The 288358-nt window shown below is 46.0% G+C and overlaps 3 protein-coding genes across 6 annotated transcripts; 1 reads left to right on the top strand and 2 right to left on the bottom strand.

Moving 5' to 3' along the window:
- Positions 1-268: 268 nt before the first annotated feature.
- Positions 269-34194, top strand: LOC144595883 (transmembrane protein 41A-like). The gene is made up of 5 exons (XM_078403722.1): positions 269-434; positions 21321-21474; positions 27535-27696; positions 29011-29149; positions 30596-34194. Exons 1-5 carry the CDS (start codon positions 298-300, stop codon positions 30811-30813), a joined length of 810 nt encoding a protein of 269 aa, XP_078259848.1. The 5' UTR covers positions 269-297; the 3' UTR covers positions 30814-34194.
- Positions 34195-36721: 2527 nt separating this feature from the next.
- map3k13 (mitogen-activated protein kinase kinase kinase 13) lies at positions 36722-179057 on the bottom strand. Of its 4 annotated transcripts, none has more exons than XM_078403720.1 (15): positions 178980-179057; positions 156154-156319; positions 89985-90598; positions 80953-81136; positions 79590-79781; positions 77577-77735; positions 75608-75766; positions 71590-71698; positions 66265-66374; positions 65297-65413; positions 61496-61633; positions 58657-59341; positions 50617-50687; positions 47282-47585; positions 36722-43554 (listed from the first exon to the last, which is right to left on the bottom strand). In XM_078403720.1, exons 3-15 carry the CDS (start codon positions 90535-90537, stop codon positions 43453-43455), a joined length of 2883 nt encoding a protein of 960 aa, XP_078259846.1. In that variant the 5' UTR covers positions 90538-90598; positions 156154-156319; positions 178980-179057; the 3' UTR covers positions 36722-43452. The 4 variants fall into 4 exon arrangements, with proteins under 4 accessions (XP_078259846.1, XP_078259844.1, XP_078259845.1 ...); XM_078403718.1 differs by lacking the exon at positions 178980-179057 and adding an exon at positions 178653-178834; XM_078403719.1 differs by lacking the exon at positions 178980-179057 and adding an exon at positions 176408-176496.
- Positions 179058-197385: 18328 nt separating this feature from the next.
- Positions 197386-265455, bottom strand: igf2bp2a (insulin-like growth factor 2 mRNA binding protein 2a). Its single transcript, XM_078404490.1, has 16 exons — positions 265041-265455; positions 263394-263454; positions 220120-220168; positions 218635-218686; positions 218005-218068; positions 216884-217159; positions 214975-215109; positions 214220-214342; positions 213124-213259; positions 211945-212067; positions 208639-208707; positions 204809-204925; positions 202505-202579; positions 202047-202178; positions 201137-201250; positions 197386-197919 (listed from the first exon to the last, which is right to left on the bottom strand). The coding sequence occupies exons 1-16, from the start codon at positions 265210-265212 to the stop codon at positions 197824-197826; spliced, it is 1794 nt and encodes a 597-aa protein (XP_078260616.1). The 5' UTR covers positions 265213-265455; the 3' UTR covers positions 197386-197823.
- Positions 265456-288358: the final 22903 nt, after the last annotated feature.

Here is a 288358-nt window from a genome sequence, read left to right on the forward strand (position 1 = left end):
GTGACGCGCCGGTCACGGGGACGCGCCCGGTGGTGATGACGCGCCAGTCACAGGCGCGCACGCCTGGAGTGATGACACGGCGGTCACGGGCACGCGTCCGCGCCCTGGTAGAGTGATGACGTGCCGGTCGCGCGCGCGCACGGCTGGAGTGATGAAGAGCCGGTCACGGTTTGGTCACGGGCACGCGCCCTGCTGGAGTGATGAGGCGAAGGTCGCGCGCGGTCAGATCGCTGCTCTCTCTGTGGCGGCGCGGTGCTTGGTGTCGAGCGGTCGTCCATCCTCACCGAGCCAGGGTTCATGTCGGCCAAATCTCCTGTTAGCCTGTTGCTAATATTCGGCTCCGCCACCTTCTACCTGTACTTGCTGTCCAGGAACCTGCCTCATGCGACGTATAAGCGGGAGCCGCTGAGCGAGGAAGAGAGCCAGGAACAGAGGTAGGCCCCGGGGTCCAGGTCCACGGCCGCACCCCCTCCCTCATATCTGACAGCAGATGCTCTGCAGCCCCGAGTTAAATCCGATTGCCGGTGTAGAACTCTGGGCAGTGTCTGTGGGTGAAGAAGCCCGGTAAAAAAGCACAAGGCAAATTCCTTGTATGTATACATATTTGGCTAATAACATGTATTCAATTCAATTACCTCTTCCGATCGATGATCCTTCATCGGAACCTCATTGAATTGTAGGAAACCCGCAGCCGAGTTTCGTTCGGCGAGCGCCCGAAGCCAACAATTCAATAAATGGTAACCTGAGCTCCACAAACTTAAATCTGGGGAGTAATTCGTGTCGCCTTAAATATATCAGAAACGTGAGACTGGTTGTGTATCGCCACCCATCGCATTTTAAAACGTCCCGGCAATAGGAATTATGTTGGCCCGACGTCAGGACAGTGGTGTTCCTCATCTTGGAGTAACAATCTAATTTTGTTTTTAAATTGTTAATGGAACCAGTTTCCGCTAACTTTTCGGATGCAAGCCGGAATATTAGCAAAAAGTATCCTCTCTTCCATGTTGTTTAATTATTATTTATAATCTGAGGCTTCTGTTTGCAAAATACTTTTTTCAACTATATCAAAACTTCATGAAACTTAAATGAAAATCTCAAAGGCCATTTCTGTTCTGAAAACTTCTAAAGTTTTGTCGATGTGATGCAACTAATTTAAAATTTTAGTATTAAGTAAATACTGTTCTTGCAGTTCCAATTGCCTGTACTTTTGTTGGATTATATATTTGCTTTTCAAAAGAATGATTATTGTGAGCCAAAACTGCAAACTTGTGTTCATTGATGAAATGGTTGTAGCAGGAGTTATCCAGGAGAGTATGTCTTGGGGAATCGAATCAAATCACCTTAAAACCTGGAAAGTCATGTGGTTACAAATGTGTGAATTATTATTTTTACTTTTAGCTAAGTAGTCGTTCTTGGGACAAAAATCAAAATGTTAGAGGAACTCATCAGGCCAGGTAGCATCTGTGATTGGACATTGACATACAATGTTTCCATTTTTTATCCTAAACATTGCCCATTTCACTCATAGATGCTGCCTGACCTGCTGAGCTCCTCCAGTGCACCATCTACAATCTCTTATGTCTCCATGGTCTTTATTTGAACAGCTCATTGATATATATTTCAGCATTCGCTATTTTTATGTGAACTTTAACTGAGGGGAATTAAGGACGTTATCTTCTTGCAAAAATAAATCCTTTTCACCATAAACAATGTCATTTACAGTTTCAGCAGAAAGTAATCATAGTTAAGGGAATGCTTTTGTACTGTGCCCCTGTGAATTGAAAAGTGCCAGCAAGACAATTAGACTTTGCCCTACCAGATGTAAGTTATGGCTATAGAGAACTAAACAGTAGAATGCAATATTATACGATCTGTTAATTTGACTCTAGATCATATCACTGATGGACTTGTTCTTTGATATTTTGGCATCACTAAGTGTGTTGCTTCCTTGGGCTCTTGCAGCCTTTCTGGTAAAGGTACTCGCACAGTACCGTTGGACAGTGATTCATCGATTTAGCCCTGATCAACAGAGAGGGATTTTCAAATCAGTGTGGTGTGCATCCTGGAGTGGGGGACTTGCAGATGATAATGTTTATGTGCATCTAAAAAAAGACATACTGTGCTGGAGTAACCCAGCGGATCAGGCACCATCTCTGGATAATGTGGATGGTGATGTTTTGAGTTGGGACCCCTCTTACACTGCACCTCCTGCCCATGCCTTCTTTGGTGGTAGAAGTTATGGGTTTGGAAGGTGCTGTCAGAGTACTCTAGGTGAGTAATTGTAGTGGCTTTTATAGATGACATACACTGTGGCCACAACATGGCGAAGAAGGGAATGAATCATTTGGGCACCTGATGAGCAATCAATTGGATACCTTACTGCTAGTTATAGTTCAGTTACTGTATAGGACTCGGATGCAGTGTCACACTCTTCCCCAGGGGAGGGGGAATGAGAGTAGAACTGCGGTTTAGTACAAGTTTAGAAGGATGAGGGGAGACCTCATTGAAACTTACCTAATAGTGAAAGGCCTGGATAGAGTGGATGTGAAGAGGATGTTTCCACTGGTGCGAGAGTCGAGGACCAGAGGCTGTAGCCTCAAGATAAAAGGACATACCTTTAGAAAGGAGATGAGGAACTGCTTTAGTCAGTGGGTGGTAGATCTATGGAATTCATCTGTGGAGGCTGTTAATACCTATTTGTACGGTGGAGAGTGATCAATTCTTGATTTGAATGGCTGTTGGGGGTTATGGGGAGTAGGCAGGAGAATGGATTGAGAGAGATTGATAGATCAGCCATGATTAAATGGCTGAGTAGACTTGATGGGCCGAATGGGCTAATTCTGCTCCTGGAGCGTATGAAGTTACGGGACACTGAAGAGGGATGGGTGAGGGATCCCTCTATGCCAGCAGGGGGGGGCAATGTGGGGGATGCTGCCTTTGCAAGAGCTAGGGTGGGAGGTGTAGTCCAGAAAACTATGGGAGTCAGTGAGTTTATAGTAAATGTCCCCTGTGATGGATACAGAGAGATCGAGAGAGGTGTCAGAGATGGTCTGAGTGACTTGGAGGGTAGGGTGGAAGTTAATGGTCAGGCCAATGAAAGTAACGGGTTCTGCATGGGTGCAGGGGGCAGTCATGATGCTGTTGCCAATGTTGCGGAGAAAGAGTGGGGGGGGGGGGGGGGGTGTCAATGTACAATTGGAAAATGGAAGTGCCCATGGCTGCACTTTGAACTTGAGGAAAGTGAATAGTGGAGAGTAGAGTGTTAGTGGAGAGAAACCTTTTTTTTGGGTCTCTGGGAACTGGAGGGCCCCGACATCGTGATGGGGAATGAAGGTGGAAAGGGACTGGATATCTCTGGTGAAAATGAGGCATGGCATTGAAAGTTATTGAAAGGTGGAAGAGCACATGAAATGTCTTGGATGTAGGTCTCAAAGGAGTGGGGGTACATCCCTCTCTCCTGCTGCTGTTTCTTGCTATTGGTGGTGGCTTCGTCTGCTCTCCACTCGACCTCCTCCATCTAGTCTAGTTAGCCTCTTCCCAGGCCCCACCTCCTCCTCTACTTTTAGTGTCTCACACTAGATAAGCTAAACTTGTACAAAATTCTGCTTGGGAATCTTCCTTCATTGTCTTGTATGCCTTGTGCTCTCCTGCTTACTGAACTACAGTGCCCTCCATAATGTTTGGGACAAAGACCCATCATTTATTTATTTGCCTCTGTACTCCATAATTTGAGATTTGCAATAGAAAAAATCACATTTGGTTAAAGTGCACATTGTTAGATTTTAATAAAGGGTATTTTTACACATTTTGGTTTCACCATGTAGAAATTACAGCTGTGTTTATACATAGTCCCCCCATTTCAGGGCACCATAATGTTTGGGACACAATGTCATGTAAATGAAAGTAGTTATGTTTAGTATTTTGTTGCATATCCTTTGCATGCAATGACTGCTTGAAGTCTGCAATTCATAGACATCACCAGTTGCTGGGTGTCTTCTCTGGTGATGCTCTGCGAGGCCAGTATTGCAGCCATCTTTAGCTTATGCTTGTTTTGGGGGCTAGGCCCCTTTCAGTTTTCTCTTTGGCACATAAAAGGCATGCTCAATTGGGTTCAGATCGGGTGATTGACTTGGCCACTCAAGAATTGACCATTTTTTAGCTTTGAAAAATTCCTTTGTTGCTTTAGCGGTGTGTTTGGGATTATTGATTGGCTGTAGAGTGAACCACCAGCCAATGAGTTTTGAGGCGTTTGTTTGAACTTGAGCAGATAGGATGTGTCTATATACTTCAGAATTCATTATTCTACTACCATCAGCAGTTGTGTCATCAATGAAGATAAGTGAGCCAGTACCTTCAGCAGCCAGACATGCCCAGGCCATAACAACCCCACCACCGTGTGTTCGCAGATGAGCTGGTATGCTTTGGATCTTGAGCAGTTCCTTCTCTCCTCCATGCTTTGCTCTTGCCATCACTCTGATATGTTAATCTTTGTCTCATCTGTCCACAAGACCTTTTTCCAGAACTGTGGTTGCTCTTTTAAGTACTTGGCAAACTGTAACCTGGCCATTGTTGTGACTAACCAAGTCAAGTCAAGTTTATTTGTCACATACACATATACGATATGCAGTGAAATGAAAGCGGCAATGCCTGCGGATTGTGCACAAAGAATTACAGTTACAGCATATAAATAAAGTTAATAAGTTACTATAGTGTAGACAAAAATTTAGTCTCTGGAGTTATAAAAGTTGACAGTCCTGATGGCCTGTGGGAAGAAACTCCGTCTCATCCTCTTCGTTTTCACAGCGTGACAGCTGAGGCGTTTGCCTGATCGTAGCATCTGGAACAGTCCGTTACTGGGGTGGCAGGGGTCCCTCATGATCTTGCTTGCTCTGGATCTGCACCTCCTGATGTATAGGTCCTGCAGGGGGACGAGTGTAGTTCCCATGGTGCGTTCTGCCGAACGGACTACTCTCTGCAGGGCCATCCTGTCCTGGGCAGAGCTGTTCCCAAACCAGATTGTAATGTTGCCGGACAGGATGCTCTCTACAGCCCCAGAGTAGAAGCAATGAAGGATCCTCAGAGACACTCTGAATTTCCTCAGTTGTCTAAGGTGGTAAAGGTGCTGCTTTGCCTTACCCACCAGTGCGGCAATGTGCGTTGCCCATGTCAGATCCTCTGTGATGCGGACTCCCAAGTATTTAAAACTGCTCACCCTATCCACAGTAGACCCATTTATCTCCAGTGGCGTGTACGTCCTTGGATGTTTAGCCCTTCTAAAGTCCACAATCAGCTCCTTCGTTTTAGTGACATTCAAGAGGAGGCTATTGTCCTGACACCAGAGTGCCAGATCATCCACCTCCTCCCGGTAGGGCTTTTCATCGTTGTTGGAGATCCGGCCCTCCACCACAGTGTCATCAGCAAAGTTGATGATGGAGTTTGAGCTGAACCTGGCCCCACAGTCATGTGTGTACAGGGAGTACAGTAGGGGGCTAAGGACGCAACCCTGGGGGGATCCTATGTTCAGGGTGAGGGAGCTAGATGTGTGTTCCCCCATCCTGACCACTTGGGGCCTGGTGGTGAGAAAGTCCAGGACCCAGGCACACAGAGGGGTGCTAAGCCCCAGTTCCAGCAGCTTCTCAACCAGTCTGCTGGGGACTATTGTGTTGAATGCTGAACTAAAGTCAATGAACAGCATCCTCACATAGCCCCCCTGGCTGTCCAGATGAGAGAGAGCGGTGTGCAGAACCTGGGAGACCGATTCATCCGTGGACCTGTTCGGACGGTATGCGAACTGCAGTGGGTCCATATTGCGAGGAAGGAGGGCGCAGATGTGCTTCTTGACTAGCCTCTCAAAGCATTTCATGACAACCGAGGTGAGGGCCACCGGTCGGTAGTCATTTAAACACGCTGGAGAGGAATTCTTTGGCACCGATACAATGATGGATCTTTTGAAGCATGCAGGGACCACGGACTTGGCCAAGGAGAGGTTGAATATTGTGGTGAGCACTGGAGCAAGCTGAGTAGCACAAGACGTTAGCACTCGCCCAGATATACCATCTGGGCCTCCAGCTTTCCTCGTGCTCGCACGCGTCAGAGCCCACCTCACCTCATGCTCGGACACCGAGAATGTGTGCACATCCCCGGCGGTGGATCCCCCTCCAGCCTCGCTAGCCAGCGCCCCCTCGGTGCTGTTTTTAGACGGCGAGCTAGGGGTGATGTTACCCGTCTCAAACCGTGCATAAAAAGAGTTCAGGTCATCAGCTAAGGAGGAGCCGGCACTTCCGGTTGAGGGGGTGCTGGACCGGTAGCTATTATAGTCCGTAGCCCCCGCCTAAGGCATCTGGTGTCCTGCTGCTCCATCTGTGACTCCATCTTGTCCCGGTATCTCCTTTTTGCATCCTTCACTGCCCTTCGCAGTCGGTAGGACTCTCCCTTGTAGTCGTCCATGTTGCCGGATGCCAGGCCAGAGTTGTAAGCAGCGGTGCGAGCATTCAAGGCCACGCGAATAGACCTGTCCACCCAGGGTTTTTGGTTAGGGAAGATACCGACCCTTACCGTGGGGACGATGGTATCGGCTATTGTGGCAATGAAGTCCGTAACCGCTTCTGCAAACTCATTGACGTCTCTGGAACTTGCTTGGAACATATTCCAGTCGACATCGCCCAGTGTATCTTGCAGCATGGCCTCTGAATGATCAGCCCACCGCTTTACATCCCTTGTCACTGTCGTTTCCCATACTATCCGTTGTTTATACTCCGGCAGCAGGAAAATGGCAGCATGGTCAGATTTTCCAAAAGGAGGGAGAGAAACGGCCTTGTAGCCTTTCCTGAACGGCGTGTAGCAGTGGTCCAAAGTTCTTTCCCCCCTGGTGACACACGTGATGTGTTGGTAGAAGTTGGGCATGACCTTTTTGAGATTTCCCCTATTACCAGTGGTTTGCATCTTGCAGTGTAGCCTCTGTATTTCTGTTCATGAAGTCTTCTGTGGACAGTGGTTATTGACAAATCCACTCCTGACTCCTAAAGAGTGTTTCTGATCTGTCGGACAGGGGTTTGGGGATTTTTCTCTATTATAGAGAATTCTTCTGTCATCAGCTGTGGAGGTCTTCCTTGGCCTTTGCGATTAGTAAGCTCACCAGCTCTCTTTCTTCTTAATGATGTTCCAAACAGTTGATTTTAGTAAGCCACAGGTTTGGCTGATGTCTCTAACAATTTTATTTTTGTTCTCAGTCTCATAATGGCTACTTTGTGTCGAACGGAGGAGGCGTATTCCGACACATAAGCCAATTGTCTCTGTTGCCGCGCAGACCACGGATCCGAAACCTTGGCGAACGCAAAGGTGAGTGGCTTGTGGTCTGTGAATGCGGTGAAGGGTCTCCCCTCTAGGAAGTACCGAAAGTGGCGTACCGTGAGGTAGAGGGCGAGGAGCTCCCGGTCGAACGCGCTGTAATGCCGTTGGGCCCCGCTGAGGTGCCTGCTAAAGAAGGCGAGTGGCCGCCAACACCCGTCGATGTGCTGCTCTAGCACCGCACCGACCGCCACCTCAGAAGCGTCCACGGTCAGGGCGGTTGGGGCATCCTCCTTAGGATGGACGAGCATCGTGGCCCTGGCCAGGGCCTCCTTAGCCTGCTCAAAGGCCGCTCCTGCTTCGTCGTCCCACTCGACCTCCTTGCGGCGACCAGCCATGAGGTGGAAGAGTGGGCGCATAGTTCCTGCGCAGGGACGCACACCGATCACTTCTCCAGCGGCCGTACGAGGGCCCCTTCCGGGTCCTGCAACACGGCTCGGCCACATTCGTTCTGGACATGGGGGGTCGCAGAGAGACTGTTTCGGTCGCACGGCTGAAGCCGGCACACGTGGACATTGATCGGCCGGTGCCGGTTGCGCAGCCCCGCCCGCGCGGTCGCCCCCCGTCCAAGCTACCCCCTCCAGTGTCTGCTACGACCCCTCCACCTGTCGGTCAGTCGCCGGTCCCTGCGCCGGTCATGGTGCGCACCCGGGCTGGTCGCCTCGTGCGCCCTCCTGTCCGTTTTGTACCTCCGTTTCTTGGGGGGGGTCCTGTGGCGGATCAGGCCACTCCTTGGGTCAGCCCCCTCGTTACGTGACGGACAGGCGTAAGGGGTTAAAAGCGTGACCAGGGGGAGGCGTGGCGCTTCCCGAGGGGAACTACGCTGTGGGCTGGAGCTCGCAGCCTAATAAAAGAATCTTACTAAAAACTGCCTGGCGTCTTGCCTTTTCTCTGGCCTCCGCCAGGCCACTACAACTTTGACTTTCATTGACACCACTTTGGTCCTCATGTTGATAAACAGCAATAAAAGTTTCCAAACGTGATGGAAAGACTGGAGGAAAGACTAGGTACTGAGAGCTCTCTTATACCTGCATTAAGGGGGGGGGAGGGCTATGTATAAACACAGCTGTAATTTCTACATGGTGAAACCAAAATGTACAAAAATACCCTTTAATAAAATCTGACAATGTGCACTTTAACCACATGTGATTTTTTTTCTCCATTACAAATTTCAAATTGTGGAGTACAGAGGCAAATAAATAAATGATGGGATTTTGTCCCAAACATTATGGAGGACACTGTATACTGGTACCTTTTTTGAGAATGCCTAATTTTTAATGACCACGTTATTTCAGACCTCTCAATGATCTTATCTATCTTCTATCTATAACATCAGGGATCTAATGTTGAGGCTTGAAAAGGTGCTGATAAGGCTGCATTTGGAATATTGTAGTTGGCATGGTTATAAAGTTTGTGGGTGACCCCCAACGTTAGTAGTATAGTGGACAATGAAGAAGGATGTACAAGATTTGGATCAACCAGGAATGTTAGCCAAGGAACGGCACATGGAATCTATCTGATAGGTTTGAAGAGTTGCACATAGAAACATAGAAAACAGGTGCAGGAGGAGGCCATTTGGCCCTTAGAGTCAGGACTGCCATTCATTGTGATCATGGCTGATCATCCACAATCCGTAACCTATGACTGCCTTGTCCCCATATCGCCTGATTCCACTAGCCCCTAGAGCTCCATCTAACTCTTTTAAATTCATCCAGTTGGCCTTCACTGTCTTCTGTGGCAGAGAATTCCACAAATTTACAACTCTGTATGAAAAAGTTTTTTCTCACCTCAGTTTTAAATGGCCTCCCCTTTATTCTTAGACTGTAGCCCCTGGTTCTGGACTCACCCAACATTGGGAACATTTTTCCTGCGTCTAGCTTGTCCAGTCCTTTCATAATTTTATACGTCTCTATAAGATCCCCTCTCATCCTAAACTCCAGCGAATACAAGCCCATTCTTTCCAATCTTTCCACATATGACAGTCCCTCCATCCCAGGGATTAACCTCGTGAACCTACGTTGCACTGCCTCAATAGCAAGGATGCCCTTCCTCAAATTAGGAGCCCAAAACTGCATGCAATACTCCAGATGTGGTCTCACCAGGGCCCTATACAACTGCAGAAGGACCTCTTTACTCCTATACTCAAATCGTCTCGTCATGAAGGCCAACATGCCATTAGCTTTCTTCACTGCCTGCTGTACCTGCACGCTTACTTTCAGTGACTAGTGTACAAGGACACCCAGGTCTCGTTGCGCTTCCCCTTTACCTAATCTGACACCATTGATTGAGATAATAATCTGCCTCCTTGTTTTTGCCGCCAAAGTGGGCAACCTCAAGTGGATAATCTACATTACACTTCATCTGCCCACTCACACAACCTGTTCAAGTCACCCTGCAACTTAACATCCTCTTCGCAGTTCACACTGCCACCCAGCTTTGTGTCATCTGCAAACTTGCTAATGTTACTTCTAATTCCATCATCCAAATCATTAATTTACAATTGTAAATAGTTGTGTCCCCAGCACCGACCTTGCGGCACTCCACTCGCCACTGCCTGCCATTCTGATAAGGACCCATTTATTCCTACTCTTTGCTTCCTGTCCGCGAACCAATTCTCTATCCATGGCAATACCGTACCCATAATACCATGTGCTCTAATTTTGCCCACCGATCTCCTGTGTGGGACCTTATCAAAGGCTTTCTGAAAGTCCAGATACACTACATCCACTGGCTCTCCCTCCCATTTTACTTGTCACATCCTCAAAAAATTCCAGAAGATTAGTCAAGCAGGATTTCCCCTTCATAAATCCATGCTGACTTGGACCAATCCTTTTATGGCTGTCCAAATGTGCCTTGATTACCTCTTTAATGATTGACTCCAACATCTTCCCCACCACCGATGGCTAACTGGTCTGTAATTCCCTGTTTTTGCTCTCGCTCCTTTCTTGATAAGTGGGATAACATTAGCCAGCCTCCAATCCACAGGAACTGATCCTGAATCTATAGAACATTGAAAATTGATCAGCAATGCGTCCACTATTTCTAGAGCCACCTCTTTGAGTACCCTTGGATGCAGACCATCAGGCCCTGGGGATTTATCAGCCTTCAGTCCCTTCAGTCTATTACTATTTCTCGCCTAATACAAATTTATTTCAGTTCCTCTGTCTTCCTAGATCCTCCGTCCTCTAGTACATCTGGGAGATTGTGTCTTCCTTAGTGAAGACAGAACCGAAGTACCTGTTCATTTCTTTTGCCATTTCCTTGTTACCCATAATAATTTCACCTGTTTTTGCCTCCAAGGGTCCCACATTTGTCTTTACTAATCTTTTTCTCTTAACATACCTAAAGAAGCTTTTACTATCCTTCTTTATGTTGATGGCCAGCTTCACCCTTGTACTTCGTATTTTCACCCTGTATTGCCCTTTTTGTTACCTTCTGTTGTCCTTTGAAAGTTCCTCAATCCTCTGGCTTCCCGCTACTCTTTGCTATGTTATACATCTTTTCTTTTAGTTTTATTCCATCTCTAACTTCCCTTGTCAGCCACGGTTGCCTCTTGCTCCCCTTAGAATCTTTCTTCCTCTTTGGAATGAAATGATCCTGCATCTTCTGGATTATGCCCAGAAATTCCTGCCATTCCTGTTCAACTGTCATTCCAGCTAGGATCTTTTTCCAGTCGACCTTGGCCAGCTCCTCTCTCATGCCTTCATAGTCCCCTTTGCTCAACTGCAACAACTTCTGATTTAAACTTCGCCCTCTCAAATTGCAGATTAAAACTAATCTTATTATGGTCACTACCTCCTAGTGGTTCCTTTACCTTGAGTTCCCTTATTAAATCTGGTTCATTGAATCATTAAATCCAGAATTGCCTTCTCTATGGTAGGCTACAGTACAAGTTACTCTAAGAATCCATCTCGGAGGCACTCAACAAACCCCCTTTCTTGGGGTCCAGAACCAACCTGATTTTCCCAGTCTACCTGCATATTTAAATCTCCCATAACCACAGTGGCATTACCTTTGTTACATGCCAGTTTTAACTCCTGCTGCAACTTATACCCTATATCCAGGCTACTGTTTGGGGGACTGTAGATAACTCCCATTAGTGTCTTCTTACCTTTATGGTCTTCTTACCTCTTACCTATATTGGACAGGAAAGGACTTGCACAATAAATGGCAGGGCCCTGGAAACGGTTGTATAACAGAGAACTCGGGTACAAGTACATAGTTTCCTGAAAGTGGCAACATGGGTGGACAGGGTTCTGAAGAAAGCATTTCACACCACCAGGATGAGAAACAGCTACTTTCCTACAACTATCAGATTCTTGAAGCCATCTGCACAATCCTAATTCTACAATGACAACGGAACACTGTGGACTACCTCTTGCATTACCATAGATTTGTTTTGATTATGTTTTACACCAATATGATGCTTTTTTGTACACTTTTTAAATGTCTTGTATAATTGTTATGGGGACGTGTTATTAGGATAAGTTGGGACTTTTTTCCCTGGAGCGTAGGAGGCTGTAGTGTGACCTTGTAGAGACCTCGAGAGGCGTAGATGGGTGAATGGTCAGTCTTTCTCCAGACTAGAGGAGTCTAAAACGAGAGAGCAAGGATTTAAGGTGAGAGGGGAAAGATTTATCCTGTGATTTAATGTTAACAATTTATTTTTCTTGAATGCTGTTCTTTATAATCTCGGAATGGTAATAAAGAATATGTAATTGAAAGATTCTATACACATACAAGTTAATATTTTGTAAGCAAGATATGGTTAAGCATGTTCTAAAATTTCACTTGCTTTCCACAAATCAAATTTGTGAGTATACAGAAGAAGCAGGTGTCGCAAACTTTAAGGAAGAATGTGGTAGATTGTTGGTGCAGGTATGAGGCAATTGATCAGGTGTGTGGCAAATACAGTTTGATACGATAGAACTTTATTTATCCCAGGAGGGAAATTGATCTGCCAACAGTCATAAAACTCAAGATATATGAAATTAAAGTGAGGAGTGTAAAGGATTGGGGATGTGTAAAGATTTATATGGGGGGGAGGGGAGTCAGTCTACCCCTCGACAGAAGTGGGAGGTGTTGTACAGTTTCATAGCCACAGGGAAGAAGGATATCCTGTGGTGTTCTGTACTGCATCTTGGTGGAACCAGTATGTTGCTGAAGGTACTCCTCAGGTTGATTAGTGTGTCATGGAGGGGGTGAGCTGTATTGTCCAAGATGCTCTGCAGTTTGAAGAACATCCTCCCCTCCAAGACCATCTCTCATGAATCCAACTCCACCCCCAGGACGGAGCCAGCCTTCCTGATGAGTTTGTTAATCATGTTGGTGTCCGCGTACTTCGCCCTGCTGCCCCAGCACACATCGAAGAAGATGGTACTGGCTACCACTGATTGGGAGAACATCTGCAACACCATACTGCAGACGTTGAAGGTGCGACACCTTCTCAAAAAGTACAGCCGGCTCTGTCCCTTGTACAGGGCCTCAGCGTTCCTGGACCAGTCCAGTTTACGTCCAGGTACGCTCCAAGGTATTTGTACTAAACTGTGCATCCACACCATTGAAGGAGACTGGGGACAGGGGTGTTCCTCTCCTCCTAAAGTCCACCACTAACTCCTTAGTCTTGGCAATGTTGAGCTGCAGGTGATTCAGCCCACACCACTCAACAAAGTCGTTGACTACACCTCTGTATTTGGCTTTCCTTCCCTCACTGATGCAGCCTACAATTGTAGAATCATCTGAAAACTTCCGCAGGTCCGTGTTATATCTGAAGTCCGAGGTGTAGATGGTGAACAGGAAGGGAGAGAGAACCGTCCCCTGTGGGGCCCATGTGTCGCTCACTACCATGTCCAAGACACAGTTCTATAACCTGACGTATTGTGGTCGTCCAGTCAGGTAGTTGGTGATCCAGGACACCAATGGAGCATCCACCTGCATTTCCGTCAGTTTGCTCCCCAGCAGTTCAGGCCGGATGGTGTTAAAAGCACTGGAGAAGTAAAAAACATAGTGCTTCCCGGCTTATCCAGGTGAGCATAGGAACGATGAAGCAGATGGATGATGGCGTCTTCAACCCCCATCTTTGTTTGGTAAGCGAACTGCAGGGGGTCCAGGTAGGGTTTAACCAGGGGTCGCAGGTGAGTGAGCACCAGCCTCTCCAGGGACTTCATGATGTGTGAAGTCAGTGCCATCGGTCTGTAGTCATTGGAGGAGCTGGGACGCATCCTAATGTTCCTTTGGTACAGGAACCAGGCAGGATGTCTTCCACATCAGAGGAACCCTCTTCATACTCAGGTTGAAGATATGCTGGATGACTCCGCACATGCCACACTGGCTGGCACATGCCTTGAGTACCCTAGGGCTGACACCATCGGGACCCGTGGCTTTACTTGGGCAGAGTCTGCTCAGCTCTTTCTTCACCTGCTCAGCTTTGATGGTCTGGTGTGACAAAGAAAGGGCAGAAGAAGTGGACCAGGGGTGTGGAGAGTCTGTCATGGAGCAGGGGGGAAGGTGGGCAAAGGCCCCTCCATCAAATCTGTTAAAAAGAACAGGTTTAGCTCGTTGGTCTATTCCTGATTGCTTTCCCTCCCCAGGCCACTAGTCTTCTTGTAGCCTGTAATGCTCTTCATACCGCTCCACACATCCCTCGTGTTGTTCTGCTGAAGTTTCAGCTCCAGCTTCTTCCTGTAGTCGTCCTTGCCCTGTCTTAGTCTCGCCTTCAGGTCTTTCTGCACTCGTTTCACCTCTTCCCTGTCACCATTCCTGAAGGCCCTCTCCTTCTGGTTGAGGAGGGCCTTTATGTCACTGGTGACCCAGAGCTTTTTGCTGGAGAAACCGTGTACAGTCTCCTCATGGACAACGTTATCCACTCAGAACAATATGTAGCTGGTAACATAATGTCCAACAGTCCATCAATGTCCTCCATGGGGACTACAGAGTGCATACCAGTCGGTGACCTCAAAACAGCCCTGTAAAACAATGTAGTTCATAGATCAATGTGGTTGTTTGTTTTGAACGCAAAGGTCCAGCAATAACATACAGATTTCCCCTCAATTAGTGAATTTTCACCTGAATTGTTGCGTTAAAGAAGAGTTTTATTTAATTTGTCTTGTAATGGTTTCTTTCAAACACGGGCCATTTAAAAAAAATAGTGAACATTTAAGTCATAGTGAGGAATCTATGTTGTATTTAAAATTTGATAAAACTCGTAGTTTGCCATCTGGCAATAATGGTTGTTGGATCAATGTTGTGTAGGATAAACCTTGTCAAAACAACTGCAATTTGCTTTTAAAATACTAGTCTTGCAGGGAAATGATGACCTATTTTCTGATGTATTTTTCTTGCATCTATAAAAATTATGCCTTTCATTTGACAAATTTTCAATAATGAAGGATTCTTGAGGAACCTAACTCCTTTGTTAATGATGAGTGACCCATAACATTTTGAGAGATGGGATGCAGAGACTAGACGCATGTATCTTTGAAAACCGCAGGACAAATTGGAATTATAGGTTTCCTACTTGAGCGGAAAAGCATTAAAGATATGAATTTTCAAGATTACATTTTGAATGAATGAATGCCTTTATTTGTCATTGAAAGCACTGCCTACAACAAAATTATTATTACCATTCCATTGGTGCATAATATACTAACATAAAAGCACAGGACACAATTTAAAAACAATGTTATTTAACTAGGACTTAAGATAAATAAATAATCAATATTGCAATATATCAATAAACAATGGTGATAGTAAGGTAAAATGCGAAATAAGTAGCAGCATGGAAGAGTGCAGCATGAGTAATACTCAGTAGCTTTTCATATTGAGTGTGCAGATTGCTTTGGGGAAGAAACTGTCTCTTAGTCTGGAGGTGCGTGTTTTGGCTGACCTATAACGCCTGCCAGAGGGCAACAGTTCAAACAGGTGGTGACCGGGGTGTGTGGAGTCTTTAATGATAATGGCTCTGCTGAGGTGGCGTGAGATGGCAATATCCTCCATCGAGGGCAGTGGCCAGCCGGTGATTCTCTCTGCTGTTTTTACCACTCTTTGGAGCGTTTTCTTATTTGCAGCAGAGCAGCTGGCATACCACACTGACATGCAATATGTCAGTAGACTCTCAATAGTCGCCCGATAGAAGGCCACCAGCAGCTCCTTCCTGGTGTTGTGCCTCCTGAGTACTCTCAGGAAATGGAGTCTCTGTTGTGCTCTCTTGACAGTTGCAGTGGTGTTGGCCGACCAGGAGAGGTCCTCAGATATGAGGACTCCTAGGAATTTAAAGGTCTGCGCCCTTTCCACCCACGCCCCATTTATGCAGAGCGGGGCAGGATCTGCGTCCCGTTTCCTCCTGAAATCAAGTATTAGCTCCTTTGTCTTGGTTGTGTTCAGTGTCAGGTTATTTACCGAGCACTACTTTGTCAGTCGCTGTATCTCATCCCTGTATGCTGACTCGTCCCCCCTAAGATAAGCCCGACGACAGTTGGGTCGTCAGCAAACTTAATAATCGTGTTGGATGCGTGGGCGGGTGTACAGTCATGGGTGTATAAGGAGCAAAGGAGTGGACTCGGCACACAGCCTTGAGTTGCGCCAGTGCTTAGTGTGATGGAGGGGGAGATGTACGGGGCGGTTTTAACTCTCTGTGGGCGGTTTGTGAGAAAGTCTTTGATCCATGTACAGATGGAGGGTGAGAGGCCTAGGCCAATCAGTTTGTTGATTAAAATGTCCGGAATGACTATTGAATGCTGAGCGATAATCAATGAATGACATCTTCACATAGCTTTCCCGATGTTCCAAGTGGGTCAGTGCGGTGTGAGTTGCTATGGCTACGGCGTCCTCAGTCGATCTGTTATCTCTGTAGGCAAACTGATATGGGTCGAAGGAGGAAGGTAGACTGGTTCTAATGTGATGCAAGACTAGTTTCTCGAAGCACTTTATAATCACTGGTGTAAGTGCAATCGGTCTATAATCATTCAGGTCCTCAGGGACTGTTTATTTGGGAATAGGAATGATAGTGGCTGACTTTAAGCAGGGTGGTATAATAGCTTGTGACGGAGAGATGTTAAAAATCTTTGAAGACCCCAGCGAGTTGGTCAGCACATGCCTGGAGTACTTTACTCGGTACTCCATCAGGTTCAGCAGCCGTACTTGGATTTACCGACCTCAGCACACGCCTCACATTCTGCTCCTGTAGTGTGGGTGTTAGAGGCGGGTGGTGGCAGCGAGTCAGTAGTAGGCCTATTAGCCTCAAACCGGGCGAAGAAATGGTTAAGCTCCTCCGCGTCGGCATTTACAATGCTGTTGGTACTGCCTTTATAGTTGGTTATGTGCTGTAACCCTTGCCACACTCTTCGTGGGTCGTTGTGTGACAGGTGGTCCTCGATCCTCCTCTTGTAGGTCACCTTGGCCTCCTTTATGCCTCTCTTCAGGTCAGCTCTTGCGGTGCTGTACTGGGCTCGGTCACTTGACCTGAAAGCGATGTTGCGGTTTTTAAGAAGTGTTTGGATGTCCCTCGTCATCCAGGGTTTCTGATTGGGAAACACCTGGATGCGTTTATTGACTGTAACGTTGTCAATGCAGCTTTTAATGTAAAAAAGCACAGTTTCTGTGTATTCCTCCAAGTCTCCTTGACCGAATAAATCCCATTCTGTGTGATCAAAGCAATCCTGTAGCTGGGATAAGGCCCCCTCGGGCCAAGTTGTGATGGTTTTGGTACTTGGTTTTGTTGTTCTTCCGAGGGGGGTGTATGCAGGAAACAAGAGCAGTGAAAGGTGGTCTGACTGGCCAAGGTGAGGGAGAGTTACAGTTCTGTAAGCATGTTTAACATTTGAGTAAACATGGTCTAAAGTGCTTTTCCCCCTTGTTGCACATTTCACAAATGCTGGTAAAAGTTGGGGAGTACTGTTCTAAAACATGCTTGATTAAAATCCCCTGCTATGATATGTGCACCGTCAGGGTGGGCTCGCTGCTGTTTGCTTACAATGGCTAGTAAGTGGCCGAGAGCAATGCTAATATTAGCTTTGGGAGGAATGTAGATAGCCATGACTTTCACTACACTCGCCTCTCGGGGTAAATAGAAAGGTCTACATAAAACTGAGAGCTTCAAGATCAGGACAACAATGTCGGGCAACAATCCTGCTGTTGGCACACCAGTCATTGTGTAGATAGACACAGAGCGCCCCCCCCCCCCCCCCCTCCTCTGCTCTTACCCGACTCCTTGCTTCTGTCCTTCCTGTGGCTATTGCGGCCTGCTAGTTGCACTGCGGCATCAGGGATTGACGGGTGTAACCAGCTTTCGGTTATAATCATCACACAGCGGGTCCGAACAACGGAGTTAGAAGCGATCAACAGCTCCAATTCATCCATTTTATGCGTGACAGATTGGGCGTTTGTAAGGAAAATACTCGGAAGCGGAGGTTTGTGTGGTTGCTTCCTTGGCCTAGCTAGTAATCCTGCCCAGCATCCTCGCTTCTGCATTTCTGAAAGACGTTGATTATGCTGCATGTGCTGGGCTCAGTGGTGATTAGTGATGATATCAAAAAATAGGGAGATTCACAAGTTGAAGCCACAGAATTTTTGGACGTAGGCCTACTTCCCTGACACATTTTGTGTGGCTATGTTTTAAACATTTCATCCAAGTGAAGTTGTATTGTGCTTTGATTTTTCCCCATGTGATTTTTCATGCAGCAAATTAAGTCATTAGCTCTTGTTCTGTCACATTGCCCATTGATTGATTCACCTCTGTCAACTCAATTAACTTGTCAATATTAATTCTTTCAGCTACATCTGTTTTACCTACATCACTGTCGCCTTCATCACTGTTTTTATCAGGATTCAGAACAATATCCATAATTTCAGAGTTAGTAAAGTGATGAACAAAGGGTGTATCTTTGTTGACATTCATCCACTCGGCCAGACTCTTCATTAAGCTGACTTGGCTGAAGGTCCCATAAAACCCTTTGCATACTAAAGCAACTCATGGACAACTTCCTTTCCTTTGAGACATTAAATCCTGTAAAGTCATTGTCAACATCTGCATCAGCTGAATTATTGAACATCAAAGCATACTATAAATTATGGCAGCATGTCTTTCACGTTAAACTCTTTAATAAATGTCTCTACAGGCTTATCAGCATTTACCAAATCTAACATGCATTTCATGTTGGGTAGACTCATGGGACTGAAGGCTGATAAATCCCCAGGACCTGATGGTCTGCATCCCAGGGTACTTAAGGAAGTGGCTCTAGAAATCGTGGACGCATTGGCGATCATTTTCCAATGCTCTATAGATTCAGGATCAGTTCCCGTGGATTGGAAAGTAGCTAATGTTATCCGACTTTTTAAGAAAGGAGGGAGAGAGAAATCGGGAAATTATAGATCAGTTAGCCTGACATCAGTGATGGGGAAGATGCTGGAGTCAATTATAAAAGAAGAAATTGTGTAACATTTGGATAGCAGTAACAGGATCGTTCCGAGTCAGCATGGATGTACGAAAGGGAAATCATGCTTGACTAATCTTCTGGAATTTTTTGAGGATATAACTAGGAAAATGGACAAGGGAGAGCCAGTGGATGTAGTGTACCTGGACTTTCAGAAAGCCTTTAAGGTTCCACATAGGAGATTAGTGGGCAAAATTAGAACACATGGTATTGGGGGTAAGGTACTGACATGGGTAGAAATTTGGTTGGCAGACAGGAAACAAAGAGTCTGGATTAACGGGTCCCTTTCAGAATGGCAGGCTGTGACTAGTGGGGTACCCAAGGCTCGGTGCTGGGACCGCAGCTATTTACAATATAACTATGGCTTGGATGAAGGGATTAAAAGTAACATTAGCAAATGTGCAGATGACACAAAGCTGGGTGGCAGTGTGAACTGTGAGGAGGATGCAGGGTGACTTGGACAGGTTGTGTGAGTGGGCAGATGCATGGCAGATGCAGTTTAATGTGGATAAATGTGAGGTTATCCACTTTGGTGGTAAGAACAGGAAGGCAGATTATTATCTGAATGGTGTCAAGTTAGGAAATGGGGAAGTACAATAGTCCTGGTTCATCAGTCACTTAAAGTAAGCATGCAGGTACAGCAGGCAGTGAAGAAAGCTAATGGCATGTTGGCCTTTATTACAAGAGGAGTAGAATATAGGAGCAAAGAGGTCTTTCTGCAGTTGTACAGGGCCCTAGTAAGACCGCACCTGGAGGACTGTGTGCAGTTTTGGTCTCAAGTTGAGGAAGGACATTCTTGCTATTGCGGGAGTGCAGCGTAGGTTCACTAGGTTAATTCCCGGAATGGGGGACTGTCATATGCTGAAAGACTGGAGCGACTAGGCTTGTATACACTGGAATTTAGAAGGATTAGAGGGGATCTTATTGAAACATATAAGATTATTAAGGGATTGGACACGCTAGAGGCAGGAAACATGTTCCCAATGTTGGGGGAGTCCAGTTTAAAGATAATGGTAGGCCATTTAGAATGGAGATGAGGAAAAACGTTTTCACTCATTGAGTTGTAAATCTGTGGAATTCTCTGCCTCAGAAGGCAGTGGAGGCCAATTCTCTGGATGCTTTCAAGAGAGAGTTAGATAGAGCTCAATGATAGTGGAGTCAGGGGGTATGGTGAGAGGGCAGGAACCGGGTACTGATTGTGAATGATCAGCCATGATCACATTGAATGGTGGTGCTGGCTCGAATGGCCTACTCCTGCACCTATTGTCTATTGTCTAAAAGTGAGCGACACCTAGCCTTCATAGACCATAGTATTCCTTGGTCTTGGGGTTGGATAAGGGATATACACTTTTGCAATAAATGCACTGTATGAACATTTTTCTTGCACAGGAGTTCAGCTCTGGAGTGAATTGTCAACTTCTGGACAACTGTGCAATTGTCCAGAAGAAGAATAATTTTACAATCTTCCAGTAGGCCTGCAGAATTGTAGTGTGCTCGAGCTTCAGGCACAAAATTCTTTTCAAACCATTCTAAGGTAATCTTGGTAATCCAACCATTTTTATTTGCATGGTATATTATGGAGTAAAATTTAATGCCTTTCAAAGCCTATGGGCATTTACTTTTTCTGATCACCAGTGGCTTACATTTGTGTGTGTCTGCAGCATTTGAGCAGCCTAAAATCGTAACTCCATCCTTGGATGATTTGAATCTTATGAGCCCTTCTTTGTTCTCTGCTGTTAATGTCCTTCGCAGTGTGCACTGCCAATGTAATGCAGTTTCATTTGTGTTATTCACTTGCTCAGGATTAAGCTATAAGCTTAGCGTATTCGTCCACATACATTGGTGGTTTGCAGACAGTTTTTCACCACACACTTTGCTCATGACAAGTACATTTGTGTTCCATTGCAGGTCTGGGTGAGTGAGGCCTGGAGCTGTAGGAGAGTCAGGGCCTGCTGGTGCCGGCACATCACAGCCAATTTAGAACGTAGGGCATGAAAGGAGAACTGTTGTGAAAAATGGCAGAACGACTGTCGAAACCTGTAATCCAGGTTGGGTCCGAACTGGGAGGTTGGGAACTGGAGCTGGAATCCCGGAGGTAGAAGATGGAGGCGTAGGCAAGCACTGAGAAAACATGTGGCTGTGGTAGCGGGTCTGGGTTAAAATGTGGTCGTAGAGTTGGAGAGCAGGAATCGCAGAGGGGGAGCAGTGAGAAAGGATGTTGCTGAACTCTCGTCGGAGAGAGGAGAACCTCTTCAAAGTAGATTTTGCAGTGGAGCAAACAAAATGTGTAGGAAGGAACTGCAGATGTTGGTTTAAATCGAAGATAGACACAAAATGCTGGAGTAACTCAGCGGGACAGGCAGCATCTCTGGAGAGAAGGAATGGGTGGGTGATGGTTTCCTATATTGCAGCACTTTATATGTTATATATATTCCTAAGTTAAGAAATTTGTAGAATATTTTCCTTGGTGAATTGAGTGAATTATTTGTCTGTTTACCCTATTTGGAGACGGTCATTAAAGTGTTTTTTCCATTTTTTCCATAGATCGTTGACGTTTCCATCTGATCTTGAAGAGTTGCGAGCAATTGCTGGATTGCTGGATTCATACAAAGCAGAGCACGCTGGTTATGTGTTATTACTCTTCTGCAGTGCGTACCTCTACAAACAGACATTTGCAATCCCTGGCTCCTCCTTCTTGGCAAGTATTAAGCGCTAATGACATTGGTAACAGGTATTTTTTTTAAATGTATACTGGTTAGAGAGGAGATTAAAGCAGTGGAAAGGAAGGACATTAGGTTGGAGGAAGTGGAATCGATATGGGTAGAGCTACGAAACACTAAGGGCAGAAAACGCTAGTGGGAGTTGTGTACAGGCCACCTAACAGCAGTAGTGAGGTTGGGGATGGCATCAAGCAGGAAATTAGAAATGCGTGCACTAAAGGTGCAGCAGTTATAATGGGTGACTTCAATCTACATACAGATTGGGTGAACCAAACTGGCAGGGGTGCTGAGGAAGAGGATTTCTTGGAATGTTTGAGAGATGGTTTTCTAAACCAACATGTCGAGGAACCAACGAGAGAACAGGCCATTCTAGACTGGGTAATGAGGAAGGGTTAGTTAGCAGTCTTGTTGTGCGAGGCCCCTTGGGCAAGAGTGATCATAATATGGTAGAGTTCTTCATTAGGATGGAGAGTGACAAAGTCGATACAGAAACAAGTGTTCTGAACTTAAAGAAAGGTAACTTTGAGGGTATGAGGCGTGAATTGTCCAAGATAGACTGGCGATTGATGCTGAAAGGGTTGACGGTGGACATGCAATGGAAGGCATTTAAAGGTCGCATGGATGAACTACAACAAGTGTTCATCCCAGTTTGGCAAAAGAACAAACCAGGAAAGGTAGTGCATCCGTGGCTAACAAGGGAAATCAAGGATAGTATTAAAACAAAAGATGAAGCATACAGATTAGCCAGAAAAAGTAGCATACCAGAGGACTGGGAGAAATTCAGAGTCCAGCAGAGGAGGACAAAGGGCTTAATTAGGAAAGGGAAAATAGCTTATGAGGGAAAACTGGCAAGGAACATTAAAAACTGACTGCAAAAGCTTTTATGGATATGTCAAGAGAAAAAGATTAGTTAAGACAAATGTAGGTCCCTTGCAGTCGGAAACAGGTGAATTGATCATAGGGAACAAGGAGATGGCAGACCAATTGAACAAATACTTTGGTTCTGTCTTCACTAAGGAAGACATAAACCGTCTGCCGGAAATAGCGGGGGACCGAGGGTCTAATGAGATGGAGGAACTGAGGGAAATCCAGGTTAGTCGGGAAGTGGTGTTAGGTAAATTAAATGGATTAAAGGCAGATAAATCCCCAGGGCCAGATAGGCTACAACCCAGAGTGCTTAAGGAAGTAGCCTCAGAAATAGTGGATGCATTAGTGATAATTTTTCAAAACTCCTTAGATTCTGGAGTAGTTCCTGAGGACTGGAGGGTAGCTAATGTAACCCCACTTTTTAAAAAGGGAGGGAGAGAGAAAACGGGGAATTATAGACCAGTTAGCCTAACATCAGTAGTGGGGAAAATGCCAGAGTCAGTTATTAAAGATGTGATAGCATCACATTTGGAAAGTGGTGAAATCATCGGACAAAGTCAGCATGGATTTACCAAAGGCAAATCATGTCTGACGAATCTTATAGAATTTTTCGAGGATGTAACTAGTAGAGTGGATAAGGGAGAACCAGTCGATGTGTTATATCTGGACTTTCAGAAGGCCTTTGACAAGGTCCCACATAGGAGATTGGTGTACAAACTTAAAGCACACGGTATTGAGGGTTCAGTGTTGAGGTGGATAGAAAATTGGTTGGTGGACAGGAAGCAAAGAGTAGGAATAAACGGGTCCTTTTCGGAATGGCAGGCAGTGACTAGTGGGGTACCGCAAGGCTCAGTGCTGGGACCCCAGTTATTTACAGTGTATATTAATGATTTGGACGAGGGAATTGAATGCAACATCTCTAAGTTTGCGGATGACACGAAGCTGGGTGGCAGTGTTAGCTGCGAGGATATGCTAGGAGGCTGCGGAGTGACTTGGATAGATTAGGCGAGTGGGCAAATGCATGGCAGATGCAATATAATGTGGATAAATGTGAGGTTATCCACTTTGGCGGCAAGAACAGGAAAGCAGAGTATTACCTGAATGGTGACCGATTGGGAGAAGGGAAGATGCAACGTGACCTGGGTGTCATGGTGCACCAGTCATTGAAAGCAAGCATGCAGGTGCAGCAGGCAGTGAAGAAAGCAAATGGTATGTTGGCATTCATAGCAAGAGGATTTGAGTTTAGGAGCAGGGAGGTTCTGCTGCAGTTGTACAGGGCCTTGGTGAGACCGCACCTGGAGTATTGTGTGCAGTTTTGGTCTCCTAACCTGAGGAAAGACGTTCTTGCCTTAGAGGGAGTACAGAGAAGGTTCACCAGATTGATCCCTGGGATGGCGGGACTTGCATATGAGGAAAGGCTGGATAGACTGGGCTTGTACTCGCCGGAATTTAGAAGACTGAGGGGGGATCTTATAGAAACATATAAAATTCTTAAGGGGTTGGAGAGGCTAGATGCGGGAAGATTGTTCCCGATGTTGGGGGAGTCCAGAACCAGGGGTCACAGCTTAAGGATAAGGGGGAAGTCTTTTAGGACTGAGATGAGAAAACATTTCTTCACACAGAGAGTGGTGAGTCTGTGGAATTCTCTGCCACAGAAGGTAGTTGAGGCCAGTTCATTGGCTATATTTAAGAGGGAGTTAGATGTGGCCCTTTTTGCTAAAGGGATCAGGGGGTATGGAGAGAAGGCAGGTACAGGCTACTGAGCAGGATGATCAGACTCAGGTTCGATCCTGACTACGGGTGCTGCACTGTAAGGAGTTTGTACGTTCTCCCCGTGACCTGCGTGGGTTTTCTCCGAGATCTTCGGTTTCCTTCCACACTCCAAAGACAATAGACAATAGACAATAGGTGCAGGAGTAGGCCATCCAGCCCTTCGAGCCAGCACCGCCATTCAATGCGATCATGGCTGATCACTCTCAATCAGTACCCCGTTCCTGCCTTCTCCCCATACCCCCTCACTCCGCTATCCTTAAGCGCTCTATCTAGCGCTCTATCTAGCTCTCTCTTGAAAGCATCCAACGAACTGGCCTCCACTGCCTTCTGAGGCAGAGAATTCCACACCTTCACCACTCTCTGACTGAAAAAGTTCTTCCTCATCTCCGTTCTAAATGGCCTACCCCTTATTCTTAAACTGTGGCCCCTTGTTCTGGACTCCCCCAACATTGGGAACATGTTTCCTGCCTCTAATGTGTCCAATCCCCTAATTATCTTATATGTTTCAATAAGATCCCCCCTCATCCTTCTAAATTCCAGTGTATACAAGCCCAATCGCTCCAGCCTTTCAACATACGACAGTCCCGCCATTCCGGGAATTAACCTAGTGAACTTACGCTGCACGCCCTCCATAGCAAGAATATCTTTCCTCAAATTTGGAGACCAAAACTGCACACAGTACTCCAGGTGCGGTCTCACCAGGGCCCGGTACAACTGTAGAAGGACCTCTTTGCTCCTATACTCAACTCCTCTTGTTACGAAGGCCAACATTCCATTGGCTTTCTTCACTGCCTGCTGTACCTGCATGCTTCCTTTCATTGACTGATGCAGTAGGACACCCAGATCTCGTTGAACTCCCCCTCCTCCTAACTTGACACCATTCAGATAATAATCTGCCTTTCTATTCTTACTTCCAAAGTGAATAACCTCACACTTATCTACATTAAACTGCATCTGCCATGTATCCGCCCACTCACACAACCTGTCCAAGTCACCCTGCAGCCTTATTGCATCTTCCTCACAATTCACACTACCCCCCAGCTTAGTATCATCTGCAAATTTGCTAATGGTACTTTTAATCCCTTCGTCTAAGTCATTAATGTATATCGTAAATAGCTGGGGTCCCAGCACCGAACCTTGCGGTACCCCACTGGTCACTGCCTCCCATTCCGAAAGGGACCCATTTATCCCCACTCTTTGCTTTCTGTCTGTCAACCAATTTTCTATCCATGTCAGTACCCTACCCCCAATACCATGTGCCCTAATTTTGCCCACTAATCTCCTGTGTGGGACCTTGTCGAAGGCTTTCTGAAAGTCGAGGTACACCACATCCACTGACTCTCCCTTGTCAATTTTCCTAGTTACATCCTCAAAAAATTCCAGTAGATTTGTCAAGCATGATTTCCCCTTCGTAAATCCATGCTGACTCGGAATGATCCCGTTACTGCTATCCAAATACTCAGCAATTTCGTCTTTTATAATTGACTCCAGCATCTTCCCCACCACTGATGTCAGACTAACTGGTCTATAATTACCCGTTTTCTCTCTCCCTCCTTTCTTAAAAAGTGGGGTAACATTTGCTATCCTCCAATCCACCGGAACTGATCCTGAATCTATAGAACATTGAAAAATGATCTCCAATGCTTCCACTATTTCTAGAGCCACCTCCTTACGTACCCTGGGATGCAGACCATCAGGCCCTGGGGATTTATCAGCCTTCAGTCCCATCAGTCTACCCAAAACCATTTCCTGCCTAATGTGGATTTCCTTCAGTTCCTCCATCACCCTAGGTTCTCCGACCCCTAGAACATTTGGGAGATTGTGTGTATCTTCCTCAGTGAAGACAGATCCAAAGTAATGGTTTAACTCGTCTGCCATTTCTTTGTTCCCCATAATAAATTCCCCTGCTTCTGTCTTCAAGGGACCCACATTTGCCTTGACTATTTTTTTCCTCTTCACGTACCTAAAAAATCTTTTGCTATCCTCCTTTATATTATTGGCTAGTTTACCCTCGTACCTCATCTTTTCTCCCCGTATTGCCTTTTTAGTTAACTTTTGTTGCTCTTTAAAAGAGTCCCAATCCTCTGTCTTCCCACTCTTCTTTGCCATGTTATACTTCCTCTCCTTAATTTTTATGCTGTCCCTGACTTCCCTTGTCAGCCACAGGTGTCTCTTACTCCCCTTAGAGTCTTTCCGCCTCTTTGGAATAAATTGATCCTGCAACCTCTGCATTATTCCCAGGAATACCTGCCATTGCTGTTCTACCGTCTTCCCTGCTAGGGCCTCCTTCCAGTCAATTTTGGCCAGCTCCTGCCTCATGCCTCAGTAATCCCCTTTGCTATACTGTAATACCGACACTTCCGATTTTCCCTTCTGCCTTTCCATTTGCAGAGTAAAACTTATCATGTTGTGATCACTGCCTCCTAATGGCTCTTTTACCTCTAGTCCCCTTATCAGATCAGGATCATTACACAACATTAAATCCAGAATTGCCTTCTCCCTGGTAGGCTCCAGTACAAGCTGTTCTAAGAATCCATCTCGAAGGCCCTCCTTTTTGGCTGGGTAAATGTAAAAAAAAAATTGTTTTTAATTGTCCCTAGTGGGTGTAGGATAGTGTTAATGTACGGGGATCGCTGGGCGGCACGGACTTGGAGGGCCGAAAAGGCCTGTTTCCGGCTGTATGTATATGATATGATATGATCATATTGAATGGCGGTGCAGGCTCGAAGGGCGGAATGACCTACTCCTGCACCTATTTTCTATGTTTCTATGTTTCTATATGAATGACATGAATCAATAAATGATTTTAGAAATGCAAATAAAAAAAGAGCATACAAATAAGCATTTTTTCTCCTATTTCTTGTCTTAAATTATGCTAATTATTTATTGCTGAGAAAGCTTTTCCATTCACCCTAATTATTCAGCACGATTAAATCTAAGATATACAGCCTGGAGAGCATAAAATTGCTATAGAATCTATTGAGATTCCACTACAAGGAGACTTCTAGTCACCTTCCTTTTGGAGGCAATTTTAGCTTCAAGTTGCGACTTTGCTTTGCATTATCTGACATCCTTGTGTTTTTTTTCCTCTTGTTCCTATCTAGTTTCCCTTTAAATGTTTCTCCTATAGCTGTTCCTATAGTAGAAAGTTCTGCTCTTAAAGTAATAAATGTTCTTTTGTCGTATTTATTAGTACTTGGATAAAGTAGGGACTAGGTTTTAACTGACACCAAGGTTAGCCTTGCATTGACTAAAAAATGAAGAATACCATAGTTCTTTCCTGGGACTTGAACAAATTTTCCATTTCGAACTCTTGAAGATTTTCATGCATTGCTACAATGGGTTAATTACCTTACTCATCTATCTTCCTCATGAACCAATATCTTTATCTTGTGCAGAATATATTGGCAGGTGCATTATTTGGACCATGGCTCGGCCTTGCCTTGTGCTGTGTTTTAACTGCCATCGGAGCAACTTTCTGCTTCCTGCTCTCCAGGACATACGGTAAACAGATTGTTGTACGTCGATTTCCTGAGAGACTTGCAATACTGCAAGAAAAGGTAAATAATCTTATTCCATTACTTTCACACTAGAGTATATTCATGTGGTTTGAGGTAACTCGAGGTGCAAAAAAATCAGACTTTGTGCTGAGAAAAAATGAGTGTGCACTTCTACAAATGTGTTACTATAGAAAAAATGTGACTGTTTAATCCTAATTGTTGATTGCCTTAAGCCAAATTCAAGTTTTGCTGCTACTGCTGACCCAACAGTGCTGTTCTATTTCAGCATTAAAATGGCGTGAACTAGTAATCTAATTACCTCAAATGTTATTACATGCTAATACATAAAGCAATGCATTTCGATCTATAATAAGTAGTGGTTTATTCAAATGGTAATGACTATAACCTGCTTCGGGGGAAAAGGATTTCAACTATCCAGTCTTTGCTTAAGCCTTGCTAATTTCACTTATTTTTCTTAAATTTTTATGTGCAAACTGCATTCTATCTGAAATCACTGAATGTCCTTCCTTGGTCTATGGTGCCACACAGGGAGTGCCTGATTGTAATTATGCCATTATGGTTGCTTTTTATCCAAATCTCAGATATTCATGGTAGTACTAGAAGCATCTGTTATTGTTCATACCAGCTTAATCATATCTTTGTAGATTACTATGTTGTTGTTGTTGTTGTTCGTCCTTCGGGTTTGAAGATGACCATGACTTCACTGTTGAAGTCATGACTTGCGCTTGACTTGGATTTAAGTGAGGGGGAGTTGCGCAGATCGTCGGCCTCACTCTCTCATCCTGGCCGATCCGGTTCCAGCAGCAAGACAGTCGGGACGGCTGGGGACAGGTCAGGATGCAGTGGATGGTCAGAAGTGTCCTACGTATCTCACTCTGCCCTGTTTGCGCTCCACGACGCTTTGCTGGGATCGTCTTTCGGCCCGTTGAACCTTCTGGTGGTTTCCTCCGTGCAATCCGCCGAACCCAGGCTTCACATGCTAGGTAGACAAGCCCCAAAGCCGCTGGAACCAACGACTTGTCGACTGTACATGTGGCATGCACACAAGACAGTGGAGACACCGTCGGGCGGGATCGTCCAACTCCCGTACAAGTCCCATTTAGGACTTGTTCACTGCACATACATTATGTGCTAATCCAAGTTTCTCTTTAAATGCGGTGAGCAGTTTTCCTTCTCCACAGTTTCAGGAACAGAGTTCCTGTCCGTCCGGCCAATTATCTCCAAATTTTTGGCCTTTAAGTTAGGAGAACTAGCTCATGCAATGATACTATTATAATGTTTGCCTGTTTGAAAATTTCATTTTACTTGTTAAAGCTGTATTTGTCTGATTTATTTATGTTTTTTTGTTGACAGGTACAAGAGAAAAGGAACAGCCTGTTTTTCTTCCTCTTGTTTCTCAGGTTTTTCCCTATGACTCCAAACTGGTTCCTCAACATCACATCTCCTATCCTGAATGTCCCTCTTATGCATTTCTTCTTCTCCATTGTTATTGGTAAGATATATTCATAACTCAACTATTTTTTGTCATTATGTTGAGAAAGGACAAGAATATAAAGTCCATTCAGACTGTGGAAACTTGTGCATTTCTCGTAAATTAAAATATCCTTGTGTTCTTTGCCATTCTAACCATACTGATAACTTCTGTAAATTGACCCCAGTGTGTAGGATAGAACTAGTATATGGGTGATTGTTGGTCGGCACGGACTCAGTGGGCAGAAGGGCCTGTTTTCACACTTTATCTCTAAACTAAACTAACCTAAATACTGTGTTGTCTAATTGGGGGGCTAGATTTCTTCTATACAAGATTCTTCTGTAGCTGAGAATTGGAATGCTGAGCAAGCATGGTGGGGAGCTTCACACATACTTTCTCAATTATGCGTAATCAAAAGAATTTAACTGCTTTTAATGCAGAGGATTTTCAGTGTAACCATGGTATATACTTGGCTCAACAAAGTTGCCTTCAAAAATTAAGTGTTTATGTATATTTGCTTTTGGGAATATATCACATTGATCATCTGTGATAGTAAAGGGCCTGTCCCACTTAGGCGATTTTAAGGCGACTGCCGGCGACTAGGCTGTCGCTGACAGTTCGCCGGGGTGTCACGGGCATGATCGTGAGGAGTCTTCCAAAGATCGTAGTGGATCTCAGCGCGTCGCTGAGAAATCAAACGGTTTGAAATCTCTCAGCGACAGCTGGCTTGTCGCCAGGTATCGTAGCTTATTGCGGTCGCTGTCGCATGCTGTCCCCAGGTTTGCTAGGTTCTCTTAAGATGCATTTAGAAGCACATAATATTAAAATAAGTAAAGTCATTTCAAAATACCATAAAATGCTTGTGTTTAACCAATTTATTTACCGTCAGGACATTTGACAGGTAGATTGGAGGCGACAGTTTGACAGTCAGGAATTTCACGATGTTTATGGCCATCAGCCATTACATTTAAAGTGGGCTCCCAACCCAGATATTCAACCCAGAAACTAGATATGCATCTCCCTTACATTTTCAAAGAATGCCCACACACCTTTCACAAAAATCCACTGAACCACTTAAAATTTTTTTTTTTTAAATACAGCTATTAGTAAACTGGAAGTAAATCCGGTTTATTCCTTGTTACAGTGAAGATTGGTTTTTAAGTAACCCATACAAGGTGTTATAGTTCAAAACTGTCAAGTACTTACTGACTTGTCAGTGATTTCAGCGAAAATCAGGACGCCGGAGAAGCATTGACAGCATGGGAATTTTCGCAATGTTTCAGAAGACGGTGTAATCTCGACCTGACTCGGCATTGTTGTCGGGTAAAAGAAAAGTTTGGCGATCTGCTACGACTTTGACAGTCGCCGGCAGTAGCCAAAAAAATTGCCTAAGTGGGACAGGCCCTTAAGAAATGTTCTATTTGTAAGAGTTTTATTATGGTTAAATTGCTGCTTTCCTCTTTTAAGGTCTTCTTCCTTATAATTTCATCTGTGTGCAAACCGGCTGCATCCTATCGGAGATCTCCTCACTGGATAACCTGTTCTCATGGTCCATTCTCGTGAAACTGCTAGCCATTGCCATGGTGGCACTTGTGCCAGGTGCTGTAATCAAACACTGCAGCCACCACCAGCTGGGTGAAAAGGTCAAAAATGGTCATGTAGATAACGGTCGAAAAACTCGATGACAGATGCAGATCTTCCACGATTTATAATTTTACATAGTATGAGTCTTAATATGAAAATCTCACTGAATATAGTTATATTTGTACTGTAGATGCCTGTTCAGTAGAATCTGAACCATACTATTTGAATAGTGTTCAAAGCACTAAATGTGCATTTTTCTACAAGCTGCCTGTTCGGGTTAAATCCTTCCAACTTACTGTCACTGGTACATGCCCACCAGTTAATTCTTCACTCACAAGTGAAGTCGGATAGTTCATTTCTAAAACTCAGAACACTGCACTAATGAGTAGGTTGCTGTCTTGCATTACGGGTAATTAAAATAAGCTGTCAATAAGTACAGAAATAAGATGGTTGTTTTTATTTTAAACCTCTTAAATTCTCAGCTAGTCAGAATCATGACAATTATTTTCCTTAAAAGTGTGACTTTAAGTCTATTTGTTTTTGATAATTATCAATTGATACGAATGAGCCTTTGAATAAAATAACAGGAGAAGCAACACTTGCACCGTTTCGCTTCAGTCCATGTGGATGAGTCAAGATATAGCTTGCTAATGTCACTAGTCTTTCCAGATTAGGGAGCAGAGCATTAGGGCCATAGGTCTCTTAGTCTTTTTGTTTGTACGGTCTTGCTGATGATCTAGGTATCCTTGGGCCTCCATTTATTTGGACTCTTCCTTGGGCCTCCATTTATTTCAATACCTTAACTAAATTTATTTGTCATCATGATTCCATGTTTCCCCAGATCTCCCCAGATGAGGTCATTCTGCCTATCAAGTCAATTAAGTTTTCCTGTACTCTACTTCTCCCACATTCCCATTAATTCTATCACCCTCCTACACCAGGGCAATTTACAATGGCCCATTAATATGCCAACCTGCACATCTTTGTATGGGGGCATGTTGGGGGAACCCCTTGCAGTCACAGGGAGAACGTGCTAATACCATTAGAAGTCAGGATCGCACCCAGTCACTGAAGTTGTGAAACTGCTGCCGAGTAATCAGCATTTTTGAAGCACTTATCATTTACTCTGATTTCTTAAAATTAAAGATTTCTATGCATAGAATTATGGGAATGGTGATAACAGTTGATGGAAATTTTAACCTTAACAGTGAATAGAAGCTTGACAGGATTAGAATGGTGACATAATTTTACCTTCCTGCTCAATCTACTTCACTGTTAAATTAATGAAAAGTAAAACCAGGCTAGCTTTGTAGGATAACTCTTTCAAAGAACAATAGTGACAAATGACCTTCTGTTCCATGGGATCATATGATTATATTGCCCTGGAGAGTCACATTTTCTTCAATGGATGTTATCCTACAGTCATCTGAAACAATGGCAAAAGACTACCAGAGCTGAGCTGTAAGGTCTAGTTTCAAGGGCATGTTACTTGCCTTGCAGTCAACTGCATTCTTTATTAAATTAAAAATAGAATTACCTGTTCATTGTGGCGGTGCAGTGACATCTTTGTCCTGTATTCAGTGGCAGTGAATTGGAGCTTAATTTCAGCTGTATGCAGAATATTTCACCTCAGTGCTGCAAAACTAGCCTCAGAGAACTGTAGCTAGAATTTGTTGTGCCCATGTTCACCTTTGCATTCAAATATAAAAAATCTTCAGAAAAATGAAGCTTTAAAGATATACTTAATTTTATAGTGCCTTTCACTCTTAATGTTTTGTCTGCAAACCCAGTGACCTCTTCAAAATCTTAGTGAGATTGGTTCGGCACAAATATTGTCTAGAGTGCCCTGTGAATTTAATGAATGTCCCAGATTTCATCTGAAGTATGGTATTTGCAGTGCTCTCAGTGCTACATTGGAATCGGAGGAACGATCCCTGCTTGACACTCCCTAAATTGTTTGTTGGTTTTCATAGGTCATTGCATAATGTATGATGCTAAGGGAATGAATTGCTTTGTTCAAAGAATATTTATGAGGATGTTGCCAGGACTCAAGGGTCTGAGCTATAGGGAGAGGTTGAGCAGGTTAGGACTTCATTCCTTAGAGCACAGAAAGATGAGGGGTGACCTTGGAGGTGCACAAAATCATGAGAGGAATAGATCGGGGAAATGCGCAGTCTTTTGCCCAGAGTGAGGGAACGGAGAACCAGAGGACATAGGTAATGGCAGAAAGAATTAACAGGAACCTAAGGAATAACCTTTTTTACACAAAGGTTGGTGGGTGTATGGAACAAGCTGTCGGAGGAGGTAGTTGAGGCAGGTACTATCTCAAAGTTTAAGAAGCATTTAGACAGGTACAAGGATAGGATAAGCTTAGAGGAATATGGGTCAACCGCAGGCAGGTGGGATTAGTGTTGATGGGACATGTTGGTCGGTGTGGGTAAGATGGGCCAAAGGGCTTGATTCCTTGCTGTGTGACTCTGCTCAGTGGCTGGGTCTGAGGCAAGACAATTTATCTGTATTGGAAATATTCTTTGCCCCTAGTTTTTCCTTGGTAGGTCAGTGAAATAAAGTGATTGGATCATTCTTCAATATTTGAAATTAATTTTGAAATGTGTGTATACCATTGGGATTGGTTCTCAGCTGAGAGTAAACTGCAGTACTCCCAAGTATGTTTACAAAAGGATTGATAAATCTTGAATTTTAATAGTGTTTTAAAATGAAGAAAGTAAAAGTTGTCTGAAGATTGATAATTTGCATATGACGTTTCCTGTAATTTCCAATGGAAGACAATGCATATTCTTTTGCATAGAGTAGATTTCAGCACAGACATAGCCACATAACTGAATGTCTTTGACACGGCTCTCTTTGCCTGCAGTCTCACTATCTTCACTTCAGCTTGGCACCCATGTCCTATATAAACCTGCAGATACAAGGTTATACAGAAACTTCATTAAATGATTGAATGTGTAAACACCCTGACAATTGGCTTGTTTGATCCAACATTGAAGGTTTAAGAGCAGAGCTATGTGTTAATGCACATGGCTGCACAGCTCCTGGCATTGAACATTGAAAATGCAACCAGGCAAAGTTAACAAGATGTTGCCAACAACAAAATCAAGTATGGCTACTAATTTCAGTTTGGTAGCTGCAGTATAATTTGTACCCAAGGGGAGGATTTGTGGTTAATGCACCATATTGAGGTGTAAATGGATTTTAATGTACTTTGTAAATTGATTTCTTGGATTTGTAATCATTGAGCTCTTGTCAAGTTTTTATAAACTCAAAAAAGTCAGTATTGCTTTATATATTGTGAATGATATTTTCTACAAAGATTGTAGATACTTCCCAGTATCTCCATAAAACTTTGACTTTACCAAAGGAGTGTTTACATTGCATGTTTTTTTTAGTGATTGCACTTCATTTTCTCTGCTGTAAGTGGAATGGATCTGTGATTTTAAATTTCATGTGTGATTTGTTTAAATGTGCAGCACACTTTGAAATAATAAAATATTTAAAAATCAATCTTGTGTTCCTTGTTTTTCACGTGCAAATTAGTGACATAGTTAATGTATGGCTAGAGTCGCATGGTGAACCAGCTTTGTACAATATTGCAATATCGTGACAATGAGGCATACAGTCAGTAAAATTTAATCAGGACAATGAAATTAGTTGGTGAACTAGGACGGGGGACAGACTGAAAGGGGGAAAACAAGGGTTACCCAAAGTTAGGGAAGTCAAGATTCATACCGGTGGGTTGTAAGCTGCCCGAGCGAAATATGAGGTGCTGTTCCTCCAATTTGTGTTGGGCCTCACGTTGACCAGTGGTGGAGGCCATGACAGAAAGGTCACTATGGGTAAAGGGGGAGTTAAAGTTTTTAGCAGCCGGGAGATCACGTAGGTCTAGGCGGACTGAGCGGAGGAGTTCAGCGAAACAATCGCTGAGCCTCTGCTTGGTCTCGCCGATATATAAGAATCCACCCCTGGACAGTAGATACAGTAGATGAGGTTGGAGGAGGTGCAAGTCAACCTCTGTCTCACCTGAAAGGACTGTCTGGGTTCATGGACGGAATTGAGGGAGGAGGTATAAGGACAGGTTGCATCTCCTGCGGTTGCTGGGGAAAGTACCAGGGAGGGGGAGGTTTGCGTGGGAAGGGATGAGTTAACCAGGTGGAGGGAATGATCTCTGTGGAAAGTATAAAGGGGTGGAGATGGGAAGATGTGGCTAGTGGTGGGATCTCATTGGAGGTGGTGAAAATGGCAGAGGATTAGGTGCAGTATGCGCCAGCTGATGGGGGTGAACGGTGAGGACTAGGAGGACTCTCGGTGTTGCGACGGGGGGAGGGGAGCAAGAGAAGACTTGTGGGATACAGAGGAGACCCGTGAGGGCCTCGTGTATGATGGAAGAGGGGAACTTCTGTTCCCTAAAGAATGAGGACATCTCAGAAACCCTTGCTTTCCCTCTTCCCCATCCTAGTTCTCGGACTAATTTCATTTTCCTCCTGATTAAACTTTACTGATTGTATGCCTTGTCACCTTCCCCTCAGCTAACAATGAACTATTCTACATTTTCCTTGACCATCGCCCTCTTTGATTTGTTATTTTCGCACCTCACCTCAATATCTGACTCCCGACTCTCAGTCTGAAGAAGGGTCTCGACCTGAAACACCACCCATTTCCTCCAGCGATGCTGCCTGTCACACTGAGTTACTCCAGTATGGATAATCTACTGTTGGATTTGGAAATAATGTCATTGTGCTATTGTTGCTTTTTGTAACCAGCTCAACCAGAACAGATGCAGTCTAATTGCTGTACATTGATGGCCCTCTATCAGTTGAGGGCCACACAATATGCTAATTGATTGCGCTTCATTTCAATGTACCAAAATGTGCCACATTTGTTTAATGAGTTGTGCACCTTTTCCCATCCCCCATAACAATGCAATTGGGTTTGGTCTAGTATTTAGGTTGCAGGCAGAAATGGATAAATTGTGTATTTTGGCGCAAGAACTAGTTTACAGCATCAATGTGCATGTTGTATGAGTGCATGTGATCTCAGTGACTGGCTAATGTCATCTTACAGCATGGCAAAGTTCATGAGATACTGTGCACATTGCCACCCATCTCAGTGGAGGGAGTGATTTCTGAATGAGGCCAGTGGTGTGAATGTTTAAGTAGCACTTGTTGGGGCCATTCATTTGTGCAGTTTGGGATTGTTAACTGTTTCTATTTTAGTGTTTACCATGCTGTCCTTTTGCATTGCTCTTCAGGTGCTGTAGGTGACTGATTTTGATTTAGAATGGCTCCTGTGCTTTGTGGAATTTAATTTCAGCCAGGAGTTTTATTTTTCTCAGAACTGTAGGGTGAGTGTTCAGGGCTGAGAAATGTGTATGGACCTACTGTGCCAGCACCTTGCTGTGTGGGATGCACTGCTTGACTAAAATCATGGGTACAAACATGGGTCAAGAAGTGTGAAATTTTAATACCACTCAGTGGGCCCTGGAAGTCAAATAAATTAGTACTGCTGGGGTAGAACACTGCTTCAGAGAAGGTGGCGGTCGTAAGGCACAGTGTAGGATAAGGAGTGCAGTATTAGATTTCCCCGAGTGCCTCACAGCACCATTAGCCCCTTAAATGCAGGTTTACCATTGATAAGATGCGGAGTGAAACTCTTTGTAGCTCCACTCATAGCGAAGTATTGGAGCCCTGGATTCTGCATTAATGGTCCTGGCTGAACCACAGTCCAGACTTGAGAGTTCAATTACCACCAGGACAGCTCGGGGAAACCATGCAAGGAAAATCCACAAAATGGCTGTTAGGGGTAGCCATGTGGCTCTTGGATTGTTGTAAAATCCCATCTGGCCCACTGCCACCTTACAGGGAAAGTAGTCTGCCATTTTTTCTTGCTCTGGCCTATTGATCCCAGGCCCACCAATGTCGTTGACTCCTAATTGCCTCCTCAATGGAGGGGCAATCGCCCAATGCAAGAAGAACAGAGACCAACACAATCTCATGCAGTACACTGGCTTTTTATTCCATGCATTTTTTTTGCTGGTCATTTCCCCTCTGACCCCCATCACTTAACACCAGTTATTACATCAGTTAATCAGTTCCGTTATTGTCAGAAAGCCTCCGAGGTGAAAGTGTATCGAGCCAAGCCAACTCGCCCCGGTGGACGGAGGGGAACAGATTAAAATGTCCGGAGTCCATGGTGCCAGGTGGATCTTGAAATTTAATACAAAAGGAATCTACAATACTGTCTCCTAAGTGCAAGGACAATCAATAACTTGTGGTCCCCCAACAGGGGAAGGTGGTGGCTTTACCAAAGATGGTAAAATAAAGTTAGACATGGGACTTTGGTGGGATACATTTCAACTGAAAATAAATTCCTATCAACATTTTTACGTTTGGAAGAATGCCTAAATTGGGCCTTGGTTCACACACATCATTAGCCAGGTGCCCATTTAATGTTTCTAATTGCTTGCTTTTGCCAGTTTGAATTGTATGTGATGGTATGCTTGGAAAAGCCTGGTCTCCCCCCAAGAAGAGCTGTGAAATGAACACTACATGTCAAGGCAGCCATACTTTGGTTCATTGAGGGGAACAAATGATAGGGAACAAAGACGTTGTCTTAAGGATTTAGTGAGGTTGCGTGGGGTAGCAGTAAGGATCAGATACTGTAGCTGAATAGTGGAATAGGCTCAAGGGGGGGGGGGGCTCAGTGTTCTAATCATGTTCCTATATTCAGAGCTTTGTTGGCCAACTGGTTGATAAATCCAAATTGAATCATCAAAGTGAAATATAAGGAGATGTGGATTTAATTTTTAGGTGGGACACTGTTGGCCAGAGGGCTCATATGGGATTACTAAATATTTGACCCACTGGTTTCCATGACTGGTGGTCACAATGATTACAGGAGAACAGGAAGAACCAAATACCACACCCACAACCTTCAGTGCTCTGTGGGTTAAGCTGTGGCAAGGCTTAGGCAAGTTTTGACATAGCTGTTAGGGGTCCTATTCCATGTTACATTATCCCAAACAGTGACCCCTGTGGGAAGTGACACTGTTAACAACTTATCTGGCACCAGGCATTCTGGCTGCCAGTTTAGCAAAACAGTGGATCCCACTTTCACAACATCAACCAGGTATTTTAAAGCACACAGGCTTTACTACAACAAATTGTGTTTATTATTTCATTAACTGACTGGTTGTCCTATTTCAGTAGTTAGGGTGAGGTAACTCTATGAAGCTGCAAATGTACAGACTAGCTGAAGAATTTAGTGGAAATCTTATTAATTCTTTACACTTGGAAATTATTTAGAAAATTAATCTTTTAGCCTTTGGCAAAAAGAGGTCAGGTGAAGCAGAGATCAAGAGAAAGGCAGCGTTAGGGTGTAGTGGAGAAAATGAATTGGGCAGAGAGGGAGAGTGGGGAGGAGAGGGATCAAGGGAGAGAGTTGAAGGAAACCGAATAAGAGATGGAACTGAGGGAGAGAGCAGAGGGAGAGAGGGAGATGAGAGCAAGGGGAGAGGGAGAGAAAACAGGAATAAAGAGAAAGGGAGTTGGTCAGGAAACTGATCCCAACAATCTGGTGTGTAGAAAATGAGATCGGACTTTGTGAGGGTGAAGATGGTGAAAAATACTGCTGCCGGGCAATGAAGTCAGTGTTTAAGGGGGTGTGGTTGACTGATGCTTCAAGCTGGAACTGTAGAGCAAGTTGTGTTCTGGCAAGATGTGAATAAGTGGTGCTTTGTAAGTCACGTGTTTCTAATTGTTCGGTTGAAGAACCACCCCAGGACCACAGAACGATTGAAGATCAGAGGAACAGGGTCCATAGGCAAGTCTAAATGCAGGAAGCCTGATGATTTGGTCAATGCAAGGATTAATGTGAACAGGGCAAAGGATCATAGAGAGGGGCATTAGAAAAACAATCTTGTTTTGTACATCTTATTGGAACACTTTGAGAGTAGGTTTTAAAATACTGGGATTTTTTGTGTGTATTGGATGTGGTGAAGAGTGTGTTTGCTATTGAGTGGCCCCAGGAAGGCAGGGTGACCTGAGGATGGGCACCTTGGTCAGCTGACAATGGGAGCCTGAATGTGATGGATGTTGGTTGTCCTGTGACAGGATCACGAGGGCTGCATAAGCTGCAGTTGGGATTCCTTCATCCTCACAACCAACAAGTTAAGCAGTTTCATTCTTCAAATTTTCCTGTAAGAGAGGCAGACCAGTTGAAAATGAGGTATGTGCTGGAACGCAAGTGCAGCACAACACTGCAGTAAACCTCAGGGCTCCAGAGCTTACGCTGCAAGCTTGCAACTCGGAGATTGGGGCAACATTCACCTTTAAATCCGGTGTGCCCAGGAAAAGGTATCCTACCTGTGCAATGCTCACTGATTGAGAGAAAGCACTCAACATCTTTCTAACTCCTAGCTTTGCCTCTCGTTCTGAGCCTCAGCCACCCTCCATCACTTCAGTCCCTACCACAGTTTGATGCCATCCACTCCAGAGGATGCTCGATTACAATGGCAGCCAAAAACAGAGAAACACAATTAAAATCCTGCTGGGAGGAAACAAAATTCTGATCTACAGAAAAAAACACAATTAAAACCGCTGCGACAAGTTAAGAAATCTGATGTAGTCCAGCTACAGAACCAAAAGGAATAATTTAAAATGATCTGATACTGATTTTGCATTAGTGACCCATTGTATAACTACACTGGTGCTAAAATTTGTGAGAGAATGATTAGTCTACACTTCCACAGACTTATAAACAAATATGAAAGGAGCAATTATATATTATATTTGGAAAGAGCAAAACCATCCAGAATATCCGATTCAGGCTTTTCTAACACTGCCAGTTTGGGTAGTTCACCAACATGTATCTCATCTTTTAGAAGTGTACTGACTAAATATTTGAGGGAAAAAGAAACTTGCACGGCTATGAGGGAAGAAACAGGTGCAGGGAACCAATTGGTGAGGCACGTAGAGCCAAATGGCTTCTTCATGTGCAGCCTGACCGCATGTGCTGGTATCGAACGAGTTGCCATGTGCTTTGCTGTGTACAGTGCATGGCCTTCTGTTGTCCTTCACTCACAGCGACCAGTCGTTCGCACAGCGTGCGTTAACAAGTCCCAGTAGTGGTTTGTTGAATCAATGGGCTTTCCTAGAATTGGTGGTTTGAATTGTTTGTCAAACCCAACAGTCCAGCAGCTATCAGTAAATATGGAGCCAAGCACCTTAGAGGTATTAATGAGAAACATGTTCCACGCAATCAACACTGACATGAAGAGGAAAGTTCTTGGACACCGGTTTCACGTACTTTAGATACAGAATAATAAATACACATGGCTGAGTAACATTTGAATATAGTCAGGATGAGTGGTGAGGAAATGTAAGATGTTCAGCAGGGTGCAAGCTGACCGATATGTTCATATATATGTGATATACAGTGCTGGCTGGATCTGACTTCAGCACTCAGTTTCTGGTGGAACCCAGTTTGGGTTTTACCGTGAATCTGCTGTGGTCCTGCATCCCATGTGCGAGGATAACAGATCTTTAAACTCATGACGTCAGGGGAATAACTGTCTGAAGGTCTCGACCCGAAACGTCACCCATTCCTTCTCTCCAGAGTTGCTGCCTGACCCGCTGAGTTAATCCAGCATTTTGTGTCATGGGGAATAACCCTGGCAGACTCGGGAGAGTCTGGCACCCTCTGGATTAGGTGTGCGACTGAGTCAGCAGGGACCCACAGGGTGAGCAAGTGTGGAAACTCGGGTTGTGGATATTCAAGGGCTGTGGACCGCCTGTTGTAGAATTACAAGGGACATCACTCCACGTCAGCAACCTCCTCCTGCTTGCTTATCTTCCAGGATAATTATTTCAAAGGAAGGTATCCCTGGGAAACACGTCCAAGTGGTCTTTCTCCAGTTATTGGTTGACACAGACAGAATATTCTCCCACTGGAGCATTCCAGAGAAGCTCCACCTGGGAATTCTCTCGGTCTTATCCAAGGGCTCACAGGTTATCCACACAGCATGCCGGACAACATCGCTTGGTACACCAGGCAGAACTGTTCCTGCAACCTGTTGGCCTGTGCTCATTGGTGGGCCTCTCAGAATTACCCACTGCTTTAGTCAGCCAAATGTCAGGGATCTAAATAAAATACGTGATCAAAACAGGTAGATGATTAGCAGTGTTAAAGCCTGAAAGGGACTCTGCATCTCCGGAGGTTTCAACATTTACACATCATAACATGGTATCCCGCACTGATACAGCCAAATATCCCGCACTGATACAGCAAGGTGGCTCAGAATGAGGCCTGTGCTGATACTGTGACGTATCTCACACTCAACATTGCACCTTCAGTTTATAACAGTTCATTTCATCTGGTGGAAAGGTCAGGTTTACGTCTTGCATTTCTCCCACCTGTAACAGAAACATAATGTTGTCGTCTCCAGTCACTGGCAAGCTGCAGCTGGAAATCTCGGCTGCAATCGTCCGGGTTCAGCTTCCCGGTGGAATGATTGACGTTCGGTCCGATACTGCAAAGCCTGGCATTCCCACACTGAACAAAAGGATGAAGGGAAAGTCCTTGTGCCGTGGGCCTGATGGCGGTAACATCAGTCAATGACAGATGGACACCAAGGTTGGAGAGGATCTTGCAGGACTGCAGCCCTGTGCGACACAGCAGCTGATATTGCAGCCACCAGCGCAACAATGGTATATGCATGTATATGCATGAATGAAGGCATTCGATGCAGGAGCCTGTTCGATGGCCACTTTAGTTAGGAGTCTCACCCTTAATCCCAGCCTGACCTGCCTTGTCTAGGTGTAAGAAGGGAAACTGTGATGCTGACCATGTCTCTGGTGCTTGGCATACCTTCAGGACATGTTCTTAGGAAGGGGGAGAGAGAGAGAAAGAGAGAGAGAGAGAGAGAAAGAGAAAGAGAAAGAGACAGAGAGAGAAAGAGAAAGAGAGAGAAAAAGAGAGAGAGGGGAGAAATAACAGTCCTCACCTAGAACATCAATTGTTACAGTTTGAGGAGGACTAGATGAGGGAGAGGACGGCATCTGGGGAAATATTTCTCAGCACAGAAACAGCAAGGTCTGGACATGGAATAAGACTCCCGCAGCAATGTCCCAGCAGACACTCCCAGGGCAAGGGTTAGACAAAGAGTGAAGCTCCTGCATTTTCCAGGTATCCCAAGGATAGCGTCAACACGGGTTTGACACATAGTAAAGCTCCCTCTACAACCAACCCACCACCCGATCCAGGCCCACCACAGATTCGGTACTTTCCTCCAATGGGTGTGACATTGCACTATTTTCGCATGCCGACCACCCTCTATTCTGTCAGAGGACACTGCTGGTCTTCTGAGGAAAACTACATGCCCTGTAAGAAAGAGGCCAAGATCTGACAAACATTCATGCTCCTGCAGCAGACTTTGCCCCATTGTTGTGGGCTGAATTTGAATGCAGGTCACAGAGATATGGGGAGAGCCTAATGGTTGGAATGTCCTGTCCCAATTCTGGTTGGCCACAAAAATTTGCTGTCATTCAAGCAAAAATATTCAGATGGATTAAGTCCAGGTTTTAGTGGGGCAACATCTCAGTGTCAGGCTTCTCCTCAGTCCTGTTGAAGAAAAAGCAACCAAATGACTTTGTTTCCCCATGGACCCTGCATGGAATGCAGAGCATTTCCAGCTTTTGATGTTTTTCTTTTAAGATTTCCAAAAAGTAGGAATGCTTTTCCCCACTAAAAGCATGATGTGAATCAGGAACTCACACCCCAGAATCACAGGACGATGAAACATTTGGAACTTTTTCTTGGGGGAGAGAGATGAGGTGCAGCTCTGGTTAAAGGAGGGAATAGTCTCCTATTTTCAAATCTTCCTGTCTTGCTTTTGTTGTGGATGTCAATTAAAATCCTCCTGTGTGGAGCTATCAGCAGTTTGGAGATGCCATGCCTCGCAGTGAGAACCCACGGTCAGATCAATAGTCTGTCTACCGGCCTACACAGTTGCTGGATAGTCATGCAGTCCCCCATGAACACTGTTTGCTCATTAACACTCTACTAATAACAATAACCTCTACTAATAACAATATCCAGGAATGCTGCTGTTAGGATTGTGTCCCTTAGAACCCACAGTGCACTTTGGTGTTCTACTCCATCCAATCCCAGTGTACATCTGCCATTGGTTTGAGCTGCCTGGTTTTCATTGAGCTGAAGCGTGAAACTTCAATGTTCTGTCTGCGTCCATGAGCACCAGGACCACAGGATCCTCCTGTGAGCCATGACCCAGTTTGGTCTGTCTTTACCCTGTTACATCAGTTAGTCTCCAGCTGAAGCAGTAGTGCAGGTTAATGTTGGTCCGTAATCTTTGCCCTGAGCCTTCGGCTCCATGCAATAAAACGATTAAGACTAGCGATGCCTTGTCCATCTTCTTTGCACCCCCATGTTTCTTAAGTACTTGATATTTATACAATATGAAGTGTCAAACAAAAATAAATTGTTAATGTTACACTAGCTACATTATTCAACAAAGTGAATCCCTGCCATACTTGATTGAAATGGTGGTGAACTCTACAATTACTTCATCACAACTTGCTGCAGAACATCGAAGAGTCTCCGAGTCTTTGAGTTATTGCAGTTTGTTCCCACGGGAAGTTTTGCTAGACTTTGTGTTTTCTTTTGCCTTTCCGCACTCCCCAGGCAGCAGGCTCTGCCTGTGGTGGTCCTCACCAGGTGGATGAGTTGCAAGCTTTCCCTCGGCGCACGGTGGAGTCCGAGCACTCGGCCTCCGAAGAGTCACAGTCCGATTCTCCAAAGTGCACGGGGTTCTAAGGTGGACACAAACATCAAACGTCAGCACCGCAAAAGTGCAACGAGTTCCACCTCCGCATCCCCTCTTCACAGAGTCCTTAGTCCCTTATAAACACTATTTGCTCATTACCACTCCCCACCTCTCCGACTAACAATATCCAAGTATGTAGCTGATCGGAACCTTCACGGAGAACAGTACAGCACAACCACAGGCCCTTCAGCCCCCAATGTTGTGTTCCCAACATGATGCCAAAACCAACTCTTATCTGCCTGCACATAATCCAAGCCCTCCAATCCCTACATATCTATATGCTGATCCAAAAGTCTCTCCAATGCTATAAACATATCTGGCTCCACTACTATCCCTGGCAGCACGTTCCAGGCATCCACTACCAATGTGTCGCACCCATTTCCTTTAAAGTTTGCCACTCTCACCTTAAAGCTATGCACTCTAGCATTTGATTTTTCCATATTGAGATAAAGTTCTGACTGTCTAGCCTATCTATGCTGCTCATAATCTCCCCATTGATCCAGAGAAAACAATCCAAGTCTGCCCAACCTCTCCTTACAGCTAATACCCTCTAATCAAGGCTTCATTCCGGTAAACCTCCTCTGCACCTTACTAAAACCTCCACATCCTTTTCGTAATGGGGCGACAGGAACTGAATGTGATACTCCAAATGCAGCTTAACCAAAGTCCTTTGAAGCTGCATCATGACTTCCTGACTCTTATACTCAATACCTTAACCAATGAAAGCAAGCACACCAAATGCCTTCTTTACCATTCTATCTATTTGTCATTCTATCTATTTGTCATCTATTTGCCACTTGCCATTTCCAGGGACTTATGGAACTGGACTACAAGATTCCTCTGTACATAAATGTCACATTTAATAGGTCCCTCTGGACAGATTTGATATTGTTTTGTAGTTCTGGCAAATTCCATGTAGACATCATGCTCTGTGTACAACCTATGCCTGAAACACGGTGGCAGCTACAGTCCTAATGCCCTGCCCATAAGAGTTCCCGGACCATCCACCACCATTGCTGAAGCACCACATTGCCAACTCTGTCTAAATGCTCCATTAGGAACTGGGGAGATGCCCTGGGGTTCAGCACCCATGAACGTGAAACCCTTGCTGATGCCAACCTTCGTATTCATTGCACTGTCTAGAGATTCATCCACTGCCCAGCAAACCCATCAGAGTGGGTTCACTGTCAGCCGGGAATGGCACAAGTGACAGCATTAGCATACTTTCCAGAGGTTGACAATATGGTCTTTTACCAATTAGTTCCAGCTACCTCCTCCTCTGGAGACTGACATCTGGCCTTTTGTAAGATCTCCCCTTAACCTCCTGAACTGTCAGGAAATAATCCCATTTTCTCCAACTTTTCCAGATAGTTGACATCCCTTATTTCTAGAAGCGTTCAAATGAATCACCTCCAAAATGAATCCAACCTCCAAAATAAACCTATCACACAGACCAGACACCCATCAATGACTCCATCTACCCTTCATGCTACTTCAGAAAAGCAGCCCAACATAATCAAAGATTTGCCCCACCCCAATTAATTCTTCTTCACCCTGCTCCAGTCAGGCAGAAGGTACAGAAGATTGAAAGTGCATAGTCAGGAACAACTTCTTCCCTTCTGTTATCAGGCTTCTCAACGGTCCTTCCATAAGCTGGGGAAAAGTCTGATTCAGCTCGTCCCCATTGCGGACATTGGATTTTGTATATAGAATTGATGCGCTACGATGTCGAGTACTATATTCTGCACTCTATATTCTCTCTCTGTACTTCCCCTTTGCTCTTCCTATTGTACTTGAGTTTTACGATTGCATTTAGGTATAATATCTGATCTCACTGGATAGCATACAAAACAAAAGCTTTTCACTGTACCTCAGTGCACATGATAATGATAAACCTAAGCCTGAACCTAAACGGTGATTGTAACCTTCTGTGCTGTGTACTCATACTCTGTAAGAGAAACATAAAAACATAGAAAATAGGTGCAGGAGGAGGCCATTTGGCCCTTTGAGCCAGCGCCGCCATTCATTGTGATCATGGCTGATCATCCACAATCAGTAACCTGTGCCTACCTTCTCCCCATATCTCTTGTTTCCGCTAGCCACTAGAATTCTATCTAACTATTTTAAATTCATCCAGTGAATTGGCCTCTACTGCCTTCTGTGGCAGAGAATGCCACAAATTCACAACTTTCTGCATTAAAAAGTTTTTTCTCATCTCAGTTTTAAATGGCCTCCCCTTTATTCTTAGACTGTGGCCTCTGGTTCTGGACTCCCCCAACATTGGGAACATTTTTCCTGCATCTAGCTTGTCCAGTCCTTTTATAATTTTGTATGTTTCTATAAGATCCCCTCTAAATTCCAGTGAATACAAGCCCAGTCTTTCCAATCTTTCCTCATATGACAGTCCCGCCATCCCTGTGAACCTACACTGCACTGCCTCTATAGCAATGATGTCCTTCCTCAAATTAGGAGACCAAAACTGCACATAATATTCCAGATGTGGTCTCAACATGGTCCTGTACAACTGCAGAAGGACCTCTTTACTCCTATACTCAAATCCTCTCATTATGAAGACCAATATGCCATTAGCTTTCTTCACTGCCTGCTGTACCTGCATGTTTACTTTCAGTGACTGGTGTACAAGGACACCCAGGTCTCGTTGCACTTCCCTTTTTCCTAATGTGACACCATTGAGATAATAATCTGCCACCTTGTTCTTGCCGCCAAAGTTGATAACCTCATATTTATCCACAATATACTGCATCTGCCATGCATCTGCCCACTCACTCAACCTGTCCAAGTCACCCTGCAACCTCCTAGCATCCTCTTCGCAGATCACACTGCCACCCAGCTTTGTGTCGTCTGCAAATTTGCTAGTATTACTTTTAATTCCATCATCTAAATCATTAATACATAAAGTAAATGGTTACGGCCCCAGCACCGAGTCTTGCAGCACTCCGCTCGCCACTGTCTGCCAATCTGACAGGGACCCGTTTATTCCTAATCCTTGTTTCCTATCTGCCAACCAATTCTCTATCCATGTCAATACACTGCCCCCAATACTATGTGCTCTAATTTTGCCCACTAATCTCCTGTGTGGGGCCTTATCAAAGGCTTTCTGAAAGTCCAGATACACTACAGATACACTCCAGAAGAATAGTCAAGCAGGATTTCCCCTTCTTGAATCCGTGCTGACTTGGACCAATTATTTTACTGTTATCCAAATGCACCATTATTACTTCTTTAATAATTGACTCCAGCATCTTCCCCACCACCGATGTCAGGCTAACTGGTCTATAATTCCCTGTTTTCTCTCTCGCTCCTTTCTTGAAAAGTGGGATAACATTAGCTACCCTCCAATCCACAGGAACTGATCCTGAATCTATAGAACATTGGAAAATAATCACCAATGCGTCCACGATTTCTAGAGCCACCTCCTTGCGTACCCTGGGATGCAGAACATCAGGCCCTGGGATTTATCAGCCGTCAGTCCCATCAGTCTACCCAATACTATTTCTTGCCTAATGCAAATTTCTTTCATTTCCTCTATCTCCCTAGATCCTCTGTTCTCTAGTATGTCTAATAATAAAGACAAGGTTTGAGCCTTGTCATGCTATCAGGTCACCGAGGTGGATTTGTTATGTAGGTGCCAGTGAAGCCCCCTGGAGATGTGTTGCAACAATGAGCCTGGTGGGTCGCTGTGGGAAACTCACCTCATGGCAATGCTCTTCTGCACACAATTTCCCCAGTGATATCCGAGTCTTCACCCTGCGCACTGCTGACTCCTTGTCAGACAGTCCGTCGGACTGCGTGGATATCTCGATAGGGATTTCTGGAGTGTGCGACAGCATGTCCTCCAGCTTGTCCTCCATGTGCTCCTCGTTGTTATTGCTGAGCCCGTCTGGGGTGCCGCTGTGTGAGTGGTCACTGGTGTTGCCCTCCTCTCCATCCGATACCGAAAAGTTCTCCGAGCTGAAGGTGGAATACGACTGGCAGCTGCTCATACAACGGTGAGGCCTACACAAAACACAGAGCACACCTCAGAAACCAAGCACGGCATGAAGTCAGACCATCAGTGATCCTGCACACTGTGGCAACACCAGCCTTCCAACCCTGGCTAATGGCTTTTATTCAGACTGCAGGCCAAGTCTTGGGCTACAGTGAAATCACACAGACAATCTGTTATCAACTCATTCCAGTTTCTTCTTGCGGATCCTGCAAGACCGCAGGTGAGTGAGCAGGTCAGTTTCACCAGCTGTCCAATTACACAGGCCACACAGTACCAGATAGGCACTGACACTGGGATATGTACACAGACGTGGCACAGCACTCAATGGTTCCCTATTACCTGTTGTATATTTACACTGAGAGCCAATATTTGGTATCAGGATCCCTTGTATCACATTGTGTCAATGTTTAGCAGTGGGCAAACGGTCCTAGACCTTGCCTTTTCCTGTATATCATTATCTGGACAGATGCCTAAAATTCCTTTGTTTTGTATCCCAGCCTCTTGAGATAACGTCTATTTCGTTCTCCTTTCAATTTTGTAACCACCCACCAGGTTTCAGTCCATTATGTGCTTGTTGCCTCAATATTAGTACATGTATCAGAGGTTATGGGGAGAAGGCAGGAGAATGGGGTTAGGAGGGAGAGATAGTGATAGCTGAGATCCAATGCAGATCAACAGTGAACACTCCCGCCAACGTGTACTCTATGTCCCATGTCCCAATCAATCGTCGCAAGGTTACCTCGGTTTCTATGCAATTTCTACAGGATCTTATCAAATGCCTACTGCAAGTTCATAGTGAGCTTTTCCTGGCCACCATTTTAGGGACTAGAGAGACCACTTCACAATATTTAATGATCCTTATATGACCTAGCCTACAAACATCATCATGATCCTGTAATCAATTCATTTTCATTGTCCCTGATGTCAGCTCCAATAAATGCCCTGATGTTGCTCATAAACTGCCAGGTCAGTATTTCCTGGGCATCTTCTTTGCTCTTTTCTTAAATAAAGAGGTTACTTTTACCTCATTGGAAAAGTTGCAGGAGAAAATTAAGGTGCTTAAGCAGACAAACCGCTAGGACTTTATAGCTTCACGCTGTTTGCAATTTACTTTCCACCTCAATTGCTAAATGAAGAAATTATGATTTATAACATCTACATCTTCAGTACTAATTCTTTTTAATGTCCTGAGATGATTATCAGGACATGTGAGTTCCTGACCAAGGTTGTTTTGTATATTTGGAATAAATGAAATCTATCAATTCCTTTCATTATTTTGGGTTCCTACCAATGGTATTTTATCTTCTACAATGAAAATAGATGCAAAGCGACCATTTAACAAAGGTGTGATTTCCTTATTATCCAATACAGTCTCACCTACATCAATTTTAATCAGTTAACATTACCCTAGTGTAGTAGTCAGTGTATTTTTATATATGTATAAAACATTTTAACTGTTCATTTTGATATGCCAGTGGAAGACTTTTCATAAGCCTTTTGTTGCATTCCCTTGTTTCTCTGCTCAGCTCTGGATTTTGTTTCTAGAGTTCATAGTCATACAGCACAAGAACAGGTCCTTTGCCCACCAAATCCATATCAATCAGTTCATCTCAGCTTCAGCCACACCTCATATACGAGGGGTAATTTACAGTTCCAATTAACCTACTGACCTGCACGTTTTTGAGATGTGGGAAGAAACCGGAACACTCGGAGACATCCACTTAGCTACAGGGAGAATATACAAACAGGGAGAATGTGTAAACAGACCTCACTCGAGGTTAGAATTGAACCAGGTGGCTGGAGCTATTCAGGGATCATATTCAGGGATCAAATTTCACCTTATTGTGGTGCGTCTGAAACTGGGGGGATCATGGTGCCAAAATAAAGAATCTACCATTCAGACAGATGAAAAAAAAATCTTCATTCAGAAGATGGTGAATCTTTCAAATTCTCTACTCAATTCGGCTGCAACTGAGAATATTAAGATGGAGATAAACACATTTCTACATAATAAAGGTCTCAGGGGATATGGGGTTAATGCAGAGATGTGGTGCTGAGGTAAAGTAACTGTCCTGTTGCTGTTGAACAGCAGAGCACCCACAAGGAGCTGAATGGCCTATTCCTGCTTATGTTCCTTATGTTTGCATGTTTAGAGGATAAAGATTACTTCAATGTTCTTTTGCAATCGCAAGATACTGAGTCATTCTTTCTCTCTTTCCTGTGCCCTGATATTAACATCATATTTGAGCCAATTGGGTGGCAAAATTGGCTGTGAGATTCTGAGATGTGAAGAACAAAAAAAGTATTTGTGAAACTTTTCCTGACATTTTTTAGCCTGAATACTGTCTTCTCTCCTTTCTGTCTGCATAAAGTCTCAGAGGCACAAGTAGCCACCAGTTACCTCACTGAGTGGGCGTGATCGGATCTTCCAATCTGGAGGCAACATAGACTGATCTCCACAGACCTCCTTCAGGAGTCACCAGAGGAATATCAGGTGTAACATCTCAATTAGCCCAGAAGTCAAGGCCCATTGCACGATCATGATAACGCATCCTCACCACTTCACACCCGTGCCATTCTAAATGCATTATTTCCATTAATGGTGCATCCTGAGCCATCAACAGCTCTCCACAACATCTTCACCAAAGCCCTCCCAAACCCTGGTGTCTGCATCTGGAAGTGCAAGGGCAGCAGGCGCAGGGGCTCAGCATTAGCTCCAAGCTTCTCTCCAAAGCATTCACCATCCTAATTTGGAAATGTATCCCTGTTTCTTCTTCATTGATGGGTCTGGAACTCCCTCTCCGGCAGTGCAACGGGAGACTCCACCAGAAACACAGCAGTGATTCAAGGAGGATGTTCACCATCACCATCTGTGGGTTGTGTAATGGATCACGTGTGATCACGATAATTGTGCAATGGTCATGTCCATGAAAAGAAAAGTAATTGTTCGCGGTCAAACACATGCCTGACTCCCAGTGTGAATACCAGGAAAGTAGGACGCTCTGACCGTGCAGGATGGCTGTGGATTTCACGTCTTACCTTTGTCTGCGGGGAAACTCCACCTCACTGTCCACTTCTCCCTCCTCTTCCTCCGAGGAGTCGTCTCCGTTCTGTGACCAACAGAAAACAATGCCACACTGTGTCCCATACACCACATACACTAAAGCCGCAAGATTTGTATTCAGAGATTTTCATCATCCTAACTAGGCTTGGTTTGTTGTTCAAGTCAATGGCTGCTCAGTTACTCAGTTGCCAGCATTTCGATCCAGTACCGTGTTAACATTGGTCCAGAGATGAAAATTAAACCTCATTCAGCACCAGTCACATTTAATAGGTCCCTTTGGACAGAATTGATATTGTTCTGAAGTTCTGGCAAATTCAAAGCAGACATCAGGCATGACCTATACTATCCTTGTTCTTTACTGTGTGATGGATAGTATAAAGGGAGCTTCACTCTGTGACTAATCTGCGGTCTCCCTGCCGTGGGAATGTTTGATCCGACGCTATCGCCATAAAACCCATCAAATCCAGTGTTGGGATGATAACCACCAAGAGTGGGCCAATATCCCCAATCCCAAGGCTTATTCACAATAAATCAGCATACGAATGATGGACAGACTCCATCATTCATACGCTCAACATCAGACTCCTGAAATGGTCACTCTACTCTGAACTCTGTCACGACAAAAGAATACAAGGAAGACAAGGAGAGATACATGGATGGACTCAAACCTCCATGGAAATTTGGACTTACCAACTCAATGAAATTTCTTGGCCATAAATGCTCAAAAATTGTAAATATCCTTCTACGGCTATTTCCGAAGCAAGAGGGTAATCAGGGAAAATGCGATTCCCATTAGAGACCAAAGGGAATATCTATGTGTGGAACCAGGGAATATGGGCATGGTTCAAAATTAACACTTTATTCACCAAGTTGAAGGGCATGGAAGATGGTGAGTTAAAGGAAGGGTCTGTCTGGAGCAAGGTCGTTTTAAGAAGCAGGAGATGTTAGATGTCACGGGATGCATATGCATGGGACTGGATGAGATCTAGGTTGCCATGGGAAGCAAGGGAGGAGATTACTGGGGCCCTGATAATATGTTTGTAACTTTGTTAACCACAGGTGAGATGCCAGAAGGCTGGAGGCTTATTAAGAGATAAGCCAGATAACTACAGGCCAGTCAGTCTTTTGTCAGTGGGAGGGAAATTATTGGAGCAAATCCTATGGAAAGTCAGGCATGATCAAGGATAGTCAGCAAGGCTTTCTTTGGGAAAAATCGCCTCAAATTTGAATTCTTTGAGGAGGTATCTAATAAGATTGAAGAAGGCAGGACAGTAGACATTGCCATATTGATCTTAAAATGCAACCCTCCTTGTCTGAGAGGACTCCAGGCCCCACTGCACCGACCCATCCTGAAAAGCTGTCTGGAGCCCGTGGGCACACCATGCACTCTCTCTACGGACACCCAGGAAAAGATAGGCAGATGTCTCGGTCAAGAGTCCCCCGATGGCCTGATGCCAATAACATTCCATTCCATCTCTGTACACCTCATCATTTATTTACCACATATCTTGTCACAGGTTTCTGAAAAGATGGTCAAATATTTCCTTGAGGAATTACTTTTACAATTCCCTTTCATTGGCATCAATGGAAAGTAAAATGGATGAGCTTGAGGCTCAGTTAGAGATTGATAGGTATGACATTGTGGGGATTACAGAGACGTGGCTGGAGAAGGATCAGGACTGGGAACTGAATATTCAGAGTTAAACGTCCTAAAGAAATGACAGGCAGGTGGGCAGAGGAGGTGGGGTAGCTCTGTTGGTGAGGGATGGAATTCAGTCCCTTGCAAGGGCTGACATTGGGATTGACGATGTAGAGTCACTGTGGATAGAGTTGAGGAATTGTAAAGGTAAGAAGACACTAATGGGAGTTATGCTGCATCTATCCGTCTACCTACCATCCTATCTCCTCCATTTCCTCACTGAACTTCTGCCTCTGCTTTGCTCTCATAAGATACTCCTTAAAACCTACCAGTTTTATTTAGTGTTTAATCCTGTCAAGGTAGCTCACTCGGTGGCTTTATAATCAGAAGTTGTTTGATATATTTGGAGAGGATCCTGCTTTGGTGTTTTTGTGTACACTAAGATGAAGGTGTGAGGTTAATGGAAGTTGCTACTGGTGTTTCGGATTTGTGGTCTGAGTGTATGAACTCCATGGCTCCTCTTGCGAGATGGCTGGGGCTCTGCTCTGGTTTGGGGCCACACTGGTGTTGATGCTGTCCTGTTATGGCAGTGAGCCCGTCACCAGGGATAGTGCTGTGCAGCTCTGGGCCTCTGCCTGGGTCAGGTTGTTACATGTTGTTCACTTTGAGAGACGCGGTTAACGGACGTGTCCCTCTCACAATTAGCCGGTGATGTTGAGTCAACAGCTGGAAGTGTGTATGCTCTGCGGCCTTCCACAAGTGACCTCGTCAGCAGTCAGTGAGATGAGCACAGTGTAACATTTCATCAAATTATGCACATGACAGAATCGTAAGCCAATCCCAACTTGACACGCATTTGGAGACTGACAGTCTATCTGAGTCTGTATTGGTGAATGATTCATGGAAAATGCAAGGAATCTGTCACATGATAACATTTCATGAGGCACTGCCATAAGATCCTTTTCAAACTTCACAGCTCCAATTCCTCACGTTTATAACTCTCTTCTCCCTGCCTAGGTTCTCACTATTACACTTTGCTGTGCTTTCATCACTTGTTCCGATATACTGGACGTACAAGATGGTCCTCCATAGCCATGATGTTTGCAATGTGCATGTGTGCAGGGCCGAGAACTCTCAGCAGGATCTCAATATCTTTGATTTTTCTATTTCCCATCTGGGAACTAAACAACTTTACAGGCTCCATTTTCAAATTTAGACCCTCCCTCTGCTGTTCACTTAAGATTGCAGAGAATAAGGTTAATTTCCTACCCCGATAACCCTCTTCCAGGACTGCCAAACTACCTAGAACATCCTTCCCTCCCTCAAACCTCACCACCCTCAACCTATCTTCTTCCCACCTCCCATGAGCCCTCTTCCTCTCAGAACTTCACAGTCAGTCTGAACTGTGGGTCTCTCTATCTGTATCAAAAACACCTGCTGCACAATGTCCAGTCTCACAACTGTGCCTTCTCACCAGAGCTGGTTTCTAAATCAAAATCGCACATCTGACTAATCCAGGGACCAATGGTCAGTTAACATGGGGCTTGGCTGAGAAAACCATATCATGAATTTGAAAATATCCTAATCAACTCCACTGTCAAGTGTGTAGCTGGATGCACCACCTGATGAAGACTGGAAGAATTTCTTCTATGCTCAATTAACAAACACTGCCTGTTGGTCTACCCAAGCCCATTTCCCTGCCGTCCCTCCCTTCCCCTAAACTCTCTTCCCCTTTACTCTGCACTTTCTTCCCCCTTTTCTCTGCACTCTGCCCCCTTTTTCTCTGCACTTTCTCTACCTCTGACAGTCTCTTATCTCTCTTCTCTGTCACTTTCTCGCTCTCTCTCTGCCTGATTCTGTGTCTGCCTGTCTTTCTCTGTCTGTCTGTCGCTTTCTCTGGTTTGCCTGCCTCAATCTCCTTTCATCTTTCTCTTTGTCTCTCTCTCTCTCTGTCTGTCTCTCTTTCTTTCCATCTGTTTCTCTCTATTTCCATCTGTCTTCTCTATCTCTCCATCTCGCTCACCCTCCGTTTCTGTCTGTATCTCTCTTTTCATCTCTCCCTCTCTTTCTGTCTGTCTCTCTTTCCATCTCTCTCTGTCTGTCTGTCTCTCTCTCTCTCTCCCTCTCCCTTTCTGTCTGTCTCTTTCTACCAGTTTTTTTGTTGCATTTTCCTAGCACTCACTTTCTCCCTATTTTTTCTCTTTTTAAAGCCCCAATTAAATACATTGCTACAGCTTCCCCCTTTCCCCATGGGATGTATTTCCTGCTGTCTTTACTCTAGTAGTCAAGAAATCACTAATTTATCTTCCAATTTGTCGCCAGTCCAAGCTTCTCCTGTCTTTGCCTTGAGCAAGTGCAGATTTGATGAATGAAACTGATGACTTTGCTAACTAACATCAAAAAGCTGAAGTAAAATGGGATTATTGTAAATGGGTGCTTGATGGTCAACATGGGTTTAGTGAGCCAAAGGGCCTCTTCCCATGCTGTAGGTCTCTGTCAGTGCCACCCGCTTTGTCTACATGTATGTAGGATTTCAGCCTACATTTGATCAGCTAATTTCATCCAGAGCTGCAGTAACTGAAACACTCTACCCTGGTGGTGGGTTGGGTTCAGTTGGAACATTATATGCCATGACTGATAGATGTTGTTGGTAAAAGTGTGAAGGAACAGGAAATGTGATGGGGTTAGCAGAACAGATCAGCCACCTTCTCACTAAACAGTGGAGCAGAGTGAAGAGGTTACATGGACTCCTCCTGGTCCTTTGTTCTAAATTAGTAACCAACAGCAGAACAGTGATCAGATGATGATCAGATGCCCTCAAGTTTAGGGAGCTGGAGAAACTACACAGCTGCTATTGTAGAATTGTACCAGCTTTAGCTCAGCAGCAACACCCACTGGTCACTTCGTCGAGTGGTCTTGGTGCAAATCCCAGACATCACAGAGTACCGGTTAGAACAACAGTACATTACTGAGGATCGCCAGCCGCTCTGCCAGAATGGCCATCTCATTAGCGAAAATGTTATCAAACTTATTCTGTCCTCCTATTTGGGCATCGCATATCTTCGGTCTTCATTTCAAAATGGGGCTGTGTAATTATCTCCCATGCCCAAGGTGATAATTCTCCCTAAACTACCTGCACATTACATAACCATCGTCACATTTGCTGTGTGCATGGCTCTGCTGGGTGTTCACTGACAGACATCCCCCACTTTCCAGCAATGATGACACTTTGACAACACGTGGCGGCAAAGTGCTTGGAAAGATTCCAAAACTGATTCCAAAACCCATAAGGGAGAGATTGAACTTTTTTTTTCGCCTTCCATCACAGTGAGGGATGTGGAGGAGGCATTGTGGTGGATGTTCATGTTTAAATGTATTTTGTGTGTCCTGTTGCTTTTTATTGTTATGACTGTATGACAAATGATGTTCCTCGTATGTTGCAAAACAGACTTGGCTAATAAAGTATTATTGCGATTGTGAATACTCCAAATATGACCTCACCAACGTTTTGTACAACTGTGACATAACTTTGCAACTTCGATACCAATAACCCTGACCGATGAAGGCCAATGTAATCTTTTCCACCCCACCTACCTGTGACACCACCTTCAGAGAACCGTGCACATGTACTCCTAGATCCCTCTACTCTGCAATGTTCCCCAGAGTCCTGCAATTCATTTTGAAGGCCCTGTCCTGGTTTGACTTTCCAAATGCAACACCTCTCACTTATCTGCATTAAACTCCATTTACCAGTCCTCAGTCCACTTGCCCAACAGATAAAGATTGTGCTGAAATTTCTGATAACCATCCTCGCTATCTACTATACCACCCACCTTGGGGTCATCTGTAAGCTTACTAATCATTCCTTGGACATTCTCATCCAAATCATTGAAGTAAACCACAACCAGCAATGGGCCCTGTTCTGATGTCTGAGACACACCACTAGTCACAGACGTTCAGTCCGAAAAACAATCATCCACCATCACCCTTCCAATTCTCTATCCAGTCGGCTAGCTCTTCCTGATCCCATGCAATCTAACCTTCAGAGCAGCCTACCATGTGCAACCTTATCAAATGCCTTGCAGACGTCCATATCGACAACGATTTGAGCCTTTCCCCTCATCAACCGTTTTGGTGATGATTCCCAAGTCATGGGCCCGCCCTGTCTTTGTCCATAACTGTTTTAAGGCTAATAGAACAGCGGTCGCTGGTTTCAAACGACTCACCCACGGACACTTCAGTCACTTGCACCCCCCACCCCCCCCCCCACCCCCAAATTTCCTAAATCAAGCTTTGCCCTCTCCCTTGTAGGCCCTCTATATATTATCGAAGGAAACTTTCCTGAACACATTTGACAAATTCCACTTTGTTTAAGCCTTTGGCACTATGACTGTCCTGGTCTATATTGGGAAAATTAAAACCCCCTACTTTGACAACGCTATTAGTCTTTCAGCTGTCTACAACCTCCTGACATATTTGTTGTTCTAATTCCTATTGATTATTTGGGAGACACAGTACACTCCAACAAGGTGCCTAATACCCTTTTTATTTCTCAGCCCAACCCATTTGACAAACTATTATAAATGCAATTTCAACAGTCCTTTCTCACTCCCTCCCTCCCGAGCTCCTGCTATCCTGTCCACTAAACGTTATTTCTTCCTCTTCCGTACCAATTTCCAAGCTCTCACCTGAGTCAGTCCTGCATTGGACCCCGTTCACCTGCCAATCTAATTTAAACCCACCTTTTTAGCACCAGCAAACCTGCCTACCAGGATATTTATTCCTCTCCAGTTCAGGTGGAAAACGTCCCTCTTGACTAGCTCTGCACCAGAAGAGATCCCAATGGTCCAAAAATCTGAATCCCTGTTCCCTGCACCAACTCCTCAGACACGCATTTACCTGTCCTATCTTCCTGTTCCTACCCCACTAGCATGTGGAACTGGGAGTAATCTGGAGATCACTACTGTGGAGGTCCTGCTTTTTAAACTTTTGCCTAACTCCCAACATTCATTTTGCAGAACCTCATCCCTTTGCCGACCCATGTCATTTGTGCCAACATGCATTATGACTTCTGCCTGCTCTCCTTCCCCTTGAGAATGTTATGCAGCTGCTCTGAGACATCCTGGACCCTGGCACCAGGGAAGCAAGGCACCGTCCAGGAGTCTCGTTTGTTGCCATAGAATCTTCTGTCAATCCCCTAACTAATGAGTCTCTAACAATGTGTGCAAGAAGGAACTGCAGATGTCGGTTTAAATCGAAGGTAGACACAAAATGCTGGAGTAACTCAGCGGGACAGGCAGCATCTCTGGAGAGAAGGAATGGGTGACGTTTCGGGCTGAGACCCTTCTTCAGACCATTTGAGTCTGAAGAAGGGTCTCGACCCGAAACATCACCCATTCCTTCTCTCCAGAGATGCTGCCTGTCCCGTTCAGTTCATATCATATCATATATATACAGCCGGAAACAGGCCTTTTCGGCCCTCCAAGTCCGTGCCGCCCAGTGATCCCCGTACATTAACACTATCCTACACCCACTAGGGACAATTTTTACAGTTACCCAGCCAATTAACCTACATACCTGTACGTCTTTGGAGTGTGGGAGGAAACCGAAGATCTCGGAGAAAACCCACGCAGGTCACGGGGAGAACGTACAAACTCCTTACAGTGCAGCACCCGTAGTCAGGATCGAACCTGAGTCTCCGGCGCTGCATTCGCTGTAAAGCAGCAACTCTACCGCTGCGCTACCGTGCCGCCCAGCATTTTGTGTCTCCAACAGCTATGGCTCTGCCTGACAATAGAAGCAAACACTTGTAATTTCAATGGTCACCTGCAGTGAGACTAGCAGCTAGATTTTCCAAATGATGATTACTGTGCGGAGGATTCAAGGAAACAGTTTTAATTCCCTGAGACATTTTTTTTCCAGGACAGCTTTTTTTTGCTTGTCAATTTCCAAAGTAACTCTTATGTGGCTCTCCAGCTCCCAATCGAAATCATGTTGTAACTAATTCAACCTTCATAATACAAACAGTGCTTGCTAATTCATCAATCATGTTATATCCAATTAGCATTACAGACATGTGCACTGTAGCAGAACTACCTGACTACCTGTGTTAAAAAAAAACACTAATACCAGTCCTGGAGAACAGCTTGCAATACTTCCCTCCATTTGATTTTCCAACATACACACTGCTGACCTTGTTTTAATATTGGGTCCTGCACACTACCTCTTTAATCCAACAGGGACTCATTTTGCTGATATTTTGATGCTGGTACTGTGCCAAATAGTTTTCTAAGATCCACTAATGTTACATTGGTACTGCCCCGGGGGACTGAAAGATCTGCCATGAGCTGTGCTGAGGAACCATCTGCTCTCTTACCTCCTTCCTGAGGACTCTCAGCTTGCGAGGTAGTGTGGGTGTGGTGAGGTGCAGAGGGGTGCTCAGGGAAGACCCTGCCTTGGACATTTCCGGCTGCTTCTCTTCCGTAGGCCTGTTGTTCTCCTGAAACCGGGGGTTCTCGTAATGAGCCATGGGATTGTGCGCTGGAGATAGGGAGAAGCCTGGTGCGGCTGGTCCCACCTTGTATACGTTGGACAGTCTTTCATCTCTGGCGCTGCCCTTCCGCTCCCGACAGTCCTGACAGGAGGCTCCGTGCCCACAGTCCAGCAGCTTGCCGTTCTCCGAGCTCCTGCGGTGGCTCACAGCCAGCGTGGTGGAGATGAGGTCTGGGCTGGAGCCGGATATCTTGAGCTGCAGGCGGTCGGTGTGGGGGCTCCTGAGGGCCGCCGCCGGCCCAAAGTACTTCAGGCTGTGCACGCAGTTGGCGGGGTCACCCAGGCGGTGCTGGTGGTGGAGGGAGCACTGCTTCGGGCTCGCGATGGCCCGCAGGAAGCCCGCAAACTCCTGGTGGCTCCCCTTGCTGTTGCCACGACGGTGCCGCTGCTTGCTGCGGTATCTCGCCTTCCCCGGTGGCGTGGACATCTTGGGGCTGCCGGGAACAGGCGAGTGCGATTGGCCCACCTCCACACTCGGCACAATGCCATCTGACCTCAGGAGGTCGGGTCTGCGGGAGCCAGAGGAAGAGGAGGTTAGTATTATAGGGCCCGTCACGACACATTGGCCCAGGTCAGCAAATCATCAGTGAATACAAGGAGCCTGGAGATAAATAATGTCAGGCAACCCTGGTGAAACGTCACCTCTGGATTTTACCCAGGCGGTTACAACCTGGTGTTCGTTCCAGATTCCAGCCGCCGGCCAGATGAAAAGGTTCTTTCTCAGGTCCCCTCTAAAACTCTTACCCCTTCCCTCAAATTATACTTTCAAATGATAGAACCTCTGCTTTGGGACAATGCCTCTGACTACACACTCTAGCCATAATCCTCATGATTTGTGTAGCTCTTCTAGGTTACCTCTCCTCTCCAAGGTAAAGCATCTCAGCCTTTACACTCTCTGCCTTCCCCTACCCGCCAGGCCCTCCTGTGTTGTCACTCATTGCGTGCTGTTGCTTCGGCTATGTTTGCCCAGGATGCGAGAAGCAACCTGGAATTTCCGCATGGCATATTAGTGAAGCTCCAATGTTCAGTCTCTGTCTATAGCAAATCTGTAGGGCGCAGAAATGTCTGCCTTGTAGGACAGGATAAAGTTATACATCCTAATTCAAAGACATAATTATTTCCCAGGACGATGCCCAAGATCTGCAGGAAGCAACAGGCTGATTGGTTGGTGTTGCAACCGTTTGCCATCACTAAAAGGTGGATGTAGATAAGGTTGCAGTGCCCAGATAGTTTGACTCCATAGAGAACTCCACAGTTGTGAGAATCGGTGTAGACTTTGAGTACACCATCAGGTGTGCTGCCATTGCATACAGGCTACCAGGTTAGAGAAACCAACTGAGCTTTAACCCATGCGTAACCCTATCCATGTTATGCAAAACCCTGAGGTTATGTGGCATTTAATAGCAACCCTTAGGGATGGGAGGCGGAGTCCATGGGAGTAATGAAGCCAAATCAAATGTCAGGGCATGAAATTCCAAAGTATGTCAGCACTTATTGCAAAGAATTGTGGATGTGGCCCAGACCATCACACAAACCAACCTCCCTTCCATTGACTCTAATTACACCTCACGCAGCCTTGGCAAGGCCACCAGCATAATCAAGGACGAATCGCACCCCGGCCACTCCATCTTCTCCCCTCTCCCATCAGATAAGAGGTATAGAAGTGTAAAAATGCACACGCCCAGATTCAGGGACACTTCCCAGCTGTTATCAGGCAACTGAACCATTGTACCAGCAACTAGTGAGCAGCCCTGAGCTACTGCCTACCTCATTGGAGGCCCATGGACTAACTTTGTTTGGACTTTATCTTGCACTAAATGTTATTCACGCTGTGGAAGGCTCGATTGTAATCACGTATTGTCTTTCCGCCGACTGGTTAGTACGCAACAAAAGCTTTTCACTGTACCTTGGTACCTGTGACAATAAACAAAACTTAATCTTAAAGCTGCACAGGAAAAAAGCGTCAATTTCCATATTTTACATCTGGCCTCAATTACGGAACATTTCATAAACATGGGGCTAATTTTGGTCCGGCCCATTGCCAGGCAGTCAAGAAGAGACTGGTGGACACTGACCAGTCAAACTGATACAAAGGGCAGTGGCAATGTACCGTGGCTACACACAAACCCTCCGTTATGGCCATTCGAGATTCATAAATCACAACCCAAGAAAGTGGGACGTGGAATAAAATTCACTCTCGGAATTTATGTGAAAAAAACCCATTATGAAACGGCCATTATATATATTTTTTAAATCAACATGGGCTTCATGACGCACACAGAGATGACGTGGCTTCACGTTATGCAAAATTGCAATGTGGATGGTTTTCTAGGAATACAAACCCCAATTTTGGAATGCAGGAGTCACCTCTATCGCAAAGATCTTGGCATCCGGCGTGTGTAAATCTACAACAGATCAATTGAGTTACTCTAACATTATATCGTCGGTATAAGTCAGCATCTGGAGTTCCTTCCTACACAGATCAAATAGAAAACTGACCTGGTGGCAATCCAAATCAATTTGAAGGTAATGGGGTTTCTATTGTTTCAACAATGTGCCCCCCATTGTATTGAAGAACAAGACCAATGATGTATTCTTAGGAAGCAGAGTCTCAGCCCTGTAGATGGTGTGCAATGAACAGGTTCATTTAACCATTCACTTACCGCTTCCCCTGGGCTCCAGGCTTGTGGTTTGATGCCTTCTTCTTGATCAATTTCTCTACGGCATTAGTGCGGATTATTGGCCTGACCAGGTGACGCTTGTACATTCCTGGGTACCTCTTTTCCACAGCTTGTTCACGTCTGCAGTGCAACAAAAGACTTTCAGGGTTCTCTGAAAGAAAGGGTCTTCTCTACAGGGAGAAGGTTATGCTGATATTGCCTACCTGGTGCCAGGATGGGCAAAGGATAGAGGAGGGTGAAAATCCATGTGTTGGGATCAATGGCATAGAAAATAGTTAAGATGTCCTGTCTTCTGATAGCATTTATAATGTGAAAAGCAAAGAACATGAAGTAATTAAATCTGGAAAGAAAAAGATGAATCTACCGCAACACCATGCAGAAGGTGAGATTAGGGTGCATAGGCTGAAAGAGTCTGAAGAAGGGTCTGAAGAAGGGTCTGAAGAAGGGTCTCGACCCAAAACGTCACCCATTCCTTCTCTCCCGAGATGCTGCGCGACCTGCTGAGTTACTCCAGCACTTTGTGAATAAATACCTTCGATTTGTACCAGCATCTGCAGTTATTTTCTTATACTTCTTAGGCTGAAAGAGTGTTCTATACGCAAAAACATGGAATGTTAGGGTTTCTAGGACTGGGGAACGGAGAGACCATAGTACAAATTTCAAGCTCGGCCTTTCAGCAGTGGTCAGGACATCCTCCTACACAGGCCAGTGCAAAGGAATGACCCGCTGAGATTACTCCAGCTTTTTGTGTCTATCTTCAGTGCAATGGACACGGGATCAATTGTTCATTTATATCTGGGATCAATAGATTTTTGTTAGACAAAGATATTCAGGGATCTGGTGAAAGGCAGGTTTGTTGAGTTATGTTACAAATCAGCCACGTTTTGTTGAATAAGAGACTGAGCCTTAACAGCCTGTTGCTGCTCCGACGTTCTTACAGGTCTGGCTTAGAATGGGTAGATCTCACAGGTCTCACAGGTGATAGGTAGCTCCCAGGGATCTTCCAGTGACTCCCAAACCAGGACACGGAACAAGTCAGGGATCTTGGATTATCACTGTTCTACTTGGAACAGGATCAGAGGTGACTTGTGCTTTGATGTTCACTGCCAGGGTAACTCTGGGTGAGAGGCGCGGGAAAGGCACCAGACCCTGTGGAACTGTCCCAACAACCAGACTTGTACCTCTCCGTACTTGTGCATATGACAATAAACTCGCCTTGCCTTGACCAGACACTGCCATCTAGTGAGCTGCTTCAGTATAAAACTAATCCACCTGACCAGACAATCCAAACTCAACTTCACTGACACAAAAATCCAGAGTAACTCAGCGGGTCACACAGCATCTCTGGAGAAAAAGAATAGGCTACATTTTGGGTTGAGACCCTTCATCAGATTGAGAGTCAGGAGAAAGGGAAATGAGAGATATATAGGGCGATATAGAGAGATATAGAAAATCACAGAGGGTCTCGACCCAAAACGTCACCTATTCCTTCTCTCCAGAGATGCTACCTGACCTGCTGAGTTAATCCAGCTTTTAAACCAGCATCTGCAGTTCCTTCCTCCACATTTTATCTGCTGCTCTGCAAAATCTCCTCAAGGAATGCCTACTTTGAAAATCTCTAACATTTCTGCGACATCCTCTCTCGCCACTCCCCTCTGTGATTTCCTCTATCTCTCTAGATCTAGATCTCTTGATTTTCAATCAAGGATATATCGTTTCCTCATTCCCAACCCGACCACAGCTCTAAAGGTAATAACCGTATACATGCTACTACTCAGAAACCCATCCCAGTACATCCAGACAGCCCGAATCAACCCAGCCCCCAAAAACCACAGGCTTTTGCAGATGTCCAAACTTTAAAGCTTTGCTCTCTCTCCTTCCAGCCAAATACACTACTCCAAGAGGCATCCTGCACCCAAGTTGAAACTTCTCTTTGCCCTTTTGGCAGGGTTTGCTCTCGCACTCTGAGAGTGGAGCACAGCTTCGAGAGTGTGGCTCTGCTCCAGAGAGTGGTCCACCAGAGGCACGACACCATTCCAAGAGTGGGATGTATCACCACTCCAAGAGTGGGTGACAGAGTACTGAGCCAGGCCAACCCAGTCACAAATTGGAGATGGATAATTAGTCCCCTCAGACTCAAATTGCAAATTTCCAATTTCATTCTTAAAATGATCCTCTTTAAGGGAATACTTCAGACTGTGTGTGCAGCCTCATGTAACTTAATTGGATGAGCTGGTATTTCTGTGACCTCCTCTCTCATGTAGATTCGCAGTTGATTTGTGGCCAACTCATTAACACTTCTCCCTCTCCTTCAGTCAATTCAGTTTCACAAATCCTATCGGTTCCATGCACCACAAACAATAACCTTTCACGCTGACCCTCAGCGAAGCTTCGTCAGCACGTCCTATTGTCAGGGAATGTCAATCCAGTTATGTGTTATTATTGGAACCTCAAGGGAAGCAAACCACTTCACTGCACAGTTAGGGAACTGAGAAATGGGGGACCTCTCTCTTCATCCTGAATTTACAGAGGCCAATTAGCCTACATGTCTGCCCATCTTTGGGATGTGGGAGGAAACCGGAGCACCTGGAGGAAACCCACGTGGTCACAAGGAGAATGTGCAAACTCGAAACAGACAGCACCCAAGGTCAGGATCGAACCCGGATCCCTGGGGCTGAGCTAGTAGCTCTACTATCTGTGCCACATGTAGAGGATGATTTAAAACATACAAATGAGTTTACCACTTTAAATGCTGCATTTAGTGGCAAGGTTAAAGCCAGACAGAGAGGAGATGATTGAACAATGATGGTGGTAAGATAGTGACAGCAGTGAGAAGGAATGCCATTGTATGAGAGCCTGGGTTTGAACAGGGGGATGTTAAATCAAACCCTTAGACTGAGCATGGACTGAGCTGAGATGTAGTTGACTGGATCATATTGCTGGCCATTGCAGAAAGGTGCAAAGTTGCTGCAGGTTACAGTGGTAAATTGAGTCAAAACCAGGAGAGAGTTAAACACAAGAATAAAGGGATTAATTTTGAGGCACTGGGACCATGAGCCAATCTCAGTCATTGCAACAAGAATGTGATCCACCACAGCAAGATCATTCTCAGCTGTGTCCACTCTTACTTGTCGGATCCCCATCAATGGCTTCTCTTCCTAACCCCACTCTGCAAACTCTGTCCCCTCTCAAAGCTCCATTTTTGGTCTCCTCCATCGTTGCTGTCTCTTGATAACCGTCCATATGTACGCAAATAATGTCCACATCACCCTTCACCACCGGCCCAGCACATCTCCAGATGCCTCGATCCCTTCACTGCCTCTGCACTCTCAGACTGAGCTTCCAATGTCTAGATAGGACAGGGATTAGGTCAGTGGGATCCAATGGAGGTATCAGACAGCTGCGTGGCCTGGATGCACTCAGATTTATGGACGTAATCCAAAAGAGCGACCACTAATCTGTCGACCGCTAATCTGTCTGAAAACACACACTGCAGCTGGTTCTCTAATGCCCTGCAAGGAAGAAAGGATGCTTTCCTTACCTAGTTTGTCCAAGTGCAGGTGGAGGGTAACATGTACGGACCCAGTCCACAGGCCCATCCTGTGCCTCTGAAGTAGTTTAATACACCAGGCACTGGGGACTGAGCACAGCCGCTACACTGCTCACCTTGATGCCCACACCCTGAACACAATTAAATGACCAGAGAATCCCAGCCCCGACAATCCAGACTCTGAATGCCCTGCCGTACGTATCTCACTGTACATCAGTTACTTTTGTACCTACTTTATGAGTTCTTTCTCCCTGATCTCCAGCTGCAGCATGATGGCACTGAGTTCCATGTAGAGATTGTTGGCTCGTTCTAGTTTCCGTTCATAATGCTCTCTGATGTCCAGTGCGTGCCTGCAACAAGAACAGTGGTATTTTCATGGAGGAGCTCACCCTATCATTCCAGAAAGCATTTCTCACAGGATCTCACACCTTACAGACCGCCCCTGGGTAACAAATAGGCCCTGTACACCTCTTTATAGGTTGATTTTGTCCGACAGTCAGAATATACGCAACAATCACTCGCTATGAAAACACTACCCCCCCCACGGTACTGTAATGAATGGCATCAAAGCCACAATAATATGGATGAAAAAGAGCAATTACTAAAAGTGGAGAGAGAGAGAACCAGTTCAGTTACTCATAGGAATGAACATATGTACGTACGTATGTGACTCTTGAATCGAGCTTGCTCATATGCAAGAGTGACCATAAGTTGTATGTTTGCAACCAAGATCGCTTTGTTTCTCAATACCCCCGAGGGTCTATACCTTCGGTGGTACCTGGCCTATCCTTATTTGAACTCCCCAAAAAGCAAAGCTTCACACTAAGCAGGATTAAATTCCACCTACGATTGCTCTGCCCCATTTACCAACCGATCAATATCTTTCTGCAGAACATTCAACAACATCACCGGTTTTCACGTAATCTGCAAACTTACTAATTATACCTAACTCCCCACCCCAGGACGATATGAAAGGTTAAAGCTACAATAATGCTCCTCTTTCGGGAGATGATGGCAGCTCCGAGCATACCTCAGTTCCTCCCTCCTCATACCTCAGCTCCTCCCTCCTCATACCTCAGCTCCTCCCTCCTCATACCTCAGCTCCTCCCTCCTCATAGCTCCTCCCTCCTCATACCTCAGCTCCTCCCTCCTCATACCTCAGCTCCTCCCTCCTCATACCTCAGCTCCTCCCTCCTCATACCTCAGCTCCTCCCTCCTCCGTTTGATTAATTCTTCATCTAGCCGATGGATGCATGTTCCTTCACTCTTTATCTTTTCAAAATGTTTTTTCACTTCTTCTCTCCATTCAGCCTGTAAGCAAAGATAATTCATTTTACTGGAGAAACAAGAAACTGCAGATGTTTGTTTACAAAAACAAAAAAAACAAAGTGCTGTAGTAACTCAGCGGGTTCTCTGGAGAATATAGATAGGTGACGTTTCAGCTTGGGACCCTTCTTCAGACTGATTACCATAAGGGGGAGAGAGCCATCCTGCCAGAGTGAGGCTACATGCAAATTGGAGAAGCAGCACCTCATATTATAACCATATAACCATATAACAACTACAGCACGGAAACAGGCCCGTTCGACCCTACCAGTCCACGCCGACCACTCTCCCTGACCTACCTGCACTCAGACCATAACCCTCTAATCCCCTCTTATCCATATACCTATCCAATTTACTCTTAACTAATAAAATCGAGCCTGCCTCCACCACTTCCACCGGAAGCCCATTCCATACAGCCACCACCCTCTGAGTAAAGAAGTTACCCCTCATGTTACCCCTAAACTTTTGTCCCTCAATTCTGAAGCTATGTCCCCTTGTTGGAATCTTCCCCACTCTCAAAGGGAAAAGCCTACCCACGTCAACTCTGTCCGTCCCTCCCAAAATTTTAAAAACCTCTATCAAGTCCCCCCTCAACCTTCTACGCTCCAAAGAATAAAGACCCAACCTGTTCAACCTCTCTCTGTAGCTTAAGTGCTGAAACCCAGGCAACATTCTAGTAAATCTCCTCTGTACCCTCTCCATTTTGTCGACATCCTCCCTATAATTTGGCGACCAGAACATAGAAACATAGAAAATAGGTGCAGGAGTAGGCCATTCGGCCCTTCGAGCCTGCACCGCCATTCAATATGATCATGGCTGATCATTCAGCTCAGTAGCCTGTACCTGCCTTCTCTCCATACCCCCTGATCCCTTTAGCAAAAAGGGCCACATCTAACTCCCTCTTAAATATAGCCAATGAACTGGCCTCAACTACCTTCTGTGGCAGAGAATTCCACAGACTCACCACTCTCTGTGTGAAGAAATGTTTTCTCATCTCGGTCCTAAAAGACTTCCCCCTTATCCTTAAGCTGTGACCCCTGGTTCTGGACTCCCCCAACATCGGGAACAATCTTCCCGCATCTAGCCTCTCCAACCCCTTAAGAATTTTATATGTTTCTATAAGATCCCCCCTCAGTCTTCTAAATTCCAGCGAGTACAAACCCAGTCCTAGTCTTTCCTCATATGTAAGTCCCGCCATCCCAGGGATCAATCTGGTGAACCTTCTCTGTAAGGCAAGAAGGTCTTCCCTCTAAGGCAAGAACGTCTTTCCTCAGGTTATGAGACCAAAACTGCACACAATACTCCAGGTGCGGTCTCACCAAGGCCCTGTACAACTGCAGCAGAACCTCCCTGCTCCTAAACTCAAATCCTCTTGCTATGAATGCCAACATACCATTCGCTTTCTTCACTGCCTGCTGCACCTGCATGCTTGCTTTCAATGACTGGTGCACCATGACACCCAGGTCACGTTGCATCTCCCCTTCTCCCAATCGGTCACCATTCAGGTAATACTCTGCTTTCCTGTTCTTGCCGCCAAAGTGGATAACCTCACATTTATATTGCATCTGCCATGCATTTGCCCACTCGCCTAATCTATCCAAGTCACTCTGCAGCCTCCTAGCATCCTCCTCGCAGCTAACACTGCCACCCAGCTTCGTGTCATCCGCAAACTTAGAGATGTTGCATTCAATTCCCCTGCACACCATACTCCAGATTCGGCCTCACTAATGCCCTGTACAATTTTAACATTACATCCCAACTTCTATACTCGATGCTCTGATTTATAAAGGCAAGCATACCAAACGCCTTCTTCACCACCCTATCCACATGAGATTCCACCTTCAGGGAACAATGCACAGTTATTCCCAGATCCCTCTGTTCCACTGCATTCCTCAATTCCCTACCATTTACCCTGTACGTCCTATTTTGATTTGTCCTACCAAAATGCAGCACCTCACACTTATCAGCATTAACCTCCATCTGCCATCTTTCAGCCCACCCTTCCAAAAGGCCCAAGTCTCTCTGTAGACTTTGAAATTCTACTTAATTATTAACTACACCACCTATCTTAGTATCATCTGCATATTTACTAATCCAATTTTTCTAATCAGGCCTTGTTTATCCAAATAATTATATATATTGTTCCTAAGTATCTTTTCCATTAATTTTCCCACCACAGACGTCAAACTAACAGGTCTATAATTGCTAGGTTTACTTTTAGAACCTTTTTTAAACAAAGGCACAACATGCGCAATGCGCCAATCTTCCGGCACCATCCCCGTTTCTAATGACGTTTGAAATATTTCCGTCATAGCCCCTGCTATTTCTGCACTAACTTCCCTCAATGTCCTAGGGAATATCCTATCAGGACCTGGAGACTTATCCACTTTTATATTTTTCAAAAGTGTCCGTACCTCCTCTTCTTTAATCCTCATAATTTCCATCACTACTCTACTTGTTTCGCTTACCTCACATAATTCAATATCCTTCTCCTCGGTGAATACCGAAGAAAAGAAATTGTTTAATATCTCCCCCATTTCTTCCGGCTCAGCACATAGCTGTCCACTCTGACTCTCTAATGGACCAATTTTATCCCTCGCTATCCTTTTGCTATTGACATATCTGTAGAACCCCTTGGGGTTTACTTTTACATTACTTGCCAAAGCAGCCTCATATCTTTTTTTCGCTTTTCTAATTTCCTTCTTAAGATTCCTTTTACATTCTTTATATTCCTTAAGAACCTCATTTACTCCCTGCCGCTTATATTTATTGTATATCTCCCTCTTTTTCCGAACCAAGTGTCCAATTTCCCTGGAAAACCACGGCTCTTTCAAATTATTATTCTTTCCTTTCCACCGAACAGGGACATAAAGACTCTGTACTCTCAAAATTTCACCTTTAAATATCCTCCATTTCTCTATTATATCCTTTTCATAAAACAAAAAGTTCCATTTCACTCCTTTTAAATCCTTTCTCATCACCTCAAAATTAGCCTTTCTCCAATCCAAAATCTCAACCCTTGGTCCAGATTTGACCTTCTCCATAATTATATTGAAACTAATGGCATTGTGATCACTAGACCCAAAGTGCTCCTCAACACATACCTCCGTCACCTGACCCGTCTCATTTCCTAACAGGAGGTCCAACACTGCCCCTTCTCTGGTAGGTACCTCTACGTATTGCTGCAAAAAACTATCCTGCACACATTTTACAAACTCCAAACCATCCAGCCCTGTAACAGAATGTGATTCCCAGTCTATATACGGAAAATTGAAATCACCCACAATCACTACTCTGTGCTTACTACTAATATCTGCTATCTCCTTACATATTTGCTCTTCCAATTCTCGTTCCCTATTTGGCGGTCTATAATACACACCTATAAGTGTTGCTAAACCTTTCTCATTTCTGAGTTCCACCCAAACAGCCTCCCTAATCGAGCCTTCTAGTCTATCCTGCCAAAGCACTGCTGTGATATCCTCCCTGACAAGCAATGCAACACCCCCACCTCTTGCCCCTCCGATTCTATCACATCTGAAACAATGAAATCCTGGAATATTTAATTGCCAATCGCAACCCTCCTGCAACCATGTTTCACTGATCGCCACAATATCATACTTCCAGATGTCAATCCAGGCTCTAAGCTCATCCACCTTTCTTACAATGCTCTTAGCATTAAAATATACACATTTAAGGGACCCATCATTTCTTATTCTCAGTTTATTTCTTTTCACTTCTTTCTCTCCTACATATTGGGTCTGAGTGTTTCCCTTTTCTGCCTCCTGCCTCACACACTGCCTATTAGCTATCTGTGTTTGAGTCCCTCCCTCCAACCGTACTAGTTTAAAGTCTCCGCAATTACCTTAGCAAATCTCCCCGCCAGGATATTGGTTCCTCTCAGGATAGCTGTTTCTGTTTGGATAGCATTCTGTTTGGATAGCTTACAGCCTTGGTATAAACATTGAATTCTCAGTTTTGGGCAACTCCCCCCCCCCCCCCCCCCCCATCTTTTCCTCCCTCGCTTCCCTGTGAGTAGGGAACCCCCAACCAGTTACACACCTCTATCTCTATCCCGAACCCCCACTTTCTCCTTACACCTTCTCCTTCCACTCATATCTCTCTCTCTGGCTTCTCATTTCACTTCTCTTCTCTCCTTATCTTACACCTTTTTGTCTCCTTTTCATCTCTAGCCTTTGGCTACCCATCTGCCAATCAAAACCATGCTCACTAAATGCTGCCTGACCCACTGTTACTCCAGAAATTTGTGTTATTTTGTTCATTTTGCTGGTGTGCTGTGGCAAAGTGACTCAAGACTCACATTCACAATTCAGTTTCTTCCCTGGTCTCCGGTACCTTTGCCCAATGTGATTGTTGGACAGCCTGCTTGACTGTGGAGTCTTTGCAAATAAATATCATCTTCACGACATAATGCCTCTCACTCTCACTAAGAGTTGCTAGGTTGTGACCAAGCAAGAATACTGGCTGTTTTCTCCAAAAGGGCTCAGAGTACAAGGGCTCGGCATGGGCTAGGGATTAGCCAAGAGCCCACTGGCTACGTGGCTCAGTGCTACTCTCCGACACACCTTTAGTTTGCTGGAGAGCTGGTTCTCAAGTGTCTTGATATCACTCCCAAGTCCCAATCCAACCTTCCATTAACCATGGGATGCCACCAGCCAGCAAGCTGTATGGATACCACAGATGTCATGATTACCAGTGGCGATTGCAAGCACAATGGCTCACATCCCACTGCTTTGGGAAGCTTGCCGACTAAGGGGTGATCTTATAGAGCCCAAGACCTCTAACCTTTTGGACCAGTTTCCTACACTGACTTACTCACTTTCACTATTGGCACATAACTCTCTTTAGTTACATATATATATATACATATATATATGTAATCCTATATATATTGTAATCTCTGTTCCAGTGAGCTTCATGCTGCTCTCTGATAGTCATTTACAATTGTTTTCCTCACTCAAGATGTGGGGAAACCATTGGTAATTCAGGAAAAGCAGCGACCAATTTCCAGCTCGCAAAGTCCAACGAACTGCACCTTAACCTAATGTTCTGTTGCTGAGGCCAAGTGTTCCGACATATTGACCGTGGCAAATGCAGCACAGACTAGGGACGTCCTGGTGTGTTAGCTGGACAGCCTTGTGGATATCTCTCAGAGGTTTCAATCATTGCCCTGCTACGTTACCTGGGATTTAAAGTAGGTCTCCTGAGGGGTTCCCAGAACATCAGCTGAAGCGATGTCCAAGTGGAGGAGGATCTGGCGGAAGGATGGCCGGTTGCGAGGTTTACTGTGCCTGAAGAAGAGAGCAGCTCTAGTTTAGGAGCATGAATGTACCCAGTGCTAGTGCAAGATCACACACGGTTTCCCAGTAAGCCCCAGTGTGCCAAATCGCCTGAAGGTCATGGGGTATGACATCCGCCAAGTCAGGAGCTGGCGCAGAACCCATCTGTAACTTGGTGGGTGCACCAGCAGAAGAGGTGAATGAGAGGGAGTGGGACATCAGAACAGAGCTGCAGGGAGACAGAGAGAGAGCGAGAAAGGTTCTTCATAGAATAGCAGGCACAATCTTGTGCGCCAAGGCCATAAATGTTATATTGCTGCCTCTTCACAAGCTCAGGGCTCAATAGATAATAGGTGCAGGAGGAGGCCATTCGGCCACTCGAGCCAGCACCACCATTCAATGTGATCATGGCTTTACCCCGTTCCTGCCTTCTCCCCCTGACTCCGCTATCCTTAAGAGCTCTATCTAGCTCTCTCTTGAATGCATTCAGAGAATTGGCCTCCACTGCCTTCTGAGGCAGGAGAATTCCACAGATTTACAACTCTCTGACTGAAAAAGTGTTTCCTCATCTCCTTACTAAATGGCCTACCCCTTATTCTTAAACTGAGGCCCCTGGTTCTGGACTCCCCCAACATTGGGAACATGTTTCCTGCCTCTAACGTGTCCAACCCCTTAATAATCTTATACGTTTCGATAAGAGCCTCTCTCATCCTTCTAAATTCCAGTGTATACAAGCCTAGTCGCTCCAGTCTTTCAACATATGACAGTCCCGCCATTCCGGGAATTAACCTAGTAAACCTACCCTGCACGCCCTCAATAGCAAGAATATCCTTCCTCAAATTTGGAGACCAAAACTGCACACAGTATTCCAGGTGCGGTCTTACTAGGGTCCTGTACAACTGCAGAAGGACCTCTTTGCTCCTATACTCAACTCCTCGTTATGAAGGCCAACATTCCATTGGCTTTCTTCACTGCCTGCTGTACCTGCATGCTTCCTTTCAGTGACAGATGCACTCGGACACCCAGATCTCGTTGTACGTCCCCTTTTCCTAACTTGACACCATTCAGATAATAATCTGCCTTCCTATTCTTACCACCAAAGTGGATAATCTCACACTTATACACATTAAAATGCATCTGCCATGCATCCGCCCACTCACACAACCTGTCCAAGTCACCCTGCAACCTCATAGCATCTTCCTCACAGTTCACACTGCCACCCAGCTTTGTATCATCTGCAAATTTGCTAATAGTACTTTTAATCCCTTCATCCAAGTCATTAATGTATATTGTAAATAGTTGCGGTCCCAGCACCGAGCCTTGCGGTACCCCACTAGTCACTGCCTGCCATTCTGAAAGGGACCCATTTATCCCCACTCTTTGCTTTCTGTCTGCTAACCAATTTTCTATCCATGTCAGTACCCTACCCCCAATACCATGTGCTCTAATTTTGCCCACTAATCTCCTACGTGGGACCTTGTCGAAGGCTTTCTGAAAGTCAAGGTACACCACATCCACTGGCTCTCCCCTGTCAGTTTTCCTAGTTACATCCTCAAAAAATTCCAGAAGATTAGTCAAGCATGATTTCCCCTTCGTAAATCCATGCTGACTCGGAACGATCCTGTTACTGCTATCCAAAAGTTCTGCAATTTTGTCCTGTATAATTGACTCCAGCATCTTCCCCACCACTGATGTCAGATTAACTGGTCTATAATTTCCCATTTTCTCTCTCCCTCCTTTCTTAAAAAGTGGGATAAGATTAGCTGCCCTCCAATCTACAGGAACTGATCCTGAATCTATAGGACATTGGAAAATGATCACCAATGCGTCCACGATTTCTAGAGCCACCTCCTTATGTACCCTGGGATGCAGACCAACAGGCCCTGGGGATTTATCAGCCTTCAGTCCCATCAGTCTACCCAACACCATTTCCTGCCTAATGTGACTCCACTGCTGTTCAGTCAATGGTTTATGGCAGGAGCTCAAATCCACAGCTGCTGGGAAATTTTAACTTAAATGATTAAACTAAACCTGTAATTTAAAAAAAAAATTGCTGGGATCATTAATGGAGACCACAAAACCACCAAAATCCCATCCAATTGCCTTTTAGAAAGGCAATCTGACACCTTAACCATCCGTTCTATGCCTGATTCTAACTGCCTACTCATTTCAGGGGTAAAAGCAGATGGGCAATAAATGCTGGAACTGTCAGCAATGTCCACTACCTAATAATAAATAAATAGACGATCCAATTATTGTTGTAAAGAAGGAAAATGAGGCAGATGACTTTAAAATACTAACTGGCAAATAACTAGATTTTGGCATTGGTTGAGGGTTAATTATTGGCCCAGACAATAGACCAGCAGAACTCTACTGCCCTTCACTGAAATGGTGGCATGCATTCATTGATATTAGTCTGAGAGAGCAGATGGGCATTGGTTTACATCTCATCTGAAAGGTGATACCGCACTCCCTCAGTATTCAAATAGAGATTGGACCTGTGAAAAAGAGAGGATAGTGAGAAGGTATGGGAGTAAAATAAAAACAGTCAGAAGGGAGACAGAGATAGAGGGCAGGAAGGAGGTAGCTGACCTTTGACCCAGTGTCCAAGCATGCACGAGCCCCTGCAGTGAATGGTGTGACAGCTCGATTCATCCCCCGGTTGTGAGCGGATGCATTCCTGTAGTGGCTATCATCAGCCACAGGAGGGCAGTAAAGTACACAGTGCCCCAGTTACATGTGCAGGAAGGAACTGCAGATGCTGGTTTAAACCGAAGATAGGCACCAAATGCTAGAGTAACTCAGTGGGACAGGCAGCATCTTCGGGTCTCGACCTGAAACGGCACCCATTCCTTCTCTCCAGGGTTGCTGCCTGCCCCGCTGGGTTACTCCAGCATTTTGTGTCTATCCCGTTACAGGCTGAGAGTCACTGCCTCCACCACCCCACTGTCCCATTGTCTATGACCTTTGCTCTTCTTGGTGCAGCCCAGTTGGCTGCACCAGACAGCTGTATGCAGCTGGGAAACAAGGGAATGGACATCATTCATGGCTCTCCCCTTCTGTTCCCTACAAGCCCTTTCTCGGCCTCTCCTCCTTGGCCCTCTCTCCCCCACCCAAACCTGTTCCTGCACTCTCCTATGGCTCTCACTTCACTCAGCTTTCACTCCCCAAATATACATCACTTCCCGCACTCTGTCCCCACCACTACACTCCCGACTCTCTCTCCTTGGTTTTCCCATGTCCTAGCACTTTCAGATCTCCCCCCTGGTCTCTCCTGAGTGGACTGCTGGAATGTTCCAGCCTCCGTAACTGTGCGTAACTGCAGTTAACTGCCTACATGTGCAGGAAGGAACTGCAGATGCTGGTTTACACTGAAGATAGACACAAAACGTCAGAGTAACTCAGCAGGACAGGCAGCAACTCTGGAGAGAAGGGGGACCCGAAACATCTCCCATTCCTTCTCTCCAGAGATACTGACTGTTAACTCCTATAACTGTGTTTAACTGCAGTTAGCAATCTGTAACGGTGTTTAACTGTAGAAAACTGCTTGTAACTGTATATGACTGTAGGCAGCTACCTCAAGCTGTTTAACTGTAGATAGCTGCCTGTAACTGTGTTTAACTGCTGATAGCTGTCTGTAACTGTGTTTAACTGTAGATAGCTGTCTGTAACTGTGTTTAACTGTAGATAGCTGTCTGTAACTGTGTTTAACTGTAGAAAGCTGTCTGTAACTGTGTTTAACTCTAGGTAACTGTCTGTAATTGCACTTGACTGTTGTTAACTGCCTGTGACTGCTCTAAACTGTAACTGCATTGAACTGTAGCTAACTATGTTTAATGGTAGGCTTATCTAATGGTGTGTAACTGTGTTGACCGTTAGTTCACTGCCTGTAACTGCAGGCCAGCCTTCATCCATCCTCACCATGTTTGCTTCATGAGGATTTTGAACCCGTCGGGACAGGTGGAAGGGACAGGCAGGTGCAGGCTGTTGCTGCCCACACCCCAGATGATAGCAGAGGAATCCACATCCTTGTAGGGCACCTCCCCGGTCAGTAGCTCCCACAGCACCACACCAAATGACCTGTGCCAGACAGGGGGAGAAATACAAGCAGCAGGTGAACATCTAACTCCACATCAAAGACTGTCATCAATATGAGGAGGCTGACTGGCACTTAAGTGGGTCTGTACAAGATAACGCCAAGAGCAAGACTAACCAGAGCTCAGCCACCATCATATTCTGGCCAATCTTAATAAGAACCATGACTGTTGATTGACTTTCCCTCCAGCCCAAACTCTGAATCCAGTGGACTTCAATGAACAGGGGACCAGATCCCTGCAATCTCCGAGGACCACTGGAACTCACCTTTCTGGTCAGCACCAAACCACACTGTACAAGCTGCAATTATCATTACGTTCAGATCACAGGGCAAGAGGAAGCTGTTTGGTGCATCATTATTTGACATTAAGTCCATGATTCCTCATTCTAGACCACGGAACCAATTTGGGCAAAGAGAATTATGAGGGGCATAGTTAAAATAATTGGAAAATATTTTCCCCTTAACATTGGAGTCCATGACCAGTTGGCAGAGATTTAAGGCTAGGGCAAGGGATTTAAAGAGAACGTGAGGAAGATCTTTTTTTGCCCAGAGCATGGTTAGGATCTGGCATGAAATGCGAAGACATAGAAGACCATATGCTGGGAAATGGATTACTATAGATAGGTATCTAATAACCTGGGTAGACACAAAATGCTGGAGTAACTCAGCAGGTCAGGCAGCATCTCGGTTTAGAAGGAATGGGTGAACTTTCGGGCCGTGACCCTTCTTCAGACTGAACTTTACAGATTAATAACCTGCATGAACATAGTGGGCTGAAGGGCCTGTTTCATGCTGTATGACCATATGACTAGAATTAGTCTGCTTTTGCTCACATGGCCCCGACTTCCCATAATGTGTACAGCTTGATCACACTGTCCCTCGGTATATGTTCTGCTGAAGCAGGCTGTATATGTTCTACTGAAGCTGACTCCATGTTTTCATAAAGTCATAATGAGTCATACAGCATGGAAACAGGCCTTTTGGTCAACTCATTATTGCAACCAAGATACCTCATCTAAGCTGATCCCATTGTCTGAATTTGGTCCATATCCCTCTAAACGTTTTCCTATCTTGTTTCAGCTTGTACCATATACCCCCCACCAACCCCTGTGTGAAAAAGTTGCCCCTCAGGTTCTTTCCCCTCTCACCTTAAACATATGCCTCTCGTTTGTGATTCTCCTATTCTAGGAAAAAGACTATGTGCATTCACCCTATCAATGCCCCTCATGATTTTATACACCTCTGTAAGATCACCCCTTGCATTCCAAGGAATAAAGTCCTAGCCTGCCCAATCTCTAGAATAAAGTCCTAGCCTGCCCAATCTCTGGAATAAAGCCCGAGCCTACCCAATCTCTGGAATAAAGCCCGAGCCTACCCAATCTCTAGAATAAAGTCCTAGCCTACCCAATCTCTAGAATAAGGTCCTAGCCTACCCAATCTCTAGAATAAAGTCCTAGCCTACCCAATCTCTAGAATAAAGTCCGAGTCCTGGCCACATCTTCTCTGTACACTTTCCACTTTAATGGCATCTTTCTTACAGCAGCATGACCAAAACTGAACACAATACTCCAAGTGCAACTTCACCAATGTCTTGTACAACTGTAACATAATATCCCATCTTCTATCGCAAAACACAAAGTGCCTGCCGGAGTAACTCAGTGGGCCAGACCACATCAGTGTAGGGAATGGATATGCAATGTTTCTGGTCAGGACTCTTCTTGGGGTTATGGGCTCAACATCTGCAATTGGGAAGTTATGCCGCCACACCGACTCCCAGTGTCATGCGCTGCTTACCAAATGTCCACCTTCTCAGAGACAGGCTCATTGCGAATCACCTCAGGGGCCATCCAGGCCACCGTGCCAGCGAAGGACATCTTTGTGCTCTTGTCGCTCAGCTCCTTGGAAGTGCCAAAGTCGGAAATCTTCACAGTGTCGTCGTAGGTAACTAGCACACTGGAACAGAAGGAAGGCACCAGAGTCCTTTAACGTGACTTCAGGGCATTTCAACCCAGCCTCACTAGCGGTCAATCAATGAACCAGGTCCTGCTTAAAGCTGACTTCCAACCCAACCCTCCCAGCCACTTAAACATGGCAGCACTCACTGAGTCGTTCTGCCCACTGGCCCTTTCCAGACGTGCTGAGGGACGTACTGAAGCTTGGTGCAGTCAATACAAAGGCTCTGTGCGGGAGGACCACAATCAACAACACGAACAACAGACCATCAGAACTATATTGAATACTTTTGTAACTTTGTAACGCCCTATACTCTTTGCATACTTGTGTATTGTATGCAAAAAAAAAGAATTTCACTGTACCGTACATGTGACAATAAAGTGTCAATCAATCAATGTATATTTATATATAATTACATGTGGGCGGTTTTGAGTTTTACGTGTATTTTTCATGTGTATTTATGTTTATTTGGATTTATCTGTCTATTTGTATATTTATGTGTTGTGGAGAGTGATTTTTTTGTGCGCACAAACATGCATTGAGAGTCACAAACAAAATAAGTGTCCGGTCATTTAAAACTGAGGTGCCTAAAGTATCATCTCCGAGGGTAGTGTGGAACTTTCTGAACCTGAGGGTGGTGAAGGCCAGATCATTAGATACATTTCAGGTGGAGATCGATAAATATTTGGCAGGTTGGCATCTTGGTCGTCATGGGCGAGTTAGGCCGAAGGGCCTGTTTCCGTGCTGTCTGACCCTATCGAGGAATTGAGGGTTATGGGGAAGTGGGACAACAGGGGCTGAGGCCAGGATAGTTCAGCCATGATCACATTGAAGGGGTGGGCAGACTTGAGGGGCCCAGTGGCCAACTCCTGCTCCTATTTTCTTGTATTCTTATGTCTATTTTTGTATGTAGATGTGCTTATTTTGTGCACATACATATCTATTTTTATTTGTGTGTGCACGTGTATATATGAATATGTACAAGTATGTGTTGGAATAAACTGCAGATGCTGGTTTATACCGAAGATTGACATAAAAAGCTGGAGTAACTCAGCGGGTCAGGCAAAATCTTGGAGAAAAGGAGTAGATGAGGTTTCGGGTCAAAACCATTCTTCAGATTGAAAGATAGAGAAGGCCAGAACAAAGCAGGGTCTGTAACAGATGATGTCTAGAAGGGTGGAGTCCAAAATGGTCCATTGTTGACTGGGTACTTATGTGTCCACATGTACATGTAAATGCATGTATGTGCATGTTACTGTGGTTAAATGTACACATTTGTCTTTGCACATTGCTTCTGGGTATGGTGGTGGTATGACAGTTAAGTTACAGGGGAGTAGCCCTGAGGCCTGGACCTGCAATCGAGGTGACAAAGTCCAAATTTCTTCATAGTAACTGTGGAACTTAAAGCTGGTCATGTAATGATGAGCTCAAAACTATGAGATTGGTGTGGAAACGCATAAAATTCATGAAAGTCCCTAAGAAACTAAATCACCTCCCGGGCTAACTTCCTGTGTTACTCACTACCAAGCAGAACGTTCACATTCTCAGACACAAGCTATCTGTGAATCACCTGCGGGCGAGGGAATCAGCCACGATAACCCGGGCGGCCAACGTGTGACTCCAGACTGCCCTATGTGGCTGACTAAACACCCTCTGAGGTGGCACTACAAGCCACTCAATGCAAGGACAATTAGGGATGGGCAATAAATACTGGCCTTGTCACTGATGTCCAGATCCCAAAACAGGAACAATGGGAAATATGTCTGTGTCCATGTGCAGGTTGTGTTTGTGTTGATGTGTGTACATCACCAGGCTGAGCAGACGTGCATGTTGGTGGGTGTATGGTTTACTCACTTGGGTGATTTGAGGTCCCTGTGGATGATTTTGTGGAGGTGCAGGTAGTTCATGCCACTTGCGATTCCCGAGGACCAATCCACCAGCAGCCGGGGACTGATCTTCCGTCCTGCCCGCAGAACCTCGTAGAGCTGCCCATGGGCGCAATACTCCATAATAATGCAGTAACATGGGGCCTGGGTGCACACCCCCCTGAGGAGAGACAAACACAGGGTCCAGTCTCACTCTCAGCCCAATTCACTGCTGACCTGAGGGAGGGGCTGGGTCACAGGCTACAGCTAGCAGTCCTCACTTCTCCAACCATTGCTCCCACACCCCCTTCTGCTCTGCCCTCGGTTAATCCTATACAGTTCTGTGGTGACCCTTTGGTTTAGTTTAAGGATAAACTAACTTGTTTAACTACATGCATCAGAATTAAAAGTACTGGAAATCCGAGCGATGCTGGGAATGGGACAGGATGCATCTCAGTGACTGAGCAAGTACTGCACGATCATGGGCAGCTGACTAAGAGCAAGTAAATGACATAGAACAGCACAGGGAAAAGCTCTTTGCCCCACAATGTCCGTGCTGAACATGATGCCATTTAAACTAATCTCCTCTACCTGCATGTGATCCATATCCCTCCATTCCCTGCCTATCAATGGGCCTACCTAAAAGCCTTTTTTACGCCACTATCATATCTGCTTGCACTACCACCCCTGGCAGAGCATTCCAGGCACCCATCGCACCCCTTGTAAAACACCTGCCCGCACATCTCCTTTAGACTTTCCCTCTCTGACGTTAAAGCTATACCCTCTAATCTTGACATTTCTACCCTGAGAAAAAAGTTCTGATTGCTATCCTCTCTATGCCTCTCTTAATTTTATAAACTTCTACCAGGCATCCCTTCGATCTCCGATGCTCCAGATAAAACTATCCAAGTTAGTGCAATCTTACAGTTTATACTCTCTAATCCCAGCAGCATTCTGGCAAACCTCTCTGCATATTCTCTAAAGACTCCACATCTTTCATGTAATGAAGTGAGCAGAACTGTACAGAAGGACTGTCATGATGGCTTGCCTCCGCCCCCCTAGCCCCCAAGTTCTTGTGCTCAGCCCCATTCTGTCACACTTCAGAATTCCCCTATGCAGACAGTGTGCTGTAAGTGTTTTATCCCGGTTGTCCTAATTGGTACAGCTACATCGGTCCCAATTGGGAGTGGGGATAAGATGGCCAAAGAGCCTATCAAACAGATCCAGGCTCATTTCAAGCAGTCTGGACTGGTCAGCATCTCCACTTCTGTTCATCTCCAGACCAAAACCAAGAGTGTTCAGGAGCCACCGAGATGCATTGCTTATGAGGACAGAGTACATGTAAACCTTACTTGAATGCTATGATGTTTGGGTGCTTCAGCTTCCTCAGGTGTTTGATGTCTGTCTCCTTCTGTTCCCGCACTTTTTTAATGGCCACGTCTTCACCTTGGAATTTGCCCAAAAACACAGCTCCCTGCGCTCCACTCCCCAGCCACTGCAGCTCCGAGATCTCCTCAAACGGCACCTCCCAGGAATCTGACAAGACAGGATCCGCACAATGGTCGCCGCCGGTACAGTGAAATTAATGTCTGCATCACGATACACAAGCACTTAGGTACATCTTAAATAAGCATCTCAGGCACAGCACAAGTGTATAGTAGTAGTACACTGAGACAGTATACAGAGTTGCCAGATTCGGCACCATTTTCAAGTCCCAGCTGTTACAGGTTAAGTGCATCAGTGCATGGCATTTCAGGATGCAGAAGCGTAAAATCACACAATAATGAAAATTTGAAGTAAAAATATAAACTGCTGGAAACGTTCAGCAGGTTAGGCAGCATCTGTGGAGAGAGAGAGAGAGAGAGAGGCAAGAGTAAATGTTTCAGGTCGATGATCTCTCATCAGAACTGGATCAGATGGAGAGAGAGAGAGAGGTTTTGCTTTGCTGTGGGAGTGGGAGAAGAGAATAGAAGGGAACGTCTGTGAGAGAGTGAAGGGCCGGAGGGATTGACGGACAAAGGGTGATAATGGAGAAAAATGATGGATGTTTGGGGGAAATGAATATTCACAATATTTATGAAATTACTTAAGGAATTTGGGGGGATGTTGAAGATTTGGAATTAAAGTAGTGGAAATGCTTCTTATCAGTTCTGTCACTTGAGTTCAGTTTATTATCACGTGTATCAAAGTACAGTGATTGTTGTGTGCTAACCAGTCAGTGGAAAGACAATATGTGTTTACACTCGAGCTATCCACAGTGTACAGATACATAATAAAGGGAATAATGTGAATAGCGTTTAGTGCATGATAAAACCAGTAAAGTCCGATCAAAGATAGTCCCAGGATCTACAATGTTGATGGTAGTTCAGGACTGCTCTCTAATTGTTGGTAGGATGGTTCAGTTGCCTGATAACAGCTGGGATGAAACTATCCCTGAATCTGGTGTGAGTTTTCACACTTCTATACCTTTTTGCCCAATGGGAGAGAGGAGAAGAGGGAGTGGCTAGGGTGCGACTCATCCTTGATTATGCTGGTGGCCTTGCCAAGGCAGCGCGAGGTGTAAAAGGAGTCAATAGAAGGGAGGTTGGTTCTAAAGGGCCAGCAGGAAGGTGGAATGTTGTTCCTGGAGTTTACATTGAAATCCACGGTGGGAGGCTGAGGAAACTCGGGAGCACTCGGTTGGAGGCTGAGGAAGCTCAGACCAAGCTGAGATGTGAACTGAACTCAGTCCCTCTACTATAGGGATGACCGTCGCATGAGCTGAGAGTGCAATACACTCAACTGAAGATAAGTACATTTAAACCACCTTATGTGGTTGCATGTCTGCAGCACTATGAGGAAAATAAGTAAAGGACGGGGACACTGCTGTGGCTGCAAGGGAGGATGCCATGGAATAGAGAAGACAGAGAAGTAGCTCTGAGGTGCAGCCCCGTAGGGGAAGACTTGTCAGGAAATGGCAATGCCCCGCAGGTGTCAGAAATTGTGGAGGATGGTCCGTTGAATGTGGAAGCCATTGGCAGGGACGTTCAAACAAGCATGAGGGTTCTCAGAGTGGGGAGATTGGGTAAGTGTGCGAAATGGAGAATGGAAATGAACATGGTTGAGGAGGGAGTGGAACGCATTCGAGTCTCCAGAATGTGCAATTGAAGTTATCGCAGCCATTCCTCACGCTCACAGATGACTATAGCAGGAACTGAGTAAACCAACATGATGCAGTACAAATCAAAGGTATTTATTCACAAAATGCTGGAGTAACTCGGCAGGTCAGGCAGCATCTCAGGAGAGAAGGAATGGGTGACGTTTCGGGTCGAGACCCTTCTCAGACTGATGTCAGGGGGGCGGGACAAAGGAAGGATATAGGTGGAGACAGGAAGTTAGAGGGAGAACTGGGAAGGGGAGGGGGGAAGAGAGGGACAGAGGAATTATCTAACAAATGTTACTTATGCTCTTGGGTTTGATGCTGGCAGAGATTGTGATCATTGTCCTTACTGCCCTCTTTATTTTGTAAACCAGCATCGACAGTTTATTTTCTGTCAAATATGCAATTATTATATATGAAGCCTAAAAATATCTGTGCACCTCTACATGTCAGCTGCATACCACACTAATCATTATACAATTCTATCTCGATACATAAAATTAATTAGTACAAAATATCTCCAAAAGCTTAAAAAGATGCACTGCAAAATGATACACAATACCAACAAATAAACAATACTATTGAGGAAGGATATTCTTGCTATGGAGGGCGTGCAGCGTAGGTTCACTAGGTTAATTCCCGGAATGGCGGGACTGTCATATGTTGAAAGGCTGGAGCGATTGGGCTTGTACACACTGGAATTTAGAAGGATGAGGGGGGATCTTATTGAAACATATAAGATAATTAGGGGATTGGACACATTAGAGGCAGATAACATGTTCCCAATGTTGGGGGAGTCCAGAACAAGGGGCCACAGTTTAAGAATAAGGGGTAGGCCATTTAGAACGGAGATGAGGAAGAACTTTTTCAGTCAGAGGGTGGTGAAGGTGTGGAATTCTCTGCCTCAGAAGGCAGTGGAGGCCAGTTCGTTGGATGCTTTCAAGAGAGAGCTGGATAGAGCTCTTAAGGATAGCGGAGTGAGGGGGTATGGGGAGAAGGCAGGAACGGGGTACTGATTGAGAGTGATCAGCCATGATCGCATTGAATGGCGGTGCTGGCTCGAAGGGCTGAATGGCCTACTCCTGCACCTATTGTCTATTGTCTATTGTCTATTTTATATAACATATGTAAATGCACAATACTAAGCATTCCACAATATTATTCAATGTTAAATAGGTACACAATGTCACATTAGTATGCACTAATAACTAACTTGCAATTCTAAAATGCTCACAATGCCAATAGTTCCATGGTACAAATAGCTACATATGACTATCTTGGCACACAATATTAGTCTGGTATATAAGGCAACTAGAAAGTTATTTGTACACATCAGGTACACATGGTGCTGGTGCCACAGGTTAGGCTGGGTTTTTATTGCTTATCCCTGCACTGGATGGTTCACTGGGACAAGAGTCAACAATACTGTTGGGGCTGCAGTCACATTTAAACCATTCCCGGTAAGAACTGTGGATTTCCTTCCCAGAAAGACATTAGTAGACTGAATGGGCTTTTTAAGATTAAGAAGGTCTTTAAAACCCCATTAACTCAGCGCTAAGATTTTATTCCAAATACATTATATTTCCTACTCCTACCACCCAAGCCCCAAATGGGAGCAAATCTACTCTCTGTCCTCAGTTGCAGACCCAGCTGCTCGGTGTGGGTGGGGCAATGATATGGTCTGCAGCAGTAAGCTTGTCACCAACCTGACCCCTGGGCCACTGCACAAGCACGCACCCTTGAAGAGAACATCTGGCTCTCAGCCCACCCAAGTGCACAACATCATATGATGTGGTGTATAATATGCCACATAGCATGCAGCACATTAACACACGCTCCATAATGATAACAAAATAAAGCACAGCTCCATACTAAACGGTTTTACAAATCCACATGTTATAGTGCACAGCACCACACTACGATTCATAATATTAATAAGGGCAAAACACCTTCTTGGTATACAATATGAACAAGTACACAGCATTAGTGTGGGAATCGTGGGAAGAACTGAACTGTTCTTCCATCTTGTCATGAACATGGGCAGCACTTCATACTGTGGGAACTGAACTCCAACTCAGCATAGTTTCAAATCAGTGCTAGGCTGAACAAGTCTGGTCATATTGACCCACAAAGTCAACAACTTGTACACCTGCATGCCTTGTTTTTAGTGATAGGGTTGTGTTGCTAAGGGAAAAATTACAGAATGCTGGATCACACAGTTAACCATGTGAACAAATGTACGTGACCCATCTCACATTTATACAATCAAAAATCTATAAAAAGACTGCATGCATTGAGTCTGTAGAGCAGTCTCTTGGTCGATTGAATCTCCTTTTTGCTTGCCTGTTTGCAAATAAAGAAAATAGTTAACTGTCACTCACATCTCGTGTAAATTATTCCAACAGTTTGAGGTTCCACCATCAGTAATCTCTTCCCCCGACTGGGATTCGCAAAAGTGAAGGGCTGGCGACAGGCAACTCAGCCAGGGCATGCAAAAGGTGGTTTTTCTCACATTTTCTTCTGCCACGAGTACCCGTTTGAATTGAGGTGGGCAAAGGGTGCTGCCTAGGCCAGAATAAATGTGCGTGACCCTTGGAGTAAGTCAGGTTCTTGCCTGAGTGGGTTCAAGTCCCACCTGCATTAGTTGTTCAGGTTCAAGTCCTGTGAGTCCCTGTGAGTTTGAGCCCATTGCAAGAGTAAGTCAGATTCCTGTGAGCTGTTAGAGTGTGGATTATAAATTAAGAATAACCATGACGGATAATTCAGAGTCCAAAGGAAGCTATGGCAGAGGAACTCTAATAGGGTATCTGTGTGTACATTATGGATCAGATAGTGTAAAGACGGTAGCAAATGGGTAGTGGACAAAGAAGAGGGAGAAAGGATTTCCCCCTGATAATACATTTAACTGGGACCGTATAGAATATCTTGAAGGAGTGTTACAAATTAAGGAGGTGTGGCTTTAAGGATACAGGGTAATCAGTTTATGTACAGGTGTAAGGAAGCAAGAAGAGCAGAGTGTATCCGTAAGAGTAGAGCAAATGAGGAGCAAAAACATGAAGTAGAGAGGCCTCAGAATAGCAGCTATAAACAGAAACTACAGAATCTCGAGACAAAACATAAACCCATGGTCATGATTATATTCCACCACCTTATGCCCGTCCATCAACAGAACAGGTGAAGGTTTCTGAAACTAAAACTTAGCCATAAGACAAGGATGAGGATCATGACAATAACTGGGATGATTGGGTTTCCATATACCCTCTACACCCTCCAACTGCCTCCCCCCCCCCCCCCCCCCCAGTTGAACAAGACGTACGAGCACCTCCGCAACAGCGCACACACTGATCCACAGACTCCACCTATGCAGCACCAGATTCCTCCGCATCCTCACAAAGACTGAAGACATGTAGCCACAAATCTAAACAAGGAGATAGTAGCGGTGAAGCGTCAGCTCAGCCTGATGTACAAGCACCAACGCAGGCCTTTCCAATTCCTCAGGGAGATAGGGAGATCCCGTTGCAGTTTACAAACCCTGGCCACCCTCAGAGCTGACAGCTATAGTTGAAGACAAAGATGATGTTGAAAAATGTATTCATAAATTAGACATATTAAACAAATGTCATAAACCTATAGTTCTTTTAGTATGGAGTTGTGCCTCAGTTTGGTTATCATTATGGACCGTGTCTTAATGTGATGTGTACTATGTGGCACATTGTACACTTGACTTGGTCGTATGGATTCAGAACTAACTTATTCATAGAAGTCAGAGGGTTGTGGCGAAGGTAGATATTCTGGATGGAGATCTGTGAACAGTGGAGTTCTGCAGGGATCTGTGTTGGGACCTCTGCTGTTTGTGATTTTATAAATGACCTAGACATAAATGTAGATGGATAAGAAGGAACTGCAGATGCTGGTTTAAACTGTAGATAGACACAGAAAGCCAACCTGTTTTTCCTCAAACATCTCCACTGTCAGAGCGAGGCCACAATCAAACTGGAAATATGAATGTATGGCTGAGGGGCTGGTGCAGGGAGCAAGGATTTAGATTTCTAGACCACTTGGATCTCTTCTGGGGTAGGGGTGACCTGTACAAAAGGGACGGGTTACACCTTAACAGCAGGGGGACCAACATTCAAGCAGGCAGGTTTGCTAGTGCTACACGTGTGGGTTTAAACTAAGTAGTGGGGGGGAGGGGTTGACAAATTGGGAATATGAAGATGGAGTTAAAGGGGAAGCGAATGCAGGAGAATTTGCAAAGGACTCTCGAATAAATGGGAAGGGAAGTTCTAGATGGGATAAGAAAGTAAGGTCAGGGCCAATTGTGACCGATGTGAGAGGGAAGGTGAATACAGAAGTTAAAATGTTGTATTTAAATGCGCGAAGTATAAAAAATAAAGTGGATGAGCTTGAGGCTCAGTTAGACATTGGCAAGTATGATGTTGTGAGAATTACAGAGACATGGCTACAAGAGGACCAGGGCTGGGAACTGAATATTCAGGGGTACACAACATATAGAAAAGACAGACAGGTGGGCAGAGGGGGCGGGGTAGCTCTGTTGGTAAGGAATGATATTCACTCCCTTGCAAGGGGTGCCATAGAATCAGGAGATGTGGAATCAGTATGGATAGAAATGAGGAATTGTAAGGATAAAAAGACCCTAATGGGAGTTATCTACAGGCCCCCAAACAGTAGCCTCGACATAGGGTGCAAGTTGAATCAAGAGCTAAAATTGGCATGTCACAAATGTAATGCTGCGGTGGTTATGGGAGATGGATTCTTAGAACAGCTTGTACTGGAGCCTACCAGGGAGAAGGCAGTTCTGGATTTAGTGTTGTGTAATGAACCTGATCTGATAAGGGAACTCAAGGTAAAAGAGTCATTAGGAGGCAGTGATCATAATATGATGTTTTACTACAAATTGAGAGGGAGAAGGGAAAATTGGAAGTGTCAGTATTACAGTATAGCAAAGGGGATTACAGAGGCATGAGTCAGGAGCTGGCCAGATTTGACTGGAAGGAAGCCCTAGCAGGGAAGACGGTGGAACAGCAATGGCAGGTATTCTTGGGAATAATGCAGAAGTTGCAGGATCAATTTATCCCAAAGAGGAGGAAAGATTCTAAGGGGAGTAAGAGGCACCCATGGCTGACAAGGGAAGTCAAGGACAGCATAAAAATAAAAGAGAAGAAGTATAACATAGCAAAGAAGAGTGGGAAGATTGGGACTCTTTTAAAGAGCAACAGAAGATAACTAAAAAGGCAATACGAGGAGAAAAGATGAGGTACGAGGGTAAGCTAGCCAATAATGTAAAGGAGGATAGTAAAAGCTTTTTTAGGTATGTGAAGAGGAAAAAATAGTCAAGGCAAGGGTCCCTTGAAGACAGAAGCAAGGGAATTTATTATGGGGAACAAGGAAATGGCAGACGAGTTGAACCGGTACTTTGGATCTGTCTTCACTATGGAAGATACAAACAATCTCCCAACAAGCTTTATCCCGCCCCCCTGACATCAGTCTGAAGAAGGGTCTCGACCCAAAACGTCACCCATTCCTTCTCTCCTGAGATGCAGCCTGACCTGCTGAGTTACTTCAGCATTTTGTGATATAAATACCTTTGATTTGTACCAGCATCTGCAGTTATTTTCTTACACAAACAATCTCCCAGATGTTCTAGTGGCCAGAGGAATGTTCTAGGGTGACGGAGGAACTGAAGGAAATTCACATTAGGCAGGAAATGGTGTTGGGTAGACTGATGGGACTGAAGGTTGATAAATCCCCAGGTCCTGATGGTCTGCATCCCAGGGTACTTAAGGAGGTGGCTCTAGAAATTGTGGATGCATTGGTGATCATTTTCCAATGTTCTATAGATTCAGGATCAGTTCCAGTAGATTGGAGGGTAGCTAATGTTATCCCACTTTTTATGACTGAAGAAGGGTCTCGACCCGAAACGTCACCCATTCCTTCTCTCCTGAGATGCTGCCTGACCTGCTGAGTTACTCCAGCATTTTGTGAATAAATACCTTCGATTTGTACCAGCATCTGCAGTTATTTTCTTATACTAGCCATGATCACATTGAATAGTGTTGCTGGCCGAATGGCCTACTCCTGCACCTATTGTCTATTGACGAATAGCACCTCATATTTCACTGGCATGTACACTAAATTATCCAATTCCAGGTAACACCTCCCTCTCCTTCTCATCTACCCAGCTTCCAGCTTGCACCTCCCCACGCCTTTTTTTCACTCGTCCTCATCATCCAGTTCCTTTCACTTCTATCTGATCATCACACCCCCCCCCACTCCCCACTCCAGGTTCCTCATTTGTCTTCTCCACCATCACCCCTGGCATTGGTTTCCAGGCCCCCACTTCTCTCTGTGTAAAAAGCCTTGCCTCGCATATCTCCATTAAACCTTTCAGCCTCTCACCTTATAGCTATGTCCTCTAGTGTTGGGCATCTCTACCCTAGGAAAAAGGTTCTGACTGTCTACCATATCTATGGGTCTCATAATTTTATATACTTCTATCAAGTCGCTCAACCTGCGACGTTCCAGAGAAAACAATCCATGTCTATCCAACCTCTCCCTATAGCTGAAATCCTCTAATTCAGGCAGCATTATGGTAAATCTCCTCTGCACCCTCTCCATTGCCTCCATATCTCTCTGTTAATGGGGGGGACCAGAATAGGAATTGAATTGGTGAGCAACCTGTAGCTCCAGCTGGTTCTGACGAACCCAGCAAAGCGTTCACCTCACAAGTTCAGCAAAGTGGTCACCTCAGCTACCCTTGGTCTCACCGATGTAGAGGAGGCCACCGATAAATAAATGCAGGCAGATGGAATTGGTGAATCATGGAGTTGGCATTCACGTGGTCAGCTGAGGGGCCCATTTCAGTGTTGTGCAACTCTGAGACTGTGTAAAAAAGGGCCCAGTGTGTTTAAAGGGAACATGGAAACGAGGAATATGAGTTTCAAGGAAGCATGGGAAACAGAACTTGGTGAGCCTAATGGAAATGTGGGAAACAGAACAATGTGTGTTTATAGGGAGTGCTGGAAACACGACCCAATGTATTTGAAGGAATAGCAGTAATCAGCACATCGATGCCATGGGTAAGCAGAGGTTCAGAATTTTACTGCAAATGGTACAAGGCAAACTGTACAAGGTCCATTGGAAGAAAACTTCCAGATGAAAAGTCAATCAGAACATTGTTTACCAGCATGAGAAAAGTAAGTGTCAGTAACTGATGGCACTTACCTTGCTGTTGCAGTTTATACTCCGTGGAGTAGGCTTTTCCTATGATGTTCCACACTGGCCTTAAGCAGCCAAATAGCCCCTCCAGGAACCCGCCTGATCCAGTGCCCGAACCTGACCCAGAGCGATTATAATGCATCTTCATCTCATCGGGCCTGCTGTGGTCACAATCGTTGCCACCTCCCCCATTCCCGTTCCCATTCCCGTCTTCGGCAGCTTGGGTGGGCCCAGATTCCTCATGCTCCCTCAGTTGCAGCACACTGTTCTCAAACTGGTCACGGGAGTCCTCGCTGAGGCTGGTGAGCACGGTGACAGTGACGGGGTGGTTGGAATTGGAGCAGTGACTATTGTCCCCCTGAGGTGGCCCCCTCTCCTGCAGGTTGTCCAGGATCTCGGGCGGTGAGTATGCCGGCTTGTGGTCCACATCTCTGACCGGCAGCTTGGCCCGTTGTCCCGGGGTCCCCAGCTCTTCCTTCAGGTTCTGGTTGATGAGGTTAGAGGGGGGTGACCAGGTCAGGCCCTCCCGCGGACTGGCCATTACACTGTGTGTGTGCATGAGGGGTGGCTTTCAGTTCAATCCCAGGACACAACCAAATGACGAGGCCAGGCAACCAAACCTGCAAGGAAGAAGAAACAGATAGTGAAAAGCCGGCCACTCTGCTAGTTGCACTACTCTCCTATCTGAATCACAAGGTCATATCATAAGATCTTAAGTGATAGGAGTAGAATTAGGCCATTCGGCCCATCAAGTCTACTCCGCCATTCAATCATGGCTGATCTATCTCTCCCTCCTAACCCTATTCTCCTGTCTTATCCCGAATAACCTCTGACCCAGATCCACCAGGGCCAATCTCAGCCTATATTGTCACAGATATAAGGCCTCGTCTATTCCCAGGTAATGTAAGGATCCCACTTCACCATGTTAAAGAGAAAATGAAATTCTGGCCAATGTGCATTCTTTAATCAACTTCAGGAAAACTGTCCCCACAGATTTTGGGTGAGATGTTAGCCACGCATTGAGAAAAGAAGCAATACAAGATTCTAACTCATGCTGGAAGTGTTTGATGGATAGCAGATTTTAAATCTGTGTTTACTCCACGCTGAACATTCCCTGCAAGTGTGCAATGGGACAGCGTAAGGGTAACTTTACAGTATTTACTTGTTCAGTTTTGGTAGTCCGGATGACAGAAAATAGAGCAATTTCTGTGAATTTACATTACCTACTTTGAAGGTGTTAACTAAGGCAAGATTTGAGGGAAGATCAGGATTTATGTTACAAGAACTAACTGAGCAACATTCAGAACCCTAATTCTTTTGTCAGTAAAAGGCATTTCTCAAGTAATGCAACACATTATAGCTCTTTGCAGCACCACTTGCCTTGCTTTGTGCAAAGCCTCCCCCAATATCGTCCCTCATGACTTATTATTGAATCTTGGGTCCTTTTACCTGTTTTTTCTCAATTCCTCTACTTTCCGTATTATTACACTGCCAAATGAAGAAGCAATTTCTGTGGTACTTACTGCGCACACACTTAGTGCCATAATTCCTTTACAACTGTGACCTAATCGTGAACATACTTCAAGGGCTCTAATGCACTTTGGAGGGACTGAGGTCATGAAAGGCACTGTAGGATACTGGTCCTTGCACCTCTGCCATGGTCGATATATATTGTGAATTTAAAAGCCACTGGACCTTCTGTGAACTTCTCTAGTCACTCCTTCGTGTCTGCCATCTGTGCACAGTCTCTTTTCCCTTTCACCCTCCCCCTGCAGTGTTGGTGATTTATCCAACTCCAGGTGGTAAAGCAGTGCTCGCATAAACAATAATGACTGACTGGTTACAGCACCTGAATAATACAACAGTAAACCCTTCACTAGCAGGCGTCAATTGACATGAAAAAGTTGCAGATCTGGTAAAAGCTCTCCCAAGTGAGAACTATCCCCACTTGCCAGCCAGTGTTAATGGCACCTCCCCAGATATGGTGTTACTGTAATTACACCCAGCACACTCACAGCAATAACAAACCACCCAGGGTCTCCAGGTTTTGATTAAACCTTGGCGTACCTTGGCCAATACCATCTTAAGGAACAACACCTCATCTTCCATCTACACAGGTTGCAGCTTTCCAGACTTGACGGTGAATGTTACAACTTTAAGTAAGTCACTTTCTCAGTCTGTATCAGTGTCCATTTCTGCACAAGTCATCCCATTGAGATTTTGTTTCCGTTTTTTCTCTCCACTTATGTAGTTTGACGTACTGGGTCAATCCTATAGCCCTGCTATTTACAACACATCATGTTTCTTTGTCTGTATTATTTCCCTCTAACTGCTTCCATTAATCCATTTCACCAAAGTACCTCTGCAACATATCTCCATGGCAACCATGGCTTCATCCTGTCACAGATAATCCCATTGTTTTAGAGCACGTATAGCATAGAGTTTAGTTTAGTTTATTATTGTAACTTGTATCAAAGTGCAATGAAAAGCTTTTTATTGAATGCTATCCAGTCAAAAACACTGTACATGATTACAATCAGGTCGTCCACAGTGTACAGATATGGGCCCTTCAGCCCAGCACATCTATGCTGACCGTTTTGACCATCTATATTAATCCCATTTCCTGACATTAGGTCTGCATCTTCCCATGCCTTGCCTATGTATGTGCTTGTCTCAGTGTCTCAGAAACAGTGGTCGTTTGATTCCACCACCTCTTGGGCATCACCCTCATGGTTCCTGCAATGGAATAAATACTTGGTCCTCTGTCACAATTTCCAGTTTTGTCCACATCTCTTCTGAACTCTTGCTGTGCTCAGTTTCATTGTGTTTCTCTTACATCTCAACCCAAGTAACTATGTACCACACCACTCTGGGGCGGTACCATAACCAAACTTTCCACAGTCCTCAACATACAATCTACCCTTTGCATTTTGTCAGGATGAGAAAGAGCCTGAACAAATACACAGCAATGAAGGTAAATTTCCTTTTACTTTTTCGGTGACTATCTGGGGCAGCTCGGGTATCATTTCATACGACGGCAAAGACGATATGGTTTGGCATAGCGAGTTCAACACTATTTCGAGTAGAAGGGCATCCAGTGTAACAGCTACAACATAACAGCATCCAATGGAGCACAACTACAACAACACAGCAGCCAGACATTGTAACAGGCAAAAGAAGAAAACACAAGAGACTGCAGATGCTGGAAACTCAAGCAAAAAAACAAACTGCTGCAGGAACTCAATGGGTTAAGCAGCATCAATAATACCGGTGCCCAAGAAGAGTAAGGTGACAAGCCTCAATGAGAACCCACCGATGGCACGATCGTCTGTGGTGATGAAGTGCTTTGAGAGGTTGATTAGGGCAGATATCAACCACTACCTCAGCAAGAACCTAGTCCCACTACAATTTGCCTACTGCCACTATAGATCAATGAAGCGTGCAATCTTGCTGGCTCTCCATTCTACACTGGACCACGGGCAATAAAAACACATACTGTATGCCAGGCGGTTGTCCATGGACTACAGCTCGGCGTTCAATACCATCATCTCCTCCACACTTGTCACCAAGCTCCGGGAACTGGGTCTCTGCATATCCCTTTGCAACTGAATCCTCGACTTCCTCTTCAACAGAATACAATCGGTAGCAATTGGCAGCAACATTTCCTCCTCTATAACCATCAGCATGGGGGCACCTCAAGGCTTTGTGCTCAGCCCCCTTTTCTACTCACTCTATACTAATGACCATGTAGCTGAACACAGTTCTAACTCTATCTTTAAATTCGCCAACGATACCACCGTTGTTGGATGAATTATGGATAATGATGAGAGTACAGGAGGGAGACCTATCGTCTAACTGAATGGTGCCAGAACAACAACTTTGCTCACAACTTCAATAAAATTACAGAACTGATTGGTGACTTTAGAAGAGAAAGGCCGAGGATCTACAAATCTGACTTCATTAATAGGTCAGTGATGTGGAGAGACAACAACTTCAAGTTCCTGGCCATATCTATGAATATCTGTCCTGGACACACAACATTGACACAATCATAAATAAAGTCCATTAATGCCTCGACTTCTTTAGAAGATTGAGAAGATTTGGTATGTCAATAAATACTCTCTTCTATTTCTATAGGTGTATGGTAGAGAGTTCGACAACTCGAACATCCAGAAACGAAGGAGATTACAAAAGGTGGCGAACACTGTCTGGCCCATCATGGGTACTGACCTCCGCACCATCAAATGAATCTAAAGGGAAAGGCTGCCTCAAAAGTGCACCTAGCATCATCAAGAACTTTCACCACCCTGGCCTCATTCCACTCCTGCTATCGGGAAGAAGGTACAAGAGCCTGAAAACTGTAACATCCAGGTCAGGAACAGCTTCTTCCCAACAACCATCATTCTATCGAACACTACAAACTCCAACTAAACTCTGAACTACAAACTGCTTTGATTGCACTAGGGACTCAGAACATTGTTTTTTTTGGGCAAAATATTGTTTATTTATTTATTTGTTTGTTTATTTATTTATCCACCTACTTATCTATTTATCTGTTTATCTATTTATTTATTTATTTGTTTATTTATTTGTTATTCGATTTATTTAACTTTTTTTAAACGTTTGTTAATTATATATCTATTGAGTGCTGTGTTTACAACCCTATTGTGCTGCTACAAGTAAAGATTTCATTGTTCTGTTTTGATACATCTATATACTAAAACTCTCGTTTGTTTGTTTGTTTGTTCCTGAACTACAGCCAAAATGGTGCACGATAGCGCGACAATTTTAGGCCCACCTTACTCACCGTCGTCCCTTTGGTGCTAATGGAAGGTTTAATTGAAATCGGTGTTATATACTTAAAGTTATTCACATTTTAAAGTTTAAGGGGGGGGGAGAGGGTGCTGCACCAATGCAGGAGAGGTTTGGGCCCAACGGGTCCACTTGTATGATAATAAAACACTCTTGACTCTTGAGGAAAAATGTACACATGATGTTTCGGGTCGGGTCTATTCTTCAGACTGATGGAGTAGAGGGGAGATAGCAAGTAGATAGAGGTGAGGGGAAGGGATGGGACCAGAGCTGGTGAGTGATAAGTGGATTCAGATGAAGAAAGGGTTGTGAATGGCAAATGAGTCAGGTGAGAAGAGAAGGGTGGAGATATAGGAAACTGCAGGTGCTGGAATCTTGTGCAAAAAATAAGCGCTGGAGGAACTCAGCGAGTCAGGCAACATCCATGGAGGAAATGGACAGACGACATTTCCATTCTGTCCCCGTTTCAAAATTATCAGAGGGGCGGAGAGCGTAGCCAAGGCTGGAGGTATTAAGTGGAGAAGATTAAAAGGTTTCAAATCCAAATCTTAAATCTAAACTAGTTTGCTCCATTATAACACGGTCATTGACCTGAAATATGAGCATCTCTAGAATTTTCTGCTTTTATTTCAGATTTATAGTTTCTGCAGTTTCTTTCTTCTCAGCCATCAAAAGCAGTTTCTGACATCCGACCTTCCAGGCTCGCCTTAATATCCTGCAAACCAATCAAACTATTCCTTCAGTTGCCTTTGCAAAGAATACAACCATGGTTTTGTGATATTTCATTTTACTCTTGGAATCCAGATATCATTCTGTTGAATCAATGGCAAGTGTGGTTTCTACAGCTTTAGCATAACTTTGGCCCGCATGAACTTCAGTCCTTAATAGCTAAATTCTGGCATGTCTTTGCTTGGATTATTATCTGTATAATATACACCCATGTTGGTTCAATGATCCAGATGATAGGATCACTAAGCTACTTTGGCCATCAACAGCTTCCAATGTTTCACCATTTAGAAAGTATTGTGTTCTGTCCTAATTTGTGTCCAAAGTTTTATTTTCACTTACGCACATTAAGATCCATTTGCCAGTTTTGTCCATTCATTTACTCAATTATTATTTTTCATTTTAATATTTCTATCCATACTGCTTATAATGCCATCGATCTGTTTCATCAGCAAACTCACTTAAGTGGCTTTCAGTCACATCACTCTTGCAAGCTGTAAATATGGTGTCCTACTCATAGCCCCAAAACAGATGCAAAATTAATCATATTCTGCCCATTATCTCTACTCTGTGTCCTCTTGTTCAGTCAATATTGCAACCACATCACCAAATTGTCTGGCTCAGTTTTGTTTTTGATTGTAAATTGTCTTGGAATATATTGCCATGTTAAAAATGCTCTGTAAATGTTGAGTGTTGGTATTCGTATGGACGCCGTCTGAAACGTGAGCGATATTCTAAAATCATTCTGGGATCAGGTTTTACTTGCTGCCTTAATGATAAGTACCAGTGGAAGCTGATGCTTAACAGGGAAGCCCCATAACTCCCTCCATCACTCGGCATCACCTCCATCCACACTGATTCCACTATCACTGACAGAGACGCCTGGGGTGGGGACAGGGAGTGGAGGGAAGGTTGGCATGGAATGAGAGCATGGTAAACACACCATTCCTTTCAACTATTTAACCTAAACTCTACAGTTCCCTCCCTAAACCTATCCACTTGTCTCATTCAAGACACTCATTAATTCTTCTTCCTTGACCAAGTTTTAGTCACTTGTCCTAATATCTGCGCATTAGCTCGACACCCAAGTACAAGACTCGATCTAGACACTCTAAATTATTCACAGGGTTACCAACTCCAATTTAATTAACTCCAACTGGGTCTAATGAAAATAATTGCAACTTCCAATATCATTTACACAAACCTGTAGGAGACACTAAAGCAAACAAAGAGCTCCATTCTGCCATGTAATCTCATGTATAACTGGGCAGTCAAGACACAAAACTCTACTCTGAATTGAAGACACTAACAAAACATTGATAAACTGATAAGACAGCAGAGATCCATGGACTAATTCAAAATGACAGAGGTGGACGGTGAAGGGGAAGATTGGTCTCTGTGAATGGGCTGTGAGCTTGACTCTCGTGGCTTTGGAAGCACTTTAAAAGTTCAGGATATGGGAAACACAGTGACGATGACCTTGGTGCAGGTAAGCGGAGGGGCCACAGCGGCGGTCGACAATAGATGGTGTGTTTGCAGTGTTGCAGCAGGTTGAGATGTCAGTGGAGAAGGCCACTAGAGGAACTGCAGCAGCCAGGGGAACGGGTAGATCACCCGCGTCAGGAGCCCCCACAGAAGTCGGACCAGTGCAGCCTGCAGCAGCTGGACGGAGCGACGGTGGAAAGTAGCGACAGCAGCACCGGGCCAGGCCAACCCTACAGCAACGATCCAGTGCCACCACCAGGACAACACGTCTGACTGGAGCTCTTTCACTGACACCAACAATCATTTTGAGTTCTGCCTAAATTGGCCAAAACCCAGTTTGCCAATATTCCTGGTGTGGCCCACAACTTCTCAGAGTAAAAGACTAGTCTTCTGGGGACTGCTGGGAATAAAATATTTGTTAATACCCAGATAATGTGTTTTCTATATTTTGTTTGAAGAATTTTTTTCAGATTTTAACAGTATACGAGATTGGGAAAGTCTGTTTGATTGACAGTCAAATCCCATCTAGTTATGCAGATTCTATTTGCTTTGAATTATTTTAAAAAGGGACGTATCACACAGGAATCAATGGCAGGAGGCTGGGGACCAGTGGAGCTGTGGGAAGCAGGAGCTTGAGAGATTAATTCAGTCAATCAGAGTCAACAAACTTTGCCCAAACTGCCTGCGACATTTCTAAGTGTCACGCCCTTCTACTGTGATCTCACAAGATATTGTTATATTCACTTCTTTCATGAGCCTAAAGTGAAAAGGCAAGCATCTTCTCACCGCGAGTGGTAAATCTTGGGAGTTTTCTATTCCACAGGGTTGTCAGTAAAAAGACGAGCTGAGTCACTGCCACAGAGGACGACTGCACAAAATGGCATCCCAGAAATAGAGGATGAGGATGAAAATATTTGGAATGCAGCCATAAGCAAACAAAAGGAATCATCGTGTTAATAGAAACGCAGGCCAATATGACATAGACAAACTTAGCAATGCATCATCAGTCAATCGATGTCCTCTAAAACGAAGTCATAGAGAAAGTGCTAAATTATTTCAACTACGGCCTAGAGATCATGCACAGTTGCAGGTTTGGAGATCACAATCAAACATCAGGAGAGGCAAATATGAATTACCCAGCTCTTCTGAAAAATTCTCTAACACATTACAACCTTAGTGAATGTTTGGTTTGCGAGCTGCAGGCTGAAATTGTAAGCAGATTACCCGATGAGTACACCAACTCAGAGTTACTAAGCATGTTAAATCTACTGCTCAAACAGGCATGCGTGATAGCTAGATCCACGGAATTGATTTCTGCAAATGCAAGGAGCTCCAGCCGATACAGACCATAACATGATACCCGAGGAGATGGGTAGGTAGGAACTCTCACAACTTCTGAGAAGCATCTAGTCATTCACTTGAAACACCAAGGCACAGAAGGGTACAGGTCAAATGCAGGTACATGGAATAAGTACTGCATGGGCATGGTGGGACGAAGATCCTGTTTCTCTGCTGTATGGTTCAATAAATACAATACAGACCAACAGCAAACACAGTAACAGGAGCTCCAACTGGGACATGTGGTCCAAAAAGTGGGGGTGGCAGGCTCCTTCTGTGCTGGGAATCACTCAACATAATGGTGTCAGTTCAGAGCAGCAAGCACATGGAAAATCTGAATGCAGGGCTAAATGTGCAGCAAAGCAAAGTAGCAGCAGTCATCCTGTGTCCCAATTCCCAATGCACGACAAAAAAATACTCTAAAATTAACAACAGGTCATATAACACCAAAGGGCACAGCGGTAGAGCTGCTGCCTTACAGAGCTTGCAGCATGAGACACGGGTTCCATCCTGACCACAGGTACTGTCTGTAAGGGGTTTGTACGTTCTCCCCGAGACCTCGTGCGTTTTCTCCGAGATCTTCGGTTTCCTCCCACATTCCAAAAGACGTACAGGTTTGTAGGTTAATTGGCTTGAGTTTGTATACTTGGTATAAGTGTAAATTGTCCCCAGTGTGTGTAGGATAGTGTTAATGTGCGGGGATCGCTGGTCAGTGCGGACACGGTGGGCCGAAGGGCCTGTTTCCGTGCTGTATCTCTAAACTAAACTAAAGGATCAACAATGCAAGGAATGTATTTTAAATAAAGCATATGCCATTAGCAGTGTTTTAAAAATAGTAGTTGCAAATTTAAAGATGAATAATCAAGATGTTAATAGGAATATTGACACAGCTGCTAACTGCTGCAGCCTGGGAAGGGTACACAGTGATCAGATGGTGCCATGAGCAAGAAGCACATTATAGTTGTGAACATATTCTGGCCAGGCCCTTGGAACATTGCAACAAATGAACGTGTAATCTTCCATAATGGGCAAAAGGCAAGGTCACTCAATGTAGCCGCTGATTAGGGGGAAATTAGCTAAAAAATTGAGAGTGGATTGGAAACTCGTGCTTAGCATGTATACCCCATAAGCATGATTAAAGAAGCTTCTGGAACTACATGGAGATATGTTGTAAGCTTTGTGTATGGGCATTTAAAGGTACACATAGAGGTATACAGCATGGAAACAGGTCATTCGGCCCAGTATGTCCCTGCTGGATATCGTAACCATCGATACTGGAGCCTTCCATGCCAGGACATTTTGTGTTCATCTAAATACTTCTTAAATGCTGTGAGGGTACCTGTCATGAATATTTTTAAAAACCAAACGCTGACCATTCTAGTGTAAACCTAGGCTGTGTTTTATATGCTGAAAGCCATGCAGAAGAGCTAAGAAACTGGAACAACATGGAATATTGGTGAAAATGTTGCAGGATGATTAAGTGACTCCCATCACAGCTGTATATGGACTGCCCAGCTCTATGTGTTATAGTGAATTTCAGTTTGAAGAAGGGTCTCGACCTGAAATATCGTCTGTCCATTACCTACACAGATGCTGCCTGAACATAGAAAAGTACAGCGCAGGAACAGGCCCTTCGGGACATAATGTCTACGCCGGGTATGATACCAAGTTAAACTGATCCCATCTGCCAGCACATGATCCATAACCCTCTATGCCCTGCATATCCACATGACTATCTAAAAGCCTCTTAAACTACACGATTGTATCTGGTTCCACCACCACCCTGACAGCGCATTCCAGGCACCCATCATCCCTTCTGTAAAAAAAACTTGCCCTATATATCTTTAAACTTTCCCCCACTGAACTTAAAGCTATGCCCTTTACTCTATCAGACTCAGAACAGCTTCTTTCCCTCCGTTATCAGACTTGAAAAGTCCTTCCATAAGCTAGGGTACATTCCTGATTCTCCAACCTACCTCATTGAGAATATTGGACTTTTTCGCTGGAACTGTTATGATACATTGCTGCGAACTATATTCTATACTCTGTATCTTTCTCATCGCTCTACCTTTTGTGCATGAGTTTAGCTTGATTGTATTCATGCATATAATTATCTGATTCGATTGGATAGCGTGCAAACAAAGCTTTTCACTGTACGTCAGTACACGTGATAATAATACACCTAAACCTATGTCTCTCCTCATTTTATGTACCTCTATCAGGTCTCCCCTCAACCTTAGGCGTTCTAGAGAAAACAATCCAATATATCTAACCTATCCTGGTAGCTAAAACCTTCTAATCCAAGCAGCATTCTAGTAAACTTCTGCATCCTCTCCAAAGCCTTCCTGTAATGGGGTGACAAGAACTGGATGCAATACTGCAAATGTGGCCGAACCAACCTTATAGAGCTGCATCGTGACTTTTTGACTCTTATACTTAGTGAACTGCTGAGTTCCTCTAACACTTTAAAAAAAACTTTTAGTAGAGCGGTGAACTATATTTTCTGCCCATATTTATGCACCCAATTTGCAAGGGATAACGTCTTTCTGTAAGAGCAGATAGATCTGTCTCTTACGTAGATTTTAATAAAAGGCAATGTAATTTGAAATTTATTTTTTCTTAGGCTGTCCCTCGAGGTTGAAGCTTCCACGGTGGTTCTGCGGTTTCTGAGGCCGACAGATCATTCTGGAAGGCTTTGGATTCCATATTTTGAAAGGATGCAAGAATGGAATAAGGGTACCAAATCCAATAAACTCCTGACAAATGCTTGGAAGACAGCACAATGACAACAATGACTGCTTTTTGCAGCCAACACAATGTTTCATCAGTTAGAAAAGATCCATGGGATCCGTGGCAAGTGGGAACATTGGCTTTGTGACAGGAGACAAAGGGTGAAGGGGCCGGAGATAGACACAAAGCGCTGGAGTAACTCAACGGGTCAGGCAGCATCACTGGAGAAAAAGGATGGGTGACGTTTGGGGTTGGGACCCTTCTTCAGATGATGGTGCCGGGTTTTTCTGTATTTAAAATCCTGATAAGTGGTGTAACACAGTGATCGGTACTGGGACACTAGCAGTTTGTTATTTTGATTAATAATTTGGCTATGAATGTAGCAGGTGTAATTTGTAATTTTGCAGATGATACAAACAGTGATGTTGTTGATAGTGAGGTGGATAGTGGTAGGCGACAGGATGACATTTGAACAGGTGGCAAGGTGGGTTGAGCAATGGAAGATAGAATTTAATCCGATACGAAAGCAGTTGCACCTTTGGTGTCTAATAAGGTTATCCCATGCACAATGAATTGTGGGACCATTGGCAATAAATGAAGAATAGAGGAACCTTGGTGTACAGAACCAAGGATCTCTAAAAATAGCAGAATAGATAGATAAGGCAGCAAAGAAGGTACCATTAATGCCTTCATTAGCCAAGACACAGTATATAAGAGCATCAGGATTATGATACAACTTTATTTTTAAAAATGGTTAGGTCACAGCAGAAATACTGTGTACATCTCTGGTCACCACACTGCAGGGTGGACAAGTTTGCTTGTGTCACGATCAATGATTATACACCCCAGGAAAACAAACTTTAAGAGTTTTAGTTTCCTGGTTATATTCCTGCCAGGAACACTTCTGTTTAAAGCAGTTGGATAATGATACCACCAATATTGGACGAAAATGGGAAAACAGTAGGCTGAGTAGTGATAGGAAAAAAAACAATTTTGCTCTCAACATTAACAAGACCAAACAGCTGATTGTTGACTTAAGGAAGGGAAAGATAAGATGCCATGCACCCATCCTCACTGGCAGAGTAGCGATGGAGAGTGTCAACAGCTTCAAGTTTCTGAGTGTGCACATCTCTGATGGTCTGACCTATGCAGCACAATGATGCAATCAGAAAGAATACTTGCAAATGCCTCTCCTTCTGACATATTCAGCATGTTGCTGAATACGCTCCCAACGGAGTTGGGAACGAATACGTTCCCAGTGCAGGTGAACGGAGAGCATACTGACTGGTTGCATGGTGGCCTGGTTTGGTCATTCTCACACTGAGGAACAAAGAGGGCTGCAGACATCACCTGGTCCATCATGGGCACTGACCTCCGCACCGTTGAAGGGAACTACATGAAGCACTTCCTCAAAAGGCTGCTAATATCATCAAGCCCCACTACCCAGACCATATTCTCATCTCGTTGCTACCATTGAGAAGGTGGTACAGGAGCCTGAGAACTATTTCTTCCAGGTTTAAGAATAATTCTTCCTGTTGCTACCATCACATTTTTGCACTACCTTTCACAACCCAAACCACAACCATTCCTCAGCATTGAACCATTACCGACTTTACATCACTATGGATACTTAATGTATTTTAAATTTTGCACTATCATGGTCTGGTTTACTTAGAATAACTAATAATTGATTGTATATTTATTGTTATTGTTGCATTGTACATGTAAATCTGCAGCAAGTAAAACTGTAATTATTCAAGTTCACATCTGGGGCATAAAACAAATAAACACCCAAACTTGATGAGCACATCTTACAACCTTCCAAAAACACGGTGCTTTTGTAACTGGATACCACTAATATATTGTTTTCTCTGTATGATCTGTTGAAGTGGGTAGGTTGGCAGAGAACGAAGTGGTTCAAATTATCAACTGTCATCGCCCGGTGAACTTAAATATTCCGACCAACTTTAGGGCAATGAATTCCTAATTTGCTGTGCCATGGGGTCATACAGCATGGGAACAGGCCTTTCCACCCAGTTTGCCCATGCTAACAAATGTGCTCCACTTACACTCGTCCCACCTGCCTGCATTTGGCCCATATCTCTCTAACCCTTTCCTATCCATGTACCTGTACAGACATCTTTTAAACGTTGTTGTCGTTTCTGCCTCAACTACATCCTCCAGCAGGTCATTATATATATCCACCACTCTCTGTGTGCAAACGTTGCCCCTTAGATTCCTATTAAATCTTTCCTCTCTCACCTTAAACCTATGTCTTCTGGTTCTTGATTCCCCATCTCTGGGTAAAAGTATGCCTCTACCCCTATTCTATCTATTCCCTTCATTATCGGGTACACATATAGGATTATCTCTCATCCTCCTACAGGAACACCTCTCATGCTCCCAAGGAATACAGTCTTAACCTGCCCAACCTCTCCCTGTAGCTCAGGTCCTCAAGTCCTGTCAACATCTTCATAAATATTCTCTGCACTCTTTCCGGCTTAACAACATGTTTCCTATAGCAGGGTGACTAAAACTGAACATAATACTCCAACTGTGGCCTCACCAGCACCTTGTACAGCTGTAACATAACATCCCAACTTCTATACTCAATACCCTGACTAATGAAGGTCAATATGCCAAAAGCCTTCTTGACCACCTTTTCTACCTGTCACACCACTTTGAGGAAACTATGTATCCAGATCCCTCTGCTCTACAACACTCTCCAGACTCCTGCCATTTACAGTGAACGTATTGCCCGTTTAGACTTCCCAAAATGAAATACCTCGACATTAAATTCCATTAGCCATTTCTCTGCCCTCTTGCCCAACTGAACATGATCCTGCCATCTTTGCTTTCTACATTACCACTCACTTTAATGTCAGCTGCAAACTTACTATCATGCTTTGTACATTCTCATCTAAATCGTTTTTGTAAACGATGAACTGCAATGGGCCCAGCACCGATGCTTGACGCACACAACTAGTCATAGACCTCCAGTCCGAAAAACAAATTTCCACCATCACCCTTTACGTCCTTCCATGAAGCCAGTTTTCTATCCAGTCGGCTAGCTGTCCTTGGATCCCATGCTATCTAACCTTCCAGACCAGCTTATCATGCAGAACCTTGTCGAATGCCTTGCTGAAATCCATATAGACATCTTTGACCTTTTTGGTTACGTCTTCAAAAAACTCAATCAGCTCATGAGACACAATCACTCAAGTTCAAAACCATGTTGAATATCCCTAATCAGCCCATGACTTTCTAAATGCTTTATCTTATTCCTCAGAATACTCTAGTAATTTTCCGACTGCAGATGTTAGGCTCGATGTTTCATTCAAAGTTTAAGATACTTCAACATTTTGGCATTGGTTTTGGATTATCTGGAACACATTGGGTAAAGTCTACTCGTCTCCAAGCTGACAGTGAACAATTAATGCATCCAATAAAGAGCACCCAGAAACTCAGACAGGAAGTGATCTTTCAGACATCTTTAGCCAGATGCACAATCTGCTTTGTCAAGGACTCTTCTCATTTATTTAACCTCCTCAAGGAAATGACTCAAGGTAGTTGAGAATATTCCACATTCCATGTCAACTCCTGCTTTGCCACATTCCAGAGAACATCGCCATCTGTAGAATCTGTAACTATTTCTGAATATCATTCCTGTTTTGTGCCAGATAGGTCTTCTATTAAGCATTTAACCAAGAAGCAATTTCCTTTCACATAGAAATGTTTTTTCTTAAAATCCTGTTAGTGCTCATACAAATCAATTCCCATTTTGGTAGGTTATTATAATCTATCATTCCCGCAGCCTTTGTAGCATGATTTGGATTAAGTACAGCGCTCTCTACACTGTCACATTAAAAACTATCAGGGCAGGGAGAGTAGGAAATATATACGTATATGTAGAATGCAAGAGATTAGAGCCCATCTTTGATTATTTGAAGAGGCTGCTCTTTAAGTTCGCTACATTTCAGCGCAATGAAATGTTTGATGGCACTGTTTTGAGGAAGATTCTATGGGTACTCAGAGCAGAAAGTTGGGGTGGAGAGGGGTTGGTCAGTGGACCTCACCATTAGTTTGTTCCCGACCCTGGGCAAGGTGTCCATTAACAGATCATTGGGTAGCCATCCTGCTCTCTATCAGCCCCTTATCCTATCCAAGATTATATTTGTGCCCCCACACAGTGTCTGGAGGAATTCCAGGAATAGTGAGCACTGCAGTACATCCTGGACATCAAAGATAATATTTTAACTGCTTTGCTGTTCATATTTTAATAAAAAGAAAAATGGGATATACACAGACACCAAGTGAGGCATCTTCTGTACTGTCTTGTCACACACTCTCAGGGAAGGGGCAGCAAAGGCTAGAAACAAAGTGAATCTCCCTTAACAGTGCCATCAAACAGTGTGGGCAGGGACAGCATGAGTTAAAGATAGAATGAAACTTCCTCTCCACCGTCACATCACCACTCCCAGAGCAGAAATTTGAGGGTGATACCAAAAGATAAAGATTAGATACTGCATAAAGCTTAGTCTACCATCACACACACCTTGGGAAGGGGCAGTAAGAGTTAGACACAGGAAAGGCTTTGTCCATTCTGTTCCTTCACCAATGCCAGGACAGCATGGGTTAGGTACAGACAAAGGTTTCTTCTGTACTGTGCCATCACACACTTCCAAGGCTGGAAGAGAAACTGCTGAATACAATGTACAGCTCCCCCTACGTTACCAGAACAAACTCTCCTCTCATAGCAAAACTAACAGAGTTTCGACATCAAAATCATCCATTTTCCACTTTTAGATACTGACTAACCTGCTGAAAATTTGCTGCATTTTCTGCTCCGTTGTCGAATTCACGAACCGTCGAGTACGATGATGAGTAACACCAGAATCACAATGGAGATTCTTAAAATTCCACAATTCTCAAAATCTCACCCACAATCTACAATCAGCACTGATGTTTCATAGAATACCTTGCTCATTGATGGGGTACAAAGGTTATTCTCAATCATCAGGTGAACATGTTATCTCGGACTAACTTGGGTTTATGAGAAGATATGCTGCAGAGGAGGAGGGGCCGATATACACATGATTTCATTTTTGTCTCTTTATTCATAAGGTGAAAGTAAGAGGGAAGTTTCCATTTCAGGCAATCACTGTTCACCAAACACACCCAGTGCTCAAACAGTGTGGGGCAGAGTAAAGATCCCTTTCTACTCTCTCGACAAAGGCTATCAGGACTTCAGCCATTTTCTAAATTTGTGCATCAGATACAAGTTCTGTTGTGGGCCTGATACAACATTGGTAGAGTTACATTTTCCAATTTTCCCGTGAAAAACTGAAAACAACCCCCTCCCTCCCCCTCTCAACTCCCTCAAAAGGCTTTCTTTGCAGGGGTATTGGTATTGATTTATTATTGCCACGTGTACTGAGATAGAGTGGAAAAAAAAGTGTTATGTGCTATCCAGGCAAATATGGGTACAATCAAACCACATCTGAGTATCACATGCAGAGTAAAACGAAAAAGGAAACCGTGCAGAATACAGTGTTGCAGTGTAGATCAGGAAATCAGGCATATATCAGTGTTTTTGTTTATTTTTATAATTGATATATCTATCTCCTTGTTGAAAACAACTGGCAAGCACAAAATTCACTTTGTCTGCAGAATTTAGGTTGCAGCTTAAAAATCTCATGGTAAAATGATTGGAGGAATTGTGGCAGAGTAACAATGACATGAGTGACTATGTGCAAGAAAATGAAACTTTTGCCTGAGAATTGTTTAGTCTGAGGAATTTCACTCCAGCGGTGCAATTCCCAGCAGGAATTTTGTGATCTTCGATATTGAATCAGCAACTAACAGCCCAAGTAACCAATAGGCAATGGGACATGGAGAACCAATGGTATCCTTCCCGATTGCAAAGTAGGATCACTTCATCTCCCATGCACGTTTTGAATAATGTGTCACCATGAATAATGAAATCCATTTTTTTCCCTGGAAAGGTGATCTTCATTTCCAACGAGCAGCAATGGTCCGGCACCTGTACAACTTTAAAATCATGGTGTGGAGATTTCGAGATAGAGTAGCTTCGCCATGTAGCTTGTAGAATCAGTGCATTGATATATCAATCAACGTTTTGATTTAGTTGCACATAAACCACTGCCTGGACCAACAATTGATGCGACACACCCAAAGAGCATTTAAAAATTAATCTATAATTAACAGATGAGACCAAATACTAATAGAAATCAAAAGGCACCTCTGAACACAACCAAAATAACAACCCAAAATTCAAATCCTAAGCTTGGACTTGATGTAATGTTTCCCACATTGTAACAGTGAATACAGGTAGTTCTGCTATAACGAGATAGTTGCATTCTTAAGAAACCTCGCGCTATAGAAAATAATGTCATAAAAATAATTGTGGCAATGGGGAAAAAGAGGGTTGGGGCTAGAGAGTTTTAGACTTGCAATAACAAAGATTTCTGGGCGTTATTTTTCAGAAATAAGTTATTTTCAATAGCTGTATGCTTATTTTTGTTACTACAAGCCAAAAATACTAAAGACTGCATGTTGCATTGTTTAAAAGAATATCATTGCACAAGTGGTGGTGGTGAGGCCTTGGCGGTGGTGAAGCCTTGCGACGATGGGGCCTCAGCGGTGGTGAAGCCCCACCGCGGTGGCGATGCCTCGCAGGTCGACCCGCAGTCGATGGTTGATGAGAGCATAGAGGACGGCTGTGATAGGGGAGGGGAAGAACAATGGAAGACCCGGCGTGGGAGGACTGCCGTGAGGGAGGAGGGGGGAGAACAATGGACAATGAGGACCCGGCATGGGGGAACCGCTGTGGAGGGGCGGAGAAGAACAAAAGGAGGAGTCGGCGTGCTTTGTAACTTTGTCAGTGCCGTAGGTGGCTGCTATTTGTATACATTAGGTATGCGGGCCAAGAATTTCACTGTGCCTAGTCACACGTGACAATAAAGTAAAGGATTCCATTCGAAGTGCCAACAGAAGCGATTGCTTGTCAACTTCGATGGCTACCTGCGGTGAAATTGACAAACTGTGTTCTTAAAGCACTGTGCCTGATTATGGCTGGGAAGTAATATGGAAACTGTTCCCCCCCCAAACAGTTTTTTTGTGTCAGCTTTTTTTCTGCTTGTCAATTTCCAAAGTAACTTTTAAATGGTTCTCCAGTTTCTTGTCAAAATTGTATTAGAATCAATTCAGCTCGCGTAATATAAATAGTATTCTCTAATTTATCAATCGTGTTATATCCAATTAGCAATGGAGAAACATGCACTATACCAGAACTACCCGAACTTCACGTACGTTTCTTGGCTGTAATTCACTTTAGGCTACCTTGCAGTCTTGAGAGATTTTGAATGTGAAAGGTATTTCTATTCTTTCTTTACAGGACTAGAAGAGATCAGTCAGTCCTTTGCGCTTACATTCAATTTTAAGCAGTATGAAGCCAGCAGGGGTTAGGGATCTATCACTATTATATCTCACACTGGGTCAGACAGGGCCCAATTTCAATTCCCAGTCCATACTTTGTCTGTTCACTACCTTGTTTAGAAATTACTCCGATCTCACCCCCACCAAAGCTCTGCAACCCTCTATGGTGCTCCTCCACTTCTCGTCAAGTGCAGTTTTACCACAGGCAGCTGTGACTTCAAATGCTGAGGGCCCAAGTGTTGGAATTTCCAGTCTAAACCTCTCTACTTCCCCACCTCCCTTTCCCCTAAGACACTGAGATCTATTAAAGCATTTATTCCCATTATGTGCTTGAGTGTCAAACTCTCTTTGACAATGCACTTGAGAAGCACCTTGGACATTTTACTAAAGATATTTGCAAGTTACTAAAAATGCAATAAATGCAGAAATTGTTATGAAAAGTGTCAAATATGTGCAGGATGTTCTTGCTCTAACATCTAGCCCTTACTTACTACAATCAAAGGATATCAATTTACACCATCATTGTGAAGTGAATGGATTTCTACAAAATCGGGTGGAGATTTGTTGTGACGTTCCCACAAGCAGAATATCCAACTGAGTGAGATGGAAATACCCGAGGGCCGTCTGTGCCTACAAGCCTACATCCCAGAGATAATTGGTCATGCCTGGAATTTACCTAGACCGGAAAAATGCAACTGTTTACGAAACCAAAATATAAATCTCACTGGTTACCGTCATCTGATATCCCCAATGTTTATGCACTAAGATTTTTGGACTGTAAACCAGGAATTCAAGCTGACAATGAATTTTACAGTTCAGAATGTGCTGTCAATTTGAGAGTGCTCCGCCTACATTCCTCAACATACGAATGCAGAGAAGCTATTCACCATGCACTACCCTTCGCAGAGCCAGCATCTGAGTGAATTGATCGAATTCACATCAAAAACACAAAACTGGCAGTGGACAAATGCACCTTAACACTGGCAACAAGGCCATCCACACAAAATACGCAAAAGAATATAAAACAAATTAGAAAACGATCAGCATTCTGCACATCACGCCACCTTTTTACAGTCATGAAGGATTTTTGTCAATGTTGTAATATGGAAAACGTGCTGGTCAAACTGCATGTCACAGGACTAAAACTTAACATGAGCCAGGATTCAAGGAACCTTCCCCAGTTCTTTAAAATGTGCTGTGGTGCTTCTATGCCCATATCATATCATATCATATCATATCATATATATACAGCCGGAAACAGGCCTTTTCGGCCCTCCAAGTCCGTGCCGCCCAGCGATCCCCATACATTAACACTATCCTACACCCACTAGGGACAATTTAAAAAAAAAAAACATTTACCCAGCCAATTAACCTACATACCTCGGAGATGGAAATGAATAACTAACATCTCATCTAAAAAGCACTACATCCAAAAGTATTGATAAGCATGTCATCTTGAACTGAGTGGCCAGGAGAGAAGAGAAACTGAGTGAGAGAGGGGGGGGGGGGGGGGGTGGGGGTGGGAGAGAGGCAAAGAAGAGGCAGCCTTCCAGCATTTAAGCCTTCATTTCTAATCCTATTTATGGTTTTGGCATGAGTCATGGCCTCAGAAGGATGACGCACTACTGAGACAGAGGGAATTTAAAGAAAAAAGGTGGTGACAAACTGATCTCCACGTCAGCGATAAGGATGAAAAAACTGTTTTTTATGCTCAATCCAAAGCTCATTCTGTAAGAGCCCTTTCTTTCTGCACACACATGATAGAGCTCAGAGGACCATCGGAACACAGCTACCAGCCTTGGAGGGCATCGACAACACACGATGCCTCAGAAAAGCCACCAGCATCCACAGACTCCTCACATCCCTGCAATAGTCTGTTCGAACTTCTACCATCGGGCAGACGATACAAGGCCTTCTACGCCCGCACCTCCAGACTCAGGAACAGCTTCATCCCCAGGGCCATAGCTGCTATGAACCGGTCCTGCTGAGCCGGATGGTCACATCGCACAGTGAACCGGCACAGATCTACTTGCACTTTATTCGGTTTTAAAACTGTTACAATTTGTTTCATTGGGTTGTTTAAATGAATACTGACTAGCTAATTAATTTATTGCATCGTATGGGAGGCGCATTCCCAATCTCGTTGTACCCCTGTACAATGACAATAAAGATGTATTGTATTGTAAATGAGGCATTTCTACTGGTTTGCAATCAATATGTATTTCCACAGGACTGATGCATCTGAAGAGACATTTTGGGTACAAATCGTTAGCAGAGACTTGCAGCAGTGAAACTTGAAGTGATCAACCGTATTTCACCAATATAGTGAAAATTCTATTTGCTGGAATTTCGACAGGGATTCATATAACTTCAGCAATAAATTAGCTGGTTGCAATTCTGTAGTAATGACATACAGTTTTCCAGGATTTCTGGTCATATTGATAAGGCTGACACAATTTTAGGTATGTGAAGAGAAAAAAAATAGTTAAGACAAATGTGGGTCCCTTGAAGACAGAAGCAGGTGAATTTATTATGGGGAACAAGGAAATGGCAGACGAGTTGAACAGGTACTTTCGAACTGTCTTTACTAAGGAAGACATAAACAATCTCCCAGATGTACTAGTGGACAGAGGTCATAGGCTGACGGAGGAACTGAAGAAAATTCACATTAGGCAGGAAATGGTGTTGGGTAGACTGATGGGACTGAAGGCTGATAAATCCCCAGGGCCTGATGGTCTGCATCCCAGGGTACTTAAGGAAGTGGCTCTATAAATAGTGGACGCATTGGTGACCATTTTCCAATGTTCTATAGATTCAGGATCAGTACCCGTGGATTGGAGGGTAGCTAATGTTATCCCACTTTTTAAGAAATGAGGGAAATTATAGACCAGTAAGCCTGACATCAGTGGAGGGGAAGATGCTGAAGTCAATTATAAATGAAGAAATTGCGGAACATTTGGATAGTAGGAACAGGATCGTTCCGAGTTATCATGGATTTACGAAGGGGAAATCATGCTTGACTAATCTTCTTGAATTTTTTGAGGATGTAACTAGGAAAATGTACCAGGGAGAGCCAGTGGATGTAGTGTACCTGGACTTTCAGACAGCCTTTGATAAGGTCCCACATAGGAGATTAGTGGGCAAGATTAGAGTACATGGTATTGGGGGTAGGGTACTGACATGGATAGAAAATTGGTTGGCAGACAGGAAGCAAAGAGTAGGGATTAACGGGTCCCTTTCAGATTTGCAGGGACCCGTTACTCCCTAGAGATAGACTAGTGGGGTACCGCAAGGCTCGGTGCTGGGACTGCAGCGATTTACAATATACATTAATAACTTAGATGAAGGGATTAAAAGTAGTATTAGCAAATTTGCAGATGACACAAAGCTGGGTGGCAGTGTGAACTGTGAGGAGGATGCTATGAGGATGCAGGGTGACTTGGACAGGTTGTGTGAGTGGGCAGATGCATGGCAGATGCAGTTTAATGTGGATAAGTGTGAAGTTATCCACTTTGGTGGTAAGAACAGGAAGGCAGATTATTATCTGAATGGTGTCAAGTTAGGAAATGGGGAAGTACAAAGAGATCTGGGTGTCCTTGTTCATCAGTCATTTAAAGTAAGCATGCAGGTACAGCAGGCAGTGAAGAAAGCTAATGGCATGTTGGCCTTTACGACGAGAGGAGTTGAGTATAGGAGCAAAGAGGTCCTTCTGCAGTTGTACAGGGCCCTAGTGAGACTGCAATCTGGAGTACTGTGCACAGTTTTGGTCTCCAAACTTGAGGGATATTCTTGCTATTGAGGGAGTGCAGCGTAGGTTCGCTAGGTTAATTCCCAGAACGGCGGGACTGTCATATGTTGAAAGACTGGAGCGACTAAGCTTTTATACACTGGAATTTAGAAGGATGAGAGGGGATCTTATTGAAACATATAAGATTATTAAGGGATTGGACACACTAGAGGCAGGAAACATGTTCTCAATGTTGGGGGAGTCCATAACCAGGGGCAACAGTTTAAGAATAAGGGGTAGGCCATTTAGAAAGGAGATGAGGAAAAGCTTTTTCACTCAGAGTTGTAAATCTGTGGAATTCTCTGCCTCAGAAGGCAGTGGAGGCCAATTCTCTGGATGCTTTCAAGAGAGATAGAGCTCTTAATGATAGGCAGGAACGGGGTACTGATTGTGAATGATCAGCCATGATCACATTGAATGGCGGTGCTGGCTCGAAGGGCCGAATGGCCTACTACTGCACCTATTGTCTATAATTTCTATTCCATACGATTTGGAATGTCACTGGCAGATGATAACAAGGGGAATGTTCCAGCTGTTTTGAGTCAATTTTACTTCCTCCCTTTTAAAGATGCTGTTTATAACCCCAGGCCCAGTCCATTGGTGTCTGGTCCTTGTCTTTCATGTGAACTTTCAACAGCAAGCCTTGCCAACACATTTAACTGTGTAATACATTGAAGCTAAACCTAACCCATACCTCATCCAATGTCACAGGCATGTTCTCCAGTACGATTTATTGGAAAGTGAACAAAAAGCTCACTTTTGCTTCCTGATGGCCCTCCAGCTCCTCGAGTGCTGAGGCCTTTCAGTGTTTCAAATCATGAGATGTCTCCTGTCAGGTTTTGTTCGTTCAACCATTTTGCTGATGGTTTTCCTTTCAGGAGCCTGATCATACATGGATTATAACACAAATCAGTGTAACGCCACAAATAGAGTGCTAAAATTTGCACTCTGGTTGTGTACAGGTTTATTTTTGAACATAATATGTTGCAGGTTTATAAACAGAGTGTTCCAAGTAATGGGTGTGACACTCTTTTCAGACTAACAAAATTGACCTGATGTTACTCTTGGAAGTAAACTAGAATGTCATGAATCACACAAAGGCTACAGTGCAGAATCTGCTTCACGCTACCTCCATCCCTAATCACCATATTCCTCTGCACATAGACAAATCAAACCTTTTAAATAGTCCAAAGAACAAACAGTAATTTGTTGATGGAAAGTCAGGTTATAGGTCAATTTACATTCCAGAGACTTGGGCAAAAGTTCTACGTAGAGGGAGTTTTGCAAGATTAATGGAGTCAATGAGATATTAAACAAGGTTTGCCCATGTTGTGCATTAAACGGCAGGTAGAGATCTTGGATGAAGTCTGATATGGGCTGTATCAGAGTATCCCAGAATCATTCAATTCAGAACCAGTGGGACAATTATCTTTATAGATCAGGAAAATTATATAGGAATTATACCAATAATTATAGCAGTAGATCAATTGAATTCCTTTGAAAATGTGGGGCCTCCCATTTATTTTGGGTTGTTCGTAACTCCTGTCTTTAATCCTATCTTTCTCCTTTTCTCTTGTACACTTCAAGTATCCCTTGCTTTCCCTCTCTCTCTCCCCCCCCCCCCATCCATTCCCCCTTCCCAGTTCTACCAGTCCTACTGTCTCCGACTTCATTTTATCTCTGTATCACGACGTCAGTCTGAAGAAGGGTCTCGACATCACCCATTCCTTCTCTCCAGACGGTGCCTGCCCCGCTGAATTACTCCAGCATTTTGTGTCTACCTTCTCTCCTTTTCTCTCTTTCTCCCTTATATTCTTTACCTATATTTTGCCTCCTCTCTACCTTCCTCTTCCTCCATAAAACCTTTCCTCTACCTAGCTCCCTCTCAAACCATTACCCCATGCCTTATTTTCTCCCACCGTTTCTATTTCCTCACTCTTCCTACCTCCCCCACACCCCTGTAACAGAATTAACTAGCAGTTAAATGTCAGCCTTTGATAGCAGACTTAACCAAGCACCCAGCCACACGAGCTGTTTGAGGAGAGTTAACTGCTGTGAATATGAGAGCGGGATGTCATCTTGTAAGGGGTTTGTGACCTTTCTGCACGAGTTCTCAGCAGCTCCTGGAAATCCCCAAGGGGAGGATCACAGCAAGCCTACTAAGAGTAATATATTATTTTCTTTTGCAATCAAAAAGTAACCTGAATTTCTCCAGGGAACTACACAAGCCAGCCAGGATTGAACCTTTGCAGGATGGGTACCTTGGCTTCGAAAATTAAACAGGAAATAGGCCATCTTGCATCAAACTAATTTGCTCTGAAACAAATAGGAGATTATTGGCAATCCCGCCTTAAGCCAATGACCCATGATATCCTCCCAGATGGGCATAAAACATCCAGGGACCATTTTGAAGAACAGGAAATTGAGTCACAGAGTTGTACAACAAAGAAACAGCCCTTTTGGCCCACCATGCCTTTACCCACCATCATGCCTATATACCAATCCCATTTGGCTGCATTAATTCTATATTCCTTGCTCATTCAACTACCTGTCCGGATGCCTCTTAAGTGTTGTTCCTGTTCCTATTTTTACTACCTTGCTGCTCATTCCAGATACTAGCTGCTCTTTGTGTGAAAAATATACCTGTCAGATCCCCTTTAAATCTCCCCCTCCACCTTAAACCTATGCCTTCTAGTTTCAGATAATCGTTTCATGGCAAACAGATTCTAGTATCTATCCCATCCTTGCCTCTCATAGTTTTAGACAGTTCAATGTTGTCACCTTTCGGCTTCTTCCACAGCCAATCCTGGCTAATATTTATTATTTATCACCGACATCAGTACAAAAAGAAACACCTGATCATTATATTAATGTAAAATTTGCAGTGTACGAATCGTTATATTATAGGTTATGCAGCAACCAGCAAATTGCACTGAAATGGTGTTTCATTGGCTGTAAAGTATTTCACAATATCATGAAAGGTACTACAAATATCCATGAGAACCCCTTCATTTTGGCATCAATCATGAATCAGGAAAGAACAGGGTGACAACATTTGGAGGGTTAGCGATGATCATATCAACCTGCTGGTGGGGAGTAAGAGTAGGTCACTCAGCCGCTCAAGGACGATGTTTTTGTCACCTTAATCCCACAACCCAAATCCATGTGGACTTTAGTAAGGCATTTGACCAGGTCCCACCTGGCTGGTCCAGAAGGTTAAGGCACATGGGATCCAAGGTATGCTGGCTAATTGAATGCAAACTTGATATGCTGGTAGCAGGCAAAGGATAGTTGTGGAAGGATTGTTTGATTGGAAGCTCTCTTAAAGGGGATCTGAGATTAGTGTGCACAATTAAAGCACATGGTATTGGGGGTAGGGTATTGACATGGATAGAAAACTGGTTGGCAAACAGGAAGCAAAGTGTAGGAATTAACGGGCCCTTTTCAGAATGGCAGGCAGTGACTAGAGGGGTGCTGCAAGGCTCGGTGCTGGGACTCCAGTTGTTTACAATACAGGTGCTCCTCAACTTACAATGCTTCGACTTACGATATTCCGACTTTGCGATGGTGCAAATGGCAGCGACTCGTAGTGAGCCACAGCTCACTTCCGGCCACGCGATCAGGTGTGTTAAATGCATTTCGACTTACGATATTTTCGGTTACCGATGGGTTTCTCGGAACGTAACCCCATCGTAAGTTGAGGAGTACCTGTGTATATTAACGATTTAGACGAGGGAATTAAATGTAATATCTCTAAGTTTGCGGATGACACAAAGCTGGGTGGCAGTGTGAGCTGCGAGAAGGATGCTATGAGGCTGCAGGGTGACTTAGATAGGTTGGGCAAGTGGGCAGAAGCATGGCAGATGCAGTATAATGTGGATAAATGCGAGGTTATCCACTTTGGTGGCAAAATCAGGAAGGCAGATTATCTGAATGGTGTTAGATTAGGAGAGGAGGAGGTGCAACGAGACCTGGGTATGCTTGTACATCAGTTACTGAAAGTAAGCATGTAGGTACAGCAGGCAGTGAAGAAAGACAATGGCATGTTGGCCTTCATTGCGAAAGGATTTGAGTTTAGGAGCAAAGAGGTCCTACTGCAGTTGTACAGGGCCCTGGTGAGACTGCACCTGGAGTATGTGTGTAAATTTGGTCTCCTAATTTGAGGAAGGACATTATTGCTATTGAGAGAGTGCAGTGTAGATCACCAGGTTAATTCCCGGGATGGCGGGACTGATGTATGATGAAATAATGGTTCGACTGGGCTTGTATTTGCTGGAATTTAGAAGGATGAGAGGGGATCTTATAGAAACATATAAAATTCTTAGTGGATTGGACAGGATAGATGCATGAAAAATGTTCCCGATGTTGGGGGAGTCCAGAACCAGGGGCACAGTTTAAGGATAAGGGGTAGGCCATTTAGGACTAAGATGAGGAAAAACTTTTTCACCCAGAGAGTTGTGAATCTGTGGAATTCTCTGCCACAGAAGGCAGTAGAGGCCAATTCACTGGATGTGTTCAAGAGAGAGTTAGGTTTAGCTCTTGGGGCTAAGGGAATCAATAGATATGGGGAAAAAGCCGGAATGGGGTACTGATTTTGGATGATCAGCCATGATACTGGCTCAAAGGGCCGGATGGCCTACTCCTGCACCTATTTTCTATGTTTCTATGAGGGTTATTTTTTTTTGCACGCAGTGGTTGATATCTGGAACTCATTGCCAGAGGAGATGGTGATACAGTTATTATATTTAAAAGACATTTAGTCAAGCATTTGAATAGGCAAGCATGGAAGGAGACAAGCCTAATGTGGGCAAATGCTTTCATTGCCCTTTAAGGAAGGGGGCTCCTAAGGAATTACAACTCTCCAAGTCAAAAGAACCCTTCTGCTTGGGAATGAGATGGGGTTGTGAGAGAGATCTAAAGGCCCTTTTCTGCAGAAAGCTGATCCATGAATTCACTTGTACTTGGTACATCCCTGAAAGTACAAAAAATAGATTGTGTTCCAAAGAGTCTCTGGCTGCAAATAAAACAAAATTCTCATCTATTCAGTGGGATTTTCCCTAACTCACTGCTCATGTTCAGTGTGTAAAGATACCCACAGCTCTGTCTTGCATTGATCAATGTTTTCGACAGGAAAGGAAAATCCTTTCAAGAGGAATAGGTTTTCGAAGGGGGTGGGGTAATCTTAAGGGGAGTGTGGTGATGTCCTATCTGAAATTTCACACTGCAGCACACTGGGAAATCTGTGTAAAGTCCAACTTTTTGTCAGTCCATTATTGCAGCCTGGGGCAACTTGATCTGTTGCTCGTCTGTCAGGGATAATGGACAATCAGATTGCAAGGCGACTGTAATCTAAAACCAGGTGGTGAAGAAAGGAGTGTAAACTAAAACAGCGATTCCAGCAGCCCCAATATGGGGAATTCAGAGCAATATTGTGGAAATCCAAGAGAAACAACAACTTGCATTTATGTAGTAGCCCACACCATAGTGTTGTGATCCACAATCCATGTAAGGAGATAATCTGAATCTGTCTGATTCCAATGATCTAAAGGTTTTATCAAAGTGAAACAGCCTTTTATTTAAGTGACACTTTTCATTACCTCAATATTTTCCAAGCCTCTTAACAATGAAATATCTTTTCTCTGTTGTAATGCAGGTACTATGAAGGAAAGGCTGGTCTGGGATGGATTCCAGGGTTCAAGAACTGATCCACAACTTTCAATGAAACACTGCAATGGAGTCGAGTCCCATCTTCTAAGCAGTTTTAACACAACCCTCCCTTTCAGGTTGACAAAATCTTCCACACATTTTCTCTTCCAAGCCGACCATCTGTGAGCAGCAATACTGGAAAGATGTAGAAAATTTGGAGAGGGCGCAGAAATGGTTTACCAGGATGCTGCCTGGATTAGAGGCTATTAGCTATAGATAGAGGTTGGATGAACTTGGATTGTTTTTTCTGGAGTAGTAAAGACTGAGGGGAGACCTAATAGTAGTTTATAAAATTATGAGGCATTGTTAGGATAGATGATCAGAATCATTTTTTTTGGAAGGAAATGTCAAAAACTTGAGGGTGTAGATTTAAGGTCAGAGGGGAAAAGTTTAAAGAAGTATTTTTAAAGAGAGTGGAATGCGCTGCCAGGGGTGGTGGTGGTCTGGATTAAGTGCATAGCCAACAGGCTGAGAAGATAGTGTAGGAAGGAACTGCAGATAGACACAAAAAGTTGGAGTAACTCAGCGGTACAGGCTGCATCTTTGGAGAGAAGGAATGGCGTTTCGGGTCGAGATCCTTACTCCAGCTTTTTGTGTCTATCTTTGGCTAAGAAGATAGTGCACATATTGACAAATTTGCACTTTTGGTCCCATTTTTACAGACCAGATTTCCACAGCGCTCAAGAAATTCCCTTACTATGATGGTGGGTTTCTAAAATTATGCCGATGAAGGACAAAATCTGTTTATGAGGATGGATTGCAAATGCTGAACATGCATCCACTTGAGTTTAGATTATTGAGATGCTATAATTAAGATGATACAGGTATGTAGGTTAATTGGCTGGGTAAATGTAAAAATTGTCCCTAGTGGGTGTAGGATAGTGTTAATGTACGGGGATCACTGAGCGGCACGGACTTGGAGGGCCGAAAAGGCCTGTTTCCGGCTGTAGATATATGATATGATGATATGATATGATTAAAGGATTTGAGAGGATGGCTACGGAGAAATTGTTTCCTCTGCTGGGGGATAACACATCAAAGTGTCTTCACTTGAAATTAGAGCAATTGGGGGATGATGTTTGGAAACACTTCAGATAGAAATTTGGACACACACCCAAAGGAAACCTGCCAAGAATTCAAAACTCAAATGTCAGACCATTGTTCAGTAAAACTATTAAAGGATATAGAACAAGCTGTAATTGGACATGATTCAAACTGAGGGAATCTAAGGACTATCTGTTGTCCTTATGTATTAAGATATGGCTTTTATTGTGACACAGAGGAAATGGAGTGGTTTTGTCTCTAAGCCGTGGGAGACAATTGCTGCACAAGCTAGCCACAATGTTATTTTGCTACTGGAATCTTCATTAAACCCAGAACTAACTGGATAAATCTGAGAATAAAGCTCCAAAGTGTAACCGTCTTGGGTGGTCTACAATACTTCATTTAGATTTTGCATAAAAACGCAGGATAGATGCCACTGGAGGTTAAATTCCCTAGAATGGCACTAGAACTTCAAAGGTTATATTCTAAAAGACCGGCATCCCTTGAGTTTAGAAACATAGGTGATCCAGGTGACAATTAAAATATTAAATATCCAATTGTTGGGTGCAAAGAGGATGATTTGAGCTGCAAGGACACTGTTCACATTAATCACACGTGAAAAACAACCACTGAGACAAAGTGCAAGAGGGTAATGGGAGCCCACGGGTGAGTATCTCAACCACTTCAAGATATACAGTGGGAAAAGGAATTTAAATAATAACCGATGCAAAACTATGATACAGAATGATTATACAATGAATGCAGTGTCAAAGGTATGTGCCTTCAAAGTACATCACATGCTCCTTGCAGCTATTTACAGTGTATATTAATGATTTGGACGAGGGAATTGAATGCAACATCTCTAAGTTTGCGGATGACACGAAGCTGGGTGGCAGTGTTAGCTGCGAGGAGGATGCTAGGAGGCTGCAGAGTGACTTGGATAGATTAGGCGAGTGGGCAAATGCATGGCAGATGCAATATAATGTGGATAAATGTGAGATTATCCACTTTGGCGGCAAGAAGGAAAGCAGAGTATTACCTGAATGGTGACCGATTGGGAGAAGGGGAGATGCAACGTGACCTGAGTGTCATGGTGCACCAGTCATTGAAAGCAAGCATGCAGGTGCAGCAGGCAGTGAAGAAAGCGAATGGTATGTTGGCATTCATAGCAAGAGGATTTGAGTTTAGGAGCAGGGAGGTTCTGCTGCAGTTGTACAGGGCCTTGGTGAGACCGCACCTGGAGTACTGTGTGCAGTTTTGGTCTCCTAACCTGAGGAAAGACGTTCTTGCCTTAGAGGGAGTACAGAGAAGGTTCACCAGATTGATCCCTGGGATGACGGGACTTACATATGAGGAAAGACTAGATAGACTGGGCTTGTACTCGCTGGAATTTAGAAGACTGAGGGGGGATCTTGTAGAAACATATAAAATTCTTAAGGGTTTGGAGAGGCTAGATGCAGGAAGATTGTTCCCGATGTTGGGGGAGTCCAGAACCAGGGGTCACAGCTTAAGGATAAGGGGGAAGTCTTTTAGGACCGAGATGAGAAAACATTTCTTCACACAGAGAGTGGTGAGTCTGTGGAATTCTCTGCCACAGAAGGTAGTTGAGGCCAGTTCATTGGCTATATTTAAGAGGGAGTTAGATGTGGCCCTTTTTGCTAAAGGGATCAGGGGGTATGGAGAGAAGGCAGGTACAGGCTACTGAGCTGAATGATCAGCCATGATCATATTGAATGGCGGTGCAGGCTCGAAGGGCCGAATGGCCTACTCCTGTACCTATTTTCTATGTTTCTATGTTTCTACCACACCATACAAATGATGCATTTCCAGAAACAGGATCTCTGCCAAAACATTTGCTGCAGCATTTCCAAGTACTCTGTGTCACCTTTGCCAACTCTGCAGAGTGGCTGAAAATAAATAGTTTCATTTTACATGGAAAAAATCAATTACATTGGCTGACTTAAAAAAAATTCTTACTGGATCTGGCATAAAGTTAAACTCTGGCACAGGTTCAACTCAGCCCAAATTTGACATTTAGTAGGTCAGATGTAATAGAGATTTATGGTTACGATATGTGGGTTGCAGGTTGATTGTAAGCAGGTAGCCAAAGCAAAATACATAGGCTTTTGGTCGATGGAACCAAGATACTGATCTGCCACGACCAAGCAATACGGAAAAGGTGCAAGGGTATATTGAGGTCCTTCTGTTCCTATTTTCATATATACCCTCCAGATGCAACTCCACTTACGCTCGGAGCCATTTACCACCTCATACAGTGGCCTGTCATGAATGACACAAGGGTTGCTGGGGACATCATACGTCAGCAAGTTCTTAATCCTAAATTATTCAAGAACACCAGGTGTGGGAGTCACTGACCCAGTGGAACCAAAGCCATAAATCTAGCATTCTAGGACAGAATAATGTAATTGGACATGGTACTGAAACTGTTACGTGTGCAATACTGAAGAACTTAATAACATGGATACGACACAGGTTTACACTAGTAGGCGCGACCACACCTAGGTATTGTAAATATAATCATTAATAAATACAATATTGATTCAGGAGAAACTTGTTTACTTGAATGGTGAGAATATGGAACTCAAGAAATGTGGTGGAGAAAATGACACGTAAAACCATATTTAGTTTAGTTTATTGAGTTTAGAGATATACAGCGCGGAAACTAAGCCCTTCGGCCCACCGAGTCCACACTGACCAGCGATCTCCGCATATCAACACTATCCTACACACACTAGGGACAATTTATAATTATACCAATACCAATTAACCTACAAACCTGTATGTCTTTGGAGTGTGGGAGGAAACCGGAGCACTCGGAGGAAACCCACGCAGGTCACGAGGAGAACGTACAAACTCCGTACAGACAAGCACCCCTAGTCAGGATTGAATCAGGGTCTTTGGCGCTGTAAGACAGCAACTCCACCGTGCCGCCCCATTGCATGAACCAATTTTTGTAATAATTTACAGCACCTTATCAGTGCCTCTAAATCAATTTTAGAAACAATCAACTGGAAATGTGGTGCAACTGGAGCAAGCAATACTTCCCAACATTTCAGATCCCTCCTTGAAAAGAAGAAAAAACAAGATGTGGTAGCATTTAGAATATTGTTATTTAGTTTAGAGATATAGCATTGAAACAGTTCCTTCGGCCCACCAAGTCAATGCCCACCATTGATCACCGATTCACACTAGTTCTGTTATCTCACTTTTCCATTCACTCCCAACACTCCCATCCAACTATTTATCTGGATTTTCTAAAAGTCTGATAATTGACTAATGATTTTATTCATTAGTCGATTATCAGACTTTTAGAAAATCCAGATAAATAGTATGTCATGATTTATCCTCATCTTCTTTTATTTTGTCACCGTTACAAACAATTCAACGTGTTTAGTCAAGACTTTCCCTTTGAAATCCATGTTATTGTCATTTGTTTAGTTCTAGATTTTTTTTTCTGGTTTCTACTTTTAATGGGATCCCACATTTTTTCCTACAGTTTCAATTTAATTCTCGTCTTTATACCAAAACTCTTAACTCTCATGCAAGACATACCTTCTGTAACCTCAAACCTCTAAACCTTTGATCCTTCCATCTTGTCTCAAAAGAGCATTAGATTGCTGCTGTCTCTTAAATTCAGTTTCCATCTCTGATACAGTATCAAGTTGGCTCTCATGAGAATCACAAATTATGCCCTTTGTGACAAAGAGAGAGAAATTATTTTGTCTCCTCGTTCTCAATCTTGCCACAGCTTCTGCAGAACACATCATCAAATCCTATGCACTGTCATTTAGCGGATTAGTCTAAATGTTATTTATTCTCTTTTAATCAAGATGCTGCGAAAATTGCCAACGGTGGCTGTTTAATCACTAGCCCAAAATCACTTCTGGAGTCCCTCAGGATATATTATTGCTCCCATCATTTCTAGTGTACATGTTGTCCTTCAGCAGGTCGAGACCCGAAACGTCACCCATTCCTTCTCTCCAAGATGCTGCCTGACCTGCTGGGTTACTCCAGCATTTTGTGATACCTTCGATTTGTACCAGCACCTGCAGTTATTTTACTACACATGTTGTCCTTCAGAGTCATTATCCAAAAGTATTGTTCTCACATGTATTCTAATGTCCAGCATTAACTAATGAGCATCTTGCTAGCCCTCTGCAGTCTCTATTGTCAAACCACATGTCCAATTGAGTACATCCTCACATCAAACTTAAAAAGCCCCTGATTCTCATCCTCCCTACTGCCACTGCCTCTAAACTATGCTATTTGCCAACTTGGTGTAATACTCAATTTTATAAAACTGATTTCAAGCTCATCTTGTGAATTTAATAAGACTACTTATTTTCACCCTTCCAACGTTGTCCAATTCATTTGCTGTTAAAATCCACAGCCATACCTAATCACTGGCAAGGATCTACCGATCCAGAATGAATTCATAAAGGAGTTCCAATTGACTGCTGTAGAAACATTTACTCACAAGTTCATTTGGCCTAAGGTGTCTGTGTTGGTAAAAAATAAAGAGGTACCCAGCGTAATCCCACTCTCCAATCGTTCACCTGCCCTGCAGACCACATAAGGTCATAAGGAATAGTAGAATTAGGCCATTCGGCCTATTATGTCTACGCCATTCAATCATGGCAGATCTATCTCTCCCTCTAACCCCATTCTCCTGCCTTCTCCCCAAAACCTCTGACACCCTTACTAATCAAGAATCTACCTATCTCTGTGTTAAAAATATCCACTGACTTGGCCTCCAAAGCCTTCCATGACAAAAAATTCCACATCTCCAAATGTGCCTCAGAATAGCATTATAACTTGTTTCCTGTTCCTGCTGCAACCCTTTCACAGACTTCCCAACCATCATCCTGTGAAAAGCTTTTCCCCCTCTTGCCTTCTACCAATCACTTCAGATCTATTTTAAACCATCCTTCGTTTCTCCTTAGTATCCTCTGTCCAAAGGCAACAATTCCAACCTATCAAACATTAAAGTCACAAAAGCACATAAAGTACTTAAGTAACTCAGCAGGTCAGGCAACATATCTGGACAACATGGATAGGTGAAGTTTCGGGTCAAGACCCTTCTTCAAATAGTACAATGGGGATGAGGCATGGAGAAGAAAGCTAGAAGAAGTGAGAGGCAGGACAAAGTGTGGCAGATGATAGGTGGATGCTGGTGAGGAGCAGGTTTTGAATAGGCAGATGGTTGGAACGAAAGCCAGAAATAAAGCAGGTATGAGGCAGGGTTGAAGAGTTGTGAATTGCAAAGCTAGAGGAAAATAGCAGGAGGGGAGAAATAGGTGGGAGTGTAGGTGAGACACAGGGGAAGAGATGGGGAGGAAGGAAAAATAAGAGGGGAAGTGAGGGGGGGGGGGTTAGTGGGAGGTTATCTAAAATTAGAGGATTCAGTGTTCATACCATTGGGTTGTAAGCTACTCAAGTGGAATACGTGCTGTTCCTCCAGTTTGCATGTGGCCTCACTCTGGCAAGGGAGGAGGCCCAGGACAGAAAGGTCAGTATGGTCAGTATAGTTTTCAATGAAATGGTCACCTAGCCTACATTACAGGAGGCCTCATCGGATTCAGTAGATGAGATTAGAAGAGTGCATGTAAACATAGGCCCATTGACCCAAATCATCTATGTCAACCAAGACACCTACCTGGGTTAGTCCCATCTACCCATGCTCAGCTCACATCTCTTTAAATATTTCACATTGGTCAACCTCTCTAATTGCATCCACCTCTACTACTTCCATGTGGCAACTCTTTCCATATATCCACCACTTTGAGAAAATGCAGCCCCTGAACACCTCTTAAAATCTTTCGTCATAATCTACTGCAACCACTGCAGTGCAACTAAACCTCTAAAGCTCGAAGGGTGCTGGTGCCTTGACTGGTGCCCAGCGCCAGCTGGCCGTAGCCCGTCCCCTCGGTGGACCACTGACAGTGGCCGGTTCCCCCCAGTGTGTCGCTGGCTGTAGCCCATTCCCCGGTGGGTCACTGGCCCCAGCTCGTCCCCTCAGTGGGCCACTGGCTGTAGCCCATTCGCCAGTCACTGGCCATAGCCTGTTCCCCTGGTCTCACTGGCTGTGGCCCATTACCCGGTGCAGTGTGGAGACTGCACGTAGCCCTTTCCCCCTGGTATCACTGGGTGCACCCCATGACCCGGTGGTCCACTGGTTGTGGCCCATTACCCGGTGGTCCACTGGCTCTGGCCCATTACCCGGTGGTCTACTGGCTATGGACCCTCCCCCACCCCCAGGGTCGGTGCTGCGGCGGTCACTGAACCGGATGCGATGCGCAGGGCCGACCCCCCCCCCCCCCCCCGGGCCCGGTCTCCGCGGGGCGCACGTGACGATCAGCAGCCAATGTCGGCGCGCCACGTGACGTGGCACGCCCGGCGCGAACGTCAAACGCAGGATGACGTCAGGATGGCGCCTCATAACACCGATTTATTCACAAAATGCTGGAGTAACTCAGCAGGTCAGGCAGCATCACCGATCTGATTGCCTCTTGAAGGCCCCGCCTCAGCCACGCCCTTGTCCCCCCCGCCCCCGCGCAATGCCCAATGTCCACAACCCCCCCGCCGCAATGCCCACAACCCCCCGCCGCGCAATGTCCACAACCCCCCCCCGCGCAATGCCCATTGTCCACACCCCCCCCGCGCAATGCCCATTGTCCACACCCCCCCCGCGCAATGCCCAATGTCCACACCCCTCCCCCGCGCAATGCCCAATGTCCACACCCCCCCCCCGCGCAATGCCCACTGTCCACACCCCCCCCCGCGCAATGCCCAATGTCCACACCCCTCCCCCGCGCAATGCCCAATGTCCACACCCCCCCCCGCGCAATGCCCATTGTCCACACCCCCCCCCGCGCAATGCCCAATGTCCACACCCCCCCCGCGCAATGTCCATAACCCCCCCCGCCGCGCAATGCCCAATGTCCACACCCCCCCCCGCGCAATGCCCAATGTCCACACCCCCCCCCCGCGCAATGCCCAATGTCCACACCCCCCCCCCCCGCGCAATGCCCAATGTCCACACCCCCGCGCGCAATGCCCAATGTCCACACCGCTCCCCCCCAGCCGCAATGCCCAATGTCCACACACCCACCCCCCGCGCAATGCCCAATGTCCACACACCCACCCCCCCCGCGCAATACCCAATGTCCACACACCCCCCCCGCGCAATGCCCAAGGTCCACACCCCCCCCACCGCCGCAATGCCCAATGTCCACACCACCCCCCCGCGCACGTCCCACACCCCGTCACAATGCCCAATGCCCACACCCCCCCATCGCAGTCCACACACCCCATCGCAATGCCCTCACCCCCCCCGCAGCAATGCCCAATGCCCTCACCCCCCCCGCAGCAATGTCCAATGCCCTCACCCCCCCGCAGCAATGCCCACACCCCCCCGCCGCAATGCCCACACCCCCCTGCCTCAATGCCCACACCCCCCGCCGCGATGCCCACACCCCCCCACCGCAATGACCACACCCCCACCGCAATGCCCACACCCCCGTTGCAATGTCCACACCCCCTCGTCGCAATGTCCACACCCCCCACGTCGCAATGCCCACACCCCCCCACCGCAATGCCCACATCCCCCCAACGCAATGCCCACACCCCCACCGCAATGCCCACAGCCCGTCGCAATGCCCACAGCCCGTCGCAATGTCCACCCCCCCCCGTCGCAATGTCCACACCCCCCCGTCGCAATGTCCACATCCCCAACCTCCCCTTCCAACACCCCCCCACCGCAATGCCCACACCTCCCTCCCCCACAATGCCCAATGCCCACACCCCCTCCCCGACACCTCCACAACACCCCCCACAGCCCCCGCCCCGACACTCCCCACCCCGACACTCCCTCCCCCGCAATGCCCACATCCCCGCTCCCACCCTTAAATCAACCACTCCCCTCCCCGACACCCCCTCCTGCCCCGACATCCTCCTCCCGCCCCGACACCCCCCCCCCTCCTGCCGCAATGCCCAATACCCACACCTCCTGCCGCAATCCCTCAACACCCCCCTCCTGCCATAATGCCCAATGCCCACACCTCCTACCCTGACACCCCCCTCCTGCCACAATGCCAACACCTCCTGCCTCGACACCCCCCTCCTGCCACAATGCCCAATACCCACACCTCCTGCCTCACCAACCCCCTCCTGCCACAATGCCCACTACCCACACCTCCTGCCTTGACACCCCGCTCCTGCCACAATGCCAAATACTCACACCTCCTGCCGCAGTCCCCCAACACCCCACTCCTGCCATTATGCTCAAGACACCTCTTGCCCCAATTCTACAACACCTCCATGCCCAATACCCCACCGCATACTGAAGAAGGGTCTCGACCCGAAACGTCACCCATTCCCTCTCTCCTAGATGCTGCCTGACCTGCTGAGTTACTCCAACATTTTGTGATACCATGTCTGTGCAGGGTCTCAGTTAAACATCTCACCTGAAATGTGCCATCATGGATGGTGTTGCAATCTTTCATATTCAGTTCCACTTTGCTCTGACCTTCATACTGAAGAATGGTTTTGACCTGAAACATTACCCATTCCCTCTCTCCCAGATGCTGCCTGACCTGCTGAGTTACTCCAGCATTTTGTGATACCTTCGATTTGTACCAGCATCTAGTTATTTTCCTACACACCCTGCACAGACATAAAACATCCCACACCACTATTTCAAAAAAGAGCAGACATCTTCCATACATCTCCGGGCAATATTTCATCCTCAACGAAGGTGATCGGATCATTGTCACATTGTTGTTTCTGGGACTGTGCCATGTACACTGGGTTTTTATATTTTAAACATTATAATAATGGGAACAGTTCAAAAAAACTCAATGATTGTCAGGCACTTTGTGATGTTCTTGGGTCAGCAAAGGTGCTTTATTTTTAGCATGCACAAAAAGGAAAGGTGACTTTAAACACCAACATCTACCATCATTATCACAGCTGGATTTCCTTTCTTATTAAGCCAACCTTACAAGTGCTCCTCCTTCTCAACGTAATTCTCCTCCTTCTCAATGTAGACCTGGAGACTAAAACTGAGTATGGCAAAAACCACCACACCAGCCTTTCACCTGAACAACAAGGAAGCTCAACGCCAGCTAACCGTCACCCTCAATGGGTCACCCCTACCCTACAACCCATTTCCTGCATACCTCGGGGTGAAATTAGATCGGCAGCTGACCTACAAGCAACACCTTGAAGCTCTCCTTGCTAAAGTCTCGGCACGGAACAACCTCCTGCGATGCTTGGCCAGATCGTCATGGGGTGCCAGGACATCTACTCTTCGAACCAGTGCTCTTACACTCGTGTACAGTGCCGCTGAGTACGCCGCCCCAGCATGGTGCCGCAGCGTTCATACCAGCAAGCTAGACGCCACCCTCAACGACACCATGCGGATCATCACTGGCTGCCTACACCCTACTCCGACGGATCTCCTGCCGGTGCTCGTAGGTATCGCACCTGCCAAGCTTCGCAGAGAGTTCTTCACTCATAGGCTGGTGTGCAAGGCCCCATCAGATGCCAAACATCCTTTGCACAACCTCGCCCAGGATTCACAGCAACTGGGACCTCAACGCCTATCATCTCATCACCCTTTCTCCCGTCAAGCAGCGACCCTCTTTGGCTCCGGTTTCAACATACTAGGAGCATGGAGAACCAGCTGGGAACAGACATCGTGACCTCCTCAATTCACTGTCGCACTGAACACCACAGCCCCACCCGGCTTGGACAAGCCCCGCAAAGAGTGGGTCGCCCTGAACCGGCTCCGCACAGGGGTCGGCCGGTTCAATGCCAACATGCATCTTTGGGGGTTGCGTCCATCAGCAGCCTGCATGTGTGGAGCAGACCAGCAGACCAGCAAACAGCGCAGCACGTCATTTTCGACTGCACTGCCCTCCGTCCCCCTGATGGAGGGGTAGACCTCAAGGCCCTTGACAACAGCACATTGCACTGGCTACAGCGCCTGGAGGGCGTTACATAATTTCTGCTGCCTCAAATGCAAGAAGAACGTAATGCAGAGTGAGAGCATCTGGTGAAAGGTCAAGAATACATTACTTATGCCAGTTGCTTCTAAGACCCAATTTGCAGGGGTACCTCCTCTCTGCATTTCCTTCTCACGATTCAAGGAACTGACATCTAAACAAAGTCTCAGATCATATTATACACCAACAGATGAGGGCACATGATCCTTCTTTCAAGAAGAAGTGGAGGCAGCACCTCTACTTTGTTACAAGTTTTAAAGAGATTTAGCATATCACCAAATACTCCTACAAACTTTCTACAGATCGACAGTATCCTGACTGGTTACATCGTGTCCGGGTGCAACAAATCCAACTCACAGGAACGCAAGAGGTTGTACAGAATGGTGGACTCTGCCCAGTCCATAATGGGCACCCACCTCCCCACCATCATGGCATCTACGAGCCATTGTCTCAAGAAGGTGGCATCTATCATGAATCCTCCACCAAGAATCCATACCGTCTGGGTTATGTCCTTTTCTTGCTGCTACCATTGGGAATGAGGTACAGAAGCCTAAGGTTCCACACCACTAGGTTCAGGAACAGCTACTTTCACACAGCCATCAGGTTCTTGAACTGCAGAACCCTAATCCTACCTCAGCAACAGAACATTACAGGGCGGCACGGTAGCGCAGCGGTAGAGTTGCTGCTTTACAGCGAATGCAGCGCCGGAGACTCAGGTTCGATCCTGACTACGGGTGCTGTACTGTAAGGAGTTTGTACGTTCTCCCCGTGACCTGCGTGGGTTTTCTCCGAGATCTTCGGGTTCCTCCCACACTCCAAAGACGTACAGGTATGTAGGTTAATTGGCTGGGTAAATGTAAAAATTGTCCCTAGTGTGTGTAGGATAGTGTTAATAGTGTTAGTGTGCGGGGATCGCTGGGCGGCGCGGACTTGGTGGGCCGAAAAGGCCTGTTTCCGCGCTGTATATATATGATATGATATGATATTACAGATCATTCTTACACTACCATAGGAACTGTTTTACATAGAAACATAGAAAATAGGTGCAGGAGGAGGCCATTTGGCCCTTCGAGCCAACACTGCCATTCATGGCTGATCAGCGCCTGCCTTCTCCCCATATCCCTTGATTCCACTAGCTCCTAGAGCTCCATCTAACTCTCTTTTAAATTCATCCAGTGAATTGGCCTCCACTGCCTTCTGTGGCAGAGAATTCCACAAATTCACAACTCTCTGGGTGAAAAGGTTTCTTCTCACGTCAGTTTTAAATGGCCTCCCCTTTATTCTTAGACTGTGGCCTCTGGTTCTGGTCTCCCCCAACATTGGAAACATTTTTCCTGCATCTAGCTTGTCCAGTCCTTTTATAATTTTATACGTCTCTGTAAGATCCCCTCTCATCCTTCTAAATTCCAGTGAATACAAACCCAGTCTTTTCAATCTTTCCTCATATGAAATTGTGTTTTGCTCTAACATCTTGCTTTGTGCAGTCTTTTTTCACTGTCTTGTAAAATTTAAGTGTAGTGTACATATAACATGTTTTGTATGTTGCCTAAATCCATGTGCTTGTGATGGAGCTGCAAGCAAGATTTTTATTGCACCTGCACCTCAGCGTACTTGTGCAAATAGCAATAAACATGACTTGACTTGAAGTCTTTGAAAGAGCTATCCCATTAACACCACTATTTCGTTGTTAATATATAGTCCCATGCCCAATTCTGCATTAGGGAGTATAGCATACTGAAGGTGAGAAGATGCAATCTCCGGTTACTTACTCGACTCACCTTGAAGTTGAATATTTTAATCAAATTCATTTCCAGCATCTAATTCCAGCACTCTCTGAACATCCCCTCCTTGACCTTTCCCCTCCCTCTTTCAACTTTTGTATCTCAGGATGTAGGCATTAATGGCCAGATAGGCATTTATTGCATATCACCAAGTTGGTAATGAGCTACAGTGCATTTAGAAAGTATTCAGACCCCTTCACTTTTTCCACATTTTGTTACGTTACAGCCTTATTTTAAAATGGATTAAATTCTTTTTTTTTTATCATCAATCTACACACAACACCCCATAATAAAAAAATCAAAAACAAGTGTTTAGAAATTTTTGCAAAGTAATTAAAAATAAATAACTGAAATATATTTACATAAGTTTTCAGACCCTTTACTCAGTACTTTGTTGAGGCACCTTTGGCAGCGATTACAGCCTCAAGACCTTTTGGGTATGACGCTACAACAGCTTGGCACACCTGTATTTGGGTAATTTCTCCCATTCTTCTCTGCAGATCCTCTCAAGCTCTGTCAGGTTGGATGAGGAGCGTCGATGTACAGCTTTTTTCAGTCCCTCCAGAGATGTTCGATCGGGTTCAAGTCGGGCTCTGGCTGGGCCACTCAAGGACATTCACAGACGTCATGAAGCCACTCCTGTGTTGTCTTGGCTGTGTGCTTTGGGTCATTGTCCTGTTGGAAGGTGAACCTCCGCCCCAGTCTGAGGTCCAGAACGCTCTGGAGCAGGTTTTCATCAAGGAACTCTCTGTACTTTGCTCCATTCATCTTTCCCTCGATCCTGACTAGTCTCCCAGTTCCTGCCGCTGAAAAACATCCCCACAGCATGATGCTGCCACCACCATGCTTCACCGTAGGTATGGTATTGGCCAGGTGATGGGCTGTGCTGCTTGGCATTCAGGCCAAAGAGTTCACTCTTGGTTTCATCAGACCAGAAAATCTTGTTTCTCATGGTCTGAGAGTCCTTTAGGTGCCTTTTGGCAATCTCCAAGCGGACTGTCATGTGCCGTTTACTGAGGAGTGGCTTCCATCTGGCCACTCTGCCATCAAGGCCTGATTGGTGGAGTGCTGCAGATATAGTTATCCTTCTGGAAGGTTCTCCCATCTTCACAGAACTCTGGACTCTGTCAGAGTGACCATCGGGTTCTTGGTAACCTCCCTGACCAAGGTCCTTTTCCCCCAATTGCTCAGTTTGGCCGGGCGGCCAGCTCTACGAAGAGTCCTGATGGTTCCAAAGTTGTTCCATTTAAGAATGACGGAGGCCACTGTGCTCTTCGGGACCTGCAATGCTGCAGAAATTGTTTTATACCCTTCCCCAGATCCATGTCTCGACACAATCCTGTCTCAGAGGTCTACGGACAATTCCTTCATCTTCAAGACTTGGTGTTTGCTCTGACATGCACTGTCAAATGTGGGACCTTATATAAACAGGTGTGTGCCTTTCCAAATCATGTCCAATCAATTTAATTTACCACTGGTGGACTCCAATCAAGTTGTAGAAACATCTCAAGGATAATCAATGGAAACAGGATGAACCTAAGCTCAATTTTGAGTGTCATAGCAAAGGGTCTGAATACTTATGTATAATGTGATATTTCAGTTATTTATTTTTAATTACTTTGCAAAAATTTCTAAACACCTGTTTTCGCTTCTTCATTCTGGGGTATTGTGTGGAAGATTAATGATAAAATCCATTTTAAAATAAGGCTGTAACATACCAAAATGTGGAAAAAGTGAAGGGGTCTGAATACTTTCTGAATGCACTGTATCTTCTTGAACAGCTGCGGTCTCCCTGGTGAAGCTGTTATTCAGGAGGAAGTTTCCGGGATTTAGATTGTCTAATATATTTCCAAGTTGGAATGGTGAGTGTTTTGAAGGGAAACCTGCAGATGATGCAGATGCCCTTGTCCTTCTCGGTGATGGAGGTTCCAGAGAAGTAGTCGGGCTGAGCAACCGCAATGCATTTTGTAGCTAGTACTTACTATAGCCGCAGTGCTCCAATGATAGAGGGAACAACTATTTAGGGTGGTGGATAGAGAACCATGCAAATGTCCTGCTTTGTCCAAGATGGTGCAGAACGTCTACAGGGTTTGGAGTCACAGAGCATAAAAATACCCCTTCAGCTTACCTCATCCGTTTGACCAAGATGCCCGATCTAAGCTTGTCCCATTTGCCCGCATTTGGTCCACATCTCTCTAAATCTCTCCGAAACCTATCCATGTACTTGTCCAAGAATCTTTCAAATGTTGTTATTGTTCCTGCCTCAACTACTTTCTCTGGCAGCTCATTCCATATACCCACCATGAAAAATATGCCCCCTCAAATTCCTATAAAATCTTTCTGCACCCATCTTAAACCTTTTTCTGCTGGTTGTTGACTCCCCGGTAAAAGACTGTGCATTCTCCCTATCAACCCCCTCTCATGATTTTATACATCTCTATAAGATCATACCTTAGCCTTCTGCTCTCCAAGGATTAAAATCCAAGCTTGCCCAATCTCTCCCTGTACCTCAGGCCTTCGAATCCTGGCAACATCCTCGTAAATCATCTCTGTACTCTTTCTATCTTAATGACATACTTCCGATAACACGGTGACCAAAGTGGAACACAATATTCTAAATAGGTTCTCACCAATATCTTGTACAGCTGTAACATAATGTTTCCATTTTTGATGAACTTGCAACATTATGTTACAGTTGTACAAGATATCTGAAGAAAGGTCCCAACTTGAAACGTCACCTTTGCATCTTTTTTTGTCCCAATTTCTACACTCAACACTCTTGACAGATGAAGGCCAATGGAGCAAAAGCCTTCTTTCCCACCCTATCTACCTGTGACACCACTTTCATGGAACTGTGTACATGTACTCCTGGATCCTTCTGCTCGACAACACACCCCAGGGCCCCGTGAAGCTCCTGCCTTTGGTTTGGCATCCCAAAATGCAATACCTCAAGCATATCTGCATTAAACTCCATTACCCATTCTTCTGCCCACTTGCACATTTGATCGAGTGTGTGGTAATTTTTGATAACCATCCTCGCTCTCTATGATACCACCTATTTTAGAATGATCTCCAAATTTACTAATCATGGATTGTTCATTCTCATGTAATTCAATGATTTAAACCACAAACAGCAATGGCCCAGCACGAATCCCTGAGACACACCAATAGTCACAGACCTCCAATCTGAAAAACAACTTTCCACCATCAACCACTGTTTCTTTCCATGAAGCCAATTCTGTATCCAGGCAGTTCGCTCTCCCAGAATGCCATATGATCTAACCTTCCAGAGCATCCACCATGCGGAACCTTATCAAAGGCCTTGCTGAAGTCCATGCAGACATCTATGGCCTTGCCCTTGTTAACTTTCTTGGTTATTTCATCAAAAAACTCAATCAAATTGATGAGACTCGATCTCCCACGTACAAAACAAATATTGACTATCCCTAATCAGCCTCTGTCTTTCTAAATGCATGTATATTTTATCCCTCTGAATCCTCTCCAGTAACCTACCTGCCATAGATGTTAGGCTAATTGGTTTATAGTTCCCAGGCTTTCCTTGCAGCCCTTAAAGGCACAACATTAGCCATCCTCCAGTCATCGGGCACCTAACCCACATCTAGCAATGATTCATATATCTCAGTCAGGGTTTCTGCAATTTCTTCTCTCTCTGATGAGTATGTCAGTCACGGCACACCACTGGGTATAAATTCTGATGGGGACAGTTTCTTCACTGTATAATATAAGCATGATACTGGTGAGACAAATCTGGCACTATTCAGTACAGTGGGATAATATTGCTGGACAGGTCTGGCACTGTACAATACATTGAGATACAGCACTGTTGATTACAGGTCTGCCATGGCACAATAAGCAGGAATAGGTGTGCCACTGCATAACAGGCTGGACACCGTTTAACAGGATTCTGGACATTGGGAGACTAATTTGGCTAATTAGTTATAGTTTCTTCACTGACAATTTGATCAGTGTATAAATTGGCATATCTCACTTGTCACCTCTCACACATGCTCAAATGTTGCTGAAATGCCTCATAAAGAAACTGAAATGTCTTTAGTTTTTTTAATTTGACCTTGATCACCTCTGAACTGAGCTTTCCATATTAAAGGAATATGCTTAGATTTCAGCATCTGAATAATTGTATAATGCTACTGCACATTAATAATTAGAACTAATGTAAGCGGAGATATGCTGATATGTTTTAACATGTCTGTCCATTTCCATACTCAGTTACTGAACTTGCACAGAACATACAGAATGCATGCTTGATTTTCATTGCAAGTTCTGTTGACTTGAAATCTGAGATTTCGCAGCAATTTTCTGACAGATCACAGGATTTATGTCAGTGGCACCATCTGGATTCCCAAGAGAGCCCAAACAGAAGCCTTAAAGGATCAGAGGAGCAGGTTAGCAATTGCAGAGAGGTAGTGAGTGAGGACTGCCGGCGGCCTCTGACTTCTAACAATGCGACAGTGGATTGCTACTCCTGCGCAAGAAACATTTGCCTTGGTTAGTTGGTGTATGTTTCACTTCTGTGCCACAAGATAGGGTGTTCAAACTCCAGTGCAGAGACATGATATAATGATCCCACTGCATTGCTTGAGGAAGAGCTTGCCCTGGTACCCTGGCCAAAATGCAGCCCTCCACTAACAATACCAAATGTGGGTTATTTACTCATAATATAATTGCTGAATTAATTTAATTTTCAGTCTGCCTGCTGTGTTTCCCTACATTGACTGCACTTCAAAATGACTGCAAATTGTTTGGGGTATCAGTAGGTCTTGAAAGGTTTTGTGGTGCAAATCGTTCTTCCTTCTCCCCAAGTCAGTAGTTGTTAATGCAGTATATATTATACCTTAGAAAATATTAGAACATCTTTTGTACAGGAACATTAACGTGGAATAATTCTGTTAACTCAGGTGCAATTGAATATTTTGTATTTGAAGCCCTTCTCTCCCCCACCCCCCACCCCCTCTGGTTTTCTCCATTCCCTAATAGCTATCACTCATTCTATCTATAGGATTCCAACCCTTCAAAGGAAAGTGATCAGCTCTGGGGGTGTGCAAACCCTAGTCTGTAGTACACTCTGTGGTACAATGTGTTTTCCTGCTTATCCTTTCTGTGATTGCAGTCTTGGCTCCTGGGAGAAAATTCATGTATACATCCTACAGGATATCTGTGATTTGTTGAAATCCCTGGGTCCCCTCAATTTACAGTGGAATGGCTTAAAACTCATATTCCATTGGGACTCATCCTGAATGTTCAGATGGATGGTAGTCCCACACTCCTGGTTGTCTGGTGCTGTCTTTGTATCCAGTGCTCCGCTTCCATTCTAGGTTTGTGGCGAGTTACCTGGATTGTACAAGAGCTGAGGGAAAGGGAGAGCATTTTATGTTGATGCCACTGGGGAAGAGAAAGGAACATTAACCAGGGTTCCTGCTTTCGATATCCATCCAGGAACTTGAGTATAGCATGGGATCCAGTCGGGTGAGGATAGGATGAGATCCGGCTCTGATTCTCACAAAGGTGGAGTTGACCTGATCGTTATCGTGTCGTACGATTAACATTCGGGGTATGTACTGAGAGCAACTTAACCCAAGCAGGGTTTCTCAAAGAGAAGTCAGCGTAATCCAGAGATCATGCTCCCAATAGGAGAGAAAGGAAATTCATCCACACACATGAACTCATATCTTGGAGTGACACCAGGTAAAAAGGGTGGGAGTACCAGTCTCAGGAATTCAGATTACCTCTCTGCAATTCCAGGGTCAGTTGGTGAACTGGGCCGGATGATAATTACAATTGGTCTGAATTGATATTTTCCTTTGCATGGAACCAGGCTGAATATACAGTATAACAGCACCTGACATGAGGCAGTGCAAAGTATATAAACTTTGCTTTCATAGTTGAAGATTTCATATAGCCTTAATAGACACCTTCCCCCTCGGACTTATGGTGCTGATCACGCCCATTAACACAAGGTCAGAGATTGAATCACAAATAAAATGAAGTATCTGGCGGGAAGTTCTGAGTGTGTTGTGCTGCTAAATGCAATGCTCAAACATGCAAGAGAAGAGCCAATCCTGATCCCACCAGAATGTAGCATCTTTCGGCTAAACTGCACTAAACATAACATCGCCAAGAGTGACGTGAAAACTGTCAGCGAATTCTGCGGAAATGATTAACACTTTGTGGAAACAGAGTCCAGTTCTGCCGAGGCTGGAGACAGAGCAGCAATTAACCAGAGGTCAAGCGTCACAGCAGTAATAGCCTCGACACAGGGCATTATTCCACAGCTGCGCCGGTGTCCTTTTGTAACATGTCGCATGTCAAAGGGCAACCTTATCTTCAAAGAAACACACACTGGAACAACTACGGAAAGACAGCTTTCCACATCTCACAGTCTATACCCACAGTTTGCTCACATCTCTCCAGGGCCCTTCCTCAGTCTGTGCCGATCCATCCCCATCCCCCATCACAATCAAATGCACATCAGACCCACATTTAAACTGCTGCTGCACCTCAGTAATACAGCCTCGGCTCCAGGCCCTCTTCACAGGCTGTCTACTGCCACATTAACCCAACTCTCGGCAATGCTGGCAAAACGACAGCGTTGATCTATTTTTAAATGTGGAATGATATTTATAACCAAAGTTAAAACACATAAATATTACGGTGAGGAAAGAGAAGGGCAGGCAGGGAGGGATACTGGGAAGAGGAGAAACATTGGGAGGCAGGAGGAAGGAGAACCTTCTCCAAGCGGTTTATACCATTGACAGTAACTGCTGCTCGATATTCTTTGGGCCAGCAGTTCAGCACCATTTTGCTAGTCAGCTCCTTGTGGCCTAAGTGCTCTCTACACTCACTGATCGCAGCGTAGTAGCATTCATGTCCTTCACATCAAGGCAACATCGGAGCCCAGAAAAATAAAACAATTTAGCCACACACCGAGCTAGGATGCAGAGGAGTAGACAAATAAAACCATCACTTACTCTGAATGGAACTCATCCTTTCTTTCATTCCCAGTTTTTAAGCACAAGGGAAGACGGGAGAGAAAGAAGCCTTGCTGATTAAAACAAAAAAAAAATCCTCCCACACAATCTTGCAGCCCACTGCAAACAGCCCAGAAGGTTGCTGACGTCACCGATTCATGAATGGATGTAAATTGGCCTGTTTTAGAATTCGGCACAGGTCTGTGAGCTGTGAGGGGAGGGTGGAGAGAGGGCGGGGGCAAGCCAATGGGGATGTGTGTAGCTGCAGGCCAGCTCCTCCAGAATTAAAGCACTGGACGCGTTTACTGAGTAAACTGTACAGCACGTTGCGCTTGGGCTGAATCGGGATCTTTAATTCTGCCTCATCAGGAGCAGCTCCTTCTGTTTCCAAGCCTGTCGGTACCCTGGGTGCCAGGTGCTGGCAGTACATGATCTTTGGACAGTGCGTCTCGGAGCACAGGCTGAGAGTCGTAGTACCGACAGACAGACCCCTGGAAATACGATGGATTATTTTTTAATCCGGTGCTGGTCTTGAGCAAGAATGAAGCTGGGCAACTTAACTACACTCCAACTGGCTTCCAATGTTATAGAGTAAAGCAGTATGGTTTACAGACCCTTCCGCCCAGAGTCTGCATTAACCATCAAGAACCCATTTACACCCATTTTATTGTCCCCAAAACACCATCAACTCCCACCCTCCCACAGATTCTATCAATCACCTACACACTAGAGGTAAACTTATAGTGGCCAATTAACCCACCAACTGGCATGCACATTTTTGGGATGAGGGAAGTAACTGGAGCACCCAGAGGAAACCCCTGCATCACAGAGAACGTGCAAACTCCACCCCAACATAATCTGTGGTCAGGATTAAACCCCGGATCTCTGGGATTGTGGCAGCAGCTCTTCTGGCTGTACTACTGTGTCTCTCTAAATGTTGTTCACTAACGGTGGTGGCTCAGGTGGTCAGCAAACAAGATGATTAGAACATTTGGATGTTCTCCAAAAAATACAGAGATCTAACCTGAATTCTGAGCAGCGATCCGGATCATCATTGCAGGTGGGAAGATCTTAATTGAGGTCAGCATGGGGTGATTGCGCCTACTTCCTCCCTGCTTTGTTGCATGTGGTCCGTGCTATTCCCTTACTGCATTTGTGGTGGCAGTAACATCAAACGTGTGCTGTGACCACAGTGTCACCACTATGACCTTTGTCCAAACGGTCTTACACAAATGGAAGAGCACACTCCAAAGGTTATAGTTTGTGTGTGCTATTTTGTTACAGATCATCCCACAGAGCATAAAAAAGGAGAGCAACATGACTAAACGTCCATGATTTTATGAGCAAATTCTCATTGTCCTTCCTGCATAATTTGCAGCCCTCTGTTATCTACACACCCCTCCCAACCTCTTCACCTGGATCCACCTATTGCTTCCCAGCTCTTGGCCCACCCTCCCTGTCACCCCTTTATACTGGCCATCTCCCCTCCTGAGGGTCGTGACCCAAAACCTTGGCTGTCCATTTCCAGCACAGATGCTGCCTGGCCTGCTAAGTTCTTCCAACAGTTTGCTACCCCACACACACTTTCTGCACTAGTGACAGAAATGTCCTATCTGTATTTGAATTATTTATTCTTCATTTCCCATAATCTGTGTTTTTAGGAGTTTTGACAGCCTCTACCTTTTTTCTTGTCATAATTGTCCAGCACATCCCAGGCTATCATAGATGTTCTCATCATCAAAACCATCTACATGAGGTGCTGCCTCATGGCGGCAGCAACTATCATCGTATCCACACCATCCAGGTCACACCCTCTTCTCACTGCCACTGTCAGCAGGAGGTATAAAAGCAGAAAGCTCAGGAACAGCTACTTTCCTACAACCATCAGATTCTTGAACTGACCTGCACAACTCTAATCCTCTCTTGTTAACGAACTACAAACCATCTCTTGAACTACCATGGACTTGTTTTTCCAATTGTTTTTTGAACTAATGCCTTGTTTTTTGTACAGTCCTTTTTACTGTTTTACATAAATTCAGCACAATTTGTAATTTTGATTTTTTTGTATTGCTTGCCATGCTACTTCAAGGAATAATTCCATTACCCTTGTACCTCACCATACAGTGCCTGTGTCAATAAACTTGATTTGACCTGACTTGCAAGCACATTTTAATCTGACAATGTCTTGCACTGTACAGGAGCCTTTTCCAATCACTGGTCAAAACAAAAGGTACTGCCTTCTCTTGTCACTATCACAGTCCTAGGTCAGGAAATGTAATCTCATATTAACATTTTGGCCATTGACCTGCTAACCTGGGTACAGCACCTGTTGTGTGGACCATTTTTAACCTTCTATATGGACCATTCCTCCTCAGAGAACAAAGGCCTGTCTTTAAAATGAAAACCTTAAAGAGTTCCTTAATCGGCTCCTTCCGATTTTCTGAATGTCTGATCCTAACCTCAGCCCAGCAACAAAACCCAGATACATTTTCAAGGTATATTATTGAAAATCAAAAGATATTGAGTTCTTATCATAGCACATAAATGGTTCAACACAGCTCTTTTCAACAGCAGGATATCAACATTCGTATCCTCGGATGGATCTTGAATTCCGCTGGAGTTCTAAGAAGTTATGCTTCAAGAGGAGTTACAAATCACAAGAGTGTTTATTCTAACTATATCAGCAAGGAACCCTATCCCTGGTGCTATCACCTTCTCTCTTTGTGAGCTATAATCTTACATAAGACTGCACTTGGAGGACTAGGTACAGTTTTGGTCTCTGTACATAAAGAATATTGAAAATCGTTCAGAGAAGATTGAATACTGGAATAAAAGAGTAGTCTTATGAGGAAAGACTGAGCAGGATCCTATCATCATTGAACCTCAGAAGAATGAGTGGAATTTTACTGAAATCTGAAGGCTTCTGATGCTACACATGAAGGAAGATGTTGAGAGACAGCATGGCAGCTAATGCAACAAAGGTCATAGCTATGGCCTATTCCTACCTGAATGTACTTAAGCACTTTTCATAGCCATTGCAGATTCAATTTGTTGACTGCCTTGCTTAGTTAGTTTGACCTCCTCAACCATGAACATAGCTTTCGCATTGTACTTGTTCCTGGAACTGAGAACGTTGCAATATATTGGCTTGACTCACTGCTGTTCTGTGATTGATGAAGAGTGGTTCAAGCTGTATTAAAGGCACGATCAGAGTCAAACATTATTTTGGTATAAACAGGTAATGTCTGTTGCTATGGTTATTTTATCTTTAGGGCATTTCTGAAAATTTCTGATGTGAAGTACATGCCTATTCAAACAATAGACAATAGACAATAGGTGCAGGAGGAGGCCATTCGGCCCTTCGAGCCAGCACCGCCATTCAATGTGATCATGGCTGATCATTCTCAATCAGTACCCCATTCCTGCCTTCTCCCCATACCCCCTGACTCCGCTATCCTTAAGAGCTCTATCTAGCTCTCTCTTGAATGCATTCAGAGAATTGGCCTCCACTGCCTTCTGAGGCAGAGAATTCCACAGATTCAATAGACAATAGACAATAGACAATAGGTGCAGGAGTAGGCCATTCAGCCCTTCGAGCCAGCACCGCCATTCAATGCGATCATGGCTGATCACTCTCAATCAGTACCCTGTTCCTGCCTTCTCCCCATACCCCCTCACTCCGCTATCCTTAAGAGCTCTATCCAGCTCTCTCTTGAAAGCATCCAATGAACTGGCCTCCACTGCCTTCTGAGGCAGAGAATTCCACACCTTCACCACCCTCTGACTGAAAAAGTTCTTCCTCATCTCCGTTCTAAATGGCCTACCCCTTATTCTCAAACTGTGGCCCCTTGTTCTGGACTCCCCCAACATTGGGAACATGTTATCTGCCTCTAATGTGTCCAATCCCCTAATTATCTTATATGTTTCAATAAGATCCCCCCTCATCCTTCTAAATTCCAATGTATACAAGCCCAATCGCTCCAGCCTTTCAACATACGACAGTCCCGCCATTCCGGGAATTAACCTAGTGAACCTACGCTGCACGCCCTCCATAGCAAGAATATCCTTCCTCAAATTTGGAGACCAAAACTGCACACAGTACTCCAGGTGCGGTCTCACCAGGGCCCGGTACAACTGTAGAAGGACCTCTTTGCTCCTATACTCAACTCCTCTTGTTACGAAGGCCAACATTCCATTGGCTTTCTTCACTGCCTGCTGAACCTGCATGCTTCCTTTCATTGACTGATGCACTAGGACACCCAGATCTCGTTGAACTCCCCCTCCTCCTAACTTGACACCATTCAGATAATAATCTGCCTTTCTATTCTTACTTCCAAAGTGAATAACCTCACACTTATCTACATTAAACTGCATCTGCCATGTATCCGCCCACTCACACAACCTGTCCAAGTCACCCTGCAGCCTTATTGCATCTTCCTCACAATTCACACTACCCCCCAACTTAGTATCATCTGCAAATTTGCTAATGGTACTTTTAATCCCTTCGTCTAAGTCATTAATGTATATCGTAAATAGCTGGGGTCCCAGCACCGAACCTTGCGGTACCCCACTGGTCACTGCCTGCCATTCCGAAAGGGACCCATTTATCCCCACTCTTTGCTTTCTGTCTGTCAACCAATTTTCTATCCATGTCAGTACCCTACCCCCAATACCATGTGCCCTAATTTTGCCCACTAATCTCCTATGTGGGACCTTGTCGAAGGCTTTCTGAAAGTCGAGGTTCACCACATCCACTGACTCTCCCTTGTCAATTTTCCTAGTTACATCCTCAAAAAATTCCAGTAGATTTGTCAAGCATGATTTCCCCTTCGTAAATCCATGCTGACTCGGAATGATCCCGTTACTGCTATCCAAATGCTCAGCAATTTCGTCTTTTATAATTGACTCCAGCATCTTCCCCACCACTGATGTCAGACTAACTGGTCTATAATTACCCGTTTTCTCTCTCCCTCCTTTCTTAAAAAGTGGGATAACATTTGCTATCCTCCAATCCACAGGAACTGATCCTAAATCTATAGAACATTGAAAAATGATCTCCAATGCTTCCACTATTTCTAGAGCCACCTCCTTAAGTACTCTGGGATGCAGACCATCAGGCCCTGGGGATTTATCAGCCTTCAGTCCCATCAGTCTACCCAAAACCATTTCCTGCCTAATGTGGATTTCCTTCAGTTCCTCCATCACCCTAGGTTCTCCGGCCCCTAGAACATTTGGGAGATTGTGTGTATCTTCCTCAGTGAAGACAGATCCAAAGTAACGGTTTAACTCGTCTGCCATTTCTTTGTTCCCCATAATAAATTCCCCTGCTTCTGTCTTCAAGGGACCCACATTTGCCTTGACTATTTTTTTCCTCTTCACGTACCTAAAAAAACTTTTGCTATCCTACTTTATATTATTGGCTAGTTTACCCTCGTACCTCATCTTTTCTCCCCGTATTGCCTTTTTAGTTAACTTTTGTTGCTCTTTAAAAGAGTCCCAATCCTCTGTCTTCCCACTCTTCTTTGCTATGTTATACTTCCTCTCCTTAATTTTTATGCTGTCCCTGACTTCCCTTGTCAGCCACAGGTGCCTCTTACTCCCCTTAGAGTCTTTCCACCTCTTTGGAATAAATTGATCCTGCAACCTCTGCATTATTCCCAGGAATACCTGCCATTGCTGTTCTACCGTCTTCCCTGCTAGGGCCTCCTTCCAATCAATTTTGGCCAGCTCCTGCCTCATGCCTCTGTAATCCCCTTTGCTATACTGTAATACCGACACTTCCGATTTTCCCTTCTGCCTTTCCATTTGCAGAGTAAAACTTATCATGTGTGATCACTGCCTCCTAATGGCTCTTTTACCTCTAGTCCCCTTATCAGATCGGGATCTTTACACAACACTAAATCCAGAATTGCCTTCTCCCTGGTAGGCTCCAGTACAAGCTGTTCTAAGAATCCATCTCGAAGGCACTCTACAAACTCTCATTCCTGGGGTCCATTTCCAACCTGATTTTCCCAGTCTACCTGCATGTTGAAATCTCCCATAACCACCGTAGCATTACATTTTTGACACGCCAATTTTATCTCCTGATTCAACTTGCACCCTATGTCGAGGCTACTGTTTGGGGGCCTATAGATAACTCCCATTAGGGTCTTTTTACCCTTACAATTTCTCATTTCTATCCATACTGATTCAACATCTCCTGATTCTATGTCACCCCTTGCAAGGGAATGAATATCATTCCTTACCATCAGAGCAACCCCACCCCCTCTGCCCACCTGTCTGTCTTTTCTATACGTTGTGTACCCCTGAATATTCAGTTCACAGCCCTGGTCCTCTTGTAGCTATGTCTCAGTGATCCCTACAACATCATACTTGCCCATGACTAACTGAGCCTCAAGCTCATCCACTTTATTTTTTATACTACGCGCATTTAAGTACAACACTTTAACTTCTGTATTTACCTCCCCTCTCACATCGTTCACAATTGGCCCTGCCCTTAATTTCTTTTCCGCTCTAGAACTTCTGTTCCCATTCTTCCGAGAGTCTTTTGCAATATCTCCTGTATTCCCTTTTACCTCATCTTCATATTCACAATTTGTTAACCCCTCCCCCCCACTACTTAGTTTAAAGCCACAGGTGTCACACTAGCAAACCTGCCTGCCCAAATATTTGTCCCCCTGCTGTTAAGATGCAACCCGTCCCTTTTGTACAAGTCACCCCTAGCCCAGAAGAGATCCCAGTGGTCCAGAAATCTAAATCCCTGCTCTCTGCACCAGTCCCTCAGCCATAAATTCATACCCTCTATCTCTCTGTTCCTGGCCTCACCAGCACGAGGTACCGGTAGCAGTCCAGAGATAACTACCTTCGACGTCCTACTTCTCAGTGTTTTTCCCAACTCTCTAAACTCCCGCTGTAGCACCTCCTTCCTCTTCCACCCGACGTCATTCGTGCCCACGTGCACAACGACTTCAGGTTGATCGCCTTCCCTCACTAGGATTTTCTGAAGCCGGTCTGTGATGTGTTGAACTACCTGAAAAAGTTTTTCCTCATCTCAGTTCTAAATGGCCTACCCCTTATTCTTAAACTGTGGCCCCTTGTTCTGGACTCCCCCAACATTGGGAACATGTTTCCTGCCTCTAACGTGTCCAACCCCTTAATAATCTTATACGTTTCGATAAGATCTTCTCTCATCCTTCTAAATTCCAGTGTATACAAGCCGAGTCGTTCCAGTCTTTCAACATATGACAGTCCCGCCATTCCGGGAATTAACCTAGTAAACCTACGATGCACGCCCTCAACAGCAAGAATATCCTTCCTCAAATTTGGAGACCAAAACTATAGATTCGGACTAATTTATTGAAGGCTCATTGCTGAGTCTTGGACTTGCTTCACTACTCTGTTGACTTTAACTCGGTCAGTGGAAATTGTTTTCTTGCCTTCTGTTTCAATTGTTGCCTCAACTCTCCTCTGGGTTATGCTGTGTCATTTGCATACAAAGACATTAGAATCAGCTTTGTCAGAAGTGGGGAGTGGAGTTGTACCTGAAAGTTGTAAAGTTGTGGAGTTGTAAACATGGAATCAACAAATTCACGGTATTGTGAAGCGAGAGTGTAGTTTCGGAAAATGTGCGTCTTCAATGCTTTTAACATATGTAGATCTCGCTGCTGCTCATTGGAAGTAGAATGTCATGGAGGTTAATAACGTTTGATGTTTTTAGGTTGCATAAAACCCACAAACAACTATGAAATGAACTGTAGTTCATTGTTGGTGATTAATTATGCTGGTATTCCATGGTACCTTAAATCTTCAATGGTACATTTACAGTTGTACAAGTACCTACATGACCAACTTCATTCCTTCTTGGATGTGCATCGATAACATGTCAACATGAACCCCTTGGAATGGATGACCATTTCAATACAATACAATACAATACAATATATCTTTATTGTCATTGTACAGGAGTACAACAAGATTGGGAATGCGCCTTCCATACAATGCAATAAATTAATTAACTAATCAGTATAAATTTAGACAACCCAGTGAAACAAAATTAGAAACAGTTTTAAAACAGAATAAAGCTGAAGTAGGTCTGTGCCGGTTCGCTGTGCGATGTGACCATCCGGCTCAGCAGGACCAGTTCATAGCAGCTATGGCCCTGGGGATGAAGCTGTTCCTGAGTCTGGAGGTGCGGGTGTAGAAGGCCTTGTAGCGTCTGCCCAATGGTAGAATTTCGAACAGACTATTGCAGGGGTGTGAGGAGTCTTTGTGAATGCTGGTGGCTTTTCTGAGGCATCGTGTGTTGTAGATGCCCTCCAAGGCTGGTAGCTGTGTTCCGATAGTCTTCTGAGCTCTATGGACTACCCGCTGAAAAGCTCTCCTCTCTGCCTCTGTGCAGCTGAGATACCACACAGGGATGTCATGTGTTAGGATGCTCTCTATGGTGCAGAGGTAGAAGGTCGTCAGCAGCTGTTGGGGCAGACCAGACTTTTTCAGTGTTCTCAGGTAGAACAGTCGTTGTTGCGCCTTCTTGACCAGTGCAGCGGTGTTAGTGTACCATGTGAGATCCTCCGAAATGTGAGTGCCCGGAAACTTGAAGCTGGACTAAGGTGGCCTTGCACTGTATTGCTGGTTAACTGTACATTTGGAGACAATTTGTTCTCACTCTTTATCAATGTTTGCTCAATACACAAAACCTTTGCCAACGGCCTTCGTGTCGTGTACACAAATGTCATTGGTATATAACTCACCTACAATCTTTTTTTTGGGAATACTTGAGCAAGTGGCAAAGATGGTAAGTTAACCATATTTAATGAAGGATATTGAAGGTTTAATCAGGGAACAGAAGGAAGCACGTTAGGTATAGGAAATTGTTATTAAGCGAGTTACTTGAGGTTTTAGGGTATAGAGGAGACAATTAAAAAAATTAATTAGGGGGGGGCAAAAAGGGGCCCTGAAATTACTGATGGCTTCATGATTAAGGAGAATCCCAAAACTTTTAAACTACATTAGAAGTAAGAAGGTAGCTATGGACGGAATAGGGACCTGTGGGGTATTCTACATGTGGAGCCATGGGATACGGGGGTGTACCTGAATGAATACTTCTCTTTGGTATTCAGTTGGGAGAGGAATGTGGATACTGGAGAGTTAAGGGATAAGGTAATATTCTGTATGTTTATCAAGGAGGATTTGTGGGGATAAATCTAGAGGGCAGATGGGCTCCATTTGATGATTCTAAGGGAAGCATGGCAGGAGATTGCTGGAGCTGTGATGGAGATTTTTGCATCTTTGTTAGCAGGGGGTGAAGTAACAGAAATCTGGAGGACAGCTAATGTTGTCCCCCATTTCAAATGGATCCTTTTGACTGAATACTAATTTGTCTCTGGGTCACACAATCCAGAAACTCTCCAAAATACAATAGTCTGACAGGTCCTTTCAGAGTTACTGTCATATAACACGGTACCCTTTGGGCACCAACTCCATGGCAACCACCATACCCACCTATTATAATTACATTTGCAAGCACTTGATCCATAGCAAATGCTCACTTAGCTACTTTATAAATGTTTTTAGAGTACCTGCCTTCACCATCCCTTAAGGTAGCATGCTCCAGATTACAACCATCAGAATGAAAAGGTGCACTCTAATCCTCTTATCCTTTCCCCTAAACCTAATTCACTTGCTTCAGACCCCTCTGCTAAGGGGAAAATGTTCATATTATTACTCTACCTATGCCCCTCATGATTTTGTCTGGCTCTCGCAGGTCTCCCCACAACCCCCTCAGACTCCTCTACTCCAGGGAAAACAAACCCAGCCCTTTCAGTCCCTTCTCAGGGCTGAAATGTTCTAAGCTAGGCAGCATCCAGCATCTCAGGAGAGAAGGGATGGGTGACGTTTCGGGTCGAGACCCTTCTTCAGACTGATGTCAGGGGGGCGGGACAAAGGAAGGATATAGGTGGAGACAGAAAGACAGTGGGAGATCTGGGAAGGGGGAGTTGAAGAGAGGGACAGAGGAACTATCTAAAGTTGGAGAAGTCAATGTTCATACCACTGGGCTGCAAGCTGCCCAGGCAAAATATGAGGTGCTGTTCCTCCAATTTCCAGTGGGACTCACTGTGGCACTGGAGGAGGCCCATGACAGGTTTTTCAGACTGGGAATGGGAGGGGGAGTTGAAGTGCTCAGCCACCGGGAGATCCGATTGGTTAATGCGGACTGAGCGCAGGTGTTGAGCGAAGCGATTGCCGAGCCTGCGTTTGGTTTCGCCGATGTAAATAAGTTGACATCTGGAGCTGTGGATGCAATAGATGAGGTTGGAGGAGGTGCAGGTGAACCTCTGTCTCACCTGAAAAGACTGTTTGGGTCCTTGGATGGAGTTGAGGGGGGAGGTAAAGGGACAGGTGTTGCATCTCGTGCGGTTGCAGGGGAAAGTGCCCGGGGATGGGGTGGTTTGGGTAGGAAGGGACGAGTGGACCAGGTAGTTTCGGAGGGAACGGTCTCTGCGCAACACAGAAAGGGGAGGGGATGGGAAGATATGGCCAGTGGTGGGGTCTATATATATATGTGCATTTGTGAGTATGTGTATATATACACACTGAACTTTTTTTTCTCTCGTTTATTATGTTGTTTACTGTGTACTATGTTTACATATTCTGTTGTGCTGCAGCAAGTAAGAATTTCATTGTTCCATCTGTGACATATGACAATAAAGCACTTTTGACTTAATAGCACACACAAAACTTACTGCAGAACTACCTAGATAGTGTGTATGCAATGCATTTCAGAGCCGAATTCCATCAGCTTTATTACTTTATATGTCGGGAAAAAACTGCAGATGCTGGTTTAAATCGAAGGTAGACACTTAAAAAGTCCGAAGAAGGGTCTCGACCCGAAACGTCACCCATTCCTTCTCTCCCGAGATGCTGCCTGACCCGCTGAGTTACTCCAGCATTTTGTGTCTACCTTAGCTTTATAAATTTGCTGCATTCCACATTGTAGTGTTCAATACCTGCACTTTCTCAGCACTGTGTTTCAGCCCAAGAAATATCATTGATCATGATTAACACTCCCATCCTATCCGCGCAGGGTGTGAATGATCTGCAGCCTTATGAAACCTACTTGTGTTCCAGCCACCCCTCTCTTCCTTTTCCTGCAGAAGCAATGTTGCACTCCAGCCTCCTGGCCATTTACACTATTATATGCCGCTTTTTCTGCTGTTTGTACACTTGCAATATCCTAATGCCTAATGCTCTCACAGTGAATGGCAAATGCCTGAAGCTGTCTCCTTCTTTCTCATCAGAATCACTGCATAATGCACTTTCAAAGCTTTTTGTTAGGAACGACTTTCAGGAAGTAATCTCCACTCTTTTCCCTTGGAACCATGGAGTCTTCACATGCATTTGAATGTCCCATCCCATTTGACATGCTGTTCTCATAGGTGCAAAGCCGATTTATTTCCCTTTCTCATAAACTTTTATGATGCACGTTGCCAGTTGAAACATATCGTCAAGTGAAGAAACTGCAGATGCTGGAATCTTGAGCTTTATTATTGTCACATGTACAAGATACAGTGAAAAGCTTTGTTCTGCATGCTATCCAGTCAAATCATAAGTACAATGGATCCTTTTCTAGACCAGCTCGCAGAGAGTCACCACCTTGCGGCACCATCTTGCAACTTCCAAATCAGTGAAAAGTCCGATCTTGGCCGAAGGAGATATGCGATTTCTTATTTTCTCATTTTAAGGCCTGAGTGTCCTGGCGGCACAGATTCAATTAAGTAAGGGCCGGCCTGGCCCAGCATGGTGTTATTGGCTCCTCCCACTGTCACTCTGTGCTCTATCCACTCGCTCACCCAGCAGTTGTAGGCCCCCCATGACCAACACCAGGACCTGTGACCACAACCATGACTTTCCATTGCATCCTGCAGTCGACCCTCCACTACCATGTTCTGAGGCTACCATACCCTGCTTACCGAGCCGATCACCAAAGTTTTGGGCACTTTCCAAAGGCGTAGAGATATTTCTATGAACCATTTACAGCCATGGACGTTCTGCCTTCCAGCACAGCCATCTTGGAAAATGCACTTTTGGATAAAAAACAAGGTATTGGAAGAACACAGCCAGTCAGACAGTATCTGTCGAGGGAATGGACAGGCGACGTTTAGGGTCCACTCATCTGCCAATCACCCCCACCTGTATTCACCTCTCACTTGCCACACTTTCCCCTGCCCCACCTCTCTTTTCCAGCCTTTTCCCACCTATTCCATCAGTCTGATCCCATTCCAAAATGTTGCCTGTTCATTCCATCCACATACATTGCCTGACCCACTGACTTCCTTCATCACTTTGTGTCTCATCCCAAGGTGGACTTGTATACTGTTGGATTTCTCATACATTACTTATAATAACAGTTACTGCACCTGACTTGAAAAAGGGTGTTTATTCTGACTCTAACTACAAGGGCCTCGATACATTATATAAACTGCTCTGTCCTCTGACCACAAGACATACTGTTCTGGTGTAAATATGAGAAATGATTGTCCCAGGAGCTAATATGACTCTGTGGGAAACTGCAAATTAGTTACAAAAGCCCAGGTGAAATCTCAGGGCTCTCCGTGTGTTGTCACCCCATCAATCACCCACAACTACAGAATGTTTAGTCACCACTGCTTCATATAAATAGGGGCAAATATCCTCACATGGGCTCTGTGTTATAGCGGAATGCATCTTTTCCAGGATCCATATTGTCACCTCATGTTGTCTATGTGACTACAGGATCACTGCCGTTCTGATATCCTGTACCCCAGATCTGGTTTGCTCCCCGCTGGCTGTAGTACCATCCCCCACCACAGACTGAACTCTGGAATTCATCTGTCTCTTCATCTCTACATGATTTCCCTTTTAAAAATACACTACATGCTCATGTCAGGCAGCATCTCTGGAAGATATGGATGGGTGACATTTTGGATTGCGACCCTTCTTCTGGCCCAAAGAAGTCTCAAGAAGGGTCCTATCCCAAAATGTCATCTCTCTATGTCATCCCGAGATGCTGGCTGACCCACTGAGATACTCCAGCACTTTATGTATTTTTTTGTATACCAGCACCTGGAATTCCTTGTGTCGCAAATGTCCATTTACATGTAAACAAACAAATATGGTGCAGTAGGCCACTTGACTCTTCCAATCAATACGATTGCAATTGTGGCCATAAATCCACATTCCCGCCTATGTGTAATAACCTTGCACTCCGTGTTTATTGAGAATATCAACATCAGCTTGAAAACATTGAAACCTTCTGCCTTTTGTGGAAGCGTGCATAACCAGCAGGGAAAAAAATGTTGTCTCACATTTGTCTTGAATCTGTGACCCATTATTATTTTTAAGTGACCCCTTATTTTTTAGTTCCAGATTCTCCACAAGAGGAAAATTCATCTCCTCATCCACGATGTCAAAGACCACGCAGGAAATTTAATGTTTTAGTCAAGCCTCCTCATTCTTTGAAATGTCAGCAGGGACAAGTCTAGCTATCCAACCTCTCCTCATGAGACAACCTACCCATTCCAGGTATTAGTCTAATAAACCTTCTCTGAACTGCTTCCAACACATTAATATCCTTCCTGAAATGAAGGGAACTACCAATACGCGTCACATTACTCCAGATGGAATCTCACCAATGCCTGATATAACTGAAGCATAACGCCCCACTTTTGTATTCAGCAGTTCAGTTCCAAGATTTGGCACTTTTATTAGTTTGACCTGCTCTATAAATGCTGGTTGTTGCTGTTTTAAACATATCACCATCAGGGTTCATTAAGTAACAGAATGCATGATGTCAAGTTACCATTCACATAGAAATATGGTCTACAGGATTGCAAACTACCATGGAAGACAATGTTACAGAATAATATGGGTTTATCATACAACAATCACAAGAGCTCAGTAACCAAGAGCTTCATGCACAATAACCACTGATCTGAAATGTTCACTGTATTTATCCCCTGGCCTGGTCCACTACCTTGTTGATTTTATTTCTGGTTTCCAATAAACTAGAGCACTTTGCTTTAGTTTCACTAAGTTTCATACAGGATGCATCACCCTCAGGGGTCCACACTTACTTAGTGCTTCATCATTTGTATCCAAAGAAACAACAGCTTGTGGTTATCACACCTACAGAGTAGCAAATCGCCCAGATGAATACAACATTACCGGGTTCACACTCCTGTTGACAGCAGAGATCCACAGTGTATGAGAATAGTAACCCAAGCCTTTTGTCATGCTTTTAAATCCACCAACTTCACCATCTACTGCTGTACTAAGGAGGTATTAACTTGGATCAATGGATTCTTATTCTAGTGTGGTGCATTGCCTCCCGCTGTATGGATACAATACAGAATTCACTATCAGGAAGGATCCACATCGTTAAAGAGTCCTCCCAGGGCTAAGAAACTAATCCCACGGAGATACATATTGGTGCAGCACAAGGGATTCACTTGAATCATTTGATTCATAAGATGTGTTTGCTGTCAGGTGGACTAGCACTTATTACACATCTCTAACTAGTTCTCAATCACTTTCTTGTGGGTCAGGGCACACTTCAAATCACACATGGGAAGGATGGACAATTACTCCCCTGAATTACTTCATTCCAACAATTTCTTATTCCAGGAATTTTTAATCCAGATTTATTTATTTGAATTGAAATCCCTCAGTTGCTATGTTGGGATTCTAATAGTCCAGGCAAATGTGGCTCAACCACCCTCAGCTGTACCTCTCACAGAACACTACACAGTGGACTGCATCATCACAGAAGGTTGGTGGTTCTTGTCACAGCAGTGATCCATAGTATTACCACATCCTTGAGGAGTCTTGACATGATAGACATGGAGATAAATAAAAAAATGAATAAAATCGGAAAGAAATGAAAAAGATAATTTGCCACAGCATGTGATGAAGAATAAAGAGTGTGGACCACAACAGCTTAGAGATGGTGTTTTTGTAGATAGAAAGGATGGAGAAATTATGATTCCTTTTTGGAAGTCTCCTTCAAAGGACCATGGATGCAGGGCCGGATTAAGCTAGTGCGGGGCCCGTAGCATATGCTATAAAGGGGCCTTAAATACGGGACAAGGTGACGTCACCGCCCGCGCCCCACATGACATCACCCAGCCAGCGGCCACGTGCTCCCGCGCCCCACATGACATCACCCAGCCAGCAGCCACGTGCTCCCGCTCCCCACATGACATCACCCAGCCAGCAGCCACGTGCTCCCTCTCCACCAATGACAGCCGCCCGGGCCGGGAGGCGGGTTGCAACCTCCATTCGGCGAACACACTCAGCTCCGCTCCCCGAACACACTCGGCCCCGCTTCCCGAACACACTCGGCCCCGCTCCCCGAACACACTCTGCCCCGCTCCCCGAACACACTCGGCCCTGCTCCCCGAACACACTCGGCCCTGCTCCCCGAACTCCGTTAACGTTAACGAGCTTCGTTAGCCTACACTGTCTGGACCTACAGCGGCCCATGGGCCTAATACGGGACTCTCAGAGAGTGTGTGATAGAGGGGTTTAGTTTAGAGATACAGTGCAAAAACAGGCCCTTCGGCCCACAGTCCGTACCGACCAGCGATCCCCGCACACTAGGGACAATTTTACACATACACCAAGCCAATTAACCTACAAACCTGTACGTCTTTGGAGTGTGGGAGGAAACCGAAGATCTCGGAGAAAACCCACGCGGTCACGGGGAGAACATACAAACTCCGTACAGCTAGCACCCATGGTTGGGATGGAACCCGGGTCTCCGGTGCTGCAAGCGCTGTAAGGCAGCAACTCTACCGCTGCACCACCGTGGGGAGAATGACGGAGGATTGCGAGAAGAGGGTCGGAGGAATGGGTGCTGAGGGTGCCAGAGAAGTAGAGATACGGAGGGCCGGAGGAATGCGGTAGGGCTGGGCCAGAGGAGTGAATAGAGGCGGGACTGGAGGTATAGGGCTGAGAGGGATGGAGTAGGGATAGGGTGTGCTGGAGCAGTGGATGCTGAGAGGCATGCAAGGTGTGGGTAGAGGAAGTGGTAGAAGAATGGAGGAGGAGGCAGGGCCCGGGAAGTGAGGAGAGAAGGCCAGGGGATTGGTGAGAAAGAGGGCCCGAGCTTTTGGGATGGGTGAGAGGGAGTCGCAGGATTTTGGGGATGGGCCAGAAGAGTAGTGAGAGAGAGAGGTATGGACGGGTAGGGGGTGAGAAAAGGCCGAAAGTGTGAGGGAAAGTGCCTACAGAAATAGAAAGTAAAAGCCAGGGGGGAGGGGGGGGGGGGGGGATGGAGGGTGGTGTGGGGGAAAGAAGTTCGGAGGAAACGGGGAAAGCTTAATGGAGATGCGCAGGGGGGAGAGTGGGATGGGGAAGAGGAGGGAGAGTGGGACAGAAGACTGGGAATAAAGGGGGGAGGCAGATTGGCGGAAGAGAGGACTGGAACAGTAGCTATTTGGAGGGACGAAAGTTTGGGTGGCGAAAGGGAAGGGGGTTTGGGGAGAGAGACGCCTAGCGGAGTGGGGAGAAGGAGAGAGCCGGAGGAGTGGGGAGAGAAAGAAGACCGCAGGAGTGAAGAGAGAGAGAAGGCCCTAGCAAGGAGAGGGAGGGGCGGAAGGGTATGGAAAGAACAGGCGGGAGGTATGCAGAAGAGTGAGCAGTGGAGGATTCGGGGGAGCAGGTACCAGGATTGGGGAGAGAGTGCCGAAGGAGTAGGGAAAAGGAAGGCCAGAGGAGTGGCAGAGATGGGGAGGTGGGGGGCGGGTGATGAGGTGGAGAAAGTTGCCCAGGGACTTGAGAGAAAAGAGTCGATGAGCGAGGAGTGAGAGGGTGGGGATGTGTGGGGAGACAAGGCCAATATTCAAGCAGTGGTCCGGGGGGAGTGAGGAGTGTGGGTGAGGCCGGAGGTGTGTGGAGTAAGGGAGCCAGAGACTGGGTGGTGACGAGCCAGTAGCCCATTGGACAGCGCAGCCCCGCCAACACATTCATACCGTGGTGGTTGGGGAGTGGCGCACACAACACAGCGCCCCTCAGTGGGAAGCCGATTTCAAGCATTTAGCTTGCAAGCATTTAGTGCGGGGCCCTCAAAAGTGCGGGGCCCATAGCAAATGCTAATTTTTCTACTATGTTAATCCGGCACTGCATGGATGTAGAGTCCTGGAATTTTCTTTAAGGGTGTTGGGCCCCATACCCGCTGCAGGCTTTGCTTTCATTTCAAGTCTAGGAACCTCAGACCTGGCCCTCATCCCACCTCGAGCTTTGAACCTCAGTTCTGTGGGGCCTCAGGTTTCACTCCCACATCAGGGCTCAGATCTATTGTTCCGACAGATGTCAGACCACTCCTTCTGTCAATTACTTGCAACCGTTCTTCACTCCCCACCCCACTGTAATATAAAAGCAAGGATGTAATGCTGTGGCTTTATATGGTGCTGGCCAAGACACATTTGGAATATTGTGAACAGTTTTGGGTCCCATGTCTGAAAGATGTGCTAGCATTGGAAAGGGTGCAGAGGAGGTTTACAAGAATGATCCCAGGAATGATTGGGTTAACGTATGAGGAGCGTTTGGAGGCTCTGGGCCTGTGCTCGCTTTAGTTTAGAAGGATGAACGGGGATCTCATTGAAACCTACCGAATAAGGCCTAGATAGAGTGGATGTGGAAAGGACTCTTTGTGCAATGGGGGTCTAGAACCTGAGGACACAGCCTTAGAATAAAAGGACGTATCTTTACAACGTTGATGAGGAAGAATTTCTTTAGCCAGAGGGTGGTGAATCTGTGTAATTCATTGCCACTAGTGGCTGTGGAGGCCAAGACATTGGGTAATTTTTAAAGTGGAGATTGATAGTTTCTTGATTAGTTAGGGCATCAAAGGTTACGGGGAGAAGACGGGAGAATAGGAATTGAGAAGGAAAAATGGATCAGCCTTGGCTGAATGGTGGAGTAGAATTGATGGGCCGAATGACCTACTTTTGCTCCTTTATCTTATGGTCCTATGTTGCATTAGATTATTGAAAGTATTACATTTACTATTACTGGCTAACAATGGGATTAAAACTCAGTCATTTGTTTAGTTACATGATTAGTTACATCATGCTAAATTGGACAGACCTAATCCATACAATTTTGAAAGGCATCATCACGAGGGAGCCATTCTGTTGCAGAACCTCAACACAAATACTGTTATAGGTGCATCACCTAAACGTCTTCTCTTGGTTTTAAAAGGTACAAGATTGGATCATAAAGCTTGGTTCCTACCTTTGTAGAATACATTCCCACCAGAGGTCTGTGCGATTATTGAACACAAATTCACAAGTGGCCCGTGATGCTGTAGGGTGCATCATCCCCACGCGTCCAAAAGATGACAGCAAACATCATCCACAGGAGAATGTTATTAAAGAATGTATTGCCACAAGGTATTGTCCTGTTGAAAACAATCACATACATTATTATAGCAAGAGTATCAAGTAGTTAAAGGATGCATGATCATTGGATCATGTGTACTGAAAATAAACACTCTCAACAGTTGATTATATGCTTGTCAATTAGAGAATAGAGAAACGATATTTAACATTAACAATGTTTAATAATATTAGAGGAAACATTCATAGCATTCTATAATAGTAAAAATCTTAAAAATTAGTGGGCTAAACAGATTGGTATACATCCATTCAAGGATTTCTTCCCATTATAGAAGAAACCATGGGAATCATTTTATCCTAATGAAAAAAAGAATCCCGGGATGTCAATTTTTTTAAAAATCAAGATTTCATGACCTGAAATAAACAATAACCAAGAATCACATCACCAGCATCTCGATCTATATCTATAATGAAACACAAGTGACAAGAATATAATTTCATTACAGAAGGCGCACCAGGATTTAATTCCAACATGTATTAGCCCATCACCAGGAGTTAATTTTGTTGTAGAACACCTAACCAGAATTTACTTCAATTATAGAACATATCACTCGGATTCTCATTTATTATAGAAAATGTTGCACTCAGTTTCATCCTATGATAGAAACACCATTACAAGAATTTATATCTATTACTGGACTTTGTTAGGCCATTTCATTATATTTCAAAACACAAGAACGAGATTTCATTCTATTAGAGAACATATCTTCATCAGGATTTCATCCTCCATGGTAGAATTTATCATCACCATGATATTATATTACAGAACACATGATCTCCAGGAATTCATTCTATTATCGGACACATCCCATCAGGATATCCTTCTAATGTAGAACACATTAAAGCCGGTATTTCATTTTATTATAGAACACATCTTCACCAAGATGGAAACCTATTTTCAAACACATCATCACCACTATTTAATTCTATCATTGAATGCATCCCCACCAAGATTTCATTGATCAGCACATCATCGCACACTACTGCAGTGCAAATAATTACCAGGATTTCATTCTGTTATATAATAGACCAGCATCAGGATATCTTTCGTTTCTAGAACACATTGTCACCTGCATCCCACTCTACTCCACAACATATCACGGCCACATTTTATTCAATTACTAGACTGAGGTGAATCCGTTGGGTCCAAATCTCAACTGCGGGCCTGTCCTGGGGCAACCCTCTCCAACTGATGAAGCCCGTTGCCGGGTGGGGAGTGTCCCCCGGGGTCGTGGGTGGTCGAGGGGGGAAAGGGAAGGGGAGAGGGTGCCACTCACCTCGGGACAAAGGTGAGTAACGTTGTCCTAAAATTGTCGCGCTATTGTGTGTGTGAAGGAAACAAACGGAACACAAGAAACGCACAAACTAGACAAGATGAGAGTTTTAGAGATGGATGGATGGATGGATGGATGGATGGATGGATGGATGGATGGATGGATGGATGGATGGATGGATGGATGGATGGATGGATGGATGGATGGATGGATGGATGGATGGATGGATGGATGGATGGATGGATGGATGGATGGATGGATGGATGGATGGATGGATGGATGGATGGATGGATGGATGGATGGATGGATGGATGGATGGATGGATGGATGGATGGATGGATGGATGGATGGATGGATGGATGGATGGATGGATGGATGGATGGATGGATGGATGGATGGATGGATGGATGGATGGATGGATGGATGGATGGATGGATGGATGGATGGATGGATGGATGGATGGATGGATGGATGGATGGATGGATGGATGGATGGATGGATGGATGGATGGATGGATGGATGGATGGATGGATGGATGGATGGATGGATGGATGGATGGATGGATGGATGGATGGATGGATGGATGGATGGATGGATGGATGGATGGATGGATGGATGGATGGATGGATGGATGGATGGATGGATGGATGGATGGATGGATGGATGGATGGATGGATGGATGGATGGATGGATGGATGGATGGATGGATGGATGGATGGATGGATGGATGGATGGATGGATGGATGGATGGATGGATGGATGGATGGATGGATGGATGGATGGATGGATGGATGGATGGATGGATGGATGGATGGATGGATGGATGGATGGATGGATGGACGGATGGTAGGTACATCATCCAAAGGGTCTCAGTGGATTACAGGCCATAACGATTTTGCTTTGTGATGGAACATATAATCACCAGCATATTCTTCTATTCCAGAACACTTTGTTACTGGAATTTCATCTTGTTACTGAACACATCCTCATCAGGTTTCAAACTAGTATATAGCACATCTTCAGGAATTCATTATGTTGTAGGAGATGTCATCACCAGCATTCACTCTATGATATTAATCATCTTCACCAGGATTCTTTTGTATGTGGAACATGCTGTCGACAGAATGACATTCAGTTCTCAAACACATTGCTGCCAATATCGCATTCTATTTTAGAACACATCATCCCCAGGATTTCAATCTGCTGTTGAACACGTCAACACCAGTATTTCGATCTATTACTGTATGCATAAATGCCAGAATTTCACTCTATTATAGAACACATTAACAGCAGGACTGTTGTTTCCTGGAACATAATACCGCTGTGGTGGTATTCGGTTCTAGAACACAACGCCGACGTGTCTCTTACTCTAGAACACGGCAATGTCAGGATTTCATTAAATGTCAGGATTTCATTCTGTTATAAAACACACAATTACCAGGATTTCAATCTATTGTAGAACACACCAGCTCCACAATGTTGATCTATCGTAGACCACATCAACACCAAGATTTAAATCTATTATTATTAAACATGTTATTAACATGTTATTTCATTCTATTCTAGTACACTTCATCACCACGACTTTGATCTATTGTAGAATAAATCATCCCCAGAAATTCATTTTGGGACTGAACAATTCCTGCGCTGGGTTTCATACAACAATATAATGCATTATCACCTACAATTCATTCTATTGTAAGACTCATCTACATCAGTATTTTGTTCTATTCTGGCACACACAATTACCACAATCTAATTCTGTTCTAAGCCGTGTTGTCTCTGGTGACTCATTCTGTTCCAGAACACACCATCGTCAGCATTTCATTCTGTTATAAGGCACTTGATTATAGAACATATAACCAGCAGCATTTAATTCTATTCTAGAACACAACATCACCAGGATTTCATTTTATTGACATTATTTTGTTTTCAATCTATTATAAAACACACCTCCAGGATTTTGGTCTATTGCAGAACACATTGTCGGCAAGATTTCATTCCATTATGGAATAACATTCCATAATGGAACAACACATCACCAGGATTATTTACTTTAGTTTAGTGAAACAGCATGGAAACAGGCCATTCGGCCCACTGAGTCCATGCCAACCATCGATCACCCATTCACACTAATTCTGTGTTATCCCTCTTTCTCATCCACTCCCTACACATGGCCTGTATATAGCTCCCATCGGGGTTTTATTACCCTTGCAGTTTCTTACCTCTACCCGCAAGGATTGTAGATCATCTGATCCAATGTCATCCCTTGCTAAGGACTGAATATCATTCCTTACCAGCTGTGCCACCCCACATCCTCTGCCTACTTGCTCATCTATATATTATTAAATGCACCCTCACCAGAACACATTATGTACTATGATAGAACATAACATGACCAGCATTTCACTCTAATACGGGACACATTGTCACAAGGAATTCATTCTATTAGGGAATATAGATAATCATTGCATTTATTTTGTTATACAACACACCAGGTATTCATTCTATCACATATCATCACCGGGAGTTCACTCTACTCTTGAACAGATCATCACCAGGATTTCAATGTAATTTTGAATGCAATCCAACCAATTTCCTTCTGATTTAGGACGCATCATCACCTGTAATTCAATTTAAACATTTCTAACCAGTCTGTACAAACCTTGTTGATGGCATTGTTGAACGCAGATTAGTTCCCATTCTATAAGGGAATACATCATTATGTGGTGTCCAAACATCTATAAAAGTGCTTTGGAGTTAGACAGCACATAAACAGGCCCTGCAGCCCAAAGTCCATCTATTGACAGCAATTCTACAAAAAAAACATATTCTCCCCACATTCTCATCAGCTCCCCCAGATCCTACCAATTACCTAAGCACGAGGTGCAATTTACAGTGACTATTTAACCTATCAACCTACATGCCTTTGAGGTGGGAGAAGGAACCAGTGTACCCAGGGGAAATCCACGTGGTCACAGGGAAAACATGCAAACTATACACACTCAGTATTGGAGATCAGGATAGAAACTGGATCTCTGAAACACCAGAATCTCTAGCTGCCTGCATGACAAGATTCCCAAGACATTATTAAGCATATCATTGATTGGGTTTATAGAACACATCATTAGAAGGCATCCATAACATTAGGGTGTGTACTATCAAACAGGATTACTCTCCAATAAAGCTGCTATCTATAATCACACGTTTGCAGCCACAACCAAAGAATACAGGTGAGATTGATGCAATCTGTCACTACGGTTTCAATGGCCATTGCTTCAACTTGCAGTCAGTTTCAAACAGCCATGTATTTCACTTGCTAAAGGTAAGGTCACTTTCCAAGACTAGGACAAACTACAATGAGCTTCAGTGACACTTCCAAATGACAACAGAAAGGATGAAAGAAATTCGCAAAGTCAGATCTTCCCCATGCCTGAACACAGCTGAATCTGGTCACCAGTTCCTGACCATGAATAAACCAGAGGACACTACTCTTTCAAGAAATTATCCCAGGAGGTGACAACCACTCAAAATTTCCCAGGCCACGGTTGGTAAGGCCTTGCAAGGAGCAGATTGCTTGTGTAACTAAGATGATCAATTGATTGCCTCGAGTGCAAAAGTGTTGGAGGAAGTTTTCATGAGATTGGATGAGCATGAAGTGAAGCATGTCCTTACGATAAAAATAGCATACCTTGCTTTAAACGCTGGTGTCCATAGTCTACAACCAGTGAAGAAAATATGGCAGAGCTAAGGGTATTCTGAGAAATAGTGCAGTCTCTCCTTTTTCACTACAATACTAGGTGTAGGTTGATGTTGGCATGTAGCGAGTTAAGTTAGGTTGCAGGTTCATTGATGAGCCATGTGATAGATGATGGGCAAGAGGAAACCACCCCTTTCACTTTTTAAGCTCTCGCAAGAAGCAATGGTGCATGCATTGAAAAAAAAAAGCCCCTGGAATTGAGAACTTCCATCAGTTCTTACTACTCCACTCCGGCAACAGATCATAAGGCATTTCTCATGATGACACAAATCAGCAGTATGCAAGGATGCAAAGATGGGCATTCATAGCACAGAAGCAGGCCCTTCGACCCAACTCATACATGCCAACCAAGGTGCCCCAACTAAGCTTGCGTTTGGCCCAAATCTCTCTAAACCTTTGGTATCTTCCTATATCAGTATGATAGATAGTTCACTGTGGGAGAACACAAGAAGCTGTAGATGTTAAAACCTTGAGCAAAACTTAAAGTGCTGGAGGAAACCGGAGGGTCAGTGGAGGGAATTGAGTCTGAAGAATCTCAACGCAAAACGTCACCTGTCCATTCCTTCCCCAGATGCTGCCTGACCCGCTGAGTTCTTCCAGCACTTTGTGTTTTGCACTATGGGAATGGCATGCAGAACAGCACTGCAGATGTTCTATCGTGGCCACAGCATGACTACTCAAATGTTCGTCATGATAATGTGGTAGAAACAACAAATGTGATCAGCAATGTCTTCCTACTGATTGTGATTGAAATCACAGGTAACACACAGAAAGAGTCAGTGTTGAAAGGGGTCTGCGAACATTGAGGGAATGGAGAAAATATGACCAGGGTACGACTGAGGAACTGAAACTGTTTTACAGTAAACATAATGAGTTGTCATGTGAGCAGGGCTGTATCAAGTATAGTCATTGAGGAGTAAAAACTACTACTTTAAGAGAAAAAACTCTGGCCACACTCCATACTGAACACACAATTATAGCAACTGTAATTAAAACAATTGTAAGCTCCATTCCCTGGCCTTGTGTGGTCAGTAACCTGCAATCATTGTAAGCAAGTGCAGTATTTGCTAAAGTTGTAGGAGCAAGCCCTCAGAGACTCCTTTGCTGGCATAGTAATGGTGTACTGGACCTTGTCACACAGAACATGCACGTTTGTAAGAAGGAATGGGTGATGTTTCGGGTCGAGACCCTTCTTCAGACTGAAGAAGGGTCTCGACCCGAAACGTCACCCATTCCTTCTTACAAACGTGCATGTTCTGTGGGAGCACGAAATTGGGCTAAAGTGTTTTCTCCTGAAGCCCAAATATGGAATTCTTGGTTCTCTGAAGTTTCTATGAATATTTTGGCTGGCCTGTGGGAAGCCAGATGAGATGCAGGAACAAAAGCATGTTTGACACTGTTCTGTTTCATAAAGATTGTGAACAGAGTAAATAAAAACTGGCGCATTTGCCAAAAACAAATAAACCAGGTCAGACCCAAAGAAACTTTGCCTCATCTGTGGTACATTAGGTATATGAACCCACGTTTTCCACATCATCCACCTGAGTGATTATTGTTCAAAACTATGCAAAAGTACATGTGTAGGAAGGAACTGCAGATGCTGATTTAAACTGAAGATGGACACAAGATGGAGTAACTCGGCAGGACAGGCAGCATCTCGGGAAAGAAGGAATGGGTGACGTTTCGGGTTGAGACCCTTCTTCAGACTGAAGAAGGGTCTCGACCCGAAACGTTACCCATTCCTTTTCTGTAATCCCCATAATGTCATATCTACCAATCTCTAACTGAGCCTCAAGCTCATCTACTTTACTTCTTATACTTTGCGTATTCATATACAATACTTGTAATTCCTTAATCATCTCACCTTTCACATCGATTTCTATTACACTTGGCCATACTCTCCTATCCCTTTGTGAGCTTTCTTTCCTGTTAATTCTGGGGTGATTATCTCTCCCTTTACTCTCTCTCCCTTGTGGTGGCGGCGCCTAACGGCAGCGGCTGACTAGCAGTCTGTCCGTCTTTTTTTTGTTGAGTGTCGGTGTTGGGATGATTTTTATATATATATTTTTTGGTTGTGTATGTGTGGGGGGTGGGTGTGGGGGGGGGGGGGGGGGACTTTTCTCTTCCTCACGGCGCGGGGTGCGGCTCGGCTGCGGGGCCTAACATCCCCCGGTGCGGCTCGGCCGCTGGACTTTACATCCCGGTGCGGCTTGGCCGCTGGACTTTACATCCCGGTGCGGCTTGGCCGCTGGACTTTACATCACCCGGTGCAGCTCGGCTGCGGGGCTTAACATCGCCCGGTGCAGCTCGGCTGCGGGGCTTTACTTCGCCCGGTGCAGCTCGGCTGCGGGGCTTAACACCGCCCGGTGCAGCTCGGCTGCGGGGCTGAACACCGCCCGGTGCAACTCGGCTGCGGGACTTAACACCGCCCGGTGCAACTCGGCTGCGGGACTTTTCACCGCTGGTGCGGCTCGGCTGCGGGACTTAGCTGCGCAAGGCTTGGTCGCGGGCCTTTCATCGCCCGGTTCGGCCGCGAGACGTTTCAGCGCCCGGTGCGGGGACTGTGCGGGTCGGTCGGGGACGAGCTGTCTGTCCGTGGGCGTGGGGAAGAGAGGGGAAGTTTTGTTGCCTCCATCACAGTGAGGGGGTGTTTGGAGTCACTGTGATGGACGTTTGTGTTGGGGTTATGTGTCTTGTGTTCTTTTTTTTTTCTATGACTGCTATGTAGTTTCGTTCGGTACTTTGGTACCGAACGACAAATAAAGCTCTGTTATACCTGTTATTAACTCCATCCTTAACCATACCCTTTGACACCCCCCCCTATTTAGTTTAAAACCACCCGATCATGAGGAAATTTCCCCCCCCCCCCCACCCCCGGCCCACGCAGTTGGGGAAGAATTCCTCATCTATGTCTCCTCCATTCCCAGCTGTTCTGTTCTTTCACCCCTCACTCCACCAATCAGGCCTTTATGGTAGAGTGGCCAGACGGAAGCCACTCCTCAGTAAAAGGCACATGACAGCCCGCTTGGTGTTTGCCAAAAGGCACCTAAAGGACTCTCAGACCATGAGAAACAAGATTCTCTGGTCTGATGAAACCAAGATTGAATTCTTTGGCCTGAATGCCAAGCGGCACCGCGCATCATCTGGCCAATACCATACCTAAGGTGAAGCATGGTGGTGGCAGCATCATGCTGTGGGGATGTTTCAGCGGCAGGAACTGGGAGACTAGTCAGGATCAAGGGAAAGATGAACGGAGCAAAGTACAGAGAGATCCTTGAAGAAAACCTGCTCCTGAGCGTTCTGGACCTCAGACTGGGGCGGAGGTTCACCTTCCAACAGGACAATGACCCTAAACACACAGCCAAGACAACGCAGGAGTGGCTTCATGACAAGTCTGGGAATGTCCTTGAGTGGCCCAGGCAGAGCCCGGACTTGAACCCGATCGAACATCTCTGGCGAGACCTGAAAATAGCTGTGCATCGACGCTCCCCATCCAACCTGACAGAGCTTGAGAGGATCTGCAGAGAGGAATGGGAGAAATTACCCAAAAATACAGGTGTGCCAAGCTTGTAGCGTCATACCCAAGAAGACTTGAGGCTGTAATCACTGCCAAAGGTGCCTCAACAAAGTACTGAGTAAAGGGTCTGAATACTTATGTAAATGTGATATTTCAGTTATTTATTTTTAATTACTTTGCAAAAAATTCTAAACATCTGTTTTTGCTTTTTTATCATGGGGTATTATGTGTAGATTGATGATTAAAAAAATGGATTTAATCCATTTAAAAATAAGGCTGTAACATAGCAAAATGTGGAAAAAGTAAAGGGGTCTGAATACTTTCTGAATGCACTGTATATTTTGCTGTTGTTTTTTTCCAATTGACCTTTGAAGCTGCAGCAAGTAAGAATTTCAGTATTCCTGTTCATATCCGGAGCATGTTAAATAAACACGCTTGATTCTTTGTAAAAAAAAAGATGTGGTTGGCAATGTAGTATCTCTCTTTGCATGTAGGCATGTGTTATTATCTGTGTGTGTTCGTGTTCATACTGAATCGGTCTGACAATCTTAGAGGCGCTATCTGCATTGAGTGATATATTCTCTGTTCATCTCTCGCTTCATGGCGACCACCGGTACAGTAGGATTTCTCTCTCTCTCTCGCTCTCTCTCTCTCTCTCTATCACTCTCGATATAACAAGCACTGTTGATTTCTCTAACTTCACCCCGGCATTCCCTCTCTCTCTATCCCTCACCCACCCAAGTCGCACCAGCTTCTTGTTTTCACCTAACAAACAGCTAACAATGGCTTGTTTCCTTTATCCGTCACTTTTTTGCATATCTTTCATTAATTGTTCTTTATCGTTCTGCATCATCATCTATATCTCTCGTTTTTCCCTTTTCCCCTACTAGACTGAAGAAGGGTCTCGACCCGGAACGTCACCCATTCCTTCTCTCCAGAGATGCTGCCTGTCCCAATGATGTTCTCCAGCTTTTTGTGTCTATTACTGGTGCAGTGTGGCTTCTCTGTCTGAGCGTGACACTCACTGTGAAAATGGTCTTTTTGTGAACCCGGAAGTTTGTTTGCGAATGGTAACAATCGACATTGTATTTTTGAGCTAAACTGTGCGGGGAGCTCCCCTGAAACGAGAGCAGTGCCTGTACCACTCTCACACAATTCACAGCAGTTCCAAGTGCCGAGCAACAAACAAACGGCCCCTGGAACACAAGCCGTGCCGTCCAATGGTTGCGACGAGCCCTGGTGTTTACACAGCACAGTGTGTGTTAATTACACAGCAGCAGATGGAGAATTGGGAAAAGCTGAACAACGGATGAGTGAACAGAAAGATGTGTCCACAGCTGCACGTGAAGGGGGCTCACATGCTCAGGGTGAACAGACTCTGTGGACTCTGTACTGGGCAAGTGGTTGAGCTCTTTCTCCGACACATGTACCCAGCTGCGCAAAATCTGGCCTGTTTTTAAAAAAAAAAACATTATTCGTTATTGTTAAAAAATACTAAAAAAAAACTGCGAATTTCTTAATGCATCTTTTGCCAGACCCACAGCAAATCCAGTTTGCAAAGAAGTGGGCAACCGTCTCCTCTCCGCAGCAGCTATCTCAAAGGCAGCATGCATTGGGCATGAGATTCCCACAGTGCAGGAAGGACCTAATGGAGAGAGTGTCTCTCACTGCCAGCCTAGTCAGATCTTGGTGTTGACTGGCGATTCGGCCCATCAAGTCTACTCCACTATTCAATCATAGCTGATCTATCTTTCCCTCTCAACCCCATTCTCCTGCCTTCTCCCCATCAATCTCCACCTTAAAACTATCCATTGACATGGCCTCCACAGCCTTGGGTGGCAATGAATTCCACAGATTCACCACCCTCTGACAAAAGAAATTCCTCCACTGTGATCTAATGCAAGGGCGAACAATCGGCATGTAGCCATGTGGGTTTTATTGCAGGGGTGTAAAAGGGGTGTAAAAGCTCCAGCTCGGATTATTCTTGGGGCATCCTGTTGTCAGCATGGAAGCGCGGTTTATGGCTGATCATTATCCTCTGATATCAGCAACTGGCCTCAAAGCTTTGAAGTGTTAAGAAGAACATCTTGCCATATGGACTGCCCTTTGTTCCCAAGAAAGAAGAGGTCACGATGGACACAACGGACACGGAGGTCCCGAAAGACACATAAAGATTTATAGGACATTGTAAAACTTGCCATATAAGGTAGCAACGGAAATGTACTGGCACATGTATTAAGGGTATAAAATGTGTGTAATTGTTAGCATTCGGAGAGAGAGACTACACTGGCTTCCTAAGCGTTTCTAAACGCTTCGGTTTCTAGACTGTCTCCCACCTGGGTGAGTAGAATAAAGAGGTTAAACGAATTCGGTTGTCTGCCTGTTTTTTCTAATAGGCCACAGACTACAACACTAAAGGTTTGTCCTTTTATACCGAGGCCTCAGTTCTGGACTCTCCCACTAGTGGAAACATCCTCCCCACATCCACGATCCAGGCCTTTCAGTTCTGGTCAGTTTTGACGATGAGGCATTGTGTCAAACATTCTGGGCAGTCTGGTCAGCGAACCACCGCACAGGACCCATTGAGTTTCTATCTTGCAGTCACTGCAGGATGTGCTGCACTGGCCACTGCTTCATGGGTTTGTGGTCAAAGATCTTGGTCTGGTAGAACCTTTCCACAAACGATAGGTAGTGCGGCAATGTCCAGGTGCCTGGTACAGTGCGTGGCAGCGGTACCACCCCCACCCTTCACAACACAGGAGACAGGTCAAATCTCAGCAGGTGGCAACACATGGTGCCCACTTACTTTGGCTCAAAGCACAGCCGGAAGGTAACCATCAGGATGAGGGCATCATCGGTCGCCTTTGCCCCTGTCGTCAGTGGGCACATTGGACCTGCTCCATCTTTGATCCCCAGATGAAATGGACGACAGCCCAGGTGATGCCTGAGGCAGGGACGGGCCAGACTGCACCAAGTACAGCAGCCCCGAGAGCGCCCCATACCTGATGACAAAGTTATTGGGAGGAGGTGCTCCTCTTACAGTCCTAATCCTTGTTTCAACCTGGACGCCCACTCCAGCCAATGTTTGTTGCACATCTCGGCCACTCTGAAACCAAGTCCCCAGACTGGGAATTTCCTGCAAGAAATGTGGTGCTGCTGAACATTGCAGCAGAGCAGGCCCGGGTATTTTAAACACATAGAGAGCAACACACACGGGCCAGGGCTGTTTTCCCGGGGGGAGGGGCGCTGCCTATCCCCCCGCCCCCCTCCCTTCGGCTCTGCCTGCTCCCCTCACTGAATCAGCATATCCGTACCCACTGCCTATCTGAAAGCTGGCAGAATGTGACCTGCCCTTGGTGCTGCCAGAAGTTCACCCTCTCACCCCCGCCCATTCTCAGACCAAAGGTCAGCACTCAAGCCAATCATTAACGGGTAGCTGCTCCCGGCCTGAAGTGCCACATAGGGAGAGCACTGACGTGGGGAGCAGCTGGCATCCTCCGGTCAAGGGAAAGGCCATCGACCCCACCAGATCCAGACCCTCGGGGTGGTCAGAGCCAGGGCTGATGGCCCGTCTGCACCGGTCGTTTCCAATCAGATCCTGACCGATGGGGGAGGGGGGAATCCGGAGGAGGAATCCAGCAGGGAAAGTTCCAACAAATGCTTTACAGCATTTCAACTGAAATAAGAACAGGAATAATATATAAACAGAAGCAGGCCATTCAGTCCTACTGCTTCACCATTCACAAGATCGTGGTGAATCTATCTCAGCACCATTTTCCTGCATCATCTTCATATCTCTTGACTTATGTATGCAGAAATCTTCAGTCTAAATGCAGTCAAGGGTTGGGCCTCTGTAGCCCTCCATGGTGGAGAGTTCATAAGATTCCCCACTGTCTGAGTGAAGAAATTTCTGCTCCTCATAAATGAGCAAGCACTTATTTGCGACTGTCTCTGGTCCTGGTCTCCTCAGTGGGAGGAAATGTCCTCCCCATGCCTGCCATTAAGAATTGCATACTTATCTCCAATCTTCAGAAACTGTAATAGAACAGATCATCGTTGGCTTAATTTCTCCTCATATTTCAGACCTGCCATCCAGGAAACAGTCTGCTGAATCTTTACTGCATTTCCCTTCCAGTGTGTCTTTTTTAAGCAAGATCAAAACTGTCCAAAATTCTTCAGATGAAAACTCATCAAGGCCTTATATAATTGTGGGAAGGCAGAGTCAGAGTTGTGCAGCAGAGAAACGGGACTTTCTGACCACCGTGCTCCTACAAGTCGAGCTTTTTGCCCATCTACCCAAAGTGTAGTTTGCTCGCACTTTGCTCGCATTAGATCTGTATCCTTCTATGCCTTGCCCATTCAAATTACTAACTGTCTCTTAAACATCGTGATTGCTTAGTTTATAGGCCACAGAATCCACGCTGATCAATAATCACCTGTTTACACTAGTTCTATATTATTCACTTTCTCATCCACTCCCTACACATAAGCGGCAATTTACAGAGGACAATTAACCTACAAGCCTGGACATCTTTGGGATGTGCAAGGAAACCAGAGAAATCCCTCATGGGCACAGGGATCCGACTTCACCACCTCTTCTGGCAGCGAGTTCTGTATGTCAACATTCTCTGTGTAAAAATCTTTCTCTTCAAAGCCTCTTTAAAACCCCTTCCCCTCACCTCTTGTTTTTGAATCCCCCCAACCATGGGCAAAAATTTCAACTATCTAGCGTATCTATACCTCACAATTTTGCATAACTATCGCCCCTCAGCCTCATTCGTGCCAGGGAAATCAAGGCTCACCGTTCCAAAGTATAATATTGAAAGCCCTCTAATCCAGGCTACATCCTGGTGAAGACACAAGACACTGCAGATGTTGGAAATTGGAGAAAGAAACAAGGCACTGGAGGAACTAGTCAGCGTTACGGGTGGAGAGTGAGAGTGTAGTTAGGAGATAGCCATTATAAAAAGCTGAGAGGGAAAGGTGGAACCACAAGGTGGGGAATAATGGGCAGAAAGAGCCGGTTGGTAGAGGATGAGTGATGGAGTTAGGATGATAATCCTGGTCAATCGCTGTACTCTCTCCAACGCAACCAAGTCCATTCCATTGTGTAGCGACCAGAACTACACACAAGACATAATGCCTCAAACCATTATATTCTTTCCAACTTTTGTATTCTAATCTTTATTGCTGCCTTCAAGGCCAACATACCATTTGCCATCCTAATCACTTGCTGCACCTGCAAATTGGCCTTAAACAACTTGCATACAAGGCCACCCAGGTTCCTTTAAACATCAAAACTAATCAAGGTATCACAATTTAAATAATACTCAGTATTTCTGTTCTTTCAACCAGTGAATAACCTCAATTTTCCACGTTGTATTCCACCTGCCATTTTCTCACCTACTAGGATAGTGACACCAGTATGAGGTATAATAATATGCCAAGGCAGTTTGAGATCAAGAAGGAAGTGATGTTCATTCTCTTGAGAAACATTAAGGTAGAGAGATCACCAGGACCTGATGAGATCTATCCCAGGTTATTAAGAGAGATAAGAGAGGACATTGCAGGGGCTTTGACGGAGATCTTTGTATCTTTTCTAGCCAAAGATGAGGAACCGGAGAGCAGCCAATGTTGTTCCTTTATTTAAGGGAAGTAGAGATAATCCAAGAAATTATAGGCCCTTGATCCTCACGTCAGTGGTAGGGAAGCTGTTGAAGAGCATTCTTCCGGATAGGATTTACTTGCATTTGGAAGAGAATGGGCCAATTAGGAACAGTCAGCATGGTTTTGGCTGTGGGAGGTCATGTCTGACAAACTTAAGTGAGTTTTTTCAAGTCGAGACAAATTTGACTGATGAGAGTAGGGCAGTGAATGTTGTCTAACGTCCATGTAAACAATATCTACAACCCTCCCTTCGTCAACCCTCTTGGTCATCTTTTCAAAAAACTCTGGGAAATGCACGAGATATTTTCATGCACAAAGCAGTGCAGTCTGTCCCTAATCAATCATTGCCTTTCCAAATGCAGTTTGATCCTGTTTCTCAGAATCCCCTACAGTAAGTAACCCTCTACTGAGGTTAGGCTCAATGGCCTAGTTCTCTGGCTTGTCCGTGCAGCCTTTCTTAAATAAAGTTACATCAGTCCCATCGTCCAGTCTTCCAGCACCTCATCTGTGACCAAGATATAAAAATCTCTGAGGGCTCCAGTAATTCCTTCCCTTCATTCCCACAAAATCCTAGGATATGTTTGGAAAGGGCTTGGGGATTTATCCACCTTTATGCACCTCAAAATGGCCAATACTTTCTCTTTCATAAAATCAATTTATTTCAGGACATCACTGTTCTCATCCCTGAACTCACTAGCTTTCATAAGCTTCTCCACAGATGAGGAATATCCATTTAAGACTCCACCCATCTCTCTTGACTGCACACATAGATGACCAAATTGCTCATGATATCCTTTTGCTCATGATATGCTTACAGTATTTTTAAGGATTCTCCCTTTAGCTTGTCCGCCAAGAATATATCACATCATCTTTTTGCTATCTTGGTTTTCTTCTTAAATGTACTCGTCTATACCTTATATTCCACCAGGGATTATCATGAAACCAGCTCCTGCCATATGCCTTCTTTTTCCAGACCAGAACCACAATATCCACCGTCAACTAAGGTTCTCTTATCCTGCCAGAGGTTTGCCTTTCACTCTAACAGGAATATGCTGACCTTGAAATCACCCTAGTTCACTTTTAAAAGTTTACCAGAAAAACCTTTACCCGCTGACAGCCACTCCCAGTCAACTGTTCCAAGTTCCTATCTAATGTTAGCATCACAATTAGCCTTGCCCCAATTTAGGACTTGTGGACCAGTACTATCTTTTTCTATAACCATTTTAAACTAATAGAATTATTGTCACTGATCTCAAGTCACTTCAGTCACTTGCCCTGCCTCATTTCCCAAGAGGATGTCAAGTGCTGCCTCTCTCTGGTAGGCCATCTACATATTTCTTGAGAAAACTTTCTTGGACACATTTGTAAACTTGGAAATACCACAATTGGTCCCTTCACTGAATTGTTGACATAGATTGTGAATAAAATAAATAAATACAGTGCAGAAGCAGGCCCTTTGGTTCAGCTTGTCTTGTTGCCCACATTTAACTAACATCCCTCTAAAACTTTCCACTTTAATTACATATTTCCTAGGGTGACCAGAACTGTACACAGTACTTGAAATGTGGCCTTAGCAACATCTTTCATAGCTGTAACATTACATCCCAACCCCTGTACTCAATACACTCAAATGTCTTCTTTACCTCCCTGTCTACCTGTATCACCACTTTCATGAAACTATGTACCTGTATCTCAAGGTCTCCCAGTTCTACAACACTTCCCAGAGCCTTAAGCCCTTCAAGGACGCATTCTCAGTCCCCTACTATATTCCCTATACAGTCACGAATGTGTGGCCAAATTCACCTCTCACTCTATCTACGTTTGCAGATGACACCACTGTGGTTGGCCGGATAGCGAACAATAATGAGACAGAATACAGGAAGGAGATAGAGAACATAGTAACATGGTATCAGAACAACAACCTCTGCCTCAAATGTTAGCAAAATGAAGGAACTTGTTATTGATTTCAAGGAGTACATATCCCAATCAGAATCAATGGTGCCAAAGTGGATATGGCTGAGAGCCACAAGTTCCTTGTTGTTAATATTACCATTGATCTGCCGTGAACCAACCACATTGCAGCGACAACCAAGAAGCAACACCAAAGCTTCTACTTCCTAGTAGACTGAAGAATTCAGCATCTCTCCAATTACTCTTACAAACTCCTACAGAATACAACACAGAAAGCATACGGTGGGGTTGCATCACAACTTGGTTTGGGAACAGCTCTACTCAGAGTTGTCGATGTAGCACTATGGATGTAGTCTATCACACAGACCAGACTCCCTGCCATTGGCTCCATCTTCACCACGTTGACTGAGAAAAGCAGCCAACGCAATCAAAGACTCGTCCCACCCTTCTCCACACTCCCGCCGGGCAAAAGATACAGAAGCTTGAAAGCATGCATTACCACACTCGGGAACAGCTTCCTCCTCTCCGCTATCAGGCTTTGGAATGGTCCTTCCAAAAGCTAGGGTACTGTTCGATTTACCTCTACCCCATTGCAAACATTGGATTTTGTAGATAGAACTGATGCGCTACAATGCCGAGAACTATATTCTGCACTGTATCTTCCCCTTTGATCTACCTACAGATGCTCCCTGACTTCCGATGCTTCGACTTCCGATATTTCGACTTTACGACGGTGCGAAAGATGGGTAATGGCAGCGAGCCGCAGCTCACTTCCGGTCACGTGATCAGGTGTATTTAAATGCATTTTCGACTTACGATATTTTCAGTTCACGATGGGTTTATCAGAACGTAACCCCATCATAAGTTGAGAAGCACCTGTATTGTACTTGAGTTTGACTTGATTGTATTTGTATATAGCATTATCTGATCTGATTGGATAGCATGCAAAACAAGGTTTTTCTGTATCTTGGTACACGTGACAATAATAAACCTAAACCTATTTACTGTGCAAGTCCTGCGCTGGTTTCTCTTTCCAAAATGTAACACTTCACATTTATCCAAATTAAACTCCATCTGTCATTCCTCAGCTCATTGGTTCAGTCGATCAAGATCTCATTGTAACCTTAGATAATCTTCTTCACTAATCATCTGCAAACTTACCAACCATGCCACCCACATTCACATCAAAATTGTTAATATCATAAATGAACAGTGCACCTAGAACCAATCCCTGTGGCACACCACTCGTTGCAGATCTCCGGTCTGTAAAACAATCCTCTTCCACATTCTATCTCCAACCTTGAAGCCAATTTTGTATCCAGTTGGCTGCCTTGCCCTGGATCCCATGTAATCTAACTTTCCAGACCAACTTACCATGTGGTACCTTGTCAAAGGGCTTCCTGAAGTCCATGTAGACAACGTCTATTGCAATGCCCTTATCGATTTCAAACAACTTCAAAAGATTAGTCAAAAACAATTTCCTTTTTATAAATATGTTGTGGGCGGCAGTGACACAGCTGCTGCCTCACAGCGCCAGAGACCCGCGTTCGATCCTGACTACGGGTGCTGTCTGTGTGGAGTTTGCACATTCTCCTTGTAACGATGTGGGTTCTCTCCGGATGTTCAGGTTTTCTCACACATTCCAAAGGCTTGTAGGTTAATTGGTTTCTGTAATGTGCCCCTAGTGTTAGGAGCGAAAATGGGGTAACATAGAACTAGTATCTGGATGATCGATGGTCAGCATGGACTTGGTGGGCCGAAGGGCCGGTTTCCATGCTGCATCTCTAAACTCTAAATCTATGCTATTCTACACTAACTCTATTATCTGTCTTAATAGCACATCCTCTATAATAGTTTGAGCCAACTCCGAGTCAAGGGTCAAAGATTCCTGGGAGTCAGCGGCACTGTTGTATTATTTTAAGAAAGCTTTGAACACATCTTTGAATGTTCTATTCTGTCAATCTGGTAATTTCTTCCATGACAAACTTGGAAAAAAATGTTTATTTCAGGCGTCTGATGGTGGTCATATGAATAACATTGTCTGCCCAATGGAGGTGAGCAAGTGCAATTAAGTCTTCAATGCTGGAGATATTGGCCAGGAAAGGGCACCTACTTTGGTTCACATCCATCTTGTGGGTTTGGTGATATTTCTCCAATAGCTTGAGATGCCCACTATAGGAAGTCCAGATCTGTCGAACATAATGGAGGGCAGGGCCCTATTAGATTATGAGTTTAGGTCAGGTCTGAGATCCTGATTTCAAAGATCTTTTGGCTCTAATGTTCAATGGCAGCACTGGAACATTGAAGGTGGTGGTTAATTTCTTCCTCAATGTCCAGAGGTGCGGGAAATTGTTCAGCTTTTCCAGGAGCTGTTTTCCAGGATGTGCAGTTTTATTGTTGAAGGGCGGTGTGATGCAGTGGAGGTAGGTTGCTAGAGGACCTTGGTTGTACAGATGTTGAGTACAAGGCCCATCCTCTGATATGCTGTGTGGAGCAAATTTGCAGTCAGACAACACTGTTGTCTGCGCTGAGAATAAAGGGGATAAACTCCCAGGAACATGTCCACCTTTGACAAAGTATCCCAAGTGCTTTAGTGCACAGCCTTCTCCCTTCAACCATCAACCCCCCCTCCCAACCCCTAACAAATGTGCATGTTTCAACATTTGTTGTAACTGAACTAGTTTCCCCCAAAAAAGAAAATGAGCTGTTTTCCCAGGTTCCATGCAGCAGTATTTTGTGCAGTTCTGGTCACCCCAAACACAGGAAGGATGGAGGCTTTGGAAAGGGTGTAGAACAGATTTACTAAAGAATGGTCTCGATCCAAAAAGTAATCCATTCCTTCTCTCCAGTGATGCTGCCTGTCCTGTTGAGTTACTCCAGCATTTTGTGTCTATCTTTACTAAAATGATGCCTGAATTAGGAGGTATTAGCAACACGGAGAGGTTAGACAGACCTGGATTCTTTTTTTTAATGGAACACCAGAGGTTGAGGGGAAATCAGATAAAAGTATATAAAATTATGAGGCATAGTCCGAGTGCCTAGAATGTACTGCCACGAGTGGTGGTGGAGACAGATACGAAAGACACATTTAAACGATTTTTGGGTAGGCACATGGATATGCAGGGAATGGAGGGATATAGAAACATAGAAAATAGGTGCAGGAAGAGGCCATTCGGCCCTTTGAGCCGAATATGTATTATATGCAGGCAGATAAAAGTTAGTCTTGGTATCATGTTTAGCATGGACATTGTGGGCCAAAGAGCTTGTTCTTGTGCAGTACTGATCTATGTTCTTGGTGTTCTAGGGTTATTATTCCTGCCTCAACTACTTCCTCTGACAGCTCATTCCATATACCCACCACCCTCTATGTGGAAAATATTACAAGATCTTGCATGTTAAACAGCAAAATAATAGTGGAACAGATTGAAACTTGTAGTCTGACCACATCAAGTCATGAATGGTGGTGAACAAATAAACAGTTAACAGGAGGTTGTTGTTGCAAAAACCACCTGCAGAATGTATTGTAGTTACTCATCCAGTTTACTCTGACAGCACCTCCTGGCCTTAGTGGTGCTGGAGGCCAGCACGTGTGTGCTAAAGACAAGGTTGGAACATGCAGAAATTGATCCAACTTGGCTTCCTCCCGGGATTCCCCATCGCAGCAACCAGTCTTCAGCCACTTTGATTCACTCTATGTAATATTAATACATGTCGAAGAGCACTGGATATACTGGATACAGCAAAGGTGTTGGGATCAGACGTCCCAACTGAAGACCTGCGTACCAGAACTAGCCACACCTCTGGCCACGCCATGCTACAACATCAGCATCTGCCCAATTACATGCCTAGGTATGCTCTGTTCACATAAAAAGGGGACAAATCCACTCCAGTTAATCACCACCCTATCACTCTCAATCAGTGATGGAAGCTGTTGTTGACAATGTCATCAAGTGGCACTTACCAATAATTCACTGGCCAATGCTCGGTTTGGGTTTCATGAGAAACACTCGGTTCCAGATCCCATCACAACCTTGGTCTTGACATGGACCAATCAGCTGAATTCAAGGGGTGAAGAGAGGATGAATGTCTTCGATATCAAAGCAGCATCTAACTGTTAGAGCACCCTGGTAAAACTGAAGTGAATGGACATCAAGGGATAAAAACCTCAATAGTAGCATTCATACCTAGCAAATTGAAGCTGGTTTTCATGGTTAGAGGTCAATTATCCCACCAACCATGAAACAGCAATTCAAACTAGTTCTATGTTATCCCACTTTTGCATCCACTCCCTCAGTGGCCAATTACCCTCAGACCCACACGTCTTTGCGACGTGGGTGGAAATAACATGTGACAACGTGGGTGGAACCCACGTAGTCACAGAGAGAACATGCACACTCTACACATAGGTAGGTCAGGATCGAAACCGGGTCTGTGGTGCCGAGGCTGCAGCTACACCAGCTGCACCATTATGCCATCATAATTTATTGCACAAAAAGAGCTTTCAGCCCATGTTTGTATGACCAATCAAATGCTCACCTATAATAACTTAATTTGCTAGTACTCAGTCCAAAACCTTCTATCCTTTAACAATTCAAGTGCCTGTCTAGAGACTTCCAAATGTTGTGCGAATCTCTGCCTTCACCACCAGTCAGGCAGTGACCGAGTTTCTGTCATCCCAAGGCCTTTCCACTGTCCACATACCACAAGTCAAGAGTGTGATGGAACACCTGACTGGATGAGTGCAGTACTAACAATATTCAACAAGCTCGACAACATTGAGGACAAAGCAGCAGTCCATCATTCATCACTGTAATGTCCGCTGTAAGACCCTGTTGTGACTAGCACAATGAATATACGTCCGACATCTTGTAAGAAGATTTTAATAATCCCCCACCAGGAAACTTCTAGAAAAACACCTGACCTCAGTCACGAGGCAAAAGCACGTTTGCCAGCTTCTGCTTTTGGCCTCAAGGGGGCACTGGCATTTATATTACATATACATCACAACCACTATTCTGTTCCACCACCATTGCACATATACAGATATTATATTCCAAACCAATGACCGCAACCAGCAAGAAAGACAAGGGCAGTGATGCATGGGAACAGTATCACCTGCAGGTTACCCTCTAAGTCACACAACACCCTGACTTGGAAATGTGTCTCTGGTCTCTCATTGTTGCTGGGTCTAAACTTTGGAACCCCTTCCACAAAATCTCTGTGGGAACCCCTTCACCAGAAGGATTGCAACAGTTCGAGAAGGCAACTCATCACCACCTTTCCAAGGGCAATTAGGAATGAGTATTAAGTAATGAGTAAACTAGCCTATTCGCAATGCCCAGTTCTTGAAAAATTTATAAAAACCCTCACATTCCAAAAGTAAGAGCTAGATAGAGCTCTTAAGGATAGCAGAGTCAGGGGGTATGGGGAGAAAGCAGGAACTGGGTACTGATTGAGAATGATCAGCCATGATCACATTGAATGGCGGTGCTGGCTCGAAGGGCCGAATGGCCTCCTCCTGCACCTATTGTCTATTGTCTATATGTCCATGTGGAGGCAAAATGAAAGAAGGGGGAGTAACATTAGGAGGAGTTTCAATCAGCGGGAAAGGTGGGGAAGGGAAGGGTGGTTGGCAGGGATGAGAGTGGAGAGCAGGGGTGCAGTACTGCCGGAGCTCAGAATGGAAAGTGAGAGATGGGGGGTGGGGGGTTATATGGATAGAGAGTGAAGGGGGGAGGGGTGGAGGTGGAGACTGGGGTTGGGGAGAGTGAAGGGGGGAGGGGTGGAGGTGGAGACTGGGGTTGGGGAGAGTGAAGCAGGAATGGGGAGAGCAGGTGGAGTGGAGGGGGAGGGTGCGAATAGGGGAAGAGGATGGGGAAGAATAGGGTGGGAGAGTAGAGTTGGTGGGAATGGAGTGGAGAATTCGCTTTGTGCAGGGAACAGGAATTAGCCAGTGGATGAATAATGCGGAGTAGGAGAATGGTCAAGATCAGCGAAAGGGGAGATGGAGACTCAGGTGGAAGAGAGGAGGCAGTGAATGTGTATCCGGAGAAGGGGCAGACGGTGAGACTGGGCTGGGGCGGTCGCCCACCGCGGAGAGAAACGGCTTTAAATAATAAACCCCATGTAGCGAGCGCTCAGCAGCGCCGCCCGCAAAACCCGGAGCGGACGGAGGCGCGGAGGGAGGTGGCCCTCGGCCAACCTACCTGGACACGTCCTGGACACAGCGGGGCCTGCTCCGGGCACGCCAGCTCAGGGATGGGGTGGGGAGCGGGCCCTGGAGAGCGGGGAGCGGCCGGCGATCGTCCCTCCTCCGGCCGGGAGCGGATGAACAGCGGCCAGGCTCTGCCTTCGGGGCGGGACGGTTGCCACAACAAGCCGGGAGAGAGCGTCAGGTACACGCAGCCCTCCCTCCCTCCCTCCCTCCCTCCTGCACCGAGCAAATCAGAGCTGAGCAGAGCCCGCACTCAATCGTCCCACAACCCTGGGTTTGTGCCCAGGTTCCGCCCGCTGGAACAGCAGCCCAGACTTACACGACATCCCCAGGAACACTCAGCAGATCTGTTATAACCAGGCACCAACCCAAGCTGCATTACAGCAGCTTGTGACCAGCCGGCTGGTCTGGGGAGCTCGGCTTGAGCCAGCGGCTTCAAGAGGTTTACCGAGAGGGCACAGTGGGTGGGATCAGCCAGGGCTGCAGCCAAGCTGGGGCGGCTTGGTCAACAGCGGCAAGGGAGTTGATGCCAAGTGGTGCCCGAGCAAACGTGAGGTCTCCCTGAACAAAGAATAGAGTTAGATCCAGGGGTCCCAGCAGGAGTAGACACTGGAGTTGGGAGGGGGGGGGGGGGGGGGGGTGACATGATGATATTGTCAAAGGTTCAAGGGGCATCAGAAGGGTTTGGTGTTCAATCAGGTGGGATTATGCCGAGTGGTTTGGGACAGGATCGCAGCCAGGACCCAGTAGAGGAGGCGTTTATAGCAGGGGTTCCGGAAGAGATAGATATAATTGATGGAGGGCAAAACAGAAAGTGATTGAACTCAAAGGGCCAGGCAGCATCCGGGTAGGGAAATTGGCATTTTGGGTAATTTGAGTAACGTTCAATCCCAAAGAATCAGTTTGAAGAAGGGTCCACGATTCGTTGTCTGCCCATTCCCTCCCCCAGATGCTGCCTGACCCGCTGTTACTCCGACACTTTGTGTTTTTCTCGAGATTCCAGAATCTGCAATCTCTTGTGTCTCTCCATTGAATGCGAGCTGCCCCTACTGCTTTCATCTACTGGACATGGCTCAAAACTCGGCACTGGTACACACCGCCACAGCCTTCCAATCTCAAGAACTACCCTCTACCATGACCCACTGCTTCCCATCACCAAATTGTCTCCCATGTAGGACCTGGGCAAAGACTTTAATGGTGCATATAGACGATCCTCATCTACAGACTGAAGAGTCGCCTTCTCAAAAATTTCAATAAAATTGGGCAGACGGGATCTCCCATCAACAAATCCCTGATGATAATCCATGGTCAAACCTTGTGATTCCAAGTGCAGATTAATCCTGCTCTCAAAACCTTTTTTCAAGAACCTTCCAACCACTGATGTTAGACTTGCACATTTACCTAAATTATCGCTGCCGCCTTTCTTGAATAAAAGAACCACATTTACTGTCCTCCAGTCATTTGGCACCTTACTTGTAGTGAGCGAAAATTTGAGAAAAACGGATAAAAAAATGCCCTACAATCTCCTCTCGTGCTTCCCATAGCAGCCAGGATATATCTCATCAAGCCCTGGAGTTTTTCCATCTTTAAGCCTGTTAAAACATCTAATATCTTTTCCTTTCTAAAGTTTCAGTGACGCCCACTCTCTAAATTTTCCATCTACAATTTCCTTCTAAATGAATACAGATGGGAAAGTTTAATTTCAGACCTCACCTTAATCCTGGTTTCATGCACAGACAAGATTATTTGCATTGTGTGCAACTCTGGTCACCCTCTTACAGCGAGGATGCGGAGGTTTCGGAGAAGGTGCAGAAGAAGTTCAGTAGAATGCTGCCTGGATTAGAGGATATTAGCTATAAAGAGAGGTTGGAAATCTTGCGTGTTTTCTCTGGAACATCAGAGATTGAGGGGAGACAAGATAGAAGTATATAAAATTGGTGGAAATGTCAAAGACATAGCTTTAAGCTCAGACAGGCAAAGTTTAAAGGTGATGTGCAGGGCGAGTTTTTTACTTTGAGTGTTGTGGGTGCCTGGAATGTGCACCCGATGGCATTTAAGAGGCTTTTAGATAAGCACATGGATATGTAGGGAATGGATCACATACAGGAAGAGGAGTTTACTTTAACTTGGCATCATGTGGGGACATTGTGGGGCCGAGCGGTCTGTTCCTGTGTTTTATTTTATGTTGGTCCCTGAAGGGCCTACTCTGTCACTTGTTACTCTCTTGTCCTTAGTATGTTTATAACCAGCTTTGGTAGACAGTTTTTACAACAATCAGTAGTTTGGTGTTCTCAATAACTTATTGTAACTTTATTTAATAAATAGTATTTAAATTCCCAAGCTGACATGGTGGGATTAGAACGCCATTGCCCAATCTAAGCTTAGTCTCGCCGATGTAAAGAAAGCCGCATTGGGACCACCAAGTACAGTAGATGAGGTTAGTGGAGGTGCACCTCAACCTATGTCTCATCTAAAGGGGCTGCTAGGGTCGCTGGATGGAGGGGAGGTAGGAGATATAGGGACAGATGATACGTCTGCTGTGGTTGCAGGGGAAAGTACCTGGGGACGGGGTGGTTTGGGTGGGTAGGGTTGAGTGAACCAAGGAGCTGTGGAGAGAACAGTCGCTGCGGATAGCATCGGCTTGTTGTCCCTTTCGAAATGTATGATATGTGAGAGCTTTGCGTGAAGCTCCTGGAGTTTACAGTCTGGTGGTTCCTGACCATTTTTGGCAGTCCAGGGTTCCTGGCTCAGGCATGAAGCATCTGTCCCTTTTAAGGAACACACAGCTACTCACAAATTGTTTGATCAAATGTTTGATCCTCACTCTGTACTGACCTAAAACTTGGACTCGACAAGTGATCTCAGTGGCTCCATTTCAAGTTTCTGCTCGACTGCTCATAATGACCAGCAAATCTAACTAACCACAAACACCAGGCGTTTTAAGATTGTAAACTCGACCACGCCTCAAGAAATAGCTTCCTGGCTCCTAAAGGCTAAAGTCCAACAGAAAACTCACGAGATGAAAAACAGGTACAAAAATGATTGGGTATCCAGCAGTCCGCTAATAACCACAGCATCTGGTTTGTTCAGAACTGTTAAAACAGGGTGCACAGTGTTATAATCACAGAGAAAGTGTGGTTAAAAAATGTGCGAAGGTTGCAACAAGGTACATTGGAAGACTGGTAGAATGGTGATCATGTTCTGGAAACCATCTGTCTTTGGAAATTACAGAAGGGTCTCACTGCTGTCTGTCACAATCTTCATTGTACAATAACCTCAAGAAAAAAGCAGGTAGCAGCATTGGTCCCTGCACATGACCCTTTCCCACCATCATTAAACCCTTTAACTCCCATCATTCAGGAGGGACTGTGGAAAATCCTCCACAAATCAGCAATCCACAGAAGTTAGTTTCCACAATGACATGCAAGCACGATATTAACCATTGGGTCTACAGCAGGACCATTCTCAATGAAGGTGGACTTCAAAAAAGACAGCACCATTGCCCCAACAGATACATCCATGTTTTAACTGCAATGTGGCACCTCACTTCCACCATCCTGTGGGAGTGGAACTAATCTTCAAAACCAATGGAAATTGTTCAATCTCCAACGCTACATTCTAGAACCAGCATTAGCACAGTTAAGTTGTAGTATGTAGACAATGTTTGCATTTGTGCATGTTTGGAGGAGAAATTTCAAGACATCATTGAGGTATTCACTCAAGCATCTGCAAAACCAAGATCCTCCACTAACCTGCACCATCGCACCACACTGGCGTCTGACAATAAAGATTCATTGGGAGTCTCTGAAAAGATGGTCTTTTCCCATATCTCAAGGGCCAACTCTTAGTGAAGGCTGACATTACTAATGAAATTCAATTATGTTTTCCATGGTCCAGCACATATTCCTTGATTGAGAAAAAGGGTATTTGCAGATCAAGACTTCAGACCTTGGCACAAAACTCCTGGTCCATTTGCATGAGAGATCCCTTCTGAGACCTGGAATACTTGCACCAGATCTCTCAGGCACGGGGAAGGTATCACCAATTCTGTCCCAATAAAATCCTCGAAAATTACTGGAAGGATAAGTGAGCCAATGTCCATGTTGACTCGCAGGCCCACATCCACATATTGAGGTCCTAATTGCTCCCAGGTGGTTCCATTGGGAAGCCTACATCATTGTCTGCCTGAGTCTGTTGTGGAAATAGATTACCTGATAGACAGAGGTAACGATTCAAACAGGTGCTCAAAGCCTTTTGCAGAAATGCAACATCCCCACTGGTCAGCCATGATCACATTGAATGGTGGTGCTGGCTCGAAGGGCAGAATGGCCTACTCAGGCACCTCTTGTCTATTGACTCCTGGGAACCTCTGCCCATGAGTCCTCAAAATGGGGAAGGAGCACACGAGCCCTACATAAAACGGTAGAAGGATTCCCAGCCTTAACAAACTTCATATCCACTCTCCCTTTCAGCCACCTCCTGCCCACCTTGCGGCAGAGTCGCTGTTCCCAACATTCCCATATCAGCCTCCTCGGAACCCACAGAACTGGAGTGGAATAGGATTCCAGTTCAGGAGCGGGATGTCTTGCTGCAATTGTGCAGGGCTTGGTGAGACCATGACTTGAGTACTGGGTGCATTTGTGGACTCCTTGTCCGAGGATGTTCTTGTTGTCGGTTCTCCAGATTTATTTGAGGGATGGCACAACTGACAATGAAGAGAGATTGGGTCAATTGGGCATATACTCACTGGAGTTTTGTTACTTTTTCCCCGGCTTCCCCTACCACAGTTAGTATGAAGAAGAGTCCTGACCTGAAGCGTCACCTATCCATTTTCTCCGGAGATGCTGCCTGACCTTCCGAGTTCCTCCAGCATTTTGTGTCTATCACCGGTGGTTAAAGGGCTGTTGTGCAGACTACAGCGTGAGCTGCAGGTGGCTCCTCCAACATCCCGTGATTTCTTGGGAATGTTTGATGGGCCAGTGTAAATTAAATTTTATTCACCAACTATCACCACAGTACCTGCTCTGGGAGTGTCTGATGCAGGGCGCTGAAATTAAAAACATTTATGTTTTTCAACTGGATCATCACAGTGACGCAGCTAGTGGGGCCACTGCCTCGCAGCTCCAGAGATCTGGGTTTAATTCTGCTCTCGGATTCTGTCTAGGTTGAGGTTGCATTTTCTCCTTGTGACTGTGTGGGCCCCCCCCCCCCCCCGGTGTACAGGTGAGTGAAAGAATATGGGATGGGAGGGATTACAAAGAAAATATATTGGGGAATAGGAATACTGTGAGATGGTGTAGACTTGATGGGCTGAATGGCCTGTTTCTACGCCAGAGGTGAGAATGGAATAGTCCCATAAATAGTAAGAACTGTATCGCATGTGCAGTCTCTGCCCCTCTGTCAGACAGCCTTTGACTGAGCTGTGTATCCATTCAAATAATCCCTGAAGATTTATCCTCTTTTCTGATAAATTTTTAAAGCAGTCTGAGAAGACATTGAACACAGGAGCAATGATACCCTGACCAGACCGCAGTGATATCTGATTTCTGTAGCACAGACAGTCGATACAAATCGGCTCCCTTTTATGTAGTGCGGCTGAAATGCTGCATTTTATTTCTACCAGGAATGCAGAGCCTTTTCTGCGGGCTCAGGTTTCCCGAAAGTTTCCTGGCCCTGTAAGTGGATCTTGGTCCGAGGGTGCGGATGATACGGAAACCTTGGTGCTGTGCACGTCAATCATTCACCTCCATCACAGTGAAGCAGGTGGTTGAACTTTGGCCCCTGCTCCTGACCCAGAGCTAGAGACTGATCGGTAAGTTACCAACAACCCATTTCTTGCCCATTGCTCACTTGCCTGCTGAACTCTCCAGTCCAACCCTAGTATACCTCCCGGACACAGCAGTACACAATGATTAGTGTGAAGCACCGTGTACCCACTGTTTAATTTCTGCACTTAAAACCATAAAAAATATATATATAAATGACTTGGATGGAAACCTAGACGGGTTGGTTAGTAAGTTTGCAGGTGACACCAAGATTGCTGGGGTCATGGACTGTGGGGAGAGCTGCCAAGGTTTACAATGTGATATAGATCACCTGCAGAAATGGCAGATGGTATTTAATCCAAGCAAGTGCAAGCTGTTGCACTTTGAGAGTAGAAAATATACAATTAATGGCATGGCATCCTCAACAATAGTGATATATACAGGGATCTTGGGGTCCAAATCCATAGCTCTTTGAAAGTGGCAACTCAAGTAGGTAGATTAGTAAAGAAAGCTTATGGTATGATTGTCTTCATAGGTCAGGGAATTGAGTATAAGAGTCAGGATGTCATGATGCAGCTCTATAGGACTTCAGTTAGGCCACTAAAGGAATATTGTATGCAGTTCTGGTCACCTCATTATCGGAAGGATGTGCAGACTTTGGAAAGGGTGCAGAGGAGCTTTACCAGCTTGTTGCCTGGATTAGGGGGCATTAGCTACAGGAAGAGGTTGAACAGACTTAGATTGTTTTCCTCGGGGGAGACCTGATAGAAGTATATAAAATCATGAGAGGCTTTGATAGAGTAGACAGTCAGAATCTTTTTCCCAGGATGGAAAAATCAAATATTAGCAGGCATAGGTTTAATGTGAGAGCAGCAAAGTTTAAAGGAGATGTGCAGGGCAACTTTTTTACACTGGGTGTTGAATGGTTGAAGCTACCAGGGTTGGTGGTTGAGGCAGATACGATAGTGGCATTTATGATCACTGGATTATTTTGAGGAAGTAAGCAAGAAGGTCGATGAGGGCAGGGCGGCTATGACGACTTCAGCAAAGTCTTTGATAAAATCCCGCATAGTAGTGTGCTCTGTAAAGTTAATTGCATGGGATCCAGGAGAGCAAACTAATATGATACTTAATGAGTTTGAAGATGGGAAGCAGAGGGCGGTGTTGGAAGGTTGTGTTCTGGAGTGGAGGCTGATGATTAGTGGTGTGCCTCAGGGATTGGCATTGTGCCCATTGCTGTTTGTCATCTATATCAACAAATTTGGATGAGAATGTACAAATATGGTTGGTACGTTTGCCAAAGACTAAAATAGGTGGTAGCCTAGACAGTGAAAATGGTTATTATGAATAACAGTGGGATCTCGATCAGCTGGGTAAGTGGTCAGAGAAATGGCAAATTGAGTTTAAGTCAATGTGTTGCATTTTGGGGAATCAAACCAGGGTAGGACTTCCACAGTAGAGCTCTGGGGAGTGTTGTAGAGCAGAGAGATCTGGGGGTATAAAGTGCCATCAAATGTGGACAGGGTGGGAAGAGGGCTTTTCTCACACTGGCCTTCAACAGTCAGCGATTTGAGTATAGAAGTATTGTGTTCAGTTTTGGTCACCCTGTTAGGGGGAAAGCATACAGATTAGCCAGAAAAAGTAGCATACCAGAGGACTGGGAGAAATTCAGAGTCCAGCAGAGGAGGACAAAGGGCTTAATTAGGAAAGGGAAAATAGATTATGAGGGAAAACTGGCAAGGAACATAAAAACAGACTGCAAAAGCTTTTATAGATATGTCAAGAGAAAAAGATTAGTTAAGGCAAATATAGGTCCCTTGCAGTCGGAAACAGGTGAATTGATCATAGGGAACAAGGAGATGGCAGACCAATTGAACAAATACTTTGGTTCTGTCTTCACTAAGGAAGACATAAACCGTCTGCCGGAAATAGTGGGGGACCGGGGGTCTAAAGAGATGGAGGAACTGAGGGAAATCTAGGTTAGTCGGGAAGTGGTGTTAGGTAAATTAAATGGATTAAAGGCAGATAAATCCCCAGGGCCAGATAGGCTGCATCCCAGAGTGCTTAAGGAAGTAGCCTCAGAAATAGTGGATGCATTAGTGATAATTTTTCAAAACTCTTTAGATTCTGGAGTAGTTCCTGAGGACTGGAGGGTAGCTAATGTAACCCCACTTTTTAAAAAGGGAGGGAGAGAGAAAACGGGGAATTATAGACCAGTTAGCCTAACATCGGTAGTGGGGAAAATGCTAGAGTCAGTTATTAAAGATGTGATAGCATTACATTTGGAAAGTGGTGAAATCATCGGACAAAGTCAGCATGGATTTACCAAAGGCAAATCATGTCTGACGAATCTTATAGAATTTTTCGAGGATGTAACTAGTAGAGTGGATAAGGGAGAACCAGTCGATGTGTTATATCTGGACTTTCAGAAGGCCTTCGACAAGGTCCCACATAGGAGATTGGTGTACAAACTTAAAGCACACGGTATTGAGGGTTCAGTGTTGAGGTGGATAGAAAATTGGTTGGCGGACAGGAAGCAAAGAGTAGGAATAAACGGGTCCTTTTCGGAATGGCAGGCAGTGACTAGTGGGGTACCGCAAGGCTCAGTGCTGGGACCCCAGTTATTTACAGTGTATATTAATGATTTGGACGAGGGAATTGAATGCAACATCTCTAAGTTTGCGGATGACACGAAGCTGGGTGGCAGTGTTAGCTGCAAGGAGGATGCTAGGAGGCTGCAGAGTGACTTGGATAGATTAGGCGAGTGGGCAAATGCATAGCAGATGCAATATAATGTGGATAAATGTGAGGTTATCCACTTTGGCGGCAAGAACAGGAAAGCAGAGTATTACCTGAATGGTGACCGATTGGGAGAAGGGGAGGTGCAACGTGACCTGGGTGTCATGGTGCACCAGTCATTGAAAGCAAGCATGCAGGTGCAGCAGGCAGTGAAGAAAGCGAATGGTATGTTGGCATTCATAGCAAGAGGATTTGAGTTTAGGAGCAGGGAGGTTCTGCTGCAGTTGTACAGGGCCTTGGTGAGACCACACCTGGAGTACTGTGTGCAGTTTTGGTCTCCTAACCTGAGGAAACACGTTCTTGCCTTAGAGGGAGTACAGAGAAGGTTCACCAGATTGATCCCTGGGATGGCGGGACTTACATATGAGGAAAGACTAGATAGACTGGGCTTGTACTCGCTGGAATTTAGAAGACTGAGGGGGGATCTTATAGAAACATATAAAATTCTTAAGGGGTTGGAGAGGCTAGATACGGGAAGATTGTTCCCGATGTTGGGGGAGTCCAGAACCAGGGGTCACAGCTTAAGGATAAGGGGGAAGTCTTTTAGGACCGAGATGAGAAAACATTTCTTCACACAGAGAGTGGTGAGTCTGTGGAATTCTCTGCCACAGAAGGTAGTTGAGGCCAGTTCATTGGCTATATTTAAGAGGGAGTTAGATGTGGCCCTTTTTGCTAAAGGGATCAGGGGGTATGGAGAGAAGGCAGGTACAGGCTACTGAGCTGAATGATCAACCATTATCATATTGAATGGCGGTGCAGGCTCGAAGGGCCGAATGGCCTACTCCTGCACCTATTTTCTATGTTTCTATGTTTCTAAAGTGCCATTAAGCTGGAAAGAGTGTAGAAAAGATCTTTCAGTCCAGATGAAGGGTCTGAACCCAAAATGATGAGTGCCTATTTCCCTCCGCAGATGCCACCTGACCTGCTGAATTTCTCCACCACTTTGTGGCCTTTTGTGTAAACCGGCATCAGCATTTCCTTGTGTCCCACTGTTAAGATCTGGGTCACTGTAAACCAGCTTGCTCACGCCCCTCATATCCCTTCCGCCATTCAAAGGGCAAAAGTCAGGAACTCTGAAGAAAAGTTCAACACCGTCCAGGACAAAGAGACCACCTGATTGATCCCACATCTAAACCCTAAACATTCAATAAGTAGACATGCCTTACAGCCACAAAGATGCAACGGGAACGGTCCCACCTTAGATTAAAGGAAAAATAAAATAAAAAACAAAGCTTATAAAGATGCCAAAATAACAAGGAAATTAACCATATGCGTTGTGCTCGTCTTTAGGCAGCACAGAGGTACAACTGGTGGAAAAATTAGCCTCACAGCTCCAGCGACCCGGGTTCAATCCTGACCATGGGTGGTGTCTGTGTGGAGTTTGTACATTTTCTCAGTGAGTGCATGGGTTTCCCCTCAGATGCTCCAGTCACTCCCAATTCTCATAAGATGTGCGGGTTGGTGGTTTAATTGGCCTCTGTAAATTGCCCCTAGTGTGTAGGTGGATGAGTATGGAATCTGGGGAGAGGAACATCATCCAGACACAGACATTCAGAGGGAGGTCTGGGTGAGAAGCTGAGATCCAGAGGCCAGACTCTGCAGTCACACATGGAGTGACAAACTCCTTCGTCAGTCAGAGGGCGCATGGGGTGTGGTAATTATTCACACAGCATCCCTGAGTGCCTGATGCCACAAGGAAAAGCTGCTACACCCTGACCACCGAGCGGCGAGGCTCACAGCCTGTCGAGCAGCACGAGTCTGGCCCACAGACTGTAGGCCGGGATTACCTCTAGACACCACCAACAAACAGCGTCACAGTACACACATGCCAAGCGGTGAGTGGTTCAGGGCGGGTGGGGGGTAAGGACTCAGAGGGGCAGCGGTCTGAGGATCAACACCCTGACCTAAAACTCCCTCATCCTTCACCCCTACTGATTAACCAAACTGCGGTCCAGGGCAGTTAATGCAGCTGCTGAAATGGACGTGAAGGGCCAAATGGCCAAACTGTGTGAAGCACCAAGCTGGCCAGACCAATGGAATCACAGCTGGGGTTGCCACAAACAGCTCAACCACTGAACAGCGAGAAGCTCTCTGCTCACCACCCAGAGCCAACACCCTCAGTATCACTGCTCGCTCACCAGGTCAGGTCCATCCGCCCACCGACCGCCACCGGAGGAGATGCTGCAGCCTCCTCTTCACACCGTATCTGGACACGGACTCCCTGGACCCAGGCTTCAGCAAGAGGCAGGTGGTGTAATATTACAGCACACACTGCAGGAACTGTGCGAGGGGACAGGTCAGAGCAGGTGTAATCAGCACTGTGCAGGCCAAGTTACTAATCCCATCAATAATTCACCGAAAATGGAACAGTTTCTGTATCTTCACTCTGATGATATCCTCCCCCTTCCGCGTACATGGCTGTGCTCCTGGTGTGTGTGTGTGTGTGTGTGTGTCTGTATGTACACGTGCTGAATACAGTCCTTTCCAGGAAACAAGAGGCAAGACATCGCCGGGCTGCAGTCCAGGACCTCCAGCTCTGACCCTCATCCCAGGATCCACATCACAGAACCCCTCCAACTCAGGAACTGCAATTCACAGCCCCTTCAGCCCAAGACCTCCAGCCCAGGTCCCCTCCAGATCTGCCCCACCCAGCTCAGGGTCGTTCACCTCATCCCAGTTACCCTGGAGATGGAGCTGCGTTCCTGAACCTCTGATGTACTGTTGCTGAAGATGCTCTGTGGGTCCTGCAGAGCAGCAGTGGCGATGAAGGAAGGGCAACATATTTCCAACTCATGATGGTGTATGACTTGGAAGAGACCTGCAGGTGGTACTGACCCCTACACCTTGTGCCTGCAATGGCACACAAAAAAACTCCCACCATCCAAGGGTAATAAGGAAACCAAGCATCTCTGTTTAAAAAGACAAATAGTCACGATATTCTGAAATAACATACCAGAAGGGTCTGACTTCATACACTTCACTTCCAATTTCCATCCTGCTCTTAAATATAGTTGGACTATCTCTGATATCTCCCTACCGTTTCTGGACCTCACCAGCTCCATCATAGAAAACAGACTAGTGACTGACATCTACTACAAACCCACTGACTCCCACAGCTATCTGGACTACACTTCCTCCCACCCTGTCTCCTGCAAAAAGTCTATCCCCTACTTCCAATTCCTCCGTCTATGCCGCATCTGCGCCCGGGATGAGGTGTTTCACACTAGGGCATCAGAGATGTCCTCATTCTTCAGAAAACGGGGCTTCCCCTCTCCCCTTATAGATGAGGCTCTCACTAGGGCCTCTTCTATATCCCGCAACTCCGCTCTTGCTCCCCCTCCCCCCATTCGTAACAAGGACAGAATCCCCCTCGTTCTCACCTTCCATCCCATCAGCCAGCGTATCCAACAAATCATCCTCTAACATTTCCGTCACCTCCAACGGGACCCCACTACTGGCCACATCTTCCCATCCCCTCCCCTTTCTGCGTTCCGCAGAGACCGTTCCCTCTGTAACTCCCTGGTCCACTCGTCCCTTCTTACCCAAACCATCCCATCCCCAGGCACTTTCCCCTGCAACTGCAGGAGATGCAACACCTGTCCCTTTACCTCCCCCCTCAACTCCATCCAAGGACCCAAACAGTCTTTCCAGGTGAGACAGAGTGAGACTGCACCTCCTCCAACCTCATCTATTGTATCCATTGCTCTAGATGTCAACTTATTTACATCGGCGAAACCAAGCGCAGGTTCGGCGATCGTTTCGCTCAACACCTTCGCTCAGTCCGCCTCAATCAACCTGATCTCCCGGTGGCTGAGCACTTCAACTCCCCCTCCCACTCCCAGTCTGACCTTTCTGTCATGGGCCTCTTCCAGTGCCATAGTGAGGCCCACCGGAAATTAGAGGAACAGCACCTCATATTTCGCTTGGGCAGCTTGCAGCCCAGCGATATGAACATTGACTTCTCCAACTTTAGATAGTTCCTCTGTCCCTCTCTTCCCCTCCCCCTTCCCAGTTCTTCCTCTATCTTCCTGTCTCCACCTATATCCTTCCTTTGACCCGCCCACCTGACATCAGTCTGAAGAAGGGTCTCGACCCGAAACGTCACCCATTCCTTCCTTCCTGAGATGCTGCCCGACTTGCTGAGTTACTCCAGCATTTTGTGAAATAAATACCGTCGATTTGTACCAGCATCTGCAGTTATTTTCTTACACTACCAGAAGGGTCCGCTTGACTCCTGAGTATATCTGTCACTCTCTGAGCGCATCCACTCATTCTCTGAGCTGGACCCTCTCACTTCCTGAGCCCATCTACTCCCTTCCCTGGTTATCTCCTCACTCTGAGCCCACTTCATTGTACGCAGTTGCTGAAAGTTAACATGCAGGTGAAGAGAGCAATTGGGAAAGTGAACAGAACGTGAGCCTATATCGCGAGAGGATTGAGTAACAAATCAGAGACATCTTGTTCTAATAATATAGGATCCTAAAAAGACCACACCTGGGATACTATATACAAGAATACCATATACATTCTCCTTATTTGAAGCTGGATTTACTCGCAATAGAGGCAGTGAGCTAAGGCTCACCTGACTGATGGTGAGACTGCCTTGTGAGGAGAGATTACAGAGCCTGAGCCTGTACACAACAGGGCTTAAAAGAATTAGGGCAGATCTAATCGGCAAGTACAACATTCTTGCAGGGTTTGAAGGCGTGGAGTAAGTTGATGTTTTCCCACATTGGACTGCCCAGAGACAAGGGTCACCGTCTCAGAATAAGGGGCAGCCATTCAGCAATAAGTGAGTGGGATCTGCTTCACCATGGGATGGGGAATCTTTGGAGTTTTCCACACTGGAGTGGCCAAATTGCTGATGGAGATGGTGGTCGATAGATTCTTAGATATTGGATTTGATGCATGTCAGGTCAGTGGTGCTGAGATATCAAGACACAGCAGGCAGGAAGAGCTGAATGGCCTTCTGATGCTGCATCTCAACTTCTCCTGTTGCACATCACCCTGACTTGGAAATATATCGGCAGCCAATGAACAAGGTTTTCTTAGCTGAGGAATCATCCCATGCCCAGCTTCTCAAATAACATCTGTTCAGGACTCCGAGGATATTCATTAACCTCACCTGGAGCTGACTCGGCTCCCTATTTCTGTTTCTTCCTGTGAAAGAATGGCTAATCACTTCGTAACACCACCATCTGAAAACAAGGCAACTCTGCAAAATCAGGCTGGAGAAATCATTCTTCTGGTTGCGAAAAGGCAATCAACACTGTAAATGCATTATTGAATACAAATTCTGTTCCGTCGTTCCATTAAATTTGTAAACATGTTCCACAATTTTCTTGCAATCATGATGACAATCTCAAAAGCAATTTCGTAAGTTCGTAAGTCATAGGAGCATAAGTAGGCCATTTGGCCCATCAGGCCTATTCCGCCATTCAATGATGGCTGGTCTATTCATGTCGACACATCTATTTTATGTCAATAGAACCCCTTTTGGAAGATTAAAAATGTGTGAAAGAGAAGCAAGACTGGCATTTTGCTAAATAAATCACACTGTTTAAAATGCTGCAGTCCTCACCAAGGCATTATCCGGCATGTGGCGATACTTTGGATACGGGTCCCAGAAGAGGATCTACTACAATCCACTACAATCGTTGTACACTTTAAAATTTAAATTGCATTTGTGTATGACTTGATTGTACTCATGCATGGTGTGATTTGACTGGATAGCACGCAAATAGGTTTTTCACTGCATGTGCAGTGCACGTGACAATAATAAACCAATACGTGTTCAGTCCCATTTAGGCTGAGGGGAATGTTTGAGCCGGCTATCCCCTGTCCCACACGCAAGCTGGAAAGACATGTGGCGGCCTCTGCTGGCTACTCACATCCTGCACAGGCAGGAGCGCAGAGACAGAACTATGTTGGGATGAACCAGCTTCAGGGGAAATCACACCCCGAGGTAAAAGCGACCCACACACCCTCCCCTCTTCCCCTCACCCGGGTAAACAGTCACCCACACACCCTCCATTCTCTACCTCTCCCAGGGTAAACTGTGACACACATCCTCTCGCCCTTCTTGAGGTCAACAAAAGGGCATAGGTAGAGAGAGTATACCTGATAGGTGTAGGAAAGAACTGCAGATGCTGGTTTAAATCGAAGGTAGACACAAAAAGACCCATTCCTTCTATCCAGAGATGCTGCCTGTCCCGCTGAGTTACTCCAGCTTTTTGTGTCTACCTTCGAGTATACCTGATAGGTATAGAGTATACTGGTAGAACTGCTGCCTCACAACGCCAGAGACCTCGGTTCATAAGAATAGGTCCTTTGGCCCATAATTTCTGTGCTGAACATGATGCTAAGACCATCACGTATCTACCTGCATAACACCCAAAAACATCTAATCCTTCCATATGCATGTGTCTATTCAAAAGACTCTGACGTTTCTGCTTCATCCACCACCCCCGGCAGTACGTTCCAGGCACTCACCATCCTCTCTGTAAAAAGTTTGCCCTGCATATCTATATATATATTTATATTACTAAAACTCTCATCTTATTCATACGTATGTATATATATATATATATTTGTACGTACGTGCCCCAAATACAGCCAAAAAGGTATACGATAGCGCAACAATTTTAGCACCACCTTACCCACCATTGTCCTACGGTTCAAATGGTTGTTACATTTTTTTTAAATTTCACTTTTTAAACTTTAATAAATCCCTTTTCCACTTGCCCTGCCTGTCAGCCGTGTTCGACGTCACAATGGGAACCCAACGGCTCCGCGCCTGCACAGTTGGGGCCCGTTAATCTGATAAGTAAGATGGCCGCTGGATCTGCACGTGCGCAGTTGGGGGAGGGTTGCCGCTCGGAGGGGGGCAAGACCTGCCTGAGTTACGGGAGTGGCGGCCAATGGGGGGGGGGGGGGGATGTGAGGAGAGCTCTCCTACAGCTGGCCGCAGTGATGGTCGCCCGGGGCCAGGGTGAGTGGCTCCCTCTCCCCTTTCCTCGCCTGCCCATGGCCCTGGGGGAGAGTCCCCCGCTGGCAACGGGTCGTCAGTTGGGGGAGGGTTGCCGGGCCCGCAGGAGAGGTTTGGATCCAACAGGAGTTGCCGGGCCCGCAGGAGAGGTTTGGACACAACGGGGGTTGCCCACGCCCGCTGGAGAGGTTTGCACGGAGGGTTGCCAGGCCCGCAGGAGAGGTATAGACCCAACGGGGGTTGGCGGGCTCGCAGGAGAGGTTTGGGCCCAATGGGTCCACGCCCGGCTAGTCTCCTTTAAAATTTCCCCTCTCACCTACAAGTAATGCCCTTTACTATTTGATTTTTCTTTTCTGGGATATTCAGATTGTATATTGAATATACAATTCAGGTATGCCCAATCTCCCCCTCCCCCTAATCCAGGCATCATTCTGGTAAATCTGCTCTGCACCCTTTCCAAAACCCCCACATCCTTCCTGCATTGGGGTGACCAGAACAGCACAAAATATTCCAAATGCAGTCACCCCAAAGTCCTATAAAGCTGCATCGTGACTTCCTGACTATATTTATACAATGCCCTGAACCATGAAAGCTAGCATACCATATGCCTTCTTTACCACTCTTATCTACTTGTGTTGTCACTTTCTTGATTTATGGACTTGGACCCCACGATTCCTCTGTACATTTATGCTGTTAAGAGTCATACCATTAAGTGTATATTTTTCTCTAACATTTGACTTCCCAAATTCTTGGGATAAAAAAAAGGTTTGATCCTGACCTGGGTGCTGTCTGTGTGGAGTTTGCTCGTTCTCCCTGTAGGTTTCCTCCAGGTGCTCTGGTTTCCTTCCACATCCCAAAGATGCATGGTCTGCAGGTTAATTGGCTACTGTAAATTGCCCCTGGTGTGTAGGGAGTGGGAGAACAGATGATCGATGGTGGGTATGGACTCGGTGGGCCAAAGGGCCTGTTTACATTCTGTATCTATTAATCAATCAAATGCTGATAGAATCAGACATAATCATTGCATTTAAGAGACATTTTGGATAAACTTAAATAGGCATGGCATATAGATCCTGCAACAACTATACTGTAAATCTGGTGTGAACAAATGGGATTATTAAACAAAGGTCGGCATGATGTGGTGGGCCAAAGGGCCTGTTTCTATGCTGTATGACTGCTAGGTAATGCACTGAAGGCTGGTGCACAAAGTTAGAACATGTGGAACTGGGTCTAATACGCAAGACCATCGTTGGGCATGTTCACCCAACTGGATGTCCGTCCATGAGGTAGATCGTTTGCAGCCTCTAAGTGTGGCACTAAATGCTTACTGAAAAGCTGGCAAGCTCCCAATTGGGAACTTCAGACTGAGCCTCCAGTAGAGTCCAGTGTGTGGGAGAGGTCATGTAAAGGCACAAAGTGCTGAGGTAACTCAGCGGGTCAGGCAGCATCTCTGGGGAACATGGATAAGTGACATTTTGGGTCGAGATCTTTCCGGAGGTCTTGTGGCAAGTCGTGTATATGGTGATCATGTCTAATACTTGTTCCCTTTGTGACAAGAATCTTATAACCAATAAAAAAATGATTATTTCTCAGGGTGGTAGGCTGTGACGAGTGGGGTACCAGATATATCAGGTCTTGGGGGCCTGGTGATTCATAATCCATTATTAATGATTTGGTTGAGGGGTCCAAATGTTTGCTAATTCCATGTTTGCTAATGTACCTCAACGAGGCCAGTTCTGAATTATGGAGGTGGTGGCTTCGTGGGGTCAGGCACAAAACAAGTGGATGTTTTGTAACCAAGGCAGATGGATTGAAATATGTGAAGTTCAATGGCCAAGGAACAGAAATATCAAGAACCAGAAGACGCAGTCTGCAGATAAAGGAGAGGCTCTTTAAGTATAGCATGAGGAAGTATTTCTTTATTCAAAGGGTGGGGAACTTTTTGGATTCTCTGCTGTCAGGCTGTGAAAACTTGGTCATAATTATGATCGAATTCGGAGGCGAGTAGATTTAAAGAGATTGGGGATCGTGCAGGAAGTGAATCAGCTATGATCGTACTTAACGGGTGGACGGGACTGAATAGCCCATTAGTTGTGGCCCTCAGGGTGGGGGTGGACAGGCTATGGGGTCCTGGAGGTTGGCTGGCCTGCCACATGCCTGCATACAACGTGGCTGGTGTTCACCCGCCAGCCTCTGCGGCCCGCGTCAAGGTGCGGCGCTGTCCCATGCAGTAGTAGCATTGTAGCCCTGGGGCAGAGCACACCTGGGGCCCTGAAACACATCAATGGCTGCTGCCTGGGCTCCCCAGTGTCAGACGGCCCTGCCCCATAAACCTCTGGCCCCAGCCCTTTGCTGGGCAAGTCCATGTGCCCTGCCACTGGAGGGGTGTGTAGGTAGGGCAGTGCACCCAGCAGGACGCCGTCCGTGGAGTGTGGAGCCTCACCCCCTCCTTGCCGTATCAGAATGGGGGCAATGACAACTAGGGGTCATCTCTCCTCGAACAGTATCTGCAGTGCAACATCCAAGGCGTGCAGCCCTCTTGGCCTGCTGCTCTGTGATATTCCCCTCCTTTTCCCAGTTCAATGTGGTCACGGAAAGCCTTCCAGACATTACTCCAGTCAGTGCGCTGGCACTGTGGGAATGGCAAGCTTCACTGGCACAAGCGGGTCACTCAACTTGGCTGTCCCAGTGAGTCTTGGGCCAGTGCAATCGCTACAAACAGCGCAGTTAATGCAACAACCTCACAGGCAGTGCAGTTAATTCAACTGCTCAGGCAGCATTGACAACACAATGAGGCAGCACCAGTGATGCAACCGTTGCAACAGGCAGCTGCTTTAATACAACAACCCTACAACTTGTGTAAGTGTAACTGTGCTGACAGGCAGCACAAGAAACACAACGATTGTAACAAATTCCCAATGGAAGTAATGAGTGCTGTTGGTACCAGGGTGGGAAACACAGTCTGCCGAGGACAATGATGGAGTGAAGAGTGGTGTTGGGGACATTGCATGGATAATCTCAGTGTACAGGCAGGGCCCAGGGTTAACCTGCCTCAGCTCCCATTCGACTCACCTCCCCCCCCCCCCCCCCCCCCCGCCCCCACAAGCCACTCCGTTACCCCCGGTGCAACTTCCCAAGAATGGACCACACACAAGCCACCACTTCTGGCCTCAAAAAGATATGATTTAATCTCTCAGGAAAAAAGCAAAACAAAATGAGTTTCTTTTTTAAAAAATGCACATGTTATCTACAAAGCAGTGTTAAACCACAACTAGTTTCAACTTTATTATAAAAAACCCTATTCACACTACCGCAGCTCAAGAGGCGGCTCCATTTGCCGAGCCATCTACAATTCGGCGGGGTGACCCAGCAAGGAGGGGAGGGGAATGCGAGTTTCTTCACACAGACCGTGGGAGGACTGCCGGCAGCCTCCCTCCCTCCGGATACCCACAGGGCCACAGCCTTTGGTCCCTGGCAAAAGGCTCTCCTGTGTTGTTCTGCTGTCGTTGCGTTTCTTTGGTTCGCTCCCGGCCTGTCGGTCTGGTGTGTCCATGTCGGAAGGGCTACATTCGTCCGCTGTTGCTCAGGTGGCCGGCCGCAGGCTACTCCCTTCACTTGCTGCGCTGAGGGCTGGGGCCTCTCGCCTGCGGCTTCTGTGTCTGTTGCTTCACCTGCTGAACGATCTCGCGGATCTTGCGCTGCGCGGTCTGTGGACAGACAAAGGGGTGGGGGGAAGAGAAGGGGGCGAATACGATAACCTGTCAGACATAAAGAAACGGCCTGATCAGCAGCCCAAAGCCTGCTGGCAATCTGAAATACAAACTGCTGGAAACACCCAGCACGTCAGGCAGAATATGTGGAGGTAAAAACACAGGAAACATCCCACAACAAAGTTTTACGACTGTTTTGAATAGGGAGAAGCCTGGGCCTTGTGGGAAGCTGCTAAATGAGTTTAGTTTTGTTTGCTTATTGTCACGTGTACCAAGGTACAGTCAAAAGCTTTTGTTTTGTGCTAAATGATCTTCCATTTGGAAGAGATTGGGTTAATTAGACATAGTCAGCATGGCATTGTACAAAGCAGATAATTTCTCACTAACTTGACCAAGTCTTTTGAGGAAGTGGCAAAGGTGATTGATGAGGGTTGGGCAATGGATGTTGTTTACATAGATTTGAGGAAGGCATTTGTAAAATCCCCTAAGGTAGGCTGATCCAGAAGATTAAGATGCACGGGATTAATAGTGACTTGGTCCAATGGATTCGGAACTGGCTTACTGATAGAAGACAGAGGGTTGTGGTGGAAGGACAATATATTCTGGGACAATATATTCTGCTGTTTGTGATATATGTAAATGACTTGGACATAAGAGTAGACAGGTTGATTAATAGGTTTGAAGATGACATCAAGATTGCTGGGGTTGCTTACTGGAAGGAAGCACTGGTGTCAAAGTATACAGTGGGATTATAGATCAGCTACTGAAATGGACAGAGAACTGACAGATGGTGTTTAATCCGATTAGGTGCGAGGTGCACATTGGGAGGAAAACATACACAATGAATGCCATGACCTTTAACAGCTCTGATGTAGAGACAGATCTTGGAGACCAAGTCAATAAGTCCCTGAAAATAGCAACACAAATAAATAGTGGTAAAGAAGGCAAATGAAATGTTTGCCTTCATAGGTCAGGGCATTGAGTATAGAGTCAGGAAGTCATGGTGTAGCTTTATGTGTCCTGTAATGTAGCACAACCTCCCAGAACCCGACAGGTCAATGCTCTGCGAGAGGCATCCTAACAGTCAGCAGAAGACAGGGGAGCAGATATGTACACATGTCAAAGAAGATGTACATGTTTAGCAGTGGGGCATTTCAACTCACCCTATATTAACTGGAATTAATTTAGCACGAAAGTCAGGATATAAATTGCCCTCAATGCATAAGGTGAGTTGTTGGAACAAAATAGGATTAGTATAGGATTAATTAAGTGAATGCTTGATGGTCAGTGTGGATTCGGACCTGTTTCCATGCTGTATCATTCTATGACATCCAGGCAAGAAAGTAAGCGGAAAAAGGGTGGAGACCATTGGGGACCATGAGGGCAACCCATGCATGGGGCAGAGGTTGTGGGCCAGATCTTAAATCAATACCCCATCTATAGTCAAGAAAGACATCGTGGTTGGAGAATTCAGGAGGGGAACTGGTGAAAGTTTAAAACAGATTTAAAAAGGTGGTGTTGGTTATCTTGAGCAAAACATAACATGCAGGAGTAACTCAGTCGGTCATGCAACATTGCTTGAGGGAATGTTTCAGGTTGGGATCTGTTGAAGCCGAAACATCTCCTATCCATTCCCTCTAGAAATGCTGCCTGGCATGTCGAGTTACTCTTGCACTTTGTGTTTTGCTGAAGATTCCAGCATCTGCAGTTCCTTGTGTCTCCACGTTAGATATCGTAACAGGATTACAGGTGGAGAAATGCTCTGGGCGTGATAAGATACCTACGAGACTGCTAATGGGAGGAGGTTACTAATGCCCTGACAGAGATTTCTAAATGTTCGCTGCCACAGGTGAGGTGCCTGATGACTCGAGGGCAGTAAATGTGGTCCTTTTATTCAAGGGCAGCAGGAATAAGGCTTATGAGTCTAAAGTCAGTTTCATGAAGTCAGCCCTTATGCTCAGTTAGTCCTTGTCGACTAAAATGCCCTTTTATGCCAGGCCTATTTGCCCATGTTTGAACCATATCGCTCAAAATCTGTATACCAATCAAAGGAAAAAATTGCAACGGGATTATATTCTTGGAGAGGAAAGGATTGACCAGGGATAGCCGGCAGGGATGGTTGTGAGGTGAGGGGTGGGGACCCTGTCTGACCCATTTGGTTGAATATTTGCCACTGGACACATCCTGTAATCCTTGCTCTATGCCTCCCGCGGGCATGTGTTGGACAGGGCGGATGGGCGCCACAGGCCTGGTTGATGCAGGGTCTTTGCTGCAGAAGTGCCCCTGTGTGTCCGTCACAAGCAGCCAGGGGGAGGACAGCAATGGTGCTCGTCTTCATGCTAAGGGAGGGCTGAAGATGGCCAGCCTGCGTCTGCCAGACAGCAGTGCAGTGGCCCCAACCTGTGGTGAAATGCAAGCCGTGCCCATGCCTGGAACAGCTAGCATCAACAGATCAATGGGCAGCGCGGGGATGCAGGTAGTAACATACAGGCTGCCTCACGTGTTGGATCGGCACCGGATCGGAGCAGCGGGACAAACATCAGATCAACGAGGGGACAACCTGCAGCTCTGGGACCAATATCGATTCATTGAAAGCTAGTTGATCTTGCAGCTTCTGGGGGTTTCGGGCCATGGCAGACCAATCCCCGGAGTGGGGCAATGTCTGGCCGCAGTTACGGCAGCTGGGCACAAATGATGAACAGGGACCCACAGCAGGTGCTGGGCATCATCTGCTCCTCACCACACTGCCCGCAGCCTGTTGTACATGGATAGTGCTGTGTCTTACACTGCACTGGCGCCTGCAGTGGTGGGAACCTCCTCGGCTGTGGTGCTTTAGACCACTTTGAGATGGTCAGGGGATGAGGTTCAGAACGCTCCCTCTCTCACTGCAAACACACACGTACAAATTACACGCATTCTCCCTCCAGCATTCTCTTGCACTCACCGTCATGTAGACATTCGACATGTGAGCCCTGCTCACACACGCGCTCAACTCTCCCTCACACATTTGTGACTACCTGGCCCACACACACACACTAGACTCTCCATCACATATCATTCTCCCCACTGCACACACACACCTTGACTCCCTCGCAAACACGCACTCAGCTCTTCCTCCCGCGCGCACACACACACTCAACTCCCTCCAACACTCGAATCTCCACCGTCCAATACAAACACAGCCTCACCGGTGAGTGTAGAGTCTGCAGCTTACCTGACTGGCAAAGAAATGTCCAACGATTTTCACAATGACCTCGTCGTTGCTGTCTGGTGTCTGGTCTCGGGGGACAATCACCTCGGCACTCGTGATGTTCTGCAACTCGTTCACCTGGCAAGTAACGAGTGGCGGTGAGGGCCGGGCCGGACACAGACCCCTCTCTCCTGTTGGCAGTGACACAGGCAGAGGGAGCGCAGGAGGACAGACGGGGTGAACCACAGGCACAGCTGCACTGTGAGAGAGCTGGGGGCCTGGGGCTGGGGGGAGGACAGACGGGGTGAACCACAGGCACAGCTGCACTGTGAGAGAGCTGGGGGCCTGGGGCTGGGGGGAGGACAGACGGGGTGAACCACAGGCACAGCTGCACTGTGAGAGAGCTGGGGGCCTGGGGGGGGGGGGGGGGAAGGACAGATGGGGTGAACCACAGGCACAGCTGCACTGTGAGAGAGCTGGGGGCCTGGGGGGGGGGGGCATGGCCCCACACCCCATGTGTCCCACAGAGCAGAATATTTGTGGGCACCAGCCTCTTCACTCACACATGCTCCTGAGGAGGGGTGAGACATGGTGGGCACTGCCCTCTCCCTTCACGTGTCCCCTCAGAGAGGCCAGTGTCATGGGATACTCATCCCATGTATACCTTGTAGAAGGAGCCCCGCTGCAGTAGGTGTGAGGGTCCCGTGTGGACGGTGACGGCCCTCCTCGTGCGCCTCCTCAAGGATGAGACCCTCGCTCACAACGGAAGAGCGGGCGGGATGGTGTCGGAATGGTGCTGAGTCCCAGACCCAGTGAGAGCTCGGAGGGAGGGGGCAGGGGTCGTTGGGCTGCAAGGTCCGAGGGCTGAGCGGGAGTGAAGGGGCAGCCCACGGCTCTAGGAGGAAGCTCCCCGGGACAGGTCACCCCTTCTTACCGTCTTGCCGCCCTTTCCAATGACCCTCCCGGCGGCTGAGGAGGGCACCTTGATGTTGGCCTCCAGCTTCACCTCCTCCTTGGGGTTGAAGAAGTTCTCCTCCTTCAGTTTGCCATAGATCCGACCCTGAGCCTGAAACACAGCGGAGAATTATCCCGGGGTCAGAACTCCTCCCAGTAACAACAAACCCCTGAACCCGAACTGGTCAATAGGTAGAAAGGGAAGAGCAGGTGAGAGGGGAGGGTGAGAGACGAGGGAGTGAAGTGGGTGAGTGTGGAGGGAATGGGGGGTGAGAAAGGGAGGGTGAGAGTAGGGAGGGAGTGAGAGGAGGGAGGGAGGGAGGGTGAGAGGAGGGAGTAGGAAGGGGAACAGTGTCACCAGTCCAGGGAGTGCCTGGTATGGGTGACGTCACCACTGGCCTGCTGAGCTTCTGCACTGTCCTGGGCTCATCCACCAACCTTAAACTGCGCCTCCGGGGAGCCGGTGATGATGACCATCCGCTCGCTTGCCTCAGGCCCCTCCGCTGGAGCGATCTGCCGACACACACACACACACACGGCACCATCAGCAACCGCATGGAATCCCCACTAGACCCTGCAATGGGGTCCCTCCCTTCCTCCCACCCCTGCACCCCCCTCTAGCCCCTCACCGAGACTCCTCCACCCTACCCAATCCTGCACTGGGACCCTGCAATCCCCAGGCCCCGTAACGGGACAACCCTCGCATGGGGAAGCCCACCCCCAACCCGTCCCCTCACAGGGACCCTTCCCCAGCACCCCTGCTGCTGGCAGCTGCTCTCTCTCACCACAGCAGAACTTGCAAGTGGTGTGGCTGGGGGACGATTCCCCAGAGATCAGGTGGGGGTTTAACCAGGGTGGGGGGGAGGGGGGATTTGGGGTTTCCAACAGTGTGGTTCCTGGACCTTTCGGGAGGGAATGATGGGGGAACAACACTCTGTAATCAGCCCCTACCCACCCCTCCTCCCCTCACCCACCCTGCGGTCTTTACTACAGAGGGATAACCCTTGTGGGAAGTGACTGGGCTATTGGAGTGAGACCTAATGTTACCTTCCCTCAACTGACAGCTTGCTATGCGTTGTGGATCAGTGTGTAGGGAAAAGAATCCAGAAAGGTCCAAGAGGTTAGAAAATCCAGGATCCCATGTGATTTGTAACCCACTTTCCCGGCCTACCTTGACACACTGGCCTGCCCCACTACTTAATGTGGTCATTGCTGATCTTTCCCCAGCCCCGTCTCCTCTTCAATGCAGTCTGAAAGCCAGCCTGTTGAAGTGCAATCCTTTAGTTTTTGGCATCTCTGCTAATAGGCACATAATTATGCCACCGACCTCTACCTCTCATACATTCGTACATCTCCACCAGGTCCCTCCTTGCCGCTTCAGGGAAAATAAACCCATCTTATCCAATCCCTCCTCATAGCTGCAACAGTCCACTCCCGGCAACATCCTGGACCATCACTTTTGTACCCTCGCCTGTGCAATCACCTCCTTCCAATCGTGTGGCAACCAGAACTGTGCACAATACTCCAAATGTGGTCTGACCAATATTTTATAAAGTTCTAGGCTCCGTCCTTTGAAGGCAAGTATCCCACATGAAATTCCTCACCATCTACCTGGCCTGGCTGCCACCATCCCACAATGTATATCCCAATCTTATTAGTCTTCTCAAAGTATATCACTTTGCATTAATCAAGATTAAGTACCATCTGCAATTGCTCTGCCCATCTTATTAACTGATCAATGTCACCCTGGCGATCAAATGATTTCCATGCCATCTGTGAACTCCTACATTCATATTCAAACTGCTAACATATACAAAGTACTGACCCTAGTGGAACATCACAGCTCCCAATCACAAAAGCAACCCTCCACCATCACCCTCTGTCTCCGATTATCATGACAACTTTGGATCCAATGTGCCAACCAGCCCCAGACCATGGGATCCAACTTTTTGTACAAGTTTTCCATGAGGAACATTGTCAAAGACCGTACTGAATTCCGTGCATCATCTGCTCGCCCCTCATTAACTCACTTGGTTACCATTTGGAAAACATCGAAAGGATTTCATCATCTGCTGATTAGGAAGCTGTGCACAGTGCTCCCAAGACCAAGTCGTTAATGTAAATTAAGAAAAACACAGGTCCTAATCCCAACCCTGGGAATGTCCAGCTACCCTTCCTCCCAGTTCCAGAAACAACGAGCACCGGCGGAGGAGTCGTCCCAGACATCTTGAGGGGGAGAGGAGTGAGAACCAGGGCTCGGCTGAGGGATAGCATGGGTAGAGGGGAGAGTGGCCACCATAACGTTGGCACCGTCACTACTATCAGCTTCTGTTACACAGATGATTTTCTATCCAGGCTGTTACAGACACAGCCTTTGGTCTTGACTCCAGGCCATTGTCCGTGGTCCAACCACCACAAGATGTTGAGACAGGGCGATGAGGAAGGGGACTGGGATATGGCAATGGGAAACGTGGATGGGGAGACGAGGAAGGGGCGATAGGGAGATGGTGATGGGGAGGGAGACAGGGACGGGGATAGGAAACGTGGCAGTGGAGACGAAGATAGGGAGAGAGGGAGATGGCGACAAGGACGGGGGACTGGGACATGGGGGCAGGTTGATGGCCACAGTCCAGAGATGACCCTGCCTCGGAGGTCGGCCGGGTCACCCAATTGGAGACTCGGGGGCATGGTTCCCAACACCCGGCTCGGTGCCAGGAGTGGGGTCTGGGGAAAGGACCGTACCTTGATGGATGCACCGGCAAACCTGGAGAGCTGCTTGATTTGCTGTCCTTTCTTGCCGATGATGGCCCCCACTGCTTGGGTCGGGATGAACAGGTGCACAACCTCCTGCTCCGATGCCTGCTGGGAAAGAGAGGGCAGGTCAGAGCGGGGGCAAGGGTGGCAGACCCCCAATCAACAGGGCACAGGTGAAGAGTGGGGCCAGGCACGGACCAACTCCTCTGACCAACCCTTTCCTTCTCTCCAGTTGATGTGGCTATTGTTTCCTTCTGCGTAGATGTGGGGATAGAGCGTTGGCAGAGGGAATCACCCCTGACATTGAGAGGAGGAAGGGGCTGAAGGCCAGGCACGGGTAGAGGGTGGAGTGACCACCGCAGGGTTACAGCACCTGGTGAACCCCAGAGATCGCATCCACTCCCCACCATGCAGCAGCGGGAGATGCTCCCCCTGCTCCTATTGCACCCACCCTCAACACACCCTCCCCAAGAGTCGCCCGTCATCCCCTGCTCCCTCGTACGTCACACCATGGCGATTCATCAACAACAGCATGGCGCTGCCCACATGGGACGGAAGAGGGCTGACCAATGGGAGAGTGGGAGAGGGCAGGGAGGCCATGTCCTTCAGCCAAGGTGGTCGCAGCTCATGGTGAAACGAATGTATCTATTGTCATGTGTCCCAATCTGTGGTGGGGTGGGTGTATATCTGCTGTCTCCACCCACAGTGGAACAGGTTGATCTGCAGTCTCGACCCACGGTGGGATGGGTTTCCCTAAACTCTCTACGTACGGTGGATGGGTCTATCTACAGTTTCGATCTGTGGTGGGACAAGTATATCTGCAGTCTCCACCCACGGTGGGGCAGATCTATCTACAGTCTCGACACGGCATCACGCACAGGGGATGGGAACCGTGCTAACGGGGACCTCATACAGGGGAGGGGGTACCTCGTGCATGGCTCCCCGCAACTCGGTTTACAACATGGTCTGAGTCTGGGGTGGGCGGGGTAGGAGTGAGCAACTAGACGTGGGATGCTGGGAGGCAGCGGGTTGAGGTTGGTCAGAGGGAGGGGGTGAGAGATGTCCCACAAAGGAATGGAGAGAGGGGGCGAAGTTCAGAGTGCATTCTAACACCATCATCATAGACACCCCGGAAGGAATTATCTGCTGAGATATCCCCTCCTCAGGAACAGGGCTCAGGCTAGGCAGAGGCTGAAGTGACCTGTTCTCACTGCTGGTGCCTGACTCGATGCAACATGGCAGGCGTGGCCGCATGCTGGAATGCAGACAGTCGCAGATCGAGGGCACCTTGGGCACAGTAACATGCACCATCCTTGCACAGTGACTGCCAATGACACCCACTGCACTCACAGGGATTCAGGAGCCACACATCCTCACCAGCCGCAACGTCACCATGGCAACCCTCGTCACCAGCACCATGCGACGGACCGGAGACGTCCCCTAGAGGACTGTCAGCGCCACTGTCACCAGGGGGATCAGAGCAGTCACCATCTGCGTTACCGTGGAACAGTCACCATCACCAAGAGGACCAGTCAGTGTCAGCATCACTGTAACCATAGGACCAGAGCCGTCACCGTGGGCACCGGAGCCGTCACCGTGGGGACCAGCACCATCAGTCACCGTGGGAACAGGACCCATGAGAGCCAGCCATCACTGTCACTGTGGGGACCGGAGCCATCACTGTCACTGTGGGGACCGGAGCCACCATTGTTACCCAGGAACCAGGGGCCATTATCATCACCGTGGGGACCAGAGCCGTCACCGTGGGAACTGGGGCACTCGCTGTCAGCATCATGGTTGCCACCTTCACCCACACTGTCACAGTGCCGTCCTACAGTGCGTTGTGTATCGGGGGAAAGGATTTATAAACAATCTTGGTGGAGTTGGTTTCTTGCGGAAGAACAGCCATTAGATAATTGAATCCTCCATTACGATGGAGAGTGATAAAGCTCATTTCGAAACTAGGTCCAAAATCTAAATAAATACAACTATGAGGGTATGAAATGGGAGCTGGTTTTGATGTACTGGGGAATGAAACTTAAATGACAGGGTCTGGGAAGCATTTAACGAGAGCCTGGTTGAAATAAACATATTATTTAGTGTCCGCTGCAGGATGAAACCATGGATTTTAAAAGAAATTAGGGTTAGAGTTATTGCAATGAGGAGAAATATAAAAAGGCCAGAAAAAAGCAGCAACCCTGAGAATTGGCAGCAGGTTAGAATTCATCTGAGAACATGGACATTGATTAGGAAAGGAAAAAATAAAATGCCAGAGTAAGCTTGCAGAGAAAGTAAAAACTAAACTGTAAATGTAAAAGTTTCTACAAATGCGAAGAGAAAAAGATTAGTGCCAACATATGTAGTCAGAAACGGGGTAATTTATCATGAGCAACAAAGAAAATCAAAACTTTAATTAGGCCACATTTGGAATACTGTGTGTAGTTCTGGTCACCACAATGCGGGAAGGATGTGATGGTTTAGGAGAAGTTCACCAGGGTATTGTATGGATTGGGAGAGTATTAGCTCGAGGGTGAGTTGGACAAATTTGAAACAATAATAGAAAATGTCAGAAATACTCAGCTGGTGAGGCAGCATCTGAAACAGTCAACATTTCGGGTTGTGGACCCTTCTTCAGGGCTGAAAAGGATACAAAAGCTAGAAAAACTGCAGGGAAGGTGGAGGAGGGAGACATCCCATATGGTAAAAACCAGGGTGACCACCAGGATCTTTCATTTCACTGCACATCGTGTATGTGTATGTGACAAATAAATTTGACTTGACTTGGGAGCAGTTGGTGAGAACACAGCCAGAAGAACCTAGAGAAAAGAATGTGGGAGTTGTGAAATGCAGAGCAGGAAGCCCAGTCCAGCTGTGGAGAAACATGAATTGCTTTCTTGGAATGACAAGCTGATGGAAGTTTAGAAATTGATGAGAAACATAGGTGGAACCAGGGTGCAAATGTCAAATACAAGAGAGCGTTGCTTTAAGGTCAAAGGAGGAGAGTTTAAAGAAGATTTACAAGGACCGAGAGTAGTATGTGCCAGGCAAGGTGGAAGCAGATACGATAGCAACATTTAACAGGCATTCAGACAGACGCATGAACGGGCAGGGATTAGAGGGAAACGGACCAGGCAGAAGGGATACGTTTAATTTGACATCATATTTGGCACAATGTGGGTTGAAAGGCCTGTTCCCCTGCTGTAGTTTTTCTATTTTCTATGAACAGGTAAGGAATGGAGGACATGCAAGTAGAGGGATTAGTTTAATTTGGCATTGTGGTTGGCACAGACATGGTGGGCGGAAGGGCCTGTGCTGTAGTTTGTCAGAGCAATTAAATACATACCTTGTTCCTGTTTTCACAAAAGAGGATACAAAATAAATTTCCAAATATGTAGAGGAACATTGTTTCCAGTGAGAGGAAGAAACTAAATGAAATTAGTATTAGCAGAGAAATGGTGTCAGGGAGACTGAAGGGATTAAAGATTGATAAATCCATCTTGATAAATTCGATGGGAACTTGAGCCATCACCATGAGAACTGGAGCCATCCGACTGATGGGCTGAATGCCTTTCTGTCCTCAGGAAGTAGGTGTTGTTGTGAGCTGTGTTTCCACCCGGAGGTTTTCAACTTGGACAGCAGTGAGGTAACGGATCCCTGGCAAGGGGCAAGACTGAGCAGCAGGTGGAGACAGGCGAGTGGGAGGCAAAATCAGTCAGCACGCGGTGTGCCCGCGGGAGAGGAGGGGTGCATGCGTGTGGACAAGCTCGGCTCAAGGCCGTGCCTGCCTGGCACTTGTTTGCTTGGTGTGTGGCACTTACAGTGTACGGCTGGGCCATTGCACCGACTGCTGCTGTACTATACAGAGCCCCTGGGTAGCACAGTTGACTCTACATTAGGAGAGGAAAAAGGCATCAATCACTGCTGACTTGCCACACGTCATTACATCAGTGTTAACACGGCCTCACTCCACCAAACACGGTTGCCAGAAACAGAAAGCTACCGACCGGTGGGGTCATGGAACACCTACACAATGCAACATGTGCACCGCACACCAGAATCACCTCGTGTGCTTGCACACACCAACCGCAGCGTGCAAACACGCACCAATCACGATACGTGCCGAAATACACGCCGAACACACACATGTAGACGCACAGACAGGATTGGGGGACACTGAGGGCAAGATGATTCCTGACACAAATGGGTCAATGTGGAGCGAGTCTCTTTCTTTGGGTCCCACTCCAGCTCAGTCTGGGCGCAGGGTCCAGCAGACTGCTGATATCAAGAGATAGGGACAGGCAGATTGAGAGAGGGAACGAGGAAGGAGAGGACGAGGGAGTTCAGGGATTGGGTGAGTGAGAGGGAAGGATGGGGAGGAAGGGGTGAACCAGGGGAAGCAGCATGTGCGGTTGGGCGGAGAAGAGGGAAGTGCAAGGCGGGGGGGAAGGGAGATGGATGAAAGGAGGAGGGAGTGTGGGAGATGTTGAGAGCGAGAGCAAAGAGGCGAGGAGGGTGGGGTGGTTCAAGAGCGAGGGTGGGAGAGAGGGAGAGTTGGTTTGGATATGGAGAAAACAGTGCCGCGAGTGCGAGATAAACGATGGAATACAATGAAGTGAAAGAACAAACCCTGGAAGATAACTGCCCGGGGAGGTGCCGCACCGGAGTTGTGCCATGAGGAACCAATGTTCCACCAGCACTGAACCTGACGGCTTGGAAGCACAAACCTTCACCATAATGCCCCAGACTCAATATTGTAAACCGAGAAGCAGCAGTTCAGAACATCATTAATAGCACATTGCACAAAACCTCAGGTGCCTGTTACAAACATTTATCATTGACCACAGTGAGCCGTCTGGTGTGAGTGAGTTAATTCCCAGAAACCTCCAGGATAGACCTGGGATCAAGGAGTCTGCCGACATTTGCTGCAGACACAAGAACTGCATGTGCTGCAGTCTGAAGCAAAGTGCCTCTATCACTTAAGATAGACACAATAAGCTGAAATAACTCAGCGGGTCAGACAGCATCTCTGGAGAGAAGGTATGGGTGACTTTTCAGGTCGAGACCCTTCTTCAGACGATCTGCCCCTATCACCTGCCAGCCTTTGCCTCACCTCTCTGTCTCGTGTCTATATGCTGGCTCTCCTCCCTCTGCACTCTCAGTCCTGATGCAGGGTCTCAACCCAAAATGTCAACTGTCCCTCTGCCTTGACAGATGATTCCTGACCCGCTGAGCTTTTTTTGTTGATATTTTCTAATTGCTGGACAGGTAAGTGGCTCCGAGATCCTGCCCCCTTCACATTATCTCGGCACCTGTCCCAAACACAACGCTGATTCCTTCTAGGTGACTGACAGTATTCTCGCTTCCTCAGCCAAAGGGGCTGCACAGTGGCACAGCAGTAGAGTAGCTGCCTTACAGCGCCAGAGACCTGGGTTTGATCCTGACTACAGGTACTATCTGAAAGGACTTTGTCTGTTTTCCCTGTGACCGAATGGGTTTTCTCCGGGTGCTCCGGTTTCCACCCTCATTCCAGAGACGTGCAGGTCTGTACGTTAATTGGCTTCTGTAAAATTGTCCCTGGTGTGCACAACAAAACTAGTGTACAGGTCATAGTGAACTGGTCAGCGCGGACTCAGTGGTACATTCATGGTGGAAAGTAATGGGTGGGATCAGTGAGCTGCCAGCAATCAGCACAAGTTTGTCCTTCCATGGCAATGGATGTGGAGGTCCTTGAAACATCATGACTTGTTCCCAGTGTCACCCGTGGTGGGGGGGGGGGGGGGGGGTTGGGTGGCCCTTCCTTACAGAACAAGGGATCTGCAAGTTGCAGTACAGACCGGCTCCCTACCTCCAGCTCAGGACACGGAAAACTGATCAAAGCCGTGGGCGGGAGAGGTGGGTGAGCAGTTAATGCCCTCAGGTCATTTTCCATGGTAACGAGTTTGAGCCCATCAGCCCGTGGAGGGCGTGCAGCGTAGGTTTACTAGGTTAATTCCCGGAATGGAGGGACTGTCATATGTTGAAAGACTGGAGCGACTAGGTTTGTATACACTGGAATTTAGAAGGATGAGAGGGGATCTTATCGAAGCGCATAAGATTATTAAGGGGTTGGACATGTTAGAGGCAGGAAACATGTTCCCAATGTGGGGGGAGTCCAGAACCAGGGGCCACAGTTTAAGAATAAGGGGTAGGCCATTTAGAACAGAGATGAGGAAGAACTTTTTTAGTCAGAGAGTTGTGAATCTGTGGAATTCTCTGCCTCAGAGGGCAGTGGAGGCCAATTATCTGAATACATTCAAGAGAGAGCTAGATAGAGCTCTTAAGGATAGAGGAGGCAGGGGCTATGGGGAGAAGGCAGGAACGGGGTACTGATTGAGAATGATCAGCCATGATCACATTGAATGGCGGTGCTGGCTCGAAGGGCCGAATGGCCTACTCCTGCACCTATTGTCTATTGTCACAGGTATTCCACCCATTGAGCAGCATTAGCTACTCGAGGTGCCAGCTACAGGTGTGGACAGCAGGCCTCGGCAATGGTAGGTGTCTGGTCACAAACAGTGCTGGAGGGGGCCGGTGAGAGAGGATTCTCACACTCCCTCTGCCTCTCCCTCAGGAGCAGCGTTGAGTCAGGCTGCACTCAAGCCCCCCTTCACTCTCAGCACAGCGGGTGGGGGAGCCATGGAGATCATGAGCAGCCAGTCAGAGGTACCTGCAGTAAGAGAGGATGGTGGTGGGGCCAGATGGCCGCTTTATAGCAGCTCACATGGGGTACACCTGCAGAGGGATGGTGGAGGCAGCGGGACAGGAGGCCGAGGGGCAGCTCTGCCCTGCAAATAGCTCACGGACAGCCCCAGTCAAAGGGCCTGTGACACAGTCTGGCACAAGGGAATATTATCACACAGTACCTGGGGACTGGGAGACTCCGGCTCTGGATTTCTGGAGACTGGGAGACCCCGGGGACTGGATGAATATGGTGTTTGGATATCCAGAGACTGTGGGACCCCGGCTCACTGCACCTGGGAGCCAGAGCCCCACTTCAGTGGGTAGCAGGGCAGCCTATGACGGTGGCTCCAGCAGGGTCTGGTCTCTGCTGTTGGGCACCTCCAGCAGTGTAGGATCAGACTTACCACAAAGGGATTGTAGGAGCCCACCATGCCTCGGGGCCGACCTGTCGAGGGAAGGACCGGCATTCCTGATGAGAAGATGCCCAGAGCGTTCAGGTTCAGGCCAGGGATCAGGTTGGCTTGTTGCTGAAAGTGTCAACAAACCAGAGTGAGGTTTTGCACCGTGCTTCTCGTATTCCCTGCCCACCACCACTTTCCCTCACTGCAATCATCGCCGCCCCTCTCTCTCCGGCTGACCCCTCCTTCAGCCCTTCTTGGGTGCTCACTCCTGCCTGGGGTCTGGGGGCTGGAACTGCAGGTGCGTGGTCATCGAACCTGGTGACTAAACCCTCAGCTGTCCACCAGCTGTGACTGAGCCGAAGGAAGCCAGCAAGTTCCGACAGGATCAAACATGGGCAGCAGTCAGGACAGCCAAGATTCAGAGCACTGCTCAAGACATAGCTAGTAAGGCCACGCTGGTGCTCCCGAACAAGCCTGGGGCACTGTGGCACTGTCAGCAAGATGGAAGCAGAGTGATTTCATCTCCGCGTGTGTCGATTTACCAGCAGTTGTGTTTCACTTCTCCCTGCATGTTCCCTGCCAGAGCAAGGGAACACCCCTGGGAGTGCCTGCACTGTGGCACGCCACCCACAGCGTGGGAACAAACCTCAGGGCAGTTTCACCCAAATAACAGAACCCACTCTCAACATTGTGGTTTCCTGGACAACAAAATCCCAAGAAATCCAAACACAATGGAAAAGATGACCGGTAATCCTTGGGTTCAGAGTTCAGTGTAAATTTATGGACGTCACAGGGACCAAAATGCTCTCATCACAACCTGGGTCCAGATGTGGACCTCCCAAACTCATGACCATTACTGCTGAGAAGGATCACGGCAACATGTAGGAAACCAGTGGGAGCTTGGTATAGAAGATGACCGTGCCAATTTCACCGCAGATCCATGTTAACGTCAGATCCTGCCTTGATGTCAAGTTGGTCTTGCATTGGCAGGTATGGAGCAGGCGTTGATGAGTTATGGAGGCTAGTGATCCTGGCACCGGTGAACAGGTATTGCTGAGCACCATGAAAATGCAGGGGTCTGCGCGCATGGGTAACCATTGACTACTATTGTGCTCAGCGCCAATGGATGCCTCCCTGTACAAGAGAAGCCTACCCCCAGTAGGGTCAGGTTGCAGAACTTACATTCATAGCAGCAAGGTCATTTTCATAAGCCTCTCTGAGTTTCTTCATGATCTCGGCCTGGGCATTGGAGCAGGCCTCAACGCTGCCCTTCACAGTGATGGTCCTCTCTGGGTTGTACAGAGTCAGGTCATGTAGCCTGGCAGCACAACACACACATGTTAGAACATCAACCTTCCAGGTCATCACCCACCACTCCTCCCAACCCTCCCTTCGCAACCAACCGCTGTAAGAATGCTGCACCACACTGGGGTAGCCAGAGGTGATCACCACTGGATACGGGCACCGCTGTAAGAATGCTGCACCACACTGGGGCAGCCAGAGGTGACACTGGATACGGGCACCGCTGTACAACACAGAGAGGGGTGGGGTCAATTCCAGAGGGGGGGGGGTGACTGAGGTGGAGGTAGCAAGGGGGACGGGGGGGACGGGACAGGGAGAGAGCGTGGCAGGAGGGTTGAGAGTGGGATGGGAGGGAATGCACCAAATTTACCAATATGGTTGCATTGCATGGATATGGTTCACCAGGTCCTCTCCGTTGCTTTCTTGCTGGGAAGCGGTGTAACAGCAATCAGCCGTTTCTCCCAATGCCCACCCCTGGAGCCCTCTCCTGGGGTCATGCCAAGCCCAATGCGGCCCGATCTTCCAGTGAGTGAGAGAGCTGCCTGTCCGATTCTCAGCTTGCACTCTGACGCTGGCACCTTCCCAGCTCAGGGTTGGACCACAGCCAGACACTCCCTGTCTGCACATCTCTACACCCACACTCAATTAATAGGGGCAGCATGGTGGCGTAGTGGTAGAGTTGCTGCCTTACAGCGCCAGAGACCCAGTTCGATCCTGACTAAGGGTGCTATCTGTACGGAGTTTGTACTGTTCTCCCTGTGACCGCGTGGGGTTTCCCCTGGTGCTCCAGTCTCCTTCCACATTCTAAAGATATACATGTTTGTAGGTTAATCTTGCTTTGGTAAAAATGGTAAATTGTCCCTAATGTGTAGGATAGTGCCAATGTACGGGGATCATTGGTCGGCGCGGACACAGTGGGCCGAAGGGCCTTTCTCCGCACTGTATCTCTAAACTAAACTAAACTGGTTCAACTCACGAAGAGATGGTGATCTTGGTCGCCGTTTCCTGCTCAATTTTCTTCAGGTTGCGACCTTCTTTGCCGATGAGCCGGCCCACAAAGCTGTCGTGAGCGAGTATCTTCAGCGGGATCTCCTCAGTGCTAGCGACACAGGCACAACTGTTACACACACACACACAGCCCACAACTCACACACCCAGTCAGCACATCAGTGGTACAACTGTCCTTCTAAAGTCTGACCTCAGGAATGAATTCTGCAATGGAGAGGGTGCGTACCTCAACTCCAGCCCCGCATGAGATCAAACTGTGCAGAGGAATGTTACTCGTGTCCGACCTGTGCTTCCCCGCATTGCCAACGTATGACGGGACAGTAGAGAGGGAAGTTTTACTCCGTGCCTAACCCATGCCATCCCTGTCCTGGAAGTGTATGATGACTCAGAGCAGAGCATGGGTGCAGGAGGGAGTGGAGATGGCAAGGGGAGAAAGCTGAGTAGTAGGGGGGGCAGCATGGTGACAAGGTGTCAGATCTTCCCTGGTGTTAGTATCGGGGAGACACCAGCTTCAAGTGCACGGAACGTTGCTGTGGTTACTGCCTGATGAGCCTCAGAGAATTCAGGTGCAGACAGAATGAGGGTGAATCAGAGAAAGGGAGAGGGAGATAGAGAGGTACACAGTGTCAGAGAGTGGAGAGGAAGCTCAGAGTGAGGGAGCAGAGAGAGAGCAGCCCTGGCCAGCAGGCAGGGATGGGGGTGATCTGGAGTCCAGGTGCTTACAATTTGGTATCCTGTGCCTCCTTGTGCATGATTTCCAGGATCATCTGGCAGGCCGCCGTGCAGCCCCCTGCCGTGGAGTGAATGGTGATGGGTTTCTCCGCAGCGCCTGCATTCTCCTTCCGATGGATGTCCACTCTAGAAGAGAGGGAGGGGTGGGGAGAACATGAAGAGTGGGGTCCATGTCAGCAGCTGGAGTAAGGCTGCAAAATGTCTCCTAGAGACCTTGACCCTCCTCACCAACTTGCCATCTGCAAGAGTCTGGCATGCATCACCACTGGCGAGACCCACAGCTCTCCTGTCCCAACCTCTTCCCCACCCAAAGGAGTACCAGCTTCCTCTGGGGGGGGAGCAGGAATGTCCCCTAACCACAAACCCTCCTAATCAACTGGGAATTCCAAACACCCCCCTCAATCCAGTGGTAGGATCTCAGGCTCACCCAATGGTTCCTACCAGCCCCAGTCCCAACAGGAATTTCCAACCTAACATGGAGTTGTCTCCCATTAACCCAACGGGGATTCCTCAGCTCTCCCCAGACCCAAAGGGGAGCCTGGGCTCACCCAAGGGTGATCCTGACCCCCAACCCAACAGGAATCCAAACCGCCCCCCCCCCCTCACCATCCAATGGGGAGTGTGGTCCATTAATAACACAATGATGGCATCTCAGCTCTCAGTCAATGATGGGATCTCAGTCCTGGAACCCAACCAAAATCCCAATATCCAGTGGTCCCACTTATAAAACCACCTCTCAGCCTCCACAGAATGGGAGATCTCGACCCCCAACCAATAGGGAGTGCAGCCCTGGCCAACCCTACCCACTGGCTAAGAGGAATCCAACTCATTCTCACCCCAGGGGAATGCAATCTGTGTCACACTCACCTTAGAAGAAACCAAAGATACTAGAGGAACAAGATAGACCACTCGACCCTAAAAACCGTAGTATGTCACGGCGCCATTTTAGTAGGCAGAAACTTGCAGAAACATTTTAAAAGAAAAATAACAAAATTCTGTGAATTGATAGATGAGATATTTTCTGCGTTTTAATGGTATCATCACACATACTGTTCCCCCAAAACACTGATTACACTGCGGGAGGCATAGCGAACGGTGGGTTTTGCCTACTAAAATGGCTCCTTTGCGTACTACACTTCAGTATAGGTGATTTCAATGGAGTGGTCCATCTAGTTCCTCTAGTATCTTTGGAAGAAACCTACCACATCCCCATTCCAGTGAACAATGAGATCCGTCCACTCCACGCGCTCCCAACCCACATGAGGCCACACTGCCTCCACCATGCAAGAGGCATGTGATGTACCCACTCTACCCTTAACTCCTGGCCACACCAGATGGGGATCTCCACACCACCTCACCCAGGTCAATCCGCCAACTCCTCCTTCCCTCATGGAGTCTGAGCCTCAAACCTTTCCAGCCAATGGAAAGCCCGACCCGGGTTCAACAGCAGGCACTAAGCTCCCATCTATTCCACTCACAAGGTCCCACACAGCAGCACCCAGCCCTTCCCACCATTCCCGAGGTTAACTATCCAAGGATGCCCCTGCCTGCCATCCGCGAGTCATGGCAGCGGGCGGAAGAGAGCTCTGTCCGAGCCAGCTGCCTGCCCCTTTTCCGGGGTTACGTCCGTGCCCAGAGGGACTACGCGCTGTTCACGGGTGCCCTGGGTGATTTCTGGGACCGCTGGGCACCGCGGGATGCGGAATGCATCCTTAATAAGGTTGGGGAAATAGTAATATTTGTTTTACGTACTATGGTGGTGGGTTTTGTTTTGAATCATTTAGTATTGTACATATTATTGTAAATAATTTTTGGTTAATGTTAATAATTTTTAAAAGAGGTTGCCCAGGCAACCGGTGGAAGTGCATTGGCTCAGGCACCAATGGGCGGCGCTGCTTACTTGGACTGTGTCTGCTGCGTGACGCTCTTGATGGTAAGTCCTTCCTTCCCGATGATGGCCCCCACAAACTGGGTGGGCACCAGAATGCGCAGCGGGACATCCAGCAGCTTGTGCGAGGAGCTGGCGCCAGCGGAGGAGCCGTGATCGCGGCTGGGCCGAACAGCAGGCCCCCGGCGGGGCCGGTGGGCCGGGACCGGCGTCGCCTCCTGATCTGGTATGTACGAGATCTTCAGGGCGTAGGTCTCAAACTGGTGGCCATTCAGCTTCTCAATGGCACTGAAGCACAAGAGAGGTTAGAGCCTTCACTGCCTCTGCTCACTCATGCCCCCAGCAGACACTGTCCCAAGTCAACACGGTCTGCCTCTGTAACAACAAGCCTTCTGGGACCAGCCTTCACCCTCCTGCCCCCTTCCCACAGTCCCATCCTGGGAAAGGGCATTTGGCACCCTTTGTCTCGCTTTAAAGCCCCCTCTTGCGCTCACACCATCTTCCTGTCTGCAGGTGAGATGTCAAGGCACAGAGCACAGGAACAACCCCTTCGCCCCACCAGGACCTCATCAACCATCCAGCACCCATTCACACTAATCTCTCAAACTTCTCGTCGACTCCAGCCTCACCCACCCAGCTCCTGCACCCACCTCCACACCAGAGCCAATTAACCCTGAACATCTTTGGGATGTTGGAGGAAACCGGAGCCGGACGTCACAGGGAGAACGTGCAGACTCCATAAGGACGGCACCTCGATCAGGGTTGCCCCAGGGTCACTGGAGCCTCGAGGCAACAGTACTACCCCCTGCCACCTGCCAGTGCCAGGATTCCAACAGCGGCCATGGTGCTGTCAGCAGTGTGGTGGCTCAGGCTCATGACCGTGACATGTAGGAGCCTCCTGCCTATCCACTTCCCCCTTCACAACTCTGGAAGCCTTAAATCCTCGTTACATTGATACATGAGCCGAAGGGCCTGTTTCTGCGCTGTATCTCTAAAATATAAAGACAAGCTTTTAAAGTCAGACAGAGGTGTTACTGGGTAGCGTTCTTCTCAGGTCTGGTGCCAACATGCAGAATAATTTAGTGGCAACACCAAATTCTTTCAAAGATTACAGAGGCCCTATCATTACTTACGTCTTTGCATGCTCCTTTGTTTCGTACGTCACATTCACAACTGCTGTCTCACTGTCTGTGTTAACTAAGTGAGAGATAAGAATAAGTCAGTATACAGACCATGTGCACAGCACCATGTCCCACTCACCCCATTTAACATTAGACCCCACAGATCCCAGTGCAGATTGGCACTGAGCTACTGGGCAACAGGTCCAAATCACCTGGTTTTCACACAGCAGGGAGGGCACCAGCTCCTAGCCACACCACCCAAGTCCTAAGGGGATAAAACTCAAGGAAATTCCTCTCTGATCCAGCTGGTTCAACAGATGGACTAAAGCAAGGCACTGCCTCTGGTTAGTGAGCTGGGGCTCCTGGTGGTTCCCCACAATGAAGCGTTCACACTCTCCCTGCTCCTTGGTTCACGGCTTTCCTCCCCACACGCTGTCAACACCCAGTTGTACACCAGTCACAGCTCACTGCTCGGTCTCCTCGCGACTCTGGAAGTTAATTATCAAGGAACATTAAATAAAATGCTACAATATTCTTCAGCTACATAAAACCCGAGGGGAGTAGAGGTGGGCAGTGAGGTGCCCAGTTTCCAAGACCTTTTTCTCCCACCAGCAACGTAGAGGATAATCCACGCCCCCCTACCTTGCTCCACATTCTCCACCGTCCCATGTTGAGCAAGGAGTCCGTCCAGCACCTGAAGGAAACCAAAGGCCATAGAGTCAGATGGGGCTACCCAGGCTCTGCCCTTCACCCTGCCCCACTCAGGCTTGTCACCCCCCCTTACCTCTCCCACATTGACCAACCCTCCCTCCCCCCTCACCTTGCCCACTTTGATCCCCCCTCCCCCCTCACCTTGTCCATCCACTCTGACCCATCCTCATTCCCTCCCCCTCCCCTCACCTTTCCCACACTGATCAACCTTCCCTCCCCCCCCCCTCATCTATCCCACATTGACCCACCCTCACTCCCTGCTCAACTAGCCCAAGTTGACCCACCTAAGTTTTCCCCCACTCCCTTTGTCCACATTGATCCACATTGATCCACTCTCAACTCCCCCCCAACCCTCTCACCTTGCCCATGCTGACCCACTCACCCCCTGATCAGGGCTCACACCACATAACCCAGTCAGAGATGCCATTAGGAATTCAAATAGTCTCAAAAGGAGAATGTCCTCGTGCTGGGGTGGTGAGTGGGTGGGTGTCTCTCTGTGTTGATCGGCACAGTGGCTCAGCCAGTAGAGCCGCTGCCTCACTGCTCCAGCGCCCCACGTGCTGTCTGTGTGGAGTTCGCATGTTTCGTTCCAGTGCTTTAGTTCCTTCTCACATCCCAAAGACGTATGGGTTGGCAGTGTGAATTGGCCACTGTAAATTGCCTCCAGTGTGCATGGGGTTAGAATCCAGGAAGAATTAAAGGGAATGTGGGGAGAATAAAATGTGTTGAAGCAGGATGTAGCAATAGGAAGGTGGATGACTAAAACTGGGCTGAAGGGCACATTTCCCGCTGTAGGTCCCTGTTGGTGGGTTGATCAGTGCCTGCGTGCGGCATGGATGGACAGGGTATGTATACATGTGTGTCGCTGGCTGGGCAATACCTTGATCTTTGGATGAATGGGTTAATGTGGATGATGTGTGTACACATGTGTGGAGTGTGCACATGCCAAGCGGTATCACAGGCAGCTCCACGAGACACGGGCAGGTCTACTGCACCAGCACATGGACGAGCAAGGGTGGAAATCCATGGTGGTCTGGTTCGGTATCAGGGGCGTGGAGATAGCTAAACCCTCGACCACAGCTAAGCACTCAGCCCTCCACACACCACAGCTGGCGCTACAAGCCCCAGACTGGCAGTGATCTGTTCAACATCCCACATGGGTTCCCAACTATCCCGACACCCCTAACTGTGACTCTCGCTAACCCCAAATGTGTGCACCTCCCCGAACCCCTGTACATCTCCTCACCCTCCCTCCCCCCACTTTGCACATCTCCCCTCGTGTCTCCCCGAACCCCTGTACATCTTTCCCCCCCCCCACCCCACCTTGCCCACCCCCCTCATGTCTCCCCAGCGACCCCACTGAGGCTTGTGATCGGTTGCCTCTCTGTCTCCCTGCCCGGGGCTGTGGTCACTCACCTCCCACTGCAGATGTGGAGGAATGTTCCGGATCTGAATCTTCCGACTCCTGTAGAGTAACAGAGCACGGCCATCAGCACGATCCAGTGCAGCGTGCACTCGCCCCCCGCTCCCCAGCTGCGCAGCCTGAACCTCCCACCCGTGCAGCCTGGACCTCCCACCCGTGCAGCCTGGACCTCCCACCCACACAGCACAGCCCCGTGCAGTACGGACCTGCCACTCGTGCAGCATGGACCTGCCACTCGTGCAGTACGGACCTGCCACTCGTGCAGTACGGACCTGCCACTCGTGCAGCACGGACCTGCCACTCGTGCAGTATGGACCTGCCACTCGTGCAGCATGGACCTCCCACCCGTGCAGCCTGGACCTCCCACCCACACAGCACAGCTCCGGACCCACCCCTGGCACCAGGCCACAGCCGGTGTCAGGAAGCACCACTGACGCCGACATCCCTTCATCCAAATGCCTGTGAGAACTAGTCAACCTGGCTGGGGTCACTCTAGCCGGGGGATGTGTTCTGGCCACTGAGGGACTGACCCCACCCACCAGTGTGGTGTGGCACCGGGCACCAAAGATAATAGAGCAGAGCAAGATAGACCACTCGACCCTAAAAACCGTAGTATGTCATGGTGCCATTTTAGTAGGCAGAAACTTGCAGAAACATTTTAAAAGAAAAATAACAAAAATCTGTGAATTGATAGATGAGATATATTCTGCATTTATATGGTATCATCACACATACTCAGTGCTGGTCAATACCACCTTCTCCAACCTCCTATACACATCAACTGGCTCCCCACAGGGCTGTGTCCTCTCACCCCTGCTCTTCATTCTGTACACTGACGACTGCAGGTCCACCCAGCCAAACTGTTATTTGGTCAAGTACGCTGATGACACAGTTCTCCTATCTCTGTTCTCAGGCCCCTCACAACACCACAGCTCAGATCTTCATGAGTTCGTGGAGTGGTGCGACAACTCCTGTCTTGAACTAAATGCAAACAAGACCAAGGAGATGGTAGTGACCTTCTCCAACAAGCAGAGGGAACTGGCTGTGGCAGTCATCACCACTATCCACGGGAAGCCTGTGGAGATTGTTGAGGAATACAAGTACCTGGGCACAGTCTTCGACAACCTGCTGAAATCTGCCTCCAACATAGAGGGTATCCTCAGGAAATGCCAGCAGCGGCAGTATCTCCTGAGGAAGCTCAACTTCTTTGGGGTCAGCAAGGACATCCTCATAACGTTTTACTAATCCATTGAGAGTGTCATCACTCCATCAGAACAGAAACCGCCTGCAGAGCACAGCCAAAGTCTGTTCCAAAATTATTGGACTCCCTGTCAGAGCCCTCTCTCCACCCTATGCGGCCAGCAGATGCTGAGGTCAGCTGGCAGGATTTTACAGGACCCCTCACATGTCCCGTTCTCTGCGTTTGAGTGGCTCCCTTCAGGATGCCCAGGCTGTAGGACACAGAGGAGAAGGCCAACCTTTGTCCCCAAGGCCGTTCAGCTCCTCAACTCCCCTGTCTCGCTACTCACCCTGCAAATCCCCCCCCCCCCCCCTCCCCCAATAGTTTTTGTACTCCTCTACGTGTCTTTGTAAATTGCCCCACGGGGACAAATAAAGTGTTTTGAACTTTGAACCTTGATACTGTTGCCCCACAACACCGATTACACTGCGAGAGGCAGAACGAACGGCGGGTTTTGCTTACTAAAATGGCGGACGATCCGCTGCTTTGCGTACGACACTTCAGTATAAATGATTTTGACAGAGTGGATCATCTTGCTCCTCTAGTATTTTGCCGGGCACACAAAGGGTGACAGTGCCTCATCCCCAGACGCCAGGCATCATCAGTCATGCCGGGGGCTGGCCAGATCCCCCCTTCCCCCCCCCCCCAGCTTCACAGACACTTCACCCGGCCAACCCTACCCGTCTACTCACCCACACCCCGATCCGTGACCATATCACCCCCGTCCTTTACAAACTCCACTGGCTCCCCATCCCCCAGAGAATCCAGTACAAAATCCTCCTCATGACCTACAAAGCCCTCCATAACCTGGCCCCATCCTACCTGACCGACCTCCTCCACAGGCACACTCCCACCTGCACCCTCCGCTCTGCCGCTGCCAATCTCCTATCCCCCCACATCCGGACCAAACTCAGATCCTGGGGGGACAGGGCTTTCTCCATCGCTGCTCCCACCCTCTGGAACTCACTACCCCAAACCGTCAGACTCCTCGACACTCACCACATTCAAAACATCACTGAAGTCTCACCTGTTCAGTACTGCCTTCAACCACTGAAGGTCACCTCACCTTCTGTCTCCTTTCTCTGTTCGTTTACTTATTTATCTATTTATTCACTTCCCTATGTTCTCTAAATCCCTGTAAAGCGTCTTTGAGTATATGAAAAGCGCTATATAAATGTAATGCATTATTATTATTATTATTATTATTACACACACTTTGTCTTAGTCGCATCTGAGATAAGGCTTTCCATTCTAGGACAACCGAGATGTCCTTGTTCTTTAGTAAACATGGTCCGTCCGTCCCGCCCCCCGTCCCCCCCCCCACTGACATAGATGGACCTATCACCCGCTTCTCTAGTATCCCATAGTTCTGCTCTCGCTCCCCCTCCCCTCATAAGGAATAAGGATAGAGTTCCCCACGTCCTCACCTTTCAACCCACCAACCTCCACATCCAACACATCATCCTCTGACATTTTCAACACCCCCAACGTGACCTCACCACCATTACATCTTCCCATTCCCCCCCCTTTCTGCTTTCCACTCCATCTGCAACTCTTTCGTTCATTCATTCCCTCCCACCTAAACCACCCTCTCTCCAAGTGGAGAACAACACACCTGACCTCGTAAACATGGCAGTCAGCACCAGGAACTGGCTCTAGGGGTGAAGGGGCCAGAGCATTCTCTGATGCACCCATCCTGAAGTGTCCCCACTACTCCACGGCATGATTTGAGAGAAGGCCAAGTGGCTGTGAACGTGTCCCACCAGGGTATCATGGCTGATCCAGCAGCTCGGCTCCACTCCTCGCCTGTATCCCCTTGGTATCCTCTTGAATAGGCCCAAGAGCCAAATATCCACAGCCCTCAGACAGTTAATACCCTTCAAGCACAGGCTGGCTGCCTGTGGTTCAAGATATAATGGAAAGGAAATGCAACTCATGACAATGAGCAGGTTACATGTCCTCCAGAGCTCATGTGACAGCTTGTGCTCTGGTCCATGTATAATTAAACAATCACCTACTACAAAGCATCAAGTTCCTAGCCAGCATCTAGATCGGCCAGGTTGGCCTGGCCTCCCGGGCCATCTCATCATTGGGCCTCCAGTTGGGATCTGGTGGCCCGCGAGTGTGGCCCGTGACGGGAGCCAGGTTCAGGAGCCAAGCACCACAGGGCAGGTCAGAGCGGCCTGGTAGCCAACCTCAATAGGACGCAGGTACAGGCAGCTGTTCAATCAGCATTGTGGTCAAAGGCTCTCTTCAAACAGATAACTTGACAGGTTCCACAACAAATGACCGGCTTCAGTTACACAGCAGCAATCTGATACAAAGCTGAGACCAAGCAACAATGTGAGCCACTGTCGTGGCTGCCTCACAGAGCAGGCCTCACCGTGTTTCAACATAACCTCACACTCAGCTCAAGTACACGACCGATGCACATATCCAAGGTATCACAAAATGCTGGAGTAACTCAGCAGGTCAGGCAGCATCTAGGAGAGAGGGAATGGGTGACGTTTCGGGTCGAGACCCTTCTTCAGACATATCCATCTTCATGTCGCTGACACAGTGAGACCACGCCTCACTTACTGACATACTGGCGATCACAGGCTGCAGTCTTCGGCCCCCCTGCCTCCCATCTCCCCCTCATGTCAGCAGCAGCCCAGGTCACGCAGGCTGAGAGTACAACACGTGTTGCTGGCCAGTGGACAGTGGGTCTGTGCCTGCTTGGGGGGGGGGTGAATGTTTGCGGCCAACTTGGGATGGATGGCTGGTCTGGGCTGGATAAGGTGGGGGGGGGGTGCATGTAGGTGGGCTGGCGATGGGGGGGGGGTTACTTGTCACAGTGTAGAGCGAGGGGGAAGAACGAGAAGAAAGGGAGGAGAGGGAATGGAAAAGGAGAAGGGGAGAGGTGAAAGAGGGGGAGAGGTGAGAGAGGGGGAGAGGTGAGAGAGGGGAGAGGTGAGAGCGGGGGAGAGGTGAGAGAGGGGGAGAGGTGAGAGAGGGGGAGAGGTGAGAGCGGGGGAGAGGTGAGAGCTGGGAGAGGTGAGAGAGGGGGAGAGGTGAGAGAGGGGGAGAGGTGAGAGAGGGGAGAGGTGAGAGCGGGGGAGAGGTGAGAGAGGGGGAGAGGCGAGAGAGGGGGAGAGGCGAGAGAGGGGGAGAGGTGAGAGCGGGGGAGAGGAGGAAGTGAGAGCGGGGGAGGGCAGAGCAAGTGAGCAGGAGAGACTGAGGATTCACAGTGCAGAGGAGAGGCCGTTTGTCTGAGAGAGACAGAGCAGTGAAAGAGACAGAAAGAGAGAGGGAAGTGACAGAGAGGCAAGGGGAGGGGTGGTTTAGAAGTCTTGGAACAGGGCTCTTTTAAGTAGGTTTGTGTTGCTGGTATGCTTTAAACTAGTGTGTGGCTGGAGGATGAAGAGACTACACGGGAACTGAAAGTGAAACTGTGGAGGACTATTCCAAGCTGGGATCACACGCTGGGTGTCGGCTCCTCTACACGGCCCTCATCACCTCCCTCACCACCGGGTCGTCAGGCAGACCCTGGTGTGGGGTCCACCCTCTGCACCACCCGTGGGTAAACAGCTGGAGCAGCTCCTGGTGCCAACACCGTCACAAATCAGGCACCCAGCCTGTGGGCAGCTTCAAGCAAATCCAACCTGGTGCTTGCAACACTGAATGTCTGTTGCTGGCCACAAAAGCTGCTCCGGAAGATTCCCTGCTTAATTATAGGTCAGCTAAATCCCTGCTGAAACTAAGCCACGCTGCTTAGTGTAGTAAGCCGAACATAGAGATCCCCCATTCCAACAGGTGAATAGACTGGAACACAGCTGCCTGCACACATGACATGGACACACACTAGAACACATGGATACACAACACATGGACCCACAACGTTAGTACACATGGACACACAACTCGTACACATGGTCACACAACGTTAGAACACATGGACACACGTTAGTACACATGGGCACACGTTAGTACACATGGACACACAATGTTAGAACACATGGACATACAACGTTAATACACATGGGCACACAAAGTTAGTATGCATGGACACACAACGTTAAAACACGTGGACACACAACGTTAGTACACATGGACACACAACATTAGTACACACGGGCACACAAAGTTAGTACGCATGGACACACAACGTTAGTACACAGACACACAACGTTAGTACACATGGGCACAGTGTTAGTACACTTGGACACATGACGTTAGTACACATGGACACACATTAGTACACATGGGCACGCACATGGTTGCTGCCCCCACACATGTGTGCACCAGATGTCAGGGATTGTTGGTCACTGTCTCTCCCCACCACCTGTCTCACCCACTGTGTCCCAGGGCAGAAGGCTGCCTGTTTTCTATGAAAATTTACCACACTTGGGCCTTCTGGGCAGAAGTGAGAATGTCTCCATTATAAACTGGGGACAGTTTTAGCACATTCCACCATGTTTCAATTTGGGATCACCTGGGGGTGAAAGTTCCATCAGACTCTCGTTGCCATCCTAATCCATTTGCTTCTCAAATGCGGGGCAGTCTGACACAGTGGCACTGACTCTGAACGGCCTTCCACAGGGCTGCAGCAACTGCCTCAGGTCTGGCACTCAATGCAGGCAGCAGTCCCGGCAGCCAGACCTCCTCACAGGGCAGTCTGGGGGAGGAGGGGGGGCTGCCTGCCAATGGGCTCCACAGGACCAACACTACATCAATGCAGGGACAGCCCAATCAGCACAGCGAACTGTGCAGACAGACTGGATCCCAGACCCCTGGAGGAGGGAGCAGAGCAGCCAGAGAGCACGAGAAACCGAAGCGAGGCAGCGGCTCAGAACTCAAGCCTGCCACCCCATTCAATAAGATCATGGCTGACCTTTTACCTCAGTGCTATTTTCTTGCACTTTAATGCCCTTAATACCTCAAAACCTGTCCACCTCGATCCTGAATATAGAGGCAAGACTTCACTGCTCTCTTGGGTAGAGAACACCTTCGCTACAGAAACATTAACTCATCCCGTCAAAGCTTGCACGTTTTTAATGTATGTTTCAAGGAGATCGCCTCACATTATAACTCAGGTCATACTGCTCTAACCTGGAGTCAATCTTGTGTTCCTCTGCTACACTGCATCCATCTCAAGTGTATCCTTCCATTCAGTAGGGAGAATACAATATTCCGTATGTGGTCTCACCAGGGTCCAATATAATTGCAATAAGAAATCTCTACGCTCTAACTCAAATCCTCTGGCAATGGACCTTTACCTTCCTAATGTACTCTACACAAGTATTGTAGAAGTTTGATAAAGTATACAAGTTGCGCACACAAGCATTGAACACTTGCCTTCCCCACCCCCACTTCCCCCTCCCTTCCTCCAACCCCCCGACCCCCACTCCCCCCTCCCCTCCCCTCTCAACATCAACGGGCCTCACGCTACGCAGCGAGTTGGGGCCAGCAGCGAGGGGAGTCGGGGCCAGTGGCGAGGGGAGTCGGGGCCAGTGGCGAGGGGAATCGGGGCCAGTGGCGAGGGGAGTCGGGGCCAGTGGCGAGGGGAGTCCGGGCCAGTGGCGAGGGGAGGCCAGCGGCAAGATGAGTCGGGGCCAGTGGCAAGGGGAGGCCAGCGGCAAGGTGAGGCCAGGCCAGCGGCGAGGCGGGGCCAGCGATGAGGCGAGACCGGGCCAGTGGCGAGGCGAGACCGGGCCAGCGATGAGGCGAGACGAGTCGGGGCCAGCAACGAGGCGAGGCGTGAAATAAGAAAGTGGAAACTTTCCGCCAAATTCGGAAGGGTTGGGAGGTCTGTTGGTATATAGCTCTGTGACTCTATGACTATGACCATCACTGCTGCTGGGGTTGGCTGAAGTGAGGAAGCAGGCAAAGATCAGTAGTGGGTACAGCAGGAAGATCCTCAAGGTCCCCTTTACGATCAGCTGCACGCCCAGAGTCTGGTCCCTGCATGTACACACGCATGCCTCGTGTCTGTGCAAGTCCGTGCTCTTGGAGTGAGCCTCACCTGTGGCAGTGGGTCTTGCCTGGAGCACACTCCTGCCAACCGAGGTGGGTGCCCACCAGTTACTATGGAGGATGCCCAGGTCACAGCTGGCTGCAAGGCCCAGTTTCCCGGCCTGAGCAGTAACCATGGGTTACTCAGTTCACAGGCCCACTCAGCTTGGCCATAGAATCGAGTGAGGGTTTGTGGACACGTTACGACTGCCTTCATCCTCCTGCACAGCCGTGAGTACATAGAACAGTACAGCACAGGAACAGGCCCATCAGCCAACAAATTTCTGTGCCAAACATGGTGCCAAATTAATCTCCTCTGCCTGCACGTAATCCATATTCCGGAATTCCACGCAAATGCATGTGCCACTTAAACAACACTATCATATTTTCCTCCACCACCACTGGTAGCACATTCCAGGTACTCACCACCCTGTGTAAAAAAACCTGCTCGCACATCTCCTTTAATCTTTCCCCCTCTCACCTTGATGCTATACCCTCTAACTGTCCACTCTATCTATGCCTCTCATATTTTTTTATAAAGTATTATCAGTTTATAAAATCTGGTTCCTCAAGTCAATACTGCAAAGTCTGGGCGTGGAGAGGGTGATGTTAACCCAACACCCCATCTGCTAGGGAAGATCACACAGCACTCAGTCACGGAGAGATATGCCATGGAAACAGGCCCTCGAGTCCATGTTGACCATCAACCACCCTTTTTTTGTTCTCCCCACATTGCTATCATCACCCCCAGATGCTACCTCTCCCTCACACATAAGGGGCAACTTATAAAAGGCTAATCAACCTCCCAGCCCACGCATCTTTGAGAAGCGAGAGGAAACCGAAGTACCTGGGTAATCTTACGTGCAAAGATTACAGGGAGAAGGTGCAAACTCCACACATACAGCTCCAGAGACTGGGTTGCTCCCAAGGCTCCAGAGCTGTGAGACAGTGGCTCTGCCACCTGTGCCTCTGCCTCTCATTGTTTGAGGAGCTTCATGAGATCTCTCCCCAGTGTGAGTGCCCATGGGGGTGGGGCGGAAGGTGGAAGCCTAGTTGCGACCTTCTGACCTACCCAACCAATTCCACGGGCAAACGTCACAAACCCGTAACAGAATTGAACATTGATGGAAAACTGTCTGAATTTCCAACCACTAAAGCACAGATTTAAGGTGAGAGGGGAACAGTTGAAAGGAGACGTGTGGGGCAGGTCTGTTGCACTGGGGGGGGGGGGGGGGGGGTACCTGGAACATGCCGTCAGGGTGGTGGAGGCAGATACAATAGTGGGATTTAAGAGGCTTTTAGACAGCAACGTGGATATGCAAGAATGGAGTGATATGAATCGTGTGCAGACAGAGGAAATAAGTTTAAAGTAGTGCCATGTTGGCACAGACATCGTGGGCCACAGGGCCTGTTCCTGTGCTGTGCCTCTTTTAATGTACCTCTTTAATGGCCCTACTCCCGTTTCCAATGCAGGCTCATTCCAGGGTGACTGTTATCTTCCACACCATCTGCCCAGGTGCCCAGGGTATATTTGATGAAAGGATCCCATATCGTGCCCAGCCTAACAGCCAGGATCTGCAATCCTTGTCTGTGTGCAGTTTGCATGTTATCCCCCTGTGTACTCCTATTTCCTCCCACAACCCAAAGACATCCGAGTTGATAAGTTAAATGGCCACTTTAAATTCTTTCTAACCAGTAGGCGATTGGTAAAATCTGCAGGAAGTTGAGAACGTCAGGAAAATTAAAAAAACAAGATTAATGTTGGACCATTGACAATGGGAGGTTGCCGGTCAGTGCGGACACAATAGGCTGAAGGGCAGTGTTCAATGTTGCATCTCTACCTGTGTCTAAAGCTCGAGTCAAGGTGAGGAGATGCAGGGCAGGTGCAGAGGCCGGGACAGACTAGACATCACACGGACAACATTCCCAGCAACTCTGCAACATGGTGCCTCTCGGGGGCCTGCAAGTGGCATTAGAGAGCAGCAGTTTCCCTGTGTACAGGGAATTGGGGAGAAGACCAGGTCAAAGCAAAGCATCATCCAACTGGAACACACCCCACCTTTGAAGGCATCCACCTGCTCATATTCAAGCACATGACAATTCACGCCAGGCCCCTCAACTTCATCCTGCTCCCCTCTAAACAGACGGCACTCACTCCTCAGGCCCCCACACTTCCTCCCTTCATACTTCAGGGCCGCCTGCTTCATCAGTGTGACTGGCTCCTCCTAGTGCCAGTCACTCCCCTGCTCACTATTAACTGTGACCGTTCTCTCACAAGGGGAGAAGACACACAGGGAGCTGTTATGCTGGGCAGTCAGGTCCTGATTACTTACAGCAGGAACATGCTCATCCATATTCACAGACGCACCAGAAATCACCCCGCATTAATACCGGTGTGCTTTTTATATACATCCCATTTATTTATATAATTATTTACTTATATATCTGCAGTTCTTTGTTCCCACAATGATAATACCATACTCGGTTACATCGGACAATCGCAATAGAGGACACCATCCCCCCCCCCCCCCCCCCCGTATATATACAGAAGAACGGTGTCCGTTATTGTGATAGTCCACTATAACCGAGTAAGGAATCATCATTGTATGTAGTTGAAACAAACAATTGCATATGATAGTTAATACACAAAGAATACAAAGTGTTGGAGTAACTCAGCAGATCGGGCAGCATATCTGGAGAAAATGGATAGGTGATTCAGTCTGCTGAATTACTCCGGCAGATGGTCCTGTTTCACCTTAAAAGTAGACTTGATGCCGCTGGGCTGCACCAGTGAGCCTTTCTTCACCGGCTCCACCCCCCCCCCCCCCCCCCCTCACCAGATTCTTCCTGTTGGCCGTCGTTTTGTTTGCTCCCCACTCCCACCGCCACCTCTTCCTCCCATCATTTTGCCCAGACCGCCGCTCCCAAGGTGAAGTGTGCCAGCGACTCCGGGGAAGAAGGAGGAGAGGCGCCGGTGGAGCGGACAAAGCGACGGCCGACAGGAAGAAGCGCCAGCTGGTGGGAGGGGAGGGAACCGCACGGTGACCAAGCGCGTCCTGTCGGCGGCAGTGGCCTGCATAACGTGCTGCCGGCCAGGGGCTACAACATGGGCCGCAACGACAAGCGTGCAACTTGCTTGGTGAAGAAGGGCTCACTGGTGCACCTTGCGAGCGGGGATGGCGTCAGAGGCTGGCTGGAGATCTGGTGCAATCCAGAGGTGGAGTCGGCAAGTCCACCCGCTATGACTGAAATCTGTTGTAACGGAGTTGTTAAAACGAGGATATATACATATATTTATGTATACACACACACACAGTATATATAGATTATATTTTTTCAAGGCCCCCCTCGGTCATGGCTGACTATGGGTGATGCATCCTGGTTGTTGGCTGCTTGCTCCAAACCTCGGCTAGAGCAGCGTCGATGTGTGGTCGGATGCAAGCCTGAGCGATGTCATATGAAGGACAGGCTGTTGCCCATGCAGCACGTCCCCCCTCTCCACGTCGCTGATCGATCGAAAGGAACGGCAGAGCCATTACAGTTTGGCACCAGCACCGTCGCAGGAGCTGCCAGAACGAGGTTGTAGACAACGACAAACTGCCTTAGCAACTCCGACTCTGGATTTTCTTGAGTTTACTCCTGGAGCCTTTTCCATGACTGGATATGGCCACATGGCAGTGGAGGTTTTAGATCAGTTTTCCCTCTTCTAGATGGACTGCCTTCCCAGGCTGACGAGCCTCATCTGCCCGAGACTCGTGGAGGCGGGAGCGTCTAACTTCCCGTCTATAGAGCACCTGCTCACTGCAGCCTTCATCCGCCTTCCCAGCCGTTGTGACGCTCCACTAAAGTCAGCCATTATCCTCCGCCTGTTTCACCGTTGAGGTCTTGGTTGGATAGCTCTTTGTCAGGGTGACCTTACCGCCATGGGTGACCCTACCAGGAGCATAGCTCCAGACGGCATCGTCTCAGGATCTCAGGACCACACAAGCTTCTCGACCACGACATGGTGACAATTCACGGAGATTATATATATACACATATATATACACTTAGTCACATGTGGCGGCGCCGTAATGGCTGCGGCTCGCTGGCAGTCTGTTTGTCCTTTTTTGTTTGTGTGTTGGTGTTGGGGGTTTATTTTCGGCTGTGTATGTGAGGGGGGTGTGGGGGGGGGAAATCTTTATTTTTTTAGGTCTCTTCCTCGGGGCGCGGCTCTGCCGCGGGACTTAACAGCGTCCAGTGCGGCTCGGCCGCGGGGCCTTCCATCGCCCGGTACGGCTCGGCCACGGGGCCTTCCATCGCCCAGTACGACCGCGGGACTTTCCAGCGCCCGGTGCGGCTCTGCGGGGGCTTTGCGGGTCGGTCGCCTCGGTAGGGGTCGAGCTGTCTGTCCGTGGGAGAGGCATGGGGGAAGAGAGAGGAAGTTTTTTTGCCTCCATCACAGTGAGGGGGTGTTTGGAGTCACTGTGATGGATGTTTGTGTTGGGGTTGTGTGTTTTGTGTTCTTTGTTGTTTTTTTTTGCTCTGTGACTGCTGGCAAATTAATTTTGTTCGGTAAAACAAATGACAATAAAGCTATTCTGTATTCTGTATACACACACAGTAGATATATATAGAGTGAATATATTATATTACTAATATATATTAATATATATATATATATATATATGTATACACACAATGCGCACATGCACATGCCTGTTTGTGAACACACAGGCATAATCACATGCATGCATAAGACATGGGCTTGCTCTCGTACACACACAGAACCACGCATGTATGCAGAAAAACACGCAAACACAAATACACACAAGTATGATGACCATGAAATGGAAACATTCAGAGGTTACAATCAAAGAATTCCAGTGAGGTGAATCATCACCACAGAACTCTTTTGTCAGACTCAGCTGAAAAGTAACTAAAATTAACTTGTTAGGATTCAGCATTCTGCATTATTTTGCAGCAACCCGTGCACCTTGAAGGAACAGCCCCATTGCCGTGTTTCACTTCAATGTGAGAAACACGCGTGCAGATAACAACGGCTCGCTTTTAGCCTGGTCACCAAGAGTGAATACACAACAGGTACCAGTGTTCAGTCGGGGGCCCCTGCGGGGGTGGGGCCACTGTTGGGAGGGACCAGAGTGGGACCATTGGTTGGAGGGCCACAAACCCTGCAGAAACAGTGAGTGCTGGGACACCGGCTGGATCAGAGGATCCTGTTCTAAACACATACATCTTTTGATGCGCCGTGCCCATGACATTCCCTCTCTCTATACAGATGCTGCCCAACCTGCTGAGAATATCCCTGCGGGTCTCCGCGCCCTCGCCCACTTGCCCCAAATTCTGGTATAATTTTCAACTGACCACCATCGTTGTCTCACTCCCCCACAGGGCCACTTTCCTGCCAATGACCCCGTCTCCCTCTGTCCATTTCATGCACTTTATCAGCCTCATGATGCACATTAACTCACCCTCCTCCTTTGTCCCAATTAACACCACCATCCTCCCTATCCCCTGCATAGTGCCCACATTAACCCCTCCCTCCTCCCACTCCCTGTATTCTATGTCCGTCGCCCACATTAGCCCCATCATCCTCCCTATCCCCTGACCCCTCCGTGTTGCCCACATTAACCCCTCCCTCCTCCCACTACCTGCACCCCCTTCCTGTTGACTACATTAGCCCCATGCTCCCCCTACTCCCACCTTGCTCTCTCTCTGGGAGCAGGGCTGTCCACCAGCAGGTCTTAGACATTCAGAGACCAGCCTTGCTGGAGATTAAGCCTTGCTGTTCCCCAACCAATCTCTGATTCCTAGTCAGCCGCATCAGTCCACGGTGGCCTGGGAATCGCTCCCTCCGCTGTGGGCTCATGAGGAACCAGCCCTCCCCTCATCATCCCACTCATTGACCAAAGCACCCTTCCACCTCTGCCATCTCCAACACTGCCTTCTCCAACACTGCCACCCAGATCTACAAGGAGCTGACCTCTCCCCAGCCCGGCCCCTGCTCTTCCATCAGCAGCTCTCCTTTCACCTGCCCCTCCCACTCTCCCCATCACTGATGCCCTCATACTGAATGCAGAGCTGCTGCGACTGAGAGCACATTGACGTACTCTGATAACTCTCCACAAATTTAAGCATCAGCTTTTATTTTAAAATCACACGATGAAAAAGACTTCAAACCTCACTGCAAATGACAGCTAATTACGGGTGGCACGGTGTGCAGTGCTTTCAGCGACGGAGTCCCGGGTTCGATCCCGACTGTACAGAGTTTGACTTTCTCCCTGTGGGCTTTCTCCGAGATCTTCAGTTTCCTCCCACACTCCAAAGATGTACAGGTTTGTAGGTTGTGTAGGAAAATAACTGCAGATGCTGGTTCAAATTGAAGGTAGAAACAAAATGCCTGACCCGCTGAGTTACTCCAGCAAACCTTCAGGTTTGTAGGTTAATTGGCTTGGTAAAATTGTAAATTGACCCTAGTGGGTGTAGGATAGTTAGTGTTAGTGTGTGGGGATCGCTGGTCGGTGCAGACTCGGTGGGTCAAAGGGCCAGTTTCCACGCTGTATCACTAAACTAAACTTAAAAAATTGTGCCAGGTCACTGTGGCAATCAGTGACTCCAGTCATTCAGTAAGCTAGACCTCATGATCTGCGGTGTACTCACACTGATCGGCTGGTCAAAAGTGGAATGGAAGGAACAGAGCCCAGGTTCTGAATGTGTTTGGTGACTGCATGCACCTGCAGTTGTAATATCCCTTACTCTGCAAAGGGAGCACTGGAGAGTCTGAGAGTGGAGGGGGGGAACTGCAAGTTATCCACAGGTCCAACCCAGGAGCTGCCCCTGAGAGTGGCAAAAAGTAGTCACTTTGTCATCCATCTCTATTACTATTGAAGATAGACACAAAAAGCTGGAGTAACTCAGTGGGACAGGCAGCATTTCTGGAGAGAAGGAATGGTGACGTTTCGGGTCGAGACCCTTCTTCAGACTGGTTAGGGAAAGGGGAAACAAGAGATATCGACGATGATGTGGCGAGATAAAGAACAATGAATAAAAGAAATGCAAAAAAGTAACGATGATAAAGGAAACAGGCCATTGTTAGCCGTTTGTAGTTGAAAATGAGAAGCTGGTGCGACTTAGGTGGGGGAGGGATAGAGAGGGAATGCCGGGGCTACCTGAAGTGAGAGAAGTCTATTGCCATCACTGGGTAACCAGAACAAGCATGGGAGAACTTCCAGTCTACACATTTAAACATTCCCCAATCCACTCACTGCTGGGAGAATTGCTTTATATAAACTGAGGAAGCTCAAAAAAAAATCACTCAATGAACAGGAATTTATTTGGAAATAATTTTATCCATTCCTTCTGTAAAACCAGAATGAGGAAGTGGTAACTTAATGAGTTCCACCTGGGTGCAAAGAGAACAAGCAACCGGCAGAATCAACCATCTCCCAGTTGATGCCCTTCTCATCGATTCCCCAACCAAAACAGCAACGGCAAACAATCAAATACCAAGCATGCACCCCCCCCCCCCCCATTACCAAACCACAGCTTGGGGTACAGCTAAAGACTCAGAGTGACGCACGCTCTCCCACACACATCACACACTCCCAGGGCAGGAACAAGGGTTAGACACAGAGTGATGCTCCCTCTACAATGTCCCTTCTTACACTCCCAGGGCAGGAACAGCAGTTAGATACAGAGTGACCATCCAACTCTTTGTCTGGCCACACACAAATCGAGACCCTCTGGTGAACTCATTGTCCCGACTCCGGTGCCTTCACCTGGAGCTTTGAAGGAGGTTTTCGAATTGACCATGGGAGCATGCAAGAGTGTGAGCGCACACTCGGCAGTGTGGTAGAGGTGCCACGAGATAACAGAGTGAGCCAGCAGTGAGAAAGTGCTACCTCGGGCCACTACCCCACACAAGGAATACCGACCGGTCACAACGTGGTAACAGTTTTACATCAAAAGTTCCTCCAGTACTTTAGTTCTTGCTCAAGATTCCAGTGTCTGCATTCTCTTGTGTCTCTATTGAGAGTGTTTTAGTTTCACCTGAAACCGGGACATTAAACATGAAAACAAAGTTCCTGTAAGGACTCGTTTAAGGAAGGAAGTTAACGTGTTTGAAAGAGGTTCAAAGAATATTCACTTGACCGACATGTGGAATGGATGTGTTGTCTAATGAGGAAAGATTAGTTTGTCTGGGTATGTTTCCACTGGAGTCAGAGAGGACTTCTTGAAACACATGAGATCCCAGAGACTTGACAGAGAGAATACGGAGAGGATGTTTCCTCGTGCGGGAGAAGTTAGAACAGAGGTCACTGTTTGAAAACCAGATGTCGCCCCTTTAAGAACGATGAGGTAAAATATTTTCTCTGAGAGGGGGGTGAGACTTGAGCTCTCTTCCACAAAGAGTGGTGGAGGCAGTCTGAATATTTTGAGGCAGAAGTAAACAGATTGTTGATAAGCAAGTGGGTGAAATGTGAATGCAGAAATATGGTTTGAGGTTACAATAAGATCTGCTGTCCTCTTGCTGAATGGTAGAGCAGGCTTGAGGGACCAAGTGGTTTACTGCTCTAAAACTGCATGTTAATACATAATGCAAAATCATGTTTAACAAGTTCTATTTTAGGCGGGACCAACAGAATAGTCATAATCATACAGCACGGACGCAGGCCCTTCGGTCCAACTCACCATGCTGACGAAGATGCCGATCCATGACAGTCCCATTTGCTTGCATTTAACCCATAGCCCTCTAAACCTTTCCTATCCAAGTATTTATCCAAATGTCTTTTAAATGTAGTTATAACAGGTGCCTCAACTACTTCTTCTGGCAGCTCATTCCATATACCCATCACACTCTGTGTGAAAATATTGCCACCCTGGTTACTAATAAATTTTCCCCCATCTTATACTACTAAAACTCAGATCTTGTGAATAAATGAATATGTTTGTTTATATATTTCAGTGATTTCGGCTGATTTCGGCAAAACGGTGAACCGTAGCGCCACAATTATTGCACCGCCTTAATCACCACGCTGAACGCTGCTGGAAAATGATATTTTTATTTAATTTGGTCGTATATTGTTTAAGTTACAGAGGTTTTAAAGTTAAAACTTTTTTTTTCTAAGCCTTTTATTGAAGGCCTTCAGCATGTGACATCACAATGCCCCTGTGAGATGAGCTCGCGCTGCCCCCCCCTCCTACTGATTTATTGAAGGTTTTCAGCGTGGCGCTGCTGTGCGTCTGTGCGCACGCGCGTCCTCTCCTCACTCGCACCAACGACATGGACGCAGTTAGAGGAGCCGCCCGCCCGCGATCACCGGCTCCCCTCTCCTCTCTCCCCTTGTTTCTCTCATCTCTCCCACACCCGGGAGACCCTCTCCCCGCTATCGCCCGGACCCAGCGCGCCGCCGCCCTATCCGTCTCCAGTAGACCGGGCTTGGCCACGCCACAGTAACGGCCGCGCTCCGCAGCTCCCTCCTCCTCCCCGCACGATCCGTAAGTGCTTTTCGCCGGGACCACGGGGGGGGGGGGGGCTGGTAGGGAAAGGGGGGTGGGGGAGAGTAACGGTGGGGGCGACGGGGAGGGTGGGAGAAGGAGAGAGTGGGGGTGGGAGGAGGCAGAGTGGGACTGGGGGTGGGGGGGTTGGTGCTGGGGGCAAGAGAGAGTAGGGGAAAGGGGTGTGCTGGGGAAAGGGGGGGGTGGGGGAGAGTAAGAGTGTGTCTGGGGGAGAGAGAATGGGGGGGGTCTGACAATGGGGACTGGGGAGGGGGACAACAGGGGTCGTGCGGTGGGGGAAAGAGGGGTACTGGGAAAAGGGGAGGTCCCAACCCCTCCCTCCCCCCTCCCCCCTCCCCCCTCCCCCCCCCCCACCAGATTGTTGGAATCTGGAAACCACTGCCTGAGTCGATGGTGGAAGTTGATACTTTCACAACATTTAAGAAATATCTAGAGGAGCACTTTGTTCACCAAGGTATAATAATAATAATAATAATAATAATAAATTTTATTTGTCACGTGTAGGTTGGCACAGGGTCAACGGTACAATGAAATGTATTTGACAAAACATCGGGTCACCTCAGCAGTAATATTCTCACCTCAACAGTAATATTCCCACCTCAGCAGTAATATTCTCACCTCAGCAGTAATATTCTCACCTCAGCAGTAATATAAAGCAGGTACAGAAAGCTACAGACAATGTGCTGCTAAATGAGACGAGTGCACAATGGACGATCCACCTGTTTCATGCTTTATTACCCCATGAGTACTTTACCACATCGCATGGTGTCAGGCCTGACTGCACCCAATGTTATAATAAGAGAGGACTGTCTCCACCAATGCTTTATTCCAAGATCATACAGTGATGATCTAAGTATCTCATTATTATGTACAACTCTATTAGGCCCTTCAGCCTCCACTGCCCCAAGGAAAACAAACCCAACTTATCCAATCAGGCAAATCTTCCCTGCTGAATTTCCTCTGCACCCTCTCAAGTGCAGTAATGTGGCCCACTAATTAACTATGCCACTGATTACCCATCCCCAACAACACTGCACTCCTGGCTTATACAGTGACAGATTAGTCCCCTACCAGTCGTGTACCCTAAAGTTATACCTTGACAGATTTCTCCCTCAGATACCATACCCGTGTTATACAGTGACAGGCCATTCCTCCAATAGCACTGCACTCTGTAGCAGATCTGCCTCCGCCAGTAATGTGTCCAATTTAAACAGACGGACCCACCCCATGTATTTCTGTGAAGACATAACAAAATGTATTGATGAAAACAGTGCACTTTATGTCATCAACATGGACTGAAAGACAAGAGCCTATGGGATCCAAGGCAACTGGATTCAAAATGAACAGTGGTAGAAGCAGAGGATCATGGTGGAGGGTTGTTTATATGACTGGAAGCCTGTGGTCTTCCACAGGTATCAATGCCGGGATCCTTGCTCCATATCCTGAAGATTCATGATTTAGGTATGACTGCAGGAGGTATGATTAGTAAGTTTGCAAATGATAAAAAGACTGTGGTGTTATTGATAGTGAGGAGGGTACTCTTAGCTTGCAGAATAACATTCATCAGTAGGAAGTTGGAAGGAGCAATGTCAGATGTAATTTAATCCTGATACGGGCAAGGTGATGAACCTTGGGAGGACTAATAACCTTAGCACATAACCAATGAAAGGGTTTGGCGCTGGAAAGAACTGAGGAGCTGTGGGAGCTTTATGTACATGTCTATTGGTCCCTACAGGTGGCAGCACAGATGGATAAGGTGGAATGCTTGCCTCTATTAGCCAGGGCATAGAGTGTAAGAGCAGTGTAGTGATGCAACAGCTATAGAAATCAATGGTGGGCTGCCGCTGGAATATTGTGTACAGTTCTGGTTGCTACACAATAGAAGGGACGTAATTGCACTGGAGAGGGTGCAATTGAGTCCCCCAGAAAGTTGCTTGGGGTGAAACATTTCAGTTTAAGGCTGGGTTTGATTTTCTTAGAATGGCAGACGCTGAGGCAGAACTTGATCGAGGTCTGCAATATTATGAGAAGCAGACAGGGAAAGAAGTAAGAAACATTACATACTGGGTACAGTCTAGAAGACATCGGTTTAGGGGAATGCGAAAGCGGGTTCAGCAGCATCTGAGGAAGAATTTCCTCATCCATAGTAGATGGAATCCAGGACACACTACCTGAATGAGTGGTAGAGGCAGGTGTGCTCACATCATTTAAGAAATGTCCAAAGGAGTTTTTGAATCACGATGGCATTAAAGGCTATGTTCAAGTACTGCAGACCTCCCAACATTTGATTTTACAAATTCATAATTTTGATGGCCAAAATTCAGAATTTTATCAGAAAATCATATGGCGCATAATGCAAGTTTTCAACTTACAATGGGGGTTACGTTCCGAGAAACCTATCAGAAGCCGAAAATATCGTGTCGAAATGCATTCAATACACGTGATCACGTGGCCGGAAGCGAGCTGCGGCTCGCTGCATTTTGCACCATCGCAAAGTCGAAATAACGTAAGTCAAAGCATCGTAAGTTGAGGAGCACCTGTAGTGTTGATGAGGGCCAATTAATATGAACATTTATTCATTGTGACTAGACAGGCAAAGACAATGGTACTGCATCAAGATGTCTCACGCCCTATCGCTGATTTTGATGGGCTTGAAATGGTTGTTACATTGTTTTATAGAATATCATTTTACAATTATCAATAGAAGTAATTGCATGCCAAGCAAATCTCTTAAGTGGCATCCTGCGATGAAGTTGGCAGCCTGTGTTCTTAAGAGACAACAGTATCTGGTTAGGTGGGGGAAGTTACATGTAGGCAGGTTCTTTCTGCATATCACATTTGAATTAACAATATTTATGAGTGATCATTTGTACGTACAGATGTCCATCAGTCAGGTGTTCGTAACCTGGAGAGGGCCTGTACTGTATAAAACTGTGACACACCAGCCCCCACAGTATGGTATCCCAGCGTTAAACAGTGACAGACCACATCTCACCAGTACTGGAGGGTGCAACAGTGATATGGTTGGAGAAAGTGTAGGAAAAAAAACTGCAGATGCTGGCTTAAATCGAAAGTAGACACAAAATGCTGGAGTAACTCAGCAGGTCAGGCAGCATCTCTGGAGAGAACGGGTGATGTTTTGGGTTGAGACCCTTCTTCAGACTGATGTCAGAGGAGGGGACGGGACAGAGATAGGATGTAGTCGGAGACGGGAAGACTAGTAGGAGAACTGGGAAGGGGGAGTGGATAGAGAGGGAAAGCAGGGACTATCTGAAGTTAGAGAAGTCAATGTTGATACCGCTGGGGTGTAAACTACCCAAGCGAAATATGAGGTGGGGTTCCTCCAATTTGCGCTGGGCCTCACTCTTAGACAATGGAGGAGGCCCAGGACAGAAAGGTCAGATTGGGAATGGGAGGGGGAGTTAAAGTGCCGAGCCACCAGGAGATCAGGTTGGTTAAGACGGACTGAGCGGAGGTGTTGAGCAAAACGATCGCCGAGCCTGCGCTTGGTCTTGCCAATGTAGAGAAGTTGACATCTGGAACAGCGGATACAGTAGATGAGGTTGGAGGAGGTGCAGGTGAACCTCTGCCTCACTTGGAAAGACTGTTTGGGTGCTTGGATGGAGTCGAGGGGGAGGTAAAGGGACAGGTGTTGCAACCCCCGTGGTTGCAGGGGAAAGTACCTGGGGAGAGGGCGGTTTGGGTGGGAAGGGACGAGTGGACTGGGGAGTTACGGAGGAAACGGTCTCTGCGGAAAACAGTAAGGGGTGGAGATGGTAAGATGTGGCCAGTAGTGGGATCCCAGTGGAGGTGGCGGAAATGTTGGAGGATAATTTGTTGTATGCGACGGCTGATGGGGTGGAAGGTGAGGGGGTATGTAGGTTAATTGGCTGGGTAAATGTAAAAATTGTCCCTAGTGGGTGTAGGATAGTGTTAATGTATGGGGATCACTGGGCGGCACGGACTTGGAGGGCCGAAAAGGCCTGTTTCCGGCTGTATATATATGATATGATATGACAAGGGGGACTCTATCCTTGTTACGAATGGAGGGAGGGGGAGCAAGAGCGGAGCTGCGAGATATTGAGGAGACCCTAGTGAGAGCCTCATCTATAATGGAAGAGGGGAACCCCCATTTCCTAAAGAATGAGGACATCTCCGATGCCCTGTATGGAACACCTGAAGAAGGGTCTCGACCCGAAACGCCACCCATCCCTTCGCTCCCGAGATGCTGCCTGACCCGCTGAGTTACTCCACCATTTTGAGTCTACGTAAAGATGAGGGAGTGGGGGCCTGGAAAACGGAAGTTATTGAAGAGACGGAGAGCATGTGAAGTGTCTTGGACATAGGTAGGGAGGGATTGGACCAGGGGGGATAGAATGTAGGTAGTGTGGAGAGGGTGAGAGTGATGTAGTGGAGAAGGCTCCATCTCTGGGCCTGCTCTGCAATAAAGGTGTGAACAAGCTACCTGTGTCATTAACCCGCTACACCAGATCCGCACCCAGCCCTCTCATAAGTACACCAGGATCTTTTTCCTATCAGGGCTGGGCTCCTGCTCACACAGCAAGGGAGAATGTGCTGCCGGGGATGAGTGAGTCAGTGGGCCTGTGACAGGAAGTGCTAGGTATTCAGTATGTAATCACACAGTAATCTCCCCGCTGACTCACAGCTATTAATTCCAGACATTCTGTGCGCTCTCTGCCCTATGTGGATCAGGAACAGTAATCCGGGAAGAGAGGTGTAAGGAGGCAGGTGAGATCACAGCCTTCCAGAAATCACTGCTTACCAGCTGAAGGGAAGGTGGAGGTCACCGCATTACGGGAACATCACCCGAAACGTCCCAAATCATAAACGGATACCCCGGAACCAACTCTGCCCTGAATCACTCTCCCACACACCAACATTATCTCCCCCCCCCAATTGGGGCACTTCCTGAATAACATCCCGCCACACTATCCCGAATCACCCATCCCCATATTGACACTAACCTGAATCCCCCTTCCCCACATTGACACTGCCCTGAATCACCCACCCCCCAACTCCAAACACAGACTGTGCCCCGAGTCCTGAAATCGCCACCTCCCTCCTGACACCCAGTGCCTGTAAGGCATTGAGATAGGGCAGGACATATTCCAGTCAGGTGTTTAATGTCTGCCTGTGATAAATGTGAACCAGTCAAAGGATGGAAGCTCGGTCCAGGTGAGATGCAGTCATGGTTAAGTTACTGGAAGAATAAACCTATAGTTAAGAGTTCATAACCCATTATAGCAGCTAAGGAAATTTAATAGTTAATACTCTGAAACTTTAGAAAAAACAATCAGTGACAGTGATCACACCAGTGGTCACTAACTTTTTTCAAATCTGCATCCTTCTCCTGTCTGTCCTCTGCATGATTCCAGATCCACCAAGTTGGTTAACTCTTACATGCCAGGCCACTCACTTCAAAAGGGCATATTCTGAAAATGTATTAATGCAGATTTTCAGCAACGATGTACAACAGCAACAGGTTGCAAGGTCCAACAAGGATCAACCACATCAATGCATCATTCTCAGTCACCCCTGGCCTGGGAACTGCCTGTTCAACTTACCCTCCCCTATTCAGGGTACTGAGGCCAATTGACTGGAATGAGCCCTTGGACCAGGAAGCTGTGAAGATTGGGAGTGCTCTCTTGATTAAGTGGAGCTCTGTCAGAATTAAAGCCCAAGAGAACAAAGTATCTTTATTTCATTAGGAGATGAAAAGAAAGGAAGGGAGTTATGAAGGAATATAGTGACGCTGATTGGATGAAGTCTATTTATTTCATTGCAAGGAGTATTGTGGGGAAAGCAGACAAACTTAGAGCCTGGATCAGTGAGACTATGATGTTGAGGCCATTGAGGAAACATGGTTGTGAGAGGGACACGACTGGCAGCTCAATGTTCCTGGGTTTCGATGTTGCAGATGTGAAGCAAAGCAATTTGGGTAGCACTTACAACAAGAAAGTTGCATGCGTTGGAATGGGATTGTACTATAGACCCCTCAATGGCAAGCTGGAAATAGAGGAAGAGCTATGTAGACAGATTACTAAATGATGCCAGAGCAACAGGGATGACAGTGGGTGACATTAACTTTCCAAATATTGACTGGAACTTGCTCAGTGCCAAAGGTTTATACGGGGAAGAATTTGAGAAGTATATTCTTTTGCAGTTGTATAGGACCCTGGTAAGACCACATCTGGAGTATTGTGTACAGTTTTGGTCTCCTAATTTGAGGAAGGACATCCTTGTAATTGAGGCAGTGTAGCGTAGGTTCACGAGATTGATCCCTGGGATGGCGGGACTGTCATATGAGGAATGAAAAGACTAGGCTTGTATTCACTGGAGTTTAGAAGGATGAGAGGGGATCTTATAGAGACGGACAAGCTAGATGCAGGAAAAATGTTCCCAATGTTGGGGGAGTTCAGAACCAGGGGGCAGTCTTAGAATAAAGGGGAGGCCATTTAAAACTGAGGTGAGAAGGAACTTTTTCACCCAGAGTTGTAAATTTGTGGAATTCTCTGCCACAGAGGGCAGTGGAGGCCAAATCACTGGATGAATTAAAGAGAGAGTTGGATAAGAGCTCTGGGGGCTCGTGGAATCAAGGGATATGGGGAGAAGTTGGACACAGGTTATTGATTGTGGATGATCAGCCATGATCACAATGAATGGCGGTGCTGGCTCGAAGGGCTGAATGGCATCCTCCTGAACCTATTTTCCATGTTTCTATTTCCAAGAGGGTTTCTCGGAACAATTTACGGATAGTCCAACAAGAGAAGGGAACGTACTGGGCCTAGTGTTGGGAAATGAGCCTGGCCAGGTGCTGGTGTTACAGTGGAAGGGCATTTTGGGGATAATGATTACAACTTCCTAAGTTTTAAGATTGTTTTGTAAAGGAAGAAGGTGGGCCTTGCTGGAAGGTACTAAATTGGAGTAAGGCAAACTACAATGTTATTAGACTGGAGCTCAGGAGGGTACCCTGGATGAGTGGGTATTGAATGTCCACATCTGGCACATGGGACTTGTTTGAAGTTGATCAAAGTTGAGAACCAGCATGTTCCAGTGAGGAGGAGGGATATGGATGGCACAGTACGGGAATCTTGGATGACCAAAGAGATTGTAAATTTGGTCAAAAATAAAAAGGAAGTGCATGCAAGTTTTGAGAGGATAGAATGAGACATGGCCTTTGAATATAAAAAGGAGAAAAAACAAGCGGGCGATTAGAAGGCCCATAAAGGGCAAAGAAATGGCTTTGGCGCATTGGATGAAAGAAAATCTCAAAGCTTTTTATACCAATATTAAAAACACAAGGTTAACCAAGGGTGAGGTAGGACTGATCAAGGATAAAGGAGGGGATTTATGCTTTTAACCCAGAGGATGTAGGAGGTGCTAAACAAGTACTTTGAATCAGTTTTCACCAAGGATGAAAGTGAGATCAGTGTGGAGAATACTAATATGCAAAAGCAGTTTGAGGTTAAGAAGGACCAGGTGTTGGGGCTCTCGAAGAGCATTAAAATGGATAAATCTGCAGGGCTCGATGGGATCTGGGCCTCAAATCAGCCTTAACAAAGATTTTTGCATCTTCTCTCGCCACAGGTGAGATCTCAGAGGACTGGAGAGTAGCTAACATTGTTTCTTTATTTATGAAGGGAAGCAAAGAGAATCCAGGGAATTAACATAATGGAGGGGATTCTTCAGGATAGGATTTACTCGGATTAGGAAGAAAATGGGTTAATTAGGAACAGTCAGCATGGCTTTGTACACAGCCGATCGTGTCTTACTAAGTTGATCCGAGTTTTTTGAGTTGACAAAGTCATCGATGTGGATAGGGTGATGGATGTTGTCTGTATGGATTTTAATAAGGCATTTGATAAAAGTCCCCTATGGAAGGCTGATCCAGAAGATTAAGATGCAAGGGATTAACTGGTTTAGTTGTATGGATTCAGAACTGTCTTATTGATAGAAGACACAGAAGGTTGTGGTGGAAGCGCGTGTGTGTACGCGCGGACACACATAAATGACTTGGTTGTAAAGGTAGGACTGGTTAGTAAGTTTGCAGATGAATCAAGATTGCTGGGGTCACAGAATGTGAGAATGGAGGGATGTGAATCATGAACAGGTAGATATGTGATGTGGACACAAAATGCTGCAGTAACGAGCATCTCTCGAGAAAATATCAATTTTCTTCAGAGATGCTGCCTGACCCACTGAATGACCTCATGTCTACCATTGGTATTAACCTGCATCTGCAGTTCCTTTTTTATTAGATAAGTGATGGTCATGGCATCATGTTCAGCACAAATATTGTGGGCCGAAGGGCCAGTTTTTGTGCTGTCCTCTGAAGGCTGTCAAAGTAAACAGCAGGATATAGATCAGCTAGGGAAATTGGCAAAGAAATAGCAGATGGATTTTAATCTGAGCAAGTGTGAGGTGTTTTTTGGGAGGTCAAATGCAATTCAAAAATACACAATTAATGGCACGACCTTTTAACAGCATTGGTGTACAGAGGGGTCTTAGGGTTCAAGGCCATAACTCCCCAAAAGTGGAAATGTAAGTAGCAAAGATGGCATATGGTATGCTTGGTTTCATAGGTCGGCGCATTGAGTGTAAGAATCAGGAGGTCATGATGCAGTGTTATAGGACTTTGGTCAGGCCGCATTTGGAGTTTGCGTGCAGTTCTGGTTGCCCCATTACAGAAAGCATGTGGAAGCTCTGGAAAGGGTGCAGAGGAAGTTTACCAGTATGATGCCTGGATGAGAGGATATTAGCTACAGGGAGAGGTTGGACAGATTTGGATTGTTTTTTTCTGGAACGCTGGAGGTTGCAGGGAGACTTGATTGAAGTTTATAAAATTATGAAAGGCATAGACAGGTTAGCCAGTCAGAGGCTTTTGTCCATGATGGGAAAATCAAATGCTAAAGGGCATAGCTTTATGGTGAGAGGTGCAAAGTTTAAAGGAGATGTATGGGGCAATTTTTACATCGTTTTTCTCCTCAACAATGAGCTTTTATTGCATAATTACAGTTGCAAAGTACTGCTTAGAGTACTGCATAATTACAGTTACAAATTACATTGCAGTTTGCAAACGTAAATCATCAAATTAGAACATTACCATCCATATCTACAACGCACTCGGGACCTTGCGGTAACCAGCGTTCACGGAAGGTCTCCAAATTCCCCATGGACACCCTGTGCTTCTTTTCCAGGGTCAAGCGGGTACACAGAGGGTGGTTAGTGTTTGAAACATGCTGCCGTGGGTGGTGGTTGAGACACACATGATAGTGGCATTTAAGAGACTTTTGAATTGGCAAATGGAATGGATTATGTACAGTGCGATAAGAGTTGGTCTTGGCATCATGTTCAGCACAGATGTAGTGGGCCAAAGGGCCTGTTCTGTGCTGCACTGTTCTATGTTCCAGTAGACTTTGAACATAACGCTATAACTCCTACGACCTTTACTCTGACATCAGTTCCTACGTCAGTCCAAGGTCACTCACTTATCGCTGGAATACGTCAGAAGGGGATGAAGAACATATCTTGTACACTTCCACAGGCTCACTGCTCTCCCGTTCCCAGTGTTTCACCAACTCATCACTGGATTGACTTGAGACATTCGAGCACTTGAAACTCCATGGCAAAGATAGCGGTTAAGGGCTGAGTGCTGAGAAATGAGGTTGATATAGGTTGACAATCAGCACGGATATGGTGGGTTAAATGGCCTGTTACACCGGGGCTCTGTAAATGCCGACAACGGAGAGTTTGCCTGGTTGTTTCATTCTGCCCAGTGCCAAGTCTGTATAGAGGTAAAGGAGGAGAAGCCAGGCAACCGAGTGTTACTCACTGCATCAAAGCACACGGTGACTGAAGCCAGGTCACCCATTATCCCCATTCAATCCGCTGCAACCTGGTGAGTGACTCACTGGTGTTAGTCAGCAACAGGGGCCTAAGGGGCTTTTTCAGTCACTCAATCAGATCGATTTAACTCCATCATCCTTTTCTTGGTTCCCAGCTGGAGTAAAAACAACTCAAAGTAAATATTCAGAGCTTTTCAACTGATGCGCAGCCTCAATAGTTGTTCCAGCAATCACCTCGGGTGGTAACACCTTCTTCCCAACCACTCACTGAAAGTCCAGCTCTGTTTTAGAGGCAAAGTGTTCCCAAAGAGTCAGGATGTTCTAAGTCACGGCCTGAAAAAAAACTCTGCTCCACCACTGAAGCTCTCCGACCTGCCATTAACGTTAGACTGACAACATGCGCAATGTTTTGCCTTTATGATGTGAAATGTTGGAGAGCATTGTCCTTAACATGCAGCAGAGGTGCTGGCTCCTTTCTAGCCACTCAATCAAAAGCTCGATCCAGCTCGACAGAATGCTTATCAGAGGAACACAGGGGCCATGGAGTTAGAGCAGGACCTGGCTGCTGATACAAAAGATCAGCCTCAATCTGGCTGGGTTTTTCTTGGAGGGGAGGAAGCTGAGGTAGAATCTAATAGAGTACATACTATGGGGGGCATAGATCGGGTGGATAGCAGGAAATTTTGCCCTGCGATAGAAATGTCTAAAACTAGAGGGTATGGGTTAAGTTAAAGCAACAGGAGATTTGGAGGGGCCTGAGGAACAGTATTTTCACTGAGAGAGTGGTTGCAATCTAAAACACTCTGCCCAAGTGGGTGGTGGAAGCAGATCCTCTCACAAAAAAATCAGTATCGGAATGAGCACTGAATCAAGAGAATATAAGAAAATGGGAGTAGGAGAAATCAGCCCTTCAAGCCACCCTTGCCGTTAATTACAATCAAGATCGATCTTCCACTGGCCTCTCTATGACAGATTCATAGAGCCTTTAATTAAAAATTTATCTACACTTTAAATACCTCCAATAATCTGGCCTTCACAACCTTCCAGGGTTGGGAATACCAGAGGTTCACTAACCCATGAGAAGAAAGTTCTATATATCTCAGTTTTAAATGGCTGCCTCCTGGTCTTGGTCCCTCCTGGTCCCTTCATTCGAGACTCTCCAACTCGTGAAAACATCTCAACATTCACCTTGTCATACCCTCTCAGGCCTTGTATGCTTCAAATAAGATTACCCCTCATTCTTCTAAACTCCAAACAATTCAGATCTGACTTATTTATTGGTCTGTGATGAGGTATTCTCATCCCAGCAATTTGTCCAATTGAATATTTTGCCTTGACACAGAAGATGATGGGCCAAGGGCCATAAATGGAATTAGTGTAGATGGGTAGCTGATGGTGGGCAGACATAGTCATTCGAAGAGTCTGTGCCTGTGCATGTTGGACAGATCAAATAACCTCCTGATGCCTTAACTCTTACATTACTATGTTCCCAGTTTGACTTTAATTTGTTGCAAAGGTGATAACTGTGAATAAAAAGACCCAATGGCCAAGATGTCAGTAACATGACAGGACAGACCGAGCCAGTAGCCTTGAGCAGAAACAGCTGATTACCCAAATGTGGCAACAGGGACATCAATTCAGCTACAGTGCGACTTTTAGTGCATAATTTTCTGCACATTCACACTATGCAGGTGTATAGGATGCAAAGAATTCACAATCAGGCAAATAAATGTGGTTCCTTGCCCAACACCTTCCACACACTGAAGAAGGGTCTTGACCCGAAACGCAGTCTGAACAAGGCTCGACCCAAAACCCATTCCTTCTCTCCAGAGATGCTGCCTGTCCTGCTGAGTTACTCCAGCATTTTGTGTCTACCTCCACACACTTCGGCCACAGGCCATGTGGTGGGCCAAATCACATAATCAATAATGTTGTTTAGTGGTTCCTTAAAAATCATCCTGACTGTTGGTGTGATAATCTACATCTGGACCCTAAGAGATAACTGGCTAGATAACTGGGGCACCATAAAATCTGAGGTGTTCAGCTGGTGGGGCCTGCACTTGGTTGGGATCCAATACAAGACAAAAAGCTCTAAACAAGACTTTGGAAATTATTACCAGCTCAAGAATCTTCAGGAACATGAATGTTGCACCACTCCTGCTTTGGACTGGGAGAAAATAAACCTCAGCTGTGGTTTTGCTGAGTATGTGTGAAGATATGTGTGGCCCAGTGAAGGCAAGGCGTGTTTTCCAGCCTGCATTCTAGATCACTGATGATGTCACTAGAGCACTTGGTGTCCACTTTCAAAACCAAAACAGACTAAAAATCCACGAAGGAGCTGAAAGCTCACTTCCACTTTCACTTAGCAGCAGCTTCTCATTGTAGACTTTCTGTGGAATGGCAAGCAGCTGGGATTATAGATTCCTCAAAGGGCATGCAGGGTGAGGGTATGTTAAACACTATGGAATTCTTTTTAAGAGTTCACAGAACTTTCCAGATCAACCTCATCACAAGTCTGCCCACCTCCCAGGATTGCTGGAGTCTATGGAAATTAATTTCAAGACAAAGGCATCAACAATCTCAGGATGCATTGAAAACATATGGTTTCAATGCTCTCCCCCACCCCCTCCTTGGTTTTCTTTTAACACAATGTCAATACACACAAAAATATTGGGAATTCAGTCTTTGATGGAGAGTCAAGAATTGTTCTAGGGGAACAAAAAGCTGGTACATGTCACGATGGACATGTCAGATGGCCTTGGTGGGAATGGGGGAGGAAGGCAGCTGGACACATAAGACCTTGTGACAAAACCTCCAGGTTAGCCAGAGTAGCGATGTGCCAGGTAACTGGCACTGTACAGGGAATGCCAAGCAACACAAAGTACAAGGGCACTGATGATACAAAAGCCAATAAAACTCCATCCTATGATGGACTTCAGAACCAAATCTCCAATGGCTTCAGGCCACACTGGCCTATCCAAAACAGACGAAACCTTGAAGAAGGTTTGGGACAACTTGGTGAGATTGTCCCAGCTGCATTAAACTCCAAACATGATTCACATTCCTTCTCCACAACCTTCATTCGCCCATCACAATGGTCGATCACAATATGATAAGTTTTACTCTACAAATTAAGAGGGAGAAGGGAAAATCGGAAGTGTCAGTATTACAGTATAGCAAAGGGGATTACAGAGGCATGAGGCAGGAGCTGGCCAGAATTGACTGGAAGGAGGCCCTCGCAGGGAAGACGGTGGAACAGCAATGGCAGGTATTCCTGGGAATAATGCAGAAGTTGCAGGATCAATTTATCCCAAAGAGGAGGAAAGATTCTAAGGGGAGTAAGAGACACCCGTGGCTGACAAGGGAAGTCAAGGACAGCATAAAAATAAAAGAGCAGAAGTACAACAAAGCAAAGAAGAGTGGGAAGCCAGAGGATTGGGACTCTTTTAAAGAGCAACAGAAGATGACTAAGAAGGCAATACGGGGAGAAAAGATGAGGTACGAGGGTAAACTAGCCAATAATATAAAGGAGGATAGTAAAAGCTTTTTTTGGTATGTAAAGAGGAAAAAAATAGTCAAGGCAAATGTAGGTCCCTTGAAGACAGAAGCGGGGGAATTTATTATGGGGAACAAGGTAATGGCAGACGAGTTGAACCGGTACTTTGGATCTGTCTTCACTAAGGAGGATACAAGCAATCTCCCAGATGTTCTAGTGGCCAGAGATCCTAGGGTGACGGAGGAACTGAAGGAAATCCACATTAGGCAGGAAATGGTGTTGGGTAGACTGATGGGACTGAAGGCTAATAAATCCCCAGGGCCTGATGGTCTGCATCCCAGAGTACTTAAGGAGGTGGCGCTAGAAATTGTGGACGCATTGGTGATCATTTTCCAATGTTCTGTAGATTCAGGATCAGTTCCTGTGGATTGGAGGGTAGCTAATGTTGTCCCACTTTTTAAGAAAGGAGGGAGAGAGAAAACAGGAAATTATAGACCAGTTAGTCTGACATTAGTGGTGGGGAAGATGCTGGAGTCAATTATAAAAGACGAAATTGTGGAGCATTTGGATAGTAGTAACAGGATTGTTCCGAGTCAGCATGGATTTATGAAGGGGAAATCATGCTTGACTAATCTTCTGGAATTCTTTGAGGATGTAACTAGGAAAATTGACAGGGGAGAGCCGGTGGATGTGGTGTACCTTGACTTTCAGAAAGCCTTTGACAAGGTTCCACATAGGAGATTAGTGGGCAAAATTAGAGCACATGGTATTGGAGGTAAGGTACTGACATGGATAGAAAATTGGTTGACAGACAGAAAGCAAAGAGTGTGGATAAATGGGTCCCTTTCAGAATGGCAGGCAGTAACTAGTGTGTTACTGCAATGCTCTGCGCTGGGACCGCAGCTATTTACAATATACATTAATGACTTGGATGAAGGGATTAAAAGTACCATTAGTAAATTTGCAGATGATACAAAGCTGGGTGGTAGTGTGAACTGTGAGGAAGATGCTATGAGGTTGCAGGGTGACTTGGACAGATTGTGTGAGTGGGCGGATGCAGTTTAATGTGGATAAGTGTGAGGTTATCCACTGGTGGTAAGAATAGGAAGGCAGAGTATTATCTGAATGGTGTCAAGTTAGGATTAGGGGACGTACAACGAGATCTGGGTGTCCTAGTGCATCAGTCACTGAAAGGAAGCATGCAGGTACAGCAGGCAGTGAAGAAAGCCAATGGAATGTTGGCCTTCATAACAAGAGGAGTTGAGTATAGGAGCAAAGAGGTCCTTCTGCAGTTGTACAGGGCCCTAGTGAGACCGCATCTGGAGTACTGTGTGCAGTTTTGGTCTCCAAATTTGATGAAGGATATTCTTGCTATTGAGGGCGTGCAGCGTAGGTTTACTAGGTTAATTCCCGGAATGGCGGGACTATCATATGTTGAAAGACTGGAGCGACTAGGCTTGTATACACTGGAATTTAGAAGGATGAGAGGAGATCTTATCGAAACGTATAAGATTATTAAGGGGTTGGACACGTTAGAGGCAGGAAACATGTTCCCAATGTTGGGGGAGTCCAGAACAAGGGGCCACAGTTTAAGAATAAGGGGTAGGCCATTTAGAACTGAGATGAGGAAAAACTTTTTCAGTCAGAGAGTTGTGAATCTGTGGAATTCTCTGCCTCAAAAGGCAGTGGAGGCCAATTCTCTGAAAGCATTCAAGAGAGAGCTGGATAGAGCTCTTAAGGATAGCAGAGTCAGGGGGTATGGGGAGAAGGCAGGAACGGGGGTACTGATTGAGAATGATCAGCCATGATCACATTGAATGGCGGTGCTGGCTCGAAGGGCCGAATGGCCTCCTCCTGCACCTATTGTCTATTGTCTATCCTCCCCCCCCCCCAAACTCTCAAAGGAAAAGGATTCCTGTGACCCCATCAGTCTCCCTCAGGTGCTCTGGGAGACTTGTGGGCTGGGAGTTAGCTGACCACTGAAAATTGAATCTAGCGTGTAAGTGAGTGGTAGATTCTGGGGGGGAATTGTTAGGAATGCGGGGAGAATAATATGGGATCATTATAGAATTAGTGTGGATGGGTGCCTGATGGTCAGACTCTGGGGGCCGAAGGGCCTGTTTCCATAATCTATGACCAGTTATTACCTTGTCACTTCCCTCAATTTTTCCTCATTCAACAAACTACCTTGATGTGTTCAATTTGCAAGCTCATTGTCGGAACATTGTTAACCTACTGTTCATCTCCATCTCTCGTTAATCTCGATAACAGTCACTTGAGATCATCCGCTTTCGATCAGAAAAGCCTGGTCAAATCATTCTCCGCTCCAGCCAATGCTATGTGGGCTCACAGCAAGCTACTGTACTGTCAGGTTTCAGGAGAGGCAGAGATTTAAAGATGCACCGTGAAAGGGGGTGAGATTCAGAGAGAATTCCCGAGTCACCAAAGGCAATGGTGTGAGTAGTGGACAGATTAAATTCAGGCAGGAGTGGGGGAAGCAAATCGAAGGGCTGGAGATTAACATGTGGGCGATGCTCCACATTACTGCCATTCCCAGAACTGAGAAAGCCCCTGCAAAATTTACAAATCGCAAACCAAATATCTGACATAAAATGCACACACATGGAATTTACATAAAAAGTGAATAGTTTTTCTTTCCAACTCCCGTTTCTTGATGTATGTACAGATGACCTAGCCTTACTTTACGGAGAATTGCAGTACAGACTGTTTTCTATGTACATCCGATGTCTCGCTGCACTCACTCACAAACCCCGGCACACACAGCAACCAGCCCTCAGCACCAGATAAAGCAACTCCGGCCACACAGATCAGAACTCCAGCACTGTTGTCATCCAAGGAGATTCAGGGGTCTGAGTTCCTAAATCGCAAAGGATTATCCTGCTAGTACAGCAGATATTGAGGAAGGAGAAAGCAATGTTGGCAGCATTGCAGAATGTATGAAGTACGAAAATAGGGAAGTTAGATGCAACTTTACAGGGCGTTTGTGAGACTGCATTTGAAGCACTGCGTGGATAGTTTTGGTCCAGGGTCTAAGGGAGGATATACTCACATTAGATGGATGTCTCTCGCCTTTTCCTGCCCCTCCGGCCCTGGACAATTACCTTTCTTGCCTCTCTGACCCCAGGTGAATGCTCTTTCGCCCTCTGACCCTGGGGAAATGCTACTTCCTGCCCCACCAAATGTAGGCAAATGCCACTTTCTGCTCTTCCTCTCCCGAGCTCCTGTGATTCATTAACATTGGAAATAGATTTAAGTTTATGATTATTGTAACATGTACTGTGATACAATGAAAGCTTTGTTTTGCACGCTGTCCAATCAAATCAGATAATGTTATACATAAATACAATCAAGCTAAATTCAAGAACAATAGGTAGAGTGAATGTAAAAATACAGAATGCAGAAAATTGTTCTTAGCATTGTAGTGCAACAGTTCCAGAGATAAACTCCAATATCTGCAATGAGGTAGAGAAGAATCCGACTGTATCCTAGATAATGGAAGGACCATCCAGAAGTCTGATAACAGAGGGGAAGAAACGGGTCCCAAGTCTGGCGGTGTGTGTGCTCCTATATCTTCTACCTAATGGGAGTGGGGAGAAGAAGGAATGACCAGAATGGAAAAATTCTTTGATTATGTTGGTTGGTTTCCCGAGGCAGTGTGAAGTGTAGATGGAGTAAATGGTGGGTGTCTGGCCTGTGTGATGGACTGGGCTATATCCACAACACTCTGCAATTTCTTGCGATCTTAGGCAGAGCTGCTTCCCAAAAACCAAGTTATGATCCAATCACTCCTAATCTTTCTAACAACTGGCTGAAATCAATCTGCACCCTCAGAATCCCTTCAAATGCCTGCCACCAATGTCAGTGCCCAGCCGCTAACCCAACTTCACCTCATTCCATCTCCCCATTGTCAACGTCACCCCCCCCCCCCCCCCCCACCCACCCTCCAGACATCACAACATCCTACAACACTAAAGGAGAATGGCTTGATCTTGCAATATACAGGAAGGAATTTGGCTCAAAATTAATGATATTGCACAATGACCACATGAGGAATAACAAATACGATGAGATCTCCAAACAAGTCAGGATATACAGGCTGTGTTTCCACAGACTGAATGATCGGCAACCAGACTTTGATGTTTCAACTTCTGAAGAGATTCCGGACAGTAGTCACAGGGAAACCATTCGCTCCAAACAGGAACCCAAAAGAGACATTCAGAGCAAAGGTTTTTAGAGGGACACCAGTGCAGATATTTGCAAGTAGAGCAGAGGTCCAATATCTCAATAAAACACATTGACCTGGCACCAAAAAATAACATTGTACAGTGCAGACTTGTCCCCAGCATGCCTGTACCCTAACCTATACAATGGCAGATCTATTCTCACCGGTCTAGCCCAGTGTTAAATCAGTGAGCACTTGTATTGCAGTGTTAAAGAGTGACAGACATGTCTTCACCAGTATAGTGCCCTAGCCTTATACAGTGACTGGCCAATCCCCATCATTAGTGCATCCGAGTTTTAAATGATAGTCCCCAGATCTGTCCCCATCAGTCATGCAGTGACAGACCATTCCCCTTGAGTACTTGTTTCCCAGTGTTAAACAAATCCATCTCTACCAGTACTGTACTCCAATGTTATACAGTGACAGAACTCTCCCCACCATAACTGCAACCCAGTGATATACAGTAGAAGTAACCAAGATGATTGTCGAGGGCCGGGCATACACATAGTCCATATGGAGTTCAGCAAAGCCTTTGGCATGGTTCTGTATGGTAGGCTGCTCTGGAAAGTTAGATCGCATGGGATCTAGGGAGAGCTAGCTAAATGAAAATAGAATTGGCTTCATTGTAGGAAGGGGTAGGTTGATTTTCGGACTGGAGGCCTTGGAATGGCGTGCCTCAAGTCAAGTCAAGTCAATTTTATTTGTATAGCACATTTAAAAACAACCCACGTTGACCAAAGTGCTGTACATTCTAAAATAGTCGGAGTTGAGGAGCCTTCTTTGTGATTGCATCTATGTGCTTGGCTCAAGTCAAGTAATCTAAGATATTAACGCACAGGAATCTATAGCTGCCAACTCTCCCCACCATCAATAAAAACTGGTGCGTGGTCGGCTGACTTCCCCTTTCTGAAATCAATGATCAGTTCCTTGGTCTTGTTGAAGTTGTTCTATTTTTCTCTTGCATGCTGACTCATCACCAACGGTGATTCGACTAACCACAGTGGTGTCGTTGGTGAATTACAGCGGGCACTGGAGCCATGTTTAACCACACAGTCACGGGTATAAAGAGGGTAGAACAGGGCTAAGCACGCAGCCTTGAGGTGAACCTGTGTTGATAATCAGCGAGGACTGTACTCCAGTGTTATACCATGACAAATACATCCTCAGCATTACTGTTGCACTGCTTGATTCTGTGAGTTCCCTCACCAGCAATACAGTGCCTCAATATTACACAGTGTCACCTGTGATGTTCCCTTCTTTGATAAAATTCTCTTTCAGCACTGGTCCTAATCCGAGGAGCACCAAAGATGACCCTGCTTGCAGGCTGTTCCTTCATTCCACTGTGCAAGTTCCACACAGTCACTATTTCCCAGGACTGCCTTCTCAGACTTCACTCTCTGGATTAACACCCCTCCTAAATCAGCCCCACAGTCCTTGGCGACACATGGCTGCCTCTGCAAGGTTCTTTCCAAGAAAAGGCTCATGATCCTGGTTTGAAATCCACAGAATGGCTGCAGAGGTTGTGAGCTGCTCTACTTTGCATCTCTCTACAACAACTGCCGCTCCAAAAACTTCAAACTGATCTGGGAATATTGAGCAGATTAATGAAGTTTTCTCCATTCACGCATATATTGATAAGCTCACACTCATGCAACACACCTCTTGGCTCAGGTAACTTCAGTCCTCACACACACTGCAGTCCAGAGACTGCTTCAACAAAGGCTCCCTCCCTGAATTTGGTGTTTTTAAAGTCAACAGCCAATAATCATAATAAAAATATGAATCACAGACAGTCCTGACTAAATATAAATATGCTTCCAGTAAACTGTGCAGCTTCATGTTGCCACTTTGAGCCCAGTGTTAAATCCTGTCAGCTTTGATGATGTCACCACCCACCAACTCCCCCTCCCACCAAAACATGACATGCTTAAGTTAAGAGTTTGTTTGTCTGCTGGCTCAAAATGGTACAACCAAATGATTTCACCAAAGCACTGTGGTGCTAAATCAACAAATTTGCTGCTGGAGGAACAGCTCGTTTCATTTAGAATTCATTATTTCTTTGCACTTATGCATCTCTTTAAAGATAAAATTTAAACCTTGATTTTCAATTTTCTGCATTCAAACAGAAACAATCTACTAAATTATTTTTGTGTTATTTCAGTTTGTGTAAATTCAGTTTAGCAAAGTCTAAACAGAAAATTGAATGCTCATTTCCATATGAAAATATTCCTTTCTTTGAAAATATCAACATTAATCCATACATTGTTTCCCTTTCTACCTCTAATTATTTTTAAACTTTGTGCACTCTCTCAATCAACACTGCAATTACTCTTTATTTAAAAATAAGATTTGCAGACAGTTCAATATAAAATCCATCTGACACGTTCAGTTTGCCCATTTTAACAAAATGACAAATTTTCCCTTATACTTTTTCATAAACTTCATGCCAAAAACTAGAGAAGTGGTAAAATGTAAGAGGCAATTCTTTAAATTAAACTAATTGATATTGCAGGTTTTATTTTTTTAATTTCAGTCCTTGCCAAGGATCTCCTTTCTTTTTCTTATTAAGGATTAATACAGGGGGAGGGATGCGGGAGGGGGGTTGGGTTGGATGACTTGTTTAAAAAAGTTCTGTAAAACTTAAAATAAAATAATATTTTTAAAAAACACCAAAAAAACGGGTTTGTTCTCTGTAAAAGGTATTTAAGGAAACAACCAACATTTCAGAGAGGAATAAAAACAGGAATTGTGGAAACACTCAATAGGTCAGGCAGCCTCTCTGGAGAGAGAAACAGAGGTAACATTTAAAGCCAAAGATGCCTTGTCTGAACAGAATTCCAAGTAGGTCTTGGGACATTATTGTAGGGAACTAACGACTGAAATTCTGGAAAGATTTAATCCCTAAAACATTACAACTTTCACCAACTGAACTACTGATTGAAGAACACAAAATCAGTCTTTTTCATTCAAGCTCATAGAACATTGCCAATGGCCAGGTCAACTCAACTGAACTCAAAAAAGAAAAAGACACAGGAGGAAGTGCAAACTTACAATTTATGTGCTATTAATTAACAGGCGTTTAATATTTCTACTTCCACGTATTAACATACTCTAGATATATTTAAAATGTTATTGTTTGGGTGGTGTGGCATAAAAAAGCAAACATCTTTGAAGCCCAAATAAAAATCTCCCTTCCGAGAGCCACTACAAGCTTGACACACACGAGTGAAACCATATTGAGGGATGAGGGACATTCAGTGTATTTAAAACATAAACAAAGACCAGAAATCTTAAGTAAAAACAGTGCTCATGGAAAGCAATAACAAAAATTAACTGCACATAATAAAGGATAAATTTCCCTCGTTAAATCACTAATATACAATAATCTCTGCAAGAATTGCTAATCTGCTATTTGCCTGTCACTTGTATTTCTGGAATGTTCTATTTTTAATCAAATGTGAATGTTTAATCAAAAGTTCCCAGAAGACAGTTCCCACGAGCACACGGCACCTTCAATCTCTGCCTCCAAACATCCCAGCCCCAATCACTTTCTGCCTCTGGTTGGTTTGGTGATGATTTCACCTTAGGGTTGGATTTTATGCTTCACCGATACTCCATCCACATCCAGCCACCGTGGATTAGCAAACTCCCTGTACCACAAAAACACAAGCTCACCCTGCATTACCTTCAACTTGCAAATTGTAAATGGGCAATTTTTTTTTTTAAAGGAAATCTGCACCTGCTGCTTCAGAAATCACCATCCTTTTCAATTGTAACATCACAAGGAGAGCAATGAGAATCCCGGATCATGGGCTTTGGGTTTTTCCCGGGCCAAACTCTGGTCTTTAGAAGACGGATGCATTTGCACAAACTGCAAATCAACTCACTCAACACAAATCACAGGACTGTCTAGACTGCAGAAATATGAGTCAAAAATGTCATACCCCTGCATAAATCTGATTGTTTACTCTGAATTGCTCACAGCCAATGGCAAATAATTTACCTACCTAAAAAAGGGAGGGTGTAACTAAATGTTTACTATCTGGAAAATAAGTTTCTCTCATTTCCTTTCCAATTTATAACTGATAAATGCTTAATAATCATTTAGTAGGTTTAATATATCCAGCATTAAACAATCAAGATACCCTTTCATAAAATTGTCTCTAACATTTATTTTCTTTTCTCGAAGGAATTTGAATGGTGTTTTTTTAAATTGTGATTTAATGATGGAATCAACCTGACAGCTCCAACGTTCCCTGTTAGATTATAGGCTTTTATGGAAATTGAGTAAATAATAAATAAATTTATGAAACTGGGCAGGGGGAAGAAACGTTTTCACCTCAGCTGGTCGGCTGAGACAATTCTGCAGGTTGATATTGAGACAAAAAAAGTGGATTTGAATGAAGATTCGAGTTGTGCAGAGCACCAAGAACAAATAAAACGTAAATTGATAACAAAACAGCATACCATTTGTTCCCAACTGCATTTCTTCCTTAATCTCAGGCAAACATTTCTGAGCGCATTACATTTAGGGAATTTTAATGTTAATAATCAGCCTGTTATCCACTATAGAACTGTTTCAATAGCGATCTTCTAAAATAAAGTCCAACTACCACAGATCCCACAATTTTCAATGAAAATGTTTTAATCCACTAGTCCAAGAATACTATAGAACAAGAACAGTTTGGTCAAAATTCAAGCTCTCAAACTCCTCTCATGTGATTATTTTAATTACTCCCATAGATATTTAAATCACTCGCACAGTTGTCTAATGTTGTAAAACTCTGAACAGCCTCTCCAGATAAAATTCTAGCTTTGAGTGGACAAAGTCTACACTCATCTGACTGGGCGTTTTTTTATTGATCCAACATATGGCCACCAAAAGCATTAATAATGAATATAACGTTTTCTCACATTTAAAATGGGTCACACTGAAAATACTTTCGTTTTAACAATAAAGAGGATAACTTTGGGGTTTTTTCCCCCTTGAGTAAATAAGTCAGTCATAGGCAGCCTCTTCTTTATAGGAACATACAGCTCATTTAACATATTCAAAGAGATGGACAAATGATACACAGGGAAAGTACAGTAGGAGGATATTTTCTAAATCCAGTAAGTACTGTGATGCTCTGGAGCTCACTGCCTGTAAAGTTGGAGGAGGGAGGGGAGAGAGGGTTAAAAACAAAGCAAAACTTCCGAGAGCAATCTGGATCGGCACAGAGGAACATAACCTGCTGGGCTATGGGACAAAGAACAGGCAAATGGGACCAAATGGATTACTCAACTGGCCTTCTTCACTGTAATTATTTTGTGATTCCTGGCAACAGCTAGCCAACCGGTCCCACACTTTTGCCTTTTAGCATAGCCACAAACCCTCCGCTACCTTAAAGCGTTTCAAAAGCATAAATCGCTTGGCAAGGTCGAGTATCAAAACATTGAAGATAAAAAAGAATCGGGACCCGACATTACCGAAAGCAAGATCGTGGAGATGGAAATTTAAACTGTCTGCAATATTCCACGGCTCAGTACTTCAACTACAAGAAGGACAGCAGGGAATAAAATCAAAATGAGCATGCAACAATTCGTAAAGATACTCTTAAATCCTTTTATTCTGGTAATTTGCAAGAACATTTTACCCTTGAAGATGCCAAGAAAATACAGCAAAGGGGACCTTGAAATTCCTTGAAGTATGGAAATTATTGATTCATTTATGAACAGAACCTCAGACCGAGAATATCTTTATTCTGAAAGCCCAGCAAAATCGTTGTTGAAGTTTGTTCTGTTGTACCCACAAATTCAAAACATTTCTAATGTAATGTTTTTTTCAAATTGCATCTCGCTCACTCAAAACATACTTAATGTGTTACACCAAACAAGACAACTTTGAGACTCTAAGAAAATAACACAGAGATTTTCTGAAAGGACACCTGTCCGTTGATAAGATTAACCTGGCTTAAATTATGGAAAACAAATATGTCCCTCTAGCTACAAGCTTGTTTTTAAATAAGCAATTTCTTTTGCAAAGTTACAAAAATCGACAACACTCATTATGCACCACGTCTAAAATTATGTTCGGCAATTTTCAGTCACACAAAGCTACATTTCTAACTGTTCTTTTGTGAGTTGTGTATTGATATGTTCAAATATTTAAAGCATCTCCCCTTCAAAATAAAAGCTTCATAATCTCTTCTTAAAAGAAACATTAATTACAAGGTCAATGTTTTCCTGTCACAGTTCATTAAATATTCACTCTCAGTCACTATCACAGAAAATATATTTTGCAAAAGTGGAATCTCCTGATAACAATTAAACTTGTGCAGCACTGGCCAAACTGTTATCAAACCTACCAAAGTGATGGGGTTCACCACTGAATGAAATGGGCAGTGGCATACTGGAAGAGACAGTGGATACAAGACCCAATCCAAGGTTTTTGTTAGAAACCAGCTGAGGTGCCATTTCCAAAGGAACAAGTTTGTTTAGTTTTGTTTATGTGCAAATAGAATAAAAGCTACATTTTAAATCAAAATAAAAGAAAACTTTGCTTCCCTATAACTGGAGACAAAACATTTTGACTTTGTTATGGAATTCCTATCTCATTGTCAAAAATATATATTTCCTGCAATTTATCCTTTGTAAAACAATGTAAATTTTAAAGAACACAGCAAAGATACAAACATGAATCCATTGGTAAACATTTCTTTAAAAACACTTGTATTAATTTCTGTTTAAACCCTAACAAGGAATAATCTTCACACTCCCAAGCTGGATGATGTTATGCATACACTCATACGTCACCCCATGCTTTGTGCTATCTGCACCATGTAATATTGCGCAGTGCATATTGTTCTGTTTTCAGTGTTTGTGCAACAATAAAAGATCTCATGTGGCATATGATCACAACTCCTGCGTAACCGATCCCTGTTCTGTCTAGAAACATATTCCCAAAAATAAATTTGTGGGAGTTGTGGGGGTTTTTTTGGGAGGAGTTACTTATGCTTCAAGGTCTCTGTAACAGCTAGCAGCTGAACAAGCTTATCAGGCACAATTAATGAAGATCTCCCCAGCATAGTGCAGATTTCTCTGATGAAAATACCAGTATTTAGTTGCTCTCAGCATCCTGCTCTACCTGTTGCAAAAGGTAAGCAGGAAAACGGGCACAAGGCGCACCAGCAGTTCACTCCCAATATTTTAACTTTCGTTCCCACTTTGCAATGAAACTGCCCTCACACAGCTCTTCTTTGAAATGATCCCATCCTCACCTAAATCTGGTGGGACAGTTTATCCGATTGATAAAAATACTATTAATAATGTGCAACCTGATAAATCCACTCTCCTGAAATACGAGGGTAGATGGAATAAGAGATACGGAAAGTTACAATAGGACTCAAGCGGACTTTCTTCTTGGTCAACAGAAACAACCCAACAGCACAAGCAATTTATCCAGATGTGTCCCATTGCTGACAAATGCAACTACATACTTTAAACGTCAACCTTTCATTTTCAAAATTCCATCTGCTACATATCAGAATACACTTATAGATCAGTTTAAAAATAAATGATAGAAAGCACATACAAATTGATACCTCCACCATTATAGAGAAACAAAGATATTATTGCAAGTAGACTGGAAACATGGCCGCTTACAGCTCAAATCATTGGAGTTTGTAATATACATATGACAACTGCATTTACAATCATATTGTTTATAAACTGAAATAATAACTTCATCTAATAATATTGACTGCGAGGAACCCTCTTCTAACATGTCAGCTTTGCTTTTTCTTGTTGCTTCTTCACATTCTAATAGGTTGCTTACTTTCTACATTAACATTATATTTATTAAAGTCTGGGTGACTTAGCAGTGACACCTAGCATACTTTTCCCATAATCATCTTCCACTCGTGTCAGGGCAAAGTCTGACTGGAATACTGTTGTACTTTATTTGTGATTTGACACAACAGAACAGTCTAAGAATAAAGGGGAGGCCATTTAAAATTGAGGTGAGAAGAAACTTTTTCACCCAGAGAGTTGTGAATTTGTGGGATTCTCTGCCACAGAAGGCAGTGGAACCCAATTCACTGGATGAATTTAAAAGAGAGTTAGATCGAGCTCTAGGGGCTAGTGGAATCAAGAGTTATGGGGAGAAGGCAGGCACAGGTTACTGATTGTGGATGATTAGCCATGATCACAATGAATGGCAGTGCTGGCTCGAAGGGCCAAATGGCCTCTTCCTGCACCTCTTTTCTATGTTTCTCTGAAACAAAATCATTCTTGATGGGAAGAGAAAGATTTCAAACAGAATAAGTATAATATTTTATCGGTGGGGAGATGGTAGTCAAAATTTTGAAGATAGACTAATTTAAATCAGTGCAATTACTAATATTTCTAACATTAAAAATCATTAATTATTCTAACCATTTTATGAAAGCTAACTTTGCACAAATTTAAAAGGTATAATGGTTAGTCTCAGTTATTTCAAAGACTAAAGTTTTCTTAAAATGCACAACAGGAAACTGCAAAAATGAAAGTCCCAGCAATTTCTGACTATTGCAAAAATGGATTTATTCTAGATTGTGGAATATAAAATTTCTCCAACAACTTTCCCCCTCTTCTATTAAAATAACATAATGCAAAAGTTTAATAAAAGGTCATAACATTATTACCGTGTTGTACACGTGGTGCCCTTTACTGAAAATTACATTTGGGTTATTTTTATACATTAAACACACAGGACTTTCGGAAGTGGGATTTACACCAGTCAACAAATCTAAACTCTTAATAAATAATTATGATCTCGCGGGGTTGAGGAAAGGGAGGATTTCAATAGGCTCACAAAACCCAAGCTGAGTCAATAAACAGCGAACCATTTAAAATATACATAAAAATAAGTCACCGATGTGTTCGCTCACCTCTGCTTTTTGGGGACAGAGTAGTCAACTTCGATCACCTTGCCGTGAAGCTCCACTTTGCCTGATGGAAAGAAGGCAGGAGATGTTATTTTGTTCGGGGGCGGTGGACGGCGCCAGCCGAGGGGCTGGGAAATTGACACATGCCCGGAGCCCCGTACAACCCAACAGTGTTACACAAGAAATTGCAACAATCCCGTACAAGTTGCCCCATGCGCTCGCTCGCTCGTTCCCCCTTCTCTCCTGCTCAACTTGTGGCAGGACATCGAGATGGCCAAACCGTGGCTTTAAAATAACCAGACTAAGTGCTTCCCATTGGGCTGGGGAATTTTGTTTTCTTTTGCAACGGGCTTGAATTGCACCATTAAGGGCCAGGTATTAATATCATTTGAGGCAATGCAACTCGTGCGTTAAAGGAACACACGCACACAACAAAAAAAAAAAAGCGGCGCCAAAGGGGAGAGAGTGAGAAGATCTCTTTTTTGATTCACAAAATGAAGGACAGAGCCGCCATGCTTCTCACCACCTCCTAAGCCCGCTTTAGAAAAAAGCAGGCAAGGGGAGAGATAGGGGACAGACCCACAGGGGACACCTCACATCCACCCGAGAGGGGGAGAGAGGAGACTGGGGAGGCAGCTGTGGCTCTTTGCCCCAGCGTTGTGGGTGTAGAGGAGCCAGGGGTGGCCATCTCAGTCTTCCCCCACCCATCTCCCTCCCACACCCCTTCCCTTGGGCTGGGGGTCCCGCTGCTTTGAAAGTTGTGTGGGAAAGGCTGAGCATGTTTAGTGACTGTGTGTGTGTAGATACCATGGCCCGGCGCAGCTCTCTCTCCCCACCACCCTCTCTCTCTCTCTCACTCTCTCCATCCCGCCCCCCTCCTCGCTACCGATTTACAGGCACTTTGCTCGCGAACGGCAGCTCATTCAGCTTGGACACCTCGTAAAATGCTGGCCACCTTCCCGGGGATCACCGGCGCGGGCTTCCCTGCGCCTGAACGCTGCCAGCGTCCCATGAATAAAATCAAACAAAAAAATCAGGAAAAAATAAGAGTGCGAGAGAGATGGGGGCTGCGGTCTCAGCTGCCCTGTCACTGGCTCTTCGCAAGTTCAGCTCCGTATGCAAAACCCTCTGCCGGCCCTCAGGACAACTTCCCCCTCCAGCCCGTCCCGTCCCGTCCCGTCCCGGAGGGGCACCCTGTCTGTGCTGAGACTTGTTGTTGCCCCGGTAAAGCCCGCACCTTGAGCTGCCAGTGTGAGTGATAGGGGCAGGAAGGAGGGACGCCCTCGGGCTCCAGCGCCCCAGAGTGCAGCCACTCACTCACTCACTCACTCACTCACTCACTCACTCACTGTGTGTGTGTGTAGCAATGGGTGAGAGTGTCCCCGCACCCTGCACCCCTGTACCCCGCACCCCGGGGAGAGCACAACAACCCCCCCCCCCCCCCCCGCCCTCGGGCTCCAGCGCCCCAGAGTGCAACCACTCACTCACTGTGTGTGTGTGTGTGTGTGTGTGTGTGTGTGTGTGTGTGTGGCAATGGGTGAGTGTCCTGCCCCCCACTCCCTGCACCCCGGGGAGATCACAACAACCCCCCCACCCCACCCCACCCCTCCCCCGGTGGTCAGCAGTTCCCACTCCCAAAGCAACACTTACCGGACAGCGCCTCGATGACCCTGATCGCCGCATTTTCGTCGGGACAGTCCACGAAGGCATAGCCGGACTTGAGCAGAACTTGCCCGACTGAGAGCTTCCTCTCCCCAAAGAGTTGCTGTATATCGGCGGGTGTCACAGACGAGCTCAGATTGCCAATATACAACTTATTCATGATCTCTCCCCCCCCCCCCCTCCCCCCTCTCTCTCTCTCTCACACACACACACACACACACACACAATCGAAAATTATAAACAACTAAAATCTACCCATAAATTAAACAAGCTGATCGCTCAATGCCTCCAGGTCCCAGAGCGACAGATACAAGGGGAGGTGGGAGGGGAGGGAGGGGGACACACACAAACCACACAACATACAAGTCAGCCTCCAAACAACTAAACTGTGTAGCAGCAAGCAGCAAGACAAAAGCGAGCGAGTCCGGCTCCAAGTGTCACTGTGACGCTCCTTTGGGTTAAGCGCCGCCTCTAAATAAAATCAGACTTAAAAATATCAGAGAAAAAAAACCCTCGGCCCCACGTGGGTGCAATGCGAAGACAGCGGGCATGGGAGTGGAAGGGGGGTGTGTGTGTGAGGACTGGAGGCCTGGAGGCCTGGAGGCCGGGGGTCCGGTCCGCCGGCTACCACCCTCCTCCCCCACTCTGCACCCACACACCAGCCCCCCCCCCGCTCAGCAAACTCCGCCGACGCACAAACTCGGGGAGCACCAGGCAACCGAGCTTTGCAAGTGGCGACGGTCATGGCTGGCGACTGGTTGGGCGGACTGTTGGCGGGAGAGCTGATGCCTGGAGCCCCCGCACCCCTCCCCGCGATCGGGGCGAGCCCCTGCCGCCAGCAACCTGCGCGCTAACCTCAAGGCTAGCAGCATGAGCATTAGGAGCAGGAGTAGGCCATCCGCCCAATGCACTCAGTTCCGTCGTCCATCGAGATCATAGCAGATCCTCTACCTCAGCGCTGCTTTCCGTCCCAAATCCCCACACCCCCTGATTTTGTCACCCTCCAGAAATCTATCTATCTTGCTTTTGGATTAACTCAGTGCTGAACCTCCACATCTTCCCAGGGAAGAGATTTCCAAAATCCACCACCTTCTGAGAAGGATTTCTCTTCACCTGTCCTTAACAGCCTATCACTTATTCTGATGCTTTGAGCCCTGGTTCTAGACTTCCCAGTCAGGGGAAACATTCTTCCCCCATCAGCACTGACCAACCCTGAGAGAATTTGAGATATTTCAATAAGATCTCTTGTGAACTCTAGAGAATGCAGACCTCATTCAATGTTCCTCATATAAGTCATCCCTGGAAGCAGTCAGTGAATCAATCCCTTTTGGCAAATCCATCCTTTTGTAGGTTAGGGACTAAAACAGTACACAATACTCCATGTCTCACACAGTACAACTTTCTCTTGCACTCAACTCTAACAATAAAGACCAAAGTACCAGTAGCCTTCTGATTCACTCTTGACTGCTTATTGATGTTCAGTGATTTGTCAAGCCCGGATTGCTTTGAATATCAGCACTACTCAATTTCTCATCATTCAGCAAACGCAGTCTTTCTATTTTTGCACCAAAGTGGATGACCTCAAACTTTTCCACATTATATTCTATCTGCCACTAACTCACTCACATAGTTCATATCCCCTTGAAGCTTCTTTACATCCTCCTCCAAAACTCACAATCCCATCTAGCTTAGAAACATCAGCGGACTTGGAAATATAATGTTTAGTTCCCTCAGCCAAAACCTTGATATAATTGTGAACAGATGGGCCAAAGTATCACATTAGTTGCACCCTGCTAACCTGAGAAAGATTTGAATATTCCCACACTTAGTTTTCTGTCCGATAACCATTTCTCAATCCAAGTGATCTAAAAAGATCTTGTATACATTCCTTAAATTTATCCCCTATTTATTTCCATTGATTTGATTTCCTATTCCATATGTTTATTAAAGCCTCCAATGATTACTTCATTGCCACTGATACACAGCTCTATAATTTCCTGAATTATGTTTTGCACATTATTACACTGGATTACATTGATTGCACTGGACAAGGTGCAGAGGAGATTCCCTGAGGATGTTAGAAACATAGAAAATAGGTGCAGGAGAAGGTGCCCTTCGAGCCAGCACTACGTTTCAATATGATCATGGCTGATCATCCAAAATCAGTACCCCATTCCTGCTTTCTCCCTATATCCCTTGATTCCATTAAACCTAAGAGCTACATCTAACTCTCTCGAATATATGTTGGCTGTGCCTGTGTTGGAATGTTTTAGTTATGTGAGAACAGAGGAGGCTAAGGGGGACCTGACAGGTGTACAAAATTATCGGGTGCACAGGCAGGGCAGATAGTAGGAAAACCTTCCCCAGCACTGTTAAAATTGAGAAGACTTAAGTTGAGGGTAAGAGGTACTGGTATTGAATTATTATTGTTACATGTACCAAGATACAATGAAAAACTCCAGTCAAATCATTGAGTATAATCAAGCCATACACAAGTACAACAGGTAGAGCTAAGAGAAAAATACAAGAGTGTAGAATATAGTTTTATAGCATTACAGTGTGTTACAGGGGAAAAGTCCAAGATCTGCAATGCGATAGGTTGGAAGATTGAGACTATACCCTATCCAATGGAGTATCTTCTACCTGACAGGAGAGGGCAGAAGAAGGAATGATCAGAGTGAAGAATATCCTTGATTGTGTTGACTGCTTTCTCAAAGCAGCACGAAGTGTAGGTGGAGTCAATGGTGGAGGGGCTAGTCTGTGTGGTGGACTGGGCAATATGCACAACTCTGCAATTTCCTGTGGACTTGGGCAGATGTCAAACCAAATGTGTAGGAAGGAACTGCAGATGCTGGTTTAAACCAAAGTTAGAGCTGGAATAACTCAGCGGGACAGGCAGCATCTCTGGAGAGAAGGAATGGGTGACGTTTCAGGTCGAGACCCTTCAAACTATGATGCATCCTAATAGGCTGCTTTCAACAGTCCATCTGCAGAAGTTGGTAAGAGTCGTTGAAACATGCCAAACTTTTTTAGTCTTCTGAGAATTAGAGGCATTAGTGTGCTTTCTTGGCTGTAGCTTCAGTGTTATTAATCCAGGACAAATTGTTGGTGATATTTACCAACAATTACCGAGGAACTTGAAGCGTTCAACTATCTCCACTTCAGCACCATTGATGCTGATTGGGGCATGTACTCCACCTCGCTTCCTGAAGCCAATAACTAGCTCTTTGTCTTGCTGACATTGAGGGAGAGACCGTTACTAAGCTCTCTATCTCTTTCCTGTACACTATCTCATCATTGTTCGAGATCCACCCCACCATGGTGGTGTCATCTGCAAACCGGTAAATGGAGATAGAGCTGAATTTGGCCACACAGATGTGCGTATATAGGGAGTATGGTAAGGGGCTAAAGCACATTCAGTTACAAATTATCATGGAGAATGTTTGTCATCTATCCTCATTGATTGTGATCTATTGGTCAGGAAGTTGTGGTTCCAGTGGCAGAGGGGAGGTGCTGATTCCTAGGTCCAGGAGTTTGGAGATGAGTTTGGTTGGGGTTATGATGTTGAAGCAGAGCTATAATCAATAAATGGGAAACCGATGTAGGCATCCTTGTTATCTAAATGTTCCAGCTTTGAGTGCAGGGGCAAGGAGATGGCATCTGCTGTGGACCTGTCGTAAGCGGTTTAGAGGGGATAGGAGGAATGCAATATCTAGAAAGCAATGCCTAAGTGGAAGCAGGTACTCTCACATCATTTAATGTGTCTGGACAAACATTTGAAGTGTGTAGGCAAAGAAGCTTATGGATCACATCTGGTAAATGGAAGTAATTTGCGTGGATACCTGATAAGGTGGGCTGAATAGCCTATTTCTGGGTTATATGCTTTATATCTCCATGACAACCACTATTTGATGGCTTGTAAATAACTCCCTCCCCATCCACACTTTCTGCCATTTGCTGTTTCTTCACTCTGCCCAAGCTGATTGTAAATCTACACTATGAGTTGCTGAGCCAAGATCAATCACATGCCTCTTACAGATGAGATGCTTTGCTGCCTTTACAATATAAAATAAATTGCCTAAATTCTCTCTATCTCTGTCTTCCTCCTGACCACACCCCTTTTCCCTCGAAAACAGGTTTGGTCTGTCAGCAGTAGATCCACACATTGTCACTGGATCCATAATGCCTTGCGGGCTTGTTGGGCAATGTCTTGGAACAGGTGCTGTGCTCATGGGCTGCACTTTAGACATGTTCTTCCGCAGTGAGGCAAAGGCTGGGATGATTTGGGTAAATGGTGTCTTCCACTTGCAGCCCCAACTGCACCTCTATTTCTGACCAACCCAATATCCACCTTAGCAGAAACCAAGAACATGAGTGCCATTGACATCAGTCATGCTTTTTATACATCCACTGCACCGGTGGGGAGACATTCTCCACACTGCAACAGTTAAACTGTCTGAAATTTGCAAACCTGAGGTGTCAGAGGGGAAATGAACTATGTGTGAACCACCACCATCCACAATGTCCACCACCAACCAAAGTCTCCATCACCATCCACAATGTCCACCACCATCCATAATCTCCATCACCTTCCACAATGTCCAGCACCAACCAAAGTCTCCATCATCATCCATAATCTCCATCACCATCCGTAATCTCCATCACCTTGCACAATGTCCACCACCATCCATAATCTCCATTATCGTCCACAATCTCCATTACCGTCCACAATGTTCACTTCATCCACAATCACCATCACCATCCACGATTTCCATCACCATCCACAATCTCCATCATCACTTCCTCCAACTCTGGCCAGCCCTATCTCCTGCAGATGTCACTGTAGTGATGGAGACACTGTAGTCACTGTAGTGACTGCACCCAGGCAGTCTGCGTTGCCTGAGAGTGGTGTCTAACACCCTCCTCCACAGAGAGAGGAAAGTGTATAAGTATGTGTTGGGTTTGGTTCGGGTGACCTACTATCTTCGAGTGAATACAGTACTAAACGTAGCAACCCTGGAGGATTGGAAACAATTAAACCAAGACAGCTGCTCTTTCCAAGCCTGATACATCTAACAAACACTATTCCTAACTTGCTGCCGGACGACATTCCAAAATATTATTTCCGTAAGGAAACAATGTAATTTGCACATGATTAAATCCCAACTCCCGATTTCACTTTCGTTCCATTGATTTACTATCCACTGACAGAAAAAAGTGGTTCCATAGATTGGTTTTGAATATTACCCCCATTTTACTGTCAAAGTGAGGCATTTATTCACAAAATGCTGGAGTAACTCAGCAGATCAGGCAGCATCTCAGGAGAGAAGGAATGGGTGACGTTTCGGGTCGAGACCCTTCTCCAGTGCCTTTCTGTTCCGGATCCTAAACAGAATCAGCATACCACCTCTGAGCCACACCATTCCAGTGATAACATCCCCAGGTCACTATTGATTTATTAAATTTCAAGCTTATTTAAGAGAAAAATAGAAAAGGCACATATGTATTTATATAATAGACGCAAAAAGTACTGGAGATGTTCAGCAGATCAGACAGGAAGGATGTGAATGCTTTGGAGAAAGTGCGGAAGAGGTTTACCAAAATGCTGCCTGGATTTAAGGATATTCGCTACAAGGAGAGCTTGGATAAATCTGAATTGTTTTCTCTGAAGCATTGGAAGTTGCTGAAACAGTGTGCAGAGAAGATTTATGAGGATGCTGCCAGGACTTGAGGTACTGAACGATAGGGAGAGGTTGGGCAGTTAGGACTTTGTTCTTGAAGCGTAGAGTTATGAGGGGGTGATCTTATAGAGGTGTATAAGGTCTTGAGGGAAATAGATAGGGTGAAAGCATAGAGTAGGGGAATCAAGAACCAGAGGGCAGAAGTGTAAGGTGAGAGGAGAAAGATTTAATAGGTGTCTGAGGGGCAACTTTTTTTCACATAGAGGGTGATGGATATATGGAACAAGCTGCCAGAGGAGGTCGTTGAGGCAGGTATTATTTAAAAGTCTTACAACATTTAAAAGACTTGGGACCAGGTACATGGATAAGAAAGGTTTAGAGGATTATGGGCCAAACACGGTCAGGTGGGGCTAGGGTAAATGGAGTACCATGGTAGGCCTGGGACGAAGGGCCTGTTTCCATGCTGTATGACTATGAAAAATTGAGTTAACATTCTTGATGGATGATCTTTCACCAGAACTGGTCATTACTGTCACAAACAGTAATGTTATCTGAGATTAGGAGATTAAATGTTGAGTCTTGAGAGCTGCAATGTGCCCGGAAGGAATGTACAAGCATATGTCTTAGAGCAAGAGAGAGTCGCTTGGCCCTCCCTATAGGATTGCTCTGCCATTCAATAACACCATTATCTGATTTTAATCCCAACTCTGATTCCCATCTACCCCTCTTAGTTACCAATCATCCATTTACCTCTATCTGAAAAATACTCAAAGACTCTGCTTCTACTTCCCTGGAGAAAGAGAGTTCAAAAGGATATAATCTCATCTCTGTCTCAAATGTGCTTGCTTCATTTCTAAACAAGTTCACAAGTGGAAACATCCTCTTCACATTTGCCGAGCCAAGACCTCTCAGGATCTTGTATCTCAGTCAAGTCACCCTTCACTTCCCATTCTTCTAAACTTCAGTGGATACAAGCCCAGCCTGCTTTGTCTTTCCTCCTTATACAGGTTGAAGTTCCAGATATCAGACTGGTAATCCTCTGAACTGCTTCCAATGTATTAACATCACTCCTTAAAGGAGATTAACACTGTGCACATTCCTCCAGATGTGATCTCACCAATGCTTAATTAATTGTATAATAACCTCTCATCTTCAGTATTCCTTTCCCCTTTCAATAAATCACAATGGTCTTTTAGCTTTCACAATTTCTTGCTCTATCTGCGTTTTGTGATTCATGCTCCGGAATGCCCAGGTCCCTCTCATCTCTGAGCTCTGCAAAATCTGCAAAATCTCTCACCATTTAAATCTCTCACCAATTTCTTGCCAAAATTTCACATTATCTCTACCCATTTGGCCGATCTTCTCACACTCACTTAACCTCTTTAGATTCTTTTTTTAGCCTCCTTCTATTTTCGAACTTTCCAACCCATCTGTATCAATTGTATCTTCATCCAAGTCATTTATATAAATTATACAAAGTTGTGCCCCCAGAACCAATCGCGGTTGCACACCTCATTATATCTTGCTGATCAGAAAATACCTCAAATCCTCTGTTTTCAATTAGCCAGCAAATCCTCTTTCCAAGCTGATGTTAGCTCTTGCACCATGAACTTTTGTTTTCCACAATTACCTTTACTGCAGCACCTTATTCAATGTTTTCTGAAAATCAAAGTCAAAAACATCCACCGGTTCCCCGTTATCCATGTTGCTTCTTCAGAAAACTCCAGCAAAGTGATCAGACATGATTTCCTTTTCACAAAACAACATTGACTTTGCTTGATTGCCTTGAATGTTTCTAAGTGCCCAATTATAACATCTTTAATAATCGCTTTTGTCATTTCCCCATAACAGATGTTAGGCTCACTGGCTGTAGTTTCCTGCTCCCTGTCCCTATTTAGTTTAGTTTAGTTTAGAGATGCAGCGTGGAAACAGGCCCTTCGACCCACCAAGAACACATAAAGAATGATATAGGAGCTTTTTCAACTGATAGCAGATTTGGTTTAAGAAAAGCAGGAACCTCTCGGTACAGCACCAGAGGATCTGTTTCCAATTTTTGTGCTAGAATTTGCAAGTCAACGAGAACATTCTGCTCGTTGCCAAAGTGACCAACTGAATCCATGTTAGGGTTTCTGATCCTCCATTCAGTACAACTCAGGATCCAAGGATTAACGGCTGTTGAAGGAATATATATTGATGCAGTTACAAATGCCAGACACTGTCAGCAGCTGCAATGGGGAAAGCAGGGTTATTGTTCCACACATGTACCTTCACAGGGGGAGAATCGGGGGTAGATATTTTAACATTGTCCTCTCCACTCAGAAGCTGGTGAACCAGAGGAAGCTCCCTGATGCCCTTTCCAGATCCTGAAGTCACAGTCCAGGTTTACACTCCCAGGCTAGTGCCAACAAGGTGCAACATCTTGATGGCTTAAACAGGGGCCCCATTGGACCTGGGTCAGAGAGAGAGGGTCTGAAGAAGGGTTTTGAAGCAAAACGTCACCTATTGGTCTGAAGAAGGGTCTCGACCCAAAAGTCACCTATTCCTTTTCACCAGAGATGCTGCCTATTGAGTTACTATGAGTTACTCCAGCATTTTGTGTCCAGCCCCATTGGACCTCTCAGGTTACAGATTCAGCAGCAGTTCTAACAGAACAGATGAAGTGTCCTTGGTATCCTCACGGATAAATTTCCCCTTATCTGGGGGATGTTTTCTATGAGGAGGATGCTTTACGTATTCCACTTGGAGTCGCTGCTGTTTATGGAATCTTGTGCACTGCCAGCTGCTCTCACAGAATACACAGAAGCAGACACTGTTATCTCACCATATCCATGCTGATCGTTGAGTACCCATCTGCATTAATCCAATTTACCTGCACTTGGTCTATACCCTTCTATGCTTTGGCGATTCAATTGCATGCTTCAATACCAAATGTTGCCTCCACAAACCCCTTATATAGTATTACAAACGTTAAACACCCTCTGTGTGAATAAGATATTCCTTAGATCCCCTCTAAATCTCGTCTCCCTTGTCCTAAACCAATGTCCTCTGGTTAAAGACACCTCATAAAAAGGACTTCCATAATACTGGTGCCCAAGAACAACAAGATGACATGCAGTAGGAATGTTCCTTTATCTTATCCCGTGTTTCGAACTGTATCATGCTGTTAGACCAAGACCACAAATTGTGTACTTCATATCGTACTTATGTGCATCCCGATCGGATTTTGAAAAGGGTGTGAAACATTTTGTGAATCCTCAAAGACTACCAAATGGACTGCATGCCACTGTTTTACTGGTTAATATGCTTAGTGGAAATATCGAACTAAACCCACGCCAAGTCAAGCGGGGTTGCAAACCAAAATTTCCATGTGCTATGTGCGCACTCTCAGTGAAGAACAACGACAAAGCAATGCAATGTAATGGATGTGACTTGTAGGCACATACGGCTTGCACCGATGTCTCTGATTTATCATATGAATATCACCAACAACAACAGAACAAACCTTGGTACTGCCCATGTTGTTCAATCTCGAACATTCTTGAATCATTGTCTCCTGACCATAGTTTGGTTAGCGTGCCAAGTGTTAATTCTGACACTGAGGCCGACACCATCCCAGCATGCACTTCATCACCTAAAATCATTGGTCGCAACAATGATAAAAATCGCACCAAACCAAAACCAAAACAACCAAGATGTAGGAGCTTAACTATAGCAATCATTAACTTTCAGAGTATTAGGAGAAAGGTAGCTGAATTCTACGCCTTCATTGACGGTAAATCTCCTGAAATAATTCTTGGCTCAGAATCATGGTTAGGCGAGAAGGTTTCTTCCTCAGAAATTTTCCCCAGTTATTACCGACCGAGTGACTAGAAAAGACAGGAACACAAGGGGAGGTGGAGGTGTGTTCATCGCCATCCAAGACACCATCCCGCGGATCGAAAGACCTAACTTGACCCAAGAAGGAGGTGAACAAGTTTGGTGCCAGCTACTGATGAGCCCCGAAAACATCTTTATTGGGAGTTACTATAGTCCCCCAATGGCTAGAGACAACTTAGATTTGTTAGATTAGATAGCCTAAACAAAATCAAGCAAGAAAATATATCAACCTACATCATAATAGGTGGGGATTTTAATATTCCCAACATGACGTGGACTACCGAAACTATTGATGCCCATGGACTTCTCCAAGACAAGATAGTCAAAATCACAGACAACTACAGTATGGATCAAATTGTGACTTTCCCAACACGTGGAGATGCAAATGGGATTGAAAATCTTCTGGATCTTTGCTTCACAACACGTCCGTCACATGTTATTAATGTTTACCCGCACACTTCTTTTGCCGACCACAGTACTGTTATGGTTGAAATACAAACCCAGTTTTCTATCCCAGTGAAACCACAAAGAACTGTTTATCTTTGGAATAAAGTGGATGAGCAAAGTATCATGGAAGATGCCCAAGAATTCACTGGAAATTTTCTGGTCAGCAAACCGGAAGACAAGACTGTTAATGAAAATTGGCGCACCTTAAAAAATGCCATCATACATTTGGTTAAGAAACATGTTCCAAGTAAGCAAGTAAAAGGCAAGCAACGTCCACCTTGGTTTACACAGAAACACAAAAGACTTTGTTAGAAAAAAGGAGCGTTATTATTTGAAGGCCGTAAAGCACGGTGATCAACAACACTGGGACCAATTCAAGAAAATCTGTAATAAAGTTGACAAGGAACTTCGTAAAGCTAGCATAGAGTATGTTGCTGGCCTGTCTTCCACTGATTACACAAAGAAATTCTGGAACTACATAAGATCTCATAGAAAAGACAATGTTGGCATTCAGACACTGAAGATTGGAAATTAGATATTTGTAGACAACCAGTCCAAAGCTGACAAACTCGCCGACCAATTTCAAAGCGTTTTCTTAAGCAAAGACCCAAACCTTCCCTCATTACCAACCAGTCCATGCCCAGATATGCCAGACTTGGAGATCATTGTTGATGGCGTTGAGAAATTGCTTGCCTTCCTTCAAACAAACAAGGCTGTTGGACCAGACGAATTACCAAATGCTCCCCTGAAAATTGCTTCAACTGCCCTGCAGTTCATCTTTAAACAGAGTTTGGACCAAAGCACATTGCCTGAAGACTGGAAGAGAGCAAATATTTCTCCTATCTATAAGAAAGGCTCTAAGTCCGACCCGGTTAACAACCGTCCCATTTCATTGACGTGCGTCTGTTGTAAACTAATGGAACACATCATTGACAGCCAGATTATGAAATTCCTGAGTTCACAAAACATTCTCACTGATGCTCAACATGCTTTTAGAAAATCCAGATCATGTGATACACAATTAATTGCAACTCTTCTGACCTCACAAGCCTTGGTAATTGGTCCAAAGAATGGGGCATGAGTTTTAATGCATCAAAATGTAAAGTGATGAGGGTGTCCAGGAAACGTAAACCAGGATTGGCAAAGTATTCTATGCTTGGCGAAACCTTACAGGAAGTCACTGAAGACAAATGTCTCGGTGTCTTTATACAAAACAACCTGAAGTGGGATAAGCAGTCACATTATGCTGCAAACAAAGCCACGAAGATGCTCAACTTCATCCAGAGAAACTTCCACCATTGTTCCAAAACTGTTAAAAAAAAATTGTACCAAACAATAGTCCAACCGCACTTGAAGTATGCCTCCGCTGCTTGGAACCCCGGGACCAAGAAAAATAAAGATGTTCTTCAAAATGTTCAACGAAGAGCAGCCCGGTTTGTGTATGTCTGCGCCGCATCTGTGCCCAGGATGAGGTGTTTCACACTAGGGCATCAGAGATATCCTTATTCTTCAGGAAACGGGGCTTCCCCTCTTCCACTATAGATGAGGCTCTCACTAGGGCCTCCTCTATATCCGCAGCTCCGCTCTTGCTCCCTCTCCCCCATTCGTAACAAGGACAGAATCCCCCTTGTCCTCACCTTCCACCCCATCAGCCAGCGTATCCAACAAATCATCCTCCAACATTTCCATCACCTCCAACGGGACCCTACTACTGGCCACATCTTCCCATCTCCTCCCCTTTCTGCGTCCCGCAGAGACCGTTCCCTCCGTAACTCCCTGGTCCACTCGTCCCTTCCTACCTAAACCACCCCCTCCCCAGGCACTTTCCCCTGCAACCGCAGGAGATACAACACCTGTCCCTTTACCTCCCCCCTCAACTCCATCCAAGGACCCAAACAGTCTTTCCAGGTGAGACAGAGGTTCACCTGCACCTCCTCCAACCTCATCTATTGTATCCGTTGCTCCAGATGTCAACTTCTCTACATTGGCGAGACCAAACGCAGGCTCGGCGATCGTTTCGCTCAACACCTTCGCTCAGTCCACCCTAACCAACCTGATCTCCCGGTGGCTGAGCACTTCTACTCCCCCTCCCTCTCCCAATCTGACCTTTCTGTCATGGGCCTCCTCCAGTGCCATAGTGAGGCCCACCGGAAATTGGAGGAACAGCACCTCATATTTCGCCTGGGCAGCTTACAGCCCAGCAGTATGAACATTGACTTCTCCAACTTTAAATAGTTCCTCTGTCCCTCCCTTCCCAGTTCTCCCACTGTCTTCCTGTCTCCACCTATATCCTTTCTTTGTCTCGCCGCCCTGACATCAGTCTGAAGAAGGGTCTCGACCCGAAACATCACCCATTCCCTCTCTCCTAGATGCTGCCTGACCTGCTGAGTTACTCCAGCATTTTGCGATACTTTCGATTTGTACCAGCATCTGCAGGTATTTTCCCACTGGTTTGTGTACGGCGACTTCAGACGACAATCCAGTGTAACCAAAATGGTCACCGACTTAAACTGGGACTCCCTTGAAACCAGATGCCAGATGCTCAGATTGACTACCCTTCACAAGATCATCAACAAGGACATCGACCTCGACGTTGACTTATACGTCAAAGAGAAAACAGAAGAAGCCACAACAGGCAACTTGTAGTACAACAACACACATCCCTACATCCAGTCATTTTTCCCTGAAGCAATTTCCCTCTGGAATGCCCTCCCACAATCCTTGTTGACATTTCCACCTACCCCACCTTCAAGACCGCCATCCAGGCCCACAGACGGCTAGACCAGATCCACTCTTGTCAACTTCCAGTATAGTCCCTGGTGGACTCTTTGGAAGTGATGACCACAAGATACATACCTCATCCACTACCAATAGATGACACTCACTCACTTCCATTGTTATGAACTGCTTCGAGAGGATGGTTATGATACAAATCAATTCTTGCTCCAGTAATGACCTGGACCCATTTCAATTCAACTACCACCACAACAGTTTGACAGCGGGTGTGATCTTGCTGCCTCTCCACTCTATGCTGGACCACTGGGACAACAGGAGCACAAATATCATATCATTGTTAATCGACTATAGCTTGTTTTTCAACACCATTGTTCATTTCCAAACTGACAAACTGAGGGACCTGGTCTCTGCTCCTTCCAATGCAATTGGATCCTCAACTTCCCCATCCACAGACCTCAATCAGTACAAATTAACAACATCTTCTCCACGCTGCCCATTAGCACAGACGTATCTCAATGCTGAGTGCTCAGTCCACTTTTTTAATATCTCTTTCCCCATGACTGTGCAACCAGACACTGCTCCAATGCCTTCTTTAAGAAGGAAATCAGGAGGGCAAATGGGGGGAATTAAATTGTTCTGGCAGATAAGAATAAGAAGACATTTTGTAAGTATTTTAAGGGAAAATGTGTAACTAAAGAGAGAAAAGGACCCCTCAAAATCTAAAGAGTGGAGCTGCAGGGGATGGGCAAGGTCCTCAATGAATATTTCACTGTTTTTACTGTGCAGAAAGACATGAAAACAAGTGCATTTTGGAAATTTAATGGTTAATGCCAGAAGACCCGAGGTTTACTAATGTGCCTGTATTTCAGAAGGGCCGAAAAGAAAAATCTGGGAACTATACGCCAGGAAGCCTAACATAGTAGTGCTGTGCTGTGTAGTGTAGTGCTGTGAGTAGCCACCCTAGGGATTTTGGGCTTTGTTTCTTTTTTTGCATTATACTATAAAAATATGTATTGAACTTTTCTTTTTGTTTGTTTATTATATTATCTCCAGTATTGAGTGCTGTGTTTACAACCTGTTGTGCTGCTGGTTCTGCAGCAAGTAGGCAATTAATTGTTCCATTTCAGGACAAATTACAATAAAACACACTTGACACTTGTTTTGGCAGTGAAGTGTGAGGTGCCTGTGCTGGAAGCTGCCTGTGAACAGGAGATCAGATTGGCAATAATGTGCCATTGCCCATAGCTCGCCTCCTGCTGGGGGCACTGGTGGTGGCAGGTTCTCTACAGCTACTGACTGAGCTAAAAGCTATCATGATTAATTAACACTTAAGATTTTTAGATACAAACAAATGAAAATTGTCAGGTCGGGAAAGACTCACACCTCACCTAGTCTGTCTGAGGCAGTTGTTTGCCCTGTGTGTTAAATACAGTACATCCCATGCCACCAAATAATCTGTGAGGGACAAAATAATCTGGGGGGGGGGGGGGGGGGAAGCTCTGAAAGCCTCCTTTCTATTCTATTTCTATATTTTTTTAATGCACAATGTGCTGGAGTAACTCGGTGGGTCTGGCAGCATCTCAGGAAAACATGAATAAAGGACATTTTGGGTCGGGAACCTTCTTTGGACTGACTGGAGTAGGGAGAGAATGCAAGAAAAGAGAAATGGGGCAGGTCAAAGCATGGTAAATGATAGGTGGGAAAAAAAGACACAAAGTGCTGGCGTAATTTAGCGGGCCAGACAGCATATCCTGAGAACATGGATGGGTGATGTTTCGGGTCAGCACCCTTCTTCAGACTGATTGTAGTGGTGGGGAGAGGGGAAGGTGGACAGAGGAGGATGGCAAAAGAAAGGGAAAGGAAGGATGAGGAGGGGGGTTGATAGATACCTAAAAGTGGAGAATTCAATCTTCATACTGTTGGGTTGTAAATTACCCAACTGGAATACGAAGTACTGTTCTGCCAGTTTGCGTGTAGCCTCACTGGCAATGGAGGAGGCCCAGGACAGAAAGGACAGTAAATGCAGGACATGTAACACCAGTGCCTACACCTCCTCCCTCACCTCTGTCCAGGGGCTCAGTAGTCCTTCCAGGTGAGACAGAGGTTCAACCTCATCTAATGCATCTGGTCGCTGTTCCTAATGTGTCCTGTACATCAGCGAAATCAAGCATAGACTCGACAGCCGTTTTGTTGAACACTTGCACTCGGTCCAGCAAGGCCTAATGGATCTCCTGGTTGCTAACCATTTTAACTTCTCTTCCCCTTCGCCTTACAGTGACCTTTCTGGGCCTCCTCCATTGCCAGACTAATGCCCCACACAAACTGGAGGAACAGCGCCTCATATTCTACTTGGGTAGACTACAACCAAGTAAGAACATTGAATTCTCCAATTTTAGATAACTACCAAAACACTTTCTATCTTTTCATCTCTGGCCTTTGTCCAACCACTTTCTTCACCCATACCTTCACATTCAGTCTGAAGGTGGGTCCCGACTTGAAATTGCACCTATCCATGTTATCCAGAGATGCTGCCTTACCAGCTGAGATACTGTAGCACGTAGTGTTTTTTTTGTAAACCAACATCAACATTTACTTGTTTCTCAGTCATAGGCGATACAGGTGAGGTGGGGGGGGGGGGGGGGGGGGGGGGTGGAATAAGTAACAAAGGTTGGAGGTGAAAAGGAGACAAATGGATATCAAATAAGGAGAGGTGGAGTGTAATGTAACGATGGAGGAAGGGATATGGAAGGAAGGAGAGGGAGGAAAAGAGGAAGTCAGAGGGAGTAGGATACTTGAGGATGGGAGGTGAGTGGGAGATCAGTGTGGGAGATAGGGGAAAGGTGTATAGTGACTGGGGAGTGGGAGGTGGTATGAGAAAGGAAAGAGAGAGAGGGGTGTATTACTTGAAATTGGAAAATGCTTGAGTTTAATTTGAGTTTAGTTTATCGTTGCGCGTACCGAGGTACAGTGAAAAGCCTTAGTTGCTGCTAACCAGTCAGTGGAAAGATCACACATGATTACAATCGAACCATCCGCAGTGTACAGATACATGATAAAGGGAATAAAGTAAATAATGTTTAGTGCAAGGTAAAGTCCAATCAAGTAGACTTTGTAGGTAGGTCTCTGGGGCTGTGACCCATTCCCAGGGTCGCCAATGAGGTAGATAGTAGCTCAGGACTGCTCTCTAGTTGTTGGTAGGATGATTCAATTGCCCGATAACAGCTGGGAAGAAACTGTCCCTGTCCAAAGAAGGATCCCGAACCGAAAAGTCACCCATTCCTTCTATCCAGAGATGCTGCCTGTCCCGCCCAGTTATTCCAGCATTATGTGTCTAGAAACTATCCCTGAATCTGGACGTGTGCATTTTCACACTTCTTTACCTCTTGTCTGAGGATGGGCCGGGCTGCGATTCGTGCTTGATTATGCTGGTGGCCTTGCCGAGGCAGAGCGAGGTGTAGATGGAGTCAATGGTAGGGAGGTTGGGTTGCGTAATGATGTGCATCGGGGTATGTGTACCCGTCGTAAACGAATGGCCAACATTTGTGATTCTCCGGACCTGTGGGGCCGAGCCTGTGGGATTAGAGGGCAGGCAATCTACTGTCTTGCCTCTTTCAATAACCTGGATAGAGCCCATCCACCTTAGTGTTCATTCAGAGACCCAACATCATACATTTCTCATGCCTCCTCAACCTTCCAGTACTGTGGAGATCAGAAGTCAACATAATACTCCAGCTGAAGCAGAACCAATTTTCATAAAGGTGCTGCTGTTTTATACACTGTGTCGCTATTAATGTAGCCCAGAAATACATATTCATTCTCAACCACAATTTCAACCTGGCCAGGTACTTTCAATGATTTGTGGACACAACCCCCAGGACCCTTTGCTCCTGCACTCCATTTTGAGCAGTATCCTGTATTCTAATTTGCCTCACTCTATTCTTCAATCCAAAATGCATCATCTCAATTTTCTCTGCATTAAACGTTCTCTGCCACATGTCTGCCTTTTCCACCAGCTTCGATACATCCTGCTGCATTTTCACCATCAAACTATTCAGAATGCCCCCAGACTTTGTGTCACTATAAGATCCCCCCTCAGTCTTCTAAATTCCAGCGAGTACAAGCCTAGTCTATCCAGTCTTTCTTCATATGAAAGTCCCGCCATCCCAGGGATCAATCTGGTGAACCTTCTCTGTACTCCCTCTAAGGCAAGAACGTCTTTCCTCAGATTAGGAGACCAAAACTGCACACAATACTCCAGGTGCGGTCTCACCAATGCCCTGTACAACTGCAGTAGAACCTCCCTGCTCCTAAACTCAAATCCTCTTGCTCTGAATGCCAACATACCATTCGCTTTCTTCACTGCCTGCTGCACCTGCACGCTTGCTTTCAATGACTGGTGCACCATGACACCCAGGTCACGTTGCATCTCCCCTTCTCCTAATCGGTCACCATTCAGGTAATACTCTGCTTTCCTGTTCTTGCCGCCAAAGTGGATAACCTCACATTTATCCACATTATATTGCATCTGCCATGCATTTGCCCACTCGCCTAATCTATCCAAGTCACTCTGCAGCCTCCTAGCATCCTCCTCGCAGCTAACACTGCCACCCAGCTTCGTGTCATCCGCAAAATTAGAGATGTTGCATTCAATTCCCTCGTCCAAATCATTAATATACACTGTAAATAACTGGGGTCCCAGCACTGAGCCTTGCGGTACCCCACTAGTCACTGCCTGCCATTCCGAAAAGGACCCATTTATTCCTACTCTTTGCTTCCTGTCCGCCAACCAATTTTCTATCCACCTCAACACTGAACCCTCAATACCGTGTGCTTTAAGTTTGTACACCAATCTCCTATGTGGGACCTTGTCGAAGGCCTTCTGAAAGTCCAGATATCTGACACCACGATTGATATTCCCCAGTCTGAGGGATGACCATTCTTTGTTTCTTTCCCAGCCTTTGTCCAGAGTATCAACACCCTTTTCTGCCATGCGCTTCTACTTTGCTGATAAACCTGTTGTGTGGCACCTTATCAAAAGCCGCTGGAAGTCCATTTAAACTACATCAACCGCATGACCCTCATCACTTCTATCTGGTACTTCAAAAAAATCTATCAGTTGGTTTAACATGATTTTCTCTTAACAAATCTGTGCAGGCTTGCCCTAATTGATCCATTTTTACTCCAGGTGACTGTTAATCCCATGTTGGATCAATGTTTCTAAAAGGTTAAATTGAGGTTAAATTGACTGGTCTATACTTGCTGTTCTTATCATTACTCTTTTTATTGAAAAAAAGGATTATCATTCACCACTCTCCAGTTCCCTGGCATCAAACTATCGTCCAGCATTTTGTGTCTTTCATTGATGCAAACCAGCATCTGCAGATCCTTCCTACACAAGTATCTGTTCTATTTCCCACACTCAACCCATCAAACCCCTGCTGGCTCTGTGCAAGACAAGAATAGTAATTTCCATTCCATAATTCTCCCTCCATTTCTTTTGCCAACAAGTATCTGTCCTAGGCACAAAATGCTGGAGTAACTCAGCGGTACAGGCAGCATCCCTGGATAGAAGGAATGGGTGACGTTTCAGGTCGAGACCCTTCTTCAGACTAGTTTCACTGTTGTCCTGCTTGTTATTACTGTTCATACACCCTCGTTATCACCTCTTCCACAGCCAACAGTGGCTCCACCTTTCCTTGATAATCCTTGCTGGCCTTGATTTGTTCTTTTCAAACCTTTCATTCTTTTGTTCTTTGTACCCTTTCATACCTCTAGTTTCCCTCTCCCCTGACACTCAATCTGAAGAAGAGTCTCGACCGCAACAGAATCTTACTTCAGTTAACTGCGTCTATCTTCAGTTTATCTTCATAACAGAAACAATCCCGAAACGTCACCCATTCCTTCTCTCCAAAGATAATGCCTGTCCTGCTGAGTTACTCCAGCATTTTGTGTCTATCTTCGGTTTAAACCAGCATCTGCAGTTCCTTCCTACACATCCAAGGCAACAACCTGGTAAGCTCCTCTGCACCATCTTCTGTGGCTTTGTGTACTTCTTAAGGTGTGTCAACCAGAACTGCACCGTTGGTCAGCATCTGTCCATCTGCGTGAGATGATGGTGCAGCTTTGATGTTGTCCTGCTTGGAGAGGAAATTGTTTCATCTGTGGTTGCATTTCCTGCTGCGGCAGATGAGGCCTATCCTGACAGCTTCCCGAGGTGAAGTAGTCTCTGGCGTTGGATTGGGGAATGTGTGCTGTTGCCAATGATCATTTTGTGAAGCTGGCGCCTGGCCTCCAGGGTCTTGAACCACATGCTATCATTGTGCTTCAAACCCGCCTGGAGGTCCTTTCTCCACCTCCCCAAGTCCTCAACAGCTGCCTCCCAGTTGTCTGTGCCAATGTTAACATTTGTCATTTCTCTTTAAACGGTATCCTTGTAGCAAAGCGGAAACCACATTGTGCCTCGGGGTATATCCTGTCAGCGAGTCCGTGATGTCTTTGCAGGATCTTTCTGACAAGGGCCTTTCCTGTAACACTCAGAAGTGAGATGCCCCTGTAATTGTTGCAATTGCTGCAATCTCCCTTGTTATTTATACAGTGTGATGATGTTGGCATTATGCATGTCTTGAGGGACACCATTCTCTCTAGCAGAGCAGGAGAAGGGTGTGCAGGTAAGGCAAGAGTTCAGTGTTTCCATACTTAAGAAGTTCAGCAGATGTGCCATCCTATCTAGAGCCTTCCTGATTGATAGCTTTATCCAGTTCATGCAGGGGTGGTTCATCATGGAGCTCACTCATCACCGGCACCTAAGGGAGAGCATCAAGAGCTGTAGTGGAGATGTCAACCTTGCACGAATATAGCTGAGGGTAATGTTCAACCCAGTGATCCATCTGAATCCTTTTGTCAGTGATGACGGTTCCATCTGTAGATTTCAAAGGAACAATCTTGGACAGTTTAACCTATTGCTCGGTTTATGCCATTGTACATGGCACGAAGGTTTCCACATTCGCCTTTGGCTTACAGTTCTTCACACAATCCATTCCAGTACCTGTTTGCATTATGCCTGGCTGCTCTCTGTGTGGCTGCTTTTGCAAGTTTTAGGCCTTTTTGCATGGTGGGGTTTGGTTGTATATCATATGCAAGGTGTGCAGAGCATTTAGCTTCAATGATCAGCGACATTTCATCAGTATCCTTACGCTTTTCTTTTCTGAAGGCAAGTGATCATAGATGACTGTTTTTAGGGATTTCCAAGCTTCATTGGCATTCTTTGGAGGGTCCAGAGTTGAGAGCGCTTGGATGAACAGTTCAGAGAAATGTCGACGTTTACCCACGTTATTGGGAGATGTTGATATGGGGCTGGCCTACTACCTTGTGTGGGAGCAGGTTCTCCTAGCTCCTGATTAGTGAGTGGTCTGTGTCGCAATCTGCACTGTGATAAGGTCGAGTGTGGACTCCACAAGGCAGAACTTTTCTTCTAGTGATGAGTAGGTAGAATTGGTGCCAGTAACCAGAGTGGGGGTGACGCTATGAAAGTAGAAAGTATAGTTGGTCTTGCAGATGGATTCTGTGTCGGGAGGTCTGGTGTCTTGGAGGCAGCAACATTGATGCCGAATCTGTGAAGCTCACGATTGATAAAAGCGGTCTTCCATCAGTCAGATATTGACTACACGTTCTCATTGATGCCGAGACACATAGTCCTGACATTCCAGCGGCCAGGCTGCAGGAGTTTTGTCTTTTCTTTCTTTCGCTTCATGGGAACAGATTTGACATCTGCTTGTCAGGAAGGAAACTTCCCTAATCCCCACACACCCATAGAGGGAGGCAAACCTTGATGGATCAAGTCAGTACCTTATTGACTGAGGGCTGCCCAGCTTGAGGCAGGCGATCACTGACCAGTAGGCCGTGATGACCCTTCCCACCGTTGGAAGTAGCCCATGGCACCCGTGCTTTACGCCAATCGAGTTACACCTATATAACCTGTAACTGCTACCTCTCATGATTTTTCTTTCCCTCTTTATGATTCCCCTCTCAATGTAATAGACTGATTCAAAAGGAACAGCATGGCTTGCCCCCAATTTAGGACTTTAATTTGTGGACTTTAATATCCATTGCTATTGTAAACAAATAGAAATATGGTAATCGGACCATATTTCTAAAGTCCTTCTTCCCAGCCAATCTTCCCTGTCCCGCCTGCAACTGGTCCAATACGCCGCAGCGAGACTCCTGACGTGTACCCGTAAAAGGGACCACATCACGCCGATTCTGGCCTCTCTCCACTGGCTCCCTGTACGGTACAGAATCAACTTCAAGCTCCTCCTATTCACATATAAAGCCCTAAATGGACATTCCCCCCCCCCTACATCAAAAATCTTCTAACCCACCTCTCTAACTCCAGGTCCCTCAGGTCGGCCGACTTGGGGCTAACTCACTATCCCGCGGTCTAGGCTTAAGCTCAGGGGTGACCGCGCTTTTGCGGTTGCAGCTCCTAGACTGTGGAACAGCATCCCTCTCCCCATCAGAACTGCCCCCTCCATCGACTCCTTTAAGTCCAGGCTCAAAACCTATTTCTACTCCCTAGCGTTTGAGACTCATTGAGGAGGCGCTGTGAACTGTTTTGTATGTGCTGTTGTGTTTGTGTGCTACTGTATGTTTCATTTTTTCCTTAGTACCTAATCAGATGTACAGCACTTTGGTCAATGTGGGTTGTTTTTAAATGTGCTATACAAATAAAATTGACTTGACTTGACTTGACTTCCCCACTGACACATCAGCCACTTGCTATGCTTCATTTCCTAAGATGAGGTCCATTGTTGCCCCATCTCCAGTAGGGTCATCTCCGTCTTGCTTGAGAAAACGTTCCTGAACACACTTAACTAATTCTGCCCAGTCCTCACTTTAGCACTATCATAGTCGCAGTCAACGATTGGAAAAATAAAATCACCTGCTAAAACAATCCTACTCCTATCTGTGATTTATCTCCTCTATTTCCTGCTGATGACTGTGGGACCTGTAATAAAATTCTATCAAAGTGATCACCCTTGTGGCGGATCAGGCCACTCCTTGGGTCAGCCCCCTCGTTACGTGACGGACAGGCGAAAGGGGTTAAAAGCCAGACCAAGGGAAGGCGTATCTTATCCCTAGGAGAACTACGCTGTGGGCAGGAGCTCACAGCCTAATAAAAGAATCTTACTAAACACTGCCTGGCGTCTTGCCTTTTCTCTGGCCTCCGCCAGGCCACTACATTGGTGACCTCGACGGACATCACACGTAGTGATGTCAAACGATAATGTGCAACCCGGTCCTGCCGCCCCCGGTCCTGCCGACCTCGAGGCCGTCTCCCTCAAACTCCCGACCCTGTGGACCGAAGAGCCTGAGGTCTGGTTTCAGCAGGCAGAGGCACAGTTTGCTGTGCGAGGGGTAACCGTCGACTTGACGAAGTACTTTTATGTCGTCGGCGCCCTGGACCAGGCGACAGCAAGGCGAGTAAAGCCTTACCTTAATGACCCCCCTGCGGATGACAAATATAAGGGCCTTAAAGAACTCCTTATCAGGAGGTTCGGCCTCAGCGACGCCGAGTGGAGCAGCCTTCTGACGCCCTGCAACGTCTTCGGCAGACGGTGGGCAGGCTGGCACCTGTGCCCACGTCACGTCATGGGACATTCCAGCCACACGTCCCTGCCGCTCTGGAGGACTGCCAGTTTGTGTTCCTGCGCAGGGACGCACACCGATCACTTCTCCAGCGGCCGTACGAGGGCCCCTTCCGGGTCCTGCAACACGGCTCGGCCACATTCGTTCTGGACATGGGGGGGTCGCAGAGAGACTGTTTCGGTCGCACGGCTGAAGCCGGCACACGTGGACATTGATCGGCCGGTGCCGGTTGCACAGCCCCGCCCGCGCGGTCGCCCCCCGTCCAAGCTACCCCCTCCAGTGTCTGCTACGACCCCTCCACCTGTCGGTCAGTCGCCGGTCCCTGCGCCGGTCATGGTGCGCACCCGGGCTGGTCGCCTCGTGCGCCCTCCTGTCCGTTTTGTACCTCCGGTTCTTGGGGGGGGTCCTGTGGCGGATCAGGCCACTCCTTGGGTCAGCCCCCTCGTTACGTGACGGACAGGCGAAAGGGGTTAAAAGCCAGACCAAGGGAAGGCGTATCTTATCCCTAGGAGAACTACGCTGTGGGCAGGAGCTCACAGCCTAATAAAAGAATCTGCCTGGCGTCTTGCCTTTTCTCTGGCCTCCGCCAGGCCACTACACCCTCTTATTTATTATGAGAGGGTTTAAATACAGTTGTAAGGAAGACTGGCACTTGAATTTAATCCAGTTAACAGGTCAAATGTGAGGTCAAATGCTGGTAGATCATATAGAGTAAATAGCCTGAACCTTGAGATTGCTGATGTACAGAGAAACCCTTTGGGTGCAAGTGCATGCTCTCTGAAAGTGGTGACACAGGTGGGCGGGGGAGTGAAAAAAGGCTTGCCTTCTTAGGCTAAGGCATTGTGTATAAGAAGTGAGAGTTTGTGTTACAGACTCTACAAACATTGGTGAGGACCACACTTGGTGTATTGTGCACTGTTC

Source organism: Rhinoraja longicauda, chromosome 8 (genome assembly GCF_053455715.1).
Source record: "Rhinoraja longicauda isolate Sanriku21f chromosome 8, sRhiLon1.1, whole genome shotgun sequence".
Lineage (NCBI taxonomy): Eukaryota > Metazoa > Chordata > Chondrichthyes > Rajiformes > Arhynchobatidae > Rhinoraja > Rhinoraja longicauda.

Coding starts and splice junctions, on each gene's coding strand:
- igf2bp2a (XM_078404490.1), bottom strand. CDS start 265,212: ATGAATAAGTTGTATATTGGCAATCTGAGCTCGTCTGTGACACCCGCC. Junction 218,687..220,119: donor CTCCACATCTGCAGTGGGAG/GTGAGTGACCAC, acceptor GGTTTCCTTCAG/GTGCTGGACGGACTCCTTGC. Junction 218,069..218,634: donor GGTGGAGAATGTGGAGCAAG/GTAGGGGGGCGT, acceptor TCTCTCACTTAG/TTAACACAGACAGTGAGACA.
- LOC144595883 (XM_078403722.1), top strand. CDS start 298: ATGTCGGCCAAATCTCCTGTTAGCCTGTTGCTAATATTCGGCTCCGCC. Junction 27,697..29,010: donor TTGCAATACTGCAAGAAAAG/GTAAATAATCTT, acceptor TTTTGTTGACAG/GTACAAGAGAAAAGGAACAG. Junction 29,150..30,595: donor CTTCTTCTCCATTGTTATTG/GTAAGATATATT, acceptor TCCTCTTTTAAG/GTCTTCTTCCTTATAATTTC.
- map3k13 (XM_078403720.1), bottom strand. CDS start 90,537: ATGCACACACACAGTGTAATGGCCAGTCCGCGGGAGGGCCTGACCTGG. Junction 61,634..65,296: donor AGGGAGAAAGAACTCATAAA/GTAGGTACAAAA, acceptor GTTGCACTGCAG/ACGTGAACAAGCTGTGGAAA. Junction 43,555..47,281: donor CAGAAGAGCATTGCCATGAG/GTGAGTTTCCCA, acceptor TGTCCACCTTAG/AACCCCGTGCACTTTGGAGA.